The sequence below is a fragment of the Lacerta agilis genome, chromosome 7, assembly GCF_009819535.1.
Source record: "Lacerta agilis isolate rLacAgi1 chromosome 7, rLacAgi1.pri, whole genome shotgun sequence".
Classification (NCBI taxonomy): domain Eukaryota; kingdom Metazoa; phylum Chordata; class Lepidosauria; order Squamata; family Lacertidae; genus Lacerta; species Lacerta agilis.
The window spans coordinates 47,861,248-48,149,605 of NC_046318.1; the positions used below are offsets into that span (position 1 = coordinate 47,861,248).

Genomic DNA, 288,358 nt, shown 5'->3' on the forward strand with positions numbered 1-288,358 from the left:
AATTTATGTTGAAATGAAGGTTATGCATTGCATTAAGTCAAGTCATTTGTACAAGAGACACCTGTACCTAATGATGTGGAAGATTATTGCAATACATTATTTGTTAAATTACTTTGTCTCTTTTCTCCAGATCAGTTCTCAGTAATTAATTTCCCAGTTGGTGAAAGGTTCACCAAACGTAATCTATCATGTAAATGGCAATTAGAATGACTGCAGAGTTCTCAATGTGTTTTCCAGGACAGGAGAGTAATGCTAACCATTTCACTTTTTCAGATTTAGGAGATGATTCTAAATTAGCATTCACCAACATGTATGTGGCTCCCTTTCTTTCTAGCATTGGTTTTAGCTTGCATGTCATAGGATTATTTAAAAATGCCTTTTACATTATTCTGCTCTTAATGTTTCCTCTCATGTGTTTATATCTCAGAGAACAGCCTTTTTGGGTTGAGACCTTCCTCAGGATACAATTTGATGCCTATAAATAAAATGAGCCCTGAAATTGCCACTAGAACAGGTTAATTAGCCATCCCCTAGGCACATGCAGCTAATCTCCAGTTCAAAGATCTGTGCTGCAGCTATTGTCAGCCTGTCCCCCTTTTGATCCCAATTTGGGGCCAATCTTGGTTTGAAAAGAGGAGCGTAAACGTAATGGATGAATACATTTCTTATGAGCTAGATAGAAAAGTAGCATAACCCAGTCATCCAGATATCTATTTATTCACTCCTTTCTGCCCTATTTTCATTTAGTAATTAAAAACAACAGGCAGAAGAGGGCATCTTCAAAGTCATCCTTCCCTGCGACTGGACTAAAATCTACAAGTGGCATGAGTCTCTGAAACACAGAGCCTGGAGCATGGGCGATGTTATGAACATATTGAGGAGCCCACAGATAACCAGGAGGGCTTTTTCTGTAATACTGTATTCCTTACCATCAGCAAGCCCTCAAATTCATCTGGAACTCCTTCCACCCCAGGGGTAGTCAATGTAGTGCTGTCCAGATGGTGAGGGATGATGGGGGTTGTAGTCCAGCGACTTATGTACAGCACTACATCAGCTACCACTGTTCTGCCACTTCCTTCAGGAAGCAAGAGCCTGAAACATACAATATGTCAACAGCCACCTGGGATCAGAAGATACTACCACACAGACACAGATTCCTTATACGTTAGATATACCGGTAATTGTTTTAGCCACTATGACTTGAGTATGTCATGAGCAACTTACAACCATCAGGAGTGACACCTCAATGCCTTCCACATGCATTGCATCAAGAAGATTTTGGGCACCCCATAGCGGGACAGAGTCTCAAACAAATATGTGCTCCCCCAAGCCCACATTCTTAGCATGTTTGCACTCCTGTCTCAGTGACATCTCCACTGGCTTCTCCATGCCTACAGAATGGAAGATTGTAGGATCCCCAAAGAAGGGCTCTGTGGGGATCTGGCTTCAGGTACCAGGATCACTGGTAGATGAACTCTACATTACAAAGATGTCTGCAAATGTAACATGAAGGAATCCCTTGAAGATGACAGCAGTGCCTGGAGACCGATAGACAGTTTGTGCATCCATAGCAGTGACCAGAGGAGGAATGACCACTGGGAGGAGCTCAGAGAGAAGAAACACCATGGTGCACCTGCAGCAGCAAAACTAGACACCTTCGTCTGCCCTCGCTGCAACAACACATGCCTCTTCTGTATCAGTTTCTACAGTCACAGTAGTTTGACTTCACCCCCAGAGGTGCACTCCTCCATTGTCTCCCAAGACATACAGATGCCAACAAGATAACAGCAAAACAAAATCTGGCAGCTAAACACAATGTCTTTGTGTGAGAACACTATTTTAATTGCACCCAAGGACTTGCACATACTTTGAAAAAGGTTTTTCTGAAAAGCAGTTAAGTATCTTCGAGATGGATTTACAACATGGGCCTGCTGGACACTATTTGATGCAAGTCATAAGCAGAAGCAGTACAGGTAGCTGCACTTTTCCATAGGAGAGTCAGTGTGGATGGAAAGAAGGGGTGTTGGTGATCACATTGAAACATCTCTTGCAGGATGGAGAAGGCTTCGCTTAACAAGCTTCTCAGGGTTATCTGACTTGGGTAGACAAGGGCTGGATTTCCCAAAATGACTGCCTGGCCTAACCACCCAAAGTTAATAAACTTTGGTAAGAGTGAATGTCCTCCTTCAACACATTTTGGGATGTATGACTGTGAAGAGCCTAGAGCAGTTCTTACACTGATTCTGGGCTTGGAGTCAGGTTTGGGTGGGAGGTAATCTAAACCAAGGTTGCTATTGAATTGATAATCTTCTATATCAGCCCAACTGCTTAGACCAGGGGTGGGGAACCTGAGAACTTTCACATTAAACCATGCTGGTTGGGGCTAATGGGAGTTGGGATTTAAAAACCTGGAGGACCATCAGTGAGCTATCCCTGGCAAAATTGTCTCATTGCAAATGCTTTAAACCAATGTTAAAAGGTATAACCCCTATATCATCTCAGCATTACTACTACTACTACTACTACTACTATTACTACTCACCCTTCACCAGCAAGTCCCAGAGCAGGTTACAACAATCTAAAATGTGGCATTATGCAGGGAAATAGTTATGAAAATTGGATCCAGTCTATACATTATTGGAATTGATGGTTTAATAAGAATGTCTCTTTGGAAACATTAACATTTTTACTAGAATGATTTTAAGCTGCAAAGCTGTCTTTTATACTGAATTGGTAGAAGGGATTTGCTGGACTGATTCAATTTTTAATTAATGATGGATTTCAGTAGTCATGATATATATTTATTAGATACTTAGTAAAACTGAATATTAATGATTGTGTTTATAAGTGACTTTGATTGTACCCTATGCAATATATGTGTGGAATATCAATGATTTTTAAACTTTTCCACAGTGTATTAATATGATAGTAAAAGAATAAGGTACTAAATGTTAACGCAAGTTGTCATAAGCCTTAGATTTTCAGAAACTTTGTCTTCCATTTTGCAATGAAACTGTGTTATTGAGCTTGAATTGTCTAAAATAGACTAGAAGTGGCAAATCTTTTCACAGTCATATGCTCAAGTGGTATACCAGTGTATTATTCTTATAAATCCCCTTCTGTGGTTTTTTAAAACTAGTTTTCTCATGGGAATTCCTCTTAACATTTTTATCATGTTCTAAATAACACTTGTTCAAAGTGATATGGAATTAATGAAATATCTAGGCCCAGAAAATGCTAAATTTATTTATATGACAGAGACTGCAAGCCTCACTAAATACAGTGAGGCTTACTTTGAAGAAGACATGTAAAGGATTATGCTGTAAGTCATACTGAAATCAGTGGAACAGGTTAGCGACAACTAATTACTTTGAATGGGATTTAATAATGGTGCTTCAGGAATCCTCTGCTTGCCCCACCATCACTCCATCTTATTTAGTTATCCAAAGGCTTTATATTCTGCCTCTAACCTTGCAGCACACGTCCTCTCCCAACTGTTTTTAAAAGCAGTGGACATGAATGACACTTCCTGGGAGTAATATATATTCTGGAGCCAAGTTACCCATGTCCATATAGGGATGGAATGTCCTGTTACTACCACTTGAGAACTGGTAGCACAAGGTTGCCATTAAAGACAAAATCTTTCCTTTTCCTCTCCAGTCTGGTTCTGAAGGGCAGATTTTAAAAGATGGGAAATTACTTGAAGAAAATCACTTGAAAGCAATCAGTAAAGGTGGCAGAGGTAAGCGAATCCAAAAATGATCACTGATTTTTGCATATTCAACACAACACTCCCAAAGTACCTCTGATCAGAATAAGACTAAACTTATTCAGAGCAGTAGACAAATTTTAGTTGTCTAGTCTGCATTGCCTCATTTTGTTTTTTATATTTATAATGCATGTATAAGAAGGTTGCAGTCCTACCCCAGCTACATGGGAGAAAGCCATGTGTATCTTTCTTTCGGGATACAGTATTATATTCTGAGTACAGTACACATCTATAGGATTGCACTAAAAAGCACATTTTATTATATTGTAGATGTCTAACACATACATTATTAAAAAATTATTTATTAACAACATTGGAATTCTGTTGGTGCAGGTGCAGACAACATGGTTTTCACTTGTGGACCTTTTCAAGCAGCAGCAACCTACTTCCTTAGGCATAAAACACTTTGCTGCTGTGCGGTTTATACTGAAGATTCATGGGGAACTGAATTTGGAGTTTTTGCATTTGCCCCCTTATGAAGACTAACTAGAAATTGTGGTCAATCCCCTATGCCTTTGATTTGATCAAGGAACTGCGGGAGATACGGTTGAAATGGTCACTCTCATGAGTTCTGTCTCATGAGAATGATAGGAGCAGGTTCTTCTTTGTGGTCTCTGTGCTCCCCTGGATAGGTTCCATCCTTAAACAAGGTGCTATGTTAGAAGCTGGTGTTCAAGTGTTTCGTCTGCAGGGAACAGTGTTCTTTTGTTTCCCTCCAAGTAAATATGCATGGGATTGTGTTGTAAATCCCACTGATATCAATGAATTTCTCACTATCACTGTGCATATAACCTTTCAAAAAGAAAACATTAACAAATATGCAATGTTTTATGAAGGTTGGTGCTATTTGAAATCTGCTTTCCTTACTAGAGCTGTGTGAACCAATGGCCTCTTGAAATTCTCCACTCCATCTCTACAGGGGAAGGAGAAATTCTCCAACAATTTTGGGTGGCTGGGCTCATCATTATCAGTGGCTGTAGCATAGCTTCTCCCTGCCCCTCCAGTGTTTTTTGTTTTGTTTTCTTGCTACAGCTGCAAGTGGCAGCAACAGCAACTGTGTTGGCAACCTGTCCATCACTTTGCAACTTCCACCACTCCTTGGACCCAGCACCATTCCAGGGCATGCACTGGGGGGGGGGGGGCGGGGGTGACAGAATGAAAATGGAAGCCACCACGCACCAAAAAATGGTGGTGAATACTCAGAGAAAATTCTGCAAAGTGGCCATCTTTTTCTTGGCAGCAGGGCTGAGTAAAAAAAACCGGAGTGTATTCTGAGAAATTAGTTAAGTATTTCTGCTTCCAGACATGCATGTGATGATGGGCCACATTCAAACTATTTGGGATTTTTTGCCCAGATGTAAAGAAGGATCCTCCATCCCTATTTTTAAGCTAAGTGCTTGGTGCTGCAACATTGGAAAGGAAACAAGTCCCTCTTTAATTCATCAGAGGACTGAAGATCTGACTTCCTCATCACTATATAAGCTTGCTGTCTACTGTCGACAAATTTTTATGAGCCCCAAACAGCATTGTGACTACCTTTAAAGAGACATATGTCTGGTAAGGCATACATTATACATACTGTACTAGGATACTCTACAGCATGCAAGGAACAGAAGACTTTCTTCCCCCTCAATACACACACACCCAACTCTGTCCCTTCCTGTTTGCTCCCTCTAATATTTTATTATTTGTATTACTGAAAAAGGAGGAGGGACTTGATAAAAATCCAAATGCAACCCCCTCCCCATGTATGATCAGACAATCCCAAGATCCTGGAGCACTGGAGAGAAAAAGCAGGCTTAAATCCAATTACCCCTTCTTGCTGCTCCCCACATTACAGGTAATAAGTGTCGTGTCAGCTTCTGCATGACTGATTACATTTTATGCAGAGAGGGTGGGTATCTGTGAACACAGCTGTGGGTCTCTGCTGCAATAATGTGCAGGTTTCATTTCAAAGTTGCAGCCTTTGGAACTAGCGAGTTGCATTAGCCATAACAAGTCAACAATTGAAAAAGAAAGAAAACTGTCACAGTCTCATGGGAACCATTTCCTAGCCAGCAGCAGAGCTGAGAGATATGATGATTTCACTGGGAGTTCAAAAACACTTTTGAAATGGGCTTTGTGGCAAGAGATTTATTTCAAAGATGAAGGATATTAACTATTCAGTGCCATATGGTTTTGTCGGAATAATTCTAGAGATGAGGCAAGCTACAAATGAACCTCAGTAAGCAGAGATAAATAGCAAGATTTAAGTTTGGAAATGAAGATTCCACTTTTGTAAACTAGCTTTTCATGATCACTCCTTAAAGCAAATTGGTAAAACACATGGCTGTTCTACATCACTAATCTCTAAATTGCTTCTGTAAAGTAACAAATTGCTGCCTTTGTTTCTTTATTTCATGTACCGGTAGTTTGTTCAGAGCTGCCAGTAGGCAAGTACTGATGTACTGGTCCCCATAGCCAATAGGGGCCCCACACTGTCATTATTATTATTATTATTTTGAAAAGTTAAGTCTCTAGTCCTCTAAGAAAAATTATGAAATGACATGTGAGCTGTCCTCACCTTCAATGTTTTAGCCATTGAGTAAACTAAGAGCTGTGATTAATGAATCCTAAAGATCTGTTATTTCCTTTTCCCCCTGCACTTTTCTCCCTGGCTTTTGTCTCCTACTCCCTTATAAGTTATTTTCCTGCAGATTCTGCTTGCAGTGTGTGTGTGTGTGTGTGTGTGTGTGTCCTCATGTTTAATGAGGCTTAGCCCCAGGTTAGTGGGCACAGGATTTCAGCCTAGGCTTTTTTGTGAGAAAAGAGCAGAGAAAGATTTTTGCACCAGACAGGGAATAAGCTTACCTGAATACAGAGTTGGTTATTAAAGATTTTATTATTTTCCCATATGCATATATAAAAAGAACAAAACATACACCAAAACACTGAAAATACGAAATACAATACACAATAAACAACTCAAACAACAACACAATAAACATAAGAAAAACACATACAAACCTGTCTAAACACTAATCTTTATCTCATTCTTATTTTTTCTTCTAAGCATAGGGGGACTTCCCCCACACCCTCCACTGCATTGTTAATCCAAATATACTTTAAGTAGCTATATATCTACTTTCATAACTAATAACCATCTTATTTGTCCTTAGGTTCATTTACTAAAAACATAGTTCTTAATCTATTCCCAAAATCTTCAGACATTCTTATTTGTATCTTATACTGTAAAATTCTTACCAAAACTTTAACTTATATTTATCTAGCTAAAGCCTATTAAACAGCTAATTCTGCTCAGATATTCAATTTTACACTATTAACTAAATAATCCTTAAATTTCTTCCAATCCTTCGACACCTTCTCCTCCCTCTGGTCTCGGATTCTCGCGGTCAGTTCAGCAAGCTCCATAAAGTCCATTAACTTCATCTGCCATTCTTCCACCGTTGGAATCTCTTCACCCTTCCAATTTCTTGCCAATAAAATTCTAGCTGCTGTTGTGGCATACATAAAAAATACTCTGTCTTGGCTGGGTATCTGTTCATTGGTCATGCTCAAAAGGAAAGCCTCTGGTTTCTTGCTAAAGGTAATTTTCATTACCTTTTTAAGTTCATTGTAAATCTTATCCCAGAAGGCTTTAACCCTTGGGCATACAGAGTTGGAACACATATCTAGACACACAATAATTATGCCAGTTTGGCTGAAACCTTGGAGGTGTACTAATTTGGATGAAGTGAGAGGGAGAACAAAATATGTCCCTTTGCAAAGTGGCATCACTTTGGTTAAAGGTCGCAAAATTTGATACCTGTAATGCGGCCACTAAATGCCCCTTCACACTTGAAAGAGAGAATAGGCATTTATGAGGGTAGCTCCTGATTTGCTGACAACTTGGGCAAGAAAAGAATAAGAGAAAAAGCTGGGTCTAGATTGAAGATCTTTTGAGGCTGAGTTATGTTGTCTGTGTTGTGTTGAGTCTGGAAAAAAATGAAACAAGGCTAGAGTAGGCTGACATTTTTCAAATATTTTAAAAGGTCTCTGGATTAAGTAGAGGAACAACTCTACACCCTGATGATAAGGCAAAAATCAATAGGGTGTCTCCTCATGCAAGGTGTTTCATTAGCATTCATCCTTGGTAATGTTTTGTGTTTTTTTAGCTGCTGAAAAGTGAACCTCAATGTCTCAGACTTTAGAGATAATGAAGTGCTTTTATTAACCTCCCTACCTGGAAAGAGCTGAGTATTTTGCTCCCTAGTAAGTGCCATAGCCTTGATTTAGATTGTGTTTTAATGATGCAACCTGATCCACAAGCTGTCAAATCAGACCCAAACATGTCATACGCTTCAGAATATTTTGGATTGCTATGCTGTTCAGTAGAGAATACTGCTGAAGGTCAAATTCAAATAGTTCAACACTGAATGACTGGGGTCCCCCCCCCGCCGCCGCCAAGTTACAAAGTAGGGAGAACAGGTGCTAGGTTTGGAACCAAGGTGGCAATTTCCTATGTTTTAGTCAATCATCACAGTGTTTAGCTGCAATAAATGTTCAGAAAGAGCCCAGATATTTTTAACACAACCTCCGCTAATCCAACTAATCCAGTGTCATTGAAGGACTTTGCTGGCAAAAGGGAGAGCTTGGACTTGGGATATTTAGCATCACTAACCATTTATACATTTAAAACTTTAATTAAAACAATACAGATATTAAAATATTATGATTTTAAAAGCCCAATTAAAATAACATCAGGTGCCTCAAAACATGGATTGTGTGCAGCTTTGGTGCAAAAATATGGTGAAGTCTGGAGACCAATTGTATATGCTTCATGGGCAATGACAAAATCAGAATGTCACTAGGTCCAAATAGAGAAGGTGACACTGACACTGGCTTTGGTCTCTGCTTATAAAAAGGAGAGGGGGAATGTCAATTTGTAGCAAAAACTGATTCCAAGCCTCTGGTTAGTATATTTTTACAAAAGAAATCTGGTGTCTATGCCCCCATGGTTAACGAGACTTTTCTTTCAATTACTGCAATTGAAATTCATACTTCTGTATGAGCCTGGAGCTAACTTGGTGTTGGGTGATGTGTTGCCATGGTCATTTAATAGGAATCAAGAAGAGCTGGATGTAGATTTGGGTCAGGTTCATGTTCATGTTCATATCATTGGCTTAAGTAAATTAGTTCCTGTGTCTGGTGATTTATGGAAGAAAATTGTCTAGGCAACAGCAAGCTATGATGGAATCATTGTAGGTGAACGTTGTTTGAAGGAAGTAGAAAGTCAATACAACAGGTTTATGTATGGTTTATCTGTTGTTGAAGCAGTACTCCTGAAAAGTCTACAAGTGGTAATTCCTCATTCTTTATTGCTTCTCAGCCATTTGGTTAAGATCAAGTGTACTTCCTCCTGCTTTAAGATATGATATGTTACAATGTAGTCATGAGGTATATTTACGTATTGGAAAATGTAAGCTCAGAGCTCTAACAGTTTATTGCATATAATGCATATGTCTACTTGCTTATTAATAAAATCTCTGTTCTAAATTACCATATTGAATTTCACAACTTCATATAGAAGACAAAACAGGACATTGTTCAGTAGTATGCGTATTTACCACATTTATATTCCATGCAATAACCTCTGGGTCACTTGCAGTATCCATCTAATAATAAAGTGGAACTATCAACTACCAATAAGACTAAGTAGATGTCAACTGAAAAGTGAATTTACTAGAAACTATGAAAGAGGAAGTTGAAAAGCGTTTGCTGGGCATAAAAGGTATTCTGGTAGTGTTCTGGTATGGATTTTGTTCCTCTTCCACTGCATTTGAGACATTTGACTTATTGAGGATGCCATACGAGGCAATGCAGGGCACAAGGAAGTAGGGAAGCTCATGGCGATGCATTGTTAAGGGCACACACCTTCCCTTTGTCTCTGTGCATGGCACAGCAGCAATCTGCCTATGCATGCAATTGCTGACAAAATGAGCAGGTCACTATTTTAAGGGCTGAGTAGGAATGGTGTTTGCATCTTTCCCAGAGTGATGGTGTGCAAAGGTTTTTGCAGCAGAAAGAACAGCTGGCCATCTTAAGCATCATATATCTAGGAAGCATCAGAATGGCTATATCCAACATACTCATCCTTACCAGAAAACAACATGAAGTTGTTTATCACACTTGCATAACTTACAAGAAATTGCAGTATATTCAGGAGAAGATGTAACCTTCACAAAACAGTGAGCATCAGGCAAGAGGTAGCAAGTATAAAGACTTCTCAAGGCAGGCATTTTTTATTTGAATTATTTTCCCTTTGTTTTCTTTCCATCATATAGCTATATTCCGATTATCTCAGAAGAACCTTGTTGAAAATGTCAGGGAAGATTTAAAATCAGAATAACAAGCCCACTATTTTCTACTGCATCTCCCTCTGAATGTCATTTAGTGAAAAGACACCCACCCAACATATCTCAGGCTTTATGCTTTTCTGTAACAAACAGGTGGTGATGTCTGTTGCATCCAAGGCAATTGGGTTCTACACAAAGATTAAAGGTAAAGGGACCCCTGACCTTTAGGTCTAGTCGCGGACGACTCTGGGGTTGTGGCGCTCATGTCGCTTTACTGGCCGAGAGAGCCGGCGTACAGCTTCCGGGTCATGTGGCCATCATGACTAAGCCACTTCTGGCGAACCAGAGCAGTGCATGGAAACACCGTTTCCCTTCGCGCCAGAGCGGTTCCTATATATCTACTTTCAGTTTGACATGCTTTTGAACTGCTAGGTTGGCAGGAGCAGGGACTGAGCAACAGGAGCTCACCCCATCATGGGGATTCAAACTGCCGACCTTCCGATCAGCAAGCCCTAGGCTCTGTGGTTTAGACCAGTGTTTTTCAACCACTGTTCCGTGGCACACTAGTGTGCCGCGAGATGTTGCCTGGTGTGCCGTGGGAAAAATTCCAGCCAGAATATCAGCTTTGTGTTCAGCCAAACAGGCCCTGGTTGCGCACTGAATAAAGTATTTTATAATTTTTCATATTTCTGTTTACTTACTATTTCATAATAAAGTAATTATAAAATACTTTCTTTGTGTTTATTTGATTCCTATTCAAGAGAATTACTTTATATATAGTCAATATAGGCACAGAGTTAAAAAAATTTAACATTTTCTAATGGTGGTGTGCCTCGTGATTTTTTTCATGAAACAAGTGTGCCTTTGCCCAAAAAAGGTTGAAAAACACTGGTTTAGACCACAGCACCACTTTTATTTTATTATTTGAATCAACGCAGGTGGTGGAATAGAGAGGTAGGGGAAAAACTATATTGTTACTCTCACCTTACTTTATTGAGTGGCACTTACTCAGATTTGCTGTGCTTTGGATACATACAGCATTTTATAATATCTGAGGGGTTTCTTTTTGAAAATATCCAGGTTGTGTATAGGTGAAGATGCAACTTGATACACCATGTTGCAAGGATGCAGAAGTTTCCACCACATCTTATGTCATTCCTCTCTTGGCTAACGCAAACAACAACAGATGCAAGCCAGAGGTGATGTGTCAGGTTAACAATATGTTGGGTGTTACAGATCATCACAGTAGCTACATAGATGCTGTATGGTCAGAGAGAGTTCCCAGGGAGTTTATAGGAGGGGCTGCACAGTTGCGGAAGGAGACCAAATGACAGGAAATAAATGTACAGCCAAAGGAGATAGTGAGTGAGAAGGTAGTGGAGAAAAGAGAGAGACTTCAAGGAAAGCCAGAGAGGAAAGAGGAGAGAGGAAGAGATTGATTCTGGGTTGATAAGTCCACTGGTGAGCCAGCAAGAAAAGAGTGCAGAAGGCTGTGGGTGTGGGGAAGGGAATAACTGCTCTACAGAAAATAGAGTGAAAATAGTCCTGTGATGAAAAGGGATTCCAAACTCAACAGGCTATCTCTGATTTGTGTAAATGTTGAAGGATGGCTGCATTTTGATTTGCATATTTTTGTCAGAAATGTGATTGCAAAACCTAGGTGGAAAGTAGACATGGCAGTGTTAGAACCACACACTTTTGCAGATGCACTGATCCACAATTGCAGATATCATAGCTACTGATCTCATGATCATTCCAAGTGTAGCACATGTTCTGGCATTGGTGTGGTGGGGGCAATGGCTAGTGGGAGACAGCAGCCACCTCTGCAAAGCAGAGACTTCCGTAGCTAACAGAGAGGGGAAGGGCTGTAGCTCAGTGACAGAGCACAGTTTTTGCATGCAAAAAGTCCCAGGTTCAATCCCCAGCTAGGGCTAGCAAAGACTCCTGGCTGAATTCCTGGAGGGCCACTCACAAGCAGCTGAAAATACTGAACGGGATGGACCAGTGGTCTGAATAATTCAGAATGAGGCAGTTCCCTGTGTTCTTATGTAATAACAACAAACAATGGTGTGGCCATAAATGGCTGCCCTATATATCTCCCTTTCCCTCTTTCATTACATGCTGTTAATTATTTTAAAATGTGTAGTCTAGTCGTAAAACTTACCTATCTCATTTCTGCTGCATGTCAGTGTAGAATGTAGACTGAGTTATTGGGGTCCCCCCCTGCATATTGTAAAATATGAAAAACATCAGGTGTGAAATGACTTGTAGGTAAGGAGCTTTGGCCCATTGTTGCTCTGGTCTATTTCATGAGCTTGCAGAGCAAGAACAAGAATGTATTCCTTCCCCGCTCCTTTGAATGAGGTGATTCACCTCAGAGCTGATTGCTAAACTGATCCATGAGCGCTTGGCACTTGCTCCTTTAATTTTCCACCAGACACACTGATGAAAATGATAGACCCAGACCTCTTACAATCCCCCCCACAAAAAACCCCCATAGTTAAAGAACCTGTAGGATGTTCCATGAGAAAACACAGACTATTCTTGACGTAGGGTCCCAATGTTTGTCTTTTTTCACACTGAGCAATTTATGATTAAATGGGAAAGGTTTTACCTAAAAAGAAACTTATAATAGAAAGGGGGGAATACTTAACAAACACAAAGAGTTCATGGGTACTTTCTCCCTTACTTGAAAGAAATCAAAAGAAGCAGTACAATAACTACATCGACTATGACAGACCAAGACGGTTACTTACCTGTAATAACTACATTGATAAGCTAATTTCAGCATTGCCTTTCTGTTATAATCTATCCTGTGTAAACTATTGAGATTTTTCTGTATCATGTTGATTGAACCAACCATACAATTCATTTTTACGTCAAAGGGAGAGCTGCAACTCTTATTGAACCAAAGGCTCTGTCATTATCCTACTTTCAGTTTATCTTCTCCTTAACTATCTGCACAACAATATTGATTGATTGGTTTATCAACTTCTATATGCATTTTTTTTAAAAAGCTCTCTTGGTCTGGATATGACAGCAGCCATTATACCAGTCACAGCTTTAAAAAGGCTGCTTGGGCTTCCAGTGACAGAGCTGGATCCAGAAACACCTTGAGGTTTCATCCTGCACCTTCAGAGGGAGTATAACCCTATCCAGGGCATAACATCCCCCCCCCAAAAAAACAAGGTCACAAACAATGCTATGCCAACCACACAAAAATTGTAACTGGCTGATAAAGTAGTCTCAATTTTGCATCATTTTTACATATAAATGGATATAATATAGAACTAGAACATAATTATACATAGGTACAAACATTCAACCGAAAATTCTATGACATCAAATGTCAATACGTATCACTAGATCCACATAGTACAGATAAAGGTCCCAAGGCACACAAAAGTTAAGCATAAATGTCATTAATATAGTCTTGCCAGTCTGCAACGTGAGAGTTGCCACAGGGGGTATGATAGATGTTGTGGAGCATGAAAAATGTTGTAGAGGCTGGTGATGTGGTTCTACCCTCTATACTCCTGATGATCTGTGTTTGTACATTCTCTTCAAGTGTATACTCATTGCTGATGAAGCCAATTTGGCGAAAGAAGGAATGTAATCCGGATAACCTTGTCCTTCTTTGTTTTGCGTTGTTTCTTCGTGGCAACTTCACCTGTATCTTTTGGAGTGGCGAGACTACAGTGCCATCGCCAGCCTCTACAACATTTGTCATGCTCCACAACATCTATCATACTATGTGGATCTCGTGATACGTATTGACATTTGTATGTATGTATAATTATGTTCTAGTTCTATATTATATCTGTTTATATGTAAAAATGATGCAAAATTGAGACTACTTTATCAGCCGGTTACGATTTACCCTATCCAGGGCAGCAGTTGACCAATTTCTCAGACATGGAAACCACGTGCTCGCAGTGCTTCCATCTTGCCAGGAATGAAGCTCAACTTATTTTTTCTCATGCATCCCACCACTGCATCCAGGCAACATATAATGCTTGAGTATTTAAATATTGCTAAGCTACCACAACAAAGTAATTCCAGGAGTGGTCGTCTCTAGTAACTCACTGTAAATAATCATAATATGCTATGCAATAATTCACTTCTCTGCTGTCTCGTCTGCATTAATGTGTAGCCTTGCCAGCTTCACTGGGTTAAACTCTACATAGTTTTCAGTATATTGAAATTTCGGGGTGGGGGGAACACTCTGCTTTCACTTTCCAAAACAAGCAGCTACTACCCCTGCTGGCTATGTTCTACCTCCATTGTCGGAGGCAGTGTGCTTCTGAATACCAGTTGCTGGAAAGCCCAGGGAAAGAGAGCACTGTTGTGCTTGGGTCCTATGTGTAGGTTTCCCAAATGTATCAGGCTGGTCACTTTGAGAACAGGATGCTAGACTAGTTGGGCCTTTGGCATATGAAGTAATGATGATTTGTAGGTATATCTTAGCTGGAGAAAACATTTTTCTCTCTGTAGCAATGACTTTTGAGTGGGGAATGGATACTAGTCCTTTTGTTGTCATTACCTCCCCATACTTGGAATATATGTGAAAAATTACACACTTTTGTAAAGCAGGTTCTTGAATTAGAGACCAAACATTCCTGTCGTTATGGCACAGAACACAGGAGATCACACAGTAAATCATATAATGCATGAAGCTACTGTGTAAACTGTAGTAGATACACTTAAATATTCATTCAAAATGTTACTTCTGAAGACCTGATATGTTTTCACACAGGGATAATGAGCACTCTTTGCAAATCTTAGCAATATCTTAACTTCATCAAGACTAATGCTAGAGCATTTATAGAACAATTAGAGTAGAGGCATGAAACTGACTTGGATCAAATTGCAAGTTGTTTATAAATTGTTGAAACAGGCGATATGCTCTGCAACCTCTTCTGTGACTGAAAGAAGAAACATTTCTATTGTAATAAGTTCCCCCCCCCCTTCCTCCTTATTCTCTGGACTGCAAAGCTGCCCAAAGTGATATTGCTGAACTTCACAGAGTCATTTTAGTCAGTCTGGATGTGCCAAGCAGCATTCATCTTATATCTGAGAAGTTTCTCTCACTCTCAGAATGTAGAACAAGCTCCTCCACAATTGCAAACAATGAGTTCCCAATTGTCCCTCAAAAATTCATCTATTTTTCATGCAAGCACCAGCTGCTAGCCTTACCTCAAGTTGATTTCCATTGTGTTTCATTTTTTCCATTGTGAAAATGACAAAAGCAGTTTTCTAAGGCTTCAGATTCCTGTACAGTTCTTGATATATTAACTTAAGACATGGCTCATAGTGGTGCAATCCAAAGCTTGTTTTACCTACTTCCCTTATGTCAGTGTTTTTCAACCACTGTTCCGCGGCACACTAGTGTGCCGCGAGATGTTGCCTGGTGTGCCGTGGGAAAAATTGTGTTTATTTGATTCCTATTCAAGAGAATTACTTTATATATAGTCAATATAGGCACAGAGTTAAATTTTTTAACATTTTCTAATGGTGGTGTGCCTCGTGATTTTTTTCATAAAACAAGTGTGCCCTTGCCCAAAAAAGGTTGAAAAACACTGCCTTATGTGATAGGGAAAACTAAGACTGCAATCCTAAACTCACTTACATAGGAATAAGCTCCATTGAACACAGTAGGACTTACTTCTGAGTAAACATGTACTGTGGGGGTAATATGGGTGTCATCTAATGCCAATAGTGCTGTTGTGCTAAACATATCTATTTCCAGGTACATATAGGATTGGAGTGATGCCTAATCTATGATGGGGGACAAGATTTGGTGGAGGTGCCTCTTGACCAGACTGAACCACTGTGGAAGCTCCCACCGTGTCTAATGAAAGCATGTGCTGTTTTTGGAAGTACTATTAGCAGTAGCTGGTTAAAGGCCCCCAAACAGAGCATTGTTGGGGAGGAGCAGGACTGACCAAGGATCGACTGGAATGGATCCTAAGCCAACCAGTTGGGGCCCTTGGATACACCAAGTTGGAGCTGAAACAGCAAAAAGAAACCAAATTGTCTGCACACCTTCTGACTTGTAGGGCTTTGGATACTCTGGTGGCTCTGCCACTCTGCATGACTCCAAGGCAGAGTTAAGACTCCTGCCTGAAGAGCAAGAGATTTATCATTTACCTGCATTTAAATGGAACTGGAATACCATCACTCCTCAATGATGAACTTTCCACAAGTTTTCAAGAAGTTTGTATCATTTGAATTCTTCATTGGTGTAGTATAATAACATATACTACATTCCAGGAGTATAAATTCCAGGAGGCAAAAAAGCTTCTCCAAAGAAAAAAGAAAACAACACTTTTACCTTTGTACAGTGGTACCTCGGGTTAAGAACTTAACTCGTTCTGGAGGTCCGTTCTTAACCTGAAACTGTTCTTAACCTGAAGCACCACTTTAAATAATGGGGCCTCCCACTGCCGCTATGCCACCAGAGCACTATTTCTGTTCTTATCCTGAAGCAAAGTTATTAACCTGAAGCGTTATTTCTGGGTTAGCGGAGTATGTAACCTGGAGCGTATGTAACCTGAAGTGCATGTAACCTGAGGTACCACTGTATTTGACATTTTTATCCCCAGGAACATAAAATGGTACTCTGAAGATTTTCATCTCAGATTCCTAATAATACTCAAAGAACTGAGCTGTTTATAAGCTTGAAATGCTTTTACCTGTAATGGCTTTTACCTGTAATGGCTTTTACCTGTAATGGCAGGTAAAACCCCACATTACTATCTAGATTCTTCCCCCCCCCCACACACACACACACACAAATTCATGTTACATAGTGTTCCTTACTTTTGATCTTCTCCCTTTCTCTCTCTGGCTGATAAAAAAAATATAAATAAAATTAGTGAGGAGTAGGAATATTGAAAATAGTGTACATATCTTTGAGGCTTGTGGTTGAAGAAACACGTTATTTTAAACCTGTTTGCTATCCATAGTATCTGTTTTGTTTATTTGACAATGTATATGCTCACCCCTGAAGGAGCTTACTACAATAAAAATCAATTTCAACACAGTTCAAAATTGGGGGGCAGTGTAATAACCAAGTAATAATCAACACACTGTCAACACAAAGCAAAGGCTAAGCGAAATGAAAAGGTATTAACAGTTCACCTAAAGCTAGAAAGGGAATAAATCAAACCAACCAACTAGGTGCTGTTTCAGAAAAGGTAGCATCTCACATCCCAATCAGATACATCTTTTGAAGGAAATGGGTATTTTCATCCCTTGGATACACTAGCTATGTGCGTGCTATTTGGAATGGATGTAGAAGTGGGAACATGGCAAGATTGCTTGTTTGAACAGCAGTCACCCACATGACTCTTCCACTGGAAACTCCGTTTGTCACACAACATGTGACACTACCTGAGAAAGCCACTACCTGAAAACAATTGTATATACAACTAGTTGTGAAATTAGTTGTGAAATTATTTGGATCCTGACCTGTTTTATACAGAAAATGTATACTTTTAAAACTAAATACTTAAACTTTACAAACATCATATTGCACAACACCCCAATCTCCAAACAGTGTGATATTCCAGGGGTTCCAGGTGCTTACCTAGGGCTCAGTTTTCCTTTGGGATGAGGTACAGCAGAGACTGTGGTGTCTTTATGTTATATGGTTTATTTACATTTTTTACAACCTGAGCCTATGATGGATGGGGTCACAGCGTTAACACCCAAGGAGGATCTTACTTCACCCGTAGCCACAGCCCTGGGTGCAAGCAGAAATCAGACATGTCTCTCCTTCACAGGCTTTAGCCTGCTTCTTCTTCCAGCTTCTAGCTTCTAGTTTGCACACACACAACTCAGCTCTATCTACCCTTTGTCTTTTCTAACTGCTACCAGTGAGTCAAGGGAGTGGGGCCAACCCAATTGTCCTCTGGCACAGAGCCACTTCCTTCCCTTAATGGCTCATTGCCTAGGCTATCACCTCACAATGAAGCAAGCCTGGCTATTCCAGGAATATCCTTGCTTATATTTTAATGCTTGCTGGATGCAGAAATTAGAAGGGTTTCACCTTACAGCCTATCTCCCCCCCACCCCACACATAACAATAATATATTATTGTAACTCATAACATTTTTTGTTCAGTCACCCATTAGGGCAGTCCCAGAGCTTGGAGCTAGAACATCTATTTTCATGGAGAAAGTTTCAATCCCTGACACCTCCTGGTAGGAGTGGGAATGTCACCTCTCTGAAACCCTGTCAGTGAGTGTAGACAACACTGAGCTAGATATACCAATGGATGGACTGAGTCAATATAAGGCAGCTTCCTATGTACCACTAGTCTTTCTCAGGAGCTCAGGTACAGATGGCTTCATAGGTAAGTGTGAGATTAAAGCATCTGTTACCTGTTAGATTGAATTTCACAGTTGTAGCCAACATCACATGAATGTGCCAAGTCACTGGAGAATAAAGTTGGAGGAGGTGTGATAGAATGAGAAACTGCATTGTGCTGATTTTAATCCTCATTGTTGGTTTCTAGGCACAATAGAAAACATACTTAAAGTTAGAAGAATATACAGGGATGTCTTAGGAGAGATTTATATGACAAATGGAACAAAATCCCGTTTCACGGACTATTAAGCACATCCAGACTTAAGGCTGCTGTCTTTTTCTTTCTCCAAAATCATCACTGAACTACATTTATAGTTGTTTCACATGCCACAGTAGGCTGTTTACACTTATATAAACACCCTCCATTTCAGTTTTCATAAACCATCTGAACAATCACTTTTGCTCTGTACAGAGGAAGAACCCTTACTCTGCATGTTTATAAAAGGGTTGTAAAATGAAGTGAAGCAGCAGCTATTGATGATGAAGATAAAGTCCCAACCTCCCTTACTGAAGTATTTGTGAAGACCAAATGGCCAGTCATGGTCCACTAGGGACAATTTCAACTGGTAAACCCTAGTCTCCTGGTTGGTCCACCATCCGTTCCTATGCTTTGTATCACTATTTCTTTGACTTCTGCAATATCACAATTGTCCTACCAGAAACCTAGGCAGTGTCTTTCACTATACTATCCCAAACATATACGTGGGCTAGCCAAATCCTCTCTGAGTTTCTGCTATTGTTGTAATTCCAACAAGTCATTTCAGTTCCTGGTTGAGGGGGAGAACTGTATCTTCATTATTACCAGTAATTTGTTCTGTCTATGGTTCACCAAAGCCATATCAGATGCTCAGACAATCTGCCTTCATCTGGATTCAATAAGTTATTCACGCTCAGAACAGTTCTAGTAGCCATATTTGGGAGACAAATGACAGTCAATGGATGACCATGTGTCCTAACCTCATAGAGAACAGAGCTGCCTTTGATGGAGTCCTATTGAAGAGCTGCCTGGTCCAAGTCTGGTTAAAGAAAAAGAACCATTATAAGACAGACTAGGGGCCTTGAAGGTGTTCATCAACAGGCAGGATCTGTGCACCAGATTGTCAAACTGCCACAGTCTTCACCACTATGTTGAAATGTACTGTACTGTTTTATTATTTAAATTAATTATCTCTCAATTTTAATCTATTTGTATAAATTAATATTGGCAAGCATGCAGTTCTGTGGCCTCTTATCTCTTCTCTCTCTTTAGCAACCTATCAGTGGCCAGTGGAGGAGAAAATTATTGCTACTGCCCTTGTCTATGGCATATTCCTAAGAAATCTATGCCACATCCTTGACATGATTCAAGTCCCATTTGCGTTCTAGAGATCTTCTCCTTCCTTAACAGAAAGGTCTGTATCAGTAGAGAAAGGGAGAGACTGATATCACTGAATCCTATCAGCCCAGAGGGAAAAGATGCCTGGGCTGTTTCATAGTTCAGTGACGCAAAGAAAGCAGCCATCCAAACCAGTAGGAATATCCTCCAAAGAATTCAGTAGTGTTTCTTCCATAACTGACCTTACCAGCTCCCTTAACTGGAACAAACTGCAAGTTTGTTAGTAGGAATGATTAGGTTTGCTGACCAAACCTGTTCTTATCCCTTTAACAGCAGCCTGTTATGCAGAAACTAAGCAGTTCTGCAACTCCATGCCAGGAAAAGCATCACTAATTAATTTTTTTTCATACCAAATTTTATATGCCAAAATATAGGAGTAATGTCAGAACAAACTCTGAAGCCCTAACTACACTATCACAGATCACTCACCAACTAAACTAGCTATTTAAATTCACCTTGTGATTAAATACAGTGAGGGTGCCCTAGTGGGGTTGCCATATTTCAAAAAGTGAAAATCCATACACAAAAGTTGCCGAGCTTTTGGGGGGGGCAAACTCCCCACCCCCACCCCCAGAAAATTGAATTTTTTTAGCTTTTTAAAAGTAAATTCGCACTTCTGACATGGGCAACCCTAATCTTACACAATCTTGATTAGGGAACTGTTCTGAAACAAGGTGTTTTCTTTATTTCAGACACAGACTTTCTCCCTGTGGTCTACCTTGTTGATAAGTGCTTAAGGACTGCATCTAATTACAAAAGCTTTCCCTTAATATGTAATTTGCACTAGTGCATTCCTATGAGGACCATTTTTTTTACACAATCAATTTAAACCATGGCCCAGGCAATCTAAACCATGACACTGGAGAGGTTTTAATCAATTTACTTAATCTTGTTCAGTTTGCAGATGTTAAAAGGCCAATTTTGAAAGAAATGAAACTTAAAGAATATTTCTGAGACAAACAGAGACCAAAGAAATGGTTGCCACAACTGAAAGTGATTGTTATCTGAGTTAAAATATCTGTGTATCATTTGTTTTTGACTGTTTTTTTATTGGTAAAGGTAAAGGTAAAGGACCCCTGACTGTTAAGTTCAATCGCAGACAACTCTGGGGTTGTGGCACTCATCTCGCTTTACTGGCCGAGGGAGCCGACGTGTGTCCGCAGACAGTTTTTCCAGGTCATATGGCCAGCATGACTAAGTTGTTTCTGGTGAAACCAGAGCAGTGCATGGAAATGCCATTTACCTTCCCGCCAGAGTGGTACCTATTTATCTACTTGCACTTTTGGCGTGCTTTCGAACTGCTAGGTTGGCAGGAGCAGGGACAGAGCAACGGGAGCTCACCCCATTGTGGGGATTTGAACCACCAACCTTCTGATCGGCAGGCCCTAGGCTCTGTGGTTTAGACCGTAGCGCCACCCGCATCCCTTATTTGTAGACAGAGGAAAATGGCAGCTAATTACTATCCAAAGGCATTTCTCCAACAGGGTTGCCAATAATTTGGTGCAACTATGTCTCAAATTTGCTCTAAACTGATATGCAAAATTTGATTGTGGTCAGCAAGGTTTGAAGTTCAAATTCTGAATATGTCCATTTCATCTCACAATACAGGCAAACATGGAATAGGAACCATTTATCTGTTATTTACTCAGTTTGTGTTCACAGGATTAACATAATGTTCAAATCTTCACAATTGACAAATACCAACAGCAAACAAATCTTGACTGGCTTTCTGTATATTTTAGGCACAAGTAACTTTTTCTGGCTCATGAATAATGGCTCTTCTACTGCTATTCCATGCAGTAACTATGTCTGGAGGTTGGGGGGCATGAGTGAAAGGCAGTGCCTTATTAAAAAAAAAAAAAAAGAAAAGTGGCAGAACTCACCATGAAGTTGTTACAGTAAGTGCCACACTTTTAACGTTTTTTTTGGGGGGGGGGGAGTGCCGGTACAGCATACAGTACCCATAATATTTTTTGATGTAGTCAGGTCACATATTCAACCACAAATCATCTAGTCATAAGTCAAAAAATGATGAGAAATCAAGGGATAAACATTAGTAAACTGACCCACAAAGTCATAATGATTGATTACCTGGCTGCTTTCTCCCAGGTAAGTGAAGTTAGCCTAGGTTTACTTTCCAACTGAAATGTTTATCATATTTTTTAGCAAATAGGAAAATAATGTCAAGGTTAATGGAATGCTATTTTTATCGAGAGCTAAAGCCAGCATGACTATATTTATGTAAGGTATATCCTTTAATAATGAGGTACTCCCATCTTTTCATTTGCCACCTGTAATTCCTTTTTGATTGCAGGACGCTGACCTTAGAAGGCAGAGCATAGAGCTGTTTCATAGTAACATGATTGTTTTTTTTAAACATTAATACATTTCAGGTCATCCATCTGCACACAGCTTGGAGCAACTAGTGCAAGGGGACTGTTTGCTACCAATTCAGTATGAAAGAGACAGAACTTGATGGTGCTCTGTCACTCTCAGAGGAGAATTGTACAAAGGGGGGATTATCTCACTATCACCCCAACCTATTTTTTATATGGAGGCAACTATGTTTCTCATATAATTCTCCCTGCGAGCATCAGAATGTCATCGACCCCCACCACAACCTGCCACTACTTCCTCCCCCAGTGGCAGGGAGGATCTAGCACAGTGTTTCTGAAACCGGGTGTCTGTTTGTGTATTATTATTTCCTTTTCACAGACCCACAAGAAGTGAGAGGATTGAGATCTCCCACCCAGTCTACTGTACATTATAGTTTTTCTCAGCTTGTGTGAAATGGTCTGGAAGTGACTTAGATCACCCACGCAAAGTGAGGGGATCTGCAGGGGAGATCATTTCTCAAACTGACAAGGTCTCCTGGGAAGAGAGGAAACTGCAGCACTTACTTACTTCCCAGTCCCCTGCAGAAATTGAGAAGGAGTGCAAATTGCTTTTTCCATCAGTTCTCCTGAGCACCTAAACTCCAGGCTGCTCATCTCAGGAATTCAGATTAAAGCATAAGTGTAGAGTTCCACCGTTTTAGTGATGAACAGTGCAATCCTGTATGTGTCTGCTCAATGCCATGTGTCACTGAATTAAATGGGACTCATCCCTACCTCAGTGAATATGGGACTGCAGCTATTTGCTATCAAGAAAAGAGAAAACATCATAATTTCAATAGATTCTGAATAATTACTAGCAGCACAATCCTAGCTATGTCTACTCAGAAGCAATCCCTGTTGAATTCAGTTCCCAGGTCAGTGGAGTTAGGTTTGCAACTGGGGTCATGCATAGACTTTTTAAACATTTCGTTTTGTTGGCATGTAATGCACTCTGTACTTATAGGGCTTTAAAGATAATTTGCAAAGAACACATAAAGTTAACCAATAATTGAACATTATTATGAAATTGACAAAAGTAGTGATCTGAGATCAAACAGAGTACTTCAAAAAGTTCATGCTCATACATTTTCCCCAGAATAAAGGTGTTAATAAAATTGAGAACGAGTTAATGTTAGACTGTCTTATGATAATAAAATACTAATGTAATATTAACTGAGTAAAGTGCTGGGTTGTAACTTTAAGCAAACTACTGCATAGGGTTTAGCTTGTATTAGTGTCATTTGTTCCTAGGAAACACTGCATCATAGTTGGGCTTCAGTTCTGTTGCTAAGTAAATACCGTACTCTACTTTAATATAATAAGGGGGAAAAACCTATACAGCATATGTTTAAATTCAATGCATTAATTCTCATTCATTGCATTATCGATTACACCCCTGATTCAGCACCTCTAGTATCTCACCTGATTCTAGGAATGTGGACTTGTTAATTTTTATTAACAAAACTTATATACCACTTACAAGAACACAATACCTATAAGCAGTCTAGACTATTCATTCTAATATATTACATGTTTGTTTCATAACCAGTTTAAAAATGAACCAAACGGGGTCTATTTGACACAATTTTGATATATTACAAATGAACATTAATGGGTTGCCCTTTTCTGCACTTTTTCCATTTCTACAATATCTTCCTTGAGATGTAGTGACCAGAACTGTATACATTATTACAAGTGTGGTTGCAGCATAGATTAGTATAATATACATTATATTAGCAGTTTTATTTCAATGCTTTCCACAATGTACTTGAGCATGGAATTTGCCTTTTTCACAGTTGCCACACTGCCAGCATTTTTAGTGAGCTATCTACCATGACCCCAAGATCTCTTTCCTGTCAGTCACCACCAGTTCAGACCTAATTTGGGTAAATGTGATGTTGGGGTTTTTCAACTCAATATGCATAACTTAACACTTACGTTTATTGAATTCTGTTTGGCATTTTGGTGCTTTTCCACCCAGTTTGGATATTTTCCATTAAAACTTGCAATTCATTTTTATTTTTACCACCCTAAACAATTGTGCGTCATTGGTAAACATGGACACCTCAGTACTCATGTCTAACTTCAGATCATCTGAACTAGTTAAAGTACCATGTCCCAGTACTCGTCTTTTGGGAACCCCACTTCTTACATCCTCCCACTGAGAGAATTCTCAATTTATTCCTCCTGTCTCCTTTTCTTCAACTAGTTTCTATCCATAGGTGGATCTGTCTTCTCATACCATGATAGCTAAGTTAGGAGTCTTTGGTGAAGTACTTTATCAAAAGCAGTTTGAAAGTCTAAAGATACATGTCAAGTGAATCATACCTAACTGCATGTTTAGTGACACTCTCAAAGTTGAGCAGGACATATATTTGCAGAAGCTAAGTTAATTCTTCTTCAGCAACACTTAATAATGCTTTCCACCAAATTCTTCTAGGCACAACTTACCTCATAAAAGCCTCCTGTGTATGCATACTCAGATGTAAATCCTACTGAGTTCAATGTGATTTACACCCAGGTAAATCTGGATAGGACTACAGCTTCAGAAAGTATAAGATTTCTTTGGGAAATTGGTTGATTAAAACAGGAATATGACACAGTTGAAGAAAATACTTTTCATAGATTTTAAGAATCTCTGTTACCCAATACTTCCACAGGATGTATTCTCAGAGCTCACAATTTATAATGTGTGTATGCTGGGATTTAGTCCCGAAGTAAAGGTGAAGTAATTACACTCCTTTCTTAAAGAGTGCAATAAATGATCTCTGAGAGTTGGGAGACTACACATAAACCAAAGGGCCCAGGGGATGACACAGAAATATTATGTGCTTATCAAATTCATAAAAGATCATTGAACTTTTTAAAAGATCCACAAGGTTATCTATTCGTTGAGAGAAAAGAAGTTGATAATGAAATTAATTAGGGATATCACTGATATCGAAAATAATTGAAGAAAAAATATGACTGATAATGTTTCTATTTTATGGTAGTATCTCTGGAGTGTGAATGTTCTCCCTCTATTATTTTGCTACTTTATTACAAGAATACATTTAATTAGAAGGACAGATATAGCAGATAATTTTTTTCTGAAACTAGTTAGTTGCCTTAGTTGTATCTTTATAAAAAGTATTTTCATGGATTAAAGTTTGCATTAATCACATGCAATCCAATTAGGAAACTCAGTAAGGAAATATAGATATAAAAGGCATATTCTGCATCTGATTGCTTGTATCTGGGAAAGAATTTCTCAGCTAAATGCTTGATGTTCTATTTTTTTAGCATATCACAAGCATTTTTTTAATCTGTTCATATTCTAATCATCTCATACAGTCTTAATAGTAGTGGTCTAAGCATGGCAATCTTTTATACTAATAACTAATGAAAATGAGAGACACCACTGAATCCTGAAGCAATATTTCTAAGAACCCATTCAGCAAACTCTTCTCATTTTGGTGCCACTCATAATATAGGGATGTAATCTCAGTCAAGTTAGTAGTGATCTTTATCTTTCCATATGCTAAAACTAATGGGCAATTAACACGTAATTCATGTTACATTTTATCAATTAATAGGGAATCTTCAATATTGGTGAAGATTTTTTTTCAGTATTCCCTATGTTAAAAGGATCCCTGCATTTTATCTTTCCAGAGAAAACTAACAGAAAACAATATTATATTAACTTGCTCTTCCAAACCTTGGGCTAGATTGCAAGCAAGATATATATCATCCAAGCATGTGGCATCTGGACAAAAGTGATAAATGTAATTGTGCAGTTTTCAGAACTGAAGAAAACATTTCAACACAGTGGCATTTCTCTAGAACCAATGGCCAACCAGTAACTTGGCCTGCAGTTAGAACTAATTAACCAGAACAAGATAATATAACTGAGTGTAGACAACAATGTAGTTTTTTATTTGCTTGATTGAATTAAGCTTACCTACTGCAGTTGTTTATGACAGAATAACTTCTTTGTTCTGTATAAATGTTGCCACCTTTACATGGCCACAAGTAAGAAACAGGAAAGCTTGTAATGGAAGAGGGGAGAAAAATGAAATGAAATTTGCTATTTGGTCCTAACGTGGCTAGCTCTTCAATGCCCACTTTAATTTAGTTGTTTATATTCCAAATTCAAAACTTCACTAATAGGCCATCGACAGCCAGTTTCTTGCCTATGTTGCTATGGCAGGGTTAGAAAGAATGAAAACACAGTCAAATACAACTCTAAATCTCAGTGTAGGATTCGCCACATAAAGCAAAACACAGAGTGGAGTGTTCCAAGATACCCGGAATTACTTGAAAGAGAGGTTTTAAGTTTGGACCTACATATAAATGCTCAGTTGTTTACAGTCCTGTTAGTCTACTAGCACCCCAGAAAAGGGGAAATGTGTATATAGTGTATTGGTGGATTATGACAAATGCCATAAAAAGGATGGGCTGCAATAGAAAGCTTTAGTTTTGAAGAACAGCAGAAGCAACTTCATCTGATGCCTGTTTTATCAGCCTCTAAGTAGCAGTCTCAGGAGACTGTAGTTAGAAAAAGAAACAGTGGCTGAAACCAAGTAATTTCATGGCAACACAATACTGGACACATTAACAAACGTATTTTAGATCAATTTAAAACAAAGTGGTAAATACTAATGTTGTTGCTATGCAAAATGACCAAGTGCACTCAATCGGGAGGTAGAAGGTATGCTCTACTCTAAACAATATTCTTTAGATTATTCAGTGCTTGGCACATAATGTTCCTAACACTGCAATTCAGTGCTCCATAAAGCAGCATATGAGCAAATCAGTTGGTCCATATGCACCTGTGTGGTGCTATTGTTGTTGATTCTAGACATCCTGGGTGGTGAAATCTGAAAGGGAGATAACAAGACTTATAAAATCAAATTACTCATAGCCCCTGTGGATCTCTGAAGTTCTCCTCTTGCTTCCCTCAGGTGATGCAATCAATTGCAACATTTCCTTCTATATTTGACAAGTAATTTAACTAATGAGAAATTTAGGCTCTAGTTAATTACCCTAATAGGATTACTCCAGCCACACTGGGTAGCAGCTTCCAACAAAATACAAAGGGAAAAGAAAATACAAAACTAATAAAAAGTTTACACATCTAATAAAACGTTTACACAGTTTGCAGTTTGTTTGAAAGTGTGAATTAGAACTGAATACAGGGTTTGCATGAGTTATATTCGTTGTTTCTTTTGTATACTTTATTCTAAAGAAAAATTGCTCTTTTGAATGCTACAAAATTAACAGTCTTGGCCAGTTTGTTATTAATGACAACTTTTTCATACATTGTTGCAGCTCTAGAGAAATCACAAGGTGGAAAAGCACCCACCTCATTGTGTATTGGTAGGGAGAATGCTCATGGCATTCAAATTCAACTTTTAATCGTCTCGCAACCTGTTGGGTGGGTGGGGCAGAGGTTTTGGCAGCAGAGAAGGGGTGGCCCTACCCACTAGTGGTTTCAAGCTTCCCCACCTGAGCCACATGCCCTCAACAGATTACTCCCAAGGGAATGTGGCCCTTGAGAGAATGAAGTTCTCACCACACATGCATTACTATTTTTAACTAATTTTGTTTATTCGATCTTACAGATTTTTTAAAATATTGTTTTAATTCTATTATAGTTTAATTACTTTTTAGCTATTACCGGCATATTTTATGTGTTTTCAGCTTTCTATGTTTTATCCATGTTTGTTTGAGCTGCCTTGAGTTCCAGTTATGGGGGAAAGGTGGGATGGTGATGATGATGATGAAGGTAAGTCACCTTTGTCCACAAAAAAAGTGATGCCCAGAAGCACAACTTTAATTACAACATTTTGGTCCTGTGGAATTAAATTAATTGATACAGCTTCCAAAGCCACACTTTAGGATCTGAACAGTATCAGATAAATTATTGTTCCTTCACATGTAGAAGCAAAATATAAAACAACCAGGCCTGACAATTCAAATGATTAAATGTTTTTTGTTGGGAGCACTAGGAGGAGAGATTTATCTGGAGGCTTTCATACACCTATCACTGTTAGCATCAATCACATCCCTGAAAGAGAGGAAATGAAATAATCTCTACTTTCAGATCTAAAGAAATAAAGTACAAATGCTTTCAAGCAGACATAAAACCTATCATTGCAAAGTGTTTGTGTCTTTATCCACTTAACACTGTCATAAAATTCTCGCTATAATTATCCATCCTATTGAATTTGAATGAAGTTGCTTGATGCACAGCCTAATTCTGTGTATGTATCTTCAGAAGTCACTTCCCATGACTTCTATGGGATTTACTCCCATGTAACTGTGCATAGGATTTAAGCATTAATTCCTTTGGGTTTCTTGCTATGTATTAATTATTAATATTACACATATTAAATTCATAGCAACAATCATTTCTGTGCTATTCAGTAATGCAGACCTAGAAACTTTATATCTGAAACATGGGCCCTGCAATCCTATGGTTCCAGAGACCATAGGAAGGAGTGATACTATCTTACAGGATGGAAAGAGAGCTCTGACTTGCTTCTTTCCCACCACTCTAGAAACATCTGCAGCCTTTGTCCTACTGACATTGGAGCTCTGACATCAGTGAGGCAAAATGGGAGCATACAGCGGGCAGGTTGAGGGTATAGATGAAAAGCATGCAATACCCAGACACCAGGAAGAAAAGTACACCAGCCGCAACACAGCCCCGAGTTAGGGGGAAAACACAGAAGCCCTGGAGCTCAAACTACACCTAACCAGGGAGAGCACTATGCTGATGGGAGGGAAACTGTTAACAAACTAACAAAGGAACCTGGAAAAGAATGGAGGTACATAAGAGTGCTGCTGGCTTCCACCCTGCTGCTGAGAGCCCCACGGGATGTAGAATGAAACGATTCAGCAGTTAGGACCATCTCCCTAAATGAATTCAGTAGGACTTAAGAGAAAAAGAAGCAAAGGGATATAAAATGTTTATTCTTCATATTAGTAGGCTCCATAACTAGATATTTCATAGAAAATTGATTTCTTTCTGGTGGAGAATTTTTTGTATTTTTTATGACACAATCGTGCAAAATAAATAAGATACCAAACATACTGAATAAGAGTGCAAAGGAGTACTTTGTGAGTGCCATCAGACTTTGTCACATTCATTATAATGTTCCCTGCACTGCTATTTATTTTACACATAAGATCACCTGGCGTTCTCAAATATGCTAAGGAACAGACAGTATATTATTTTACCAGATGAGTGGGTAGCTGAAAATGGAGGTAGAAAATATGCTTTGTTGAGCTGTGGGATTTTCGGCATCTATGAACCTGCATGAAATCACAAGAGCAATCTGACAATCTTTGGCTTCTCTTATTACTGAAATAATGTATGTGAAGTGATGTGAGCACTTGCAAATGCTAATGTCATCAGGCATTTCATCTGATGACTGGGTGGTAGAAAGCCTGTGCTCACATTTTCTTCCCCCGCCCTCCCTTTACTGTCTTTTGTGTCTTGAGAAAAATAGTACAGTGGTACCTCGGGTTACATAGGCTTCATGTTACATAGGCTTCAGGTTACAAACTCCGCTAACACAGAAATAACGCTTCAGGTTAAGAACTTTGCTTCAGGATAAGAACAGAAATTGTGCTCTGGTGGCACAGCGGCAGCGGGAGGCCCCATTAGCTAAAGTGGTGCTTCAGGTTAAGAACAGTTTCAGGTTAAGAACGGACCTCCGGAACGAATTAAATACTTAACCAGAGGTACCACTGTATTGAGAGAAAGCAGAAGTTTCAAGTTAACAAGCCCAAGTCTGCATGGGACTAATACAGTGAGGAAGAGCCTTTGGCCCTCCAAATGTTGCTGACCTAAAACTACCATCACCCATGGTTGCCGGAGATGATGGGAGTTGCAATTCAGCAACATCTGAAGGGCCAAAAGTTCCCCGCACCTGGACTAACATCTGGCTGCTCTCTGGCAGCCATTACCAGTGGTTTGGCTGATTTTTTGCAAGCATAGGCTGCCTTTCATGGTGGCCTCTTTCCATGAGGTTGTTTCTTCTCAGAGCTGCTGTGGGTTCAGCAGGTGAGCAGGACTCAGAACATCTGAGGACTGTGGGAGAGAATTTGCAGCTCCCTAGTAGCTCTTGTATTGGAAGCCACCTCAGGAAATTCTGTAGTTGGCTCAGGGAAACCCTAAATTTTGCAGAAGTACGAAAAAATGTTGTTGGGAGGCACACAAATGCAGTCTAAGGAAGACTCAGCATGCTCAGTGAATAATGCTGTTAGGAGAAAACAAGAAGGGAAATAGCATGGAGTATCCTGGAAATGGGCATGGCTGGGACAGTGAACAGGAGCACTCCATCCACACTGCAAGGTCCCCCTTGACATATTGTGATGTGCATGACTTTCTTACAGTATTTGGGCAAACACAGAACAAGCTGGACCTTGCAGTTTCCCAGTAAATCGTTGTTTCTTGTAGTTTAGTGCTTTATCAGCCCTTTCAAAATGGCCAGCAGGCTTAGCATCCACTGGCCAGACTGGCAGCTCCTTAAGAGGGAAACCAAATAGGATTCCTCACTCCATTGCCTCCCCGCCTTTTAAAAAACAACAACAAACAAGTATAACGGAGATGGAAGAGCCATCTCGACCTTCCTTTTCTTTTTTTAAAAAACGGCAATAGGACTCCTCGGCATTAGGAGGGAGAGAGAACATGCTGCAAGAAGGACGCCTGAGGCGCCTCAAGATGCCGCCTCTGCCTTCACCTACTTAGCGAGCCGCCGCCGCCGCGATCATTCTCTTCGCAGGGGGAATTAAGAGCTCACCGGCGCCTCCACCAAGTGGGGCGCCATCATCTGCCCAGCGCTTTCCCTGGGTGCTTAAGGAAGCCGATCACCTCTCCCGCGCCTTAATCCCTTTTCCGCCTCACGGCCCTTGAAAGGGGCGTGTTATTAGCACCTCTTATCATAGCTGTCAACCTTTCCCTTTTTTTGCGGGAAATTCCCTTATTATAGCATTGGGAAACAGCAGGGAGGGTTGACAGCTATGCCTGGAATAAGGAGCCCTTCCAATTTATGTGCACATGTGTATGTTTCTACGTCTGTGTATTCCTGCAGCAGCTTATTAGCAAAGGCCAAAGGTGGGAAAGAGCCTAAGAGACTAGGCGCGAGGGAACGTCTGCTATTGGCTCCAATCCTGCAGTTTATCTATGCAGGTGGATTCTTTCCTAACCAGCTGCCTTTTAATTGGAAAACACTAAACGCGCAGGTGGAGGAGGAACACACACACACACACAGAGAACCTCCGTCCCCCGTCCTCCTTCCCTATAATGACCAGGGAGGAGATGCGGGTAGACTCAGGAAGCAGGCAGCCGCGTGACACGAAACAGCAACAGCCAATCAGAGAAAAGGAGCTCGTCTTCCTGCCCCGCCCCTGAGCGTGAATGTGCCTCTACAGAGTATGTAGCGTATATCTTCCCTTTTCTTCGGCGCAAGTATTGTAGAACATTTTTTTTATTGCCACAGTTATGGTGACAGTGTTCTTGAGGAATTATCCCGGCTGTTTCTCTGTTCCCTCTCTATACAGAAACCAGAACAAAAACAGATCCAGCAAACCCACCCACCTGCCCACAACGACGGGTTGGGTTGTTAAGCAGCTTGGCTTGTCAGGTGCGTCGCGATCCTTAGCTCTCGCCGTGGAGTAGAAGTAAAACGCAGCAGAATCGGATTCGGGGTGGGGGAGGAGGGGGTGGGAGAGTCTCCGCGTTTGGGACGCTCTATGGCTGTATTTTTCGGAGTCAGAGGAGTCGCTGTTTTCTTTCTTCGCTTAGTGAAATATAAGGGGTCGAGAGTGGGTTGCAGCAAGAAGCTGTGCAAACAAAACGCCTTCCCATTCTAAAGGGCATGGATGGAGTCGAGCACCACCCAGTAACGCAGCTGTAAGATATGAGCAGCAAGCTTTTTTTCTTTAAAAAGAAAATCACCATCGTGATTGCAGTGCTTAAATCTTATGGTGTCTTGAGGACCCCATTTTTATGTGGTGGTTTTTGATCACAAGTCGCCTGCTGTGAGACACTCTGAAGTAAAACTCCCACCAGGCACCTGCTTGCTCGTCGGCGCCTTTTCGCGTCTGAAATGAATTTATGCTAGCGGATCTCTCAAGCCTTTCAGCAGGTCAAGACTCTTAACCCGGTGCCTTTGTCCTCCTCACCCTAAATGTTTAGAGGTTGGGAATGGGATACTAGGGAAGGAAAAGGCACGCAAACACTCCACGGCTGGGTTTTGGAACTGAAAGGGGGCGGCTGACGTTATTTCGGTAATTTCTAGTATGTGCTCCGACTTTGACCCACTTCTCACTCCCTTGCTTACACTTATTTGGGGATCAAGCACCATGAAATCAATGAGGCTAGCTGACTTCCAAGTAAGCTGCACATTACATCAGTTTAGCCCTGCGAAGCCCGTTCCTTATGCATGTTTTCATGTAAAACACCTATTAAACTCAGCTTCACGCTTCTGGCTGTTGGCTATTCCAACTCTCCTCCCCTCCCGGTGGAAACAACGACATGCGACGCCCCCCCCCCTTTCCTCCTCTTTGCGCCCCCGCAGAAAACAAAAGCAGGCTGCCCCCTGACGAGGGAGGGGGGCGCGCGAAAATCGTAACTTTGTGCAACACGTGCTCGTTGCAAGAGTGGCACGGAACTCCTGAACTTGCTTGTGGCGGAATGCCTAGCCGTCTATTGCTTGTAGTTCAGATCCCGACGAATCCTTTTTATTTCTCTTCTTCTAGTTTATCGATTCTCGTCTTAACTCCCCGCTGGACAGCTGGGTACGATCGAGCAGGATCGACGCCCCCACATTTGGGGCAGCAGCGAGAGGAATACATGGCCGTCGAAGAGATTCTGGAATGATGGCAAATCTCCTGCAGGAAGAGGGCGGTGGACCTTAATTTGCCCCAGCAAATTAATTTCCTCTTCAGGGAAGCCTCTGCTTTCCGATGGATGGCGCCCACTTTGCTAACCGGCAGCGCGCTTGAAAACTTCCTTCCCGGCGTCCCGCCGCCGCCGCCGCCGCCGCCTCATCTTCCTCCTCCTCTCTCTTTTCCCCAGTAGGGGTCGGTTGGGAAAGGGCCCCGCGCTTTCCGGGTCGTCCTTCGGAGCGCCTGCTCCACCTGCAGAGGCTGAGGCATTTCTAAGCCATACGCTGGCGAGCGCCCAGGTTCCCGTTCCCGAGAGCGAGGGAGGAAGGACGCCAGGCGGGAGATCCGCGGAGCTGCCCGGCGCTTGGCTTTACAGGTCGACACCCGCAGGCATGGACGGCGCCTCCATCCCGCACACCCATCGCCAGGAAGCGCCGCCGCCTCCGCTGCTGCTAGCGTCTCTAGAGCGGCTCTCGCCTCGCTGCTGCTGCTGCTGAAAGGGCGATCGCGGCTGCCGCTACCTCTTGGCTCGCCCCCACCTCCCTTCCCTTTCGGATGGACGCCGCGAAGTAGCTGCTCTGCTCTCTCCCCCCGCAGATGCAAGCAGGGATCGCAGATTCCCTTCCCTCCCCAGTCTGGAGCTCTCCACAGTGACTTCCACAGAGCCGAGCGCTTCGAAACCCCCGGAGTGCAAGTTGCGACTCTTAAGCAATGGGCGCCGCGGTCGGAAGTCAGCGGGCTAGCGCCTTGCCACGGCGGCGCTTCTCTTAACAGCGTGGTTTGGGAATATTTGGAAAACAAGTTTCCAGAGGCGGTTCGGGGAGTTGAAAGTCCGGCGTTCCAGTGAGAGCAAGCATGTCAGCAAGTAAGTGGTGGGTTGTTGTTTTTTGTGGGTTTTTTTGTGGTGGTGATGCTCGCCAGGAAAAGGCTGCCTCTGGTGTGGCATTTTTAAAATAAAAAAATATTAAGATGATATTGCCGCTGTTACTCTCTGTTGGGACCTGGAAGGGGGAAGAGGACATGGTCGCTGTACTAAATGCAGTTCTACATTTTGGATGGGTGTTCCTAGTGTGCTTTCATTTGCAAGAAGCTCTGTTGCAGTACACCATCTGTCCAGCTCTGAAAAAGCACTGGAGATGCTTCTGTTTCAGTGCTGACATACCTTTGAGACCCAGTGTGGGGTCCGTGAGCACAACAGAACTAACAGCGCAAATGTGCCTGCCTGCCGTTTTGCCATTAGTTCCCCAGGTAAATGCCATGTCTTTTGTAAAGCAAAAGGCACGTACGTCCAGCAGTTCTTACATTTCAGCTGTGCGTCTCTTGATTTGTCTTGGATACATAGTGTGTTGTTGTTGTTATTGGTGCTCTTCTCAAATATCTTTTTATATGCAGCCCATGTGCTGTGCTGTGTGTGGTCTGTTTCTTGCTTCTGGAAATACTTACCCTTGTGAGGGTCACTGTGTAGATGGAAATCTGTCACAAAAATGGTCGCTGCATCCTGTATGATTTCAGTTTAGTGTGTTAATAGCAGAGTAGGAGTCTGAGTAGACTATTATTAGAATATTAAGTTGTGTGTGTGTGTGTGTGTGTGTGTGCGCGTGTTTGAAACATCTTCTAAGGCCTGTGGAACTGTAATCATTATTATCTTGAAACTCATCAGTTGTGGCAAGCCTGCCACATTGAAACCACTGAGATCTCTACTTCTCCCTCTCAGCACAATTAGTGAATGGAGCCAGCCGGCTATTCTCTCTTCCTTGAGACTGCAAACTGCAATCTTTTCCACATTGCCCTTGCTTTTTGCATTCTGCTTTACCCTCAAAGATTTGCAGAGTAAGAGCCATTAAACAGATTTATAGGCAATTGTGGGCATTTGTCTACTAGCTTGATCTGTTCCAAGTGAGCACATTAAGATCAGCATGTGCAGCTATCGAAGGTGCATGTGGGGGGAGGCGTGGAGGCAGAGAAGGCTTTTCTTTTGGTTTGACTTGCATAAATGAACTTTGTCACATATTATGGTAAGGAGTGGGATTGCATGCAACCAGATCTTGATGTATGTTTCAGAAAACTAAACTAAAATGAAATTGGCAGGTTTGTATCTGGGACGCTGCCCATTAGTTTGATTTTTTTTTTTAAAAAAAAAAAACCAACCAACCATAAAGCTCCCCTGTTTGATGCACTTTATTCTGGCCCGTGCTTCCAACTTTTGGTATTTGGTGACAGCCATTCTTAGTAGATACAATTAAATGTAGTTTCAGCATATTGTAGCAAGATATTTTAGCTGTACATCCTTGGGAACATGGATTGTCATAAGCTCCTTGGGGTAGTGATCGATGTGCACTTTCCTTATGTTACTCTGTATAGTGCTATATCTGCTGATCTTGTTGGAATAAAGAGAATAATTATTTAAATCAGTTCATAGCAAAAAAGTGGAATATATAATCCATCTTTCAACCAGGTATTGTACTCAGAAGGTTACCTTGCAGCATGTGAGGAAACAGGTCCTGTATGTTGGCTGTCTAAATGCACTTCCAGAACTGGTTAATATTTCTCACAATCATAAGAACCTGAAGTGTTTTAAGATTGTTGGGATGATAATTTCTACCTGCTGTGATGATGACTGCATACACACTACAGGCATACCTCATTTTATTGTGATTCACTTCCTTGTGCTTCACAAATTTTGCTGCTTATGAGGGTATGGGTGCAGCTGTAGGGAGTCTGGCTGCTTCCAGGGGAAGGAAGCTCTCCCCCCCCTTTCTGGCCATGGGAGTGGAGTTGCCTAGTGCTGGATCTGGGTTTCCCCCCCTCTCGACCCTGCAGTCAGGGGAGCACGGCTTAATAGACTTCAGTACAGTGTTAATATAACTTATATATGCACTGAGAAATGATTTGTGTGTAACTTGCTTTATTGTGGTGGTCTGGAAAAGAACCCACAATATGTAAGAGGTATGCCTGTATACCTTAAGCACTGCCTCCTAAAAAAAGAGAAAATAATAGAATTTTGGGCACTGTAGTTTAGAGAGCTACAATTCCCAGCAAACCATAGCAAACAGCAGTCCAGAATTTGAGAAGAAAAATGTGCTTCAAAGGTATAGCATTTACACACCCTACCAGCCTGCCTGGTCTTAATGTTAATTAGAGGGGGAATACTTGTTTGGCAATGCAGTCTGCTTCCGAACTCTACATATGGACTTATTGTAGTAGTTCCCCATGCAGTGGCAGAGAGGCAGTCTTTCACTAAAGTGCCTGTACAATACTGTGTATAGAAGGCTAAACCTTGCCTGAAGGCTGGGATTTATTTAGAGTGCATTAGAGTGGTCCCCTTTTAGAAGCAGAAATGACTTAACAGTAGCTGATGAGATAAGCAGATGATTTTTGGGAAATCAGGGGTCCTCGACCAAATCCAGACACCAACTGCATGTTTTGTTTTCTGTCCTCGTATAATTCTGCGGTTTAGCCTAATACTGTCATGAGAACTAATTGACTTAATATGTGCCTTGCTTAAATGGAGGATGGGAGGGGGTCCTACAATCTGGTGACTGATCAGCACAGTGTAGTGATTCTGGCTAGACAAACTAATGAGATGTTAATAGAATCATAAAATCATAGTGTTGGAAAGAGACCCTGAGGATCCTCTGTTTTACTAAATTATTTCAGCTACAAAAAAGCCAAGAAAGGCATGTTGGAACATAATATTTTTTCCCCTCTTCAAAAACCACATTCTGGCAATACTTTCATTAGGACTACTCAAAGTTTCACAGAATAGTGACCAAGTTTTGGAGCTCACCAGAACTCTTCATCAGGCTGGATGTAAAACAAGGGTGTGAGATGGAGGAGGAGTAACAACCTCCACCTTTTTGTGAAACATCTAGCGGCCAGCCTGATAAAGCAATCTGGAGAAATAAGTTTATTTTCTCACTTTTTCAGCTTAAATAGTTAGATGAGTGATTCTGCTTTTGGGGTCAAAGTATTTTTTCCACATACTTTATTAAATAAGTTATTTTGTCTCACTAAAGTGCTAAGCAGAAGTAAAGGCCAATTTGTGAACAGGGAAAAAAAACCACCAGTAACAACCACAACTGTGTTGTAGTCACTTAGAAATTGATGAAGGAACCATATTAACCCCTTTCACATTTGCCTCTTAGTGTCTTCTCATATCTGGTATTCATATGCAGGCAGGCACCAATACAAATTATTTAATTCTGGCTACTAGAGAAGTGTATGTCACTCAGATATAGTCATTTCATCATATTAGACCCATATTGTCTTATAATTGTAAAATGTGAAGAGGTAACTTGTAGTGTAATCCTAACCATGTCTACTCATAAGTAAGTCCTATTGAATTTTTCATAAAGAAAGCATGTTTGGATCAGCCCTAGATTTTGAAACAGGTATGTTTTATAACAGAGACAAAGTTGGAAGATAGGATAGCTCTGACTTCAGCCGGGGGATGGAGGGGAGGGATATGCATTGGTGTATGCCCTTTCAAAGTCCTCCTTTCTTTCCCCTGCATATCTACTCAGAAGTAAAGGCCCATTGAGTTAAGTGGGGCTGATTCCCAATTAAGTATGCATATTGGATCCTCAGTCTTATTTGGCTTGTATAATTTGCTAGTATTAATGCCATTGTATTGATGATTTTGCTTTGGATGTCCCAAAAATTCTGCTGACTTCTATTAGAGAATATTTCTGACTCTCTTAAGACTACAACTATATTCAACACATATCCAGGGATATCAAAAAGCTGTTTAAAAGAGAAGAGCTAAGGCTTACTTAGGTGCACTCCAAAACATGGAAATTGCAAGTTAAGCTGTCCACACACAATGTAGGCAGTAAACCTACTCTGCAGTCTTGCATATTGTGCTTGCTTACAATTTAGTCCTATGTACCCACACTTCCCCGTAGTCTTTCACCTTCATCCTCTGCAAATAGAAGAACACTGAAGCTGAGGCCATAATGAGGGCAATGGCCACCAAGTTTTACATGGATCTGCTTTAATTTAGTTACAGGTAGATAGCCGTGTTGGTCTGCCATAGTTGAAACAAAATAAAAAAATCCTTCCAGTAGCACCTTAGAGACCAACTAAGTTTGTTATTGGTATGAGCTTTTTTGTTTCAGTGTATCTGAAGAAGTGTGCATGCACACGAAACCTCTTACCAATAACAAACTTAGTTGGTCTCTAAGGTGCTACTGGAAGGATTTTTTAAAATTTTGTTTCTGCTTTAATTTGGTTTTGAGAGGCAACACAAGTAAGTGAGAGAATGGAGGAGGTGAATGTTGCATATATGGGAGGTGGGAGAACATGTTTATTGCTGACAGACTGTCAAAATTAACATGGATGCAGTTCTCATGCTTTTCAATGCGTGAGTAAATCTGTAAACCTAATTCTTCAAAGGATTTTTTATATTTGAATTTTCTGGAGGCCACCAAAATGGAAGAAGGCTGGTGCACCTCAAATTGATGTCCCTCAGAGATTGCATTAAATGCTGAAAGATACGAGCTTCCCTCTCATCAGCTGAATCCCTTATTGACCCCAGTGCTTCTTGAATCACTTCTATAATCTTAGATTTTGCTAGAATGTCTCTACCTGCTACATTTTATACAGAAAGGTGACTTGCAAGGAACATCTAGAGTGTGTATGGTGAGGGGCAGGGGAATCTGCAACTGGAAAATTTTCAAATTGTCATAAGGATTTCTCCCCCCTATGCAAAAATGGGAGGGGGGAATAGACTAATTGAAATACTTATTGACGTAGTGTGTTAAAATATTGTTCCAGCCAATGACACCGCTGCAACTCCCAGATCCTGGTTTCAAAGATGGTTATGAGAACATTGCTCCCACATTTGTCTGTATTACTAGGCAACGAACACTCTTAGGACTTGATGGCCTTGTAAGAATCTTCTTCACTCTGAGGACTGTATTCCCTCGTGGACAGCCTTATGGAGTATGCCTGCCAGTGGTGGGTGGATCCGGAGACAAAGCTTGTGGAGCAACATATGGTGACCCTTTCCTTTGTATATTGGATACATTCTAACCAGAGACAAATTAGAGGCTTCTGCACCCTTCATTCTGGTAAAGAAGAGGCATTTTCGTAGTTCAGGAGCCTGTTCCAGCCAGGAAAGAGCACCCAAAGGCAGTGCAGAGCAGGGTGATGGATGGGAGAGCCACAGGAACAAGCTAGAGAGGTCAGGCCTGCTCCTGACCTCTGTTTTAATGAGAAGACATTTAGGCAAGCCTTGGGCTTATGCACCTACCTTCCTTCCTCCGTTCCAATTATGAGGAAGGGATTGGAAACTTTTAAAACTACCTCACATTCTGAGCAAGCATATAAGCCGCATTGGATTTAGGGTGGTGTGGGTGGTTCCCTCGCACAGGGGGCTAAGCTAAGGGGGTGTAAAGTCCATTTTAGGCCACCAGATGTTGGCCTCGCACAGAGCACTATATTACAAAAGATTACCACTGACATTGGGCCTGAGAATCACACACACAATGATAAACCACGATAAACATGTATTGCATTTGATTGACAAGCATTGTGTGCAATGGAACTCACTTTCTCAAATCTGCTCCCCTCCCATGAACAGATTTAGGGGGCATGTGGAGGGAGGAAAGTGGGGATGTTCCATTGTGCAAGGGAAAGTTATTGTGGTAATAGAATGAGTGACTTAGCACCACACTGCATGCCAGCCTTTTTTGTTCCTTCAGCATGGTGACAAGGTGTTTCTACAACACATGCTCTCTGGCCCTGTAGCTCACTTTCCTCAAATACATATTCCTGAAAAATACATATAAACAAGGACCAACTTAAATGTGAAAGAGTGGCAAAACATGTTTCAACTCATGTGAGGCTTCCGATTTCTAAAGTTCACAAAGCAAAAAGCAGAAATTTGCAATGGAAAGTTACGGGTTTTTCAGCCATAGGTTATGGAGATAGATCACTGTCCCCATATCACAGTATTAAGACTGAAAAGAAGAAGAGGAGGAGGAGTTTGGATTTGATATCCCGCTTTATCACTACCCTAAGGAGTCTCAAAGCGGCTAACAATCTCCTTCCCTTCCTCCCCCACAATAAACACTCTGTGAGGTGAGTGAGACTGAGAGACTTCAGAGAAGTGTGACTAACCCATGGTTACCCATCAGCTGCATGTGGAGAAGCAGGGAAGCGAACCCGGTTCACCAGATTACGAGTCCACTGCTTTTAACCGCTACACCACACTGGCTCTCACCACACTATCAATTCTGCCAGTTGTCCTCTAGGCAAAATTAAGAAATTATGAGTTTTAAAACAATTTAGAAATTTTATATTTGCAGCTAGAAAATAATTAGCAGATGTTGCAGAAGCATTTTATAACATGCCTTATAATAAGTCATCGTTTCATGCTTCAGTAATAAACATTCATTAGATTACACTGAAACAAGCAGCTAGGAAGCATTGAGTGTCCACATTGTTTTAAATGAGTATATTTTTAATACCAGATTCAGCAATCTCCCAGAAGTTATTATTTCTAACTTTAGAAATGTACATGAGATTATTTCCTATGAAACTTGACTCACGTTGCCCGAGACTGCATTTTTTGGTATGCAATACTCGTCAGGCCACTTCTTGCCCTTGTTCATTTTAAGTACTGGTACTTTATTTCAGTAAGGGTGATTGGGGATGAAGGGATTTATGAGTATATAGGTGACCAAAGAGCTTGAAGCAGTACGAGGGACACAATCTAAAGTCACCAAAGGAGACCCAGGGACCTGACATGACAACTGTCAGTCATGCTAGCACCATGCCATATGGTATGTCTTCCTAGATGTGATTTCCCTTTGTGCTTTTGGGAAGTGACTATCTGGAGGTTATTTTTGATTTTGTGTTACCCGTGATTTTTAATAAAAAAGGTAATGTGCCACACTCATACAACTGCAGTAAACATTATTGCTTTTACCTAAGTGACCTTCACATGTTTTGGCAGTGTTTGGGAGGGCATCTTAAAATTTATTTTGTTTTATTAAAATGTTACCTGCACTTTCGTAAGTATATTAAGGTGGTGTGCAACATAGAAAATTTAATAAAATTAGAAAGAACATACATAAAAACCTAATAAAAAACATCAGAAAAATACAGGTTGGTTAAAAGTGAAATTTGTATTGCAAAGCCCTGTGTAAACAGCACAGTTTTCAGAAGATGTCTGAAAGGAAGCAGAGATGGTCCTTGCCAAATTTCTACTGGCAGGGAGTTCTACAAAGTAGGTGCTGCCATGGTAAAGATTTGGTCCCTAGTGGATGCTAACCAAACCTCAGGGGCATAGGTAGCTCCAGTTTCGCCATGTAAACTTCTTCAATGGCTTTATGCTATGAAGTGGTCTAATTATATATATGTGTGTGTGTGTGTATAACTAACAACAACAATTCACCAGAAGATCTTGGTTATCAAGTTAGAAGATTGAGGTGGAGCATAAGGGATCAGGCAGTCTGTAAGATAAAAAAGGTAAAGGACCCCTGACAGTTAAGTCCAGTCGCGAAAGACTCTGGGGTTGCGGCACTCATCTTACTTTACTGGCTAAGGGAGCCAACGTTAGTTTTTCCAGGTCACGTGGCCAACATGACGAAGCCATTTCTGGCGAAACCAGAGCAGCTCACGGAAACGCTATTTACCTTCCCGCTGGAGCAGTACCTATTTATCTACTTGCACTTTGACGTGCTTTCGAACTGCTAGGTTGGCAGGAGCTGGGACTGAGCAACAGGAGCTCACCCCGTCACGGGGATTCGAACTGCCGACCTTCCGATCAGCAAGCCCTAGGCTCAGTGGTTTAGACCACAGTGCCACCCGCATTCCAGTCTGTAAGATACTTCATGCCAAAGTTGTTTAGGGCTTTGTGAATTAACACAAGCTATTAACCTTGAACCTAGCTGTGAGAGTCAGTGTGGTGTAGTGGTTAAGAGCGTTAGACTCGTAATCTGGGGAACTGGGTTCGCGTCTCCGCTCCTCCACATGCAGCAGCTGGGTGACCTTGGGCTAGTCACACTTCTTTGAAGTCTCTCAGCCCCACTCACCTCACAGAGTGTTTGTTGTGGGGAAGGAAGGGAAAGGAGAATGTTAGCAGCTTTGAGACTCCTTCGGGTAGTGATAAAGCGGGATATCAAATCCAAACTCTTCTTCTTCTTCTTCTTCTTCTTCTTCTTCTTCTTCTTCTTCTTCTTCTTTGTTTGATGTTTGTTTGTCACCATGAGGGCCCTGCTAGGGATGGTAAGGCCAAGTATACATTTTTTAATAAATAGGTCCCTCTGAATGTATGGCACAGGCTGTGGCATCTTCTTCGGTGCCCTAGTGTCCTTGGCTCCCCATAGCCATGTTCTGAGTAATTTGGAGTTCAAGTAAAAGGAGTTAAGGAGAATTTCAGCTTTAATTACATTAAATGTGAAATCAGTTTGTTGCATATGTATGTGCCATTGTTTCATTTCAATAGAAATATTGTTTTATTATGCATTATTATCAAACAGTTGGATTGCTTTTATAGTGTTGATTAGTGGTGTTTTGTTGGTGTGTTTTTATTTTTGAATGGCATGGTTTTATTGTGAACTCCTTTGAGCATAATGGATGCATATGCAATGTATGCAAATACCTTGACTAAGAGACTAAGCAAGTGTCAATTTTTTTATTTTATTTAAAATACTTTTACACTGACCTTTAAAACAGAAGAAGTAATACATATTCACAGTTAACTAAAACAACAACATTAAATTACATTCCTAAAGGTACTCTATCATCCAAAGTTTTGTCCTTCATTATGTAAAGGGTGTGCAAATTTTTGTGAGGTTTTATTTGGGATCAAAGGGTGGGGATTATGTGAGTGGGGAAATGGTGATCCTGCTGAATGCGATTGGAGCCAAGCATCATCTGCCCCATCCCACTCTTCACTGATATCTAGATTAGCCTTGCTGAACCAGGTGCTGTCTAGATATTTTGGACTGCAGCACCCATCATCCCCAGCCAGAATAGCCAGTAGTTAGGGATGAGTGGATTTGTAGGCTGAAACATCTTGTGAACATTGGGAAAGGCTGCCCTAGATGAATCATGCCTAGTCATCACCATCGTACTTCCTTGTGGAACAGAACAGGGTCCATTTCTACCACCACCCTGCCAGCAATTTCTGTTTCAATCCTTCCACATGAATGCAATTCAGGTTCATGCAATATGTATTCCACAAGCATAGATCCAGTCCTGCTTGCCACTGCATACATCTCTATTCTTCAGTAATAAACCCAGTTTTAAGTGTATCCATTCATCCCTCGATGGCGGAGTATTCACTACTGCTCTTAAAGGTTCATTAAAATGTTCATTTTTCACAGTTTTATTTTCATTAGGATTTATTGATGTAGATGTGCACTTTTGTTTTGATACACCGGTTAGACATTCAGGCTAAGAATCGCACACACACACTTGCCTGCAAGCTAGACCATAGTGTATGTACTAAGGCAAGATTTAGCGTTATTAAACTTTTATTAGTGTTTTGCTTGTAATAGGTTTATCAGAAAAGTGTCAAAATGCATTATAGACTGGAAAATGATGTGCCACTTGCGGTAACCAGCAAGTTCAGAAGTAGATGGATTTTGAAATTTGTGTGAATCTATTACTTGACTTTTAAAGTTACAGTATAGTGTACTTTAATTCTATTCCCTCCAGCAAATAATTGAATTTAAGCTTTAAAAGCCTTGCGACATCGTGTGAGGAAGCCTGACCCTATTTTTTCTTTGACTGGTCTTGAAAAATCTCATTTACTTTCTCTTGCTCCTGCTCTCCTTCCTTCAATGAATTTGGAGTCTTACTTTTCATGTTTTAGGTACTTAAGTAGCATGTACTGTACTGTAATGCTAACAGATATTTTGGAAATGACTTTCTGATAAATTCATTGTTATCTTTTAGGAGGATGTGTGCATACTTTTTGCTGGTCATACTATCATACAAACAACTATATCTTGCAGGATCCGATAATTAAATCAGCTGACCTCTCAGTTCTAGCTAGGCACATCCTCTACATTTCAGCTCCCCCCTCATTCTTTTCCATCTGTAAAAGATGGTACCACCTGGGGAAGCTATACTGTCTGGGTGGGTCTGTGGGAGAGCTGGTGATCTTCCAGGTAATCATATCCCAAGTTGTTCAGGGTTTTTTTTTCTACAAAGTACCAAAACCTATGTCTGGAATTTTATGGACGTAGCCAGGATTTGGCCCTCGGAAACTGTTTCCAGACGAAAATTGCTAAATGTCTGGGGAAAACTGGACATATGGCAACCCATGTTAGCAGTGTAGATTTTGGCGAATTTGCTTAAAAATAGCTCAGACCAGTAGTTTGAAAAACATAGATTATAAAATAAAATTACACTTCAAAATAAATGTCAGCCCGGGCAGGGTGGCTTAAACAAAAAAAGTTCTTAAGCATTGTGTAGCTTAAATAACTCACATCCTCAATGCCTCTATCAAGAGTTCACATGATGTCTATTCCACACTTGCAAGGAACTGATTCTTTGGGAGGGAGAGAAGCAGGGAGTTTCAAAGTGCATGTGCTACTACACTGAAGGATCAGTTCCTTGCAAGTGTGGAATAGACATTATGTGAGCTCTTGATAGTGCCATTGAGGATGTGAGTTATTTAAGCTACATAATGGAGACAAAGATTTACTTAGGGAGCTCGCTTAAATCTGTTTGCCTTTTGTGCTCAACATATCTGCTCTATTTTTCAGTAGAACGTTTTCCCCATTAAGTCTGTACATTGGGCCATTGCACACAGCCTTTCAGAAGTGCACAGTCTCACATTTGGGTCAGGGTGTGCATCCCAGAGTACAGTTTTTCTGATAACAGAGTGAAAGATTTATTTATGTGATGGTGCACATACTGCACTAAAGTATTTTAAAACATGTTAAGTGCCATGTATGCCTGTTGTATTTTGGAGCTATTTTGGAGCTAATCTGTTGCAGCCTTGGGCAAGATTTTACTTTTGATCTTCTGTTGGCTATGCATATACCATTGGCTAAGTTACTGAAACTAGTGCGGTTCATCTGGCTCACATATTAATTACATGGTGGTGGGTTTTCTTCTTTGCGGCTGTAATGTATGCATTATTGGCTAAATATCTGGCACGTGATTATCTGGTGAACTCCCTTCCAGTCATTGACCAGACAACATACCAGTATGCTTAGCAAGGTCACTATATCATACCTTCATGGCTAGAATGTAGCTCAATCCTAGGTTCTGTACATGTAGATATCTAGGATAAGTTATCATAGGTTACAGGACAGAGGCTTGAACCCCACTACTTCTCCATCAATAAAGTCCTTGGAGAGTTGACATCTGTATTTTCAAATAGCAGAGGGGGGTTGACTCCAAACATCCCTGTGTTGACCTCAGTAGCAAAACACTTTGCTCAACTTTAAGAATTAAACTACTGCTCCCTTTTGTATCCCCCCCCATCACACTGAAAATTAAAGTAATAGTTTGACTTGGTGAGGGGGTGTCTTAGGATAATAGAATTTTAACGTTGAAAGGGATGCAAAGGGTCATCTAGTGCAATGCAGGAATCTTCATTTTTAAAATTATATTTAGAACAGGTTATAAACTGCTTCATTAAAAAAAAATCCCTAAGCAGAGTACCCAAAGCATAGTTTTATAGAGTTTTCACACAGCACTCTAAAAGTCTTTCATTAGTAAAATGTTTATGTGGGAAGAACAACTTTTAAAGGGTTGTATGGAATACATTGTTGCTTGTTTGTCACCTGTGATTTATGTTCGTCTGTTGCCTGGCTCTGCTTTCTTTGATTCCCAGAGTCAAAAGAACTGATGCAACTTTTTCTAGTATGGATGAATAAACTTGCCTAAGAAAAGCAAAAATAAGAAAACCTTTTATTCTACAAATATATGCCAATTATACTGTAACAGGTCACATTTTCTCCCTACAATTCTTCTTGGGAGAATTGTTAATAGGTGCTAAGGCTTTGAGCCCTCAGTGGATCTCTAATGTGAGGAATCTCAGGCTGTTGCTGGCTTTGGATTACCCTCTCAGGAACCAAGTCTTGCAATAAAATATTCCCCTTTCAAGTGCATATTTAAAATTACAGGTCAGTTTTAAAACAATGCTGTATTAGGGCATAACTCTTTATTTCCTCTATTTCAGAATTTTATTTTATGAGAGTCTGTTGGCATGGAGCGGGGCCTTCTTTGTGTGAGAGACAGTGAGTGGGCTGTCGTAGGTAAAAAACAGGGTGGGAACTGTTGCCAAGACAATTTTTAATCTGTTTGAATGTGTTTAGTTTTTACCTAAACCTTTGGTTAAATTGGAATTGTTTAAATCTTATTATAGAAGTGTTAAATTGTTTATTGGACCTCTTTATCTGATTTATCCTCTGCTGACTTACTTAAGGGTGGGGGGGAACATTGGGGAAGGTGGATAACAGGCTCTTGTTCCAAGACGAGGGACCCAGGAGTATAATGCACAGTGGGGGATCATAGGATATGTAGTCAAACTTCAAGTTATTCAGCTGCACAGAACACAGGTTTTTTTGTTCTGTTTTCTGGCTTAACAGTGAAGGGGACCAGTGGCTAAATTATTTTCAGGTGTTTCCTTGAGTCCTTTGCTTGTTTGGTTGGAACAGTCTCAAGATCCGGAGTCTTTTTCCTGGGTGATCAGGAGTGGTGGACAATGCCTATAAAGTTGAGAGACGGGTATATACAGTGTAAGTACTTTAACAGAAATAAAGATTAGTTAGGGAAACCCTGTTGCCACAGCTGCTCATTCAGCTTTTCTTAAATGTGTCTTTGCTCTGAAGTATGTTATTTCAATGTCTTCAACATTTCCTGAAATGTTACATCTCTGATTTAAAGCTTTGGTGTTGTTGTTTTTTAAAACGGAAATGAATTCATAGATGAAATGAATAAATAATAGTGTTATTTCTGACTGATAGTTTTCCAATTACATGTTTCAACTGTTTAGATGCAAGTAATAGCCTGGAACTATTTGAGTTTGCAGTTTTGTATGGACTTGTGCACAGAAGAGAATTTTATATATAATAAAGTATACATGGTGATTTTTAAAATGACTACTAGTCTTTCCTCTAGTTAAACATATGGCTGTCACAAACCACAACTGAATGTTTTGACCTCTGGCAGGATTTGCCAACTGGCTGAAGCTCAGTGGTACAGAAGACATCCCTACATCTGCTTTTTTGAGCCTAATCATGTGTGTCATGATTATTGTTACATAAACACATAGATGTGGATTGATTTAGTATCAAGTAAGGTCAATTTCACCTTTAGAAGCACATGTTTTGAATATTAAATCAAAGAGTCCAGCTCTTCTGCAATATTTTTGAGAATGTAGAAAGGTGCTTAAGGGTTTTAGCCTGGGCCCATTGCTATTCTAGCTACATCTTTATAAACAACTTGAATGAGGGAATTGAAAGGATGCTCATCAAATTTTCAGGTGACACCAAACTGGGAGGAGTAACTAATGTCACAGGAACCAGAATCAGGATTCAAGATAAACTTAACAGATTGGAGAACTGGATCCAAACTACCAAAATGAATGTCAATAGGGTCTACACTTTGGCAGCAAGAAGCAGCTGCACAAATATAAGATGGGGGACACCTGGCTTGCCAGTAGTATATGTGAAAAGGATCTAGGGGTTTTAGTAGACCACAAGATGAACATAAGTTGGTTTTACTTTTGGTGGCTATATAAGAAGGTACTGATATATGTCTCTAAGTAGATGCAAGTTACATCTAAGCAATGATTGGAAGTAATTTGCTAGATGAAATGACTTCGATTGGCTTGCTAAACCATGTGAGCCAATGGGTCTCAAAACCTCAGTGTGTTAGGTACTTTCCCTGCATGTGAAGACATGCTCTGGTGGATTAAGCAGATGAGACCAATAGTGGGTCCAGTGATCAAGATGCAGTTACTGCACATGCTGTAGAGGGAAATGAGGGGCAGATGAGGCTCATCAACCTGGGAAGATAGCCCCTGTAGGAGAAGGAAAACAGAGTTTTCCTAAATCTCCATTGCATTGTGGCTATACTCATTTGTGAGAAAGCGTTTGGGAGTAAACCCCAAAGAATAGTCCATACCTGCTGCCTTGTTGGACATCTTCATGAGAAGGAAAGGCTAAGGAGTAAACCATACACAAATTTGGAATGGAATCCCTAAGATGGTTGGATAGTGTCTTGTAGGCTGCCTCCTAGCAACTCCTGCAGCTGAGCTGGTGCCAAATGTATTACGCTGCTTTCCTTTTGACCACATCAGCAAGGGCAAGAGGGTTTTCTCTCTTTTTGTCACCTGTACAGCCCAGGTCCTGGGCAGCCTTGCCCTCTGGAGATGTCACTTTGGTGCAGTTAATGCAGCATAAACAATGCAGGAGACAGTGGATGCAAGTTGCCACTTTCTGCAGCCACAGCAGGGTGAAATAACTTTACCCCCAGAGGCACACTCCATTGTCTCTTGAAATAAATGGAGGACAACAACATCAAACTTCCAAGTTTGTTGCCATCTCAGTATAACTCTGTGATAATTAAGTTGTAGGGGTGGCATCTCATCTACAAAGGCCACACAGAAATACTCCTGAAGATGCAGAGCTGGCTCCAGATTTTGGGAGCCTATGGGCAAAGTACCACTGTTTGGCCATCTTAACTTGGAAAATGTCGTATCTTCCAACCCCAGCTTGATCTCCTAAGCTTCCTGATATATGGTGTGTCTTGGAGAGTCAGAAATAGGAATCTGTTCTGTAAGGAAATGCTTTAAGTCCAATTGCCAACTTTTTTGGCAGTCTGTATTTTGCAATCTGTGCTGCATCATTTCACATCTGTAACTGATTAGAATGCTGTGGTGTTGTTTGTATTTTCCTATTTGCTTACATCCATTATTCCCAGTAGCTCATTCATTTAATTTGCCTCTCAGCTTTTCCAACTGTTTGAAGACAAGCTATCTTAAAATAATAGGTTGAAAAGTCACAAGGTAAATGATAGAAATGCATAGGTGTCTCTGGTGTGTAAAGATGCAAAGATGCCAAAAATGTGGCCAGAATGGCTATGCACTACCTCCAGTTTTAGAGGCAATATGCTTCTGAATACCACTTGCTGTGAATCACAAGTGGGACGAGCACTGTTGCACTCAAATCCTCCTTATGGGCTTCCCATAGGCATCTGGTTGGCAATTGTGAGATCAGGATGCTGGACTAGATGCACTTTGGCCTGATTCAGCAGGGTTTTCATTCTGTTCTTAGACGGAGTGGTGAAAGATGTTCTGAGTTTCACAATAGTCTGCTCTTGATTGAGGATGCATTCACATGGGAGTTTTCCGTTTTCCTGATGTTCCCTTAACTGTTAATTTCTGCATTCTGTTTGAGCTCTCACATGACATAAAAGCAACTTTCATAAATATAGCATAATGACACACAACTAGGGTGCTTGTTTCTATGTTTGCTTCCAATTTTTTTTTTAAGTTGGCAAATAACATGGAAATGCGTGCTATATTCAGCTATATTTCTAGAAGTGACTTTTACATTGTGTGAAATCTCAAACAGAATGTGGATGCTAACAGGGAAACATCAGGAAAAGGAATAAACTGCAGTGTGAATGCTGCCTGAATGTTAAGCATCATTCCAGAGAAGAGTAAATGCTATAGGTTTCAAAAATCAGTACGTATCTGAAATACATGACAGTTCTTAAATTTTGTCCTGAAACCTTCGAGGTGAAAAACATTGAACACATTTCATTTTTTAAAAGCAGTTAAGTTTCTGAAACCACAGTATTTATATATACACACACACACCCAGATTGATAAAAGTATCTATTATTCTATCACTGTATTCCAAGCTTTCCTCATTGCTGTTATCAATCTGTGAAAAGTCATTTTTTAAAATAGTTTGTGTTATTAAATACCATAAAAGTGTCATTATATACACCTGGATTATTAAATCAGAGATTAATTTTGTTGCAGAAACATTTGCAGGAAAGTGATATTGTGTTATCAAAGGATTCTTTTATTTTTAAAAAAGCCAATATTTGACTGAAGTTGTGAGACTTTGGTATCCTAGAAATACTCAGAATTGTATTCCATATCTTTTAGAGACCTATATTTTCAAAGGAAAAGGCTTAAATAAAGAAGGCATACTTTTTTAAAGAATGCAATTTTTAAACGTTTCTGATACAATGTTTTGTCACAGAACGAGCATGGAATGAATTATTTAATTCTGTGTATTTCATAACGAGTGATATCCAACTAAGTCCATTGATTCTACACAGTCTACTCTGTGTTGGATATTACCTTCTCTTTTCCACTGTCAAGTAACATGGTGTATAAATTTCCTTAGGCTAAACATACCTTTCTAGCAAATAAGGGCCATTGAACAGAGTGGGCCTTACTTCCAAGTAAACATGCACAGGAATGGGCTGTAAGCCCTTCTTGTCATGATACTCTTTTCAAAAACATCCAACACAATTTTGAAAGCAGTATCCTTTCTCACTCAAATCTGTTTGCAAGATAAATTGATTTGGCATGAAGCATTTCTCCTTGATACCAATATTTTGTTAAAAGTCCCAGATACTGTGTTAGTTGTACAAAACTGATTCTGTGCCCTGAATGAATAAACAGGTTGAGAAATGGAAGTTTACTGGGAAAATTTTGTTTCTTAATGTTTCTGAAGTTAGATTATATCTTGTTCCTAGAGTATTATTCAAATTCTTAAAAATTGTTTTCACCTATCAAGAACAAAGAAGAGCTATAAGCCAGCAGAACAGAATAGAATTATTCTCCAATAACCAACAAAGGCAGCTGAACACCAAAATACCTTTATACCCATTGTTGGTTTCCTGTGAAGATGTTGATTCAGAATGCTCATATTAGTCCAGTTCCTTGGAGTACTAGTGCATTGGGCTTATGAAATATGACGAGGCCATCTTTGTGGTCAGGTCCTCTTTCACTTGCTACATATGTTGAAATGTTAGGTAAATTGAATTATTAGCTGTCTGCTTGCCCACAGCCCTGTCCTGACAGCAGTGACACCATCTCTCTGTAGCTGTTCCTTTTATGCTTAAAGTTATACTAGTTAAAATTAGGAAACCAGAAAATGACATCCACAGCTGAATCTGTGGCCTGAAGTGGCTTCATGTTGCCCCATGATAAGACAATCTCTTCTCTAAAACTGTGAACCTATACACTTCATTATGACATGTCCCAGTCCATGAAGGCTTGGATTTGTAACTTAATCCTCAGCAGTGTGTTGTTACTTTATACCCATGTCTCTTCTGTCACTGCCTTCAGTGTTCAAGATTTTCAGTAATTCCTTAATGTCATTTTTTTTTTTACAAAGTATGACTCCAGACTGAATCCATTTCTATAGGAAGAAAGTTCATATTTTTAATGAATGTATAGTCAGCTTCTCCAAAGTTCAGTGCAGAGTACAATGGAAATCTAAAAAAAGCACAGGAAAAGCAGTAGAAAGACTTCATGTTTGGTTTAATGTAACACTGAGATTTATCTGAACAATTAAACTCATTAGTTTTGTTTTAAAACACTCCCTGTTTTCCTTTACATATGCAGAAATAGCTGTCATGAATAGTTTCACATTATGAAAAGTAAAATAAATCTTTCCCCTGTCCATCCGGATACACTTAATACACTACCACCACCACCAACAACAAAATCATTAGCTGTGATGTCCTGCTTTAAAAATTTCTTCAACAGATGGACAGTTTTACTAATCTGTTCTTAATCTTGTTGGATTATAACATTTTTAGGTGAAGGAGAATACAAATGTTGCAGCTTTTAAATATACATGTATTTAGAAACTGACATAGGAACCTTAGGCTAGAAATGTGATGTAGGGGAAGTATCCATGGAAACCAAAATTTGAAGCGAAATGTTCTCAAATAGGAAATACATAGGTGAAATGCTCTGTTTTATACATATCCTTTTATAAAAACCAAGTCAAACTCAAAGCCTGTTAAACATTTCTATACAGTATATCAGTCATACCAATTAGAGTTAGTTTGTTTGCAGTTGTAACAAGTGTATCCTGATCAAAGGATTGTAGCTAATGAAACACATTGGGTGAAATCCAGCTGTGTCCATCTGCCAGTGAACAGACTCCCTTGACAAAATGATACCTCTTCCCTCTGTGATTTGCCATGCACCCACTCCTCACAATCTGCTTTGGGGGGCTTGGGGAGCAGGTTTGGGCAGGGCATGAGGGCTGCAGGTGGGAGGAAAGAATGGAGAAGTCCCCTCATCATGCAAGTGACAGTCTGTTTGCATAATGCTTAATGTGTTTACTGTTCGTAAGGCCTTATCTCTTTAGCATGCCTGTTGACGTTTTCATGTGCTTTTTAAAAGGTCTTTGGTTTTCTTATTTCTCCATCACCCTTGCTTATGGATGTTCGTTAGCCACTGTTTGACCAGGCTGGAAAAGAATTTTACCGATAGGAAGAGGTTTTTGCCAAGGAAATTTGGTTCTATATTTCATTTCCTTACATTCTCATCGCAACTTTCTTTGATGGGAATAGGCATTGGGCAGTGTTACTGTTGGGGAGAGTAATGGACAGTCCCCAGGCTTTCTACCCTTTGGGGAAATAACCTTAAGGGATTGTGAGCTGTGGCCTTATCGTCATACTTCAGGGGAGTCATAATGGGTGGAGGTGGACCTGGTTGGTTGAAGAACCTACCATGATTGGTGGGCGCTGTGGTGTACTCTTCACTTCAGGTCAACTTCTAGTTCAGGCCCCAGCACATGGGCTGAATGGTGGTGGTGCTAACACAAGCATAGGCAAACTTGGCTCTCCAGATGTTTTGGGATTACAACTCCCATCATCCCCGACCACTGGTCCTGTTAGCTAGGCATGATGGGAGTTGTAGTCCCAAAACATCTGGAGGGCTGATTTGCCTATGCCTGAGCTAACACATTGCACAGCAAATAGGCTATACAATGCATTGATGCTTACCCTATGCCTAGCCAAATCCTTAGGCTGCTGCTGTGCATCCAGGTTGTGGCCTTGATCATCCCAATAAATGTCTCCATGTTTTTATTTGCTCCATATTCCACTCTCACACTCCCTGTGTACCTGGGTACGTAATATTGGTTTCTGGATATTTGTTATCTGCCCTTTTATGGTGTTATGGAACACTGACTTATGGCAAATCACATTTTGTTGTGATTTTACATTGTTTTGTTGTACCCTTCTCAGGGATTACTTCTCAATGAAGGTAAGATGTTGAGTCACATGCTTTGGCACTGTGAGGTCTCTTGAATCCTAATAAGGATTTGAATGCTAGGAGTCCACATTCCATCCTAGTAAATTTATTAGTTTCAAATTTTCCCATTGTGAAATTGAAGATATAAGAAATATATCCTATGTCCTGAGGCAACCCCAAAAGCAAACAAGGCTACTTATTTAAGTTCCAATTCTTATACTGAAATAATAATAATAATAAATTTATACCCCACCCATCTGGCTGAGTTTCCCCAGCCACTCTGAGTGGCTCCCAACAGAATATTAAACAGAATAAAACTTCAAACATTAAAAACTTCCCTAAACAGGGCTGCCTTCAGATGTCTTCTAAAAGTCAGATAGTTGTTTATTTCCTTAACATCTGGTGGGAGGGCATTCCATAGGGTGGGCGCCACCACTGAGAAAGCCCCTCTGGCTTGTTCCCTGTAACCTCACTTCTCGCAGACCCTCAGCGCTGGACCTCAGTGTCTGGGCTGAACGATGGCGGCGGACACTCCTTCAGGTATACTGGGCTGAGGCAGTTTAAAAACCACTGCTTTTAAAGGTACCCAGTTATTAGATTTTATCATCTGGCAGAATTAATTGTAACTTTTTTCTTTACCTCAGTAGAATAAATCACCTATTCCAGTTTTCTTTTAACACCTCAATTTATACCTTTACTCATTCATATGCAACAAATAATTGCAGAAGGCTTGGCTGTGCTAAACTGAGATTCCAAATGTGTTGCATTTGGGCCAGCAACCTTTCATTGTAATGCAAGCTTTCCTGGGAGTCTAGAATGATGTGTTTGGTCTGTTGCAGAATGCAAACAACATCCATCAGAGAACCAGATTACACAGGGTTGTTTGCATTATTCAGTAGGTAGCTGAAATACCACAACATTTAGATGTGAAAAGCGATAAAATGCTCAGGAGGCTTTTGAAGGGTTTGTGCAGGCAGAGAGCGATTCTGTAACTCCATCAGTTTATAACCAGATTATCTTCTGAGATGTGAATAAGGGCCTCTTGTAAGAGCTGTAAAGTTCTTATCTTCACAAGGCAGATGCTGATAAGCCATTGTTGGAGGACAGGGAAGCTCAGTCCTGTTTGGCCTGAGTAGTTAATGCCTTTTTAATAACCCTCTCCGTACTGATTGTAAATGCTGATGTGTGGAAATGGAAACATTTTCTCCTGCAAACTTTCAGTAAGTGCTAACCTGATGATAAAGAAGCTCAATGTTGACTTCAACAATGATTCCAAATAGCATAATACCACTCTGCCATCAATAAGATATTTTAGGCTGGGTTGAAAAAAGGCACAATTCAGGAAAGTGTAACCACTTCTTGCCCTAGTGTATTCAAAATATGGTGCAGATTAATTTTCCTTAGACCCAATTGCTTTGATAGAGTAGGAAACATTTGGACTGCAGATGAATCTTCTGTCACATGCACCCAATAATGAATTGCTGTCTCTCAGTGAGTATGTGGGCAACAAGTTTGATGCAAGGTGTAAACTTAAAACCACACAGCAGGTTTTCATCTAATAGTTTCATTCTCCATTGCGCTAACTTTAAGGTACATAATTGCTGGCCAGACAAATGGGCAGAAACCATGGGGGGCGGGTCAAAGTTCTGTACTGCTGTATTTGTCCATTTCTTCATCTCATTTTTCTGGAATTTAGTCTGCTAGTATGCTTCACCAAGGTCATTCCTTACACAAAATTCCATATTCATAGGACAAATGATGTGAATGTGACAAGTAGTAGAAATGTTTGTACTTACATTGGTGGAATGCTAAGAAGTGATCGTATCTTAACTGCACAGCTACCGGGTTCGCATTGTTATAGGTAAAAAGGTAAAGTTAGTAAGATAGTTCCAGGTATTTCAGTAGACTTTTTAAATGAAAGTAGCACAATGTACAGCAGCAATGAGGAACCTCCAACCTGCAAGCTACATTAGGCCCTGCAGGGGTCCTGATTTGGCTCAGATGTACATTTTCCCTAAAACACACCCACCACACCTTACATTGTAAGTGATGTGGGATGTGGGACAGATAAAGACGCGGCAGCAAGGAAGTGATAAGGAACCTTCAAATGTGTCCCTGAATGCTCTTTGGCAGGTGATGCCTGCTGCAGTAGGCTCAGGCAGCAACCCTCTCTGGTATCAGGTGAGATTTGTAGGGGTTAAGGAGTGTGGTGGCAGCAGCTACCATATAGTTTTGGGATGCTACTGGCTTACCTTGCTAGACAGTTGTGGAAGGAAGGGTGTAAACAGGCTTTCCAGACCTCTCCCTTCTGTTGCAATGGTGACATAGGTGTGTGGCCTGCCTGCCCATCTGTCAGAGTGACTGCAGCGGTTGAAGGGAGGTTTGCATCTGGCCTTATGCACTTTTCAAATTCCTTTGCACCAGGTGTCTAAGCCCCAGATAGCCAGCTGGCTCTTGGGCACTTGGCAACCTGCAATGGCTTCAAAGCCCTTTTGCTGTTTCCAAAGGGCTTTAAAGTCAGCCTCTGCACTCCTGTGTGAGCCATTGTCACAGCAAATGAAAGAGGAGCCTCAAACCACTTCCAGAGATCCCTGGATTGTTTAAAACCTCAGAGAATTGCAGTTCTGTGAGGGAAATAGGTGCCTCCTAATGATATAAGAATTAGAAACCCTGGCCTCCTGTGTAACAGGTGGGAATAGTTACCATGTATGGAGCCATGTGTGCTTTACTTCTCATGACTTGTAACCTTTCCAGACATATTTGAAGATGTTTTATGACTTTGTTTGCTGTGTTTGAACTACTATATAAGTTTTTGTTCTGAAGTGCTTTGGGGCAGACCTTCTCAACTGGCATGTTGAGTTCAGCGAGCTCTGTCCTATTGCAATAGCTATAATAAATGTTGGGTCCCTAAATCTGAATGTTCCTCACCTGTATAATGAACAAGGTGATGTAGAGGTGAATTCTTACTACACTAACAACTCTCGTCACCCTTAGGAAATTAGTGTTCCCATAATTTGGGGAGGCAGGGAGTCATGACTATTTGAAATGACATGATTCTGATTTAAATGTATAGGACAGGTGGGGCCTTACTGGCATTTTGCAATAGCACCATTTCTTGCTTTCTGAGGCTTTGGCAAAGTATATGAATGCAGTTCCACAGATATGAGAAGTAATTCCCTTACTAAGTACCGCCATTTCTTACAATGAAAGAAAATGTTTCCCCCTATAGAATAGCATGGTTTACAGCACTGATATTTTAAACTGTCCAAAGTCTAATAATACATTTGGGAAATAGGACTTTTAAAACATAATCCTGCATTTTTACAATTATTCTGAATAGTTGGGGGTTCTGGCTAAGTTTCTGAATAATTGTGTTATTAACAGGGCACCACAAGTAAAGAGCAAAATCCTGGATTGCTGGAGGAACATAAAAATAAAGCTTTCATGTGTCATAGTAGATAATAAATATTTATCATTGCGCACTATACAACTTGGCATGGGCTGAGTTCTGTAAGAGAAATAGTCAAAAACAGAGGGGTTTTATATGCTCTCTATGATTCATTGTGGGTGTAAACGTTAAATAGGAAGGAAAATTCTCTTAATACAGACAGGGAACATCATAATAAAATTGGATTTTGTCTTAGATATATTGCTGGGATTTAACTTGTTCCCACCCCTCTTTGGACATAATTCTGTATCTAGTGTAATTAGTCAATGAATACCACAATACTTCTTGCAATTTTCAAGACTAGTCTCATCACTTTCAACTGGAAGCTGGGCATTTAGTATTACTGTTCTCATGCTGTGGAACACTCTTCAAGCAGAGATTTGGCAGGCGTCCTTGCTTTTGACTTTCAGGCATCTCTTGAAGACTTCGGGATGCCAACAGGCCTGTGGAGTTGTAATTTTTAAAAAATGATTTTAATTGTTGTTCTGTGCTGCTTTTAATTGGTAGTTTTGTGTTTTTATATTGCTGAACGCCACCCTGGTATTTTACTAGAGGGTGGTATATAAATGCTTTTAGAAATAAATAAAAACTGTTAACTCAGTTTCTGTACAGGGAATTGGGTGGTGATGCCATCTTATCTTTTGACTCAGGCAGCAAAATGCCTTGGACTGGCTCTGCAATCTGTTTTGCAAATCTGAGAATAGCCCATTTATAGCCGAGTCAAGTATACAAATGAAATTGTTGATTGGTGTATATTAAATAGTGGGTGGACATAGCAGACGACACAGTGATTTTCAAGCAGCTCTTTATTCTCAGGCTGGAACAGAACTGAACTGAAGGGCTGAGGCAGCCTGCTTTTATAGTATTCAGTAACATGCAACAGTTACGACTCTCTCTCTAGCTACTCAATCCATGAGCGGCAGTCTCAATCCTTCATTTGCATGTGTGGACCTGAGTGAGAACTGCAGCCACAGTAGGCAGAGTGAAACTATATACACAACACCCCTAGTGGCCTAGGGTGAGAACTTCAATACATAACAGTGTACTTCCACATCCTATCACAGGGCCAATTGCCTGCCAGAGCCATTTTGGTTTCAGAGAGTATGTGTACAGGTGTGTGTGCACATGTTAAATTTGGGAGCAGATAGAAATGGTCAGGGAAAACTGAAGGGCCAACATAAAACTGGATGCCTACTGAAGATTTTGGTTAAATCGATTTACGGAATATGTAGAGCTTACTCCTAATTAAGTCCCACCATGCTCTTTGAAGCTGAATCTCCCACTAAATTTGCAGCCTTGGAATGATTCAGATTTTACTTGAAGCTGGATGCAAAAGCTTAATAACCCCACACAGTATGGGGTTATTATGAATCAGTGTATTGGGAGGACTTTGGTTTATGTGCTGCCGTTTTTTTAAAATGGTGACACTCCAGTCACACCATACATTTAAGGCCACTATATTACTTTAAACAATCATGGCTTTCCTGAAAAGATTATAGGTGCTGTAGAGTTGTACCTCAGTTTACTAACTTAATCCGTTCTGGAAGTCCATTCTTAAGTCAAAGCTGTTCTTAAACCAAGGCACACATTCCCTAATGAGGCCTCCCGCCGCCGGTGCCCTTCCACCATTCTGCTTCCGTTCATAGACCGAGGTAAAGTTTGCTAACTGGAACACGACTTCCAGTTTTGCAGAGTTCTTATACAGAATAGTTTGTAAACAGGGCTGTTCTTAAACCAAGATACCACTGTAGTTTAAGGGTGCTGAAAGCTGTCAGGAAACCCCTATTCCCCTCCCAGAGCTACAATGCCCAGCGTTCCATGGGAAGTGGGATTGACTGTTAAAACCACTTTGGGGGATGTAGCTCTGTGAGGGAAATATGGGTTTCCTAACAACTCTTATCACTCTTAACAAACTACAGCTCCCAGAAATCTTTGGGGGAAACCATGACGATTTAAAGTGGCATCATAGTGCTTTAAATGTGTGGTGGGAATGTGGCCTCTGATTCTTTAGAATCCAGGTAATTTATGTCGGTAGGTAAACACTTTTAGCACCCAGCCCCAAAGAAAAAACCCAACAACTTTCATAACATTTCAGGTGATTTCAGATATGTTAGTGGGGAAACCACTGCAGCATTGAAAAGTTTAAAGCTAGAACTGCAAATCATAACAGGGAATAAATATGCCAGCCAAAGATTAATGGGTACTGTAAGGGATGTAATGTAGGAACCACAGTGAAAGGAGATGTAGGAGGATATTGCAGGCAGCCCACTTAACAAATGCCTCTTACTGCTTAGTATTAGTGGGAGCAAGCTTAATAATAACTCTGTTCAAATGCTACATTTTGAAATATCCTGCTGTTGAAAGGTGAAGCAGACCAGAATGTGTTGTCTCTTAGTCCTTAATTACCTGTCTTGTTATGCGTAACTATTTTTTGCCATGCTTCCTTTAATTATGTACTTAGAAATAAATGCATTAAAACCCACCCAAGTGCCTGCTATGTACTTGAGATGTTTTGACAAAGCTCTTTTTCTCTCTGTCTTGCACAGGTGCCTTTCTGTTCTGTCTACTGATTTCCATGTAACGTTTGTCTTAACGTGGAATATGAATTACGTGCACAACTGTGCAGACCCTGTGATGCAGGTTTTACATGTAACTTCTGTTTACGTCTTAGACATGCAATATCCGGGCCCCATAATGAAATATGCAGTATAATCATGTACATATTTACAAGGATGTGAGTTGCATTGAGGTCAAAGGGGCTTACTCTCAAGGTAAGTATGCATTGTTAAGGAGTAAGTCCCACTGAACAATGACATTTACTTCTGAAGAAGTGTGCAGGGGATCACATTTTAAAATAGAAACTTTATTTGTATTAAAATGCTCTTTGTTGCCCTTATTCTTAATAGAAGAAGAAGAAAAAAACAATTTTAAGTGTGTGTCCAGTTTTTCCTGAGCTCCAGCAGAGGGCAAAAGAAAAACCATTCTGCTGTATTGTTTACTTTCCTTGCATACCCTTTAAACCAGCCTTCTCCCAACCAGGTGCCCTCCAAATGTTGTTGAACTACAGATCCCATTATTCCAGGTCATTGACCATGCTCATGGCAGCTGTAGTCTAAAAGGGCACCAGGTTGGGGATGGCTAGTTATACTTTGAACATTGTGTCATTTGACATGAAAGCAACTTGCAGTGCAACAATATCACACTCAAAAGCGGCCTGGGGGAAATAGTTAGGCTCTGCCTATCTGTATTTGAACTTAAAACATCTGCATCCAGACTCAAAATATCTCTTCAAAGTTTTCTCCTCCTACCACTTGTCATTCAGCTCCAGAAATGCATGCTCTTGACCCGGACATGACTGACAGAGTTTTGAGGGAAATATTTAAACATGAGAGAAGTCAAGAATGTTGAAAAACTTCATGTTCAATAAAGAGGTCATTGTGTGACTGGATTGAAGAGTCCTAATACGACAGCAAAAGAAAGAAGTTGAAATTCTGTCGTGAAATATGTAGGGTAACGGTTGGGTCAAGTGCTTACACTCAGTGTGCTCACACATTGAAAATCAGTCTTGATGGATTGACGAGTGTTTTGTTTTCATGTGACAAATGGAAATAGAACATTGCATCTGGACTTAATAGTAACCATTAGTTTTCAGTTTTTTAAAAGCTATAATAATTTTTTCCACTACCTTGGAAACTTAATGGAATCTGTGCAAGAGATCCAATACATTCATTCAAAATATAAATCTTGGTGATATTTGTACACAATGAATTAAAAGCAAATATGAATGAAGGGAGACATTACCCACAGGCCATTACCTATGAATACTTAGTGGAATGAAGCAATAAGGTCTCTATCATGCCTGGTTCAAAGGTCCAGATCAGAGATGCATGGCGGGAAGCAGTATGCCAGCACTCTGAGTCTGATTTCACTTACCGTAATTACTTACAAGTACCTAATGATTTTTCTTTCATGCTGTGTAAAAGCAGATTCAAATCAGGGAGGGGGTACTCCATGCACATTTGAAAACATTTCCACCTGAATCTCCCTGCATGTGGGGACCTTTTATATAATTTTGAATGCTTTTAAAAAAGAGATCATCAGATGTTAATTGCATCCCTCCTCACCCCAAGATACTTGAATCAGCTCTGATATTTGGCAAGACAGAGACTACATTTTTAGTCTTGCTCCTATGAAATCCAGCTCAGTCTTTCCTACTTGGTTTTAATCTCTGTGGGTTTGGTGAATGTTCAAGACTTTCTGTAAAATCAGATGCTACTTAGCCCTATGTGTTATCTTGAACTGTAGTAAAATGAAGGTGGGAGCTGCCAGGAGCAAGTTTTTCTCTTTGATACTTAAGACAGTGGAACATATGATACAGGCAGGACCAAGTTTCCTGTGGAACATCTGCAACTTGTTTTTCTTTGCAGGGACTGTAAGATAATTTTTTGGAATACTTGCTAAATTAAGTGACTTTGTACAGGCTCTTCATTAAACAAATCTCTAACTTACTGGGTTATGAAATATTTATAATATATGCCAACTATGTATAGACATTGGGCAGCCTTCATGGGCTCTGGATTACATTGAATTTAGACTGTGTTCTTCCATTTTAGTTTATTTCACATTATTTGTTTATTTTGTATTTATAAGCCTCTTTCAAATGCCTGTAATGCTTTTGAAGATAGTGGGAATAATTCTCTGTACAATTTATTGAATTCCTTTCAGCTACTGTTCATCACTTTTAATGTGCTTATGGCCACAATGGCAGCAGCAGTGGTACAGCTCCAGAGTCCCTGGGCAGCTGGCACTGACTGGAGAGGATCCAAGTCTCTATATCTGCAGTTGTATATGTAGATTCAGCAGCTAACACGTTAGTTGATAGGTGGTGGGCAATTTGAGTATGTCTTGGCAAATGTTGCTCGGTCTATAAATAAACAGTCTCCCTGAGGTCATGTGAGTGCTGATTTCAACTGCAATAGGGAATGTCAAAGAAATCACTGGCCTTGCCTTTGGACAATGGATGTTAACTTCAAGTTCATCAAATAAATATCAGATTTTCATACTTTGTTATCTCAAAAGATATACATGTTTGGGATTTTTACAATAGGCCTTTTTAACTGAAGTGATTGCCTCATAACTGAACTAGTTAATTTCTAATGCAGGGATCAGCAAACTTTTTCAGCAGGGGGCCGGTCCACTGTCCCTCAGACCTTGTGGGGGGCCGGACTATATTTTGGAAAAAAAAAATGAATGAATTTCTATGCCCCACAAATAACCCAGAGATGCATTTTAAATAAAAGGACACATTCTACTCATGTATAAACACACTGATTCTCAGACTGTCCGCGGGCCGGATTTAGAAGGCGATTGGGCCGCATCCAGCCCCTGGGCCTTAGTTTGGGGACTCCTGCTCTAATGTATGAGACAAAAGCTAATGGCTAGTGTGTGCGAAAAGATGGAGTGTTTTTGGTTCTCCTTATTATGTGTTCCCTTCACTACTGACGAAGGTTTCATTTATGGTTTCATTTAAGATTTAAACTTAGTCTTAGAACCCAGTTTCCATGCCTGGCCTCGGCCTTACAACATTGTGGCTTTAAGACTTGCTTTCCCTCACTATGCAGGAAACACAACAAAACACTTTATTTTATTTTTAAAAATTGTTTGTATTGAAAGATTTTCATGGATAACAAAAGTACATATTTTGCCTCTGTTTTTGGTTCATGGAGTCCTATCTACAGGTAAGTTACATTTGGTGTGAGACTGTTATCTTAGGCATTGTGAGGTTTGGGGGAAGAAAGATGTGGTGAGAGAAAGAAAGGAGGGTAATGATTTTTTCATCTTTTGCACAATGTATGTGCTGGGGTTTTGTGTCAGTGTCACATGGATAGGTTCTTTATTCATTTATCTGTTTTCATTGACGGTGTGAAAGATTGTGGAGCCCAGGACATGGTTTGTTGCATTCAGTTGATTGTAATGAGTTTTGTTTGTGTGTGTGAAGGGGTGGGGGTTATTGGGTCAAAATAGGCATATCAACTTGTGTGCTGTTGTGAGGTGGGGGGGGGGTTATGTTGTTGTCTTGTTGGGAAGCCACACCAGGGCAAAAGCATCCTCTTTTGTTTGTACCAATGCTAATTTTAATTTGTTGGTTAGGTTTTCTAGTTGGGCTGTTTCCCATATGGTTTGGTACCAGTGGTCTATGTTCACTCCTGACAGGTCCCTCCAGTGTCTAGTTATGATGCTTCTAGCTGCTGAGAGTAGGCAGCTTACATAGTGTGAGTGTGCTTTGTTGTCTTGGAAAATATTTAATAGGGCTAGTTCTGGAGTTGTTTCTAATAGCTGTTTTGATATTTTGCAGATTTATTGTTTGAATAATGTCCAAAAATGTTGAATTTTGGGGCATTCCCACCATATGTGGATGCATGTGCCTTATTAATGCAACATCTCCAGCATTTGAGTGAGGTTTCTGGGTTTATCAGTGCCAGCTTTTATGGTGTTAGATACTATGTATAAATAAGTTTGGTTCTTTTGACCAAGGTGGATTTAAAGGGTGGTTTAGACCCCAGTTTAGACCATTGTGTAGGGTTTATTTTGTATGTTATGTTAAGCTCCCATTGGTCTTTGATTGTTGTTAGGGGGTTTGTAGGGTCTTGGAGTAATATTTTGTATATTGTGGATCCCATCACCTTGCTGTCTCTTCCTCTGTTGTCAGGAGAAGTTTTTTGAATGTGGTCAAAGGCCTAGTGGCGGCTGCTTTTATTGCTGGGTTATTTAAGAAGGTGTGCAGTTGGTAATGTGTCAGCCAGGGTATTTGGGTGCCCCCTAGTTTGTTTTGTATTTCTTGTGTTGCTTGTATAGAAGTGTGTTAGGCAGTATAAGATTTTGGCTTGTCTTGTTTAGCAAAACACATTATAAATGGGATTGCGTTTCTTGAAGGAAGGTGTCGCTTTCAGAGAAACTTGAGCCTCATTCTCCTCTTGTTGCCAAAATGTAGTCGGTCCTTTTATTCTTTGTAGTGAGATTAGGTTGATCCTTTCCCACAGGATGCTGGGAATTGTAAATTGTCTGCTATGATTCTTCTGATAATTCACTTGTTATGGAGTTCATTTTTCATTCCAGTTGTATCTGACAATTGACCAGCTTAAATATGCATGAATCATCACATGCTGATTAATGTAAACTGCTATTAGCTATTCATGCATCATGTCTTCCTAGAACTAATTTTAAAATGTTAATGGGATTTGAACATCTTGGGGAAGAGAAAGATGATTCAGTCTTGCTTGAGCAAAGTATGAACTTCTGGCATTGTATTTAGAGCACATTTTTTTCAAATGTTTTTCAGATGTCTGAAAGGCATTTGAAGTGATGGACCTTCAAAGGTTCTGGTTTTATTCTTCCACCCTTCCAGTAACTCTGCAGGTTGGTGGAGAAATAAGTGTTCTTTAATGTTTTCATGGGGTAAAGGTTTTGTTTTAAAAGTAAAGTATATAGAAATTCACACTGTGGAATGTACAAGGTTATCTGTGTGTAAGTAAATAGTAAATAGCTGTAGCTATAATAATCTTCCACATTTGATGGTAGTGTTGGTGGGTTAATAGAGAGGAAATTTTGCATTTGGTGGCAGTATTGGTGAGATAATAATTGAGAAGCCCTCCTTAGGTTGTACAAAACTTCTCTTTGTTAACTTGTATCGTGTCAAAGTGGATTATGTTGCTGTAAATCAGTGCAATCTGCTCTTTTCCCTGATTTTTTTTTTGTGTGTGTTCCTTCTGCTTGAGTAATGTTAATGTGATCTTAGTCCTGCCACTAAGTACATGACCACTTGGCATAGAGACAAAATACATGATTGTTTGGTAGAATAAACGCCTGATAACATCCTTTTTATTTGTTAGAAGCCGCTCAGTGACATTTTAGTCTTTTTACAATCTTATGAGGTAGGTTAGAATTTGCTCAAGGGCCCCCAGTGACCTTTCTCCAGTCAGTGAGGATTTGAACCTATTTTGTTCCACATGCATCCACCAGTGTGCTATGTATGTTCTGTTACACTGGCCCAGTTTGCATGTAACACTGCAGCATCATATAGGGCTCATCCAGACTTCCTTTTGCACTGTGCTTTCCAGGCACTGGTCCACACCAGGCCCAGCGCTTTCCCTGAGAAAAAAATGTCCACATTTTACTGCTGAATTGGAGCAAACAGCAATCCATGGAAAACCATGTTGACATTTCCTGTGATACAACAATAAAACGTGGATTTTCCCACAGAAAGTGCTGGGACAAAACACAAAACTGCTCAGACATGGAGCTTTAAAGCTAAAACCTGTGCCTAGAAACATGACACAAAAGGAAGTTTGGATGATCCTTTAGTGTTTTGCATGGGTATCCATCCACAATAATATTACAAACATGGTGGTGATAAAGTAAATACTTCAAATAAGTAAACATAATATATAACTAGCATTTGAGAACAGACCTGTAATTTCTGGTGGATCTGTTGAGCTGTCGAGGCCTAGATAGACTCTGAGAGATTTGTATTCCAGGTTTACCCTGCCATTATTTATCAGTGGGTAGATCTGGCATCAAGACAGATACCTTCCCAATTATTGCTGAAATGCTCAATTCTTTCCCTGGCTCCTCACCCCCTCCAGCCTGTATGTAATTAATTGCACTGCTGCTACAGTCACCTTCACAGCCTCCATAAAAACAAAACAGAAAATCCCAATATGTCAGGATAACAACAGTGGCTTGCACTCCAGGATTGTCATACACTTCTCTGACTCCCCACTCCCTCCAGCAAAATGACCATGGCGACACTGGGCTATTTTTGTAGGGCTGCTGTAGCCCATGTACTCTCAGCCACAGCCCTTGCCCTGGCAATATGGGCACAATGATTTTATCTGCATTGGCTGAGTAATTTCCAAAATATTAACAGTATAAGGGGGTGAAGAGAAAAATCCATTTGGGGGGTATATGAAATAACTTGTGAGTTAGAAAATTTATGAACTCCCTTGCTCCCATCTTTTGCCTTTGCCATGACACAACTTTCCAACCACAGCTATAGAACCTTAGGGTGGCAGCCGCCCAGGAGACGGCATTCTCTGGATCAACAACTAAGTTGTGCAATTCTCTCCTCACAGAGGTACATCTGGCTTCTTCACTATACAGTGTTCAGCAAATACTGAGGACGCACCTCTGTCCCCTGGCCTTTGACACCTGATATGTGTGTTTTCAGGGCCCACCCTATTCCTGTGTCTGTAATCTGTTTGCGGGAGGAGGAGATGGAAGTCGGATGTGTGAGAGCCTTAAACTTCACCTGGGCTTGTTCCAGCTTGTGAACATAGCACTGAACCATGTTTTAGCATTAACATGCAAATGCCATTGTTACACTGCTGTTGCTTATCTATTGGTAGATGTATCTAAGGCTCAGAATGAAGAAGGAAAACATTAAGTCAGTCTGGTGTGTTTCAGTGGACATGTTTGTTATGTTGTTTCCCTTCCTCTATAGAGTTCAGACTCAAATTTGTGGAGTTCCTATGTGGCCTGGCCTCACCCAGGGAACTCAACTGCTCCAGAGGTGCAAAGTGTCAGAGATATTATTGTGTTTGCCAGTTTTGCTGGTCTATAATTTTTTTCCAGGTGTATCACTGACTTCCAGCATGGGAGGTGGGGCAGACCTCTGTCTAAATAAGAGTTTGTTTTGGAGTGTCTTGGTTGGTAGGTTTTACTGGGGTCTCAATTGTTTTCGTAAAATTCAAGACTTCAGAAATCTCTTAATTTGGGACAGTTTACATTGCTTCCACTGTATTTAGATACACATGGACTGCTTTTTCTTATTGTGCTGCTGTGTTGCTACTCTGGCTCTTTAATAATGTATGTGTATTTATGTTTCCTGTTGCTTTTAAAGCTCCAATATGCATATAATTCTTGGAATCCTTTGGTTTTGAACAGTGTGGTAAAAATGTTATTATTCAGGCACAGTAGTATCTGAATAGTTAGGGTTACTTCAGGCAGATAATGAGAACTTGTTCTGTAAGCTCTCTTTAGGAAGTTAAAGAAAGCATCACATTTGAATTAAACCATAGAGACCATCTGAACATTTAATAGTTACCACCAGATATTTCCAGCATTTCCCAAAGAATTAAAACTGGTGTTTAGCTGACTCGCAGATTATTATGAGCAACAAATATTAAGCAATTTGCTTAATTGTGCGGCTCAACTGCAAGCACAATTGGAGGAAATTGATTATTTGGACCCATTTCAATATGGGCTTCAGCCCAATTTTGGCACCAAAATGGCCCTGGTCACCACGATCTGGTCACCCTCTCATGACTTCTTTCAGGGGAGATACATGGGGAATGCAACTTTGTTAATTTTCTTAGTTTAAGTGGCTTTTGGTACCCTCAACATGATATTCTTCTGGACCGACTTGGTGGGCTTAGGACTCAGGGCTTTGGTAATAAAGTGTCTCAGCTATGCTCAGCCGGTAGAGCATGAGACACCTAATCTCAGGGTTGTGGGTTTGAGGCTCACATTGGGTGAAAGATTCCTGCATTACAAAGGATTTGAATTACCATAGATGATCCTCGTGGTCCCTTCCAACTGCACGATTCAAGCTATTATTGTGTTGTTCCAGAAAGTGACACTGAGTTTGTGATTGTTGTTCACTTCCATGGCACTTGTAGTCATTCAGTACTCTATCTTGTTTCCACTACTGCTGGGTGAGGTTATCAGAGTGGGTGGGAGTGAGGTGCCAGCAATATGCTGATAACACACAGCAATGTGTCATCAGAGCCAGGTGAGGATATGCATGTGCTAGATCAATGCTTGAGTGCAGTAAAGAGCTGGATAAGGGCCAGACTAAACCAAAAGCTGAAACCTGACAAGATGGAGGCATTGTGGTTGGATAATTCCCATGACCAGGAGTTAGGTAAACAGACTGTTCTAGATGGAGTTGCACTTCTCTTGAAGGAACAGGTATATAGGGATACTCCCGAATCCTGCTTTGTTGCTTGAAGACTAAGTAGTTTCAGTGGTTTGGAGTACCTTTTTCTGATTTGCCACCTATGGCCATTTCTGGACAAGAGTGGCCTTGTCATGGTGAATGCAAACTTTAGTAATAATATGCTCCTATTATTGTAATACATTGGAGGTGGGCTGCCCTTGAAGATGATCCAGAAGCTTCAATTAGTGCAGAGCAAAATGTAGCTGCCAGAATTTTAACAGGTACAACCAGATGGATTCTGAAAGCATGACATTGGCTGTATGTTTGCTTTGGAGTCAAATTTTAAAGTGTTGATGTTCACCCATAAAGCCTTTAAATGGCTTTGGACCCGAGTACCTGAAGGAGAATCATCCTACATGTGCCCTAAGATTTTCTGAGGAGACTCTTCTATGTATACTATCATTGGGGGAGATTTGTTATATGGTGGTGTATGAGAGAGACACCTTTCTTTACAGTGTGACTCACCCTTACCTTAGAAGCATGCTTCAATTCTTGCTGTAGTTTTTACAAATCTTCACTTATGCTCAAACCATTTAGTTGGGTTTTTTCTCCGCTTGGCTGCTTGTTGGTGCATGCAATGTGTGTCTCTTTCATTGTTTTTAGTTAATGTCAGACATAGTTTGGAATGTAAACAGTTCTTTTGCGGATTAATTGCATAATAAAATAGCAAACGATAGGCTTAACAACCCCAGATATGCAAAAATAAGGAAATCATAAAAACAGCTTCCCACATAATGAGTTTTTACTATAAAAATGCTTTAACTTCAAAATGGCAATTCCATTTTGATGATTTGGCATTTGTAGTAGTGTTGTACACTTTCACATGTTGGAGAAGTCACCTAGAACAAAAGAATTCTAGCCCCCAAGGCTGTGTGAAAATATAAGTGTTGAATGTAATAGTATATATTTGAACAGGGTTCTAAATTGTGTGGAGATATTCCAAGGGTTGAAAAGGCTTCCACTTCAGAAGTTCATCCGGCATCTCATAGAAGGCAGTGGGATGGTAATGGGCACTGAAGTTGAATACACTAATTTCTGTTCTCCCCCATACAGTGCTTCTAAAGTGAATGATTATAATGCCCTGAAGAGGGCTTAACTGTGATTTTATCAGTCTTGTGATTGACATGAAATCCACACAATTTGATAAGGCAATATCTGAAGGATAGTTACTGGGTGAGCTTGGCCCAGTTCTTGGGACTCGGCTAGATTGGTAAAGACAAAGTGTTTTGAATGTGTTGTGTATGTGGTATAACACTGTGACACCAGATGACACTGTGGAGTACCTTCTTCCCGTACTGTCTTTCCCTGTATGAGTTTACAATGCATTTAACTGAATTGCTTCTTTGACCTGTCTAGATCCAGCCACTGTCTCTCAGCCTGACTCACACCATAAGGTTGTTGTGAGGATAAAATGGGGACGAGACAACCATGTACAGCAACCTGAGCTCCTTTGAGGAAAAGGTGGTCTATAAATGTAATAAACAAAGAAACAAACAAAGGAAGAAGAAGAAGACTGAATGATCCTCAGTTTTACTGTATTCTGTAATATTAGCCACAGGCTGCTAACATTTGCTCATATCACAATGCCAACTAACAAAGCTACATTTTAATTGGAGTTTTTAATTAAAAATATAATTAAAAGTTTGCATTTAGATTACTGGTTGGAGATATTTTATTGTTTTGGTGGTCTCACAGTAATAACAGAAAAATGAATAACACTTGAACAAATGGGGAGGCGGAGTTTTGTTTCAGCATCATTAGGTAAGCCCATTGGCACTGAAATTGGATTAGTGCTCCACCTCATGTGTGCTGTAAGCAAATCACTTGCAAAACAATAGCTCTGTTAATCTGGACCTAACTTTTAAGGGGGATGCTTAGTTAAATTCTACAGTGTTTCCAAGCAAAGATGTGGCATTTTCCAGAACATTTATCTCCTGTTTTCAAGGAAATTGAGTGTCCCTATTTTGTATCAATTTTTTTTGGAAGATCTGTACAAAACCTTCACATTGCATCATCAACCCCCGCCATGTGAGAATCCCTTGTAGATTATTGCAGTGCCTGGATACACAGAGTCAGGTCATGTATCCATAATAGTGACCAGAGGAGGAATGACCACTGGGAGGTGTGCAGAGAAAAGAAACACCATGTTGCAACAGCACAACTAGACACCTTCATCTGCCCCAGCTGCAAGAAAACATGCCTCTTCCGTATCGGTCTCTACAGTCACAGCATGCACTGTAACCTTCCAACAGTTTGATTTCACCCCCAAAGGCACACTCTTCCATTGTCTCCCAACAATGCCAAGAAGCAAGCAAGCATCAAGTTAAGAATGGATGTATCCGTTTTCTCAAAGATTTCTGTGTGGCTTAAGAGTCATTGAAGTTGCACTCAATGTTGGTCTGACAAAATATTTATAAAGAGTAGGCAAATAAATCATCTTTGTGAGTTGTTTCTTTTTGGTTGTCTATAAATAGAACTTTGCAACATTAGTCAAACTAGCAAACCCAAATTAGATTGATGTAACACTTTAGTATACAAGCAACATATACTTGCCCTGGTTAGGAATAAATGTTGATGATCAAAACTATCTGCCATGGCTGAGTCACACACAGCTCAAAGTCCTAGCAGAAGTCAGAGCCTGCAGTGAAGCTGGAAGGTCACTCCGGAACAGAAAAACAAAGTCAAGAATTGGAATAAGCACAATCAGGAAAGACAGTTGCCCAAGAATAGTACAGTAATTGAACAAGCAGGAATGCTCTACAACTGTTTCTGTTAAGGAGAGTCAATGGCCAAGAGTTGAGTGTCTGGAGATAGTCCAGTACCAGAGAATCCTTTACAACAGGGGTCCCCAAAGTAAGGCCCGGGGGCTGGATGCGGCCCAATTGCCTTCTAAATGCGGCCCATAGACGGTTTAGGAATCAGTGTGTTTTTACATGAGTAGAATGTGTGCTTTTATTTAAAATGCATCTCTGGGTTATTTGTGGGGCATAGGAATTTGTTCAGCGTTTTTTTCAAAATATAGTCCGGTCCCCCACAAGGTCTGAGGGACAGTGGACCGGCCCGCTCCTGAAAAAGTTTGCTGACCCCTGCTTTACAACCTAAGGAAATCTTTTAATCTGTAGCCAGTGCTTTTCTTCTAGAAAAAAGCAGGTGCCAGTACTCACCATGATGTTGTTACAGTAAGTGCCGCATTTTTAACCAGTGCTTTGGGGAAATTGTGCTGGTACTGAGTACCCCTGAGAAAACCACTGACTATAGCCCTGTGTGATAAAGAGCAGGCAGTACACAGAGGTGTGTGCATTAGGTTCTAGCCCTTACAGCAATGGACACCTATTTTTTTGTGTGAGCTCTCATTTGTATCACCCTGCCAAATAGCAAGGAAAACCTTACTATACATCAAGCTTTAAAATAGCCACTTATTTGGGCTCAGACAACCAGTTTACCCAGCTACTATACTCCATTAGGTTAAGGTAAAGGACCCCTGACTGTTAGGTCCAGTCACGGACGACTCTGGGGTTGCAGCGCTCATCTCACTTTACTGGCCAAGGGAGCCGGTGTGGCCAGCATGACTAACCTGCTTCTGGCAAACCAGAGCAGCACACGGAAATGCCATTTACCTTCCTGCCGGAGTGGTACCTATTTATCTACTTCCACTTTGACGTGCTTTCGAACTGCTAGGTTGGCAGGAGCAGGGAGCAATGGGAGCTCACCCCATCATGGGGATTCAAACCACCAACCTTCCAATCAGCAAGCCATAGGTTCAGTGGTTTAGACCACAGCACCACCCGCATCCCTACTATACACCATTAGATTTAGATAAATAGTTGTTTGTGTTCATACAGCCTCACACTGCTTCTGTTGAGTCAGATCTCCAGAAAAGCAACGGAGTTGTAATGGATTATTCACCTTTACAGATATAACCTCTCCATGAAATATGCATACTATTGATTTAATGAATGCTGCCAGCACTTTAGAGGGTGTGTGTGTAATGTGTGAACTGGCCCTCTTACAGTTGAAGCTGTTTTCTTCTACCAAAATGTAATAATATGATGGAGCTAAAAAAGTTTTTCAAATTCACATTCCCCAAAACACCCGAAGCCTTTTTATTGGCCGTAGTAGGGGATGAGATACCAAAGAAGGCATATAATTTATTCCTCTATGCAACAGCTGCAGCTAGAATAGTGTACACCAGATATTGGAAAGAAAGAGGTGTTCCAACAAAAGAACAATGGCTGTATAAACTGATAGTTTGCATATGACGACCAAAATAAGGAATCAGGATGAGAGACAAACAAGAGATGAATATCTAAAAAGAGATGACACCAAAACTATTCTACAAGTAGGGGTAATACTTTGAGCAACAGTTAACAACAACAAAGAAATTGATGGAAGGAAAATAGGGTAGAAAAACTAATGGATATGCAGCAAAACAAGGTATACTGGAGTGATGGGTGTGGAGAACTAAGCCCAAAGCCAGGACTAAGCAAGGTAGGGGTTAAATTTTGTGTCAGTTAGAACCCAAAGGGGCGGGCTCAGCCTGGGTATAAAAAACCCCTCCCTGTGGTCAGTGGGAGAGAGAGTTGGTGGGAGAAGTAAGTTGAGCAGAGAGTGAGTCAGGAGTGAGAGCTGGGTCTAAGAGTCTGTGGTGGAAGTTAGCAGCGAGGATAACCAGTTATTGTGAAACGTGTTGTTATTTTTAATTAGTTGACTGTTAGAGGTAATAGGCCAGTATCATCTAGCGGTAATAGGCCAGTATAGGACCATCTTTATAAGCTTATTGAACACCGTTTATTTGTCAGAAACCACAAGCTTTTGTACACAATAAACAACTTATTTATTCACATAAACTTCATTTGTGGTAAATAAAGCAAGTAGGTTCAAGTTAGCAGTTAGCACCTAGGGACCGTTTGTCGTTGGTGCTGCACTCATAGACTGTGAAACGTCTGGGGGTGCGGTGCAGGGTTGAAGTGCTCGCAACAATGGTTTGAGAAGTCTGTGTAGAAACAATGTATGATGAAAAATGTATGATGTGTAAATTGAAACTGGAAAATGTAGTAGTAGTAGTAGTAGTAGTAGTAATAATAAAAATAAAATATGGTGCTTCTCACCATCCCTGCTACTTTAAACTCTTGTGTTTATCAGTTGTAAAGTCAGTAAGGTTCAACTCCTTATGGAGTGCAGCACAATGCACTGTTTAGAGTGAGATTATGAGCTACGTCTTCTGTTGAATAAATTACATCCTCTCTAGGGCTTTGCAATTAGAAAAGAGTAGGAGAATTGTGAAGGAATGTGTTAATGGTGGTATGTTGTTGTTGATAGCAGCCATTCTGTTTTCTCTGCAGCAACATCGACAAACCAAGATCTGTTACATTTCTCACTGAAAACAAATAAATTAGGGTGAGATTACACATACACATTCATCTCTCAGTAACCGCAGTATCTCAAACAACTAGATTCAATCACTCCAAGCAGATCTTTCCTACCACTCAAAATGAAAGGTTATCCTCCCAACCCACCCGCCTTGAAGGCAGTTCACACTTTCAGCTGGAATTCATAATCTGAAAAGTCATTGAATGATGAGCAATCAAGTGAAACATTTTAATGTGCAAATCTGCCTTTGGCTTCATTTTGTTCTAACTGCCTATTGTTAATGTTGATGCTTTTTAAAAAGTGAATAGTATTGCTCTATCTACTCCAGCTTTTCCCAATCTGGTGTCCTCCAGATGTTTTGGACCACAGAGTCTCATCAGCCCCTGCCAGTATCGCTGGGTCTAATAGGAATTGTATTCCATAACATCTAGAGGGCACCAAATTAGGCAAGGCTGCCCTACTCTGTGGTGAAAAGAAGCCATTGGGAGAGTTACCGTCAAGTTTTAGATGTTGCATTTCAAGACAAGAAAAAACACAGGATTCGGAGGGGGAAAACCACTCTGGGAATAAGATTCTGTGACAGAAAATGGAAGGAAGGGATAAAAGAAGAAAATGCAAACAATTTAAAATTAAAAGAAATGTCAAAACAAGTGGGAAACTAGTTGATTACCATGACTACTGAGAACAGAACATAAAGCAATAAGATTAAAATATGGAGTAGCAGATTTAACATCAAACATTAGGGAAGCAACATTTAGCTATACGAGCTGTTCAGCATTTAAACAAGTTGTGTAAGAATTGTGTGGAAACACTTTCCTTGGAGATTTGCATAATATATGTTTTGTGTTCAGGGAAATGTTCTCAGCATTACAGACTAGATTTCATTAAAAAAAAAGACAAAACAGGTTCATTGGCTTAAATGTGTTGAGCCCTCAAGAGTAAGAGCATAGAGGGAATTCAGGGAAGGTTTCTTAAGGAATAGTTTTACCACTGCCTCCTTCAAACAGGCAGGGACCACCCCCTCTTGTAAAGAGGCATTGATTACCTCCCTGGCCCAACCAGCTGTTCCCTCCCTGCTGGTTTTTATCTACCAAGAGGAGCAAGCGTCTAGAGCACAAGTGGTCGCCCTGAGCGATCCGAACACCTTGCCCACATCCTCGAGCCTTACCAACCGAAACTCATACAACACAACAGAACTTGACTGTGCTTTGGTCACCCCAAGAGATTCATAAGTTTGCCATGCAAGAGGATAAAGGAGAAAAGTATGATGCACCTCTGGAGACAAGAGACACCTTTCTCCTTGATGGAATTTCTCTTAACCTAATGCTGTTCTTGAATAGCTACTTTCTGGGGAGCATGCCTAAAGCCATAATCGTGTATAGTCAAAGCACACTGGGTGAAATGGTGGGTTGCATTGCCAAAGTGTTTTTCCTGGATTCTTGCCTTCTTTTCACCCCTTTTTATTTTATTTTATTTTTTAATGTGCCTAGTGCATAAAGCTGAATGTGCACAAGTTAAATGTGTGCAAGATGTGAGTTTACTGTATAGCAACACCCCTGCCTCAGTATAACAGATGGCTTGTATCACTTCACATTTTGTGGGGAACCTTTTGGTCTCCTCGGAGTATCATATTAAATGATCAGCAATTAAATAGTATCCTGGAAATAAAAAAGCTGGGAGTGCAGGAAGACTTCTCCATGGTTTAGTTTTTTGTGCTTGGACAGTTTTATTTTCTATCCTTGTCTTTACAGTCCTTCTTGTCCATGGAATCAGTATCACAGGGATCTGATACATTTTGTGTTAATTATGTTAGAGTACAACAGCAGCAACACATTCACACTGCTGGACTATTTCTCTTTTTCTTTTTAGCAATGAGTGGGCACAAAGAAGTAAGACTGGAACAAGGCTAGTTGCTCAAAACAGTAATCAAAGGTGGGGCAGACAAGGGCCATGCCTGAGAAACTGTATATTTGCTTAATACACCAAGATATGAATGAGCCTTGTACCTCCACACACATCCATTTCACTCTGCCCTCCATACCTGAAATGAGGAGCTAGTGTTTATAGTATGTAAAAGGTTAAAAGGAGATTTACAGCAACCCTTGTTCCTCCTACAACATGGTGGGATTTGTGCTGTGTGCGCTTCAGATTTTTGTCAGTTCCATTCTGTGTATGCTGACCTCAGAGCTTAATAAGTTAGCCATTCTGCTGTTCTCTTAAAGTATTACTTGTTATTTCCAGTTATAGATTGCTTACTGTACCACTAGTGGAAGCCTGCAAAAGGACTTCTGCTAATGCAGTGGGGCTCCCCCTTTTTCTCCTTGTCCCACCTCAAATTGTCTGTGTTTCTGTATTTGTCAGGAGAACCCCTCATGGAGGCAACAGGTTGACAGATAATTACATCAAGCAAGCAGAAATGCTTGCGCTGAAGGAGCAATCTTCTTAGTGCTATGTTGAATTACTCCCACTATCTGGAGACCACAAAGCCATCTGTTGTGGTGCATAATTAACAGGAAGGTATGCAAGTGTGTGAGCAGATGCATGAGGGACCCACTTAAGAATATTGCATGGTGTTAGAGTTAGGCCTGTTCAACATCAACATTTCTGCACAGTGTTTATGGTACAAATATAGTCTCTAGGGAAGCTAGTTAGCCTTGAAAAAAGCCATGATATTAAGACATGGTTTGAAATTGACTTAATATCCAGGTTAACCATAGTTTCCCAGTTTGGATGTAACAGGAAACTATGGTTAACTGCTTGCTCAATTGGAATAAAGTGGCTGTGTTTGAAGCATAACTGGGCAGAAACATGAGTATCAAAAAGTAGCCTATGGAGGTAGTTTTCATGCATCCCCAATAACTGGGCAATTCTCACTAGATGTGTTGAGGTGAGGTTTTGCCTTCTAGGCAGACCATCCATCCCTTTCTTGTGTTCAGGTTTCTGCAATTCATTATGCTCGGTTACACGTATGATTGTCTAATTCAGCAGCTGTAGTACAATATGCAAAACCACAATCTGGATTTGGGTGATAAAGCTTCATACGGTTTGAAACTTTGCAGCTTTAGCCACTAAGGAATGCTGTGTTCTGCAGTTTCATGACAACTTCTAGGTTGTGAAGCAGTCTTACTAATGAGCTGTTATAGAGAGTCCAGTCCATTCTTTTGTGCTTCTTTGTAGCAGTGTTTAAATCAGCCATTACTAGCATGAACTAGGCACTGTCTTCCCTAGTTGGGAAGAAGTCATGGCTTGCATTGCGCTGGAAGCAAGATTAGATGATGCTGTTAGTTCCTTCATGATCTTAAAAAGAAAGGAATGTATTATACTTCGATACAATTCCACATCTCTGTGTAGGGACTGTGAAGCAAGTTCCAATATAAAAGCTAAATGTGATGGCAGCCTGCCTTAAATAGTCTGTTTCAGCATATATATATTTTTAAAAAACCAAGTAAGAATACATAGAGGGTTTTTAAAAAAAGATGAGAGAATGTTATGGCGGGCATGCTAGCATAATAAATTATATAGTTTTTATTGCTGTAAAGCATTCTGAGTTGTGCATTTGCACTATAAGGGTGGGATATAAGTGTAAACATAAATGAAAAAAATGCATGTAGCTTGTTGAAAATTGTGTGCTATGACCTGTGTTTATACACATAAGCAAGACAAAATTCCTTCAGTGGATTCTCTTGGTTGTGAAGAAAACTGAAACTGCTGATCCAAAATTAGAAAAGGCAATGGTACCATCACTGCAAGACTTTGGTGCAGATGTCCAGGGCCCTACTTAGCAGATATCAGGACCACATTAAACCAGCATCAGAATGAAAAGTTAAAGCAATGCAAAAGCCTTGCGATGCAAGAATGTTTGGGCTGTTCACTTAAAGTCTAAAAGAGGAAAATAAAGAAGCTTCCTTCAGGAGGGCATTCCACAAGCTTGGCATTACTATTGAAAAAGCCCTGTTTTCCGATGAGCTGTGCCTCTGAAGGGCTGGAAGACTCATGTGGGAGAAGATATTCCTTCAAATAATCTGGTTCCAAACCATTTAGAGATTTCCAGGTAATCATCAGTCCCTTACCATTGGGGCCAGAAGTGACTTGGAAGCTAATGAAACTCCTGTAACAATGGAGCTTATTGGTTTCATGAAGCTGGTGTACTTCTTGGCTACTTTTTACATGAGCTGAATTTTCTGAACTCTTTTCAAAGGCAGCCCCACATAAAACACATGGTTACTATCCTGGGAGACAGTGGAGCAGGAGAAGTGGAGGCAGGAGGAGTAGGTGTGGAATCCCTTGACTCTCCAGCAGCCTGACCAATCTCTCCCTGCTCCTGCACCTTTTCTTCACTCTGCATTCCTGCAGCTTCACCTGCCTCAAACTCTCGTCTCCTGGCTGCTTACAGATTCCCCCAGTTCACTGATTCCTTCTTCAAAGTCAGTCTCCAACCACACTTCTCCTGGTGCCCACTCATCAGTATCCAGCCAGCACTCCTCAGTGTCCAGCCAGTCCCTGAAAAGAACCATGGCAACTAGTTGCATGTCTTTGCCAACCTGAATATGCCTGTAATTGCCAGCCTTTTTTCCAAATCTAGCTGAAGACCATTTTTGTCCATCACTACCCACAACACAGATGCGAATGTATAGAGTCTATAAGATTTCTGAATAGTTGAAACCAGTATGTTTCATATATTGCAGATATGGCGGCTGTTGTCTTGATCAGCTGTTGGTACTCTTGACATTAGCCATATTTTCATAAACTGTTTTTGATAACAAGAGGTGTGCACACAGTGACAAACAACCCTTCTGCTATTTTGCATGTACAATATGTTGTCAGTAAATTACGACTCAATTTCCATTTAGATTTAACTGTTGTAGACTTTCAGACAGATAATTTGTCAAGAAAACCAAAAACAAGAGCACAAAGGGAGGTTCTGGTAATAGTATGTTTCATTTCTTCAGTGTTTTCAGGATGATTAAGAGGTGTAATAACCTCAACCCCTGAATATTTTTTATTTAAAGAAAAGTAATACTACTACTACATTTTTCTTGCCATTCATGCAGTCATATGGTAACAAGCTTGTCAGGATGAGGGATAGAACATTCAGGCGTGGCAGTTTTTACAAGCCTATAGTGTGTACTGCGGGGATAGCGTTTGCAGAAATGCCACATTCATTGTATATTTCATGCTTCAGACTCCATTGAGAAAATGAACCTGCAGTTATAGAATTTAAAAGATGTGAAGTGAAGTCAATCTCATGTGTAAATCTAGTAGAAATGTTTTGTTCACTCAGTTTCAATATATTCCATCATGAGAATCAGCAGAAATACTTCACTTAAAGGAGTCTCGATTCTGCTGTTTAATGAAGACTGTCAATGGCGCTTATAGACTGGATGTGTTTGTGTTACCAATTGTTTTGAACTAAGTTATCCTGATTTTTTTTTAACTCTCCAAAACTGAAGAGTTGACTTTAGAATGCGAAGCTCATCAGAGCTGGGAGACTACAACTATTCCATCCCATCCCAGCTAACGGGAGATAAAATAGTGTAAGCTAGTTGTGCCCATGTGTGAAGAAAGCTGTAATCTGGGGAAAATTTAGGGAGATTTAGAGCAGAGAGGCAGAGAGAGGTGCAGGTTCTTCCTTCAGGAACAGTTAGAAATTGGCTGGGTGCCAGACAAACTGATGGATCTGTTAAAGGGATGATGATAATGCCCACTTTGACTTGCTCCTAGTTTGGGTGCAGGATTTTGAACAGGATGCAAATGTGACCAGCCTCTTTGAAGTGGGGGATGGGCAGGAAATACATAGAAAACCACAGTAGCCTCTTAAACTACTAGGGGGACTAGGTTAATTGTGTGCAATGGCTGTAGCACTAGAGTCAGGCATATTTCAACCTACTGAAACCAATGGACTTAAATACACTTTATTTTTGAGTGCATCCATGGCACTGAATTGTGCCATCTGTGACCCTTCTATCCTGTCTGAATTGTTAGCACAGGGATCTAAACAGTTCTCATATGCCTGACATGATGTTAGTCTGCAGATTTAGCAGGCCTGACACTTGCAAGCCTCTCCATCTGGGAACACCTTTACAGTGGCTATTAGTCATTTCTGTCCTGTCAAAAGTACTATCTTGCTTGAATAGAAATAAAGCTGTTAGGGTCGACAATTTTTGGAGTTGCAATCTGGTTTCGGTATCTAATTCAGAGATTTCCTGTGTCCTGATTTACAGTGACTTTGATCAGGAATGAATTGGCATAAAGGCTGATCTCACTTTGAAGATTCTGCTAGGCCAAGGGCAAGATACATCATGGGGATACAGAGACTATAATGTGCTGCAGCTTTGAGATCAGTGAAGGGTTTGAGTAACCAGGAACTTTTAGTTTACCAATGTCACCAGCAAACGGGAATAAAACTCCATGACACAATTATGGTGAAACCAAGTTAATTTTCTTGCATAAGAGTGGAGGTAAAGAAAAAAAGGATTTTAATTGTTAATTCATTCTCTCAGTATATTTTAAATTATATTTTCTAACCTTAAATTCCACTGTTAAAGTATATAGAGATGTATCTCTGTAAGGAGTCATACATTCTGTCCATGACTTTTGTGAAACAAAAGCGTACATGATTCTATATGAGTTAATAAAATCAATGGAATGATGTAAGCGAAAACTTAATTTTGCACTTTTACCTCCAAAACTCCAATAGGCTATTGACACACATTGTGATTCTGAGCAGGAAGTGTATGATAGAATATATCAGTCCAGTGATGCATCATGTTGTTCAATAAATATGCTAATAATCTCCTTTAGGCATATTTAGAATATCAGAGAATTCTCTTCTTGGAGCTTAACGGTACATGTTTTCACAGCAATCATCTGTAAATACATTAAATTACAGTAATGCTTTAAATGTTTCTGTATTAATCTTGTTAAATCATATATCAGCCTGTAGTTCAATAATTCAAGAAGCAAAGAAGTTACTTATCTTAAATTGCCAGCTGAGGCTTTCAGATTTTATTTGTTTGTATCTCAAGTAGAGAAAGTATTGAGCAGGATTTTTGAACAGAGGACTGGGCTGGGAAAGAAAGTTAACAGGGGAATAAAATGATGAACACATGCAGGCAGTACCACTTCCCTTTTACACTGTGAATGATAGTCAAATAGCTGTGGCTCCATAACTATATATGCTGGGGATTTTCAGAGCAGCATAGGGAAATGATATTGAAATCCTATTGAATGTCATGAGTATTGGGGGGGGGGGGGTCCTAATATTTTCTGCTCTTAATTTCCATTGCATTCCAAGCAGTTTTCCACAGCTGCTGGGAGACCTTGGGCTAGTCACACTTCTCTGAAATCTCTCAGCCCCACTCACCTCACAGAGTGTTTCTTGTGGGGGAGGAAGGGAAAGGAGATTGTTAGCCGCTTTGAGACTCCTTCGGGTAGTGAAAAGCGGGATATCAGATCCAAAGTTGTCGTCTTCTTCTTCTTCTTCTTCTTCTTCTTCTTCTTCTTCTTCTTCTGTTCTTAACTTGGCAATGAAGTCCTCTCCAAATTATCAGTCCATGACAAGAAGCCAAGATGTATCTGGGAACAGATTGTCATTTTGAATATCTCCCTGCCCTCCACCTGTCCTGCTCTGGCAACATCGGGCATTATTAATCTGTGAGCCAGGTCCCTCGGTAGAGTCCATTGCTGGTTTAGGGGCCCACTCCCCAATATTAACAGAATGTTAAGGAGTCCATAAAGCCAGGCTGAGGACAAACTAACAGATCTGATCTGAGGCATAATGCAACCTAGTGGCAGCATGCATAAACAGGATTCCTGAGGTCAGCAGCTGAAGAGATCAATTCAAAAGTTGGGGAAGCTAAAGAAGTCAGGCTCATGGAGTTGAATGAGATGTGCTGTTCCAGTGCCTGGCAGGCTTCAACTGCAGCCTGATGTAGTCTCCCATACCATGCCCAAAATGATGCTTGAATCTGCTCTTAAGACTCCTTGGCCTATCAGGATTGCACTCCATTGTCAACCAGCAGCCTGGGCTTGGACCTTCTGGTTCTGATACTTTCAAGCCCTGGAGAGTGACTTTGCCACCCCTCTTACTTTGCCAGAGGGTCCTTTGTCAGATGTGGGTCATAAAAGCACTCGAGGGGTTCTCCAGGCATCTCCTGGGTGTAGACCTAGGGAAATCCGTCCCAGCCTTTAAATACTGATTGGGGTGTTCTTGTCTGCTCACCCAGGTACAGAGGAACACAAAAAACTGACTTAAACTGAATAAAAAAAAACTATTGGCCCATCTAGTTCTGTTTTGTCTACGCTGACTGGAAGTAGCTCCCCAGGATTTTGGATGAGGTTCTCTCCCAGACCTACCTGGAAAATGGATGTCAGGGATTGAACCTCAGACCTACTGAGCAATGACCCTTCCCCAGGTCCTGATCAGCAGATTCTTAATCCGAGGTCAGTTCAGCCCAGATTGACACTACCTCAGGATGCTTGATAGTAAAATTTGTAATTTCTGAAATGTCAACAGAGATTCCAGCTGCTTTTCTTTTCTCCTTTCCCAGCTAAAATCCCCAAATGCTTCAATTTTCTTGACCAGCTTCTGTTCTTGTACTGGGGAATAATGACATCAAATTTATATGCACTCATTCTCTGTTTAGCAAACCATTACTGGCATCTGAGTTTGCTCCCTATGTCTTTCTGACTCACCGCAAAAAGACAAAATCTAAGAGATTGTTCTGTTCATTGTTCCTCCCTCTAGGGAAGGAGCCAGCAGTTCTCTGGTTTCAGTCTGCCTACTTGCTTGGACAGAACTTCCACTTGTCCTAGTGAGTGAATTTTACAAGCCTTGTGGCTACAAATGTCAAGTGCTATGAGAGCAGAAAATTGCTTTGGACTGAAAGTAGCATTTGTGTGAGGGGCTTAGGCTGAAGGAACATTGTATAGCACTGTGAAAGAAGGAAACAAGAAATGGTATCCTTTATGTGTGTCTTTCCACTTGCTTGCTGTTGTCCCTCAGTAATTTTGTGAGCTGAACTAGTGGCTGTAGATTTTCCTTGGACCTAAACATGTCTTACTTGGCAGGTGAATTACACGTTGTACACTTTCAAATATGATTTAATTTTAGTGCTAGGGATCTGCGGGGTTGCATAGCTGTCAACTTTTCCCTTTTCTTGTGAGGAATCCTATTCGGAATAAGGGAATTTCCCTTTAAAAAGGGGGAAAGTTGACAGCTGTGGGTTGGGGTGGGGGCATAGCTGTCAACTTTCCCCTTTTTAAAAGGGAAATTCCCTTATTCTGAATAGGATTCCTCGCAAGAAAAGGGAAAAGTTGACAGCTATGGGTGGGGGTGGGGAGTCTGCTTGTCGCTAGATTTTAAAATGGCCTGCAGGCAAGACAGCATGAAGTAAGGTGTTCAATCTGCACAGAAGTCAGTGAACAATGATTATTTTAGTCTTTGTGGACACTTGTGGAATGTCTTACCTAGGGAGACTTGCCTGGCCAGAACTGTGATTAGATTCCCATATCAGACAAAAAATTCTATTTGTCCAGGCTTTAAACAGTTACTATCAATTAATTGCATAAAGATTTTATCTGCTTTGCTGAAATTCTAGGTTGAAATTTTTTTATGCTGCTGTTCTTCTCTGTTCAGACATTTTCTGACATTTTATATTGACTTTTTACTATTCTGGCTGTACGTTTCCCTGATAGATTTTTTTTTTTTTGAAGGGCAGCCTAATGCTTTTTGAAAAGAATAAAATGAATATGTGTGGTTGCTCCAATTTCACCAAACAAGTGGTTCAAGTCCTCACTGAGAAGCACAGATAGGAATGCAAGTGTCCAAGAAACAATCCACTAAAATAAAGTAAAATATAATAATAATAATAATAATAATAATAATAATAATAATAATAATTGCTTCTATTTCAATATGGATGGTACATAGTAGTAGTCATAGTGGTGGTGGTGGTAATGAAATGATAACCTCGAGTTCAAACTATTTGCTCTGTTAAATATCAAGTGAAATGTTATTCAACTTCCACAAAGGTAAAGAAGTATGAATGAATATGAAGAGCATAGGATTTATTCCCTTCATTGCTGGATTCTTGGTACATTTGAATGGGGAATCCAGAGCGTGTAGCTCCCATGCATTCATGGCCCCACTGCTCACCAACAGAGTTGCAGATGGTTTGAGGCACACAGTTTTTCCCTTGCTGAGAGCCACAGAGCTCCATGTTATTCTTGGCTTCAGCTGGGATGGTGTGTGGCAGCTCCTGAACAGGGCCAGTCAGGTAGCTCATGGTCAAAGGATGTTTGTATTGATCACACACACTCCTCAAGCAGCTCTGCCATTTTGAGAGGAGCCTGCAAGCCCTAAATTGCACAATGGCCCACAGTGACTTCAAGGGACTAGAAGGGAATCCATTATTTAGTCTGTTACATTGCCAAATAATTGCCATCACATTTTATGCTGCAAGATGGGTGAAAAACTCACATTTAGAGTTGTTTATTTTAAAAATAATTTCTACACTGCCATATAAAATATCAAAGTGGTGTACACTATCAAACATAAAACATGATTTAAACTTTTTTTATATATAAAAAAGATAATCATTCAGGTGACTGGCTAATCAATAAATAAACAGCTGCAAAGGTGTATCAGCACAAAAAGTATTCAAGGAACACTTGAAAGTCAAAAGCAAGGGTGTTTGCCAAATCTCTGCTATCTGTTGGTGGGAAACAAGAATGCATAGTGGGATGCTAGCAGATGGTAGCTGTTTAAGAAACAATGACCACAAAATCCTTTGTAAATATAATTTTTGCAGCTGTTTCTCAGAATGTGGCGGTTGTTCCTGTTTGCAGACTTCAGACAAATTTGCACCTGGATCAAGGATCTGTCCCTCCCCCCCCCCAATAAATCTATGTTTCTAGTATATATGAAAATGTATCATGCCAAGAGCTTGGTATGTTTCATTGTAGACAATTCTTCAACAACAACAACAACAACATTTATTAGGTTTGTGAGGTCCATGCCTTTACACAAAACACCATACAACACCATTAAAAAGTAAACAATAAAATTATTAAAATAGGTTTAAGATTTTAAAAGCCTGTGCCGCGCTGCCGCAGCAAAGGGGACAAATCCAGACCAAACAAAAAAAACAAAGAGGCAAAAAATGAAACCCAACACCCCCCATACAGGAAAAAGGATTCAACAGGTTAGGAGAGCGATGGGAGGGCCTTCTCTGCCTCATTCAGGAACCTCACCCTGGTTTTCATAGCCCTCGCCATGAAAACCGCTACCACGTGGGTAATCCGTGGGTCAGCGTCCACCAGCAGAAACTTTACTTGGTCCTCAGAGTTGACTAATGACTTGGGAATAGTTTGTAAGATCGCATCCCTGAAGGCCGAGTAAATGGGACAGTACAACAAGTAATGCGTGAGGTCCTCTTTGGTTCTCATGTGGCAAGGACATAAACGGTGCTCTACTGGGATTTTTGCATATCTGCCTGACAGATAGGCCGTAGGGATAGTTTGAAAACGGGCCATGGTGAAAGCTCTCCGGAGTGTGGGATCGGTGATATTCGCCAAGTAATTGGCGCAGGTTTTAACTGATTTCAGTCGGGGAAACCAGTGGGAGGACCCTGGGTTCTGTATTTTTGTGATGTCTAACAGGGCGTCTCTCTCCAGGATCCATTCCCGAACTTTGTCCGGGCTCCACAGTTTGAGTGTATTAAACTCCGGTAGGGTGTATCTAACCAGGATATCAGATAGATTTTGACGCCAAGTGGTGTTCTTTTGAAGAGAAACAAAGGCTTGTTTGGCCAGTAAGGTGTTCGAGGTATTTGCAAGGTTGATGTAAAAACGTAAGAATCTCAAGTGGGCCCTGGCAGACACAGAAGGTAATCCTACCTCTACTCTCAAGTAAGCTGCCGGAGTTCCTTGAGGAAGGCCTAGGATCCTCTTGAGATAGTAATTTTGCAAAATTTCAAGCCGTTCCAACAGCCTCTGGTTCCACCCCCAGAGCTCTACCCCATATAACATCTGGGGAATAGCTTTCCCAACAAAAGCTCTTATTGCCGGGATCACCAATTGTCCTCCCCGGGTATAGAAGAAGCTAAGCAGGACACCAATTGTTCTTCGTGTTAGGAGGGTTACAGCCTTAAAGTGGGCTTGCCAACTAGATGTAGCCTGGAATGTAACACCCAGATATTTAAAAAAAGGGCACTGTTCAATCACATGTTCATCTAAAGACCATCTAAAAGTGTGGCGAGCTCTAGTGAACACCACAATTTTTGTTTTGTCATAGTTTATCTTTAGTGAGTTATGGGAACAGTAGGCTGCGATCCCCTCCAACATGCTGCGTAAGCCTCTTCGGGTGAGTGCCATTAAAGCCATGTCATCGGCATATAACAGTATATTCAGACGTTTACCTTCGAGGGCTGGAGCCGATGACTTGTACTTTGCCATATACTGGACAATGTCGTTTATATAAAAGTTAAAAAGAAATGGGGCTAGTAAAATTACAAATAGTCAGCAGTGTCACTAGGCACACACAAGCAGCTGTGATAGACATACCTTGCAGGGGTGATGCTTCAGTAACAGCAGATGGAATGGCTTTTCATTTATTTCAATTTTCCTTTCCCTTCCTACTGACAGGCATATTGTATACAGGGTGGTGCTGTAAGACGGACATAGGTGGAAGAAACACCATGGGGATGGAAGTGGGCCAAAGCAGCGGTAGAATTCTGCATAGTATGCTCAAGTGTTGTGGCAGTTTAAAGTCCAGCAGATTTATTGCAGCATAAGCTTCTATGGCTAGAGGCAGAAGTTGCATCCTGTAAAAAGGATGGAAATTCTGACTTTAAAGTTTTGCAAGACACTGGTGTTTTTTTCTCTGCAGCAGACATGGCTATTCAGTGTTACATGGGTGTTGCACAGAACATGGATAATAATAATAATAATAATAATAATAATAATAATAATAATAATAATAATAATTTATTTATACCCCACCCATCTGGCTGGGTTTCCCCAGCCACTCTGGGCAGCTTCAAACATAATATTAAAATACAATAATCTATTAAACATTAAAAGCTGCCTTCAGATGTCTTCTAAAAGTCTGGTAGTTGTTTTTCTCTTTGACATCTGGTGGGAGGGCGTTCCATAGGGTGGTTGCCACTACCGAGAAGGCCCTCTGTCTGGTTCCCTGTAACTTGGCTTCTCGCAGCAAGGGAACTGACAGAAGGCCCTTGGCACTGGATCTCAGTGTCCTGGCAGAATGATGGGGGTGGAGACGCTCCTTCAGGTATACTGGACCAAGGCCATTTAGGGGTTTAAAGGTCAGCACCAACACTTTGAATTGTACTTGGAAACATACTGGGAGCCAATGTAAGTCTTTAAAGACCGGTGTTATGTGGTCTTGGAGGCTGCTCCCAGTCACCAGTCTAGCTGCCGCATTCTGGATTAGCTGTAGTTTCTGGGTCACCTTCACAGGTAGCCCCACATAGAGCACATTACAGTAATCCATACGAGAGATAACCAGAGCATGCACCACTCTGGCGAGACAGTCCATGGGCAGGTACCAGATGGAGCTGATAAACAGCTGCCCTGGACACAGAATTGACCTTGGCTAGACAGTCAAGTTCCTTTTGTCTGATCATGTAACAGTGTGTTATAGGCTGCTTATACACTGTATCTTTAAAGCACATTATTCCCCCTCAAAGAATTCTGGGCACTGTGGTTTGTTAGGGGTTTCTAAGCATTGAAACTCTCTGAGGGGCAAACTACAGTGCCCATAATTCTTTGAGGAAAGAATGTGCTTTGAATGTGTCCTTTTCTGCTCATGAGTCAGATGCAACACTAAGGCAAATAATGGTTTAGCTCTGGGTAGCGTAGCTGTGGAATCCTGGAAGTCTGAGGTGGAATCTACACACATATAAAAAGCACTCTGAACACATTTTGGAAAATACATTGAATTTGGCATAGTTCACCATTGTCATCTCATGCCACATTTGTATATTGCACTTTACAAAACATTTAAATCATTTTATTTGCAGCTGTATAGCTGAGTCGTGAAGGAGCAAAGTTGCCATGATTTCTGCTTTGAGTACCTGCATGATTTATGCTTTGCATTACATGTGAAATGGGTCTATGTCTAATCAGTGGTTTGATTGTTGCAATCTTGCCTGATCCAGCTACCACAGTTCTGTCCTGAATGCTGACCACAATGACAGTTATCCTGCAAATTGATTTCAGTGGTTCATTCTATCAAAGTAAGATCAGCATCTTTGTGTGTATGCTATGCCTATCCATCATACTCCAGATGGGATCTCTAGCTTGGGAATCTAAAAGGAGGATTTCTTAATAGCCTGGTTCAACTTCTATTCACCTGCCTCTTGGTCTAATAAACTATGGTTGTTTGAAGCAGAAATTAACGGTAGCTATAAATGTAAGCACTTTCCTCACTCCCTTATACTGAACTTCTGAGGAGATTCCCTAGTTTACTAAGCCACAGTTTTCTGTGAAGTCTCAACCAGAAAACTCTGGTTTGAATCTTCTCTGCAACCCATAATTAGGAGCTAATATTTTGCCCTGGTTAATAGGAAGCTCTTAACCCATCGTATCCCTCTTTGGATGCCATAGTAAACCAGTTTAACAAACTAGGTCATTCTTTATACAGCTGGGAACATGAAAGGAGGAAGGAATGGGAGGAAGGTGCACTTTAGTGCTTCTGCAGATTTCCAGGCCAGAAGTTCATAGTTTTCTGGGTGGTGAATATTACACCTCTACCAGGCCCATGGTGGTGGGACACAGGTGGCCCTGCGGGTTAAACCACAGAGCCTAGGGCTTGCCGATCAGAAGGTTGGCGGTTCGAATCCCTGCGACGGGGTGAGCTCCCATTGCTTGGTCCCTGCTCCTGCCAACCTAGCAGTTCGAAAGCACGTCAAAGTGCAAGTAGATAGGGACCGCTCAGGTGGGAAGGTAAACGGCGTTTCCGTGCGCTGCTCTGGTTCACCAGAAGTGGCTTTGTACGCCGGCTCCCTTGGCCAGTAATACGAGATGAGTGCCGCAACCCCAGAGTCGTACACGACTGGACCTAATGGTCAGGGGTCCCTTTACCTTTACCTTTACCAGGCCCGTGGTAGTGTAATTGGAACGTTAAGAGTGGATGCATTTCTAGTTATATGTGAATTGCAATGCACCTCAAATTCTTTTTCAAAATAATAATAGTAAAAGCAATTGTATTTGTGGAGATAGTGGAAAGAATTCCCTTTATTAAATCTCTCATATGTTAAGATAAGCTCATCTTAGTTTTCATGAAGAATTTATTTGAGTGCTTTATAATTCAGAAATCTTAAACTGTATTGATTATGCAGAAATCTGTTGTTTTATATTTATTTTGCTGCTATCCTGGCTTCAGGATTTTTGCATCCAGGATTAAACACAATGTTTTTCACATAGCCTTTCCATAATAAGGAAATTCCAAATACATAGAAATACATAGACATAGATATACAATAAGCACAATTTCAGATTATTTTACATTGGGACAAATCAGGACAGGAGTCTCCTGGCCAGCCCTGTCAGTGAAAGCCCTGCAGAAGGATTTCTGCATGTGTGGTGAGTCTTTTACCCTCTCCTTGCATGTCTCCTGCACCCCTGGAATTGGCTCTGGCAGGGTTGGGAGAACCCCCAGAACAGCACATGGAGGGAAGAAAGGATGGAACAATTGAATGAGCACAATGAACATTCCACCCACTATATCCATATCTATTATTCAAATTACAAAAAACAAAACAAAACAAACCTTTCAACCTACCATCTTCACTCAAGCTTCAAAATGCTGGGAAATTAATTGTGAAAGATCACACCATTAATAGACTCATTATTTAGACAATATGAATGTGCTGTTGAACCAGTGGCACTGAACAACCCCGCACCATGACAAATAACCAACATCAACCCTAGTAGTAATTACAGCAAATGAGCACAGACAGATGTGGTAATAGACACACGACAAATATCATCACCCCACCATGATGACCCCAAAGGTCACTGTGAGCTCAGTCCTTATAGCTGAGAGCTGTGGGAGGGAGTGGAAGGAGACAGATGCTCATGTAGCAGATCCAGCAGAACACAGTTCCTTCTCCTTCTACCCCTCCCTGCACTCCAGACAACATGAGGTACTTGGGGTCAGTTTAGATCTGCAAGCAACTTCATAATGTTCAGGAGCAGATTGGAAATGCTGAACCATGTTCTTTTTTCTATCTTCCCACAAGAATCTTAAAAGATTTAAGTCTGCCTCTCACAAGGATATAAGTCATTTTGGTCTGTAAGGATTTTGGTGCATTTGTTTTCTTCTCCAGTGGTTCTTTTGCACAACTAATTTTTCAGATCGTTCCAGCTTGAGGGGCACAGCTTGCTAAAAGAGTAAGTGGAAGACAATATCCCCCAAACAGTTCAGAATCTATATATTTTGCTGCTGCTGTCTTTGTCTTTAAAATTTAGAAAGCTTGAAATAATGGAATGTGCAATTGTATCTCCTTATGGATAATAATCCAATGTCTGCTTAATATAGAAGAAGAGACTAGTGGCGGTGCTTTTGAAATGGAAATGAGAGAACTCATATACAGTGGTACCTTGGGTTACGGACCCGATCTGTTCCGGTGTGCCGTTCACACCCGAAAAGTCCATAACCTGAGTGGCGCTTTTGAGCATGCGCGATAGAGCACTTCTGCGCATGCACAAACTGTGCAGAACACTTCTGTGCATGCGCAAACCATGCAGAAAGCTTCTGCGTATGCTGGCCTGGCGAAACCTGGAAGTAAACAAGTTTGCTGTGTTCGCAACCCGAAAAAGCGCAACCTGAAGCGAACGTAGCCCGAGGTATGACTGTACACCAAGGAAAAGGAAATGGGGAAGAATTTAAACCAGGCTTTCACATCCTGGTGCCCTTCTGATGATTTGGACATGGAAACATCTGGAGCTGGAAATAGTGTGTGGGGCTAATGAGAGTTGTAATTCAAAATGTCTGGAAGGCAGCAGGTAACAAATCGTTAATGTATACAAAGGAAACCATAAAGTCAGAAAACAGTAATGGTGGGTGATTTTAATTAACCCATTTTGAGTGAGTTCAAATTTCCTCACATCAAGCCGTTCTCTTGCAAGGAAGCCCGAAACAAAACAAAAAAATCTTGATTTTCTTTTAAGTACAGATTAAGATGTAGTTCAAGGAGTAATTGTGCAGGAACCACATGGTAGCAGTAGCCCAGAATAATTTTAAGTAATCATGGTTACTGAAGGAATACATCTGTCATAAAGCCACTTTCAAGCAGGGAGGGAAGTCGACCACATGCCCAGTTTATATAGTTAATGTTGAGCCATTTCTCTCATTTGTACTCCATCGCTCACCAACACTGCATCCCCACTTTTCAATTTGCCATTTGTGAGCCAAGGGAGAATAGATATTTATTCCAGTATTCTCCCCTTCTCCAGCATTTTATTTTTCCCAGCTGTGGAATAAGGCTGGAAAAGAATTTGAATGCCATAAAGGGAGCAGATTAGAGTTCACACGCTCCACTTTCTTTTGTTTTCCACTGTAGTGACAGCAGCTGGCCAAAGGTGAAGCATAAGCCAATGCTACTAGCAGGGGGAATTAAGTATTGGCAGAGTTGCATGAAGGTTAGGAAGGATTTGAGATGTAACTAACCAAAGATATGAAAACCAATTAGGATTAAACGAAAGAAAGAAGCACTTTTGAATCAGAAACTCTTCCAGAGGGTTGATTTGCTATTTATGCAAGTGGGATATAAAAAGATCATTCATGAATGATTCATGTATTATAGCAGATGGTTGTTTACATGGCTGGATCATCTGGGTTGATTCCACAGCCAAGAAGTAAAGTATTGCCCATGTGGGGCCCCTTAGGTGTTGTTGGACTCCATCTCCCATCAGCCCTAGCCAGCCTACCCAATGATCAGGGAAGATGAGAGTTGTAGTGTCTGGAAGGCATCACCCTGACCACGCCAAAAAATGGTAAACCAAACAGCAGTGAGAATACTGCTTGGACTTAGTGGTGCTTAGATCTCAAGTAAGGTTTCTGGGAAAGATCATATCTGATACAATGCAGAGCCACCTTCATTCAGTGTAGAAATACTGGACTAGGTGGACCAGTGGGGAGACAGGAAAGGTGCCAACACTGGGACAAAAAAGAAAATCCCACCTAAGAGCACTGAATTAGTGCAATTATAGCCGGGGTAGGGAGTCTGCTTTGACTGTGGTTTTGTGTTACATCAGCATTAGTGGTAACCACAGTTAATGCTAATGAAATTTACTCTTTACTGTGGAAGCAGCGTTAAATCCTGCCCCAAAATCTTGGTTGAGAAGGAATCCTGCTTAAGGCTAGCAGGGGAAATTGGAGCCCAGAGGATGGGGGAACCAAGTGGAATATTCCTGCTCCCAGTCTTCTATTGTGCAACCTGCTTTTAAAATTTCTACTTGTTTATTTTTAACTGCTGTTGGCTTTGCTTATTTGCTTGTTTTGTTCTATTGTGCATTTATTTGTTTGTTTGTTTATATGCTGTGACCAATTTTGTGTGAACCTCATTGAATACAGGTACTTTCAGAAAGAGGCAGGCTATAAACTCAAGATGTTGCCCAGTGGTAATGTTCCTAAGTCCCATCCGCACAACACATTTAAAGCATATTTATATTACTTTAAGCAGTCATGGCTTCATGTAAAGAATCCTGGGAACTTTAATTTGCTAAGGGTGCCAAGAGTTGTCGGGGCACCCCTATTCCTGTCACAGAGCTGCAATTCCCAGAGTTCCCCGTGATGAAGGATTCACTGATAAACCATTCTGAGATTAGCTGTCTGAGGGGAATTAGGGCAGGGGTCGGCAAACTAAGGTCCGCAGACCGGATTAGGCCCAATTGCCTTAAGGATCTGGCCCACGGACTGTCCATGGATCGGCATGGGGATTCTATTTGTTTGGGTTGTGCCATTTCCCCCCTGCGCCATTCCATCCTCCCCCCCTGGCTTCTCCCTGCCCTGCCTAGAGGAGGAAGGGGGCTGGGCTTAGCTGGCTGAGCACCATTTTAAGCAGCCCCTCTCTGGAGCCAGCCCTTTCACGCTGCTCATCTTCCCACCACCCCCATAGCCCTGGTGCTCCTGTGGGCCAGAGAGTGGAGCATTCGAGCTCGCTCTGCCTACAAGAAGCAGCAGCAGCAGCAGTGGTGGCAGACCCTGGGAAGGTAAGTGCAGCGGTGGGGGCTGGGGAGGAGGACTACTTGCCCCCCTCGCCTCTTCTTCCAGCTCCCCCCCCCCGGTGCCGCTTCTCTGGCCTTCCACAAGGTCTGAGGGACGGTGGATCGGCCCACTGCTAAAAAGAATTGCCGACCCCTGAATTAGGGTTTCGTAATCATTCACAACACCCTTAACAGTTCCTAAGATTCCTTGGAGAAAATCATTACTACTTAAAATGGTATGATACTGCTTTAAATGTGTAGTGCAGGTGAGGCCTTAGTTTTAGTTCTCTGGTTGTTAAAACTGATACATATATTTTATGCAACAGATGTTGCTTGTCAGTCCTGTGCTTTGTAGTGGATACTCCGTATAACCAGAGGATGAAGTTAAACCCACTGATTTGGATGACTTTAAAGGGGGATTTGATCAATTCATGGAGCATAAGACTATCAGTGGTTACTAGTCATGAAGATTGTATTACCTCTAGTATCCCTTTGGTGGGAAACATGGGTAGGGAGAATTCTGTTGCTGCATTCCAGCCCTCTGGGTGGTCTTCTGCCACTCTGTAAACATGTTGCTGGTCCTGCTGGACCTTGGTCTGATGCAGCAGAACTCTGGTTTGTTTTGTTTGTTTTATTTAATTTATTTAACAAAATGGGTTTCATGCTTGATTATAGTAAAACTTCTATATGGTTTATAAGGTGCAATGTTCTTAACATACACCAGAGAGTATGTGCCTCTCTTCTGTTTCCATGGTGTCCTGACATACCTGTGTTTACTGAAAGAGATCCTGAAGAACAAGCAGCACACACTCATCTGACTTTAGGAAAACATCAAGTGCCAGCTATTTAAATTAACTGTTTGGAAGGGTTTACACATGTGCCTAATAGCACTGCTGAACTGTTTATCAGTTTCTGAAATTCTGGTAAACCCCCCCCCCAAAAAAAAACCCCAACCCATTGCTGAATGTCTCCTGCAGGGTGTGTGTGTGCACTGTGCAATAGGTTTTTCTTACTTTAGAAAATAACTTTGCAACAGTCCCCAAGGGTGTACAGCAACTGGCATCTAATAAACTCCTTGTAACATTTTCTCTCAGCAAAACAAAATGCTAGGAATAAAAGCTTTTGAAAATCCTTTGGTGCTTATTTTAGTGTCTTTTGCCAGTGTGTGTCAGAATTACAAAAAAATACAAATAAAATATGCATTTCAGGGGTAGCCAGCATGGTGCTCCCTGAATGCAGCTCCCAACAGCCCCAACTGCCATAGCAAATGGCCGGGAATGATGAGAGTTGCAGCCCAACAGTATCTGGAGGGTGGCAATTTGGCTTTACTTGAATGTATTCAGACTTGAATACATCACTGAAATGGTAGATACTTGCCTGAGAGTAAAGTCTATTGAACTCAGTGGATCTTATTATGGGATTGCACTATAACAGTAGTAGATTGTCAGTAAGACTATATATTACAACATAGTGGACTTTGTTTTCTTCTTCCTACCAATAGTACATTGTCATCCCTCAGAACCAGTGAATTGTACCAGAAAAAACTTATTTCTTGCCCTTTCTGTACAGTTTGTCCCTAGTCCTCATACTATCCCTTTCCTTTCAACTGTTAGAATATTTGTGAATATTATGAAATCACAATAACTTCCACTAAGCACCTGGATACTACACAGTTTTTGTCTATGAATTCCTGTGAACTAAGATATTGTTGCACTAAACTTTTTCTAAGAGTAGTTTCATAAGGAGCTAAAATGATTATTGTTATAATAATAAAGACACATTGCCATTCTCAGTCAGCATCTGCCCAGTGAGGTTCTGGGAAAGTTAGAGTGGGGAAAACTCTCTCACATGGCCAACTGACCATTTCACCGGCCTCAGCTGGTCACGGGGAATGTCAGGATGAGGCAGGAAATTTGAAATTGAATGGGCCAATTGTGGCCAACCTTAAAGGTAAAGGTAGTGACCAGACCTGGGAACACCTGGCTTCAGTCAGGTCTGCGGTCAATCCATTTAAACCAACTGTGCTTGGAAACAGCAGCGCCATCAGTCATTGGATGTCCCACCTACCCTTGGCCCTGCCTGAAAGCAAGCAGGCAGTGCATATGCAAGATCTTGTCATGGAACTAATCTGTCACCATACTCGGGGCCAGGGAGGAATTTGCCTGCAGACTAGGGGCGGCACCTCACTTTTATTGCTGTTCCAGGACAGTCCACTCTGCTCTATCAATAAATTCTTCATCTTGCCCAGTAGCTTCCAGTGTGGATAGGTGGGCCTCCAGTTGCTGTACCTTCTCTTCCAGCAAGCGAACAAACTTGCATTTGCTGTAGGTGTAGTTTATGACATTTTCAGGCAGGAAGACAAAACATGGCACAGGTGTTGCAGGCCATTGCAGCAGCTCCCTTGCCATCTCTTGGTCCTATGTATACTGTGAGACAGCACTCTGGACACCTCCCCCCCAAAAAACCCTTTCAAATGCCCCTGTTTACAAGTCCTAGTCATGAGCTCCCAGAGGTTGTAATCAGCGGAGCACACCTTCAATTCTTTTAGGGTGCCAGAAACCACCAGTTCCTGCAGTGAGACACTCACCACTCCCAAGTCCGCCTCACCAGTCTCCTCCAGCTAACCATAATAAGCCATGACAGGGAAGGATTGAGAGAGCAACTGATCAGTCAAACTGCTGAGTTACAGGACTTTCCTGAGGTCAAGAAAGCACTTCCACTCTAAGGAAGGCTCACAGCAATCCACCAAACACTGTTGGATTCTGGCTAAGCATTGGTTAACATTGTTTCAATGGTCTCCTTGGAGGTTTACCATTCAAAAGAAAAAAATAGGAAAAGACAGATCAATAATTTATTTGCTGCACTCTACAAATGTCCCTAAATGGGGGAAACTCTCCACCCCACCCCCTGTTCAAATGTAATAGCCCTATTCTTGACCACTGAAATATTTGGAACTGGTTCTTGCTTTAATGTTTTGATCATCTTTGGTTTGTGTGGCAAGGTCCCAAACCCTCCTGGGGAGTGGAATAAAGACCCATGAAACAGCATTTTAGGTTAATGGGCAAAAAAGGCCACAACTTTATTGGTTACAGAATGTGAGTGGTTTTGGCTTAGGTATTGGAAACCACATGACTATATCTGACTCCTGCCCATGTGCAGGAGTCTTGGAAGGGTTAACCAAAAGAAGGGGGAGCCCTGTTGATGCATATAAACTAGGAACTCCCCCAGGGTCACCGCTAGGGGTTGCGCCATGGCCCTAGCTTCCCGTCTGGGACTTTGGACAGAGACCACACCCCTTGGATTCCTTTAACGGAATACCCTTGAAATAGGAGAGGGGTAGGTGATGGCCACTACCTCCCCTCCCCTCCCCTACAACCATTACTCCAATGCCTAACCGCCAAACCTTACAAAGTTGTGATGGTTTGCTATGAGGTAGGTGAAAAACTAAATGGCCGGTGCCAATTTGCCAAGTGGAAAAAATTCCTACCAGGCCCCTGTTAAAAAACAGGCAACCAACCGAAGTCCATAGCAAGGTCAGGAGATAAAGAGCCTAACCTAAGGGAGGGAGGGTGGGAGAACTGACCGAGCAGGGAGAAAAGGAACATGTCTTTGGCCGTGGGCAGTTTAAATAGCCCACACCATGCCCCCGGACCGTCCGGATTGGACAGCCTTGGGTTGACATGGCCAAGGACCAACCAATGGCACAGGGGCTATCCCGCCCCATGCTCATGGGGAGGGCTTGCTCCCAGCCTGCAATGTCAGCTCCCCAGGGATGGGAAATAGCTTTCCTAAAGAAATTTAGATAAGTTTACTCTGATAGTAAAAACTAACTTGACCTTTGTCAATATTTCAAAGGCAGAAGAGGACATTTGAAAAGTCACGGTTGTAGCCCTCTAAGACAGCAGTTCTACGAACACTTATATAACAGAACGTCCTAGTGAAATCGGTGGGGCTTTACTTTTGAGGAAACTTGGGTAGGATCAGGCTGCAAGTGATTTAACAGAACAGAAGGAAGGATTATTGTAGTGTACATTTCAAGATTCACCAGCATGCATCTTTCCACACATATTTTCCTTTTGTATAGTGGTTCTGTTTCCATCACTAAACTTTAGGTGTGGGTTATTTTTAAGTCATACCTAAGAGAAGCCATGGCAACCATGGTCAGAATAACCTGAAGTGCATTGTGTGCCACTTGCCAATGCACATGTCTGCCAAGGACACATTTTATATTGTACATTGCATCTACCTGTTATTTTTTTGCTCATGGTTAATTTGGAAAAAATAATACTTTTCTCTCCCTTTTTCTCCACATTCTTTTTCTATTTTATTATTAGTTTTAATTGGGCTGGATTCAACTATCTGGTACCAGTAGCAGAAGCCCACAAAAAAGACTTCTGCTAGCTCAATGCAGCTTTCTTCCTCCTCCTCCTCCTGCAGCCCTCCCCCCCACAATTTTTTGGCTGGGGTGTATGTGTCAGAAGATCCCCAGAAGAGCACACAGGCAAGCAGAAATGCTTGTGCTGTTTTTTTTTCTTTTAATGTTTGATGTTTTACTATATTTTTATATATGCTGTAAGCCACCCAGAGTGGCTGGGGAAACTCAGCCAAATGGGTGGGATATAAATAATAAAATTATCAAAAAATTTATTATTAGCACTGCTAGGCTGTAGTCTTAGCACAGTTATCTAGGAGTCAGCCCTATTCAATTTATTAGGATTTGCTTCTGAGTAGACTTGGTTTGGATGGCACTGTTACTTATTACTTGAACTGAAAACAGTGATGAAATGAACTGAGTTGAGAAATCTGCCTGAGTGAGCAAATTCGCAACATAAAAATGTATTTCAAATGTGTTTTATATGATGGTTTTGAAAGTGCGAGCTGACAAACTTGTGAGTTTTTTGGATGTATCATCTTTATTCATAGATTTTAAATGGAGAATTTATTCTCAATACCTTTGTGAGATGTGGGTTGAAAGTGAGCTGGAAAACAGTGACTTGCCCAATGCTATTCTTCGTGTGTGTTGCCTTCAAGCCTAATCTTCTTTCATGTGTTCCATGCTGACACCAGCAAAGTCACTCTTGTTAGCCCATTTTCTTATGTCACCATGCAGTGATGAAAAGGAGCTGGGAATATTAAACCAGGGCCACAGCTGAAATTCCCGTCATTTCTCTTGGAGTCTAGCAATACTGGAAGGCCACAGGCTCCCCATCCCCTATCAATGCATGAAGGTGCTGGGTGCATCAAGAATCGCTGCTTTGCAAATAGCTTGAGCTCCAAAACAACAAGAAAACCATGGCAAATGGTAATATTACAATTTGCAGTGAAGGACATAGGCTTTGTACAAGGTGATAGGAGCCCAACATTAGCTCCTCAGCAGAACAAGATTCAGCTCCCTCCTAGCTCTCCTCTGGATGATTCCACCATATTGGATTAAACCAACCCATTCATAGGGGTTACATATATGTAGTCAGCTGGCCATGCTCTTAACTTGCCGGTAGATTGCAAAGACTGACCTGGGACTGAGGCATATTGAACTGTGGAACTTACTAGTAACTTCTCAGTCAAAACTCATAGGTTTGAACTGTTAGCTATTACTTCTCAGGGCTGCTTTTTGCAGTTATCATATTTCCACTTTCTTCTTTCTGATCAGCATTTGACAAGTTTTGTGAAATCTGCTTCTTTTAAGTCTATTTCCCCCCATCTCATTCCTTTTGTGGTTATTGATCTATTCAATCTTCCTTTTCACTCCTTGTGTGTCCTTGGTTTTTCATTCTTTGCTCTTGCTTCTTTCACAGCAGCTCTTTCTTCTCCTCCTTCTGATGATTTTGCCCCTCCTCCACAGCCTGTTCATCCCTCACTTTCCCACCTTCATACTCTCCAACAGTCTATGTTAGAGAAACAGAGCAACCTTCACAAAAAACTTGCTGCCGGCATGACTTTATGCACTGAAAATTCACGCTTGTTTCATTTCTGGGCTCTTTCATATGCAAAACAGGCTTATCTTTCATGGGTTTTTCTTCATCTAATCCTTGGGGTATTTTTTTCTCCTAATTCCCATTCCCCCTTTTTCCAATTTCTGCTACTCCTTTTCAGTCTTCCTTTCTCTTCATGAATTTGCCTTCTTGGTAAGATAGAATCTATCAGTAATACAATTATGACTCCCTTATCACCTTCTGTTCCTTTATTTTGTCTCTTATGCTCCCTCTGGCTTAATTTTCTTCATTTTACTATGTTATCTTTGGAGATTTAATACCTCCCCCACCATTTAAACCTATTTGCCTTCTTTTTCTTACCTCCTACCTTCCCTCCTCTTTATCTGCTCTTCATTTTTTCCCCTCATTTACTTTTTATATTCCTTTTTCTTCCAGTCTCTATTACCCCCATTTTATTTTATTTTTTGCAAACATTACACTACCACCGTTGTTGACCTTGTTGATCAATATGGGTGATATGGGCCTCTGAAGGGTTCCCCAACTGCGTTCCCTGACAAAGGAACAGCAGGCCTCTAGTTGTCTGGAACTGCTACAGCATGGTGCCCCAAGCCCTGTCACTTGTCCAGAAGGTTGGTTTATGATATCAAAAGCTGCTGACAGGTCAAGGAGAATAAATAATATCACACATCCCCCTCGCGCGCCCCCTCTGCAGCCAGGATGGATGCAAACCATTTTATCCTCAAGGAACCTAGCAAAAGTATCACAGCAGGCTACGGAGTGAGCAAAACTTACACTCAGCTTAGTGCTAGAATGCAATAGTAGTAGTAGTAGTAGTAGTAGTAGTAAAAACAAACAAACAAACAAACAAACAAACAGACAGACAGACAACCCAGCTGGAAAACTGAGGATGAAAGAGAAATAAACACCATGCAATAGGTCTTCAAACAGAGTTTAAAGAGTCAGATTTGTCAGATTTCTTTAGAATTCTTCTGCTTGTGCTAAATTCATCCATTCAATTTCAGGTCACTCACGTCACCACTGAACCATTGTGACACCTGAGTGTTAGAAACGTGACGTCATGTAGAAGCTATGGCTCTAACTCCCTATTGTAGGAATAGATCAAGTCTTCATCAGGATGGTCAGAGCATATTTTTGTGTGTGTGGCACAATCAATAAATGAATACAATTTGGCAAAAAGAAGAAGTAGTTATTTTCATCATTCCTTCTTATTGCTCACAATTGCCAATAACCACAGTTGGTGGTGCAATGCTTGCTTATTGGCTCCTCTTGCTGTTGTGGGGATCTTCTTTTGGTTTCTTTAAATTTGCCTCATGTTTTGTATTAACAACAAACAAACAAACAAACAAACAAACAAACAAACAAGGTTAAAAAGAGAAAAAGATAGCCAGACCAATTGAATTCATAAACCCATGGGACCCACTGCTTTTGTTGATCAGCAGCAACTCAGTTTCAGGTACCCAAACTATAAATGTGCCTTACTTCAGCCTCTTAGTTTGTTTGGAAACTTGTTACAATTTGCTTAGACCAGGGGTCGCCAAACTTACCTGGCTTTGGGCCGGTTCCTCCAGCGCCGATCGCACGGTGGGTCGGAGGGTGAGGGAGTGTGCGCCCACACGCTATTTCCGGCGCACAAGCTGTTTCTGGCGCACAAGCTGTTTCCATGTGCACAAGCTGTTTCTGGCGCTCCGCCGACCCGAAAGTGGGCAGCCACACCGCGCCACGCCAGTAAGAGCGGGCGGCGGCAGTGGGCGGTGTCAGTCGCTGTGGGCTGGATAACTGAGTCCCTCGAACTGCATCTGGCCCGCGGGCCTTAGTTTGGGGAAGCCTGGCTTAGACCATTATATAAAAGGGAAGTAGCTATAATGTGCAGTAGCTCTTGCATGAATACAAAGTTAAAATTGTCTGTAGCTGTTTTTAAGAAGGAAGAAACCTTTTGGCAAGAGCAGTTACTTTGAATACACTGTTAAACAGTACCACCAGCCCAGTTCAACCAGAGGTAAATCCCACTATGCTCAATAGGACTTAATTCCAAGTAATTGTGCAAAGGGCTGCAGCCTAAGGGTTTGTTTTTTAAATGATTTTTTTAAGTTCAGTGGAGTTGCTTTTTCAGAGGTATGGTGAAATCTTTTAAAACACACAGAACATTATTTAGAAAGATAGAGACCTTTGTCATTAGCTGAAACCAAATATTTGTGGTCTTGTAATGAAAATATTGAAATACGATATTTAAAATCTGTTTATTTGAAGACTGAAACATAGCCTTATATATTATTCATTTTACAAAAATCTCTTCCAGCAGCTTAGCATTATATAGATTGGTTGAGCTTGACTTTTACAATAACCTAGAGGTGGGGATGGAGGAAAAACTTGACTGAGTTCTCATTTGAAGGTGAACCTACTTAATTCACACTTGGCATTATGCAAATCGAAACACAAACACCCCTTCAAAATTTGCATTTCTCTGAATTTTGCAGTGCAGTTCTCCAATCAAGTATGGTGTACAAAAGTGCATACTGTATACTAGAGTGACGTCAACATAATGAATATATAAGTGAAAATGACAATATAATGTATATATTGGGAGAAACTGCTTTGCAAAAAATGTGCGTATAAGAGTCCTTTATTTTTGCAGGGTGGAAATATTATGAAACTCACAGTTGCCAAGGTAATAAGGGAGGAGAGAAATTTGTAGCAGAGGCTCAGTAGTTCAGTTCCTGCAACCACTGGTTCTCCTATGCATATGGGTTAAGAATGTCCAAGGTTTGCCAGAAATATTTGCAAGAAACATACAGTTCCATTGTTAGTTGTAACATATAGTTCTATTGTTAGTGGTGTTTTTGGAGACTTGCATCCCTTGATTTCAGGCTCCTTGTGCAATTTGACATAATAGGAGAATGTTTTGAGTGTATAAACCAATTAATCTAGCACATTTTTACTGCTATTAATATTATAGCAGATCTGGTTGATGGTCTTTTAAAATGTTGAATAATTTTAAATCGGCATTACTCCAGCCTTACACTCAGCACTTATCCTGCCTGACTGGTCCTTGATTATCTCCAGTGCAATGAGGTTTGAAAAACCTTCTTAGCTAATTCCTACATCCATTTTAAAAACCAAGGTCAAATTGTATTACAATGCTTCTGCTCACTCATCTATTCCCCAGGTTCCACTACTGTTCCTACTACTGAGATAGATCACTTGTCACCTATTCCTTTGTATGCTTTACACCCAAGACATTCACTACCTCATATATGGATTTTTACTTCCCCCTTGGGGATGGTCATAGTGGTGATTGCTTGGACTAATAAGGATTGAAGATGGATTTGTTATTAAACCAAGCTTGAATGTGCCACGAGACCCAGTGTAGAGTAATGGTATTCTGGACTTTTCTAGGTTCTTTAAAGAATCTGGGTAGGCCTGCTTCCCCTCCAACAATTTCCCCAAGCCACTTCCTTTTATAGAATCTGCTGTCAAAATCTGCCCTCCCCCCACCAGATTCACCTCAACCTACTATTATCAAAGCAATTCATGCCCTTGATGGATAATACAATAAGCATTTGTTGTATCAATTAGTAAAAGGGATTTAAGATACCTACAGAGTTGGCAGGGCATGTGCGTGACAATCATAAGAATGCACACACAGTGAAAATGACGCATGCATCTTTAACAACATCCAAGCAAAAGATCATTTGTGTAAAAAGTGATTGTGTCCTTGAATGTCATGATTTTATTTTAATCATGTCTGAACTTGGAACGTGGATTAAATAATGAGATTGGGTTTAGAGATCTGTGAGCCTTTTTACCGTACTAGTTCTTGTCATCTTTTTTCTTTTTTAAAAAAACTTGATCGTACTGTAGTACACATTAGCAAGGTTTCTGAGTTTTGGATTTATATTTTTGGCTTCCTATTAATTTGTGTTTGGCAGATTGTTTTGCCACTAAAATAGTTTCTAAAGGCAAAAATCACACTGGATTTAATTGTGATTGTCTACATAAAAAATGCAATGAAACAGTATACCCATTTTAACATTAGGTAGTCAATCTGGGTTTCTGTTAAAGAAAATGACAAGTCTCTGCCTGAAGGCTTGCGGTTTTTAATAGATAATATACATGGAGGAATGATGGAAAGACTATGCAATGTAAATTAAAACACTGCAGTTTCATAAGAATGGACTCTCAAAATAACAAATAAATGGAAATGCTTATTGGCATTTTAAAAATAAATCAGATAAATACTTGTTGAGTAGAAAAGGAAGCAAATAAAAGTCTTAAGGGAAGGAACAGAAGTGTGATGGATAGCAGGGGATAGAGAATTCAGGGCAAGTGAGAATGGACATAAATAAGTATTGGGAATGGGAAATTCAGCCATCTGTATATGCCTGCTTGGGTGTGAGTGTCACTGAACTCAGTGGGGCTTTCTATTGAGTAGAAATGCATCACAAATGTGCTGTGAATGTGATTTGATTTAGAACATACTGAAAAAGTAAAATATGGAGAGAACAGATATGCACACACTGGTTAAAACCAATGCTGGAAATATTGAGAAAGGGAAATGTTATCAAAGCAATGAGCAAAATAAAATATGTCACAGACACTTTATGCTTGTATTAGCTGTATAGTTAATATGCTGCTTATGCTCCCACTGTTGGAAGCATTTCAAACAATTTTAGAGACTGAATTCCTAAATCTCAGTAGTGCAGCAAATAATTATTGTTCTCCATTGGGGCTAGGAATGCTGTCTTCATTTGGCCAGGCCACTCCATATTTACATCATGTATATGATCCCCACCAACGCAGAGCTTTCTCCCTTGCAAGATTTACCATAATGTAATTCCATCCATGATCCTGCAAGGAAGGTTCTCGAAAATGCCGCATACAGAAAGGTATTGTCCTTGTGGTATAAAACAGGTCAAAATCATTGTACATGTTTTATTCTACTGCCCATTTTATGCAAAAATCTGTGATGAATATTTGAACACCATCCTGAAATAAAGCTTAAATTGCTCTGACTTCTCTGGGGTTTCCTCTCTACTGAACAGTTGCAGGCATGACACCACAACGAATGTAGCAAATTTCTGAGCGATACCATGAAACTCTGTCGCTGGAAGTTGCTGATATTGTAGATTTGCCTTGTTCTGGTATATACAATGCTTTTTTTCTCTTTTGCAGCTGTGCGATTTATGTTCGTATTGTACAGTGGTACCTTGGTTCTCTACCAGTTTGGCTCCCAAACAAATCGGCTCCTGAATGCTGCAAACCTGGAAGTAAGTCTTCCGGTTTGTGAAATTTTTTTGGAAGCCAAACGTCCGACATGGCTTGTGCGGCGTCTGATTGAGTAGAGGAAGCTTCTGCAGCCAATCTGAAGCCATGCCTTGGTTTTAAAACACTTTCAGGAGTCAAACAGACTCTCAGAATGGATTAAGTTTGAGAACCAAGGTACCACTGTATTGTCTACAAACAATAAAATTGATTGATTGATTGATGTTGCTACAAGACTCAAGAGGCACTTTTTAACATTATGCCTTTATTAGTTTCATCTTAAAGGTTCTTCTTTTATGAACAGACTCCAGTTTTATGCTTTAACTTATATACTCTTGTATTCTCTGTATGCCAGTAAAGAGGATTAATTGATTATACTTGTAGTAAATAGTAAAGCACTTCATCTGGGTGTAGTGTTTCAGTCTCAAACCTGCCCATGACCTTTGACAGTTATAACTGACCAGAACTCCCAACGCGAATGCAATGCTTTGTGCACACTGTGACTTCATATGCCCTGCTTCCACATGCAACCTTAACAATGTGATAATGTAATCTCTTCTGATGGTCAACACAGAGTATTGAAACAAATGGTCTAATAACTGGACTTGAAGCAGACAGGAGACCCAACCCTGATAGGCTTCTTATATTTACAATTTCTCTTCTGGACTGCAGTTCCTCCTGTTGTCATGTCTTCCTGTCATAGGATTATGACCCAGCACATTGCTTGATCATGTCCTCATCCTTTATCACTCTGCCTATGTCAAACCTGCATTTTGAATGAGTTGATTTCTACATGGTGGAGGTAAAAAAAATTATCGAATCACATGGCTGGGGATGACTGAATGGGACTCAACTGTGGAATTGGTCCCTGCTAGGATGCTAACCTAGCAGTTCGAAAGCATGTCAAAGTGCAAGTAGATAAATAGGTACCATTCAGCGGGAAGGTAAACGGCATATTCGTGTGCTGCTCTGGTTCGCCAGCAGTGACTTAGTCATACTGGCCACATGACCTGGAAGCTGTCGGTGGAAAAACGCCGGCTCCCTCGGCCAGTAAAGCAAGATAAGTGCCGCAACCCCAGAGTCGTCCGTGACTGGACTTAACGATCAGGGGTCCCTTTACCTTTACCTAGGATAGGAAATGCCCATTCAGTTGGAAAGAGCCACTCAATTGAGTCACTTAAGTGTTATCTCCCATCTGTGCTGGAGCTGTTTAACTGGAAAGAGTTATCCAATGGCTAAGCTAACATTTAAGAAGCCTCTAAATGAAGAGTACTTAGATTCTTGTATTCAATAATAAGAATGAATGTATAAGGAAGAAAAAAGGTTGATCTGAATTTTCAGGGTTTTTGGGGTTTTTTGTTTTTTTTTAAACAACCTATTTTAACTGGTACAGCAAAGGGGATTTCAATAACTGATGTAAAGGAGGGGAGAGGAAGGAAGGTTTCCTCTTGCCATGAAAAAGGGAAAGCAGAAACCAAAAGCAACAAAGAACAATATCTGGGTGAAAGTCAAAGCATAAAAACTACAAAGCATACAGCAAATGAGAGGATTGATGGGATTATTGAAAGAAGCTCAAGGCACTCCAGAAATGTGGTGTAAATGGAGCAAAAGGAGATAATGAACATCAAATAGCTAAGCATAGAACATCTTTCTTAAAGGCTTTTGGGGGCCAGTTGGTGTTAGAGAAATGATAGGCCCTTTTGGAACTACATGTGGGAAATCGCCAAGGATTGAAGCTGCTATATTATACCATAAAGTAGGGAATGCAAGTTCTTATTCTTATTCTTCTTCTTTTGGTGTGGGAAAGTAAATAAAGGCTGGATTTTAATAAAATATTATTTTAACTTTTTGGATTGGTTTTGTTCATTTGCAAATTTCCTCAGGCCAAGCAACAACATATGGATAATATATTGGCATGTGTACAAAGGCAACACAGGATTGCTGGAAAACACTACAAAGCAGTGCAGAAATAATAAAATTGTGCTTATCTAAACCAGTGCATAAATGATACATGAAGCCATGATGCACAATATACAGATTGCAATATGTGGTCCGTCTTTAAATTTTCCAATATTGTGTTACACAAACAAAAATAAATCACGCTGGCATTTCTTCATTTATCCCTAACATTCCAAAAAACAGTTCTTAAATAAATTACTAGAACTTCACACCAAATTTTCTAATAAGAATTTTAGTTACTGCAAAGTTGACCTACTACGGATGGTGCTAGAATTAAGGATAGCTGGAGATGGTACAAGGCCAAAGTGAAAACAAGTCATGTTTGCCTGTCATTATGAGAGGCTTTATTTTGATACCCTTAGGGCCAATTCACACATGGATATGCTTCTCTTTATTACACAGTGTTGCAATTCAGAGACTCCACTGTGCTCTTTACAAGGAAGCATTCTAGCTTCCCCCTTCAAGAGGTAGGCTTCACACTCTCCAAAATTACCCCTGGAGGCAAGCCTGAAGGTGCAAATGGTTGTTGTCCGAAGGAATTGCTGCCCATTTCTTGATGCATAAGTGGAGTCGGTTTCTATTACCACACAGCAGTGGGGTTAGGTCTCACCCACAGTACACATTGGCATGCTGTTGAAAACGTAACTTTTCACCATTTAAAAGTATTGTGCTTGAGGTGATTCCTAGTGATAATGAAATCTCAGTTTGTAGCTTCAAGGAGGTTTCCTTTTCTGTATTTTAATTATGAAACGTATCAATAATGTCTTAATGGCTGCTGAAGTCTAGGCGGCGATGTTAAGCATTCATACAAAGGGAAACAAATGCAATAAAATCAGTGCAGTAGAAACTGGATTCTAAAAGAATTATTTAAAACCAGAGAAATTAACCTCATGTGCTAATAGCTGTCTTGGCCTTCAGTGCCAGATGATGAACTTCAACTCCCAGCTCTGTTTTTGCCAAAGTCTTTAATGTGTAAATCAGATCAGTACATAGGGAAGGCACAGGAGAAACGGTGCAAGAAGTACAGAGGTATAATAGACACCTGGCTAAGCACAAGCTAAGACATTGATCCAACAATCAATGCACTCCCTGCACATTTTCTTTTTGAAGAGTGGAGCGGTCATAGCACCTCCCATTCCTCCTCAGGCTCTCACCATCCCCTCCATGGCATCTCCATGGGATTCGTGACACTAGCAGTTTTATGGTTATTTTTGAGGCACTTTAGAACCATTTCTTGGAAGAATTTTTTAAGAGCTCCTCTTTGCTTGTTGATGCATGCTTCTTATAATGGCAAATTCAGATACACTGGAAAATTTCTAATATAACCTTTATTGAAAGAGAATATGTGATGGAAAAAATACGTGTAGCCATTATTTAGTTGCAAAGCAGAATACTATATATGTCCCATATACTGTCTGCCAGTTCCCCTGCAGTCTTTGTTCTAGGTTGCATGCCTCTGATTAAGCACACTAGAACTCTTTCAGGCTCTGACTTTACTGTCTTCCTTCTGTTCACAGTGGCAATTAAAGTCGGCCGTGGCATTTTGGGTATCAGCAAGGGGAGCCTTGGTTTCTTGGACTGGAAGTAGAGTCTTGTCAATGTCACTACTCGCCCTTGGAACTCTCTGCTCTTCGTCCAAGGAATTTGTTTGGTGAGTTATATTGATTTTTCTCCTAATGTCTACTGATTTAATTGATGTTTATCCTGCCTCATTTTCATGTTGTTGTTGTTTTTTTTTAAATGTATCATTGCTGTTTTATCGTTTTATACTTGTGCATTGAGCACCATTTGGTCGAAAGGCAAGGAACTGCAACTACAACAATTTTTTTTTTAAAGAAAAACAATACTTACTTGCTTGAATTCTTCTTTGCTGTATTTATGCCTTTTCTTTTTATGGATGCCAGTTGGATTCTTGGAAATATCACTGGCCTCAAGCTGTTGCAGTCTTGAGTCATCGATAGAACTGTGGAGAGTCTTGGGAGAATGTGTATATGTGTGTGGCTCTGCGTGCATGAGCGCAGCAACAACAATGCAAAGCTTATGGTGTGGCCTTTGGAATTCATTTCATTGTAAGAAGCCTTAGGGAGATAACTGCTTCCTGAATAGCCTCCAACAGGTACCATTAAGTTTTGAGCAATTGTGCTAACCAGCCAGTCAAGATTCACAGTTTATTTCCACCCCCACACAATTAATCCTGAAAGAAAGACTTGCACTGAAAGAAAGAGCAGGAAATCTGAAAGAAAATCTAAATTAAACACTGATAAAGATGAACGAGTGGTATGTGTAATCCCTAGCTGATAACAGCCCAGAAGCAGTATTCCATGGAAATTGTCCAAGTGATACAACGCTGTATAGAAATCAAATAAAGAATAGGAATAATTATTCTACTCCTTGTCCCTTCACATTTTTTTGCACAAATAGCAGGATCACAAAATTTTTGAATTGGAAGGGATCCCAAGGGTCATCTAGTCCAACCCCCTGCAATGCAGGAATCTCAGCTGAAGTATTCATGACAGATGGCCATCCAACCTCTGCTTGAAAACCTCTGAAGTAGTCCATTCCATGGTCAAACAGCTCTTCCAACCAGAAACTTCTTCCTAATGTTTAGTGGGAATCTTCTTTACTTAAATAAGGTGTGCTTATTTAAGTAAATGCTTTCATTTGCTCGTACCTAATCTCCTGAGTACCAAATGCCAGTAGATAACAGCATGCTGATTAAACACAAAAGGTCTGATTTAGTGGCAATTTGTATAGTAGACCTGAGGTGTCAGAGATTATTATTTGATCAGCAACTTCCCCCCAGCACATTCATTCTCCAACTGCTGCTAAGCAAAGTTGCATACCCAGGCAGTTCTCTTGCATAAATGATGCTATGGTTTTATATAAATCCCAAAGATTTATGACTGTTTCAAACAAAACATACAGATTTCCAGCGTTCACAGATCAGATTTTTCTTAAAATGAACAAACATATGGCTTATTAAATTAATCTCTCCCAAGTATTTAAACTTCTGTTTCAGTGTATCTGAAGAAGTGTGCATGCACACGAAAGCTCATACCAGGAACAAACTCAGTTGGTCTCTAAGGTGCTACTAGAAAGAATTTTCGATTTTGTTTTAAATGAAAGCAGTGGTTGAAAACATGTTTGTTGGTAGCTAACTATAGTCACATCTTTTCACAGTACACAGGTCTTCTCAATAGGCCTAGTGCCTGAAGCCAGCTCTGTGTAGAGCACATCCTTGAGGATCCTGCCATCTTGCATTCTATGTACATGACCAAAACAGTGTAGATGATGCTGAGACAGAAGTGTGAACATTCTGGGGATGTGGGCTTGGGGAGAGCACATCTTTGTTTGGTCAAATCCTGCCATGTGATGCCCAAAATCTTCCTGACACAGCAGATATGTAAAGCATTGAGGCATTGCTCCTGGCAGATGTAAGTTGTCCATGGCTCATTTCCATAAAACAGTGTGCTCAGCACGCAGACCTTCATCTTGGTATTGGTCATTTGCATCACATTCTGCCATATTCTTTTGGAGAGGCAAGCCACTGCCATAGTTGCCTTGTTAATACGCTTGTCCAGCTCAGTGTCAATGGAAAGGTTACTGGTTATTGTGTGACCGCAGCTGCATGCTGACAGCTTCTAGGGGCCACAGGTGAGAGCGCAGGGTGGGGACCAAAGGTGGATGAACTACCGTATTTTTCGCTCCATAGAACGCACCGGACCATAGGGCGCACCTCATTTTTAGAGGAGGAAACAAGGAAAAAAAATATTTTTCTGGTTTTCCTCCTCTAAAAGCCCTTTTTTGTGTTTTGTGTTTTTTTTTTTTTTTTTGAGGATCAGCTAAAAGTTTTGCAGCTTTTTTGCAAAGGGAAAAGCCCTGGCTTTTTTGAGGATCAGCTAAAAGTTTTGCAGCTGTTTTTGCAAAGGCAAAAGGCTTTTTTTAGGATCAGCTAAAAGTTTTGCAGCTTTTTTTGCAAAGGGAAAAGCCCTGGGTTTCCCCCCCCCCCCCAGGATCAGCTAGGTTTTGCAGCTTTTTTTTGCAAAGGGGGAAAAGCAAAGCTCCTTTTGCAAAGGGGGAAAAGCAAAGAGGAAAAGCCCCATTTTTATCAGGTTTAACTCACATTTCTGAAAAATCTTAAGGAAAGGGAGCCATTTCTACAGTTTCCAGACAGATAATCTAATCAGCCAGTCACATGTCCTGGGGAAACAAACAACCTCCCTCTGCAGCACATTCAACAAAGGAGGGCGGGGCTGAAAGGGAGCCGGGACTCTTATCTCTCTCCCGATCTCTTGCTGATCAGCTGCTGAGCGGGGTCCTTTCAACACTCCCTTTTCTCTTTGTAAAATAAAAAGCATGATCCTCTTTTGGCCCCTGGGCAATTCAGCTCCAGGGACCACCATTCGCTCCATAAGACGCACAGGCATTTCCCCTTACTTTTTAGGAGGAAAAAAGTGCATCTTATGGAGCAAAAAATACGGTACTTCCAAGGGAGTACGACATGTCCCCATCAGAGGTACTGCCCCTCCCCAAACACACCATACTAGTATAATACAGTATAGGAAAAAGACTGCCTTTGTGAAACCCTGGAAAGCTGCTGTCAATCAGTCAGCAGAGTGTTGGCACTTACCTTACCTCCCATCATAGGCGATGCTTGTGATTTACCAGGATGGAAAGGTGGCAGCAAGGTCAGCAGGGCGCAAATCCACCAGCAGAGCCAAACTGGTGTTCTCACACCAGCACATTGACCTTTCTACTGCCCCCCACTCTCCCAGTAACCCACAGTGAGGGGGATGGGAAGTCAGGTAAGTGCTGATGCCCCACAGACCACTATTGCAGTCTGTGAAGAAAGTACTGAGGTAGATGGACCAGTGTTCTGACTCAGTATAAGGCAGGTTCCTTGTGTACCTAAAACCCACCTGTGTGAAGTGCTTATTGTCACAACAGCCAGCCAGTCATGAAGCCACAGCTGCATTCCATCCAAACCAACATCTTGTCTGTGCAGAGTGCTGATTGGCTGGCCTTCATGGTGGTCACAAAGCTTTACTTGTTCAGGCTTCATGCAGGCACAGTCTCTGATTGCTTGGGAAAAGCCCTGGGGAGAAGGGGACTTAAATAGCTGTAAGGAGGTCGCAACTGATCCATGGGGCAAGACCTACTGGGGATAAGCTGCTGTGCTCATTAGGGCTGGCAGTCATACAGATATGTGAAGATTATGTTTTTGCTAAAACTGAACGGTGTGATTTACAGCCAGCTCACTCGTTGACACCTGTTCCTGCTCTTGAAGGATATATTTTGTCTCAGCTCTTTGCCTCTGCTAGCTTTCCCCCTTTCTTCACAGAACCTTTCCATTTTTTTTAAATTCCATTTTTATATTTATTCACTTTATAAGTTTCCCTTCCTTCCAGTGAAGCTTAGGGTGGCGTGAAGATTCAGCTTCCAGTGTAATCCACTCTTGAACCACCCTCCCCTCTTGCCTTTCTGCATTATCAGTGGCTGAGAAAGCTTTGTTTTCTGTGTCATCCCTGGAGGATTTCCATGTCTTCACAAGATGCTCACAAAGGAGAGAAATATGCTGAGCAAAATCTGCATTTCTCCCATACGAGTTCTTTTAGATGACACAGGAAATGATGTGGATTTCATTCTGTTTTCAGATGATCCAGTAACTCACAAACATAATAGCATCACAAATTACTTCTCTGCAGTTGGCATCTAGCTTACATCTCCTTACACATCTTTGCTGTCTATTTCATTTCTATATTTCATTAGGGAAAGAACTGTAGCTGTGCAGCAAACATCAGCAGAGTGGATGAATTGTGATTCCTTCTGAGTTATTTAGCAGAAAACGTCTGTTCTAGTATCTCATACCTGGCTACCCTCATCATAGTCTTTTGAGTCTTTTTGTCTTATTCCCTTTATGCCTCCTTTGTCAGTTCTGCCAAATGAATGGATCTTTCAGCCTGGTCATTAGAGTCAAGCCCAGATTCTAAGTAATGGAGCCAGCTTCATCCCTCTGATCTTTCTGTCAAGCCTCAGTTCTTTCATGTGTTAAAGCAAGCTTGTGAAGTGAGCAGGCTAAGAAGCAGGAAATCCTGGTAATGCCAAAAGCCTGTTGAGGCTAGGATCAAGCCAGCAGAGTGTCAAGGCTACTGGAAACAAATGACCACATTTAAAAGATTAAACGTGGTTCAGATTTCTCTCAGGGTTTTGTAGGTGCAGGGCCAGTTCAAGCAAAACAGGAAGCAAGCAAGCAAGGCTGTGGCAATGATACTGCAGGTGGACATTTGCTTGGAAGAGAGACTTCTCAGCAGTGAAGCAATATGGGAAAGATGTGGTATGATTTCTAGATGTTATAGACTCAGGGCCAAACTACATCTTGCACTTGCTTACGTGTGTGGACTGTTACTGCACATAGGGAGAGGAGAGTTACCCCATTCATCCCAAGCTGTGACCCCCCAAAATAATCTCCTCCCCCCCACTCTTCAGTATGGCTATGAGAGCTTTTTAAAAACAACAGCAATTTTTCTAAACCTTGTAGTTCTGGGCAGATTTTTTAAAATCACAATTGCAGTTAGGGAGTCCCCATTGTGATTTCTAAAACAATCACCACCATCCATTTACCTTTCTTAACTATGATGATGATGATGATGATGATGATGATGATGATGCATTTAGCATAGCATGGTTTGGCCCTTATCAGTGAATTTTATGTTATGGGTGATAGTCAACCAAGTTTTGAAACTGGTAAATATGTTTAAGTCAGGTCCATTAATTGCAGTATGTTTACTAGATGGCTAAAACTTGGATGACTACCACTCTAAGTTAATCATACTTGGTCCCATTTGAAATGAGTGTTGCAAGTTGATAATGGCTATTTTTAAGTGATTTCAATAGGAACTAAGTGTACCCATGTGACATACTACATTTAATGGCCTAGTTCAGTTGTCACACTAAACCAGCCTCTTTGCTCCTCTCTGGTCCTTCTGCTGCTGTGCTGCACTGATGATCTAAGCCAGGGGTCAGCAGCCTTTTTCAGCCGTGGGCTGGTCCACTGTCCCTCAGACCATGTGGTGGGCTGGACTATATTTTTTTTTTGGGGGGGAATGAACGAATTCCTATGCCCCACAAATAACCCAGAGATGCATTTTAAATAAAAGCACACATTCTACTCATGTAAAAACACACTGATTCCCGGGCCGGATTGAAAAGGCGATTGGGACGCATCTGGCCCCCGGGCCTACACCTGATCTAAGCCATGGTTTGCCAGAAAAATCACGAACCATAAACCACAGGAGAAACCTTTGTTAAAGATTCTGGTTCATGTACAGATAGATAAGCCACCAACCTGGATGTGGACAATGTACTATATGCCAAATTGTGCTTTAGCACAATTCAGCACCACAGCAGAATGACTGAGGATGTAATCTCCCTGGAGCCTGCACACTCACATCATCATACTAAGCCATAGATCGGTATAGCAGGACATATGAACCAAGCCAACATATAGCACGTAGCTACTTCGCTTGTTTTACATCTATTAATTATAGGCATGCAGGAGGTGTGGCAATCCTTTTTGGAAGAGCAGTGTACTAAGAAGGACAAATGAAAATCTCCTTTATTGCTAGAGTTCTTGGGAAAAGCTTCCTGCTGATGTCAATGGAAAGCTTTTCCCCTAAGCATACTAGCCGTGTCAGAATGGGCAGCCAGCCAGTTTCATAAGTCTCCCCTCCCTATGTACTGCATTCCTTGTAAGGTATACCCCCTACTTCATGACTGTAGTTAATAAAAATAATGAAGAAGTGGTGGCAAAGAACTACTCATTAAGCATAGCATGTAGTTTGGTCCTCAGTCTTGATCCAACCCTGTGGTTTTGAATCTATAATTCAGATTTCTTGCCACATGAGAGTAAATTCAGCAGGACTAATTAGTAATCCACTTCCCCCTCTTCACACACAAGTGCTAAAGAGTCATCCAAGCACCACTATCATTTATCATGCAAAGCTTTTAAAATCTCAGCCACATAAACAGAGAGGTAAACAACTAGGCATGGGGCACTTCCGAGGGTTGATTTGTTGTTGTTGTTGTTCAGTCGTTCAGTCGTGTCCGACTCTTCGTGACCCCATGGACCAGAGCACGCCAGGCACGCCTATCCTTCACTGCCTCTCGCAGTTTGGCCAAACTCATGTTAGTAGCTTCGAGAACACTGTCCAACCATCTCATCCTCTGTCGTCCTCTTCTCCTTGTGCCCTCCATCTTTCCCAACATCAGGGTCTTTTCTAGGGAGTCTTCTCTTCTCATGAGGTGGCCAAAGTACTGGAGCCTCAACTTCAGGATCTGTCCTTCTAGTGAGCACTCAGGGCTGATTTCTTTGAGAATGGATAGGTTTGATCTTCTTGCAGTCCATGGGACTCTCAAGAGTCTCCTCCAACACCATAATTCAAAAGCATCAATTCTTCGGCGATCAGCCTTCTTTATGGTCCAGCTCTCACTTCCGTACATTACTACTGGGAAAACCATAGCTTTAACTATACGCTCCTTTGTCGGCAAGGTGATGTCTTTGCTTTTTAAGATGCTGTCTAGGTTTGTTATTGCTTTTCTCCCAAGAAGCAGGCGCCTTCTAATTTCGTGACTGCTGTCACCATCTGCAGTGATCATGGAACCCAAGAAAGTGAAATCTCTCACTGCCTCCATTTCTTCCCCTTCTATTTGCCAGGAGGTGATGGGACCAGTCCGAGGGTTGATATTTGAAGTTAATAATTAACTTGCATCTTGTAAGGAAGACAAAATTAACAGAAAGAACCTTTTGCCTCTTGGCATATACCGGTATGCACTTCCTGACTTGACTGATGCTAGAATAATTGCAAGGAATGCCATCTCTCTTTCTGCAGAGAAACTTGTCAGTTTCATATATGTGAGCAAAGGAAATATACTGTCATACCTTGGTTCTCAAACACCTTGTGACTCGAACATTTTGGCTCCCGAATGCCGCAAACCCGAAAGTAAGTGTTCTGGTTTGCAAACCTTTTCCGATTGAGTGCAAGAAGCTCCTGTAGCCAATTGGAAGCTGTGCCTTGGTTTTTGAGCGTTTTTGTAAGTCGAATAGACTTCCGGAAAGGATTCCGTTCAAGAACCAAGCTTACTGTAATGTGCTCTGTGCAGAGCTACCCTTTAATATAACTTGGAAGCTGCAACTAGTCTAGAATATGAATGGCAGAACATTGAGTGGTACATCCAGATGGGACCACAAGACACCAGTCCTGAAGAATGTGTGGTTCACTTGCCAACATGCTTCCAGGCCCAGTCAGAGTGCTAACACTGACAAATAAAGCCCTGAGCAACTTGCGTCCCAAATAGCTGAATGAACATCTTATTCCCTTCTAACCTGGTTATGTATTAAGATCAACCAGGGAGGCTGTTTATGTTGTTCCAAAGGCAAGGGGAGTAAATGGTGTGGTGTGAGAAATTGTTAATGTTAAAACTGGTTTATGGTAGTTGTTTGGTATCTTGATGTAAACTGCCCTGGCAGTAGCCTGGTGGGTTTATAAATTGAAATATACATTTAAAAAAACACACACCGTTCATCACAGTGAGTAAATGCTTCCAAGAGCTTTTTTTTTTTTTAAAGACACAAAATTGGATTAAGCATAATTCAGCTCCACTTCATAATTTACCAGTTGTTAAGTTATAATGCAAGGTCTAATATATTTTAATATAATTTCCCAGGCATAATTACTATGTATAGGCATGCATGAAGTATTACCCACTATAATATGTAAATACACTTAAATTTAATTAGTTAATTTGGTTGAATTCCAGACAGTTCATCAGCTAAAACATATTTAATTGGTTGGCAACTCTAGTACTTAAGTTTCTGTATGCTTAAGTTTAAACAAATTTATGGTTTAAGAGAGTGGCTTATTTAACCTTCCTTCACCTATCTTGACATGACATTTTAGAGTAGTGCACTCATATTATCCACTTAGTAAAATCTACTGTGGAAGCTAAATATCCATAGTAGTCGTAATACTGGGTGATTGACAGACGAGTCCAAACTCCATTCAGTTGTGCTGGAGGGAATTTGGATGAGGTAGAGGTGTCCCTCCCTCCAGCTGCACCAGCTTCAAATGGTCATGTCTCAAGATTGTGGATTTGATTTATCAGTGGAGGTGTATGAGGTAGACAAACAAGAAAAAATGACGTATGCTACACTGAAAGTCCAGAGTTGGGAAATGTTAGCATTATTTATCGGTGATTGCTGACAAGCATCTACAGCAGCGGTTGGCAAACTTACCTGGCCTCGGGCCGGTACCTCCAGCGCTGATTGCGTGGCAGGCCAGAGGGCAGGAGAGTGCGTAGGAGCGTGCACACATATGCATGCGCACACGCTATGTCCAGCGCACTTACAGGTCGGAGGAGCACCGGAAATAGCTTGTGTGCATGCGCACAGGCCTCCTCTGACCTGGAAGTGCACCAGAAATGATGCTTGCGCATGCGCACAAGCTATTTCCAGTGCTCCTCAGACCCGGAAGTGGGCAGCCGCATCACGCCATGCCGGTAAGAGCGGGCGGCGGAGGTCGCTGTGGACCGGATAAACAAGTGTCTCAGGCCGTATCTGGCCCCCGGACCGTAGTTTGGAGACGTCTGATCTACAGCACATGATGCCAATTTTGAATGTTGGCCATTATTTTTAACAGGAATATATAAAAAGTACAGTTTGAGCCAGATGCATTCATTCATTCATTCATTCAATTTATAACTCATCCTTTCTATCAATGGAGCCCAGGGCAGCAAACCCATCAATAAGACATATATATGTGCAACTAAAAACAGTTGAAAACAGTTCTAAAAACAGTCATCTCAGGGTTGGGAGGAACAGTGCTTTTCATCCATCACATGCCTGGGTAAAGAGGAATGTTTTTCAATTTATACTGGCAGTCAGTGAAGAGGGTGGCAGGCACACCTCACCAGGGAGGGCAATCCACAAACTGCCACTGAAAAGGCCCTACAGGTCAATGCCAGCCAAGCAGCCTTTTTTCAAACCATTCAGATAACCAGGCATTTAACTAAAGCAGTAATTTTAAGTGAGATTAATATTAATGACTATTCCACATGAGAAACCAAGCAGCTTTGTTGCTTTGTTTTGAGTACCGAAATTGCAACAATGTGGTGTTGGGCAACGTGAGCAAAAGCAGCCAACGGCCAATTGCTTATGTCAATTAATTTCGCTTGATTGATTGTGACAGGGAGGGGATGCTAGTGGATTTTTTTCCCCTTGAAGGCTGTAGTACAGTTTGTACTTAGTGACAGGATCCTGACTAAATGAACCAGTTATCTTGCCCAGTATGGCAATTCCTGTGTTTAATAATGAAGTTTTCAATTGGTTGCTTATCTCAAGAGCCATATGGTTTGGAGGTAGGGGAATTATTCATGGGGAAAGACACATGGAGAAAGCTTAAATAAGATTGCTACTCTGCTAGCTAATTTCCTGTGTCAGTTGGTAAAGGAGATGAAAACTCCTAGCTAGCTTGCCGAAGTGTGGGTGGAACCACCCTTGAATGCATCACAACCACTTCTGTTGCAATAAATAAAAAAAGATAAAATCCCAAACAGGATTCCGTCCGACAAATGCTGTGGTCTGTGTTGGAAAAGAAAATTAATTGAAAGATGGATGACTGAAACTAATATGGCAGTTTAGCCTCCAGGGCATAGTACCAATTGTACGAGGTATACTGTACTGTAATTAAAAGCACAGACAACATCTCAGTGAATGGAAAAAGAATTGTGTTTTTTAGGGCAAGAATTATTGTACATGTAACTCTTCTCTAAAGTTAGAATGAGGAGTCAGAATTCACTTTTGAACATTACTGTCATCAAGAGTGCTGCTTTTTTAGAATTTACTTAAAGTATTTTTTTAAAAAAATGCACTAAATGTGTGATGTAGTTGGGAACCTATGGAGGCTTCATGCACTCCATGGGGTGACTGATAGACTTATTATTTATTATATTTGAACAATGCAACTAACACTAAATGAAAGCCAAAATAAAAACAAGGCTGAGCTGGGGTTGGTGACTTAATTCTGGCTGAGCCAGCTAAAGTAGAGATCCACTGTATCCTAAGTTCTCATCCTGGTGGATCTTGTTATAGGATTGCCCTGCGAGTTACTTCAGCATTAACACCATTGCTCAATCAAATACAGAATGTGCTCTAAAAAATAAACTGAGTTCTCCCTTTTTTAAAAAACAAAAACAAAACTTGGATCCTTTCTGAGTTAATCCGTGGAGCATTTTGCACAGCTCACCCTTTCCTATTAGCTGATGATGTTCAGTTGAAAACAAAAGAATACTTTTGTCAAACCTCTTTGCAGTTTCCCTTTCAATGTGAAATCTTTTTAATCTTCCAGTGAGATTCCAAAGTTTCTGCTGACCAGAAGATACATTGCTCTTGAATGTGCAATTCTAACATCACTGGAAATAAGAGAATAGATAAAACAAAATCGAAAATTCTTTCCAATAGCACCTTAGAGACCAACTGAGTTTGTTCCTGGTATGAGCTTTCGTGTGCATGCACACTTCTTCAGATACCATGCATGCACACGAAAGCTCATACCAGGAACAAACTCAGTTGGTCTCTAAGGTGCTACTGGAAAGAATTTTCGATTTTGTTTTGACTATGGCAGACCAACACGGCTACCCACCTGTAAGAGAATAGATGTTCTTCCAACATACCGGTACTGAATCCAAACCTAAAAGCTTTGATAGCTCTCAGAAAGACACAAAACACTTTGAGCCTGATTGAGTTGGATTACTTAAGAACACCTTGTAAGCACTGGCACAGTGAGAGGGTTTGCCAGGGTTCTGTAAACCACGTAAGCAGGAACAGAAATTCAGACTACAAAAGGTGCAACTCAGGCTTGTTAAGCACAAAGCAAAGCAAATGCCCACAAGGCTTCAGTCAAAACAAATCAAAATAATTGTCACAAGGCTTTGGCCACAGTAGTAGGTATAATTACTGTTCAAAGATGGCTTACTGCAGCTGAACTGCTTATTTGTTTTATTCATTTAGAAAAATGTATCTTTGTTTTATAATGCCCCTTTCTACCTTCCATCTTCTGTGCTTGCAAAAATTGGCCAATAATGCCATGATATGCTTACATTATTTATCGGATACCTACCTGGTGCGATACCTGCATAAAATGTATTTGTAAGCTTCTGGGTGAAAGAGCAAGGCTCCCTTAAAAGATGGAACAAAGCTGTGATTTTTAACTTATTTTATTATTACTCATTTGTTACCTAGGTTGAACATCCCCTCGTTGTTCTCTTGGCATCTACCCCATATATATCACACTTCTTCTTTTGCTTGCTCCAAATTCTGCTGTCTTGGTATGACCTTTCTTAATTTTCTTCCAATTCCAATTGCTCAGCTCTCCAATCTAGACATGAAGTTGCAGATTCCACCCATCTCTCTATTTTTGTTAACCACAAACGTAAGCATAAACTTCATAGAGATTCAGAGCAAAGCTTTGCTCATGTCAGTCTGTGTTTGTTCACATCAAAAGCTTTGCTCATGTCAAAAGTTTGGCTCCTGTCAGGCCACCGTGACCATGCCTTCACGGTGTCTGAGGTAGATATTGAATTTGTAATTCTCCTTCCTATAAACTTCAAATTCAGTGTTGTTTGCATGAAACCCAAACAATCACATATTCAGTGTGCTAAACTACATGCTCAGAAATATGTTATCTATCCTCCCTGGGCCTTTAAGGCAAAAGATTTCATTTTGTCTCTATCTTGTTTCCTGTTTAGAATGTAGATAAAGCTGTTGGGTAAGGAGACTAGGCTATCCTAAATGTGCATATGATACCCAGATGTAGTTATTTCTTTATTAAATTTCTATACTGTCCTTTATCTGAGGATCACAGGGTGGTTTTTGTTTACATTTTCTAATTCTGGTGAGGTAGGAAGTTCTAAATTGGTATTTGATGCCAGTTTTGAAGTGGATGAAGGTGAAAACACTGATGCCTAATTCAGACAAGGAGGAGGCACTATTGTTTAAGAGTTCTGGCAGTCTTAGGAATAGCTGTTTGACCAGTTAAGATGGAGTTGCACACCTCCTTGACAATCACATTTGCAGCTTTCAGAAACACCTGCATTTAGCCTAGATGGCCAGGTAGCACTGGGCTGCATTGCTTACCAGTCTCTACATAGCTGGTTTGTCAGACATGTCCTTCACTGGAGAAGCTGGGCATCTCTATGGCCATTGATACCTGACTTCATCACCCGAAGATTGGATTTCTTGTTTAATTCAAGCCAGGAATTAATATGGCATGCAATGGAAGAGGTGTTAGGGTGAGGCATTCTTTCCCATTGTTCATTCCCAGTTTCCTAAACCATGGCTTACATGCATGGTTGATAAGATTGTCTGAACCTGAGCCAATGTGCAGTTAAGTACTCTTCTAAACATGGTTAGGATCAGGAAGCTTGTGTTTCATGTCACAATTAGCTGCAAGTGTTGAGTCGGAGATGTCTGGCTTGATGATAGAAGTTGACCTTTCAGTATGAGCCTATGCTTTTCTTGTACAGGAAACCTTCTAGGTTCTCTCAGTTTCACAATTCAGGGGTTTTCCTTTGGAGACTAGCTTTATGGCTGAAGTTTTGGAACTGGACGAGGGCTGCCCAATGGCAGATGCTTAACTGACCTCCCACCATCTTCTTATTACCAGTAAATTAACTGTATTCAAAGGATGGTAAATTTATGTTATACCTCTTTGTTATGTTTTACAGTAAATATCAGTGTCTAAAGGATATGAGACAGTCAATGAGAAGAAAAAGCATTTTTCAGTATTAGCATAATGTTTTATTCTCTTCTTAAAAGAGACATTTTGAAAATAAAATATTTGGTGGCATGCACAGAAGAAAACCACAGCTAGTGACTAGGCAGTGATTTTACCTATGAGTTGGTGGGGAATGGTGGGGTTTGAGGAAATAGTGCAAAGCATAAGGAAAGATCATAGGATCATAGAGTTGGAAGAGAACCCAAGAGCCATCTAGTCTAGCCCCCTGCAATGCAGGAATCACTGACAGGAGAGCCAGTGTGGTGTAGTGGTTAAGAGCAGCAGACTCGTAATCTGGGGAACAGGGTTCGTGTCTCCACTCCTCCACATGCAGCTGCTGGGTGACCTTAGGCTAGTCTCTCAGCCCCACTCACCTCACAGAGTGTTTGTTGTGGGGGAGGAAGGGAAAGGAGAATGTTAGCCGCTTTGAGACTCCTTCGGGTAGTGAAAAGCGGGATATCAAATCCAAACTCTTCTTCTTCTTCTTCAGATGGTCATGCATCCTTGGTTAAAAAACCTCAAAAGAAGCATCATCCACCACCTTTCAAATGATACAAACTGGTGTGTGTGTTCCTTAAATAACAGGTTATCTTTCTAAGTAGCTTTTCAGAGTCTGTGCAGTTCTGTTGTGTGTGTATTTTTAAATTTAAATGGCCAGGTATTTCTTCACAAAAGATAATGCCACCGTGGCATTGTTGGTTTAAAACTATCTAAAATAGTCTATGATGATGTCTTGTTACATTTTCTGTGTATAGTTTGATGTGACATAATGAGGGCATATTTTAACTTTCATAAGGACTGTAAACTTCTTTAAAGTAAGTCTGGTAAACTCCTGATGTAACACTCTACAACAATTTAAAACAATACAAATTTGTTCCTTTTTAAAGTTGAAATAAGTAACTGAATGAGAGTTTTCCAGTATGTTCATAGCAGTAAGATTGTGATGGCCTGGGACTCTGGCTCGGACTCGGAACCAGAGGAGTCTCAGTCTGCACCGGATCCTCTGCCTCAGACATCATCGGAACCAAGTCCGGGGCCTGATCCTGAAGAGCCCCAGTCTGCACAGGTTCCCCTGCAACAAGCACCAGCTGGGCCAAGTCAGGGGCCTGAGCCTGTCCTGGCTCCAGATGCAGAGAATACCTCTTTGCCGTCAGCTGGGCCATCACTGACAGCTGTTCCACTACCAGCTGAGATGGCCCCTGGGTCTAGCAACCCACTGACATCTCCTGAGCTGCAGAGACTCAGGTCTGTGAGAAGGAGAGACCTGAGTACTCGCAGGAGGAGTGCTCGCCTTCAGGCGAGACAGGGTGGTCAGTCATCGGAGGATCGGAATTGGCCATTACCTCGTCAGAGATAAAAGGCTGCCAGACCCCACCCCAGGTTTCGGGAGCAACATTGCTGTTTGCCAGACCCTGCCTGTGTTCCTGTACCTGACCCTGCCTGGTTTCCTGTCCTGTTTCCTGCCTTGACTCCTTTGGACTGACTCCTCACTGACTCTTCAGACTCTGGACCAGACCTGGACCTCGCTTCCCGGATTACCCCTGGGCCAAGCACAAAAATCAACAAATGATTATATGACAGCTTAAAGACTGACAACCATATTAGCTTTTGTGGACTGGAGTCCACTTCATTTTAATACATACATTTTTTCTTAACTCATTTGGAGTAATAGGAACAGCTTAACTGAGTTTAAAGTCATAAAAAATCAAGGATAGACAGTTTAAGATAAGTGCATGACTCAGAAATCCCATTCTTAAGCACGCCTGACATTTGACTTGGGATTTTCTTATCATTTGTCATTCCTACTCTCCTGTATGTGAAACCTTTGAGTTAAAGAAAGCCATGGTGAGACAAAACTTGGATGAGAGAAGGACAGCACAGTTGGACTATTAATTAGGCATCTAGCAAGCATTCAGTACAGGAGTGTTCAACTGTGCCAGCACCCCAGCCTGCATTGCTGCTGTGACCTAAGCTCAGTTCCGCCCACACTTGTCTAGTTCTTCTCTGCAAGCTGCCTCCTCCAGGGTAGAAAAAAACAGGTTGAGGGAGGGACAGCGGGGAGCAGGCAGAAGAATGTCTAAACACAATGGCACTCCATAGTGGTCTATCAATCAGTCCCTGCAGGGGGGGAAAAATGCTTGGAACTATACTTGCCCACCAGAGAGGATGTATCTTCTGTTCTTGGATGAGGGAGAAGGAGCAGAAGAAAGGAGGACAGTCATGGTACCCTCTGACCATCATATCAATGCTTGGAGAAGCTCCCACCAGCATTTCCAAGCATTCAACTTTATTGCTCAAAGTGCATAGTGTATTTGGGGAGCAAGCACAAAACTGTTTGCATATTGCGACCGTTAATATTGTTAACCGTGTGCATATTCTACCATTTGTTTAAAGAAATGCAGAAATGGCATTCTGCTACAATGAAGCCCCATTTGACCGAGACTGGTCACCCTTCACAGCAGATCTGAAAATTCAAAAGCTTGCCAATAGTGTTCTTACTTGTTTTAAGCGAAGTGCAAATGTATTGTGTTGTCCTTGGAACATCCAAGGCATTTGCATAGTGAACTACATTTCTGTCTGGTGCAGAATGGACAGGCATATGGTTCAATTTACTGTTTAATCGGGTAGCACTTTGACTGTTGATGCATCTGTAGATCATTTGAAGAAAACATATGCTTACGCAGATCCCTAGTTAAAAGGCCACTTGAAGGTGCTAATCAAAATGTATTTAATGATAACTGTCTAGACAGAGAATTTTTATTTATTTGTTGGCCTCTAGAAAGCTGATAAAAATCTAATTATGTCTATAGAATATGCATTTTATTAATATATTTTCTACAAAGAAATTTAACCAAGAGTATTGGGAGAGGGAGTGTCAGGCAGGTAAAAATATTTCACTGTGTTCTTGATTTAATTTTCTTTCTTCCTCTCTCTCAAAACAATACTTGTCTAGGTTGGTTTTTATTTATATTTGTTCAGTACTGTAAGGCAGGCATGGCCAAATTTGGCTCTCCAGATGTTTTGGGACTACAATTCCCATCATCCCTGACCACTGGCCCTGTTAGCTAGGGATGATGGGAGTTGTAGTTCCAAAACATCTGGAGGGCCAAGTGTGGCCATGCCTGCTGTAAGGGATTGATTGTAGTGGAGGTGTGCAGATAGAAACCTTCAGGCTATTAACCATTTATTTTCAATTGCTGTGTGATGTTCAGTCATCCCCTGTTCCTTTGTGTCCCACCAGTAGAAAATCAATCCCAGTTGACCCATGCCTTGTGCCGAAAACCTGCATTTTCCCATATAGTCTTGTCGGCCCTGCTTGCTTGTTGCTTAGGCTTCCTGGCCTTTATCTTGTTTGTTTTCTAAGCTTATGGACCACATACTGTGGCAAGCAAGTCTTCCTCCTCCTCTTGGTTCCCTGTTTCCTAGCTCCTCTTGTGTACAAAACCTCTTCCGTTGGTAGGGCTGGATCTAGACACATCAAAGAAGCGTTTCAGTTTAAAGTGCTACAAATTTAAACAGGGAGAACAGGCAGAGGAAAAACGTGACTCCATATCACCATTGGATGGCACAATGTTATATTGCATATACAATGCATATAAATGACTTTTTCTTTACCCATCTAGCTGAGTCCTGGGTGTCCTCTGCCAAACAGATGCTGCTCTTTTCTCTGTCAAAAGTTCATGAATTTTCAAAATTCTGTGGCTCTTTCCCTCAGCAATTAGGTTGTTTTGTTTTGTTTTGTTCCCATTGTTTAGTTAATAGGGGCTGCTGGTCCTGAGTATACTTTGCCATGCCTATTATCTCTCTATTAGAAGAAAGCACCCTTGCATTCATGTTACTTCAGCCATATTTTCCTTATTTTTCTTCCTCAGCAGCTTTGTATTAAATGAAATCTTCTTTTCCAGTGGATTGTAGACATCTAGTTGGATAGGCCATTAGCATCTTGAATGACGTTCTGTATGAGAAAGCTATTGTGCAGTTGTGGGGAGGGGGATAAGACATTTACCTTTCACTTTGGGAATAGGAAAGTTTTTCCATGTTTGACTATTACAATGGCAGAGTTTGGGGTTTCATGTGATATTTTGGTCCACTCAGGTTTTACTGTATTGTAAATGGAAATAAATTATTGCATTAACTGTGAAGCTACACACATTCTCTTGTGAGTTTGTCAGTGAATTTCTAAAATCAAAAGTTTGTACTCGATGCCTTCCTGGATGTGACTCCACATCCATCCACAAAATTGGAAGATATTCTATCTGACCTAAGGTATAACAGTGGTTGCTTATTATTATGGTCATATGATGAATGAAGCAACTGAACAGAGATTATTAGGTACTTCACATTTTCAGGATTGAGCCATGCATTGCAAATATGTTCTGTGCTTTTTTGTCTATTGGTTGGAATACTTTGTTCCTTTAATTTAGAGAAAAAAGTGTTTTAGGTAATGTTACAGTTGATTGCTTTTTGGGTTGTTGTTGTTGTTGTTTGAGTGGGAAGGAAAACAGCACTGGAAGCATGTTATTCTAAGATTTTAAAAGGTTTCGTGTGTTTAGTTTTTGGCCACAGATGTGTATGTATGAATGATACATGGATTCAAAAATTTATGGTATTTGGTATTGCTTGAGTTCTAAATAAACAGGCATGGAGTCAGTCTTGTCTGAACATCATACTTGGGCCCACTTACATGGAAACTCTCTTCCTGTCCATAGATGCACAGTTCACATATATAGGTGGGGGAGAAACAGTGGTATACTCTGCACTTGTGTAATGATACTTTCTCAAATAAGTTTTGTACAAGTCCTATTGTGATGAAAACGGCAAGGTTAAAAATAGCAGCTCTACAAAGTCAAAATGTTAACCAGGTAATTTAGATCTTATTAAATCTGACAATTGCTAGTTTAGTTTTAAATAGAATATGATTCCAAATCTGCTAATCCTTCAATGGCTATTGAGAATCTGGGTTATTGTAAGTATGAGAAAGCGTCCTAATTTTGTTACAATAAAGGGAGGAAGGCAAGAAGATTAGACCTTTGTGGGGGAAATGGAGTATATTTATTATGCTTTGGAACTTGAAAGTGAATGTTCATATACAACCATAAGAGTAATTAGGTACAGTTTAAGGTCAATAAACTGTAGCCAATGAATATTATTAATTATATTTGTAGTTCTATAAAGACCAGTGAATTTATCACTTCCTTTTTGTACTGAGGTAGACAATATGTTAAAAAGAACTTTTATTTTCTATAAAATCATGCAGTACGTTTAGAAAGAAGAATTCCAATATAGCTATGCACATTACACAAACTGTGAGAAGTTGAGACATGTGTTTTCTAATAGTTTTTTTTTTTTAAAATGAACTTAGGACTTAATCACACTAATCACATTACATTAAATTGATGTTTTATGCAACTAACAATTGATTTTAACTCAGTCCGGATGATAAGCTTGGTATATGTTTTGTGGTTTGATGTTGGTTAGAAAGCAGCAAGTGATGGATTTGAATTAACATCATACGTTATGCAGCTCAACGGGGCACCTCGGTGTTCTATTCGGGTATGATGGTTATTAGCACGGATGGCTTTTTAAAAGCCTTTGAAAAATTCATAGAGATAAGGCCTATCAGCAGTTGCTAGTAATGGTGGTTGAATTGCACCTCCATATACAGATGCAGTATACCTCTTGAATAATTTAATCAGGAGATGGTTATCTCCATCACAACCTCTTTGCAAGCTTTCTGGATGCATATATGGCTGACCACTGTTGGGAACAAGGCAAGAGTGGTTGAATTCCAGCAAGGTAGCTCTTAATGAAAAATAATGGAATACATTTTATCACTGAATAGACATAATGTTATTCCTTGATTTAGCTTTGGTGTTTAAAACAGCAACTTTTGATGCTTTAGCTAAAGCCCAGTCATATGCCTGGCAAGTAGATCACAACCAGATGGCTCAGCATTGCTTGCCCGGAAAAAATGTCACTCCCCTTTGCCAACCATTAAATATGGTTGGCATGCACTTGTACTGGGCACATCAGCTTCCTAATGATCCAGAAAGCTACTACAATGCTGTAAAAGGAGGTTACAGCACTCCCTTTCTTCCTACCCATAATTGCCTGTGTAACTCCTTTCAAGCCAAGTGACACATGTTGCACTGGGGCATGGGACCTGCTTTGCAAGAGCACTATTGCCTGCTTCTGAACCACAAAATATTGATGTTGTGGTGGTGATGGTTTAACATATTGATTTCCTGCATTTCTCCCAAACTGGGATTCAATATAGCGTACCACATTTAAAACACCATTATAAAATGAACAGTAATGGAGCAATAAAAATGAACTAGTTAAAAACCAATAGTTAAAATACAGCAAAACTCCTTTAAAACCAGCATTAAAAATGCAGTTTGCCCAGAAAGCCAAGCCAGTGACAAGCATCATCTCTACCTTAGTTTTCCAAAACCTGTCTGAACAGGAAGGTCTTCTTCTGCCAGCAGGGTAACAAAGAGGACTTCACCTTAACGTTTGCGGGAGAGAAATACACCAGAAAAGGCTGACTCTTGTGTAAACACCAACTGTGCCTCTAATGTTGATGGGGCCGAGCAAAGGTGCTTGGTCACCCAATTATCTTAACATCCAGGCAGGTTTGCATAGGGAGATAAGATCTTTCAGGAGCCTGTGGCCAAGGACCTTAGTTTGGGGACACCTGACCTAGGTCATGGGTATGCAAACTAAGGCCCGGGGGCCGGATCTGGCCCAAACGCCTTCTAAATCTAGCCCATGGACAGTCTGGCAATCAGCGTGTGGCCTGCCTGGTGTTTTTACATGAGTAGAATGTGTCCTTTTATTTTCAATGCATCTCTGGGTTATTTGTGTGGCCTGACTGGTGTTTTTACATGAGTAGAATGTGTGTTTTTATTTAAAATGCATCTCGGGGTTATTTGTGTGGCATAGGAATTCGTTCATATTTTTTTTCAAAATATAGTCTGGCCCCCCACAAGGTCTGAGGGACAGTGGACCGGCCCCCTGCTGAAAACGTTTGCTGACCCCTGACCTAGGTCCTAGAGGTCATAACTAACATTTTTAATTGTGCCTGGAAACAAAACTGTAGCTAGCAAGGTTAACAAGGGAGTAGCATGTTCCCTATAACCAGCCCCAGCCAGCAGTCTTGCCATGGTTGCTTGGACCAGCTGAAACTTCCAAACACTCTTCAAAGGCAGTCCCATGTAGATCAGGTTGTAGTAATCCAACTGGGAGGTCAAAGAGCGAAAGAGTACCAAGTGCAGTTTCTAATGGAATGGAATCGGTTATTTTCATAGGGGATGGGAAGCCAAATTCTGTTTTTCCTCAAAGCATACTTGAGTCTTGATCAACTACTTCAGTGGTGTTTCACTCCCCTGAAACATCATCTTCTCCTTCACCTTCTTTTAGAATTCCTTAGCTTTCCAAAATGCAGAATTATCATGCTTGACAACCATTATTTTCAATTGTGCTTCATCAGTCATATTGCTGAGCATTGCATGTTATTTTTTTTAACCTGCTGAGCGTTGCATGTTTTCACTCTCACTCCTGCCCCTGCCCAGCATTTTAATACTCTTGAAAGCCATACAGCTGAAAAGAGCAGAAACCTTAGATCAGTTGGCCCTACTGTCTGCACCTTGGGAAGGGAAAATGTACTGTTCTTCCCCATGAGCATCCTTTTAGCAACTCCCAGAAAAACACTGACCAACTGGTGATGCTCAGGGAAAGACATTTCCATTTTAAGTACTCTTGAAATGGCACTCCAGTCTCATCTCTGTTGGTGTGTGGGGGAAATCAGTGTCAAAGATATAAGTGGTCCCCTGATTGATTAAACTTGTCTCTTAGCGATGCTGCTTTATTATTTTCTTTTGTGTTGGAGATCAGAAAGAATCCTTCCGTGGCTCTAATGAGCTGAAGACTGTTTTCTTTCCTCCCATTCTGACATGAAATAACACTCCACAGATTATTATTTTTTAAAAGACCTGGCTTGGAAATACATGTCTCAGCTTATTAAACTTAAGATACACTGGAGCCTTCTGCCAGTGCACTCCATCCTTGGGCCACCACATCTGTCTTCCTTTCTTGATTTGAAGACTTCCCAGGCTAATAAAACCTAGTCATTTGTTATGACCTGACCACTGGTCCTGATAGCTTGGGATGATGGGAGTTGTAGTCAAACAACATTTTAGGATCCAAGATTGAGGATGGCTGGTATAGATGGATTTAGCAGCTGCTTGAAGGGTAATAAATTTTGCTGTAATGTGGGAGTTAGATGTACAATCACTTAATTCCAAAACAGATGATCGCAGTGAGAGGAAATCAATGAGGCAACTAGTTATAAACTGTGTGTCCAACACAGTAGGGATTTCCTATCTCTATGTACTATGTAGAAACAGGAAATCCTATATGATGCCATCAATGATGTCAGGTGATTGACATGTGGATTATCTCTCTCAACTGTCAAAGTTGACCCATGGGGTGAGAACAGATAATTATTTCTCCCACTGGGGCAAAGAGGTTCCCACCCATGCTAAAAGTTTTCTATGAACAGAAATATGCCCGTAATGCTTTTCAGCTTCTTCCCTTTTATGTGAGATTGATTGTGCAGTAGTGTGTCATAAAACTAGTGATAGTGGCTATCTTCAGTGCAGCAGAACTGATGTATGTACCTCTGTGTGATTTCTTTGGTGATACATGAAGCAAGTGTGGTGCCACGTTTGATGATACCGTGAATCATTACGCCTGGCCCTAAATGCTGGTGATTCATGAATGAGGTCTAATTTTTGTGCCTGTAGCAATCACCCTTCTCTCTTAGGATATGCAGATGGGGGAAAAGGAGAGCACTTTGCACTCCAAACAGTACTTGCACCATCATATCAAATATGGCCTTTGAGGATAAGCAGTTAGTGCTCATCAGTGGAAGTGTCTGAAAATAGCTTTGGTTCTCAAGATGCCAAGAAATGATAGAATAACTACTGTTGCAGTCCTGAAAATTAGTTGTTTGTTTTGTTTCTAATGCAGCATGACCTGGACAAGAATCTTGTAGCTATTGTTAGTTCAATTTGTTCCCTTCTCTGTTCAGAATCCAGTGAGTGGGATTTGTGCACGTGAAAATAAATTTAGACCTCTGGCATCCTATGCTGCCAAAGATTAGTGAGGGTGGTGAAATCCCTTCCATGCATAACCTGAAGTCATGTATGCTGTAGTTCTGCACTGCATGGACAGTACCAAATGGCATTTCAGTGCCAATATCCTGATAAGAGATGGAGCACAGAGCACCACACTCCAAAAGTGCTCAAAGTTATGCAGTTTGCAGTTTTTATATTTGCACAAGAACTTTAGAATCCAAAAGCTAGTGTTTATACTATATCTAATGCAGACGGATACCACCAGAATATTGCAGGCATTACAAAGCCTGAATTTCTTAGCAGTTTTCTTCTTGTATGCAATCTGGCTCTGATTTAATATATTAAGCATGTGTATATGTTCATTTACACAGTGCTCTTCTTACTTGCTTTTCATGCGTGTTGTAAACCTTGCACCAGTTCTTCAAAGTAGGCTAGTGTTTTGCCCATATTGCAGTTTAAAGAAAGGGGCAGAGTCTGAGAGCCAGGGAATATTGAGTCTTCAAAAAATTCATAAACAAAAAGAAGGGCTTGCAGCAACTAAAGTAAAGCCTACTTCCATTATTGGCATATTATACATTTCTCCACAAACTATCAATTTTCCTATTGTCAGTCAATGAAGTATGCATTTGGCCTGTGTGGAAATTTCATAACGTAAAAAGGCCTGATGCTTAATTAAACAGAAGATTGTCTTGAGCTGCAAACCTTGGATCTCCACTTGATAATATTGTTAGTAAATGAAACTTCCCAGTTCAAAATCCCAGGATGTATATGGTAGCAATCCAAATCCCCTATTATCGGTTTCTTTTATAACTGAAAGTATGAATAGTCAATTTCAAGCGAGGAAAGGGATTTTGTGTGATATGTAACTAAACACTAAGTGCATGAAACTTGGCTGTGCCAGTTGAGCTCCTTCCTTGTAAATGAGAATTCAGAGTAATGGGCCATTGCATCAACACAAGTGAATGCTTCCTTTGGTCTGGTGTGGAGCCATATCAGGGCTAGGCAAGCTGCTGCCATCACCGAGTTGTCTTAACAGCAGGACATGCATTGAGCTGCCAGCATCCTGTGGCTCAGGGCGCTCAGCTGTGGGAGCAGGTGCATCTGGAGGTTAATTAGCCACTTAGGAGGAAGTGACTGGGGCAAGAGGACAATTCCCAGCAACAGGAACAATTTGCTTGGCAGCTAAATTCACACAGCCTGCTTACTGAGAACTTGACTTGCAAAACCAGATGAAGCCTGTTAGGTAGAAATTAGCATAAGGGAATGTGAGACACCCCCATATTATCTGACTACTCCTGGGCAAAGATATATTGAGCCAAGCTGCATTGAAAACTGCTAAGAATTTAGCACTGTTGTAGTGTTCAGATGTATCAAAAAGATGTTATTTGAACATCTGCATGAAAGTGCTAGGAGAGATTATCCATAATTTTGGAGTCAGTATGCTGATGGCTCCCAGTTCTGTGTTTGTGGTATAGCATCCCAGAGCTGCTGTCATATGATCTGCCTGTTTACAGAAAGCTTCTGAATCAGACGGTTGGTCTTCCTTGCTACTATATACTGAGGCAAACCATTGGTCCATCTTGCTCAGTGTTGTCATACGGCCTGGTAGAAGCTCCTCAGGATTTCAGGAAGAGGGTTTTCCAAGAAGTTCCTGGAGGTGCCAGGGACTGGATTTAGGATTTCCTGCATGCAAAACAGGTGGTTCCATGATCCCTCTCAGTGAAGTTTATCTACCCTGAATCAGTGGCAAATGGATGATACTGGTGAGAAGTCAGAGGTGAACATTGGTGTTTTACCCTCAGGCTGTATGTAATTTTGATAGGGTTATGATTTCCCAATCTGAAGAACTGTGAAGTCTTGGAGTCCTTCTTGATTTCACATCACTCTCCATTCAACAGGTGGCTGTCATAGCCAGAGCTGGTTTTTTAACCAACTGAATTCATTACTTATAGGTGCTTTGTATGTAGTGCTAAGATAAACCATGGCTTAGCATGAAGACATGAGTGTGAAAAGATTGTGGCTACTTTGCTCCTCATTGAGTCCCTGTGCTGCTGTGAGCAAAACATTGGTTTGGTTTGGCAGATTGTCCAAACTCAGGTTCATGGTTTGTTTCAGGACATACTACAAGCTGTAACCATGGTTTGTTCATGGGTTTACATTTGCACTGGGGAAAAAATCAGTTTGCATCAGATCCTAGAGAGTGGTCTAATTTAGCATGTTAATTTTATTTCTATTTAATAAACACTTTGAAACTGCCAAGCTTGCCTAATACAGTATTTTCAGCACCCATTCATTGTTACTAATGAACTTATAAAACAGAAATTTTTCCATGGGGAAATAAAACACTGGAAAACTTTCTACCTCACATCACTGGTCTGCAGGTCCTGGAAAGCTGTTCACTCAGTGCCTTTGCCTGACATTTCCAACATGCTTTACCCCCTTCCTCTTTTGCCCCGATGGGCCATCCCATACTATGGCATAGGGTCCTGTGACCCTTAGGAGTGGGTTTGTGGAGGGCAAGAGGCTGCAGTAGGGAAGAAGGGGCAAGCGACCTTCTGCTTGTGCAAGCTTGTCTTAATAGAAAAAGAAAACTGAAAAATTGAGGGTATAAGAAAGATGTGTCTTAAGGAACCAGCCCTAGATCCCTTAAAATAGTCTGTAAAACAATTTAAAAAATCTTAAGGTGCTTTTCGTTTTGCTTTTTAAAATGAGGCATATTCTTTTGCCTGCTTGTGGAGTCTAAAACTTGTCCTTTTAAAACCTGTCAGTTAAATCCTTTCCTGAGTCTGCCAGTGGACTTTTTTTCTTCTCTGTGTGCTACCATTTTGCAGTTATCAGCATGTGTTGAAATCTTTCAATCCAGGAACTGTGAGGTTCTATGGAAGCCCAGCAGTTAGTTGCTGCAAAGTGAATTGAGATTTCACTGCCTCTCAATTGCCCATTCTTCAAAGCAGGGACTGTCTTACTATGCATCTCTTGCTCAAGAGACTGAATGCATTTTTGGAGTTTACTAAATAACAAATATATCTGTACAAGTTTTAACTGCCCCTTTCTGTTATTTCATTTGTCTGAAGGGCCTTGCCCTGTTTCTCTCCACCTGGCTTGGGGCAAGGCCTGACAGGCTCCATAAAGGAGTGCTGGTGCTGGGCAGAGGGGGCTCCGTTTTTGTTTTTGTTTTGTATTTGTTTTTAAATTACTTTTATTTTTTAATCTGTGTCATTTTAATAAATCTTGTTATGTTGTAAGCCTCCTTGAGCATTGTTTTAACTGTGGAAAGGCGGCATACAAATAAAATGATGAATGAATGAATTTGTCTAATGAAAGAGTTGAAAAAGTCCTCATCTGAATTTGCCTGGGACACAGGTTTGAGATTACAGAGAGGAAATTGGGTGTTGTTGTTCAGTTGTTCAGCCTTGTCCAACTCTTCATGACCCCATGGACCAGAGCACACCAGGCACGCCTATCTTTCACTGCTTCCCGCAGTTTGGCCAAACTCATGCTAGTCGCTTCGAGAACACCGTCCAACCATCTCATCCTCTGTCGTCCCCTTCTCCTTGTGCCCTCCATTTTCCCCAACATCAGGGTCTTTTCTAGGGAGTCTTCTCTTCTCATGTGGTGGCCAAAGTACTGGAGCCTCAACTTCAGGATCTGTCCTTCCAGTGAGCACTCAGGGCTGGGGAAATTGGGTAGATTAAATAAAATTTCAGTTCTCATCAGTAGTTTGGGTCCTGTCTTTACCTATATCACATTAAAAGCTGGGCTATTAGTAATTACCAATTTTATGCTGGGGTTCATAATAAACCTACCTTCCCACTAGGTATCTTAGTACGATTGATGTGATGAAGATGGAATTGCTCCATGATATCAGACTTCACTGCTTGTAAGTTGAGGTATATAAGAGCAGAAGCAAAGAGGAAGAAATCCTTTCATTTACTTCAAAGCTTTACAGCTGACAGGGAGCTAGCTGCATGGCATTGCAGTCTGCTACTTATTTGACTGCAAGACTAAATGCCCAGGGAAGCTGCCACCCGAAACCCAGCCATGCTCTTTCATGTAGTATGGATGAGGCTTGCAGCTCTGAAATGCTGCCTGACAGGAAATTAAATTCAAGGCTTTGTTCCAATAAATAAATAAAACATAAAAAACCCATTTAGTTGAGAGAGACCACAACAACCTCATGCTGAATTAACAGAAAGGAAACTAGCACTGCTCTCTCATTCTGGACTGCTTTATTCCTAGCAATATTGGGGTCATACATGGGTAAGGCAGAGGAAATTATCTAAAGATAAATGGTCTGAAATTAAACTTTCCCTCCCCCACAAGCAAATAGCTTTTCAGTGCCACTCATATTCTACATTGCATGGATGCTATATTATATAGGACTTTAAATAGGGGTGCTCATCCAATTTTGGTAAAACTCAGAAACAGACCCATTTGGGCCTTGAATCTGAAGTCCCACATAGGTTTGCAAAATACATTTGTCCATAGGTGGCAGCCTCTACCTGCTGCTTGTCATTGCAATTGTCTCGCTAACAGAGCAATACAGACTATAGGAAACCAGCATAATTTATGCAGCTTTAACACAGCTGGCATTAAGTTACCCCATTCTCTTATAAGACCCTTTGCAGTGCTATGATGCTCTGGAAACTGTATGCTCTATTCCAAATGCATCCACACCATACGGATTCACGTATATCACTGACCATTCTGTTTTCGGTAACTTTTACAATAACTTCCTACATTTAGTTTGATGGATTTGCTGATGCTGCACACTGAGTTGCTATTTTTCTATTTCCAAGATAGTAGGCATAGCTAATTCAAACCCTATGAGGTTATGATAGGTTAGATGTCCCTCCCAATGTGTGCCAAATGACACTTTAAAAAACATCACCACCCAGAATCTTATTTGCTTATTTGTTAATGTTGTCATTCACCCAGGCTGGAGAGAGCCTTCTGAAAAAATTCAGTCTATTTTCCATTTCACCATCCTGAATAAAGTGGTTTCTTCCTCAAATTGGCTTCCTTATGGCTCATTTGTATGAATAACTTGAACAGTACTCAACCTAATACAGATCCCTCAGAGAAACTGCTGCTTATTTCCCCTCATCCATTTTCGTTTTTCTCTGCTTTCTCTTCTTTTACCATTTACTGATACATAATAAGATTTGTCCTCTTATTCTGTGTCTGCTAAGTTTACCTAGGAGCCACTGAAACTTGCATAAAAAAACTTTTCTGTAACCCATGTTTATAACTTGTCTCCTGGGCCACCAATAACTGCATGTTTGTGGAAGGGAAGGAATGTAGCTCAGTGGCAAAGCATCTGATTTGCTTGCAGAAGGTCTCAGTTCAAACCCTCGTGTCATCAGGTATGGCTAGGAGAGAATCCTGCCTAAAATCCTGGAGAGCCATTTCCTGTCAGTGTTGGCAATGCAGTGGTACCTCAGGTTAAGAACTTAATTCATTCAAGAGGTCCATTCTTAACCTGAAACTGTTCTTAACCTGAGGTACCACTTTAGTAATGGGGCCTCCCGCTGCTGCTGTGCCACCAGAATGTGATTTCTGTTCTCATCCTGAGGTAAAGTTCTTAACCCGAGGTACTATTTCTGGGTTAGCGGAGTCTGTAACCTGAAGCGTCTGTAACCTGAAGCGTCTGTAACCTGAGGTACCACTGTACTGACATGGATGGACCAATAGGACTAGGCCTATTGATGCTGATACAGTATGTCAAAAGGCTGATGAGACAGGATTTCCATTTGCAGAAACCATGATCAGTTGCTTTCCTCAGCAGAACTTCCTCTTCTCCAGGCCTGTGTAGGTGATTCTATGAACATCTGTGGAGTGACAGTGGGAAGGGGAAGGGGCAAACAGGCTAGCCCTACCCACAATACAAAGCACAAATGTCTGAATGGGTATTCTAACTGTGTTTAGCTGAATGTGATTAGAAGTCTCCCTAAGATCAAGAACCTGGTACACTGGAAGAGTTGTCCTGTTCTGGGACCTGCAGACCTCCTAACCAAGAGCACCTCTCTTTTATCCAGATTTAATGACTCACTCGCTGATCCTGTCACTAACTCCAGACACTGAGAACTTCCATGGCCACCCCAGAAAATAATAGAAAGGAAATATAAAGCTCAGCAGCAGCAGCAGCAGCAGCAGCAGCAGCAGCAGCAGCATACTGATGAAAATCCATTGCCTGTACCACCAAGATTTCTGCCAACAGTTTCATATGCGAAAATGGTTCAGATGCTTTTATCTCCTTTTCATGTCACCCAAACCCCTCCTTTTTCACCTGTCTGTGAGAGAAAATGCACTTAAGACCTCATTTTGAGAAATTGAATGGCTTTTATTGAGCTTCAGTGTGAATCTATACCTACCTATGCTCCTTTACTGCAGCATTGGACTCAGGACCTCAATCCTGGAAAGGGACTCTGTGGGCTCAGTAACAGCCGTTGGGGGTAGAGATAACCCATTGCTACTCCTGGTCAAGAGCTCCTTCTCAAACCCATATTCACATAGCTGTGTAAAACAGCTCAGCCCCGAGCCTAGGATAGGTAATCTTCGTAATCTCTCACTCTCTGGGAATTTGAAAATCACAGTATTGTGCTCTTACCACTCTCAAATTTCCTCTCATAGCATAGGGATCATTGTTTCTATACAGGTATAAATGTGTCACAATATTAAAATATTCCTGTGATCCCATATATGTGCTACAATGCACCAAATATTCATTAATTGCACTGTGATTCTTCGATATCTTTATTTCATCTATTTCTTGCAATAAATGAATGTTTTATTCAATATAGTTTTGGTTTGGATAATACATTGTTGTGTTACATGGAGTTCAGGCATATTCCCAGGGCATCACTCAGTTGTTTCCAGGAAGAGGTCACTTTACTGTGTGGGTGGTAGGCGCACACATACACACACAAAACAAATACACACATCCCAGAAGACAGGTAACAGTGCTTCCCAGTGTGAAGACTGATGCAAACAATTCATTTTTAGCCTCTCTCCAATCTCCTTTCAAAAAGTGGCAATATTAAATAGCAATGATGCAATATCTACATAGTGTTTCTGTCCTTCATTTGGTCACATGCCATTTTTATGGACTCTAAGGATTCAGGTAGCACAGTATGGAATCACAACTGCTTCCTTTTATACCAGAAGGGAATATGGAGATTCATCCTAATGCTGTGTTTAACAATATTTTATACAGAAGATTTCCAGAAGAATCCTAATTTTGCTTCATCTGGATAGTCTTGACAGGGTTCTGTGAAATGTGAACAAAAGACATGACAGAACGAAGTGAGGCAACATTAATAAAAGCATCAATTTAATAGACTGCATAACTTTCATATTAAAGCAGTGCATTGTACATTAAACATTTCAGTCTATATTTAAACGAAAACCTGTAATTTTTTAAAAAAACTTTTGAAATTAGTAGGGTCGGCAAAGTCTCAAATTATCAATGACATAACAATGAACTTTTAGGATCAAAATTGGAAATCTACCCACAAATCAACTTGATGTGGAATTATTTGAGGTGTTGAGCATGTTTTCTCAAGTGAAAGCAAACTTTTGCTTCAGCACAACAGCACCCACAACACACAGCCACACTGGCACCTTTTGTCTCACCAATATGATTCTATAATTGTTCATCTCTATCAATATTCAGATGCTGAAATTCCATGGCATTAACCTTCTAGATACTTTTTATTATTAGACTTGTCAGATCATTTCTAGCTATCTGTCAATGGTAGTTCGTGGTCACTGGAGCTGGTGGGGTAAAGGCACTGCATTGGCTACCCCAGTATAGCATGTGGCTGGCTGGGCATCTGCTTATAATGATACATTTCATTGCATCTTAAACTTTGTTTTGAAAATGAATTCACTAGGAAAATCAAAGAGAAGAGCACCATAAAATTTCCTTGCATGGGTAAAAATTCAAACATATATCTGGGTCGCCCTGCCATTCAATCCATTTTGTTCTCTTCTTTTTGACATAGTGTTTAATATTTTTCTAGGATAATCATAATGTGATTCTAGTAAATTTAAAAACTCTATTTGCTTTCTATAACTACATTTTAAAATGAAACTTATACCTCGTGCTCGGTATAGACTTGTCTTTATTACTATGTTATGACTGTCAGTGGAATCAAATCCTACTCGTATAACCTTTCATATCCCTACCATACAGTGAAAGTTATTTAAGTATTATATTTTAAAATGCAAAGCATCCAAGGCTTCAGCTGTGATATTTCTCCCCCACCCTGTATGTTTCACAGATGCATCCTGTTTCTTCTTTTCAACTTGGCCATAAAGGATCAAGAATAATCATGACTGAAAAACTCTGTGGATGGCTACCAGTTTTCCTCTCAGCATTGCTATATCAAGTCTTCAAGTGGTATGTTACATATTTCCCAAGAACAATTTGTGGGTTGGCCTTTGAATATGATAAGAATTCTGCTAGCTTCATTTTAATGCCAGGCAGTTTCTGCCACTTCTATGTTTGGGGGAAGCCTTAATGAATGGTGTAATATGTTTTCTTTCATTCTTGTTTCAAAGGGCAGATGTGCAGTGTTCATTTAAATACAACACACTCCCCTTCTATTATCAAATGAATAAACAAGTATCTGATGTTTAGAAGACATCTGAAGGCAGCCCTGTTTAGGGAAGTTTTTAATGACTGATGTTTTAATGTATTTTTAATCTTTTGTTGGAAGCCACCCAGAGTGGCTGGGGAAACCCAGCCAGATGGGCAAGGTATAAATAATAAATTGTTATTGTTATTGCTATTGCTATACAGAAATGCAAAGCTAGAGTAAAAATTCTCTGAGATATGCACTTGATTACTCATCCTATTTGCATTGCTTACTTTGATATGAAATGATGGGCTTTCTTGTTGAAATGAATAGAATAACATAATTAATTTTGTGAAATTCCATCATAGTGGACAGTGAGAATAAATAGGTAGTTTTGGTTTTAAAATGCATAACATAACAAACAAAACAAAACAAAACAAAACATTTAAAAATCCATAGATTGTTTAATCAGTCAAAGGCCTGGTTGAAGAGGAATGTTTTTGCTTGGCACCTAAAGATATAAAATGAGGACACCAGGTAACAGGGGCGGAGGAAGGGGGGTGCGGTGGAGGCGGGCCGCCCTGGGTGTCACCACTGAGAGGTGTGTGTGACAAAATGCTGGGTGGCACTCACTGCGGAGCCTGCAGCGCACCCAAGCCACGCGTCTCTCCTGCTGCCCCAAATGGTCCGCCCACCACCTCCCCCCAGCTGTAGGGCGACTGAGTGGGAGGAGGCAGGCAGACTGCTCAGAGGCCCCACAGAGCGTTCTACCCCGGCTCGCCCTACCCCATGGGGGGTTGGCCCTCTGGGCGCAGGGCATGCATGCCGCCCCAGGTGCCCAATCGGCTTGCTCCACCGCTGCCAGGTAATCCTCCCTAAAGAGAGCATTCCACAAAAGATTGTGTGATCTGAGTAAAAGTTGGATTCAGCAGACTTAATCTGAGCCTTCAAAGGCACATTGACTTAAAGAGAAAGTGGGAAAGAGATCTTCCAGTTTCCCAGTCCAGCTATATGTATTTGTCAAAGGCAGAAAAGGCAACCACACACATTTACCACTTCATGATCCATAAGGCAGTAAATGGAGGGTGGAGACTTGTTCAGAGGCTTCGTGAGCAGTGACGGAAGAGCTCGGGTGTGCCATTGTACCTCTGGCTGCTGACCAACCCCTGACATATATGAATTGGTCATCTCTACAACTTTATTCAGTAGTTCAGTATTATCACTTTTGATTATTACTACAAGGATTTCTACTTTGTTTTTCATTTCAAATACAGTGGTACCTCGGGTTATGAACTTAATTTGTTCCAGAGGTCCATTCTTAACCTGAAACCATTCTTAACCTGAGGCGCGCTTTCGCTAATGGGGCCTCCTGCTGCCACTATGCTGCTGGTGCGCAATTTCTGTTCTCATCCTGTGGCAAAGTTGTCAACCCGAGGTACTACTTCCAGGTTAGCAGAGTTTGTAATCTGAAGTGTTTGTAACCTGAAGCGTTTGTAACCCAAGGTACCACTGTAATTTCAGAACCAGTTGTGAGTTAAAATACCACACACCAGTATAAAAGCAGAATCAGATAAATTGCAACCCAGTGGAAGCCTGAGCTAGAGTAGGTAGAGCGCTGAGAGATTGTAACTTGCCAAAAGCCACCGGCTGAGTTCAGAGGAGATTTGGACTGGGAGCTTTAGATTGTAGATCTGTCTCTTAACTTCAGCAGCTACAGCCATACCAGGGAAAGTACATATGGATGACAGTATAGACCAAGCATGGCCAAACATGGCCCTCCAGCTGTTTTGGGACTACAATTCCCATCATCCCTAACCACTGGTCCTGTTAGCTAGGGATGATGGCAGTTGTAGTCCCAAAACAGCTAGAGGGCCAAGCTTGGCTATGCCTGGTATAGACCTTTTAAGCTGTTATATTGCACATTACCTTCTATAGAAATAAAATATGCATTTAGCATGGCAACATAATGTGCATATTTTAACACTTCACATGGGATTTCTTGCACAGTCTTCAAGATTATTTTACTTAATAATTTAATAAAACATGAAATTTATTTTTTTATAAACCACTTAATCAAAACATCTTGTAAGTTATTATTAGTAGTAATGCACCAATAAAACCAGCAGAATTTGAAAACAATTGTGCATAACTAAATTATATGTAATAGCCATTTCCTCTTTCCTGTTGTTCATTGTCTTATGTATATAATAAAAGTATTTTTAATGATTTTTTTTTTAAAAAAATATGTAGTTTCTAAGCCATAGGGAAATGGCCTTATAGAAACACCGAAGGCAGCTGATCTGATCTCTGTGTTTCTTTAAATGAAGCAGAATATCTTTGTCTCTAAGTGCTCCTGTTGCCCTTCTATTAGAGTGTAGTTATTGATTTCCCTGTAGAACAAGAAAACTTTAATCAAGCATTCAAAAATATTTTTTGCAGTATTGAATAAATGCTTGCTGTACCAAGGGGATTTCAGGTTTTATTGCCAAGCTGCCCATCATGTGTTGTTTTGTTTGCATATGCCATCTGAGATAAGCTAAATGAGTTTGCTACTTTTGAACTTTTGAGTTCTTGTCAGTAGTAAGAGAGTGAGATCAGTTAATTAAGTCTTGGTTTGGAACTGCTAACCCCTTTCCAAAACAAATTATACTTTCCTGCTCCACTATCTGCTGTGAACATCGTCCTAAACTACAGTGGTACCTTGGTTGTCTAACTTAATCCATTCTGGGAGTCCATTCGACTCCCCAAACCATTTGAAAGCCAAGACGCAGCTTCCAATTGGCTGCAGGAGCTTCCTGCACTCAATTGGAAACTGCGGAAGCTGCATCGGACATTCGGCTTCCGCAAAACATTTGCAAACCGGAACACTTACTTCCGGGTTTGCAGCATTCGGGAGCCGATTTGTTCGGGAGCCAAGCCGTCCGAGTACCAAGGTGCCACTGTACCTCAAACTGAAATCAGGTTGGAATCAAGTTATATACATAGAACCCTTTATCTCAATCCTAAAAGTAACTTTTTAAGATGGTTTCACTATATGGAAGGCACACTGGACCTCCTTGTGGCCTCCTCCCACCACACGACATCGCACAAAAGCTCTGCTCCTCACAAGTTGGGTGGAACCTGGTGCCTGTGTGAAGCAGTGTGAATCTCCCCACAACTTTGGCAGGTGCAAAAATTAATGAAAGTGGGGTCGCATGTGATTGCACACCAGTATCATGAGCACAGTTTATCACAAATGTGAAATAAAAAGGGCACTTGGAGGGTCCCAGAGACTCGTCAAATTGTTTCAAATCTTAAAAAACACAAAATGCCCACCTGTAATCTTACAAAATAGGATTTGAGTACTACTAGTCTAAGGTACAGAGCGATTGTTACAACATGTAGATTATTTTACATACTATTACTTATTATATACTCCGTTGAGGAAGTAAAGTGCAGCTAATGCAAATATTTTTTCTTACTTTTCTAAAATATAAAATAGTGGGCAATATTTCCCACCTCCCACAATTTCACCCCAATTTCCAATTTTTCCACTGGGAAAAAATTAAGAACCTCCCCTCCCCACCCCCCACAAAAAAATCCCTCTCCCTTTCATTCACATATCCAAACACTCAAGTTTTTGAAGGCAAGCAGTATGAGTCAGTGAGTATCATATTCAGAACGAAAGGAATTATGAACTACAGTGTTGCTGCTAGTGAAAAGTAATTTTAAATGACTGGTGTGTTGAGAGATACATGGAAACAAATTTACCTTCAATCATATATAATGAAACTGTCTTGCTTATTTCTTCAAAGCTTTGCAACTCTCTGACTTTTGGCAAAGCTGGCAGAGTGGGTGGGTGATGAAAGTTGATGTGCAGAAATATCCAGAGGGCCATCGATTCTCCACTCCTGCCTCAACTAATTGATACTCTTCTAAGAATTTATAATTCCTGCTCTTGACAGCATCTTTGTAATCCAGTGTGTCTGCTTAATTTACACAATTTGTTTTAATGTTTACTGGCCAATAAGTCTTAGTTTTAATAAAATCTTTCCCCCCCTATTTTTAGACAAATATCTCTTGGTGCCATAGCACATGGATTTCAGGACTACATGTGAAGAGGTAATACCAAATACACACACAATTATTGTGTGGGCTTTTTGATGTTAAATGTGATATGGATTAACTGAGCTGTTACAAGGAAGGCTAAACTGCATTTTCCAGTAAGTCTCACAGGGTAGAGAGAGTTATTCCAACCGTTTTTGGGACTCCACTCCAGATTTGTGTAGAGTTTACTCCCTCTCCTTTTCTTCTCTGAAGAAAAGGCAGCAGAGATTTAGGATAAGAGTTTTCCTTCTCCTAGGTGTGCTACCTTCCCAGGTTGACAAGCTCCACCTGCCCCTCCCTTACCTCTACATCCTGTGCAGAAACCATCTTGGCCATTGGACCCACTATTGGTTTCATCCACTCAATCTGCCAGAGCCTGTCTTCTCATGCAGTAGAAGACCCTTACTTACCAAGTGTTTGAGACCCACTGGCTACACTCACCTGGTTTAGCTGGCCAGTGAAAGCCATTCCTGAGGTGTGGCTGCTGATAGCTTCTAAGAGCCACAGGTGAGAGCTGAGTGCTGTGCGGGGGGGGGGGGGGGACCAAAGGTGCACAAAGCACTCCAGAATGAGCACGACGTGTCCCACACCAGAGGTACTACCCTCCCCTAACATCCCCCAAACCCCACATAAACAATGAAATAGTTATAACTAACCCACTGCAATTTGAGTGGACTTATCTCAAAGGAAATTACACAATAATACAATCAATACAATTATTCTTGCATTGAAGGGAATTGCATTAGTTGACCCTTGGGGTCCCTTCCATCCCTACAATTCTCTGATAGTGCTGCTCAGGGAACAGAAGAAAATGGAGCACAGTTCTTGAGTGTTTAAAACTGGGGATACATAGCACAGGAGCAGAATAAGTTGTTTTCCTCTTTTGGCAGAAAAGTACTGGGCAAAGGAAATGCAGCTTTTCCCATCATTGCTATGAGGAGAACAATGTGCGGTTGTTTAAGTTCTCCCTTCCATGCAGTTCTTAGAGGGGCAATAAGACCAAGTGGCAGGTAGGGAGGTGTGTGTGAAAACAGAGGTTTCAAATTGATTTGAATTAGCCCGCAACTGCAGAAGAAGTAAACCTTGATCTGTGAAAATAAAATACAACATCAAAACATTACGCAGAGTGTATTTCAGGCCAGCATATATTTGCTTGGCTTTATGAAATCTGAAATAATTTAACCTTCTTCTGGTGCTAAAGAATGCCCTATTTTTGTGTATCAATGCTGCATTGAGATAGGAAAGGATGGTATTTAAATGAAGACATCATCTAAAGATGTATTGCACAACTGTAGCTTCTAAAAGGCAAAGACTACTAGGGCCTTATTACATTTTAAAAGTTTTCCATGTAAATTAGGTTATTCTGCTCATGTGCTATCAGTCAGTCCATTGTTGTAAATGGTTTGCTTTTTTCATGCTTGACTTCTTTGTTCAAACTGTGAACAAACTCTGCCCATGTGCATTACAATGCCGGCTTCTATTTTAATTTCATTGTGATGTTTAATTATGTTTACTGTATCGTTACATGCCGCTTAATTCTTGCCCTAAGCTCTCTTTATAAAATTTCTCGAGAGATTTTACAGTGTAATCAGCCAAGTCAGAAGTGTGCAGTCAAGTAAAGCAAAATGACTGTATAAACAATTCAGCATTTCTTTTAAAAAATAAAAAATAAATAAATAACTCAGGCAGCCCTCAAATTATAATTGGAAGCCATTGGGACACTCCTAGGTATGAATCAATACGTGTGTTGTTACTCACTTTCCAACCTTGCTTGGCTGAAAGAAGTTATAATAATAGAATTAAAATATGGTTATTAGCATGGTTCTCCCACCTTTACCTTTATTCCCTACTTCCTCATGCCTGTGATTTTAAGCACTGAAGATGTTCTTATTCCACAAGTCAGGAAGCCCAAACAGTTTTTTTTAGGATAACTCATTAGGATTTTGTCTGCTGCCCAGTTCTTCTGCTTGAGCTCCATTAACAGAGCAAAGGGTCTGGAGTCAGCCATAAAGTTGGAACAATGGAAATGCACCTAGCTGCCCAGAGTGACTGGGGAGACCCAGCCAGATGGGCGGGGTAGAAATAATAAATTATTGTTATTATTAGCAGGGCTGGTCCACCCATGAGGCACAATGAGGTGACCCCCTCAGGTGACAGGATTCACAGAGGCAGCACATTCAAATGTAGATTTTTTTATTTCCCCCTTGTTCCTGGTATAAATCTTCACTCACCCTGGGGAGGGGAGCACCATTTTGTGGTTCGCTTCAGGTGGAAATTGGTCAAGGCTGGAAAGGAACCAGGGAAAGGTGACTTGGTTGTGGTAAATTAAGAGTCTCTCCTGACATTTCTCAGTCACCACATCAGCTGAAAGGCCGCTTTCAGGGCAAGCATGGGGAGCAGTGCCAAGAGAGATGCAATTTTTGTGCCTCCCCCCCCCCAGCCTGCATCCTTGGTGGGGGGAAACCTGGCCAACCCTAGCTACACCGTTCAGACTTTGGAAAGTATGAATGGATATTAGGGGCAAAGATATACTGAGAAGGAAAATTACTGAAACCAGAGATCTTTGCAGGGTATCAAATTGATACACTTCCGCCGTCTAAGCTGCATATGAACTGCCACACAAGGAAGAAATGTGCCCATGTAATAATTACCCATTACCCTTCTCAGCATATGAACTGCCACACAAGGAAGAAATGTGCCCATGTAATAATTACCCATTACCCTTCTCAAATAAGAAAAAGATAGGAACAGAAGGGACATAATGTCTGGACATTAAAAGGTCTTTAGGGGCATTAGGCTATCACCTGCATCATCCATTTCAGATTGTCACAGTACACCTCTTGCCATTGTTTTAGTCCAAGCTGACCAGCTGGATTTAGACATCCTTTAGTTAACCAATCTGCAGATACAAGCCATGATCTCAAAAGCATTTGGAATGGATTTGCTTTTGTGCATAGAGGAGCTATTGGATTATAACCATAAAGCAGGATGATTGGAATCCTTCATGGTGTTTCAGTGCTCTACTGTGATCCTAGTTAAGCTCCTGGCTCATGAGTAATCCTAATTAGGATTAATCAGAGGCTGTAAGCTTCACATAGGGTGACACCTTCCATTAAGTGATGTGTAAGGTTCAGTCCCATATGCACTGTGACACTGGATACTGAAATAAGTGTCTTGATATTGTGAAGGGGGATTTTTGCTTGCAGCATTTATTGACATATCCATACTGAGCACAGATATGCAAATAGGTATTATTAAGTGGATCAATCTCCACAATCCAGACATGTTGCTAGTAATCAGTTTTGTAATGTCATTGTCTCAATATTTCCATTTGCAACTAATAACCATAGATATTTCAACTGATAAGCCAGATATATTTTGGAATATGCTGGCCTCTGTTAAAGCTTTTCCAAAAAACTATCAGAGAAAAAGTATCCTTTTGATCCTCTAACATGAACAATCAGCGTGCAGCTTGGAAACTAAGGAAACCTTTTTCTCTGTTCATCCTTTGAAGACAAAGACAGGGATTTGTTTGCTGCAGGATGGTAACCAGGAGCCTTTCAAAGTGCGGCTGCACTTAGCCAAAGATATTTTGACGATTCAAGAGCAAGACGTGATCTGTGTGTCTGGTGAACCTTTCTATTCTGGTGTAAGTATCATTTTCTTCAGCAGTTTTCAAAATGAAATCATTGTGTATGTTGAGCTTTCCCCGCTCACTTTTGCCTTCCATTGGAGGGTGTTGAAATGAAGAAAAGTTGCAGATTTTTGAAATGATGCAATCAAGTCTACATAGAAGTCATGAAATGCAGTAGTATGGTACTTCCTGGTGTTGTTTTGGTACAGTGTAAATAATATGAGCAGCGTTCAGGAGATCAATGCAGTGAATGGTCCTAAGAAGCATTCAATTAATATAATTCACAGTCATGATTCAAGTGGGGTGAGATAGCTTACTTAATGGGATTGAACTCTACTAGAGGCTATGTTGGTCTCATGTTAAACCCAGGACTCCTGAGACAAAACAAAAACAGTGGCCACGAGTCTCTCCCTAAGAGATTTGGCAGGGATATAAAGGATCCAAGTTCTTAGGGACCTTGTAAATTAATACAACAACCTTTAACTTGGGCTGGTAGTGTCCAGGCACTCAGTGCAAGCTTTTGAGCTCTGGAGTTATGTGCTGATAGTAGTTCTGTCCCCATCAACAGTTAGTCACAACATTTTGCTCTGCACCAGGCTCAAAGATACCCTATGTAGAGCACATTGCAATAATCAAGTATGAAGGTTTCTTAAGAACCCTAATGCCAAGAGCAGAGTGTTGTGGATATATCAAAAGAGCTCTGCTGGATCTGACCAAAGACTTGTCTAATCTAGCATCCTGTTTCCCACAGGGGCTAACCAGATGCACCTTGGAAGTCCACAAGCTAGACATGAGAGAATAGCCTTTTCCCACTGTTGTTCCCTAGTCACTGGTATTCAGAGGCTGTTCTTTCTGATCCAGTATATAACTTTATGTTGATGCTGAGTCACCCATTGGCTCTACCAAAAGAGAATTTAAGAGTTGCTTAAGAATAGATCATCAAACCATATCCCTGCAATTCTACCAGATCATACCCAGTTTTTGGTTTTTTTAAACTAATGGATTTATCATTCCCATTTGCATTTCCTTAATATGTCAGAACACCTATTACTTATATCTAGATGGCATTTAAATAATGCATTGGCATAAATGCATGATATTTTTAATTTCCCGTACAGTGTTACAGCCTACATTTCCAGAATATTGTTTTAGAAGTTAACAAATGATGTGCTCCGCTTGGTTAGCCTGGCTGCATGTTATCTGAAGATTAAATGCACAACCCATTAGATAACATATCAATGTGAAGATGGGATTTACTTTTCCTGCTAGAACAATTGTCACAGTTGACACTTTTGAGCCCTTTTCTTTATTTCCTCAGGAACTGAGATGAGATTATAAATGACTAGGTTCATCCCAAAATACTCTTTGTTCAAAGTATTGTCTATTTCTGCTGTATGCTATTTAAATAATTGTCTAGTGATTAGATATGGAGGGTCTGATTCAACCAACCTGGTGTGTGCTAGCGGAAGCCAGTGCAAGGACTCCTGCTAGTGCAGTGGGGCTTTCCTCCTCCCCCTCCTCCTCTGCAATTTCTGTGTCTCTCCCACATCTAACCTGGGGTTGAAAGAACCCCCAGAACAGTCCATGGTGGCAGAAGACAGGAGGTTGTTCCATTTGGCAAGCAGAAATGCTTGCACTGATGGAACAATTGTTCTAGCACTACACATTTCTACCCTTATAGCTGAACTTTGCTTCTCCCACATTTATTGGATAACTGCCTCCCAGACATGTCTTGTGAGCCCTTGCTCTTGAAGGATCAATGCCACTGAAGGTCAGACCACATGGTACTGGGAGCAGTTTGTTGAAGTTATGAGTTTAATGTAGATAAAATGTTATATGTGTTTGAATATGTTGTGCTGCCTGTTGCAGAGGGCTGGTGGTTTTCCATTCTAGGGTGGGGCAGGCTGAGTCTTGCGAGTGGCTTATGAGGTACTTTTCCTAACTCATAACCTGAGCTTCTCTGTGTTGGGTGCTATGTGCAGGGAAACAGTCTGCTCTGTTGTTTTTTTGAGTGGTGTCTCTCTTGTGTTACAGCAGAGAGATACAAAAGCTTTGCTTTTGAGCAGCATGGACTTACTGTGAGATCAGGGGAAGGAATTTACTGGACTTTAAAAGATTGGAACTCATTACTAATACACAATGTAGCATTTTGTTGTTCTGCAAGAGTTATTGTTTTGTAACTAAATGTTTTAAAAACAAGTGTTAGGTATAGTGTCAACGAAAAGTCTCTGATCAGATTCATGTAGAAAGAAACCCTCTTCACCACAAGTAAAGCTTTAAAACTTATTTCTTGTGGTGAAGAGGGTTTCTTCCTACAAGAGTCTGATCAGAGACTTTTCGTTGACACTATATCTAACACAATTATCCTAACTATACAGCATCTCCAAATGTAATATTTTCCGTTCCTTTCATGGGAATAAATGAAAACCATCCACACATATGGAGAGAGTAAAATGGTCCACTCTGGGATACTTTTGAGATGTAGTTAACCCACTGCCATTTGTCACTGTATCCATGACTCAATATTCATTTTAGGTCAGGAAATGTTTGGTGTAATTGTGGGTAGTGTTTGTGCTGCACACAGTGGCAGCTGGTGACATCTTGACTTGGTAGGGCTGCATTTTCTAAACTTGCTGTTTTCATCACAGTAGGACTTGCACAGCACATATTTAGGAAAGTGTGCCATTTCACGTGTGCAGAGTCCCATTATCACCTTCTCTCTCTCAAAAAAAAGATATCAATCATCAGGGAACAGGGAAATAACTTCCATGTAAGAGGACTAAAGTATGATTTTCTTGTTTAGAAATTTAACTATAATTTTTGAATCCATGTGTTGCTTTCACCTACACATCTGTTCCTAATTTCAGTGGGAGGGATATGATCCAGGAGCCCCAGTGGATCAGCCCCCACTGTATATGTGTCAGGATTATTTTAGTGTTCTGATAGTACAGCTGAGGTATTAGTATCGTATTGTGCATTTTTTTCTGCATGCAAATGGTCTGGTTATTATTGTGATCCCCTTAGGTGTATAACAGCAGGTACCACTAGATAAATAAGGATGGATTTTCACCCCACTTCATGGGAACATACGAGGGACTCATTTCTGAAAATACTCCTAGATGCTACTGAAAAGTGACTGCAGGCTTATCTCTGTGTTATTTTGGATAACTGGACACATATTTTAGAAGAATTGCCTAGCACTAAGTGTTTGCATGTGGCAACTCATTGGCATTTGACAGAGGCGTAGGAAGGTCAGGTGGTATCTGGTGCAGAAAAATTCTTGTTCCCCCCCCCCCCATTGATTCCCCCCCTGCAAAAATGGTTTTAGGTTATTTCATATTTTCTTACAAAGGAATAATAACAAGTAATAATAATAAAAAACTTTTATTTATACCGCGGCCTTCCCGGGCGAAATCGGGCTCAGGGTGGCTAACATCAGATACATAACATTGGTACAAAATCAAACAATAATTAAATTACCTCCTAAAAACATCTCAGAATCAAATTGAAGTCAAATTAGATGGCTTTCTACAGGGTTAGCGTTGGGAACAGTAAGTGCTCCACTGAACTGAAATTTCAGCCTTCACAACATAGGAAAACAGCCAAGTAAACAGCTATTTTGGTGGAGAGGGTCAAGATATTAACCGATATGCATGAAATTTCATATATAGCTATATAATCCCTAGTATAGTAAGATAAGACCTTTGGAGCAGGCATTTTAAAAAAAGTTTTTTATGAACGGCCCTAGTAGGGCAGTAATTGTTCCTTGATAATTTGTCACCCCCATCCATTATGGAACATGGGTCAGACCGCCCCCTACACCCCCCTTGCTACGTCCCTGCATTTGTATTATGTAACTAATTTGTCACTTTACAATTAGAAAAAAAACCCAGAAAGAGCAGTTCCTTCTTCTTTAATGTTGAAATTCAAAACTCAAAAATGAAGATATAGTGTGCAAGCCTATTTTCATAAGAAATATTAAATCTGAATAGAACTGAACTTGGCTTACTCTTTCAGGAAAGGACTGTAACAATTAGAAGACAAGCCGTAGGAGGATTTGGATTAAGTATAAAGGTAGGTTGCATTTTCCCAACTGTTTCCTATGTTCAATCAGAAATGCCATTTGTCTTGTGAATAATGCATTTAATGAGATCAAAAGGTGCTTGATTGTATTATTACCTGCAATTTCAATGAGTCCTGAAAGGTCTGTATTGGCTGATCTTTACAATAGATAATCAGTTGAAATTTTTTCACCCATAGTTAATGGAGGAACAATAGAGGCAATATCCCTTTAAGATTCATTTGTGCTTATAAGGTTTGGTATATATTTTAAAAGTATATTTTATCTGTGTAGTCTTGTCTTTTGTTCAGTGATCCTTTAATTTTAATTACTTGTTAATGAACACAATGGCAGGCTCACTAAATAGCCAGTGAGTTCCCATAAACTATTTATTAATTTCATAGTCACTTGCTAATAAGATTGAAAATAGTCCTATTTCTCCACTGTATTCATTGCATTACAGATGGAATGATTAATCCACATGTGGATTGGTTTATGTGTCGTCGTCATCCCCCACCCCCAATATCTACCTTAGAAAAGCTTAGGAAGCATAAAAAGGGAGATAATTTTAAATGGTACATCATAGCTCTGAAACACCATATAAAGCAACAAATCTCTCTTGAACAGAGCTTTTAAAAAAAATCTCTTTAGCACAGAAATCTTAGTTGTTTTCTATGAATGCAAAACAACATTAGTGTATGTTTCCCAAAAATGAACTTATGAAATATGATTTGGGGGAAAAATAAAATGTACTGGTAGTTCTCTTGCATTCTCATAGAGTAGGAACTTGAAAAAAACAACAACAACAAAAAACAACTTTCCAGTTCTTAAAACGAGTCTGGTGTGTTTATTTTAGCAGAACTGCCTAATTAAACCAAATGCTAATTAGTGCACTATGGCTAAAATCCCATAAGAATGAAAATGGGAACAAGATTTTCTTGTTGTTGTTTAAAGTCATTACATGCTGTTATTTTTTTCATGTCTAGAAACAGAAAAGAGAGTAAGTTGTGTAAGCGTGCCTGAACTAAAAAATTAAACATTGGAACACTGGTAGCCTTTTCTTTTCTTTTTTAAAGCTGCTATATAATTTATGAAGATGCTAAAGAAAGTTCAGAATGCTAGGCACTGGAATACAATTAACTTTTTTTTCCCGCAACACAGAGTTACGCTGGTTTATAAGCATAAGAAAATTATTACTTTGGACAAAATCCAAAAATTGTATTCACCTTTCATACATTCAGTTAATTTCGGATAGCTTGCTCAGTCTACCATCATGATATTAATTGCCTCAAATTGCTGTTCATGCTTTTAATTGGTGTTCTGAAACAGAATCCTTGGCTGTATTTTAACCAGAGCTAACAACAGATGTAATGACATACAATACCAGATATAGGAGAACAGAAGGAATTCACATAAAATGACAGTAGGAATTTAGGGTCAACTTCTACTTTCTCAAAATCTATGTTGGTCCATTCATGCACTTCAAAAGATGTTGAATGTGTTTACAAAAAAAACAACAAATGCATAACCTGGTACTAATACCTAGCAAGCCTAAGAATATCTCTATATCCTAAAAAGAGGGGCAGGGATTGTCATTACTACACTATTAGCTTCCAGAGACCTACTTTTTTACCCTTTTCTGTGTTCTTAGTAGCTAGTCAAAGTGGAAATAGAAGCTAAGAGCCCTGCGAGTCCTGATTATTTTTTTCTGGTGCCCATCTGTTTCATTAGCATTTCTCTTTCTCTCCTTGTTCATTTCTCTGTATCAACTAGGCGTTTACAAGTTACATCCCTCATGCTGTAGGAAAATCCCCACAAACCTCTCAATATCCTCATTTCATTTTTATGCTTTTGCCCAATTCCTTCTTACTCACAGAATCAGGATGGACCTCCAGATGCTGTTGAACTCCTTTCCACCTGATCAAGGGGATTATGGGAGTTGTAGTTCAGAAACATCTGTCCCCATCCCAAACATAAGGGATAAAGAGGTGGGCTTGGATCAGGCTAACTCATTTCTGGGACTCCAAACCTTTCCATAGATCAGAGCCGCAGCTAAGGGGGGGGGGAGGATTGCCAGGTTTTTTGCTCTGGGTGAAGCCTCCAGAGGGGCTCCATTGAGGCTCCCTGCCTGTGTGTGTGTGTGTGTGTGTGTGTGTATATATATATATATATATATATATATATATATATATATGCATAGGGTGTGTGCGCTAAACTGGGTCTTTGACCTGGGTGAAATAAAGCCCAGTTTCGCCCCTGCTTAAATACTCTCTGCATCCAACAACTAACTCTGACTTCCTGACCAGCTTCAGAATCACCACAATAGTTCCCACTATGCTGCTGTCAGTTCCTAGCATTCCTTTCCTTGTATCTCTCCTCCCGAAGTTGCTGACTGGCCATTGTTTTGGGCTTCCCACTAATCTGTGTTCTCATTTCTCTGTGTGCATGAATTCCCAACCACTAATCTTTGCTCTGTGAAGGGAGAGTATCTGCACCCCACCCTCCTCACCCGAAACATAAAGTTAACGATGGACAAGATAGTTGTAGTTCTGCTTATATAGAGAAGAAGAAGAAGAAGAAGAAGAAGAAGAAGAAGAAGAAGAAGAAGAAGAAGAAACAAAATAAAAAATTCCTTCCAGTAGCACCTTAGAGACCAACTAAGTATGTTCTTGGTATGAGCTTTCATGTGCATGCACACTTGAAGAAGTGTGCATGCACATGAAAGCTCATACCAAGAACAAACTTAGTTGGTCTCTAAGGTGCTACTGGAAGGAATTTTTTATTTTGTTTTGACTATGGCAGACCAACACGGCTACCTACCTGTAAGAAGAAGGAGGTTTGCTTGAAAACACCCAAAGCCAACACAGATCTGTCCTTATGGATCATTCATTCTTAGGATGCCTCACTCTGCCATCTCTTTAGTAGTGTGTTTCCGTAGGAGCCATCTCTGTTGGTGACATGTAGTGGTGTGCCAATATGAACCAACTATCATTTGCTGCACTTGATGACACTCAGGGTTGTAAGAGTTGCTTGATGAAGTCATTGTGTGAATTGAACAGTGCAACCTTGGTTTGAAAAAGGCGAACAAGGCTAGAGATTTGAATCTTTCTGCAGCAATCTGATTTGTACTTTCAAAGTGCCTATTTCTGGAAAGGCATTGTTTGAAAAATATAAGATCTGTCATTAACATTGATGTTTCAGAATTGCTTCTAGGATAAGAACGCATAAGGACTAAAACTATGCTTAATCATACTTAGTTGAAGAGTTTCTGGGTTTTTTAAATTCTGTTTATTTTTCTATATTAAAAACCCAGCACAGAAACTGAGCAGTTTATTTTGATTTCCACTTCCATTCCTCCCCCGCTTTTAAGGACAACCTGTTACTTTTCTTAGAATTCTTCTTTTCATCTCTTCCAGATTTCTTATTCATTTTCCTACTGACTTTTTGTGCTAGGTTACAATGAGAAAAAGAAAATGGAAAGCAGCAAAGAAAACCTTCACATTCATTTTAATCAAATGTCCAATATTCTTGCTTTCTATTGTATGGCTTTGTTTATCTGTTCCTTGTCAGCATGACAAAATGATCACAGCATGGCTACTGTTTCAGAACTGGGCCAATTTTTCTTATTATAAAGTGGGCTCCATATGGTCATCTCTGGAGAATCTAGGGGAACCTGCAGTAAGTTTGCTTTCTTTTGTCAACAGTTCCACATTGTTCCGTTCACACCCCGGTCTGCTGATGCTTCCAACAGACACCCCCCCCCCAAACAATGGAGCTGATTGCATTCATATGCCTATTATTAAACAGAATTGTGAAAGAGAAAATCTTTACCCCTTTGAATAAAACAAACTTAAAATGAAGTAAAAACTTCAAAGAAATGTAATAATATTTATAAACTGACAACGGGCTCAGTAAAATGTGGTTATTTTCATCTCAAAGGGCGGAGCGGAGCATAATATTCCAGTGGTTGTTTCCAAAATTTCAAAAGAACAACGAGGTAAGTAGCCGTGCCAAGCTATTTGCTCAGGGGAATCAGCACAGCATCACCAGGTTTATACATTTCAGGCAGGGGAGGAAAAGCTAAATAGTTATGGGGGGCGGTGAAATCTGGACCATAAATGTGCACGGCAGGGTATTTTTTAGGAACATATGAAGCTGCTTCATGCCGGGTCAAATCCACTGGTTCAACTAGTTTGGTATTGTTTACAGTGGCAGAGCAAGCCGATTGGGTGCCTGGGACAGCATGCGTACCCTGCACCCTGGGGCTGGGCCAGCCACTCACGGGGGTGGGGTGCACCAGGGCAGAACGCTCCACAGGGCCTCTAAGGAGCCTGCCTGCCTCCTCCCACTCAGCTGCCCTACAACTGAGGGGGAGGCAGCGGGCAGACCGTTTGGGGCAGCACGGAGCCTGCAGGCACACAAGCCACCACATCACTCCCAGGAGAGATGCGTGGCTTGGGTGTGCTGCAGGCCCCGCGGCAAGTGCCGCCCAGCATTTTGTCACCCTCCTCAGCGGTGAAACACAGGGCGGACCGCCCCCACCGCATCCCCTTCCTCCGCCCCTGATTGTTTACAGTAGCAGGAAGTGGCCATCCAGGATTTCAGACAAGGTTCTCTCCCTGCCGTATGTGGAAATGCTGGAGACACAAGGCAGATGCGGGGAGCACTGGGCCTGCAACCCTTCCTCACACTTCGCACATTTAAAGGAAAATAGAATTTTCTTGTGAATTTTAGCCTCAAATGCTTTAAAACCCTCTTCAATACAAGCCTAATTATTGTCCCTGAACCGTTTTATATGTACGGCACAGATTATTGTAGCTGTGGTGCGCATGCAGTGTGCCAAGCATTCCCATAATGAATGAGAAGCTTCTGTTTTCATGGAGCACCATCTGCACAACAAAACACCCCAGAAGTCTAGGGTGCACTAATATGTATCCAATTAGGTTTCAGTCAAGTTGTGCATAAGGTCAAGGAGGAGGTGGACTGTGGCCAGCAAGAGCAAATTCCATAGCAGTTCCCTTCTTTGGCTAGAGTTGCATAGTGATACCTGACCCCTCCCATGGTGAAATAAAGACTCAGGACACCAATAAGTAAGGTTAATGGGCATAAAAAAGGCCACAGCTTTATTGGTTACGGTTGTTGAGCGGTATTGGCCCCAGGCATTGGATCTAACCAACTATATCTGACTCCCTCCAGCCCATTGTGCTGGGAGTCCAGGAAGGATTAACCACTGATAGGGGAGCCCTGTTGCTGCACATCAACTAGGAACTCGCCCTGGGGCCACAGATGGGGGCGTGCCTTAGGCCCTCACCTTCCACGGCTTCAGATACGGCCACGCCCCCAGACTCCTTTAACGGAATACCCTTCAGCATTTTGTGGGAGGTGATGGCCCAACCTCCCCCCCACACCTTCAGCCTTCCAGAGATAATCCAATGCTTAACCGCCAAAACCAAAGTTGTGACGAATTGCTACGAGGTAGGCGAAAAAGCACCAGGCCATAGCCAATGGGAAAATTCCTACCAGGCCCCTCAATGGGGACCAACCAAGGTCCATAGCAAGGTCAGGAGAAACCTGCCTAAAGGGTAGGTGGGAGGGTGGGAAAACCTTCGTGGCTGGGGAGCGGGAGCAAGAGGTTGAGCCCCAGCCATGGGCTTGCTTAAATGCAGCAAGCCACGCCCCCAGAGTGACCAGGTTGGTCGCTCAGAGCAGCACTGTACCCAGGGCTCAACCAATGGCTCAGGAGATGACAGCCATCCCCTGAGCACGTGAAGGGCTCGTGCCGCCTACAACTCCCCCTCCTTGCTAGGGGTGGAAGGGGCTTTGCATGGCAATGTATTTTGTGCAGATTTTTTAAAGCACAGAAACTGGGTGGAAAGTGACCGGGACAAGAAATAGACAGATATGTCAGTCTCTAGCAGAATCCCTACAAAATGTCACTCAGATCACAAGATCTACTGCAGCCTTGAATCCTGATACTGTATTTAGAAACAAGAGCTGCAGCTGTTCTTTACATTTTCAGGGTTCAAGAATAGAAACATGTCCTAGATGCAAAAGGGGAAATAAATTTCCTCAGTAATACTTTCAGAAAATATTAATTATCTATGTAAATGCGAAATATGAAACCTGCCATGAATTTGTTTTCTTTTGTCACCTATTTCTCATTGTCCTGCTCACATCCTGCTCCATTGATGCAGCTAATGGAAAAATACAGAGCAAAGGTTGAAATGAAAAGCACACCTTTCCTTTATTTCTCTTTCTTTTTAGCGGAACTCTCAGGCTTGCTGTTTATAGGAGATGCAATTCTACAGGTAGGCAAACCCATTCACTTTTGCCAGGTTTTAATCCCAAGTATAATGTGAAATCTAACCTGAGTGAAGCCAATGCTCAAAATTGTCTTTTCTTTTTTTTAAACTCAACAGATTAATGGAATTAATGTAAGAAAATGCAGGCATGAAGAAGTGGTGAGCTTATACTCCTTTTCTAAAAACCATTGTGGTTCTTAATATAAGTCAGCATAGCTGCACTTCTGTCACAGTGTTCATCATTATGCTCTGTAAGTAGATAAATGATCCAAGATTGCTAAATGATCCAACCTTTGAATATTGTAACTTCACCATAGAAATGGTTTACTGACCTCAGTTGTGTTACAGCCTAAGGGAGCCTCTGCTATTTTAGGATTTGTAGGTCCTTTATTTCTGGTGTGCTGTGTGTACCTCCTTTAAGCCAAGTAGCACTCCCTGTGCATACCAGATGTGTGGAAAGCTCTTGTGTATAAATGGAGAAGTGAGGGTCAGGGTACTGGGCCCACCCCCAAACATCATGCACCCACACGTTGAGCACAGATGTCTACAGTGGAACCCCTTAATATGAACAGCTCAGTATGGTTGAGGTGCCAGTGGAAGCATTTACCCCAGTGCAAATTTGTGTGTGGGTACGGCTAATCTGGCTTGGGACTGCAGCATGGCACCAGGAGTGAAATCTCCTCTCTCCCCCCACCCCCACCCCTAAAAGGTCTCAGTTTAGACTGGGCTTCCCCACACAGCCTATTTCCTTTTTCAAAGCTGTTCACACAATTGCTATTTGCACGAATAGTTTCTCACCCAGTTTGGTCTGGGGAACCTGTGGTCGTTGAGATGTTTCTGTTCTACAACTTCCATGAGTGCCAGCCAGCATGACTAATAGTCAGAGATGATGGGGGTTGTAGTCTAGCCACATCTGGAGGGCTAGAGGTTCCCCAGCTCTGCTCTAAAAGATAAGATGTCTTGCATAGTTGAGTGATTTAAGAATGCTTTGAAGATGTAAATTCAAGGGAATTATAGTTTTTTTTTTAAAAAAAAGAAGAGTAATAGACTCTTACAAAATTGTGCATCAAACAGTAATGTAAAGGAGCTACTGATTTCCTCAAGAAACTCTTTTCTTTTTAATTGTATATTGCATTATATGAGGTTCAATAACGAATTAAGTTATTTTCCTAATCCCATTTCTTGGAGCTGTACTTCCTTTTCAGTTTTGTGCTTATTTCATATATGGCTCATCAACTTCCAGAGTCTGATTTGTTTGCAAAAGCAGCTTAATCCTTTGCTAGGCTTCTGTATACTAAAACTGAGATTTTTATTTACTGTGTCTTCGAGCCTTGGTGTTCCAGCAGTGATCAGATTACTTTAGTCAGTAGTTAAGCTAATGCAGAAAATCTCTCTGTGGGAGCAAAATGAGATATTGGGGCTTCAGGAAAAGGTTTGGTTGTATTTTTGAGTGCAGTGCCATACAGCTATGCTAGTATGTCATTGTTTTGTGTTCAGAGTCAATGAAGCAAGATATGAAATGATTGTGAAATTATGCTGGCATCCTTGTTAACCTGATTATGCTTTCTAGGATTAATATTTCTTTTCAGTAATATTTTGCACAGCCAGCCATGCTTATATTTTAGCACCTGACAAATGCTTAACCAAAACCTTAGGCAGAGATGTAAAGTGGGCGCTTGTTTCCAAACCTTCAGCCACAGAATCATAGAATGGTAGAGTTGGAATGGACCCTGAGGATCATCTAGTCCAACCCTCTGTAATACATGACTGGATACTTTTATAGATGACTCTTCTCCTGCAACAATCAAAACAAAGCAGATATAAATGAATCAGTAATGACTGGACTGAGAAATGTCTTTAGAAAATTGAGAGGGGCACTTCAGTAAAAGGACTGTGGCAATATTCAGGGAACAGGACATCCTAGGCAGAATATTATGATTGAGCCCTCCACTCTTCCACTGTGGTGCTTATCAGATCCTGGAGCTATGCTTCTTGTCTCTTCTGTCTTCAATTAGGCAGCTATTCCTGTTCTGTCTTACAGAGCTACAGAGCTCGTGTCCTACACAGCCCAAATGCCCACTCCCCCATCTGGCATCTCTAATCTGTGGGCATCAAATTGTTCACCTCTGTGACTGGCCCCAGATTCCCATCACTTGCTGCTTCTGGCCTGCCACAAGTGTTTCACATCTGGTATGTATATGTTGCAGCGGCCTGATTAGAGCTGAGTAGAAAGAGGCTCGCCCCAAAATCAATTGGGATCCATTGAGTGACCCATTTGCTCTTCATTGGCCGCATTCACATGGCAGTTTATTCAATTCTCATGACGTATCCTTAACTGTTAAATTGATCTTTCATGCAACACAAAAAACCACTTCTGGAAGCAGAATATATTTTAATGCTCATTTCCATGTTATTGGCTTTTTTGGGGGGGAACCACTTGCAAAGAACACAGAAATAAGTGCTAAACTTGGTCTAAGTTGTTGAAGCTTAAATATAATGCAGAAAATAACAGTTAGGAAAACAATGGGAAAATGGAATAAACTGTCCCGTGAATTGTGGAGGATTGGATATGTTTAGGCGAGGCACTGAATGATTTCTCCATTTCCCATCTCATGTTCCCAACCTTGCTTTGGCATTCCTTGATGAGTCACTGCTTGTGGTCCCTTTCATGTTGCCTGACCATCACACCTTGCCCTCCTATAGAAGCAGGCTGTCTGTCTTTCCTGTGCACCTGGTTCCTCAGGCTAGGCTGGCCTTGGGGGTGTGGGGAGATAAGTTGTTTCTAGCTACTGCCCTAATATTGTTGCAAGACATTTCCCTAGTTAGTCATTTATATTTATATATTAAAGCTGGGAATTTTAAAAGTGGTGGTAGAAGGAGAGGATGTGGTGACAGAACCATTATTTCTATGTAGAAGGACCATATTCATTCGTATTATCTACAGTTATAAAGATCTCAGGTATTTGGGCTGAAAGAGGCTGTGATAGATCTTGTTGTGTCGCTCAGTCATGAAGGGATAGAATCACACACACACCAGCAATGTTTTAAATCTTTCTTAAGCTATACAGATCCACAAATGTTTTTCCTCCCACACTGAGTTCATGTCACTTCTCGACTCCCACCTTCCTTGGTGCCTGAGACAAGCACCATGCGACTCAACAGACAGGCTGACCTGTGGCCTTAGCCACCTCCTTCCTGGGAAACAAACACATTTTTCTCCCTTTCATGTATTATCCTGGAGCTCTGCTGTTTGTGAGTTCAAAGAAAAGTGCATGAAAGAAAAATAAACAAAAACCTAATTATAAATCTGGTGCAAACAGATATTTGATGTGTGCAAAGGCAGGTCATCTCATTGCCTCTCTGTCTTAATTTCCCTGTCCAAGAGAGCTTTGGCCCGTTTCTAATGAGTGTATGTTAAAATGGAAGGTGCTGTTGTTTGGAGTGCTTCACAGAATAAGAACTTTCCCCAAGTCTGTTAAATTGATGGCAGTGCAAAAATATGCTGTGTGTTTTAATGTGCTGTATTAGTATCAAATGCAAAGTTTTGTGGACTTCTTTTTATTTATTTTTCAAAAAACATTCTAATGCCTTGAAACTTCTTGTCACATTTAGATAGGACCCTCAGTCCAAATCTACACAATATATTTACTTATAGGCAGTGCTTTTTCCGGGGGGGGGGGGGGTTGTTAAGCAGGGGTATGCATACCCCTAAACCTTTTGTGAATCTAAGTTTGGCCTCATTGAAGGGCAGTATTTCAATATGAGTAGGAAAATGAGAGTACCCCTAAACATTTCTTTAGAAAAAATGTGCTGCTTATACGCAAAGGCTGTTTCTTAGGGCCAAATCAGACTTGATGTCAGTTAATTGTTGTTGTTGTTGTTGTTGTTGTTGTTTTATTGGGGTTTCTTTTGCTTTACCATTTATTTAGAAGATTTATAAGCTGCTTGAGAAAACAACAAGAAGAAAGTGGTGCCCAAATGAAACTGGAGATAAAACACAGCTGAAATGCAGTGCCCAGTTAAAAACAAATATACATAAAACCATCACGATTAAAAACAAGTGTGTGTATGTATATCTATATATAAACATGCACACACACACAAATATATATATACAAAGATAAAATCTTTAAAACTTTTAAAACAGGTATAGGTAACTAAATTATATACTGATATCTGGGTGGTCCTGCTGAAATAACTTATAAGCAGGTGTCTAAAACAGTATTGTGAGGGTGCCTGCCTAATGTCAGTAGGCAGGATATTCCAAAGTGCAGGTGCTGTACTTTGCAACTCCTGGAAAATGTGGAACAGACACTGTGCAAGTTACACAGATGGAAGCCTTCAAATAGGTTCCTATGGGGCAAGATAACACCTTAAGTTAACTGGTCTCAAGCCCCATGAGGCTGAATATTGTGGAAGTGGTGTTCGGCTGCCTTCATCCAGATCCTCCAATTGTCCCTATTTTCCAGGGACGCCCCTGATTTAGAGAAGCTGTCCCGGTTTCTGATTCGATCCCGGAATGTCCCACTTTTCCTTAGGATGTCCCTATTTTCATTGGAGAAATGTTGGAGGATATGGAGTTACCTGACCCCCCAAGCTGTCTGAAGTCAATCCTGCACAGGGAAGTTTTTTTTTAAAAAATGTTTAATGTTTTAGTATGTTTTATATATGTTGGAATCTGCCCAGAGGGCTGGGTCAACCCAATCAGATGTGTAGAGTATAAATAGTAACATTATTATTATAGAATGGGACATCCTTTTTTTCATCAGAGAAATGTTGGAGGGTATGTTCACCCAGTGAAACAATCTTTATTTATTTTTTATTTTTTTAAAGAGACTTATCTTCTGTAAATTGTGGAATATAGTTTTACCCTGCCATCAATTTAACAGACTTTGGTAAAGGTTTTTCTCCCCTCCCTGTGGAGATAACAACAGGGCTTTGCTTTTTGCGGGAAGTGGATTTAGATTTCAGAAGGAACATGGAAGGAAATGGTTGAGACCATTTCCCAGAGCATCACTTCCCCCAGTCAGCATCAAGGCAGTCCTTTAGGAGCTGCTAAGTAGTAAAATGAAAATCATTGTCCCTAGTTTGGCCTTTAATTGCTGCGACTAGCCTATTTTTGAGACAAGCCATCCTGGATACGAAGTCCTAAAATAGATCTTTTCCAAGGAAGCAGTTAACCAACCACTCTAGCTACTCTCTTTTGTAAAATATGAGTGAAAAATTGATACCCACAGAGAGACTTACTATTATACAGAAAAAGCAGACTGAAATAGCATAAGAAGAGCAAAATAAATAGGTTTCGACAAGTCTGGCCTTTCTTCACTCATTGGCTAAGTTCTCAAAACCTGTTTCCAAAAGCCCTTTGTTTGGGCCACTTAGCAGTACTGGATGGCTCTGACTCCAAGGCTCTTAAGAAAACAAGAGCCTGCTGGATCAGGCCAGTGGCCCATCTAGTCCAGCACCCTGTTCTCACAGTGGCCAACCAGATGCCTATGAGAAGCACAAAAGTGGACCTGAGCAGAATAGCACTCTTACTGACTTGTGATTCCCAGCAATTGGTATTCAGAGGCATGCATTCTTTCATATCTCCAGAGCCTAGAAAAGTGCATGTGTCTCTTGAGACAGAGCCAGCCCAGAGAGAGGTGGGGAGAGAGAGAAGGTGAGAGGGGTGGAGGATACTACTGGTCCACTTTCCTCTTAAACCAAAAGGATTCCACATTTTTAAAGTTTCATTTGCGTCTGGGCAAGTCATGAATGAGCTGAATCACACACCCCTGATAAGTAATAAGTGAATTAATATCTATGTATGTAGAAACACCATCTGTTGTGTGTGCCAGACTTAGATAACATATTGGAAATTTAACATATCCACATACTAACCAGCAGCATAGATAAATATATACATTTTATATTTGTATTATGTGGATAATGATAAAATTGCAGACCCTCTGATTGTCCCTATTTTCCAGGGGTGTCTCTGATTTACACACTGGCCAGGTGCTTGGAGGCTGTGGCTGCATGGATGTGTGGGAGCCGGTTGAAGTTAAACCCTTCGAAGACAGAGGTCCTCTGGCTGGGTCGGGACGACATGGGGCTGGGAGGCCAACTCCCATCTCTTGCGGGGGCCCAATTAGTGCCAGCGCCTTCTGTCAAGAGTTTGGGTGTAACCTTTGACGCCTCTCTTTCCATGGAGGCATAGGTTGCAGCCACAGCAAAGGTGGCATTTTTCCATCTCCGCCGTATTAAGCAGTTGGCCCCCTACCTCTCTCGTCCTGATGTGGCCACAGTGATCCATGCGACGGTCACCTCCAGACTTGACTATTGTAACTCGCTCTACGCGGGGCTGCCCCTAAAGCTGACCCAGAAACTCCAGTGGGTGCAGAATGCCGCGGCGAGGCTCCTTACCGGGTCTTTGCCACGGGACCACATTCATCCAGTGCTTTACCAGCTGCACTGGCTCCCGGTGGAGTACAGGGTCAGGTTTAAGGTGCTGGTTTTGACCTTTAAAGCCCTATGCGGCTTAGGACCCTCGTACCTAAGGGACCGCCTCTCCTGGTATGTCCCGTGTAGGACCTTAAGGTCCTCAAATAATAATCTTTTGGAGGTCCCGAGCAACAAAGATGCTAGGTTGGCCTCAACCAGAGCCAGGGCCTTTTCAGTATTGGCCCCGATTTGGTGGAACGGTCTATCACAAGAGACCAGGGCCCTGCGGGATTTGGCATCTTTCCGCAGGGCCTGCAAGACGGAGCTGTTCCACCTGGCCTTTGGGGTGGTTTCTGTTTGATATTTATGCTTCATTCTTTTATTGGTGGGTTATCTGAAAATGAGACAGCAGTTTTAATATTGAATTTTTAAATTTGTATTTTAATCTGTTATTTTAAATTGATTGTGTTTATGTTTTTGCTGTGATTTTAATTAGTGTTAGCCGCCCTGAGCCCGGTTTTTGGCTGGGAAGGGCGGGGTATAAAATTTATTATTATTATTATTATTATTATTATTATTATTATTATTATTATTATTATTATTTAGAGAAGCTGTCTCAGTTTCTGATTTGATCCTGGAATGTCCCACTTTTCCTTAGGATGTCCCTATTTTCATTGGAGAAATGTTGGAGGTTATGGAGTTATCAGACTCCCGAGCCATCTGAAGGCAATCCTGTATATGGAAGGTTTTTTAAATGTTTAATGTTTTATGATGTTTTTTTATATATGTTGGAATCTGCCCAGAGAGCTGGGGCAATGCAGTCAGATGTGTGGGGTATAAATAGTAAAATTATCATTATGGAATGGGATGTCCCTATTTTCATCGGAGAAATGTTGGAGGATATGAAAATGCATTATAATTGTTATCGCTTCAGTTCTAGGTTCCTGTATGACTGAACTTCTTAACACTGTGTTTTTACCTGTCTGTACTTGTCTTAAGTGATTTGTAGCCAACATTGCTACTCAGAATAGACCCATTGAAATTAATGAACACAGCTAACTTGGGTCTATTAATTTGCATATGTCTACTTGAGTAAAACTTAGTTGGATGCAACCCATTATGCTGCAGAACATTCTGGGATCACAAAATGAATGAAGGGCAGCCAAAAATAGACATATTAAACAAACAATAATAAACAAACATTTAAGACTCACTGCTTAGCAGAGTTTGTTCATAGACTGCCAAGATGAAGGCTGAGCCAAATGATCACTAGCAAAAACCTTTGGGGTAAAATGCCTCCCACCCCCACCCCAAAAGCTTATCACCTTCTTTGATGACTGTCATTTTCCTTCTCCTCTGGCATCATGTTATCATCTCCCTTGCTGCCTGATCCTACTGGTAGCTAGCCAGTGATCATGTAGCCATGGAAGCATCATGCCACTCTGTGACCACCCTGTGACTATACAGTGAAGAGGGTGAACATTACCAAGAAGATGCTCAGGCAACTAGGTGGAACACTTCTGTTCTGGCAATGTACTTTGTGGGTAGACAATAAAACTCACTGCTCAAGTGTGCTAAGAAAGGAAGTACACTCCTTGGCCAGAAGCACATTCTCCTTTGTCCCATGCTGTAGAAGATTCATTGTCTACCTTTGAACACTGGAAGAGAGAATGTGTTACCTAGACAACATAGGAATATGCTCCCTTCCACATATAGCTCTAGATTTTGGGCTGCCTCAGCAATTGCAAGGCCCGGTAAAGTCTTGCAAAGCCCCACATCTTCCTGAATGTACTCTATGGGCTGTTGCACCCTGCAGGCGTTGCAGTGAGTAGCGGAAAACTCCTGTTTTCAAATGTGCACTCACACTCCTTATTCAGCCTATCATTTTTTCACAGCCTTAGGTGTGTTTGTCAACAGAGTGCCTAAATCTGATGTCAACTTCTGATTTCACCTTGATCATAATTCCAAAAATTGTGGGGGTGGGATATTATCTGAGCAAAGCTAATGCCAGTATTGTGTGATTGCTGCAAAATTGGTACCAACTGCAGTTTTCCACCCACTAATTCATGTCAATAAGCAAATTATAATAATTACCAGCAACTAAATGACCAAATGATGATTGACCTAATGGTGTATTGTAAACAAGACGTACTTTAATAATGGTTTTTCTGAACTGTACTGCTAAGTACCTATTTTCTCAAAAGATTGGGGGGGATTTTGAAAGGAAGGGTCAAATTGTAATAGTGTGGAAGAGTGCAAATAGATACTTGGCTATTTTCTTTTCTCACTGTTTTATCATTTTATGTTCGCTATGATTGGAAAAATATTTGACCTACTCTCTTCTGAGTCTGGCATGAAAAAGGAAAGCTATAATTATCAGGTGGTAGGCAACAATCTGTTTTCCTTGTGACCCAGTTTCTACTGATGTTCAGTACCATCCTCTTTGTTATTCACCACTTCTCATCCTCAGAGGATCCTAAGAGCACCAATACAGTCGTACCTTGGAAGCCAAACGCCTTACAACTTGGACGTTTTGGCTCCCAAACACTGCAAACCCAGAAGTGAGTGTTTCTCATTCTGCATAAACTTGTTTAGCAGCTTTTTTGTTTCATCTCTTAACAGCAAATAAAACAGATTCTGTTTTTCAATACTATTTAGTTATGGCCTGTTCAAAACAGAATTTCCACACAACTGTGATCTTGTGTTTCACTTTGCTCTTCCAGACAAGTTTCTGGTGCTTCCAGAAGGGAGATTGGCAAGCCCAGGCTTGTTCTTTAGCTCTTTTCAGGTTAACTTGAGCCGCAACGAAGACTTGTCCTATGGTTTACAGTTGGTGGTTTGCCCAGGAGAGCTAAATCATGGACCTGAGTTCTGAGGACATGCTAAGCCAAACTATGCTTAGATCAGTGCAGACTAGCAGCAGAACAACTGGGGAGGATCAGAGCAGCTGTGACCTCCTCTTCCAAAGGTCATACACTTGCATATTTGCCCTCAGCCATAGCTTGACATAGCTTGACTTGTGAACGAGGCCAGTGACACTTTAAATATCATGTTAGTGTTTCTTTTGTTGTTGATATTGCAGATTGGTGTCCAAGGGAGAGAGAGCCATTCAGATATTTCCAGCTATAAAACCATGGCTATAATAGAAGTTGTACTCTGAATGTCAATTAACCACTGGCAAGAATGGATTTCTCTGGGATTATTGCCTAATTAGGAATATGAAATGGAAGTGAAGTAAAAGCTGCAATGGGACAAAATTAAAGATGAATTGTGATAAGCATTATCGTTTCCAGTGCATTCAAGCCATCACCGTTACGCTCATCAGTGAACACCCTGAACAATTTAAGCTAGTTGCTTTCATTTTTTTTCAGCACTGTGCTACAATGCTGACCCAGTATTTTTTTCATTTTAGAGTTGTTTATCAACCTACACATGTAAAATCATTTCACTTACTCAAAGTATTTGGCGAAAATAGGGGAGCCCTTCGTTTTTAGAAAAATCTATGAAGCTCTCTGTGGGGATGGGCTGTAGCTCAATAGCCTAGTACAACCTTTACAGGCAGAAGTTCCCATTTCAATCCATGGTATTTCCAAGGTAGGCCTGGGAAACAAACCCCTACCTGAAACACCTGAGACTCACTGCCAGTCAGAGCAGAAAATACTGAGCTCGATGGACCAATGGGTTGTCTTGGTATAAGGCTGTTTCCTGTCATCAAAATATGAGAAAGAACAGATTAGATGACAGAAGATTCAGTAGCTGCTGGTATCCTATAAATCAATTTTCGATACCCTGGAGCCAATGGCCAAACTAGCAGGAGCTGATTAATGTTGTAGTTGAAAAAAACATCTGCAGGGAACCAGGTTGGAGAAGATGCAATTTAAACAATGGAGTGTGTAACTTGTACTGGATACTAATCTTAAATTGGGCTTAACACCTGTTTTTTAAAAACATGTTGTGTATCTGATTTTTTTTAAGGTATGGAGAAGAAAAATTAAGGCCTGTAGGTTGTGTCTAGCCTGCCCATGGCTTAACTTCAGTTTGCACTGCCCATGAAAGATAATTTCAGGGGGAAGGGGGAAGCTGGACTATTATGTAGGACATTATTTCATTGCCTATCTATTCCTATTGTTGGGAGCTTAATATAGGTTTCAGATTTTGCAAAATAGGGATGGGACTGTATTGCCTGTATTGCTGAATCAGTGGCATGGATGATCAGGGGGGGGGGGGAAGTGTATGGGAGAAAGCAACAACCACTTTCAGAGGCTTTACAAGTTATGTCTCACAGATGCAGTGCAATTATTCATCTGTGTATGAAAGGCTATCATTATGTGGATGGGCTGAAGCAGGCAAGAAAGGAAGTTTTCACATGGTTTGCAGGTGACAAGACTAATTTTGTCAGAGAAAGCATTTGCTGCAGTACAAAAATATCTTTCTCAACAGAGATTGGAGGCAGAGCAGCCTACATACTAAGCTGAGAGAACTGCAAGTATTGATCAAAAGCATTACTTCAAAAACAGATTTGTCAAAGGATTTTGTTTTATGCCACTGTCAAGGTTCTGGAGAGCTCAGCTAGTAGGGGGGAAAGCTTGCAAAAGTTCATTCAAGTTCTTTAAAAGATTTTCTTCTATCCATTTAGTTACCTTTCTTTTGCTAAGAATATTTTTAGTATGCAAAACTGAATTTAAAATTATTTTTCAAGGGTGATTTATAAATAAAGCTGGGTAATAGAAATAAATCTGTCTAACAAATCCTATATTAAAAAGAGTGTGCCCAGCATCACTGTGTGTTCAGCAACATGTACTGGGGCTCATTTTTCAAGTGTGATCACACGTAGGTCAGATACAAAGAACAAGGAAACCAGTTTCATTATTCCAAAGGGGTTGCATAATCAACCGTGCCAGCCCTGCCCATTCCATGAGGGGAGTTTGGGATACAGAATGGAAGTCTGCTTTTGAAAGAAATAAAACAAAAATATTTTCATAGCTTAAGCCATTCTTTGGATCTCTCCTATAAAATCTGGAACCAGTGGCCAAAATAACAACAGCACAAACCCTTTTCTGTTGAACATAGGAAGGAGGTGTGCTGAATGACAACTCCCATCATTGCTGGCCATTGACCATGCTTTTGGGGCAGATATGACTTGTTGTTTAGAAACATCTGGAGAGCCAAAAGTTCCCCACATGTGGCATTGTGGACATAGATTAGTTGCTGACACAGAGTTGTTCAGTGTGGGACTGTGTTTGATATAGCAGTCTGATTATTTTCTTCTCTCTAGATTAGCAATACATAATGAATCCAGCTCACAGGCACTTCCCCTCTCCCTTATTCCACATCTTATTGACATTCTTGCAAAGCCGGCTGTGTAGAGTAGGGCTGGTGACTCAATATAGGTTCATGTTTCTGAGCAGGCAAAAGTATTTCATTTGGCTGAGAAATGGCTCAAGTGTGGCATTTGTGAATGCAGTTCCAATTCCCCTTCCCCAAAAGAAATGCAGAAGTTGCATGTGACTGATTTGCTCAAAAGTGTTGTTGCCTTCATTCTTCCACTGCATAAATCCCATCATTCGCTCAGATATGTATGAACTGGGCCACAACATTAGGACAAAATATACCTCCCTTTTATGTTACATTACAAAGCTCAGTGTCAGCCCTTTCCGTCAATTTTCAGCCACCATGTTTTCATGTTCACCCAAGCAGTTTCTGAATAACCATCCCCATCCTTTTTGCTGTTGGAGTTAGACAAAAGGCTGCTCAGCATAAATAAGTTCTAAGGAGCTGAACCACAATGTATCTTGCATAACACATGTGAAATTAGACTACTGTATTCATAGTGCTTTGTGTCTTCTGCCATGTCTGAAAATACTTTTAATAAACTACTATTGCAACTCTGAGGGATATGGAGGAATCTATATAGAGTGTTCAGCAAATCAGAGCTTTCAGTGATAGTGGATGACCTGAGAATACAAATAAAGTCAGATGCCTGATTAGAGCACTGCATCTCTGGCTGACATTAATGATGTCGAGCATTATTTAGAAGAAATATTGAAAAAGCTATAGTAACATTTCTAGTCTTTTATTTATTAAGCTTTTATTCTTATTTTTGTGCATTCTCTGAGGTCCCTCTAACCAAATTTCAGTAACAAAAGCACCCCACATTTAAATCAGCTCATAAGGTCTACTTTGATTGTGATTTAAAATTTAAATTTAAATTATTAAAAGTATATGGAGCAGTTTTGAAGGGCATGCCATTTAGAATATTAAAGAGCTGCTTAAAATATGTGACTCCAGTGTTTTAAGGTATTTTAGAATGCCAGTTTGTTTCTTAGTATCTTAACCACATGTAGCCAGAATATAGAAATGAAGTCTGTTTCGAAAGGGAGAAGAGGGCATCATGGAGAGAATAAAGAGGAAGGGGCGTGGTCAGATCTTCTGCAGGGCCAAAGGGCACCTTTCTGTCAGTAGTATAGACCAAGACATTTACCCTAGATATTCCTGGAACCACCATAACTCCTTCCCATGGTGGGAGCTTAATATGAATTAAAACCTGCATGTACCTTGATTTTTTTGGATGTTGCCAACATCACATTCTCCCCATCCAACTAGTAACCCATAGTTTTACAACAGTAAACTCTGATTTTGCCAGTCACACTTTAGCCCCTGGTTTGGTGTTCTGGTCACTGCTAGGCTCCGGGGTCATGATTCCTAGGAGTCTAAAAGATTCCTGTGTTCTGAAACCCACTATTTAAACATAAAGTGTGCATTCCATCAACCAGACTTTTTTTAAAAAACAAAAAACAAAAAACAACACCACCAATGTGCCTTTCTTCATCATATGCACCAACATGGTGAACCAGTATATTTTTAAGGTCTGTAGCATCAAAAATAAACATTACTGTGGTATACTTTTTAAAGAGACTGTCCGATTAGTGAGCAACAAACTTTTGCTGGCAACTGTATGCTTTAGCAGATGTATGAAGTAGAATGTGAATGTAAATATTCAGCAGCAAAAATGTTTCAAGTGTTGGGTTAGAATAAGACAGTTTTAATATTGTAAACTGAAGGACTCGGTGTAAATTGAAGCTCAGTTTTGTATACCTATTTTAACATTTCCGTACATCTTACGTTTGTGAGATCGGTGTCTTCTCTTAAATTTCTGCATGTTGCTGGTGATACCTTTTTTCTACCTTTTTCTTTCAGTTGTGCATTGCTCGCTACAACCTTCTAAGTAGCATCATCTTTGATATTTTCTGTGATCAAGTGTGTCCCACTTTCAGAAAGGGATGCTCAGCAAAGTCTACATGACTTCCACTGTGTCAAATTACTGTGAAACATTTGCTCCTATCTGTGAGAGCAGCACAGGGACAGACAATTCAGTTCTTGATAGATGGTCTGGCTGTTACACTAGTGAGAACAGTTCTGATAATCTGGATGGAGCGACTCTGGGTAATTCATGTAACAGAAGAGAAGGGGAAGCACACATTTCTTTTAAATCACTGAGGAAAAATGTAAGGGGTGTTTTTTTGTTTTTTGTCCAAAGCGAGAGGCAAAATCTTTAAACAGACAGATTCCACCAATATGCATTTATTTACTAGAGAAGTCATTTTTCCCCTGTGAGACTAGAAAGGTCTAGCTACCCATGCATTATATTTTTGACAGGGGATGTCTTCATACTGAATTATCCCATGAGGCTGCCTTGTTCCAGGCAGAAAAGGAGATGATGACTGCTCATGGTGTGCTTTTATGATCAGAGGGGAAATGATACTATCCAAGCCCTTCTTTCACAATTTCAATGGAGCATCATTCCTTCCTGCTGGAAATAAGAATGTTCTAGAATGCTAATCACAACTGTACAAGGTTTAGCCTGGCCAGGCAGGCACTTTTCACAACCTCATGAGTCTACTGGGGACGGGGGGTTGACTATACAGCTGTGGGTTCATCCACTTTGGCCTCCACAGAATTGCCTCCTCTCGCTGGAATTTGCACCAAAGTCAACTTTCTCATAAGAGAGGCAGTTCTGCTCACAGGTGGGAGGGTTATGTGTTCTGCTTGGTGATAGTTCCAATATCTGACCATCTGCAGGTTTCACAGTCCTTTGAGATATAAGGCTCAGCTTTTGCTAGATCTCAGATTCAGTCCCAACTTTTACCAAAATGCTTTACCTCAAACCTCTGTGCAGTGAAGTCCTTTTGTGAAACCAGAGAAGGGAATGAAAACTTTGTGAAGAATTTTAAGGAAACCAGAATATAACCATAAAGCTTAAAAGTGCACGTTTGCTTTTATTGTTCATTTCTTTTTGTGGTGTATAGTAAGCAACTGTGCAGTTGTGAGTGAAGGATAGAATGTAATTTTGGCTTGTATGTGTGTGTTACATCTACAACTTTAATCCTCAGGTCCAGGTTCTTCGGAATGCTGGAGAAGAGGTGACCCTGACTGTATCCTTTCTCAAAAGAGCACCTGCATTTCTCAAATTGCCCCTCAACGAAGACTGTGCATGTAAGTATTAACTGTTACTTTTTTATAAAAAAAACCCAAACAAACCCAAGTCTGAATCTATCATAGGAGCCCCAGAGCCACTTCACATTATGACTTTTTAAGCCTGCTTCTGTGAATTGCCCTGCCTTTGTTAATTTACAAATCATAGTTTGGTTTTTGTTTGCTTATTTTTGCTGAGAATTATTGTTTGAGTTTCTCCCTAGAGCTGATCTTGAGTGTGCATTTTAAACCTTTGCTTTAGAGATGATGTTATGCTCTCAACTGATTACAACTTGCTTTGAGTGCTACTAAAGTTCTTTGACTTAACGATAATTTGTCCAGAGTATTTGCATTTCATTTTTAGATTAATACATAATGGCAGAGATTTGGAGAAAGATTGGCATTTCCCCCCTAACTTGGCAATTGAGAGTGAATATATCTGTCTTGAGGACTTTTCATTTTAAATTGCAGTCATGGGCTTGAACAGATTGCTCTGCTTAAGTGAAGATTAATGGAATCCATAGTGATCAGTATTTTGTTTTTGTTCAACCATTTAAACTGATTAGTCTTATTGGGAAATAGCAGAAATGGGGACACAGCTGTCTTCCTTCTATAATTTTAATAAATTGTAGGGACTAGTGCATAGTCTGAGATGGCGCTGTCTGTGTGCTATAGTTGCCCTGTGAAGATTATCACCAGGGTTTCTCTCAGCCTTTTAATTAAGAAAAGGAAAATAGTGTTTTAAAAAAGCTTCTGAAATGAATTCAGATAGCCTCCTACCCATTAAATAATTCCCATTGCATTATATTTATTTATTTTCAAATGTTGATTAACTTGTTGAAAGTGTACTCATTTCTATCATTATACCAGTTTCTCCTTTATTCATACTAATGAAGATATTTTATATTCATTGGATATTGTCAAAACAATTCACTCCTTTCAAGTTTCAAAAATACTAGATGTAGACAGCAGAATTCACACACCTACTTTAATTTTTACAGCCAGAAGACTATTTGGGGGTGGTGAAGTAATCTTGGATCACCACAGTTATTTCCTTCAGAATTTATAAATGGCTCTACTTTCATAGAATACCTGGGTGGTGTATCAAAATAGAATGTAAGAAATAATGCAGATCATAAAACAGTGTTGACATTTATAAATCTGTACCCTGATGGTGATGCAGTTTTTTTCTCCAAATAGGGAAAACATCTGGTTATCACAGGTCTGTAAGATTACTTTGCATGGCAAAGAACTCCCCATCCCTTCAGTCATCTTTGATGATCTTCATATACATGGTGGTTTTTGAGAGCTGATGCATTTAGTATCCCTGCAATACACAATAATAAAAAAACCCTCTGTAGCAGAGGCAACAGCTGTGCCCTTTGTGTGGCTGAATTGTAACTACTGTATGACAAAACCAATGTCAGCTTTGATTATGAAGTGTGCGTAGTTCAGTAATCTGTGATACACTTTTGTATGTATTTATGTTTTTATTAGGCATTCCTAGTGATCAAAGCAGTGGTACTTCATCGCCTCTGTGTGATAGTGGTTTACATCTTAACTACCACCCCAATAATACAGTAAGAAATGTTTTTTTGTTTTTTTAACTTGCTGCCAAAAATTTGAAAATTTACCACACATGACTGTTAACTGAAAAGTTTACACAGTCTATGAGCATGCTGGAAATATGCCAGTTTCAATATTAGGTAGATTCCATAGAAGCAAAGTGTACTGTAAAAACCCTTTTCTCATTATGCAGCTATAGGTGGGGGAACTTTATGCTAACTCCTGGTTTAGTAATGGAATGAATTCAGACTGAGACCACAACTGACAAGGGGATTTAGATACTCCATTATTTTTGCTCCATTTAAGTCTTATCAAAATGGAATAAAAATTCCATAAAGAACCTATGGATTCCAGTATGATTTTGTCATAAATTACCTGGAAACTTAGAGAGCTTGGAACCTGCCACAAACCTCTTGGCATAAAGTAAGTTTCCCCCAGTGTCCCTGTTCCCCCAGTGGTGGTGGGTTCAGCAAGAACTGACCACATTGCTGAGCAGTGCTTCTGAAGCACCTGAACTTCTTGGGAATAATAACTGGCATTGCTACCTACCTGTGCCCCATCACAACCTGGATAGGATGCTGAGTACAGTCACTTTCTTAAAGAAAGTAATGCAGAGTGAAATGATGGTGGGGGTCCCATCCAATGTGTTCTCTGTTATGTCACTAGAAGAATATCAAGACCTAATAATTTATTTTGGACATCCAGCACTTATTTGGCTGTCTTTCCCCCCTCAGAATTAATTCTAAATTGGATGTGGGTTGGAGGAGTGTTTGCTCATCGCTATTTTGGCTTGCAATTCAAATTATCTTAGTGAGCCCACACTAAATTTTAATTATGTTTTCCCCTGGACAATTCAATTTTGCTACTACACCCAAACCGGAGCAAGGTCTGATTTCATAAAACTGCCAAACAAATTGGAAAGGTAAGTTTGTGTGTTGTAAAAAAAAAAAAAAAAAGGTATCAGCACCGACTCTCATGGAAGAAGCTTTTCTGTGCTTTGTTTGAACATCACTTAGCAATACATCATAGCTGCTGACAGACCCAGAGGCTCAAATAAACACCTGAAATGTTGCAGCATTATTCTGTAGTCTCCTGTCTCTGGAACCAGCTAGAAAGATTCCATCAAGAACATTTTGACACTTCTTGCTTCTGCGGAGGCTAGAAATACTTCACTATTAGCGTTTCTTACAACCCTTGTAATATTTCCCCACTTTCATGTCTGCATGACCTCAAAATGTTGGAAAGAAAAATGTTGTTTTAAATGTCAGCACATCCTGTTGGGGTACTTGTTTTTATTACCACAAGTTTATCTCTTTTGCCACTATAATATCCATGAAGAAAGGTGAAAGCATCTTCTGTATTGAGGAGCAAAACAGAATTAAAAAAATAATAAAATTCCTTCGAGTAGCACCTTAAAGACCAACTAAGTTTGTTCTTGCTATGAGCTTTCGTGTGCATTCTGAAGAAGTGTGCATGCACACAAAAGCTCACACCAAGAACAAACTTAGTTGGTCTTTAAGGTGCTACTGGAAGGATTTTTTTATTTTATTTTTTTACTCTGTTTTGACTATGGCAGACTAACACGGCTACCTACCTGTAACTGGATAGAGGGGCATGAGAGTTATTCCCTTTATCTGTGATGTGAGCCAGAGCTTTGTTGCATGAATGAGTTGTTTGTTTGTTTTTACTTCCATTGGCAATAAGGATGGTGCAGCCTTCTTCTATTCATTGCAGATTCTAGGATAAGTCTATCCTCAACAGTTGAGGTCCTTAGGAAGGATATAGATACAATGCTCATTACACTGACGTCTCTAGAAACACCTTTTAATTTTCTCCTTTCTGAGTATATGGTGCCCATTGAATAAAACTAGCCCTCTCTATTTGATGGCTTCACTTACGAGCATCCTGCAGGATGTGGTATACTATATAGTTCTCTCTTTGTATAGAAGGAAGAGATTAATGTTACCCTTCCCAGAGAACCATACAAAATAAAACCTTTCCTGCTATACATATCCCACTTGTTGTAGTGAGGAGCATTTTGCAACTAGCCAGTTCAAAAGATTTTCACTGAGTGATCTTGGACCAACCACAGACTCTCAGCCTATCTCACATTGTTGTTTTGAGGATAAAATGGGGAGAAAGAGGACCATGAAGCTACCTCAAGCTCTGTGGTGGAAAGATGGGAGAGAAATGTAATGTAATATATAAATGAGGTACAGTTACAGATCTTCAGGTTACACACTCCACTAACCCAGAAATAGTACCTCGGGTTAAGAACTTTGCTTCAGGATGAGAACAGAAATCGCGTGGCGGCGCCACCACAGCAGTGGGAGGCCCCATTAGCTAAAGTGGTACCTCAGGTTAAGAACAGTTTCAGGTTAAGAACAGACCTCCGGAATGAATTAAGTTCTTAACCCGAGGTACCACTGTATTGTTTGTTGTAACTGCTGATGGTAACACCAAAACATCAAAGGTGTTTGAAATATTTTTCAGGACACACTTTCATGTTCTTCATGGCCTACATCTCCAGGGCTTAGGTGGGAGAAGAGGTGGTGTGATCTCCGATTAATCCCGCTTCTTCACTCCCGGTTTTCCCAGTATCTCCCAGGGTCAGATATGTGCAGGTAAGTAGATAAAGGAAATATTTTCTCCATATACTGGAATATGCCAGTTGTAATTTTTGAAGTCTGAGAAGGAGAGGTGCCCTCAAACCACCAGATCATTTCTTACCATCGTTAGAGAAAGAAAGGCATTTTTTACTAATAAGGAAAAATATATGTTATATTAACTGGGGCTGTAAAACACAGTTAGTGCTAGAAACTAATATAATTAATACTCTAAGGTATAACTTTCCCTGAGATTCTAGATATTACAGAAGGAGAGAGTCTTACTATTTACAAAAGGAAAAATAAAAAAACCCTCAGCAATAATAAGTAGAATGGGATTTTTTTTCTAAGTCATAGAGTAGAGCTATTGAGTATGACTTAGTTGGTTAAAATACAATTTTAGCTAAGTAAATTAAAACCTGTTGGTACTCAGGTGGAGCATGTTGATTACTTATAGCTGGAAACGTAGCTCTTTTTCAACTCGTGCATGAGACAAAGAATATAACTAAGAGACTTTTCGCATGACTACGCAACCCTTATAAGGCATGTGGAGGCACTGATTGCTTGAAGGAATTTCACATCCATATCTCCATGCCTAGAGAAGCTAACAATCAGTTAAAACGCCTAGTATCAGTCAGGCATGATCTTTTCCTCAGAAGCTAGACTCGACACTAGGAGTAGAGTCTCCATGGAAAACTATTCAGTGTTTTCCTGTGCTCTAATCCAGGAATACTTTATTAGGAGTAGTGGCACTGTGTACCTAGCTTTCTGGATATGGCATCTCTGCCACTTAATGAGACTGGGAAGGGCAAGGCTGCCACTAAATGAGACAGGGAAGGGCAAGGCTGTGAGGAGGTTGTTGTGATGAAGGCACCCCTATTTATCCAAACCTGTGGTCCCAGGAGGGCACCTGCACAGCACCAATCCTGCCAGGTGTGTGACACTGCCCCATCTGCTCTGATGCTAGGCTGGAAAATGTTTTTAGTTGACTCTGATTGGACAAAGGAAGGTAGGATGAGATGGGCCAAATTCATATTGGTAAAGGTATGTGCTTATTTGCAGGCTTCTAATGGACAAGGAAATCAGAAATCAACATGCTGATCTCTTTTTCTCAACCTGCAAATCCCTATAGAAGAATCTGTGTGGCCCACCCTCCACCCCACAGTGTTAAAGTGGAAGGATTGTTACAACTAATGCAAAATGCACTGGCCCAACCTGAACCAGAGAATAATATTCCCTGTGCTGAAATTTTTCTTAAGATAAATAAATAAAGCAGATCAACCTTCTATCAAAATTTGTCTGATTTCAAATGTGACCCAGATGTAATGGATAGAAGATTGATTTCGAACGAACTGCAGCTACAATTTCCACATTTCTCATGTCTAATCTCAGTCATATATTCATCATGAATAAATTGACCTGTTGTACAATTTCCAGCCCACACTCAGGAGATGGTTTTAGGGCATGAAATATCATCGTGCTCTCGTGTTTCTTAAGCCACTCAGACCCATGAACTTTCTGGAGGAAATTGGGCCCTTACTGCTTCAGCATTTCAAAGGTTTTTATAGGCTTGATAATTATCTGTCATTTGGATGTAGTAAATCAGTCCACAGAGCATTACGGCAGATAAGTCAGCTGTGCAGAATAACAGACACAGAATGCTTGGATGCCCTCCCTTCATATTGATAAATACATTGCACACATTCATTGTGTTTAGGTTATGTCCAAATGTTGGGAAAGTGCAATGTGAAAATCGTTAAAGTTATGTGGATCAATTCTGAGTTCTCAACCCTTCACCTAATTAGTTTTTGAAGCAGATCATATTTGAATTTTCTTTAAAAATCTATAATTTAGTGGAGCATGCCAATATAGAATATTATGCTTTAGTGCTTTTATAGAATATGGGGAGGGGGAACTCTTAAGAAAGTTATGATAGATTTTATTACAAAGTCTTGTTCTTTATTTTATTATTTTAAAAGTTCAAAAGTATCTTTTTAGTCTTCGCATTGAAAATATTTTCCCTTTTATTTATTCTAGCTCTGAAAATTTAGTGTTGATGTAGCTTCTGTAGTTATAAACCTGAGTTACTAGTGATCTATTAACCGCTGTATTCCACAATTAGGGAGAATGTATATGCTGTGTTCAGATCTGTAGAACCTTTCTGTTTTTTTTGCACAGATTCCTTCTAACAAGTCACCCATTGCTTTTGGAATTGCAGATATGAAGCCACTGTTGTCTTCTTCCACAATAATTGTCCTTTATAATGCACTTAGGCTGCAGTTCTATTCACACATACCTGGGGAGTAAATTTATTTGAACTCAATGGGGTTTGCATTTTAGTAGATGCTTAGGAATGCTTTGTGGCACCAATGGTGTGAATTTGCCAGTACCTCCATTCTTTTAGCGCATTAAATCAGGGAAGTAGAACCTATGGCACTCCAAATGTTGTTGAAGTTCAAATCCCATCAGCCTCAAATAGCATGGGATGATGGAAGCTGTAGTTCAGCAATACTGGGAGGGACGCAGGTTCCCCCTTTATACGTCAAGCATAATGTTTACATTTATTTAATCAATCAATCAATCAATCAATCAGTCAAGCAATCAATCACCCTTCAATTATGTTCCTAGGGCAGTTTATATAAAAATACAATTAAAAATGTAGCAAGATATGGATAAGCTCCTTACCAACTATATATCATTCTTATCTAATGAGCAATTCCATATGGTGGGAGGTTGCCAAAATGAATTATTTGCTTCTGAAAACACACCAATTATTATCCTAGCTCCTGTAGAAGCTAAATGATGCATCTGTTCTTGTTTTGGGGGATACCGTGGATGCCATATTGAAATAATGAAATTCTCCAAGGTGGAGATGAATGACTCGGATCCAGAATCAGCATGGTCAAAATATGTGGGGGGGGGGGGAGCTGAAGAGCTATGTGCCACGAATTGCAAATTGCAGCTTGTGCAATCTGCCAGGCTACTACATTTTCAAGCTTTGCACCCTGAGCAGATAGTCCAGTGTGAGCAATCTGTATTCAGTTGGTTCTGTGGTTTTTGCCAAGATTTATCTGGAGATGTGCCATATACAAAAGCTAAATATAGAAGAGAACGACTCATAAAATAGGGGAAGCAGTAGCAGTTCAATAGCTGACTTTTATTGTGGGGCAAGGGTAGGTAGAGGGGAGTGATTTCAAAGCCTTTTGACAAGTATTATGAAGTTGGTAATGTCGGAGTAGGTGCACTTGTTTCCTGACCTAATCTATTACGATGTGTCCATAGGCAAAATGCATTTCAAGTAATCGCTGTGGATGGCATTTGCAGTGGAATAATTCAGTGTCTCTCGGCTGAAGACTGCATTGACTGGCTACAAGCAATAGCAACGAATATTTCCAACCTCACAAAGCACAATGTAAGTATGCCTCTGAGTTAGTTCATCCGATTTCCCAGTTATATTTGATCCTGACTGTCATAAAGGCCTCTTGGGTTTACGCACAGAATTATCTGTGCATAAACTATGCTTGAAGCTTCCCCAGAGAAGTCAACTCAAGTCTGTCATCAACTCAGAATTTTGAAAGCTTCTTGAAAGGGGAATTATTCTTTCCTCGTGGCTACATAGTCCACTTCATGGCTATCAGTATTATTTCCTTTCCCCCCCGATATCCACTCACAGAACTGGAAAGAAAAGTAGAGAAGGTATCGTGCTTCCAAGATATGCAGGCTTTCAGCATTCCAATTCTGATACCAAGGATCATTGTATAAGCTCTGTGTTGCCCCACTCCCAACCGCCTACCCCATGCACATAGTAACACAGATATCAGGTTCAAATCCCATCTTCTTCAGAGAGCTCATATGGTCACCTTAAGCCAATTACAGTCTCTCAGCCTTATCTGCCTGCCTTCCTCACAGGCTTGTTGTGAGGGGGAAAATATGCAGGAGAAGGGATCATGTAACCACTTTTATCTCCAACTGATAAATGTGTTGTAAATACAAACCCTGCCAAGGTTAGTTTCATTTGAGTGCAGCTGTTGCCTGCTGCAAGTGTGGCTTGCTTACAGCACTGAATGTGAGCCCAGCTTTTGGCGGGCAAAGTTGCATCAGATTCTTCTTTTGCAGCCATGGTTTGAAAGGATCAGGACTACAGACTTCCGGTTGGACGCCATTCTGTACAGTCGGGAGAAACCTCAGCTCCGAGGTTTCTCTTTCGCTGTGGGGGAAGGGGGAGTCGCAACTGCGCTGCGACCCCCCAGAAAAACTCCTGGAAGAGTGTCCTGGAGACTTGGGATCTGGTGGGTACCCAGCGCGCCTCCCCTACTCTCCGGTAAGCCCTAGTAAGGGATGCCGTGAGCGAGCGGGGTAGAAGGCACCGGTACTGTGGATTAAACACTACTCCCGTAGCGAGAAGTAGCGGCTGCTGGCAGAGAGAGCGCTCAATTTCTACAAGATTTGGAACCTATTTGGACTCTGTAAGTACCAATTTAATAATAAAAAAGACTTTAAAAAAATTAGGCTTGGAAGGGACTTTAAAAACGGAGGTTGGTCCCTGACAGTTGAAACAGAAGGAAACAGTGCAACATTGTATCTGAGGCTGCTGTTAAATTCTTGAAACAAAGAAGACTTCTGAAACTGTTCCCCCAGGAAAGGGGGAGATGGATTTTGGATTTATTTCGATTGGAACTGATTTCTGAAAAAAACATTACCCGTTCTTTCCAGAGGTATCGAAAAGCTTGGCAAGAACAAAGTAAAAATGGCTGCGTTTGCAGCAAAGAATTAATTGTTTTGACTGCAAAGCTGTTTTTTGACCTTGAATATGACTAAAAGAAAATGGTTGGTGGAATTTCAGACAAAGACTTTGGAACTTTTGCAACAGATGATAGGAAAAGTCAAGCAGATGGATCAGGAGGTGAAACTTTTGAATTTGGCTTTGCAGAAACATGGACTAGAGACTGATAGTGAAAGTTTTGAAGCTACAATACAAGAGCAAACGGAAGAAGAGAAAATTCTAGATGAAAAACCAACCGGAGTCAGCTTGCTAAATGGAATTGACAATGGGAAAATCTTACTGCAGAAGAAAGGGGAAAAAAGTGCAACCATTTAGGGATGCACTCTTATGAGAATGATACAATGCTGCAAGAGACAAGACAGAAACAGAAGCCAGTTTGCTTTGACTTTTGGGTTCAGGGTTTTGAGAAGGTTGGAGTGGGTTAAAAAACAGACATGCTTTTTGGTATCTTTCTCTTTACATGGTTTTGACAGATGGACATGGATATTGCGGTAATGGAAAATGTTAATAACTACTAGCCAAAATTTTTGAGACCGAAGGGAGGAAAAGGGATAGGGAAAAAAGGAAAATTTAGTTACATAAAATTTGTTTGAATATTTAAAATTTGATAAAGGTCTTAGAAGAGTTCATTGGTATTCAGAGGCCGAGGTCGAGTTAAAATTACAAGTAATTAAGTCAGATGTATAAATATGTTTAAAAGTGAAAAGGAGGAAAGTTATAGTGTGTAAACTAGAATGGATGATGAATTGGAAAACTGGGAATTAGGTTTGATTTTGAATTCAACAGGGGGGGGGGTCAGAGGAAGTCAATCGATGATGAAATTAAGAAGAGTAAGAATGTCTGGCCCAGGGAAAGGGCCAGGCCTAAGCAATGATTTATACAAGTTAATTGGTTAAATTTGAAATGGTATTTTATGTGCTCCTGTGAGAGGGGGGCTTGGATATTTGCTCCCCTTGGTGGGAGAGGGGGGGAGTATGAAAAAACTTAACCATGTAATGTTTTGTGCTTTAAATTGTAAAAACCCTGTAATTTTTTAATAAAAAGAAAGAAAGAAAAAGAAAGGATCAGGACTACAGTTAAGTGCTCTCCTAATGCTTCCTGTGGAATGTGATCATGTGGCATCAGGTGACTGGCAGCATGCCCACCTATTAAAAAATGGCCTGTGGAAAGTTGGCCAGTTCTGAATCTTGTTGTTGTTGTTCAGTCGTGTCCGACTCTTCGTGACCCCATAGACCAGAGCATGCCAAAAGAGTGGTGAAAGCTGTACTGTTCTGAATCTAGAAGATGTTCAAAATAAAAAAAAGGATTTTGCAGAATGTTGATTCATTCTCTAATGGCTACAATTCCTCCTCCTACTTCCAACCTCATTGCAATATCTGGGGTCTTCCTCCTCCCAAACTGCCTTCTGTGTTTTGCCTTCTGCCCCAGTTGGACTTGTCCCACATTTAAAAAACTGAATCTTAGAAACCGAACAAATTGTGTGAAGTATTTATATGCTACAGTTCCTTCTGTGTATATAATCTCAGTGGCGATAGTGGTGGTGATTTTAGGCAACCTTGCATATCATTCTATAATATTCCTAGCTGGAATTCTTGACTGATATTATTCTGTGTCTGTTCCCACCAGCACCAATTACTCTCTCTCCTCCCCTCCCTCTCAACTTTTAAATATTGCCCTACTTTAGTTTAGTTTTGGTATCATATTGAGTTTTCTGAATCTTGCAATATCCTCCACAGGCTTCTAAAATTAATTTTGTTTCTAATGCCGGGAACATACTGAAGAATTTTGTATCTTGTGGAGATTTATATCCAGCTACAGGACCATTCCAGCTGGTGGCAATACCGAATCAGTATTGCAGACTTGAATCTGTCTGCCATCTGTAATGTTCTGTGCTGCACTCGCCAATTCCCTCACTATTTATTCATCTTGATAGTGCTGTCACTGCGTATGGCTGTCAGTCTCATGACAACCTTGACAAATGGGACCATTACTAACCTTTGTGCTTACTCTATAACTATTTTCTATTACTAATTTTAGCTTGTGCTTGGGAATATTTTTGGTATTTCAAGGAGCGATGTTCCTACAGTTGCATCAAACATTTTAAAGCCAAATTTCAATTGCCTCTGATTAATTGCTTCTGATTAGCACTGTAATTATTGCCACAGAAATAATGATGTTTTAACACATTGCTATTACGTGGCATGTTTTTACAAGATCATAACGTATACAGCAAATTCATAGGCAGTTAAAGTTCCCGATAATCCAGGCGGCAAAAGGTGGGGGGAAGGAGTTTATTTTGGTAATGTTGTATGGATTGGCTTAAACTTCAGCAATCCATTGAATGATTTGAAGTATGGAGTAAGATCATCTGTTCTGCACTTCTGTGAGTGTCCCAATCCCTCTCAAAATTAGCTGTGCCTGGTGTGGTTTTGTCCTGAGCTTTGCAATGGACCATGTTGGCTCTTGTATGGCATACAATTCAATGGTTCATAAGCAAGTGTAAGGAGATGCACAATGGGGCAAAAACTCCCAACTTCATGTAAACACTGATGGTGTCTAAACTGATGTTGACTGACCAGGAAAGGGAACCTGAGTTTGTGTAGCTCAATGAAAGCTGCTGTGAATAAATTGTTAGGAAAGGAATAGCTGCGTGTGTAGACCTTTAACCTCCCCCTTAAATAAAATCAGACAAGACTGAAATTTTTGGTTTGGTTTTTGGCAGAGTTTAGGCCACAACTTTATTGATTACAGCAAGTGAGTGGTTGCATAGGCTCTGGTTCGACTGGCTCCCTGTGCCATGGCAGGTAGCACTGACCCAGGGCACCAGCATAGGTCAGCCTAGGGTAAACACCTGGAACAGCGGAAAGCAGGGTCAGGCTAGTCCACCACCCAGATGTCCCCCTGGACTCAGGCACAACCCCTCTCAGGGTTGACCAAACTATTGAGTCCCTGGATTACTTTAACAGAATACCCTTCGCATAGGGATGGCCACCCCATCACCTGAACCAGAGCCTATCTGCAACCTTACAAGTTGTGACGATTTGCTAAGCGGCAGGCGAAACCCAAATGGCAACAGCCAATCAGCCAAGTGGGGAAAATTCCTGCCGTGCCCCTATCCCAATGACAGTCAACACACGACAGCATAGCAAGCTCAAGCGCAAGCCCTAAATATAGGGAGAGGTGAGCAGGTATTCTGAGGCACTGGCCTAAAGAGGAAGCTCAGGGACACGTGCATGGGCTTATGTAGGTCCCTCGATCCCTTTAGCTAGTGTCCCATTGGTCTGATTACACCCAGCATCGAAGGACCTACCAATAGGGTGTTGTGGCTGTCCAAATGTTCCCACCCACAACACAAGGGTTTGGTTGCCAGGTCACACCACTGTGGGGTTTGCATGTGTGCAAGTGTGAAGGGGTTTAGAAAGAAAAAGACAAAGAGACAGCACTTGACCAGCAAGCTCTGAGAGAGAGAGAGAGAGAGAGAGAGAGAGAGGAGAAAAAGTCCTCTCTCCCCTCGACCCAGGCTCTTTTATTAAACACAGGGAGAACTTACAGAATTCAAATCCAGCCAATCAGATTCATACAACACACCTCAAGGAGTCTTCACATGGTAGGCTCAGGTAAACAAAGACTTTCATGAGAGACCCAAGAAGCTTCCCACACATTCCCACACATCAAAGGACAGGATACATCAAAGGATGGGATAGATGGCCAGGAACAGGGAAGTCATAAAGATAGCAAGAGATAGCAGGAGGGTAGCAGGAAAGTAGCAGGGAAGTGAGATTTAAACATCCTGGCATTACAACCCTTATTATTTACCAGCGTTTGAGGATCAAAGAGCTAAGTTTATCACAGGAATACCAAGGTAGCATTTGGCTTTGCCCTTTTGACAAGACTCTTGCTCTCCTGGCAGACAGTGGTTTGCCAAGTTAGAAAAATGGAGATTCAGAACAGACACTTGATTACCAGTTGCTGGGGAGAAGCAGTGGGAGAGCATAGTTGTGCTCATGTCCTGCTTGTGAGCTTCCCATAGGCATTTATTTGGATACTATGGGAACAGAAGTCCGGGCTAGGTGTGATCCATCATGGGTCTTATGTTACTATGACTCTGCTCCTTGTTTCCGATAATACTGTAATTCCGTATGCATTACAGAGCCAAAATTAGACTCCGAAGGTCAGAGCCAGGGTTGGGTTGTTGTCCTAGCACCAGGGAATTGCTTCACACACACACACACACACACCCCGGGGATGAAGGGCTGGGACTCTTGTGCACCTCTGCTAGTGCAGCATCTCATACAACTCAGTGATAAGAAAGGAGTATCAAGTAGTTCCTATATGGCCAATTATTGCAAAATGTCAAAAAGCTTAATGCTCATAGTTAATGTCTTGCCAGAATGAAATTAACCCCTTCTTTTCTGTGACTGAGTCCCCTAGCTCCCTTAATGTCTTTTTTGTCTGATGGTGAATTGATCTGTAATCTAATCATAATGTTCTTTTAAATGTTAGTCGACAGGAAGAATGGAATATTTGACAGCATAAGCAGGAACTGAGTGTTCCGCTACACAGGGACATTTGAGGATGAAGAAAAGGACATTTAGCCACGGAGTCACAAGAAAATATCATGTTTATCAACAAAAGAATGCTGCTAGAAATGTCTGTGATTCAACTAACTGAAACAAGACGGCTTCTGGCATACATTAAGCTGAGGTTAGCGATTTTTGTGCCACCTCAGTGCAGTGTATAATTTTGCTTGGTTTGCCAATGATTGCAGTGTCACTTGACAAGCTGTGTCAGAATGGCAAAACAGTTATTGAAGATATCTGCAAACATTTAAACAAGCTGAAGTACAACATATTTTCTGATCTGTATTTGAAATGCGTTCTTACTTGCTCTTGGCAAGAGTGTCAAGATATCTGTCTCTCAGAAATAAGTATAAGCTCACTGAGATGCAAAGATGGACTCGCCATGCCTTTGTGGAGCACAGAGAAAACAAATCAAGATAAAGCAGGATAAGAAGAGCCTCAGCTGGTGTGAAAAATGTTACTTGAAAGCCTTATAGGCCAGCTAATCCAAGGTTAAGCTCTATAAATTACAGTTTACTTTGTGTCAGAGAATACTTGTAGCTTGCTGCACAGTCATAGCAAGAGATTCTGGCACCAGTTAATGTTGCTCTAAGTTGGTAGCTCTTTGATCCTTGCAGCACAAAGATTGCCAGAAAACAACACAAGAAGCCAGGTGGAATTTTCCTTCCCCTTTCTACACTTTGCAACTGATTGGCTTCCGAAGATCCTGTTGAGTTTCTGAGAGGTTAAGCCTGGAGATGCCTGTCGCTGTGCTGTGTAGCCTGAAAAACTGAAGCCCTGTGCAAGTTGCCAAGAGGATGGGTGACTTGAAACAGCTGTTTTTGGATATGGAGGAGAGGCTGTAGGCATTGAGGGCAATGAGATGGCAGTAACCACAGAAAACGTAAGAGGGTGGGTGTCAGGGAACTGTCCCTGGCTCAGCGCTCAGGATACTACAGAGAGCCCTGGCCCCACCTGACCAGCAGCAGCTCCTCCTCCAGCAGAGGAAGCAGCGATGTCTCCAGTGGGGAGGGGCAGGCAGCTCAGAGGCCGGAGAGCAGAGGCTCTGGGGATGTTGGAGAGACCCTGCACCCCCCTCGCTCAGTGGGCAAGGAGGGAGATACGCCATTTCCATTGCCCCAAGTGCACAGAGGGATGAAACGCAAGGAGGGGAGGCGGAGATTTCAGATACCGAAACTCTTATGTTGGGGTCACAGCTGGAAGGGGCACTCCCGGATTCTGCGAGTGACTGATACAGACATGAACTTGTAGCTCTGCACTGTAAATAGTATGCACAATAAACCTACTAAAAAACTGGTCGGAGTCTTGCCTGGTTACTCCACGGACCTTACAGTGGTCAAAAAGAAGAGTGACTTGCCCTTTGTATTGAAGGGATATTGCTCTGGTCTAAAGTTCTGCTTTTACATAGCATTTCATGATCACAGCCATTTAAAGGACATCTTGGGGCCCCGTTGCCAGTGGGAGCACCCACAGGGGGTCTTTTCATCAATGTTTGGACCTCATTGTAGGCACCATAATGATCACAGAAGATGTCATGAGTGTGCCTGTCTTAGTGACTGCACATTGTTCCACATGAAGACCATTGGATGATTTGGTGGAGAGTTGGTGGTGACTCATTTTTCCAGATTTCCTTGCATTGGATTCTGTTTACTGTTTTGGCTTACAATAACTCTGGGGTGAAATAACATTTGCAGCATTGTTTCCCAGTAGGAACTGTGAAACTTTCAGTATACCTTGTGATCCCCAGTGAGAAAAATATGCTGCCTTTGTGTCACTTCTCTTAAGCAGGGGAGGCTTCATCTCTCTTTTCAAAGTTGAGCTTTCTCCCACGATCTGTTGAGATATTGGGACAGAATAGCCATGGCAGAAGCCTGGCCCTTCCACAGTATTTTTTGAATACTGAAAAGCCCCACACATTACAGGTCATTCAAAATGAAAGATTGGCTAGATTTTTAAAAAATTGTTATTAAAGATTTCTTAGTTTACAAAAAAATATGTGCATTGTCTCTTTTTTCAAGTTGCCTTTTCTACAGATCACTTTCATTTGTTGTGAGACATTACTGCTGCTTACAGTGTTAGATTAGGAAGAAAAGAGGGGGAAAGAGGAGAAGGGGGAAATGGTGAGTGGGGTGGGGTTGGGTGGCAGTGCTTCTATTCTTCTACTTAGTGTATGTGTGGGGTTTTGTGTCATTGTCACTTTTATGGGACTATTCACTTGTTGTATTTCCTTGGTGGTGAGATAGGTTGGGGGGTGGCCTAGGGTGTGGTTGGTTGTCTTTGGTTGGCTGTAGTGAGATTTGTTTTTGTGTGAGAGTGGGGTATGTGTATGTGTGTTTTGGATCAAGTTGGCTAGATTGATTTGTATGCTGCCTGCAGATTCTTCTTGTCCTCTTGTTGAGCTGTGTATGTGAGAAAGGGGAACCATACCGGGGTGAAGGCATCTTCTGTTTGTCCCCATGTCAGTTTCAGTTTATTGCTTAGTTTTTTCTAATAAGGCTGTTTCCCACACCATTGGTCCATGCTTACTCCTGACAGGTCCCTCCAGTGTCTGGCTATGATGCTTCTGGCTGCTGAGAGTAGGTGGGTTTTGAGCTCTTTATGATGTGAGTGGGCATTATTATCTTGGAAGATGTTTAGTAGGGGCAGTTCTGGGGTGACTTCTAATACTTGCTTAGTTATTTTGCATATTTCTTGTATGATTGATGTCCAAATCCAAGCAGCCAAAGATTGGCTTGATTGAAGGCTGCAGCCCATGCACTGTTAAGCTAGAGATTTGATTACTGCAACACACTCTACATGGGGCTTCCCTAGGGGCTGATCCAGACACTTCAGTCCATGCAAAATGCTTTGGCTAGACTGGTGATGGGAACAGACTACCACAAACACATGACACTGGTGTCAGGGATCTCTAGCTGAGATTCCTGCATAGCAGGGGTTAGGTTAGGTGATCCCTTCCAACTCTACAATTCTATTATTCTGAAAGTGAAAGTTTTTAAAGAATGCACACACACATATACACAGTATACAGTCAAACCTCGGTTTTTGAACGTCTCAGCTGTTGAACATTTCAGAAGCTGAATGCCGAAAACCTAGAAGTGAATGCTTCCATTTTTGAACATGCCTCAGAAGTTGAACGGCTTCCGAGGCATGTTTCTCCATTTTTTCAATTGATTTTGTTGACCGGCAATTACGCCTCGGTTGTCGAACGTTTCGGAAGTTGAACAGTCTTCCTGAACAGATTACGTTCGACAACCGAGGTTCCACTGTACACACAAAAATATAATCTGTCTCCATATCCCAGATAATCTTGGAGTAACTCACAATTTAAGTTCATAAACTTGCAAGCAGGGAAGAAGCAATCAACTCAACTCCATTAACTGCAACAGTGCAAATTGGTGCCTGTGCTGCAGCAGCTATAAGCTTGACCTGTGTGGGTCAAGTCATAGGGGGAGCTCTAATGTTTCACAGTTGTTTAATAATTAAGCACACAATTATCATTGGGCTCAATCTCAAGCAACACTGGATTTAATCGAAAGAAAATGGGCCTTAACAGCTTGAAGCAGTTCAATCTCTCAGATCAAAAGCGTGTGTGTGTGTGTGTGTGTGTGTGTGTGTGTGTGTGTGTGTTTTAAGATCTGGTTGAATTCCCATTTAAATACTAGCTAGTTTAAATAGTTCTCTCTGATAGTGATAGGCATTCATGGAATCAGGCAATACAGTCAAATTAGTGGCACTGGGAATCTTGCCCAGGTAAGTTTTTGAAGCTCCTTTCTCCCATATTAAACGAGTGTTCAAAGAGAACCTGGCTGCGCGTTGCCTGTACTGCGTACTTCTGTTCGGGTTTTAGGGTTCCTTGTAAAAGAACTTTGCTTAAGGGAATGACTTCACCTTTCTATCTTGTTTCTAAGTTGTTCAAGATGCCTAACAAATCCATAAAAAATACTTAAAAACAACAAAACCTAGAGGCACAGAATGGTTCAAGCACTTGTAACTTGTAAAGAAATCTGAAATGCCTTTAAGATTAAACATTTAACTATGATAAATTATCAGTGCAGTGTGAAAAGTGCTCTCCTGGAAGCGAGAGGAAAGCAGTTTCAGAAAATTAGAGGTAAACAGATGTGCATTTGATCAGTCTAGTAGATCATCTATGAAACTCTCCAAGCTGCTTGCATTGTTAACATGCAGCAGTTCCTTCATGAAAGTTCCACTCTCATTACAGTGGAGATGTGTAATGATGACAGATGTTTCAGCAGACTGGGGACACTGGCTGTTAGGTGTAATTTATGCAGTGGAACTTTTGAGAGTGTTACTCGAAATTCTATTTTTAATTTACACTTGCAGTGGGTTGAAGCACATTTTTTTTAAAAAAAAGCATATGCCAGTTTTGTTGTCGTTTCCCTTTGCAAAGGAGCAAATACATCAGTGGAATGTATTGGCCTCACAGCTATTACAATACAATCAACGTAACTTTATGTTAAATGCTGCTGTTCATGCAGCTCTAAATTATTCATCCCAGGATTTGGAGAAAATGAGTCGTGTTGATGTGTGTGGTTTTTTTTTTTTTTAATAAATATTTCTCAGCACGGAATTGCTTTGCATCTTCAATCATTTAGCTTAAGGAAAGTAAGCTATTGCGGCATTACTGTGTGGGAGGTGAGTATCTTTTTAATTATGTGTGAGATATTTCAGTCAAATTTCCAGCAATAGCTAAAGTTTACCCAGTAGTCAAAAATAAAGGGTGGTATCTAATTGGTGTCCTTTTACTGACAGAAGGTATCTGTTTGGCTTGAACAGGTATTAAATCAAGTTTTTATCACACCTTGCAGCCCCAAAATCTGCTGTTGAAGTACTCTGACCCTCTGGAGCAAATCTGGGCAGATTAGCAGGCAGTGAAATCTTTGAAAATTGCCTCCCTCCTAGTTGCTTTGCAAGATGCCTTGAGTCAGCAAAGGGACACCAGTTGGATAATTCCCAATGATGGGTGTCTTGGGAAAGTAAAAATACTGCTCATACATGCTAAACCTCAGAATCAGAGTTAGGACTTGATTTTAGGGAATAATTGTTGTGTTCATTTTGCTGACTGGCATAGAAAGCATTGCAACTGAAAATAATAATTATGATGACTACTGTTTAATTTTAAGATGTCTTTTCAGCAACACTTTGGGGGCTGTCAGCCACTTCACTACAGGTGCTGCTGTGATGGGAACTCAAGGTATCTCATTCAGGACTTATCCACACCCACTTTTTGCCCTGTGCTTTCTAGGCACAAGTTCATGCCTTCAAGCTCTGTGTCCAGACTCTCTCTTTTATACCTTGGAGCTTTCCCCATGAAAACCTGTTCTTTAAAACTGAAGTGCAACAAATGGAAATTCGGGTTTTCAGTGGATTGCAGTTTGCTCCAGTTCAGCGGTTTTCTCAGGGAAAGCTCCAGAACAAAAAAGAGCCCTCGGACACAGAGCTTGGAAGTGTAGACAGTGGAAAACTTACTTGGAAAACGCAGAGGAAACGTAAGTGTGGATAAGCCCTCCATTTATCAACACTGTCAGGGCAGGTAGTCACAGACCCTCAGGGAGACAAAAGCACTTTACAGCTGATGTTGAAAGAAACTAAGCATTTGTCACTTGCAGTTGCCACATAGCCTGATAAAGAAAGGTCTCCTCACTTTATCATTGGGCAAAAATAGTAGCATGATATTTTCAAGGTCATTTTAATGGCAGCCAGTTGAAACAGAAAGGAAAAGACTGTCAAAAAATTGTAGTTGAAATCATCATTTGTTTTATTTCAAGCAATACCCTTTCAAGCTTTTACGAGACACAGGCATTTTCACACACACACACACACACACACACACACCCCATACACATATAGTGGCATTAGTCTGTTTAATTAAATAGGAATTACAGGAGATTTGCTCATTTTACTCCCTCATTTAATCTATTACAGAACAGAAGCAGTAGCTTTCTGTGTAGTTTTCTGAAAAGTGTAGATAGCCCATCTTTGGGAATTATAAAGAAGAAATAAGCTGCTGTTGTTTTTATCGCCATGATAGGGCCTGAAATGTGTTCTTTAAAAACTTTTGCTATGTCTTTGGGAATAAAGCCACCAATACAATAGATTTTTATCATTCCTTTGTTTGCTTCTTGATGCTTCTTCCTTTTGTGAAATACTTCTGCCATCCTGTTGCTATTTTCCCCTCTTTTGTGAGTACTAAAAGTTTTCAAATGTACTTGAAGAAGAACAAATAATATGGTGATATGTTCATTACTGGTTATTAACCAGAGAGTAATCTTGAATTGAGGAGGTTGCTGATGTGAAACAACCATAATAATGCTATCGACTTAATCCTGCTGGTGCCTAACATCTTTCTAATAGGATAATAAAACTGGAAAGGTGCTTTGGTTTCACTTTATACCTTCATTCCGGCACAATAAAACCCATGTTGCAACTCATCACCAAATCACAGGGCAGATGCCCTTAATGTGGAATTCCAGTCATGGTAGCGGATATACTAACAACTACAACAGGGGAGGTACCCATCTCCTTTGCTTCTTATTTACAGGGCTCTCCAGCATCTCAGCAGATCGTCAGTGCTGTACACAACTACCAAGAAGTCAGAGACCTTAGAGATGTGCACTCCAGCCATCTTGGCAGCGTTTTGATTTTTTGACTAGTACTTCTAATCACAGATGTTGTAAGAACTCCACCGGTCCTATAGGAGGTGATAGTTAGGTGCATACCTTGCCCTATATCAGCACCATTATTTGTTGCACCTGCTTATTTACAGACCACACACAAACCTCATGAGGGCTCAGAACTTCAGGGCAGCCACTGTAGCCATCTGAAGCTTTGAACTGTCCCAACCTTTCCCTCTCGGTAGACTGTTCATCAGCAACAATGACCAGGTGGGTCACTGAAGTGTAATACAAGCTAATACCTGGGATAGGTGGCTTGTACATCAGAAGATAAAATCAGAATTCAACATGTCCGTAACAGATTGGAGAACTGGGCCAAAACTAACAAATGTAGGGTACTACACTTAGGCAGGAATAACCATAGTTGTGTTTGTTGTCGGATTTTAAAGTAAAATCCTTTTATTTCAGTGTGGAAAAGTGGTGCTGGTGGTTTTTAGAGGGTCCCTTAAAAACAAAACCAGTGAGTGGACCAATTTTGGGTGCTTAGTAGCCTGCTTTCAGCACTTCAGTTACACCTCAGGGGAAGACATCATGAAGCATCTTCTCTCATGGGGCTTTTTCAGATCAAGAAGCTCAGGCAGACTCCAGAGTCCAGGAGACATTCTTAATGGAAAAGGGGGAGCACACAGCCAGCTGCACCCACCATAATTTAAGAGAAATTTTAAAGTGGTCTGTGGATGTTCAGAATAACTGAACCTCTTTTGCAAGAGAAGAAAACTAACATGAAATTGAAGAATGGTTCTTTGTGTAGCACTAATGCTATTTGTTTGTTATAAGAAGTCAGTTAACCTTGGTCCCAGGGCCTGAAGGAACATTGTGCTGTACCATGTGCTTTGTCAGTGTCTGGATAGGATATTGCCTGGGCACCCTGGGTAAATTTCCTTGAGTTACTAATGGAATAAAGTGAATAGAAATATAATAAGTAAATAATAGTATTTTCATGCCACATGAAGTAACTGAGCTATCATGAACCTATTTTTATGTCCATCTCCCATTTTTAATAATTTTATTGCATTTTTCAAAAAAGAAAACCCCATCTGGTTAAGTTTTTACAAAATATATCATAGACATGCACCTGTAACAGTATAATAAAACATGCGTTGTTTCTTTATTTCAACCCATGCACAATTGTTACTAGAATACAAAAATACTTGGTTTAAAAGTTAATTTGTAATCTGTTATGAATCTACTACCTGAATGGAGAGGCTAACTAGCATAGCTTCTGAGTTGCTGAACTGGAAAAAAACCCACAAAAACATTTAGAGGAGACAAAATGCCCTTAGTGTCATTGCAATGTCACAACCTGTGGCAGTTCTCTGGCACTTTGCCAGTGCTGCAAGCTGACGTAGGTCATTCCAGTGACACACCATCATGGACTAGCACTGCTATGCTGGAAAATATCCACCATCTCACTTGACATATATCACAAGGTAGCAGAATCATTACTCTGCTGTATGGTTACTGTCTAGGTGGGTTTTTTTTTTTTTTAACCAAAAATTATCTCTCTACCTATATGCCCTCGGTCTGCATTATGTCTTCTTTTCTTGAAGAAAAAAACCTGCACACCATAGGCTGTTTTGATAATGATTGTTTTAAGCAGCAATCCCATACCCACTCACTCAAGATTAAGCCATACTACACAAAGTGGGACTTAATTTCTGCTTAGTGATGTTTGGGGCCATACAGTTAAAGTACATTGCAGATACTTGCACAGGAAGAAGAATTGGTACTGGACTGTGGAAATGAATGTACAGTGCCTATCTAATAAATCAATGAAATTTTGTTGCTTTTTTCTGTAGAGCCAGAAATCTTTTTCCTTTATAGTGGCCCTGGAATTTCCAGACTGAATGCCATCTATGAATAGTCAGACAAATTACTGTAAAAATTATTTACCATATGTCATAGAGATATGATCCATATTGCTTTAGTGCATGTTCAGTAAAACTTTTTGTCAGAATGGTAGCTCCTTTGCAAGTGAAAAGCAGCATTATGAGGGCGACAATGGACCTATATTTACAATGAGAGTGAGAAATCTAAATAAAAACATCGCTGGAAACTATTCTTGATCATTACAGAGTCACATGTTTTGTACTTTAAAGTTTGCTTCCATAGCATGCTGCTTATGCAAAATAGTGTTCCATAGGCGACTTGTCAAATGGTAATATGGTTTTGAAAAATGGCTTTTCAGTTGGGATTTTACAATTTTATGTCTGCATCTCAAACAAAGGTAAATTTTAGGTAGTAAACATGATATTATAGTTCCCAGAACTAGAAGTTTCTATGTGTATGCTCCTGACTGAAAGCTCCCAGAGGAAATTATACTGGCTATAATATACCGGTAGTTAAAATGTGTTAGATTTGCACACTGTTTTCTCTACATTTCCTCAGTATACATCCTGCCTTCATCAAAATATTTCTTATTTTTTTAAAAAAAACAAAAAAAGTGAAAATCATTTGAGTTTATGTCATTCTTGACAGTCGGGTCAAGCTGTATCTTGTTAAATTTACTGACAAGTGAGAGATGCCTAGAGAGAGTGGGAGTTTCGTACCAGTTCATCCCTTTGTTTACAGCTGATGGTGCTGCTAGCACTCTTGGCACACCTCTGGAAGAATGTCACAGAGTCTTTGTCACTTCTGGATATTGCTGCATAAAGTTTTCCCATATTCCCTTTCTCCATACGTGCAGAAAGCTTCTATCTCCAAGATGCAAAGGCTTGATCTCCAGGAGTAGCTTGTTGGTTTGACTGGATAACTGAGGCCACACGGTGGCAGGGACCTACAAAAAGCTATGAGGATGAAATAATTTGCATGCTGTTAGCTGACCAAGTAGTTTTCAGATTGGTAGAATGTTGTGAGCCATCCTCTCTGTACTAGTCCATTAATCCAGGCAGACTAACACATCAATATCAAAACCTCTGTTTATGTTGCCTCAAATAACAGTATTGTATAATTCATCATGATCTAAGGTGGCTAACGTATATGGGTTTTGCTGCTCATAGGAGTCTTTCTGATCTCTTGGAAAATACCTCATGAAATACCATCATGAGATACTTCTTGGGTACAGGCAACAAAATATATTTTGATTATATCAGGTGTAATAAAAGGTTCACACATGTTCCATGCAGGTACCATAAGTCGGAACCTGATGTCTTCTTAATTTCCACTTTCATGTATTTGGAAAGGAAGAGCTGCATTTGAAAGCCATATCCATCTTTCAAACTCAAATGACACCGTGCATTTTGTAAATGAGTATCCAGACGTGAGACCAAAATGCCATCAAGAATTAGCCCAGACAACCAATGGCTAAGATTTATGGTTGTAACCAGCTAAATTTCACTCATATGAGACACATTGTAATGAATGGACCTTAGACATGTCCATTAGTTTCAACTGATCTACTCTGAGTTGGATTAAATTGGGATAGTGCCTCTAGCTCTTTAGGCTAAGTTGTTAAATATGCCATGTTTCACATTTTGTGAGTTCCTGACATCATTTAACAATCTAGAGTTGTGTTGTGTTGCTTTGCCTTCATGTAGGTAGAACACATGTAGGGATGAAAAAGAACCTATTTTTGTATGCTGTCATAAAGAAGTACCTATGTCACAGGCATGTTAATATGTGATATCCTTTTATTTCAGAGCCTTGTATACTATACCAAAAGTGTTTGAAGTATCCTTCCTATAAAGCTTGCCTTACTTACATTTTGTTAACTTTCCACTGAGACACAAAATCAATTGATTTAGGTTAGAGTTAGCTCTAGAAATTGTATGTAAAGCCTGGTCCAAATAAAACTACTGAATGTTATCCTTATTTCTTGGAACTCATATGAGCTTGGTTAATAATGATGATCTATTACTACCTGTGCAATGTTGCTATCCAAATGTATAACTTGATTCATTATAGAATGTGAAACCTGATTATAGATCAGGGGTCGGCAAGGTTTACCGGCCATGGGCTGGATCACTCCCACAGAGATTGTCCGTGGGCCGGCCTGGCACAGCGCGACGCTGGAAATCGCAACTGTGCATGTCTGCGGCACCAGAAATCACTTCTGCACATGCCCAGACGCTGAAAATCATGCCTGCACAGAAGTGATTTCCAGCATCTGGACCTGCGCAGACACGATTTCCGGTGTCGCTCGACGAGTCCCCACGCCGTGCTGCGCTGGTTTAGCGCAGCGTGCGGGGGACTCGCTGAGTTGGCGACTTGGCTCAGGGGCAGCTCGGGGGCCGGTAAAACGGTCTTCATGGGCCGCATCCAGCCCATGGGCCGCACGTTGCCGACCCCTGTTATAGATCATCCACTTTGTGTTGAAGGCTTCATCTGTAATTCTGGTTCACTTTTCTCTTGAATACAAACATATATTTTATTCTGTTAGTAAATGTTAGCAGTTCAAACTCTGAAATGTTTTCAGGTTTACAAGAAGAACACCAGCCCTAATGTGCAACAAAATTAAATGTATAGAGTATAAGTAAATCAAAGGAAAACAGTGGTTTGCAGAACACTTAGGCATACATTGGGCACAGTTCACTTAATGAACCATAGTAGTAGAAGCCCTGCACAATGCACTTGTACAATGGGACTTTCCCCCCTCTGCTCCATGTACCCCCATAATTGGGGGAGACCCCCCCCAGAACAGTGTGCAGGGGAAGCTGGGCTCATTCCATTGGCAAGCTGATGTGCTTGCACAGATAGAATGTTTGTAATAGCACAGTGTTAAATTCCACCCATTGTCGCATTCAGAAATGCACTACATTTAGAAATACTGAATCCCTAAAAATCTGCACAAAACCAACTCTGTCAGCATCTTTCAGTAGGCTCTGAATACAAAGTAAATATATCACAATGCCAATGGGCGTGTAATGTGCCTGATTTTCATAGTTGAATATGCTTATTTATTAATCAATTTCTGTATTCACTTTTATAGATTAAAAAAATCAACAGGAATTTCCCCGTAAACCAGCAGGTAAGAGAAGAAAAAATACATTTTGAAACCTTAATATCCAATTGTTCTATCTCTGGCGAAATAAGCCTTCAGTCGTCGTCTGAAGCCCTTCTTCATGTGTTCCCCTCCACTAGAGGTCTGGAGGGTGGCAACATGAGAATGGGCCTTCTCTGCAGTGGCTCCCAGTTTGTGGAATGCTCTCCCCAGGGAGGCTGATCTGGTGCCATCATTATATATCTTTAGGCACCAGGCTGACTCTTTCAATAGTGCATCCCATTTCACAAAATTAACAGCCAGAAGGACTATAGACATTGGTGGCATTTCCAAAGTTGAACACTGCAATAAAGGGAAACTTGACCACATGCATGAACACCTAAAAAAGAACAAAAGTTAATTGGATTGTAAATATGGCTGCATAAATACATAAATGCCTTAGTAAAACACTATACAAAAAGCATCTTGATGCACTCTTACATACAGTCGCTTCAAGATTGCTCTTTTGCAGTCATAGAAAATGTGTATGCTTTGGTAATGTAGGGAAAGGAAAAGACACAAATAAATTGAATAGGAAAAAGCCACAGAAAATTGCACATGGCCTTCAAGTTCCTGGTTTCTTTTAAGAAATTCTCATTGTCAAATCAAAATCCTAATTAGACCATAGTGAACCAGAGGAACAAAAAAGGTACTGTAGAATGCCTCTAATACATTTTAAAAAATGTCATTCATAAAATTAAAGCAGATTGTTGTGATCTAAACAAAATCGAAAATTCTTTCTAGTAGAGACCAACTGAGTTTGTTCCTGGTATGAGCTTTCGTGTGCATGCACGAAAGCTCATACCAGGATGTTGTGATCTAGACATTGCATAGTACTGGATTCAGCATGTAAGGTTGTTTCTTCCATGAGCTGTTTTCATGGGTGAAAATAGATGCCTGGTAGCTTCTCTTTTTGTATGGAAGAGTGGAGGGTCATGGATTTTAATTACTGTCTGAGTGTTGCATATAGTTACATTGCATATAGTTTGGATTTATACCCAAAATAACAGCAAAAAAGAATAATCATCAGAATTGGGTGGTATTGTAAAGGTGTTCATATTTTTAAAAAAATATGTGGATTGAAGGCAGGAAACTACAGGGCATCATGATGTCATGTTGTGATGTCATATGCTACAGAGCAGGATTTAGATGTGTGGCTGTTGTTTTCAAGGAAAGCTGTCATTTAAAATAATGTAAGGATCCAATGAAAGGTCTTTTGGTTCTTCTTCTCTCTCTCTCTCTCTCTCTGAAACCCCTGATAACCCAATTTTGAAAGAATTGTTGTTTCAAGTTGTTGTCGCCATAAAAAGCTATTGTCTCATTTGTTCTGGATTTCTTTCAACTTACCGTAGCTTGTTTATTCACATGTTTTATTTTATTAAGTTATATATGAGTCTTCTTTTAGCCCTTCAGACGCCTCCTCAGTTATTCTTATAAACATCTTGTGATTCATTCTATAGCATGAATTTTCAAGCTTGGTAATAGATCTCCAGACACTGTCCAGAGGCAGAAGGAGCTCACCATCTGATAGCATTACAGCACTAGAGGGAAATGATAGTGGGGGAGGGAAATTTCCATTTCTTTCTATGAAAGGAGGCTCCAAGAGCACTGCAATTAGAAAATGTCAAGGTGACATATAAGGGCTTCTATATTTGGTCTGCCAAGTTAGGACATAGAAACACAGGTGTGCTTCATTTTCTTGGAATTCATCACTGCCAAGCAGCTGTTTATCAGTGACAGAAAATGTCAGTACCTGGGAGAGATGGGAACAGTAATAAGTGGTGGCGAATTCAAAAAGTTAATGTAAACATTTTCTTAAAAATAAACAGATGCACAATTTAATCTCCTCCAGGTTTTCAGTTCTTTTTTGCGTTTACTGTCCCCTTCCTGTTTCTTGTTGTTTTCTGAACCAGATGCAAATAACACTCAAGCTGGTCAGGAATGCTGGATTTTTGCTTTTGCGTAGTGAGCTTTCAGTGTGGTATCCTTTTACTTTCAGAAGATGACACCTGTTAATCTCATAATGCAGATGTTTTTAAGTCCATGGCTCCCTTGACCAACTCTATTCTTTCTGTGGCACCCCTGTGGGGCTCAGGAGCCCAGTTATGTCACCCCTCGCCTGCAGAGCTGTCAGACTCTCACCCTTTTTCAAACACCCTCCCTTGTGGAGTCTTCCCTCCTCTCCTCTCTCCTTGGCAGTCCTCCAGGCAACCACTGCTGCCATCCCTGGTCTCTGAGCTGCCCCCCTCCCTACCCCAAAGAGAGGTGCCTCCTCACACTGCCCCATAGGAGCATGGGAAGCATCCCCAGGCCAGGCCCAGAGGCTCTATTTGCCTGGGGAGCTTATAGCCAGGGCTGCTGCAACAAGCAGCTGTGTAAGCCTTTGGGAGGCAGAGATGCAAGAGGGCATCAGAGGAGGAGCTTCCCTGGAACTGAATGGAATGTGAAGCAGTAGGTAGGTCAGAAGCCATTTACCCACAGGTGCCTCATGGGTGTGTACCCTAAATGCCAAGTTGTGACAAAATGACAGGCAGTTGGAAGCCAAATTATCTACATATGGCCCAAATCAAATGGTAGAGAGTAGCCCTGGCTATGGTAGAGAGTAGGCAAAAGGTGTAATCCAAGGACAATGAAAGGTACTCTTAAATTCCTACACCCCCCTCCAGAGGTGGCTGAGTAATCATACACTGCTTAAAGGGTGGGTGTGTCATTGCAAAAGCACAGGATGAGGAAGATGAGATGAGCCATATAAAGAAGAGAAGCCACCCTCATCATTGACATGATTCCTTCCCCACAATCCTCCTCACCCAAGGAGGAAGGCCAAAAGCCCTCCTCTGAGCAAGATAGGGTAAATTTGCTCCTCCATACCTGGTCACCTGGCATTAGCAATAATTTCACCCACCCCCTATGGGCAGTGGGTGGGGTGTATGTGCTTTCTTGGGCTAGTTCTTTTGAACAATTAGGACAGAGATTTACTAAAGGTCTAGAGCAGGCATAGGCAAACTCCAGCCTTCCAGATGTTTGGACTACAATTCCCATCATCCCTAGCTAACAGGACCAGTGGTCAGGGATGATGGGAACTGTAGTCCCAAACATCTGGAGGGCCAGAGTTTGCCTATGCCTGGTCTAGAGGCAGTCATCTCCTTCAGCTAGCCAGCCTTCTCCACTAGATGAGGAAATTATAACTGTGTTCATGCAATTTGTTTAATGTGTTTCACAAGTGTTGTCTCAGTAATTTTTGCAACAGAACTTTAAGGCAGGTTAGTGTTATTATCTTCATATTGCAGATGTAATGCTGTAGCTGGGGAAAGCGGCTTGCCTGAAGACCACCTAATTCTTGGTGACCCCTCCACTGCATTTTGTAGAGACATATCAATCCTACATCTTTGTAGAGCAGAAATTCTAACATTATTCATAGACTTCAAAGGCTCTGCTTTCACTAAGCATTATATAATAGACTTTGAACAAGAGCAGATGCTACTTTTGACAATGCTCCCCTGCACAGATTTTCCTTCTGACAATTCTTGTACTCATCTTCAAATAAACCAGCATCCATGTATCCCATATATGAAAAATGAATTACAGGTAGGTAGCCGTGTTGGTCTGCCATAGTCGAAACAAACAAAAAAAATTCCTTCCAGTAGCACCTTAGAGACCAACTTAGCTTGTTATTGGTATGAGCTTTCGTGTGCATGGTTTCTGAAGAAGTGTGCATGCACACGAAAGCTCATACCAAGAACAAACTTAGTTGGTCTCTAAGGTGCTACTGGAAGGATTTTTTTTTATTTTGTTATGAAAAATGAGGTTGCTGTTGTCTTAGAAGTCTTGTTTGACTGGTCATCTGTACAGCTATACTTGTAAGTCAATTCAGTGTATCCCACTGATCTTTCCTGGCATGCAGGCTCCCTCTTTTTTTCCTCTCCTGGTAATCATTATAAAAGGACAATGATGGAAAATATTTGTCCCAGCCCTTAGCACATGCCCAAGAGGGCTCCAGATCTGAGCAGGAGATGCCTCAAGTCCTGCTCTGCGCTCATTCCATACTATGGCCTGCATATGTCTGGGCCCCACTCACTGCACAAACAACACCAAAGAACAAGGGTTAAAGGTGAGCAGTACATATTGGGGGGATGTCAAGTTAGGTGTCATTTATTAAAATGCAGGCATTGGGGTTACCGTTCCTAACTAGGCCCTTGTCACTGCAGCAGATCACATTTATTGTCCCCCTTGTGTGTGTTTTGAGGATCCATTTCTAAAGAGGAGTAACGCTATCTGTGACAAGATGATAGGACGGTATTTATCTGACTGATAGACATCTGTGTTGAAGCTGACTACATACAAATGTTTTCACTGTGAAATAATAAGCTCCAAGTAGACATTATTTATATTATAACACTTTTCAGAGTGGTAAAATTAAAAATGAAATAAAAGAGAGTTTGTTCGCCGTTAAATATCGGCATTACCCCTATCTACAGAGTTCCATCTTATTTAACATCACTCACGGTTGCTTCACATCGTTATGCCTTCATTAGAGCTAGGTTTAATGTTTTTCCATCGAACGTGCTGAGTCATAGATTTACTAAGGGCCAAGTTTCTCCTATGTGTGCCTGTGAAAACAAATCAACTGAATCTCTACAGCATGTTATGTTCAACTGCCCTATGTACAGATCAATACGTGCCAGTATATTAAATCCGATAATTCAGTCCATTGCTGATAAGCCAGTTGACCTACGTCTTGCTTGGGTTCTCCAAGATGTGGACCCTTATATAACTCTACAGGTTGCTAGATTCCTAACAGCCGTCATCTCGCACAAGAGACAAAATGGGATGTCAGCCGATTACTGATGATTAGATATGTTTTTCAAAAATAGAATTAGACATTGGTTTTAGTTTTGGGTGCCTAAATTTTAACTTTCATTCTTTTTATATATGTTTTATCGAAGTGATAATATTGGTCCCTGTGAGTTGTGTTATTATATCCGCGGCCTGTATTGGGTTATTGTTTTATTTGATTTTATCTGATTTTTGATTGACTGCTTGTTTTGTATTGTATGATTGTATTGTATGACGGGCGCAAATGCCGAATAAACACACCTAACCTACGTATTTACTGTGATCAGTTACATATTGAAGCAATTGTCTTCATATATACAGGTATAGTCAAATACCTAAAGAAAAAGAAAAATGTATGGCCACGTGTGGGTGTCTCTCTCTGTGTGTGTACACTCACAGACTGCTTTGAGATATTTGAATCTATATAGAGATAATTGCTTTAATTCTCCATAGTTATTTCTCAAAAATAACTCGTGACAGTCTCTTGACAGACACCAATGGATTTTTTTTATGTCTTAGAATATACTTGCCCCATCACCATCTGTTGTCACCAAACAGATTTTTGATCAGGCTCATCACGACGAGGAAGGCACTAGGCTGAAACAACTATTGCTAAGTGTGTATAAAAACGCATAGGGGAGCTGGGTTCTTGCTGTTAAATTAAGCAGAAGTGCACACCAGGGTGTCAATTACTCTGCAATAATTCCCTCATATTGCCCTGTCAGCTGTCTGTGCAACTAAGCATTGATTATTTTCGCAACTAATGTTTGATTATTTTTGCATTGATTTGAGCTGAGAATGCCTTTGTTATTACATGTTAACTTGGTTTTATTTAAAATAAGAGAATTCCCCAAAGAGAGTTGTAAAAGAAAAAGAGGTAAAAGAGATGTAATGTAATTCATTCTCATTACTGCTTTAGATTCTTCTGAGAAGCCTTATTTCTTCAGTCTGGGATTCTTCAGGCTTCTCATGTTTTGAGAATGTATGCCTCTCTTGGTGTCCTTCTGCACTGTGTCCCAAGTTATGTGGCAAGTGTTTGAGAATCTTTTAGGCCCAATGTTTGTTGCAATTCCCTTTCCTGGTTTTTAAAAAACACAGTGCATGATCCTCTGCAGGAACAGTGTAGGGTCCTGGTATCCAGTTGGTTAACTGGGCATTTAGATTGGTATTTGGCAAGTGGGCTTTCCTACAGATGGTCAGCTTGAATGCTTGCTGTGCACATTGACATGCAATGCTTGTTGTATTCATGCAAAGAAAGTTAAGGTAAATTAAGAGAACTGCTGGAAATGCCAGGTAGAAAGAATGGGAAATTAGCCAGCTTCCCGAATCTGAAGGAAACTCAATAGGAATTGGTGGAAATCCATAGAGGAAAGCACGGTTTTGTTGCTGCTGCTGTTTGAAATTTTAGAGTGTAACCTAGCAGTTCCATCAATATCCACTTCCATGTGATAGTGATACATAGCAAAGTCATGCTGTTGTGAGCCATGCACTTGCGTCTAAATCTCATTGAGATATCCTTGAGACATGTGTAGCTTTCATCTGCTACAATGGGTGCATATTAGCAGCTTCACATTTCCTTGACCATGATTATTTTTAGAGTTGGATCTCATATACATCCACTGTAAGGATGAAGGGACAAAATCCACTTGAAAATTAGCCCACCTGAATTGATTGGAAATTATTTTAGTAGGCACAGTTTAGGCATTCGCAGTACAGTTCTTTGCAAGGTCACAGAATTGATAATTCTTGTGTTTTTAGAATGTGAAAAGATTAAGTAAGCCTAATTGAATGTTATTCCCTAGAAAACTGTATAAACTCCATCAGTTAATTGAAACCGATGATGTAGACATTTTAAGTACTGCTATGCAAAAGTTTTAAAGAAGGATGTTAAAATTTAGTTTATGGAAATCATGAAAAAATGTTTAATTATTGTCTGCTCTATTTCTGGTAAGACAATATTTCTTAACATGCCATGGTATCTTTATCCCTAAAGTATTTTATGGAGTGTAGATGTTCTAGTTGCACACTCACCCAAGAAGAAAGCATTTTGACAGTATCCATTTGATATTCACCCTTTAGATTCACCTGCAGCAAAGTAGTTCAAACAAATTCCAAAATGATGTATCATGTATGCATAGGATGTTCACTGCAAATTTTTCTAAGATGACATTCTGTTGATGTGGCACTGATATGTTGTCAGTTCTGCTGTTCATCTCCATAAGCAGAATCTTCCAACAACCTAAGTATAACCATATTTATGCTTGAAGGTGATAATACCTGTAAAAGCATTTTGGGCTTTACTCACTCAACACTCCCCCCCCTGCATCCCCAATTCAAATATTGTTATCTTGTTATGGCAGGTTTGTTGTCATAGGATATTCTTCTTCAATGCAAGAACAAAAAAAATCTAGGATATTTCAGACTCACATCCTTACTGATCATCTTGGACCATTGATAGGACATTATCTATGAAATTGCATGCCATGCTCTTCTGTATTCCTTTAATGTGAAATGTTTTGGCACATAGGCAATAACCGTAGGGGTGGTGATGCCAGGATAAAACTGTCATGGAAGTAGACGTCTTTGAAACCCTTCTTTGAAAAGCATACAATACTTGTCTCCGAGTTTTGCTGCTGCTGTGTTTTTTTTTTTTATCTTAACATCAAGAGCTGAAATTCAGGAAGGCATTTGATTTTTATACTTATTTTATTGCAGTATGGTAAAGCTTTCAGCATCAACTAGTCAATGGAAATAATGTTAACTTTCATATTATAATTTGCAGGGGATCTGGCATTAGTTTACTTTCTCATTATATTAGAGTATTGAAGATCTGTCAGGTAATAATGAATACATTCAACCTAGTGCCCCATACCTCCAAATATATAGCCTAACATAACAGTCATGCTGTTTATTATGGGAGTTCAGGGAAAGAGAAACTATCAAAGCCTTAAATCAATGCAATTTAAAGTCTTTGTTATTGATCAGTTCATGAAATATGGTGTACCTCCGTCTATAGCTTCATCTAGCTTATAGAAGTTGTAATAGTCAAACTACCTGCTCATGCGTGCTTAGTCCAAAGCTCTCATTATGCCTCAGATGTTAGGACTGTATACTTAGGAATGGAACTAAAAAATATAAATTAAATAATGATAAAAGATGAATGAATAAAGTACTGCCAAGTGTTTGACTCTCTCAAAAGCCTTTCTTAAGATAATTTCTGTCCTCGGGTTTAGATAGATAGGCATGTTTTTGAATTTCCATCCTGGCAAATCTTCCTTCCCCCTGCCCCAATCTCCTTTCCTCACATTGCAGAGAAACATAGAAACATTTGCGACTAAAATTTTGGAAATCTCAAAGGCAATGGAAATGGCATTGTGTATACCCATTGTATGATTCCTTGGGGGGGGGGGGAATCTCCTTCCCTGTCTTTGAAATATTGTGTGAAAATCTTAGAAGAACTTGTGTTCCATAGCTAACATTGAGAATTTCAAAATACCATGCATTCTGTTTAAGCATACAGTTCACTCTTTTGTAGTGTGCAATGGGGTATAAACATGCTTATCTTCATACGGACTGTGCCCATTGTTCAGTAGGTTTTTACAGCAATCTCATATAAATCATTTAATCCACCTGAGGATTTGATAGACTCTTTGAAATCTGTTTTGAGCTGTGTTCTTAAGTGTAATTAGCCTCCAAGCTCACAGTTTGGCCTTGAGTTGCAAGTCATGATCTCTCATCCTGACTTATCCCAGAAGGCAGTCGTGAGGATAAAAAGCAGCTCAAATGAAGTGCAGAATACAAATTCCACTGTGTCTTTAGTGCATAAAATATGCAGGTAGTTAAGGATGCTGCATAAGAGACAGAATGCAAAGAGAGAGGGGGGCAAAAAAGAGAATTCTCTTCCTTAATTCTGTAGTGTAGGGAGGTTTTGTCAATTTCAGTTTGGTGGGCAAGCTTGAAGCAAAAGTGGATGGGGATGCAAAATACGGAGAAGAGTGTTTGAGCATGCAGAAAGAGTGTTTCCAAGTAACCACAACCAGTCAAGAGGTATCTGGGATTAGAGGGCCAGTTTTGTTCTTCAGACAGAGCATATCTTTGTGGGGTTGCCAACTTTACTAGTAGGGCTTCTGTATGTTTCAAAAGAGGTGGATAACCTGCATCCCTCCCATTTTTTTCAGGACTCCCAATTCATATCCAATGGTCAGGGAGCATGAGAGTTGTAGTCCAACAGCATCTGGAGGGCCACCCCTTTTTAACAGTTGTCTGTCTCTATACTAGGAAAAGCTATATCTGTTGAGTTTCTGTCTTGCCTCCACTTCCAAAAAGGCAGTCATGGTTGCATCTCTTCTTTTACGATTTAAGCTCTGCTTAATAAATTAAATTAGATATCTCTTGCTTCACAACCCTACAGTTCTACATTGCCTCACTCTTGAGCATATTGATCTGAAAAACTCAATTCAGATATGAAAATGCTGTATTTCATATGGATTTTTTTCTGGATTTTACCAGTAGCAACTTGGAATAATTAGAACTTATGTACTAAAGGTGCATATGGAGGTGAAGTCCGACATATTTCAATGGATCTGTATGTAAGCTGAGACATAGGAGGTTGTTACAGCACAATAGCACAATGAAATTAAGATAATAATTTCAGCTGCAATTTTGTGCAGATTTGTCTGAAAATAAGCCAAAAATAAAATATGCCTTCCTGGATCAGACCAAAGGTCACACAAGACACTTCTGGGAAACCCACAATGAGAATATAAAGGATGTTCCTAGCAACTCCTACTGAAAATAATACTGCCTCTGATATTTGAGGTGGCATATAGCCATGTGATTTAATTTGTCATTGATAGTTTTGCTCCATGGATTTATCTAATTGCCTATTGGTCATCGAGCTTCATGTCCACATGTTTGGAAGCCATTTCCTTCTCTCATAGCCATCAACAGATTTCTGTTTTTGCTGCTCTCCATGGAAAATAAATTTGCAGTGTAAGCACTTTAACTTAATCAGGTCACTAGGACTCTTACTCTGTTTTGAAATTAGTGTTAGATTTTTTTGGGTGAAATTTTAAGGATCTGAAAGTCATACTGCTGTATATACACACATACAGTTTATTTGGTGCTGCTGTAAAGAGGAGCTAGGCCACATAGATAAATGAGAACATATATTTTAAGCTGCAAATGATCTAGCAACAGCTTCCGTTCCAAATCTACAGCTGCCCTCCCATTTATCTTCTACCCTTAAATACTAAATTTTACAGCCTGTGTATGGCAGGCTCATCTATCTTTCACATCAACCTTCTGTAATCATGAAATGCATTTCTGAGAAGCATCCATTGTGCGCTTTTCAGGAAGGAAAATATTATCCCATGTTCAACTGCCAGGGAAGGTGCTTAGAATTCATCAAACTTTTTTCTTCTTCTTTAAGTTGGTGGGAAATCAGTATATGTTGCTTGTGGGTTGGCTGAACAAATTATAGGAGATGGGACATGCCAAACTGGGAGTTCCTCTCTGCTTTAGTGGGCATTTTGTCTGCTATCTTTCCAGTGCTACTGAGCCACAAACTGAAATGTTCTGAGCCACCTGCCTCTTTGTGATCCCTCAAGCTTCCTGCTTCTAATACCTCCCAAGTTGTCCCCTCCTCTGAGGTGTGGCCAGTTTCCCACTAACAGGAAAAAAGATCTAAGTCGTCTTCTGTTCCTTCCCTAGGGGGCTCTTGGGCAGGCAGCTTCCATCACTCTTCCCCATCCTGCCAGTCCCTGACACGAAAGCTCATACCAAGAACAAACTCAGTTGGTCTCTAAGGTGCTACTGGAAAGAATTTTTGATTTTGTTTTGACTAACAGTCGTTGATAACCTTATCCCCATTAATATTTCTACTCTCTTTTGACATGCAGAGTGACAGCGCTTCTAGGACGTACTTCCCTGTCCTTCCTGTATAGTTTTAATCTACGTAATTGATTTTATTTCCTTTTATGCATGTTTATTTTTGCAAAGTGCTTTCAGTTTATTTTATAACAAGTGAGGCCTTTTGTTTTTTACAGCATAAAAAAGCAAAATCTTATGGCCAAAGCTTGATTCAATAAAACCAGTTCAGGAGCTCAGATAGTCTTTCTTATAGCTAGGTTGTTTTAGACAAGTCAATATTCCCGTGGTGGTTATTAGGAGGAATGAAATAAATAAGAAAATGCTTGTAAATTGTAATGCATATACCTACAGCATACACACAGATGTAAAGGAGCAGAGACCCATATGGCATAAAACCCACAAAGTTAATCTGCCACTTTCTTATCTGGGAAATTTATTCCAGTGTTGATGCTTCTTCTGGGCAACAATAAACTTCATTTCTGGAAGTTCTGCTTGCTAAGTTACTTTAAATGAGTCGCATCAGATAATATGTTTCTGGAATCTGCCAACCATGAATTTTTTTTCATTAGTAATCTAGCTTTGATGAAGTAATGAAATGAGATATAATCTGGAGATCTCAAAAACTAAAATACATTCTTTTCGGTTTCAGCTCATAGCTGTCAACTTTGCCTTTTTTGCGGAAAATTCCCTTATTCCAGTGCCATTTCCCAATGCAAAAAAAGGAAGGTTGACAGCTCTGTTCAGCTTTACAATGAAATTCGGCTGATTTTACATAAGTTATGAATCCATTTCACATGTACCATTGCTGTAATAGATTGTTATACTGTATCTGTCAATTACTTTAGTTACCTCTCAACATTGTTTATAGGTTCCATTATCTTTATCTGTGCTGTTTGCACCTACACTATAGCCATCACACACAATCACTTCAAGACTTGAAATTGGAATTATATACCTTGATTATTTTATCCTCTTTCAATTATAGGCATTGATTTCTCTTTTAGAAGATTAATGGCCCTTTCTGTAATGGTATAATTCTGCTAGCAATTTAATCTTATGTCTACATATTATCAAGTTTGATTATTTCTGATGTTTGTGTTCCTATAACCTTCTTTTAGACAAACCTGACTGCTGTGTAGTAAACTATTTGGAGTGTGATAAAATGGGTCAGTTTGTAATTTGTGATTAATTTTCAGCAATTTTATACCTCTGGTGCCCTGAGGCAGATCAACCTTTGCTCAAAATATTTTACATGTTGGAATTGGAATATATATATATATATATATATATATATATATATATATATATATATATATATATGGAAGACCAGAGCATGAAGCGCATTAAAAATCCAAGCATGTGATAGAAACCCAAAAAAGATAGGTGGATTGACTGGAAATACTGGGAAGAAAGACCAGCACACAATGGTAATGGGTCTGGAGATGGATCATGTAAGAGCAATACTGTATCTTTGCCTGAAAATTGAGCTGAAGGTAGCTATCTTGAGCCATAAACCATGATAAGTCACAGTGGAGCAGCTTCAGAAGTCAGAATGCAGGCAGTATAGTAGGAAATCAAGATTGAAGAGTGGTCCAGAGAGACTATATAGCAACAACAAAATGACTTATTGCCAGGGAAAGGGGATAAGTAGAATTATCTTGCAATAAATAGGTCTCCTCAATTCTTAGCCACCCTGTAGTGCCTGAATATAAACGAGGAGCAAGCTCTAAGGGGGTGGGAGTGGGTCATTTAGTTATACAGACATTAGTGTTATGCCTGTAAGTTAGTTCCACTGGAAATTCAATATCCAAAAGACTTACCCAAAGCATACTTTATCCCTGCTGCCTCAACACTATTAAGTTAATCCAAGCCCACTAAGACTTCTGGACTTCTTTGCAGTCCCAGCTCAATTTGTCTTTCACAGCTATGATTTTTATAGTAGCAAACAGTCTGCTATGGATTTTCAGGGGCAATGTGAAGCAGTACACAACACTCTCTGATGCATGGTAAATTCTTGGTCACAATGTGTAGGAAATTCATATCAAAGAATTTGTGGAGAACAGCTCTTTGGAGACTGTCAATGAATGTCCCTGGATCCTTGAGCAAACCATAGCATTCCTTTGAAAAAAAGGACAGTAGGGTCCCTTTAGTGATAAATCTGACAGCCGAATGGGATTATAGAATAATGTTTCTATGCCAGTGATGATTTCTTACTTTATAGATATATTGGATTGTATAAAACTAGACATGCATCAACAACTATAGACACTAACACGTATATGTTGCAGCTGCAGGGCCATGTGCAGTGAGCCCCCAGGAGCCAGGAAGGGGTAGTGAAACATAAGAATAAACAGGCACCACAGTGTTCTGGAACTGAAAATGGTCACAACTTTATTGATCACAGATGCTGGTGGGCTTTGGCTTAGGCATTGGGGATGTCTCTGAGTCAGTCTCCTGACTGATGGCTGACAGTGAACAGGATTGTATCTGGATTAAGGGATGCCTCATGATGCAGGTCAGCCAAGCTGACACCCAGGCCAGTTAAATTTTCAGTTGCACTAATGTTTCCAAACTAACAATATATAAAATTAACAAACTGGAATTTAACAGTGCAGATCACAAAAAACCTATATGGTAGCACAAAGCTACTAACTTACTTTTTCGAGCACAATTCAAAGTGTTGGTGCTGACCTTTAAAGCCCTAAACTGCCTCGGTCCAGTATAAACTGAGGTCCAGTGCCGAGGGCCTTCTGGCAGTTCCCTCAGTGCGAGAAGTGAGGTTACAGGGAACCAGGCAGAGGGCCTTCTTGGTAGTGGCACCCACCCTGTGGAATGCCCTTTGATCTGATTTCAAGGAGATGAATATATCTTTTATGAGACATCTGAAGGCAGCACTGTATAGGAAAGCTTTTTAAGGTTTAATGTTTTATTATGTTTCTATATATGCTGGAAGCCGCCCAGAGTGGCTGGGGCAACCCAGTCAGATGGGCGGGGTACGATGATGATGATGATGATGATGATGTCTTCTGGGTTTCTGGGAGTTTTCCTGTTGCTGTTCTGTGTCTCACAGCTACAATAAACCTACCATTAGAATTATGGACTGGTCATTTCTTCATCAGAAGGCAAACGGGCAAATTTAGCAGGGGATGAAATACTTCCCCCCCTCACTGTAGGTTTTTGCATGCAGGGACTACTTATTTGGTGTCCTATGAGCTGTTTATCCAACTATGGTTCCCCCCCCCCTTTTTGTAAGATTTCTTTTAGGTAAGTGAGCAAATCAGTAATATAAAATAAATTACTTACAATTCTGCTGAAACAAAGTTATAGGGTATTCCCCTTTCCCTGATCAATTTCATATCTTGCAATGCAGCAAGAGATGGTCTTGAATATTGCTTCTGATATCTTGTAGTCTTTTGAATTAACAGTTTGACAGGTGTTGTACAGTCTGAATCAAAAATATCCTTTTTATGTTAATAAATCTTTAATAAAAGAAAGGCCCGTCAGTGAAATCAATCTAATTCATTCACATGATGTAGAGAGACAAGGGAACAATATATCAAAGAGCAATTGCTTTAAATTTCCGGGACTGCTTTAATACTGGGGGGAAATCCAGTGTGAAATATCAGTGCATCTATATAGAACAAATGGCTTTATCTGGGTTGATAAATGACATCAGACATTATGAAATATTATCAAGGTTTTCAGAGAGAAAATCTGTTAAATGAACAAAATCCCTTGCTTATAAATTAAATATCCTCAGTTCTCACACATAGTTGATTAACTTTATTTATGGGAACTAGTAGATCAGAATCTCAAGATATTACACCTGCAAATGTAGGAGCCATCATGTAAATTATCTTCCTTATCTATCAATTGGATGGCTAGCAGTGGCGGTAGCAAACTTTACAAAGGCATTATAGAAATCAGTTGTGTCTAAAAGTCATCAAGGGTATAGACCATTTTAGTTGGCCCTACATCCCTTTAGGGTCGGTAATTCCTGTAATATTGGCACAAAGGTGACAAGCCTAGTAGCTGGATCTAGTCTACTGAGCCATTTCTGGTGGTCCTGTGACAATTAGGTGCTTCTTGCCTTGAAAGATGGCCTCTTCTCCCAGATTCAAAAGCAGCGACTCTTTGATGCAAAGGAAGCATGCTTCCAATTCTTCATTTTAGCTGCAGCTTGATTTCCCCCCAATTTCCAGTAGTAAGCTAAATTCAAAGATGTTTTTTCAGTAAATCACAGCAACACTTCCATGCTGCTAGTTTTTAACTTTTTTGCTCAACCCTGAGACTCAGGTTCATGGTCCACTAGAAGATGAGTACTGTATCCTCACAAGTGATTATGACCATCATATGATATCATGTTTTGGCAATGTTACGAATTATTTTGGACAGCTGGTACTTCTCTCTCAGTATAATATAATAGAGTTTCCTGTAACAAAACTGCCACATAAAGTTTGCAAACATGCTTGAATGCACTGTTAAGTATATTTGTTGCAACATCATTTTCACATAATAATCTAATATGGGGAAGTGCGATTATATTCTTTTATGCAATGCAGTGAAAATTTATTTCCATCTTATCCTTTTTATTTCATACAGTTGCAAAGAAAACTAAAAAGAAGCATTTCATTAGAAATTTTAATTAACAGTGGGCTGTTTGCACAATTGAAGACTTGAAATTATGTATGTGATGAGTTGTACATACCATGTATATTGTTGAATGACTTTCTGTGCTAATAAATCTTGAGTGACACATTATATGCACAATTCGAGACATGGATTGTGTCAGCAGAAATTTCATGGGACTTCTAGAAACAGGCTCGTGAATATTGCATATTTTCATAAGAAATGTTCATTGTATGTGTGTAGAATTTGTCAAAACTATTTGTATTTTCTGCCAGATAGTCTACACAGGCTGGACAGAAGAACGGGAACAAGATTCTCTTCAGGACAGAATGTATACACCAAAGTTTCTAGCGTTGAGAGGTTCTTCACTTTACAAATTTATAGCACCTCCAGTAAGTATTAGTACCCTTTATTGGTTGCCCATTAAATGGTTTTTATGAAATTGATAAAGGTTTTATGATACTCCTAGGCATTTCATTTAGCTTTGTTGTAAGGAAAAGCAACAATAGCAATGGGAGAATTTGATTTATTAACACAAAATTGCTATGAGAAGAAATGACCTTGCAACTAATTTTGTCCATTCCCAGTACTGAGATTTCTCAGTAAACTTAGAAACTCTCGGATCTTTACACAGCATATTTCCAGAAACTACCTTCTCTGTTGATGTCATGATCATGAGAAAATATCTAATAAGTATGAGGGGGGAAATTCTTGATAGAATTTTCTTCTAGTGTACAATTTTGTGTTTGACCGTGTAACAAAAGAATGAGGTTGGGGAGATACCCTGGTTCATTTCCTTAGATTACTGCAATACATTCTACATGAGGTAAAAGTAAAGGACCCCTGGACGGTTAAGTCCAGTCAAACTTGACTATGGGGTGCAGCACTCATCTTGCTTCAGGCTGAGGGAGACAGCATTATACCATGCTACAGAGGACTGCCTGATTCTTTCCCTATGCTGGAGCTGATCTGATAAGGAAGAAGAAAGGGAGAACTTTTCAGTGCATAGAAATATAACTCCTTAGGCCTAAAGTTTGTTTAAGCTCTTAAACAAAAAAAAAACAAAAAACAAAAAATACACTTCAGTTGGTCCAGGTCAGGCTCTTCATACAGACCACATATAAGGAGTGTATGAATCCCTTAGTGTGCTAGCTACACAGGCTTCCAATTTGTGTCCAGGTTCAATCCAATATGCTAGTGATGACCTTTGAACACCCTTTATAGTTTGACACCAGGATATCTGAAGGACTGTCTACTCCCATGTGAACAAACTAAGCTGCCTGCTGAGATCATTGTTAGAGGTCCTCCTCTGTGTGGCATCCATGCCACATAAATGTACTTTGTTTTATTTGGCATGTGTCCAATAAAGAGGATATATCACACTGAAACTGCTTTTGTAAGGAGCTTTCCCACAGAGATTGGTTTTGCAGAGCTTTCAGGTTATGCTTGTTGAACCATTCAGATCAGATTCCAGCCTTGTGAAGTGGTGCAGGGTTGGCAGGGCAGCATGAACAGCACCCCCTAGAAAAAGGCACCTGGGGACATTGCCATCCCTCCAGCTATGCCTCAGATTTAACCCTTTCTAACCTCCACAGAGGTGAGTGGGAGTCATTATCAGAGCTCAAGGACACATTCCAAGTAGACAAAAACACTCAAGAAGGATTTCAGGGCATAGCCTGCAGAAAAAGGGTGCAAGTGGGGAGGGGTGTGGCTTAAGGAGAATCCCAAGGACCATATATACCAGACAAGAGGACCACATTTGGCCCTCAGGCCTAAGGTTTCCCACCCCTGCTATACACCATAGTTTGACATTACTTTCCAACCCATATAACTGGATGAAAAATCAGTTCAATTAAACTTTGTTTATTTTCACCCAAGGTTACTACGTGGGACTGGACACGAGCCGAAAGAACATTTTCTGTATATGAGATTATGTACAAAATTCTCAAGGTATGAAGAATAAAAATGCAACTTCATTGTACTGAGGGGAAGGCGGGGTGGCTGTATTCACCAAACACAACCTAGTCATTGACTACTGCTAGCAAAATATCCCATGGAAGTCAAGTTGGTGGAGAAAAATGGTCTGTGTGAACAGTTTCAAAATGATAGAAATAATTTGGGGAAAGGATTTAATGTAGACTAAGATTTTGCCACGGGACCTTTAATAATCATGTGGAATAAGAAGAGTAGCTTTGTCAGGAACCTTTCTTTTAACATGGAACAATCATAGTCATTCCAGACACCATATACACCTTAGAGTAGAGTACAATTTCCAACTCTGAGGGCCTGATTTTCAAGGAGGCCTGAGCTACAGCACCTCATATGGCGAATGTCAGCACTGGGCCACCTTTGACAGTGTCTGGTGCTTTGCCATCTACCCACACAGAGCATGACTGGCTACTGATGCTTCCACCCCCTTGTTTTAGGAACATAGGAAGCTGCCTTATACTAAGTTAGAACATTAGTACACCTAGTTCAGTTCTGTTTGTGCTGACTGGCAGTCACTCTTTGGGGTTCAGATAGGGGGCATGGTCAGTTCTACCTGAAGGTAGAGCTGCATCCCTTCATCGCAGGCATTGGAGCCACCATTTAACTTTCCTACAATGTCCCAAGCCAGTCACAATGTAGGATTGCTGAGAAATTGTGAGACATTTAAATGGCTGAGACCTCTATTACATTGGAGGTGCTCCAGGGGTATTGTTGTGCATTGTAGAAGATGTGAATTGTTAAAGGAATGGTGGCCCCAAGTTACCCTGGTGCTCGACTGTGCACAGTGGGTGAAGTAAGCACTCATATGGGAGAGACCCACCAGAGGGCATTATGCCAAAAGAGTCCCTTCAAACCTGGAACCAGCCCTAACTGCTTTATTGTTGAATAGATGATGTGTTGGGTTCATTATGCAATTTTATTCAATCTGCTTCCAAATATTAGGTGAGGTTTGTTAATGATACCACAGCTTGCATGAAACCATATTGTAAATTTAGGGCAGTTTCACAAATGACTCTAGGAATCATAACCATAAATGTTCCCACATTTGTAATATGAATGAATGAATCACCTTGATCAGTACACACAATCACTTTTTAAGTGACTTCCCCCCTCATTTTTGTATCATATAAACACCATTGAGAAGTGACAAACTGGTGACCAAATTGTTTTTTTTTTAAGTATTGAGTGTAAAAATGCAATTATTCTTATCTGATGTTTATCTTCACATGCCATCTGTGCTTTACATTTAATGAAACATAATAAGATAGGGTTTATGATAGTCCAATTTGTTTTAAATGAAGAGCCCTAAATGCCAAGTAGTAAATGAATGATAACAAATAATTTTAAAGCTAATGTACGCACAACAATACTTCACAATACATCGTGCCTGGGATTATAGAAGTAGAAATGGCTATTTGGCTAATGCCTTGCAACAGGAGCTGAATTTAAAACCATCATTTGCCCAACTTTACTATACCGTGGCATCTGGTGATCGGAAAATAAATCCAGCTTTATCACAACATTATGGCAAGAAATGAAGACTACTAGTTTCTACTGGAAGTGTTAAGATATATTCGCCAGTTACACTTAGTTTGAAAATTGTAATTTATCCTTAAGTGATGAATCATTTTTTTCAGAAACTTAGTCATTTCGGTCTTAATTTAATATTGTCTCTAGGGATTCAGTGCTGTAGCATCTAGTCAGTGTCATTTAGGCATGATAAGGCCCTGAGCCTGGATATACTGTGTGCATAAGTAACTCTTAGCACACAAATGGCTGGACTCAAGGCAATGATTAGAACCAAGCCAGTCTTTCTGCATCATGTCCATTTATTGCACAAGGAAGAGGCATCATTTTATCCTAAATTCACTCCTCTGTTTCTGCCTCTGGCATTCTCTCTCCAAATGTGCTTTCCAATTTCTCATTTTCATTCTCCTTCCTCCCCTCATTTAGCTTTTGCTCTCTCTCCCTCTCTATCCCCAATGGCTCCCCTTGGCAATAGCCATTTAAGCAACAATCAACAATTACTAATGCTGATACTCGTCTGCTTAACTGAACGCAATAATGGGACTTCTATAAAGGAAAATTTCACACCAAATGGTTTGGGGGATGGGACGGGCGGGGAATGGGACATGAAGCAATTCTCTTCTGAAGCTTTCCCTAACACTGCATGTTAAGAAAGACAGGTATCTGCAGTGTCTGTCGACAGGCTTGCATTCCTGAGCAGATATTTTTCAAAAGTTACTATTGAGCATTGTGTCAACATGTTGAATATTCCTTGTGCTGTCCAACTGGAGCTAGGGCCCATAAATTAAGGCAGTGGGGCCACAAAACAAACATTGTTCGGAGCAGGTCATTTCCAGTCTCTTTCAGTTTCATCATCAAGAAGCTTGAGAAGCTGAATTACTTTGCATCTAGTATCACACTTACAAGGTCCTTTTAAGGTACACAGAGAGGGGAATATCAAATATATATAATGCCAAACCTTGGCATTTGTTGAGTACTTTTAATTTGAAATAATTTATTTTTAAGTCCTTGTCTCCCTTAGACAGATGTATTGCTCTCACTTAACATGAAAATCAGTATTAATTAGGCCAGCAAGTGTTGCACTTTCCCATTAGAAGAGATGCTGGTTTAAACTCTTCTGGGATATGAGCCAAGTACTTGACAGTTGTGCTACAGGCTTTATTACATTTGCATTCCCCTTACTCCCTACTTTCAACAACAACAACAACAAAAAGTAGAGCAAACTTTTTTGAGTACCTAGCTCAACATAAAGTTCTTTTTAGGGTTCTGTCTCCAGACATTAGAAACTGGAATACATTATATAAATCAGTTGAATCTGAAAGTGCTTACAGGTTGATGGATGGAAATTCCATTGTGTCTAATTTGACCATGTATTAGACAAGACAGCACCCTCAGTAGATTTTAGGAATCAGTTACAATTGGTTATTGATGATGCTTGAAGATGAGTGATTGGATTATTGCCTGAATGTGTGTGTTGTGTGGCTGGTGATCCATTTTACATGTAATTTATTTTTCTTTTCTTTTTTAAAGTCATCATGATTATCAAGTTTTATCTGGAATTATATCTGTTCTTCTTCCCTCAACATGAATCGGTCACTATGTCCAACTATGAAATAAACTGGAACTTCTTTTTTTAATCAATTTTTATTAGAGCCAGTGTGGTGTAGTGGTTAAGAGCGGTAGACTCGTTATCTGGGGAACCGGGTTCGCGTCTCCACTCCTCCACATGCAGCTGCTGGGTGACCTTGGGCTAGTCACACTTCTCTGAAGTCTCTCAGCCCCACTCACCTCACAGAGTGTTTGTTGTGGGGGAGGAAGGGAAAGGAGAATGTTAGCCGCTTTGAGACTCCTTCGGGTAGTGAAAAGCGGGATATCAAATCCAAACTCTTCTTCTTCTTCTTCTTATTACAAGTTTTCAAGACAGAATACAATAAAAGCCAAACTAATCTACAGAAGAGAAATAATAAAAAGGCAATAATAAGAAAAGGAAGAAAATAAAGAAGAAAGGAAACTCCTATTAGCCCCAGCCAGCATGGTCCATGGTCAGGGGTGAGAGTAGTTAAAAGCCAACATCTGGAGGGCCATATGCAGCTCCAGCAGCTGTACTGCCTTGAAAGCACAAGAACTGGGACTAAAACCTCCCCTGTTACAATACACAGGAGGAGTCAAATGCCCAAGTACTAATATATAGAAAGAAGCACCAGCGGCTAGCATATCAAACTTACCTGAGCTCATTATGAAAGAAGCAAACTAATCAGTTCTGGCATATTTATCCAATATATGTGAATCTCAAAATACAAACCGGGAGGATGACAGAAAGAAAAGTAGCACAGCATAGTTGAGCTAGGAGCAGATGAGTTGGCACAGAGATCCTTTGATAGACAGGAATCAGAAAACGGAGCAGGGATTGATAGTGTTTTCCATTTCATTTCCCATCTTTTCCCCATGGTTACATGTTCTGCTCAGGCTCTCTTCCGTTATTTTCCATTTAAAATTTATATAGTGTATTTTCCTCATGCAGCTATCAGTTGCTACAATTTCAAGTAAACCTTTTTTCTTTTATTGATGCATGTCGTCACATCTAGATTCTTTTCTTCATTTTTGATGGGTGCTTGAATGTGCATCAGAGTGTGGTTGCCAGTTTTCTTCGCTGCTGCTTTTAATGCTGTGTGCATTTGGATGCTGCCTGCAAGAGGGAGAAGGACAATTCTTTCCCTTCAGTAAAGCCCAATCAATGAGGTGAAATTGACATTACTTTCGTCAGTTTCATTTCTTGCTTTCTTGCTTTCGCCTCTAATAACCTCTGAAAATTCTGATGTTTGAGCTCTGCACCTATTTACTCAGTAGAATATCAGCTTAAATCAATGAGATGATTTCACAAGCATCCATTATGTACAGTAATTAAAATAAAAATCTAGCTATACCCAACATCCACTAGTAAAATCTAAACATCCTTAATAAAGTTGTTCCCCATTTATTGCCGAAAGCTATATATCCTTATTTAAGGGGGAAAGATGCAATTAGCTTTATCTGCCATGGAGATGAAAGGGAAAATTCACCTGCTAAATGTGTACATATCAGGACACTGTTAAACATTTAGAAATCTTGTCATAATATGTTGGCATCCCTAAATCTCAGGCCCACTTGAAAACCACAGCCTCTGAACCACATGCCCTCTCCCCCAATCTCAGCTGTCTGATTATTGTTTATGGGCTTCTTTAAAAAGGCATTTTGTACATGCTTGAATACATTCTTGTCTTTGCTGTACACCCACCCCCACAGTCTCTATTCTGAGTTGGCCCACACAGGTGAATTGGTAAAACTTCATTGCACTACAGGTGGGGAACCTTTTCTGGCCTGTGGGCCCGAACTTTATTTCCCCGCCCTAGAGGGCTGCATCTGACAGGTGGACAGTTAATCACCTGACATCCCTATGACATCAGGTATTCTGTACTTTGAAGCCCTGGCTGTTGGGACTTCAAAGCACAACAAAGGGCTGTTTGAGAGACCTTTTGCAAACAGGCCCAACCGTTCTTCAAACTTCTGATGTCAGGTGTAGGGCGGATAAATGTGGCTTGCCCAGAACTGCATCACAGGCCATGATTGGCTAGAGTACAGTATAAAGGGGAAATAGGATGAAATTGATTAATATCTCTCTCTCTCTCTCTCTCTCTCTCTATATATATATATATATATATATATACCTTTAAAAATTAACTATGCACTATCACCAGCTATAGGACATTTTGTATCCCACTCTTTCTGCATGGAACAGAAAGCCACACATTATCTTCACAGCCCCTTTATATGAGATCATGACTGGCAACGTAAGGCCATGCAGTGAGCTTGAAGGCTAATTACACTTAGGAACAAAGCTCCAAGCAGACTCCAAGGACTCAATGAAATCCCCAGGTGGATTAAATGTGATTTAAATTAGATGCAGGGAAATGCAAACATATCCCAATGGAGTTGTTCAGCTCAAAAGAAATCATTCAGTGTACAATTGGGTCTAAAGGGCAAAGAATCCTGGTGGCGGGTTATGCAAAGAAGCAAGATGTTGAAGTGTGTTTGTATTTGATGGAGAGGCCCCTAATTGTGCAGGTTGTCGCTCAAGAATCAGAGTAATGAGAATACCCTCCTTTTCAATTGTGGAAGAGAATGACAACATTTCCTTAAGTACCTTTAAATCTGGAATGCATAACTTGTAAATGTTAATTCCACATAGACGATGGAGGGAAAGCACTCTTAGTTATATGTGCATGCCACTCAGTGCAGTTTTCTTCATTTAGTTTATAGACCCAGCAAATTGCAACTACTACAACAACAGCAACAAAACTAATTACACCACCACTTGTGGAAAATAGCCTAAAAACCTCCAATGGGCAGCCCTTATGACAGATAAAATACATTCACTGCTAAAGGAATAGCAGAAAAGTCCAATAATTTGAGAACTGCTTGAATGCATTTGGTTTATTTTCTTTATCCTAAGCCTTGCCAAAAAGTAATTTAGTGTTTTTCAGCAGAGTAAAGAAATGGTTAGTGTATATTTCTGTGCATGAATACACAAAATATATGACACACTTCTGAGGCATTTTAAAACTGGTAACTTTGGGGACTATTCAGAGATTGGACACTGGCACCTGTGAATCCTTGTAGCCAAACTGTACTCTGCTACTTGGCGTGAAAACTCTAAAACATTCTTTTATTTCAAATCCATTTAAATGCTGAGACTAATGTGGGCTGAATAAAAATTACGTGGCACTTTGTTCTGCATCTAACATGTGGGTCTGTACTGTAAGAAATATTAATTGATGTATGCAAGATTATATAACTCCAGGTTTTCATCAGGACAGTGATCTACTGGATCGTCGAAAACACTGCTTTGGTGTCCAGTCTGAAACGGGAGAGGATCTCTACTTTTCTGTGGAATTAGAATGTGACCTCATATTATGGGAAAAGGCCTTCCAATCAGCAACTTTTTTAGAAGTGGAACGAATACAGGTAAGAAATATGTGGTGTCAAATTCATTTTGGGTTATTATTATGCAATACATTTTATGTGATAGTCAGTGATTTTTTCTGGGGGTACGCAGGGGTATGCATACCCCTAAACATTTTGTGAATCTAAGTTTGGTCTCATTGAGGGGCAGTATTTCAATATGAGTAGGAAAATGAGAGAACCCCTAAACATTTTTTTCTAAAAAAGCAAAAAAGCACTGGTGATAGTGATAGTTATTACCAAAGACTTTGGGGGGGGGGGAGTTTGGGATATTTAATAGGAAAAGGGGTTAATGGTATACTACTAATTGTTTCTATACAGGAAAAAAAATCTCATTTAAAAACAAAACAAGATAGGGTTCTGTATACACTTTTAGTTTTTGAAACCCAAACACTGAAAGTACAAATGAGATTAGATGTGGTTGTTTGATATGTTCTTGGCCAAACCAAAATGGCAGTTCAGAAACTAGAAGCATTGAGTTGTAGCCTTCTGTTATTTTGCTTAATTTCTTAGCTTTTGCTTTGAAAATGAAAAATATCTACTAATGAGATAAGGATAAACAATGGTGTGGCAGTACAGTGCATCCCAATAGTAGGGCTAGAAGCTTGAATCTGGGAAACTTGGGCCCAGATCATCCATGAAGCTTGTTGCATGACCTTGGGCTAGTCCCTATCAGCATAGTGGTTCTGATCTCATGGTAGAATTTATTCAAGAGGACAATGAGAAATTGGAATTTTATGGGATGGTAAAGGAGAGACCAGGACTTGGTAACATACTGTCAACCAGAATGTTGGTGGTTTGAGTCCACCCAGGGACAACTGTGGGAAAGATTCTTGCATTGCAGGGGTTGGACTAGATCAGGTATGGCCAAACTTGGCCCCCCAGCTGTTTTGGGACTACAACTCTCATCATCCCTAGCTAACAGGACCAGTGGTCAGGGATGATGGGAATTGTAGTCCCAAAACAGCTGGAGGGCCAAGTTTGGCCATGCCTGGGCTAGATGAATACCTTCCAACCCTACAAGTCTATGATTCTATAAGTGCGGATGATTTCAGGGTGGTAGAAGAACTTGGGAGTCACTATGTTGTAAATATTTATAAGAATAGAACATCTATTATTATTATTTTATACTTCATCCTTTTGAAATACATAGGATGTTTGGATGGGTATCTCTTATATTAATGGGTATAGTTTACATCCATTCCTGTTCTAGTAAGTCAGCTTTCTCCCCTCTCCCCAGCTTATCCAGGATCACAAATAGTGTCACAGATCACAAATAATGCACTTTTAATGCAAGTATTACGATTTTGCAATACTGATTGATGAACAACTTCTCTCCCCTCTAACCCTGTAAACCTCTTAGCCCATTTTCAATTAATTACAATGTGTTTCAAGTTGATATGCAGCAAGTATTTGGCAGATCAATCTGACTGATTCAGTTGGCAGAGGCTCAGAACCTGGTTACTATTTTGAGTTTTTACATTTACAGAATAGTCCCAAAGCTCCTTCTTTTTCACATAGAAACCTGGGGAAATCACCTGGTGTCTCGTGGGTAGGGAATGCTTCTCTGTAATTTAATGGGGCAACCTTTACAAAAGAAAATGTATCTTGTTAGGAAATTCATGCAGTGGTGTGTTGTACTTGTTGAGTAATGGATTTGCAGATAGTTCATCTCACTCAAATCAGTAGGATATGTAGCACTACAGCTTTGTTTAAATAACAGTTACAATGTACAACTATTAGTTTATCCTAATTTGTACCTTTGTGAACTTTTTAAAAATTCGAACTTACATGTATGATATTGTACCAACATTGATTTTCGAAAACTGGAATTCTGGCATGAACTTAGTAGCCAAGAGTCTCTGAGCCTTTTCCGCTTTAGAAATGGGGTTGGATGAGCTTTTTCCTCCATTGCATTCTCTCCCACTTTAAACATCTCCTACTAAGCTAAAGTATACTTCAGGTTTTGGGGTCTGAGGAACATAATGCTTCAGTCTCTGCTCCTGAACTAGGGCAACTGAATTATTCACAGACCCAGTTTTAAGATTCTGTACTTGTTGCACATAGTAGATTAAATATTGAGTTGCCTCTTATATGGGAAACTTTCATTCCAAATAGGGTTTTTTCATCATTTTCAGCATGTGAAATCAATAATCAAAAGCAAATAATTCACTCTTTTTATGGCAGGTGTAATGTTTTAACGGTTTATATTAGATCTGTACGAACTTTGACATTATGTGCTCTCTTGGCAGCATTCTTCAATTTATTCTCTCCAAGTTCACAGCTAAGGGGATTAATTAAAGTAAGCTGAAAAGCTACAGGTGAAATAAAACCTCTGATTAGGAGCCAGAGAGTGAGAGGCTAGAGACTGACCCTTTACCACTCTAACCTGTAGTGCACATTAATATCTCTTTACCAATTTGTGACAGCTGCTCAAAGCCCGTTATAATCTTTCACCTTTCAATATTTCCTGCTATGAGTTGTGCTTGTTACTCATAGCTTTATAGCTGGGGGGAATGGGGAGGGGAAGACTGATCTTTAGGTGGAGTGATTGATGGAGCAAATCTAGCACTTGCAGAGGTATTGAACTGCTAAATTAGAACACTAAGGTGGATGGCCAGTGCATTTAGAACAGAACTTTCCTTCAGTCTAAAGGTAGTTCCTCATGCTTACCTGCCACACACGTTAAAGCAGGTGTGGTGAACCTTTGACTCTCCACGTGTTGAAAATGGCAGCTCCCATCAGCCACAGCCAGCATGGCCGATGGTCAGGGATTATGAGAGTTCGACATCATCCAGAGGGCCACAGGTTCGTCACACCTGTGTTTTAAAGTACCGGTAACCCACATCACTTCTTCAACACAAGGTGCCACTCCGGTCCTTTACATAAAGAAGTTACTTTGCCCACAAATTTGAGATAGGGATACGTTTATGGATGTGTGTACCAACGAGCATCCAAACCCTAAGTAAGGTATCTGGGGGACTGAAAATAATTATGAGGCTCTGTTTCCAGCCCAACGATCTCTGTGTTTTAATCATTTTTATAACTGAAAGATATAAAAGAAGCAATTGGGTTTTTTTTGCAAGTTAATAAAATTAAACATTTATGCCCATAAAATATATTACTACGTAATATACTAAATATTAATAAAACTTACATGAAGTTGGTGAGCTTAACAGGCAGTTGAGTCAAAATATGGCTACTTATGAGGCTTTCCATTGACTACTTCATTTTTTATTTTCCCCTGTGGAATGATTTGTTTCACCCACAAAATCAAAAATCATATATTTTCTCCTATTACTTTTACTGGATGTTTTATGTACTAGTTTTTGCTAATCATTTGAAGCCCAGTATTTAATTTTATTTCTCTTACAATAAACATTTTCCAGAAATCTTGCATTCAGAGGCTTGGAATCAAAGTTCCCTGCACATGAATATGACAGGTGCTTCTACATATTGGGGGGGGGGGGAGCAATGATTCCTAGCAGCCGTCCCTCACATGCTGTTTCACCTCAGGAAGCCTCGTTCCACGCCCAATAAGCATGGGATGCCTTTGCCCAGCAGCAAAATGCCCTTGCAAAGGGGAGAGGAAAACCTCCCACTTGGCGCTCGCCACCCTCTGGTTAGAACCTTCACTGTTCTACGGTCTGGTTGTTTTGCTGCTCTGATGGGTCACATATTGTGCCTGCCTGGGCCTTACCTTTTGAGGGGAAGAACAAGTGCCTGTTGTGGCAGGAGATAATGAAATCCCATGGATCAGTTCTTCAGCTCCATGTCGGTATTTATACTTTGTTGAGCCATGCCATATTCACCTGTGGAACACATGGCTCCAACATCTGAGCTATATCCAATTGTTTATCATGCTATATAGAAAATCTGACCCAGTGGTTTGAATTATAAATGGTACTTTTTGAGGACTGCTGTGGCAATGGCAGCTGAGAAATGATTCATACTATCCATTTGCCAGCAGCTTTTCTAGAATGGACTCTTGCTCTTTTCATTCCATCGCCCCGCCTTTCCTTGCTTCCCACCAAATATTTGTGGTTGTCATGGGAGATAATAAAGTCATAATCTAAAGCCAAAAGCCCTGGAGAGGAATGCAGTATCAAGAAAGCCTGTCTCCTCAGCTAGCTATGGGCCAAATTTCTGTGACTCTTCTTCCATTCAATCCTACCTTTCCCCACTTTTTTCAGCCACCTATTTAGGATGGGTCAATTCCTTTAGCAACTGAAGATATCACACTTTAGTTTGTCTGATTTTTATGCCTTTGCCAACGTCTAAACATGGGCTGCCTAGAATTGCTTGAAAAAGCTGTCCCTTATCTCAAAAGACCACACAAAGGTAGTGCATATTGAATGGCACTTGCTTCAAAACACTGCTGTACCAAAGAGCACATAGCCTCTAGTAACCCTTTTGGTTTGATAAGGGAATTAGACACCTGACCTGACACATACTTTGCAACCTGCATAGGTTTACAAAATGATCACTTTTAAAGATGTGGAAGTATAGCATATAAGTAGTGCACTGAATACCCATCTCAGTGTCCCAACTAACTGGTTATTCTTGGTGCGTTCTATTCTGTTCCAAATATGGGAATGTGCCTGGGCTGTTCACAGGGACCTTCTAGGAAGCTTTGGAAGACTGACAGCAATGGATTTGCCCCTCTCATCCCTGTGAACTCAGTTGTGATCTCTGTATGGGCTAAGAATCTAGAGTCAGCTCTTCAGGCTCCCTCCTTTTCTTGTTGTGCAAAAAGCAGTGGCAGGAAGAGACATCTCTCGCTCTATGCTCCCCCTTTCCACCCTTTATTTTTCCCCTCGAATTTTGCCCTGATGCTGAGTAGGGCTATCTTCAAAAAGTGTAGCAACTGTGTGAGTAAAGTTCTTGATCTTTGCAGTCACTGCCTCACATGCCTCAAAGAGGCTCACATCATTAAAATGTGAAAGTTTTTTGCAGAAGTCTTGCAGAAAGTGCTCAGGAAACAAATTGTTGCCACCACGGACATTTCTCCCAAAGGCTATGCAGTAATTGATACTATGCAGGGGTGTAGAGGAAGGGATCCAGCATACCCAGTCTTCCAGAGCTTTCTAGAAAGTTCCACCAGTGGGTTGTACATGTGTTTTTCCATATCTGTGACTGCACTTACAGGTGAGCAACTTTAAGTTTTGATGATATTTGCTTGTTTCTTGAAATCATGTTAGTTATGAATATGATTTAAGAGAATTTTTTGGGGGGATGCTGTTGTCAGCAAACAGAAATCTGAATTTAAATTGATAGCAATCACTTTGCAGTGGACAACTTAATTAGCGATCAAATTATTTCTGCTTGGCAGTTTCTTTTTAAACATTTATTTTTTTATAAAAAGTCCAAAAGTTATTGTTCTTCTAGCTCTAAACTAGGGTTTTCATCAGTCTCAGAAGGATTTCAAGAGATTTGTCTCTGACTTTAATGTGAAACGGTAGCATCTTTCATAAGCACTTCTGTGATGAGTAGCTTGGCCTTTTCAAGCTCTGCTGTGCACTTCGCATCTTGACAATGATGTTTTGATCAGAAAAATACCTAATATGCGCTGAGCAGTGCTAGCTTGGCATTAGGAACCAGAAGTCAACTATCAAAAAAGGAGTTCGGTGGGAGAATGTAATTTGTTGTTAACTGAAACTCAGTGTTGAACAGTTTCATTTTATCAACGCAGACCAAAATGTCACACTGCATGTGTGGGGGATAAGGGGAGATAAGAAACTAAAAATAAAGGGAGTTCTTCTGATTTCCTTAAATGTTAGAAGTGCTGTATTAGCAACTTGCTGGCAATGGAAGTTTGGTCATTTGCCCTTATCAACACATTTCCTGACATAAATTATTTGAAAATGAATTGGGGGGGGGGTTCAACTATAATACACATCATAAAAATATATAAATGCAGGTCCATCAAGTGGTTAGATCCAAGTCCATGAGAGCCCCACTAGGACAATTCTAGGAACCTAAGAGTCTGCTTATTCTTTGTCTTCTTTGATGAGACATTGCATCAACAGCAAATACCTAGTCATTATATATATTTGTTTGCATACCCACTTCCAATAAAATATGTTTATCTTGCATTAAAGTAATGGGAAAAGCTGCATACAAAAGTGCCTCTCTTTATTTACCAAAGGTGCATGTGTCCCCAGTCATATGTGAGCAGATGTATTCCATGTGTGATCAGAAATTAGGAGGTGATGCATTTCACTCTCTATTACTTCATTTACATTGAGGAATTGGCAAAAGACAGTTGAATTCCAATACAGTAGTACCTTGGTTTACGAACTTAATCCATTCCGGAAGTCCGTTCTTAAACCAAATCATTCTTAAACCAAGGTGTGCTTTCCCATAGCAGCGGGGGACTCAATTTACAAGTGGAACACACTCAACAGGAAGCGAAACATGTTCTGCTTCCAAGGCAAAGTTCACAAACCAAAATACCTATTTCTGGGTTTGCAGCGTTCTTAATCCAAGTTGTTCATAAACTAAGCTGTTCTTAAACCAATGTACCACTGTATTTACTTACCTACTATGCTAAATTGTAGCCAGATAGTCAGGGGTGGCACATCCTGCTTCACCACTTGAGGCAAAATGGGAAGTGTTGTGTTGCACTGCTGCTGTCACCACCCCTACAACCCCCTGCCTGTTTCTGCCGCTGCTGCCTGCTATTCGGCCACTGCACACCCAGCCCCTGTGTGTTTTCCATGTAGGTAGAGGTAGAAGCTCTCTTTCATGGAATGCAAATAGCCAGTTGGTTGAATGGCTAAGGGTTTGTGTTATTTGCAAAGGTGTATTTTGTTCTTGCCAGGGCTAATTAGTAACTAAACAGGTATTTTCCCTTAGCTATAATTTTTCATAATACATGTACTCAACTGAAGCGCTATCTAACATGCTGTGTTTTTCAACCTTTCCTAGTGCAAGACATATGCCTGTGTTCTGGAGAGTCATCTTATGGGGCTTACCATAGACTTTGGCATGGGTTTCGTATGCTTTGATGCTGCAACAAAGGTAAGGCCATGAGAAGATGTTTACATTCTGTTAATTATTCATTTCCAATAATTATCTTTTAAATTGAGAGTTGAGCCATTGTTTGAAGTCTGTCGCTATGCTGTATTTGCCTCCCCCCATATGAACCAACCTGGACCCTGTGATCATTATCTGAGGCTCTCCATGAGAGGTCCTGTGGGTGGTAACATGAGCACGGGCCTTCTTTGCCGTGGATCCCCGCTTGTGGAATGCTCTCCCAGGGAGGCTTGCCTGGCACATTCGTTACATATCTTTAAGTGCCAGGCAAAAACATCCCTCTTCTCCCAGATTTTGGGCTAATTAAACAGTCTATGGCATTTAAAACTTGGGGGTATTGTTTTTGTTCATTACTATGGTATGTATTTTTGTGTTTTTATATTGTAAAGCACCCTGTGATCCTCAGATGAAGGGTAGTATAGAAATTTAATAAATAATAATTTTATCCTATCACATTCTCAATATGCTTTTAAAAATAGTTTCTGCAGGACTTATTTCTGTAGAATGTTCTTGAGATGGAATGCATTAACTGATCCTTTTCTACAGCCCCTGCTCTTCTGCTTGTTCCATCTCCTTTCCATTTCTCTCCCCCTTCTCCATGAACATCATTTTGGCATTCAGTATGGCATTCCATTTGAAGAGAAGCATTGCATCTCTGGAATTCTTTTCCAGTTTAGTTTTTTTTCCCTAATTCAGTTCAGAGATGAACTCCTTCTTTACCTAATCTCTCTTACCTGGTAGCAGGTGTTGCTGCTCTGGTGGCAGGGAATGTGTGGAGACATATTTCCTTGCCTCACCCTCCCTCCCACAGCAGCAATCCTGATGCCAGGAGCTTGGGGAAATATAAACCCTTCATACTGTTACCACAAGAGCAGAAAGTGTTGCCACTGGGCAAGGGGATTTGGGTGCTTATGAGAAGTGTGTGGGGGAGCAGCATTAAGCACTGCACTCACATTGATGCCATTGGGAGAATGACAGTGTCCATTCTTGCTTTTAACTGGTTCAGAATAAACTGAGCCAATTTTCCAGTCTCAAGGGGGGGGGGCTCAGTTTGACAAGCCCAATTATAAATGTAATCCATGCAAACTTGCCCATAGCTACAAATTTCTTACACAAACGAGAAAAGGGACTGAAGCTATTAGCATGCAGACAATATGCTTTTGAATCATAGCCCTTCATTCCGTGACCCTGATTGAGGGAGCCAGAAGCAGAGAAAGGGGTTTTGGTTGTGTTCCTGATGTTTCCCCCTCCATAGTAAGAGCTCTGACAGTGCTGATAACCTATAATGCATTCAAAAGAAGGTGCCTGTGCCAGCTTCTGTTTCCTACTCCCGCTTACAACAAATGATATGGAGTGAAATAGGTTTCTACTTGCAGATTGTTTTCTCTGGATCAGGGTGATTGTTTTATTATCTAGATGTTAATAGAAAAATCACAATCCACATTGGTCAAATGTCAAGATTGTACTTTCTCTATGAGAGTCATGAGAAACAGCACAGTTTGTTTTTCTTCTTCCATGGTGCTACTTTCCTCTAAAATCTCTTTCAGCACCGTTTCCTCTGACAGAATCCATCAGATAGGAAACTGCACTAACAAAACTATTAACATAGTTATGGCTTCGGATTTATATTTTCAGAACAGAAGAAACCACACACAGATATCTTAATCAACATATCCAGCTTGCAACAGTGTCACAATAAGAGAAATATCAGCTGCCTTCCAGACAGAAACCATTAGATTCAGCCTCAGTCCTTGTAATATTTTCTCTAGCCTTATAAAATCCTATTTTGCTCACCCACCTGAAGCAAGTAATTTGCTTTGACAGGCCACTGACATACTATCAGCTTTTACATTATCATGATTACCACAAGCCTGATCTATACTTCACTGAAGTCAGTGGGTGCCTTTCCATTGATTTCTCCCCCCCATTGCCAAAATATACCCCAAGCCTCCTCAAAGAACACTGCATATTATTTTCCCAGTGTATGTACTTGACCAGAAGAATAAATTTGGTTTGGAGCCTATCACATACCCCCATTCATATTCTCTTTGTGCACATTACTGCGTTTTTATTTTTAAGAGCTGGGCCAAATTTCTGACAGCTTCAATTTTCATGTCAAAAATTGCACTTCTGGTCAGTCATGGCCTTTATTGATCAGCTAAGCAAAGTGCATGTTTCTGCATGTATAATCCACATCAGTTCACAAATCACTGCTCAGCGGTGTTGAAAAGTCCCTGATCTGGCCTACAAAAAAATGCCAGAAGGGTTTTGAGAGCTCTGAGCTTTTCTCACCAAACTTTGAGAGAACCTCTGACTCAACTGAATGAATCTATTTCTTGAGGACATGGTGAGGTGGTGGCTGTCATCAGTCACATGAATTGTAGGAGAAGGCTTGCCCACAGAAAGCATGTAAAGGGATTAAGCCCAAGATTTTGGTCCAGTTAGGAAGCTTCCTTGAGGTTGGTGACACAAGCATAGGAATTCAACAGCTTTATTCTGACAATTTGCTCACTGCTAACAATAATACAAGAGGAGGAACCAATTGCTCAGGGTTCCAGATCACATGGGAGCTTGTACTGTAAAGGTTCCTACCTCACAGCAGTGGTATTTTTTCAGTAGAAAGCTACTGCTACCCAATATTATTGATGTTTACAATTTATTACTTGTGGCAGCAGCACTCATAACAGCATATCATAATCTATCCTGGTATTTTTATTTTATTTTTTTAGAAACTCAAAAAGCCTTTTCATTATCTTTGAAATTCATGAGTGAAGACAAAATCCTACTGCTGCTTTTCCTTTTCTGATGCCAGTAAAGTTGAATAATTCAAACTTGAGATCGGCAGCTTACCCTTTTATCTCTCCTGCCATTCATCAAAAACTGGGGGGGGGGGGGGTTGGGATGATGGCCTTTGGGTTTCAAAGACTTTGTAGTTCTTGATTATTATTACTTCACTTTTCTATAGCAAACCACATCTAAAGTAGCTAGCAAGAAGTGTAAACACAAAGCATACAAATATTAAAATTACACAAAGCATAAAATTACACAAAGCATAAATTAATTAATTATTCTTTAGTAAGCATGAATTATGGTGCTGGAGGAGACTCTTGAGAGTCCCATGGACTGCAAAAAGATCAAACATATCCATCCTTAAAGAAATCAGCCCTGAGTGCTCACTGGAAGGGCAGATCCTGAAGTTGAGGCTCCAGTACTTTGGCCACCTCATGAGAAGAGAAAACTCCCTGGAAAAGACCCGGATGTTGGGAAGGATGGAGGGCACAAGGAGAAGGGGACGACAGAGGATGAGATGGTTGGACAGTGTTCTCGAAGTGACTGGCATGAATTTGGCCATAGGGGTGCCTGGCGTGCTCTGGTCCATGGGGTCACGAAGAGTTGGACACGACTGAACGACTGAACAACAACAAAGCATCCTTTGTATTTCTATGGATTGAATACAGAGGACAGAATCAATTCCTGTGGCTGAAGCAGGCAAACAAGCCAAAGCTGGTTAAAAAGTGCAGGCTGAATCCAGGAGCATATCCAGCTGTACATACCTTGGAAGAAAAAGCATCTTCATCCAGAAGAGATTGGATACTCATCTTCAAATTAATGGAGCCTTTAACAGCATTTCCATCTTATCTGGATGAAGTATCAAGTTGTTCACCCCTCACCAATTCTTTCCTGGTACCATATGTCAGTTAAAGACTATCACCTACCACTTTGTGTTCAGAAAATGGAAATGTGTCATTATCATTATACTGATGGTAGTTCAGTCATTGTTTCAGTTCCCATACTGTAATTTTCTGTCCAAAAGAGCAATCAACTCCCTACAGTCCTTATTGGAATCCAGTATCATGACTTTGCAGTATAGCATGTATTGTTAGGGTTTCATTACCACTATCACCAAACTTGGAAATATTTATGAAATGCTCCCCGCCCCTTTAGCCTGAGCATAACTATGCATAAATTATGTTTGGTATGAAAAAGGTGACTGAAACACTGGAAGTTGTGGTTATTAATAGAAACACTAGAAGCTGACTTATTTTAAATCAGACCAATGCACTGATAAGCAGCAGATCTCCAGGGTTTCTGATGGGGGATATTTTCATTCCTAACTGGAGATCCAGCCAATTAAACCTTGGATCACCTTCATGCAACCCAGATGCTGTACCACTGAGTTGTAGCCCTTCCCTATAAACATAAAAGGCTACCTTATATCAAGTCCAACGATTGGTCCATTTTGCTTAGTAATATTGACACTGATTGGCAGTGGCTGTCCAGGGTTTCAGGCAGGAAATCTTCTCCAGCCCTACCTGGAGTTGCCAGAGATTCAATCCATGACCTTCTGCAGGCAAACTAGATTCTCTACCACAAAAGGCAGACAAAAGAAAGTCCTTTTCACATCACATAATTAACTGAATGGAAGTTGCTGCCACTAGATGTAAGAGAGAGGGCTTCAGAGGGTAATAAAATTAATTCACAGAAGATATGGCTATGAATGACTATTAACCATGGCAACTAAACTGTACCTTCAAATTCAGAGGCAGCTTGTCTCAGAATATTATTTGTTTTAGGGCAAACAAGAGGACGGATGCCTTCTTGACATATTTGTAGAATTCCCGAAAGCATCCGGCTGGTCACTTCTAGAGCAGGATGCTGGACTCGATAGATCCTTGGTGTTATCCAACAGGGATATTCTTGGTTTTGAAATTTCTCAACCCACAAAGCCTGGTGGCTTTAGCAGCTTCCACGTTTTCTGAAATTGGGTCATTATTAGCTGGCAATGAAGCTAACCCTGCAGCTTCCAATTAAAATTAAATCACTTGTGCCAAACAAGGAAAAAAAGCAAGTGCCTAAGAAGTAATCAGGATTCTTCACCACTCCAAACCCAGCACCTGGCACACTTGAAGGTAGCTTTCATTTTGGTCGGAATGAGCTGGCATGATGGGATGGCTGATACACTGCCTGTTTCCCAGAGTGCCAATTCCAAGCTCTGCTAAGTAGCAAAGCTTTGTAACAAAAGTGAATTCAAGGAAGGATGTATTAAGCCCATCTTGGAACAGTGTGTTTGCATGATACAATGTCAAGAGCAATAAGAATGTGATGCTTTTAGAGGTTTTCCAATTAGATGTATCCTCTAATAAAATCAAGAGGAACAGATGTTTCTAACAAGAGCTATATCGGCCTCATTTGGATGTAATGCAAAACTATAATTGAGTGTTGCAGGAATGAGCCTGGGCTTCATTAGCCACCCTGTCCTCTGTTTTCCTCTAGTGCAGGCACAAAGAGAGCAGTTTTTTTCACTTCCATTTTTAACTAATCAGAGTTCAACTAACCAAATCCCAACAAACCCATGGTTTAGGAAGTTGTTTTGTTTTCCTAAGCCTGCAGCCCCCCAGATGCTGTTGAACTACAACTCCCATCAGCCTTGTCTGTGGTGTTTGGATCTGGTGGGAGTTGTAGTGCAACAACAACTGCAGAGCTACAGGTTGGCCACCCCTACTCTACATTATGGTTCAGATGAACCTCTGTTTAAAGTTTGGATGTAACAATACACTGTGGGTAATTCAGAATGGAAACCAAAGTTTCCAATTTCCTCCTTGCAGCCATACGAGAAGAGGAAATGAGGAGCACACAAGTCCAGAGCACAGACAGTTAATGCTAAACCATTTCACACCAGGCCCATGAGAATCAACAAATTAGGTAGGAAGTTCGGGTTTCCTGTCATAGGGTAAAATATGTTCAGCCAGTTGTAGTATGAAATGTCAAATTAATAATGTTTCCTATCAAGTGCACATTGATAGTTCCCATTGTTTTCATTTTGCTGAGAAGCAGTTCTTGAAATATTGCATTATCCTGGAATTTGGACTGGAAAATGAGATGTTTTGTGATGATCAAAAGACCACGGAAAAGTTAGAGAGGGAGGGTGCTTATTAACTTTTTCTTGCAGCTACATTTTGTTTGCTGGAGCCAGGATGGCCACCATCGCATGGTTTGTAGCGGTCTTGTGCTTTGGTGTTTTTTCCCCCTTGCTCACTTTTGACCTTCTGAACATGTGTATTTGTAGCGCTCCTTTCAAAAAAGCTTCCAGGGCAGCTTATGTAAACAGAATAAAACAAAAAACAAAAAACCTTGTTTTAAAAAACCAGCAGGCAATAGCAGAAATAATAATGATAGCTAGATAAAAGCAGCAAGAAATCATTTGATAGAAATGAAGGTCAACTGAGAAGCTAAAGCAGGTCTTGGAAAACAAACAAGGTCTCTGCTGGGCACCACAAAGTTGTGAAGGCAGGCACCAGGTAAACCTCCTCCCCTTGCTTTAGCTGCCCGCTCCCCCCCCCCCCGCACCATCACTATAGTCCTTCTAAGTCCATGATCCTTGCTACAATGTTGTGCAGGTGTCCTGTGCCCAAACAACATCTGCAAATGGACAAATAGGATCTTGCATCAAGTCCCTTTGAAGGGTAATGAAAGTGCACCAACAAATGAGACTTTCAGGTGTGGGACAAGTGGTCATGGTTTAGAGCAGGGGTCAGCAACCTTCGGCTCTCCAGATGTTTCGGACTACAATTCCCATCATCCCTGACCACTGGTCCTGTTAGCTAGGGATCATGGGAGTTGTAGGCCAAAACATCTGGAGAGCCGAAGGTTGCCTATGCCTGGTTTAGAGAAAGCAGCATTGCAGTCTAAATTGGGACTCATACTGAGCCTAATTAGGCCCACAGGACAGAGAATTCCCACCCAGCCCTGGTTAATAAGCTTAGTCTTCTTATAGCAATCTTACTGTGTCTAAAAATCTTCGGTAGAGGTCCATATCCAAGAAATTTCTTGGAACAGAGATATAATACGCAGCTGCAAAGAAGCTGTAGTGGCTCTTCGACTTTGGAATCCCTCTCTAAGGAGCCACACCTAGTTCCAACATTACAGTCTTTTCAAGACTTTCCTATATATCCCAGGCATTTAGTTGGAACCGTTTTTGTTCTTTTGTTAAAATCTGAGAATGGGAAGTTGCACAATATATCATTGCTGGAATGAAGTTTATCGGTAGTTTAGAGGCAGGGGTAAAGCAAATGAAAGGCTGGAGATGACTGGTTAAAATACTTAATTTAACCACTGAAATTGATTGCAGTTAGGGCCAGAATGGTAGCTTAGTTTGCAACGATCTATCAGTGGATGTTTATTTCTTCAGATTAACACAGTTGTCACCATCTTGCCCTTCTTGTAAGCTTCCCTTAGGCATTTGTCCATAGCTAGAGACAGAATGATGAACCAGATGGCCTGTCTCAGCATAGCAATTTTATACCCAAGTTAAATATCTCACCCTCAGTATCTGCTTCTTCACTTTGGGGTTAATAGTGACCTGGAGGAAATAAGGATTGCAGAGCATTATCTCTATTAGTATTTTCCACATTAATGTGTGTGTGGGGGGATCTTCTAGTTTGTTTGCTAAATGTAAACCCTGCAGCTTAAACACAACTGTGTTTTCAGGGAGGCTTCAATTAAACTGAAAAAAGAACAACAATACAAACAATTATAAAATTGTCCACCATTATAAAACCAGCAAGTGAAAAAACAAAAAAAAACAAAAAAAATACATTGAGGGCTTTAAACCCTGAAACTTGTATTTATCTGATGCCGAGCAGCAATTCCTGTTATTTTTGGAAAGCCAAACTTATACTGTCTATTGGAAACTTTATAACTTTTGGCTACAAATTTGCATTTAGGAACTTGAGCTCCCCAGCCCAGAGATCCCAATGCACTATGTTGATCCAAAAGTCTCATTGTATATTACATTATAATATGTTCTAATATTTAGTATTAAACTGTTGTTTTAAGAACTGAGTGAACCTGTGTGAGGGAATTCTGACACCCAGAACGGAATGCTAGACAGCTGTAAAAAACTTGGGTGCTACACTATTGTACCAAGTGTACATGATGATGAGGCATGCACCTGAATAAGTACTCCCACAAACCTGCTACTTTGCCAGAAAAACAAGCACTGTTGACCCATAGCTCCACTATTTTGTGTGACTCCATTGCAACCCTCAAAATGGGCAGAGTTTGGGACAGTATCTTGGTCTTACTAATTCCAAACAATTCAAGCAAATAAGAGTACATTTTGGCTCATGGCCAGTTAACAGTAGCCCCATGCAAATATTCAAACTATGTACAATGGAATGCGGAACAGGATCATGGTGGTAGGCCCCATCCTGACTTAAAGAGCATTAAAGGTAAAGGTAAAGGGACTCCTGACCATTAGGTCCAGTCATGGACGATTCTGGGGTTGTGGTGCTCATCTCGCTTTACTGGCCGAGGGAGCCGGCGTGCAGCTTCCGGGTCATGTGGCCAGCATGACTAAGCCGCTTCTGGCGAACCAGGGCAGTGCACAGAAACGCCGTTTACCTTCCCGCCAGAGTGGTACCTATTTATCTACTTGCACTTTGATGTGCTTTCGAACTGCTAGGTTGGCAGGAGCAGGGACCAAGCAATGGGAGTTCACCCCGTCGTGGGGATTCGAACCACCGACCTTCTCATCGGCAAGGCCTAGGCTCTGTGGTTTAACCCACAGTGCCACCCGTGTCCCTAAAGTGCATTAAGAAAGCTTAAATGCATACAGTTCTGCACAACCAGACTCCGGAGAGACCTTGAACTGAATGTGTTTAGCCTGTTGCATGCTTCTCATGTTTGAATATCTTCATAAGGCATACATATAGCAGCCCATGTTTACATCTCAAAAACTTAAAGACGACCATTTATTCACATCCCGTATTCAGTGAATGCTGAAGGGCTACCTCTTTCCCCTGGCCTTTGACACCTGAGATGTGTATTTTTAGAGGCCACCCTATTTTTAATGTCTGTATTATTTGTAATTGTTTGTTTTTAAATGGTTTTTAATAAGTTTCAGATTGTTGTAACCTGCCCTAGGACCTTAAATGAGTACCAGTAATAATAATAGGCTGTAATTTTTGGTGTCAGGATTTGTAGATGATGCTTCGAAGCATTTACTTGATAGGTAGAGTTTGTAATATTTCATCATTCTTTGGGGAACAATTTCTCTAAAGGCAGTTGGATCCATTGCCCCATGTTACAGTTTTGGAATTACGGATGGTTTCTTTGCTTTAACAAGAGCTGAATGAAGCCAAAGTCCCATGTGTGGCAATCTGATTGGTGTATTTGTCTCACCTAGAAATGGACATACAGATATAGCTTGATAATGATGGGTAGAAGAAAGTTCTAAAGCACAAGATAGTCCTATGTATTCCCCCTCTGGTAGGAAGCCATTTGGAAACCCTGCTCCATTACATAACATTCATCAGCCCAATTGGCCAATTTTATTGAAATGGAAGTTATCAGAACACCAACTTTGCACTAGGGAAATGAGTTAATCTGCAATAAATAGGTGCTCAGGACAGGAGATGAAGTCTGGCTTATTTACCACATCCTTGACATAGTGTAAATTGGGGTCTTCTCTTTTCTTCTATCTTTTGTTGTTAACCAGGGTAAGGCGAAGCTAAAAGGATTTCAGTGAACATTTCACAAATGCAGCCTGACTGCTCTGAACCAGACAATGTCAAAATGTAATGCAGCTTTATGGTCAAAGAGACTTCAGAGCAGAGAACACTGCTCTTGTTTAATTTTATTATCATTGGTAGGTTATAAAGTTCCCTAGAAGGACTTTTTCTCTGCTTATATTTTCTGTGCTGATGTTCCTGTGTATGTTTTCTTCTTCTTCTTCTCTCCCCCCCCACCCCCCTTTTAGGCTGTACTATGGCGGTACAAGTTTTCCCAGCTTAAAGGGTCTTCAGATGATGGCAAGAGCAAAATCAAATTTTTGTTCCAAAATCCAGATACTAAACAGATTGAAGCAAAGGTAAAAGCAAGAACTCCAATAGGTTTCCCTTGTCTGAAGGATATTAGAACAAGTAATCAGGGGCAGGGAAGACAACAAAATTTGTGGCTCATGTACTGATGCTTAAATAACAAGATGAACACTCAGTTCTGTTGCTATTTTGTCTGAGAACTAGAAAAAAGTAAACTAAAAATCAGGCAGAGCTGCATGCAAAGCCAAGCCAAGCCAATAACTAGGTTGATGCATTGTAGTCTTCATTCAGTAGGGAACTGGACATTGAGAGGACAGTTCTTTCAGTGTAGAAGTCTGCCCCTCAGTAGCTAGTCCAGTTATTTAAGGTATTATCTGTCTTTTAATACACATACAAAAAGGCTGTTGCTGTAACCATACACACTGCTTGTACTCTGGGGAGGTCACTTGAGTGCTCCTAACATAACACTTGAGACAGATGGATGCCATCATGGGCCATCAACATGTTAATGGCTTGGCTTATCTCTGGCTACCTATGTGAAGCTGCCTTGGCTTGTGATCCTAAACTGAATGCAACAGCACTTGGCCTTTAATTAACCAAACTTTTCTTACCTCATGAATTCATGAGCTTGCTCAAATTCCAGCTCTTTACTGGGTATAGAGATTATGGAGAGTCTGCCCCTCCCCCAAACTCATAACAATACGTTGTGATAAAGGGTGCTACGGATATTTATTAGGTATGCATTTCAACGTTGTGGTTTGGCAGATCTTAGCATATGCTATGAATACTAAACTACCCAGGTGAAATTATGCCACATACTTACTTCATTTACTGTATTATTTCTGGAAACTGATGCCATTCCTGCTTCTCAGCCACCTGGTAACAACAGTTATGGTGTGGGTGGGGGAATGCTAGTGCATTTGTCTATGTGCTGTGGTTATACATTGTGGAGTTATATGCAACAGAAAGAATGAAGACTATTTTCTTTAATAATAATAATTTTATTATTTATACCCCACCCATCTGGCTGGGCTGCTCCAGCCACTCTGGGCAGCTTGCAACACATATAAAATCATCAAACATTTAAAATACAGGTCTGCCTTCATAGGTCTTCTAAAAGTTGTATAGTTATGTTTCTTCTTGACATCTGATGGGACGGCATTCCACAGGGAGGGCGGCACTGCCGAGAAGGCCCTCTGCTGGTTCCCTGTTACCTCACTTCCTGCAATGAGGGAGCTGCCAGAAGGCCCTCGGAGCTGAACCTCATTGTCCGGGCTGAACGATGGGGGTGGCAGCACTCCAGGTATACAAGGCCGAAGCCGTTTAGGGCTTTGAAGGTCAGCACCAACCCTTTGAATTGTGTGGCTCTGGTCTGAGTCCTAGACTTTTGCATGCTATGAAGAAGCAGCTCCTTGTTTTATGCTTCTGTTATAACTTGCAAGCCCACAAAGAGACATCTGATGCCAGGACAGCTTATCTACAGGGAAGAAAATAGGGCAAGGGACAGCAACCATGTGTTCTTTTTTAGTGCCTCCTCATAGCATGTGAGTAAAGGATAAATTATTACATGTGATGCCTTGTTCCTGCATTAAGCACTACTGTAAAAGCCTGTTCTCTGTAAAAGTGTTTGAGCATGCGTCTCAGGGTTGCATAGAGCAGCATGCCAGAGCATTTTACATTTTCTAACAGACTTTACTTCATAAAAAAGCAAATTCCTGTTCACCTGCACTTATACCTATATGTTTAATCGAGAACAGAGAATTCAAATGTGGGTTGATGTGCAGGCACTGACAGAATATTTTATTGGCCAGTAGCTCTAACATTAACCTGGGTATGTCTAGCAATCTTTCTCCATTGTAAGTTAAGTTCTGACAGGGGGGAAATATATATAGATCCTGACAAGTGAGAAGCCCATGCTATTAAAGCAGCCACCTGTACATTTGACCAATCAGTCAAGTTTGCCTGCTTGGACATAAAACTTTAGTTACCAACTGAACATAAAATAACACTAAATCTAGTTTTATAATATTCAGTGATAAAGCAAGTCTTGCTCAGGTATAGTTGTAAAGCAAAAGTCTTGGTTCATTGGGAATTACCAGCCAATAATAAACTTGTTTTTTGTGATACATTTCATAAAAGATTTCAGAGAGGAGTTTATTCCAGATCAAATTCCATGTGTTTGGTTCACATGCAGGTTTTGGAAATGTGAGATTTACTGCTGCACAACAGAGGATTGCTGCCATAGGCACATGATGTCCTCAGCTGGTACAGGGAAGGCTGAAAGAATGAGCACAGGAGACTGGTATTGGGTTGAATTAGGCCACAACTTTATTGATTACAGGAAAGGGTAGGTTTGGCTTAGGCACTGGGCATGCATCCAGCATCAGGCAACCCACCTACTACTTGATAGGCAGAGGTGTAGGCAGCCTCTTGGGTGGGGCAGTTTTGCTGCGTGGAGGCACTCCCCTGGGGGTGGGGCAGTCCCATAGCGGTGCCAGTGGGCGGACCCCGGACGGGCCGCAGGGTGGAGCAGCTTCACTCCGTGGCTTGCTCGGGGCCCACCAGCAGGGTGGGGCTAGCCCAAGTGTCACCCCTTCCCCTGGGACCTGGGGCCGAGCTGGCCCCCCGGCCCCCCTCACAACGCCTGTGTTGATAGGAACCTAGTGGGTTTGATGCTGTGCTGTGCCACAACCCCGCACAGGCTGCCGTTTGGAGAGTGTATTGGCCCATCAGTCCCTGTGTGGATTCCTGGACAGAGTCACCCCTCCCAGACCTCTTTAACAGTGTATTCTCCAGCCCAATGCCTTATCCGCCAAAGTTGTAACAGTTGCTGTGAGGTAGGTGGAAACATGCCAAATTGCTTGCAGAAGAAAATTCCTCCTTGGCCCCGAAGCAAAGACCATATGTCACACGTCTGCTTCCCACTGAGCAGACCACTAACAGACTGGGTGGGTGAAAAATCATGCGATGGTCAGCAAATAGGGCAGCCTGTACCTGGCCACCCCCTTAGATAAGCTAAAGGTGGGCTGGGCACAGTCTCTCCCCCTCGTAATCTATTGTGCAGTCAAGTTGCCAGCAGATCAATTGTACCATTAAGTGACTTTAACTTAGTGCTACAATCCAATATATTCAAAGCACACATTAGTAAAAATCAGGAAGTAATGTGAAATGCTCCTTGAGAATGTCAGACTCATTAGTCTACTATTTATGGTGAAAAGCAAGAAAGCTAGCCAAATTTTGGCATTGTTTACAATGCAGCCTTAATTAAGAATTACCAAGTGCATTATAGAAATACAGCAGCATCATGCTTAATTGCTTAGTGTGTATTCCTCACTCTTTGATTGTAAAGAATTTTTTTTAAAAGGATAGCTTTCTATAATGCTGTTTTTGAAAGCTCAAAATCAGCCTTTTAAAATTGTATTTGTTTTGGGGACACTGTGCTTCATATTTCATGCAAAAAGAATCCCAGAAAACACGTCTTTTAAGTTCACATCCTCTTTGCTATTTCCACATTTAGCTAATAGGATATTTCTGTTTTGTTCCTGGGTTCACAGAAGATGTAACAACTTAAATGATGCCAGCATTGTGGAGAGTGAATATCATCATATTTTGTTAAGTCTTTGTGTGTTTTCCATTACTTTTAGTTATAAAATACTAGGCAAAAGTTAGACCAATCTGTTTATGTCACTCATCCATCACTCTGCTAATTCCAAACATGGAGTAAGATCCCCCCCCAATGTTATTTTATTTAACAAAAATTGTATACCAATTAACTATAAATAGAACCTTTAAGGCAGGGGTTGTCACCCTGGTCCCTACTGCCCACTAGTGGGCGTTTCAGGATTCTAGGTGGGCGGTAGGGGGTTCTACGGCACAAATTGAATCCTCCTTCCATCGAGCACTGGTGGGCAGTAAGGAAATTTTACCATCAAGAAAGATGCATTAGTGGGCAGTAGGTATAAAAAGGTTGACCACCCCTGTTCTAAGGGGTTTACAACCCCTCCCCATAAAATATACATTACCATTATCAATAACAGTCATAGTCAAAAGCAAGTTTTGAAAAATGGTTCACCTGGATCTGTTTTACGTCATCAGCATATTGATGATATCCTCAGCCCATCCCACAGTGATCTCTTTCCAATGTTGGAAAATATGGGGAAAGTAATAGAACTGTGACATGATCACAATTTTCTGAAGGATTCTAGTAGAAATTCTGAAGGATTTTCATGTTCTTTCAATAACATTGTGGCCAGTTCAAGCCCATTGATTGGTTTCCACTTCCTTTTATCCTTCTCTGCCTACCAGAGGGGCAGGGGGATGAGTCAGCACATGGATTGTGGAAATAAAGAAACAGTGAATTTAACTTTCTTCTTTCTAGTTCTTCAACAAATTTTCTTTTCCATGCTAAGTCATGGCTTAGTTTCTAGCATTCATTGTCACAAACGTCCAATATAAAATTGCTGTAGCATTCCACTCGAATATTTGAGTGCATGTTATCCAAAGGAGATGCTTCTTCATTGGCCAACAAACACTTCAGCTTTCCACAGTGATGAATGACCATCCTTGACTTGGTTAAACCTCTGTTGGATTGTCTCTACAACAGAGTGCTGTGTGTGCTGTGGAAGATGAAAAGGTGGCCTAATCTTACCTTTGACTTCTTTGCTTTCACTTTCAGGAGTTGGAATTTTCCAACCTGTTTGCAGTCCTGCATTGTATCCACTCCTTCTTTGCGGCCAAAGTGGCCTGTTTGGACCCACTCTACGTTGGCAGTCAGGCCACAGCTGCTGCTACTGCTGTTACTGCTGCTGCTACTACTGGTGCTGCTGTTGCTACATCTTCTGGCACTAGCAAATTGAAGTATACGACTTGATGGCTCCCATTTCTGCACTTGCCACTTTCCAGGAGTACATGAAACTATGTATATGAAACATTCATCAGACAGTTCTCTTGGAGAACAAACAGCAAGCAAGAGAACTGACTCAAGAGACAAGTGGCAGTTGTCAGCAGAGTATAGTCACATGGCATCGTGAATTAAGTCTCAATTTTACAAGGCATCGGTACATAATCCAAGCAGAAATCTCTGAGGTGGATGAAGATGCTTTTATAGTATAATCTGATTGTGTTTTGAATGACACTGGAAACAAAAGAAACAGAAATAAACAAATGATACAGCGCTGCACTTAAGTATTTAATACAATTTTCAAATCTCCATAATAATAGACATTTTCTTTCCAGATGTTTTTATATGACAACCTACCAAGTTCTGGATCAGAACTCATTTCCTCTTGCTAGACTATAAATGGCAAGCAAAGAGGGATCAGTGTGTAGCAACAAGGAAGTAAATGCAAAAAGATGCTACTGTATCTCCTTAGAAAAGAAAGCACCTTAAGTACTGTTGCAAATTCATATTTGTGCCCTTTTGACATAGAATCATCTTCATTCTTAATTTTGGTTCCATCCCATTATCATAATGATAATAGTATAGCCATATTAGGTCAACATGTTTTTTAAAAGGAAATGTAAGCATAATGAAGCCATCTGCTATTGAAGCCTTTAGTACTTAAGCCACTTAGCTCTTGCTCCCACAAACAGCAAATGAGGTGGAATTATCAAATTGCAGTTTGGGGCTCTCAAAATTCAGTGTTCTTTGATACAGGCAGTAGCAGCCGGGGGGGGGGGGAGGCAGCAGAGAGACCAGGGTGGTGCAGGCACAGTGCTGGGCATATTGGATTGCCTCTGCTGCTGCTCTTAATCACACCTGCTCCTAGCTGCCTTCCCACTCCCTATCCAGTAACCAGTAGAGATGCATGCCTTAGGGAAAGCAAGTCAGAAACACAGCACACACAGCTTCCACATGCTGCTGCACCAGCCACTACTGCATATGGAGAGGGAGGAATCACGGCATGTAGTGAACTCTATGTGAGCATGAATGGTGATAGCATAGCCTTCAACATGACATACTAATTTTCTTTCTTTGTGAATATTTTTCATGGAGAATCATCACATCTTGATGAGCCTTCACCTCAGAGCCTAAAGTGGTAGAGACGAAACACAGGTTCACCTGTTTTTTGTGAGACCTAGGCCTAGGCCTCAATTCTGGAGTAATTCCATTCAGCTAATTAGAGCTACCCAGAAATTGTTGTTTGAGGATCACGGTCTTAAGCCAACAAAACCTTTTCCCCCTTTTCCCTTTGCTTTCTTTCTACATACAGATTCTCCGTTGTTAGTAAAAAATCTGTTAACATTCAGAATTGTTTTAATTATGAATGAATTACAAAACCAATGTTAAACCTGTTTAATTATGTCTTTTATTATTCAGTTTTATAGTGAAGTGTCTTTTAATCTGCCAGGCTTTGTTCTCAAATCCCAAGTATTATATTTTGTTACAGGCACAATAAAGGTCGCACAAGGCTTCACTTTTAAATTTGATTTTCATATTACCAACAGGAAACCAAGAAATAGAATTCATTTACTCTTTTGTATTTTAATTAACAGCTGTTAAAAATGACCTTACAAAAAGCAAGCTTTCTTGTAGGTTAAATGGAACATCCCAATTTTTGAAGTGAAACTTGGAAAGTTTTAGCAAACTCTTAAAATGGCATTCAGTGTTGTGTCATGTAAAACTAGCCCACAGGGTAAGACAATAAGCCCTTTTCAGATATTTTATGTATGAAGCCAGCAGGCTCTGCCTCCATTGTTCATGCATTCATTGTACCATTTGCAAAGACCTCCATACATACAGTTGTACATGCAGAGGATTCTTCATCTGTTCGGCAACTCTGGAAAAGCAGCATGCCGTAATATTATAAGAGAGCCCTCTTTGCATGCACTGGGGTCTTTTCAAATAGTATAAGAAACATACATTGGAAGGGAGAGCCTTCCGCTGAGATATAATCCCTCCCACATGCACTGATTTCATCTGTAAAATGTCTGAAAAGGGTAATATGCTTTACATGTATTTTTAAGAATTGTATTTTAATGATGAATCTAGAAAAAGTGTAAAATTTGATCTACTATATATGTACAGTGCATACAACACTGATGAGGTTCCAAAGAGCCATTAGGAAAAACTCTCTCTCTCTCTGTCTCTCTCCCTCCCTCCCTCCCTCCCTGAAAGGAGCTTAGTTTTGCACTGAGTACAATCCAGTGCACAATTATGTTTATAAGCCAGATTCAAATTGATGCAAATAAGTATTTTCAACCATGAAAATTGTTCCCCATTGCCCTTAACACCAAGGTCCTTCATCTAATTTCATACAATTTCATACAAGTGGGGGAAAGGGGAACAATCCAGTGGGAAATGAGGTAACAGAAGGAGAGAGAGAGAAAATAGTGGCCAAAAGGGAGGGAAAGGGAGTTGGCTCCACCCACTCTTGGCTCCAGTTTCCCCATTGGTGGCTGCAGTCCCATCCACTACCAGCATGCAGCCTCCAACATATTACCCCTGAGACAATGTGGCCCTCAACACAAATAAGGGTTGTCCATCTCTGCCTTTTGTGCAGGGAGATTTGAGATCTATACATGCAGAGAGTCCTTTTTATATTTACTTTCCAGAAAAGTTGCCTCATCTCTGTCCCTTTTACTGTAAGTTGCTTTGCTGGAGTTTTCTTTGGGACGTGAGTTTTAAAAGTCCCATTGCCCATGTGATCACGGGATAAAATGAGATGTGCCAATGCTATACAGTGGAACCTTGGCTCCCGAACACGCTGGGAGCTGAACATTCCAGCTCCTGGACAAATGAAAACTGGAAGTAATTGTTCTGGTTTTCAAATGTTATTTGGAAGCCAAACATCTGGCACGGCTTCTGATTGGCTGCAGGAAGCTGCTGCAGCCAATCAGAAGCTGCACCTTGATTCCCGAACTGTTTCAGGAATTGAACAGACTCCCGGAACGGATTAAGTTTGGGAACCAAGGATCCACTGTACCTGTACTATCTTAAACTGAAGCTTGTAACTGACAGTTTTCATGTCGCATATACATGTAGCACATATACATTTTATACCAGAATGGTAACCTGCTGCTATTTAACTATCCCTGTGCAATATTTTTATGAACTAATCATTCAATAATTTGTAGTTCTTGCTGAAATTAGCTGTGAAGGAAATAACGAAGTTTAAGAAGGAAACAGTGACTACATTTGATGTTACATGGTCCAAAGTATCCATAAGAATGAGTCACTAATTGGAGCCAATACCAGGCTCAAATGTTTCAACTCATCAACTTGGGCTTTGAAGGAAAGGCAGGATGTTTAAATGAATATGATAATATGTATTGAATTCATATAACTAGTATCATGGTTCTGTGGATCCTTCATTACCATGCAGCATGTTGAGAATCATGCAATAGAGTCAGTAATATTTTAAAATTCGGTCTCAGAAGACCACACACACATATCACATTGCCAATTTGTGCATCAAATCCAATTCATAAATCTATTCAATATTGTTTCCAGTTACAAATTCAGAGTAATATGTGTGAGAGTATAGTTATACAAGATGAATATTGTACAAGGTGGCATATTTGAATTCTCTAAACTAGGAACCAAGGTATTCCAAGTACTCCATGTAATCTAAAGACTCTGTTGTGAAAATGTGACACTGGAGAGATCTGAACGATTGGCATTGGAGCCCTAAGTCAGTAGCAAAATCTTGCCTGCTGACTTCAGTAGAATCAATGGCAAGCAAAGTATATGGTTGCTTTTACTTCTCATGCACTTAAGAATAGTAAAGTCACTCGCTCACTTTGAAGCTGATATGGGGATTAGCACTCATTAATGGGAATGATCATGATTGTGCCTTAAAAGTATCAGTCTTGCTATACTATTACAGTAATCCTCATACTAATAGCTTCTCATAATGGCAACTAAACTGCCTACTTTCTGAAGCCAAAAGCAAAATTCTTGAAACTATAACAGACCAAAAGATAACATAGATTACAAATGGGTCTGCTATATAATTAGGAGATGACTCATGTAGTTGTATTTTTCAAACAATAATGGCTACCTTGTGGCAGCTTAGATATCTGACATCATTAGGGCTGCCTTATTTATTTGTACCTGTCTTTGGGAGGCAAGTATGGATGTGATAAGTTCACCCTTCTATTATTATTATTTAAAATGCTGTGGTTTTCTTTAGAAACTACTACAAAAATAAGGAAGCTGCTGAACTCAAGGTATTCATTAAAAGTAGTTTTGGTACCATAACAAATGCATCTTCAAGATAAGCTTGTAACACAGAAAAGTAGAACTCAAGATTCTTATTTTTAAATACATATGGTCACTCATATGAAGTAAGAATGTGACTTATACTGAGTCAGGTAGCTTCAAGGCCTTGCTACCAGAGATCTATTTAGCTAGAGATGGTGGGGATGGCTCCCGAGACCTTCTGTATGAAAAATGTGTTCTACCATCAAGCTATAGCTCTGACTGGTGTAAGTGAGTTAAGGGTCGTGATTGCATTCATTTTGTGAAAGCATCCATTCATATAATGCAAAGTGCCATGGCAGAATCATGAGAGAGTCTCCTTTTTACATATTGTTTGCAATTGTGCGGCCCAGATTATCCTGAAGATACTATGCATGTGGTAATTCAGTTTACAGTTTGGTGATACGTAATACATAATTTTTTAAGCTAATTCCAGTAAGCAGATGGTCAACTGAACTAAATTCTGGTGGCACCTCTAAATAACTGTTCAACATATGTGAATCTAACTGCAATCCTGAGGTCCATATGGGCCAGAGTTGTGCCATTGCTTGTTATGTCTTTTTAGCTTTTCCAGGCAGTAGTTCCCAGTGTATTGGCTCATGCCCTGTGACTATTAAAAAAACCCCACAACTTAGAAAAGGGTTAAAATCAGTTGGGTGATTTTTAAGTTCACACCACCTGTTGTCAGTGAATATGATAAAGAATGTCCTGAGTATGTGCATTCCTGAGAACTTTGGTCTACAACTGATGAGTCATATCCTGACCAAATATGGGCTCACAGCAGTGACATCACCAGTGTGTGTGTGTGTGTGTGTGTGTTTAGGAGAAAAAAAATAGTGTATTTGGTTACAACAAATGACCCCTTTTATAGAATTGGGAACTTCATCAAGAGCATGTTTTTTCATCACTACATGAGGAAACTACATCTACAAAAATTTCATCTTGCTGTTCAACATTTAAATCAGGGCAGGGAGCCCTGTGGCCCTGCAGATGTTGTCAGACTCCAACTGCCATCTTTCATTATCATTGGCCATGGTGGCTGGGGCTGATAGAATCTGGAGTTGAACAACATCTGGAGAATCACAGCTTCCCCAGAGCGAACATAAATGTACATTAGTCCCCTGCTTTCTCTCCTTAATATCTGATTGCAGGAAGCTAGACATATATGGTTTAGAAATATAGAAGTGGGTCCCCTGTTGCTGGATGTAGCTAAAGCTGGGTTGTGAACCTTAAAATCTGGCAGCTATTGCCCCAATGACATTGGGACCACGGGAACATGCATTAACTTTCATGAAAGCTCTGTGAGTTGTGTGTAATGAAATTATGGAATATGAATATCCTGCAGATAATATTGCACTGGAAAGATTAACACCCTTTTCCATATAATTCTTTATAAGTTGCACAGCTGTATTTTGGGGTTGTAATTGCCAGCAGAAACTCTGTGTAAAAACTAGGCTAGGATCCAATAAGCAGCATGCATGAGCTCAAAGCACACTCCTGCATGACGGCAAGGGGGAAGGGAGGTTGACTGCCTGTTTTTCCTTCCCCCACCAATTTCCCCTGAAGCATCATATACTGCTCTAGAGGGTTCCCCAATTCTCAAGATAGCTTTCGTGGGGAAGCAGAAAGGGGAAGGAGCTGGGAAAGGTCCAGTGGGAAATAGACTGGAAAGCCGTGGTGCATATGCAGCCTTTGGATCCAAGTCTAATTAGATAGAGCTAGCTTGATGAGAATAGCTTGGTAATCCTTAACTTGAAACTTAGGGGTTGTTTCGTCATATCAATCTGAATTGATATGTAAAATTTGTAAAATGCAAATGCCACACATTATTCTGCTTCAAGAACCACTCACAAAACTTAGATTGAATATTATCCTCTGAAGATTCAAGGCATTGTTCTATTAAACCTTGTTCCATCAAGTATTGATCAGATAACTTAGTATAGGTAATGATGGGAATTGTAGACTCTCTTGAACTTTTCAGAACCACTCATAACCAGCAATCTTCATGATTACATATTAAGCCATGTTGTTTTACTCAGAGGAGTGAAAGGAATCGGTGCCTAAAGATTTTGAAGTTCCTAACTGAAAATAGCGAAGGAAATCAAGATAGGTAGACTTGAATGAATTATCTGCATGCATATGTTCCACTTTAGAACTTAATCTTTCTTTTTGTATGAATCCATAAAAGACATTAATGGAGCACAGGGCAGATGAAGGTGGTTTTAAAAATGTCTGGGGGAGGGGGGCCTCATTCCTATGCTGGCAAAGCATTTGAATACATGTGCAACTCCATGCATGTGCTGTAATGATTTCCATCAGTGGGAATAATCTTGTGCATGCTTTTAAAGGCTTACATGAATCATGTTCTAGAGAAAAAAAGTATTTAGTCTTCATGGAGAGAAAAATTGGCCAGTCTTAGGAAATGATATCCTTGTGGAAGTGACCAGAGATTTCATTATGGCCAAAACCAATTTATTTAAATTGGGGATTTTTTTAATTTTTTTTTTTACTTTTTCCATTTTGTTTCTGCAAACAGGCACCCCAGCTGTGTAATACTAACTGATGCATGAGCTCCAATATCCACCGGAGTTGCCAAATTCATTTCAAGCATTAAATTTGTATTCCCACATAACAGTGTGCATGTATCTATCTGCTTTCTTCCTTTTGGCATGGAGGCCATCATAGAACATGTGGTGATCTTGCGAGCCCCAGACTAAAATACTGAGCAGGTTTGCCTGTGCATAACTCCTCTTCAATTAAATTGGACTTGCATGAATGTAACTGAGCACAGGATTTCAGCCAAAGTGTGGCTCAAAACAATTTGAACAATAGATGCCTGGTTTACAGTAATAATCTATGACCTTTTTAGAAATAGGATTGATCTGAGACTTTGAGCCACTCCAAATAAATGTTCCAAACCTAACTTCAAGTAAATAACAATCCCTCAGAACAAAATGTAGATCAACTTTATTTCTATATTTTATGGTATATTCTACACTTGCTTTAAGATATAATTCTAAGTAAAATATGTATATATTGGTTGGGGAAATGACTATTTTTGCAGCAGATGCACAATCTTGACATAGAGTAATAAAATCGTATCAGCTATTTTTCCCCAGACCTTAAAATTATCTGATTTTCGCTTATTCTCATCGCTTTGTACATTGATAATATTTCATGAGTTTTAATTTGTGGTTGGGGGAAATGACAGAGTAAATGTAATATAAAGTATTATATATTTTATAAATACTGAAGTTTAAAATACCAGATCAAACAATCTAGATATTTATTTCATTTTTAGTTATGTTTGTTGCTCTTTGTAGTGTTTTGTGACTCAAAGACATCTAGTTGTTTAAACTCATTAATGAACTACTAATAAAACATTTCCTTCTGTTTGGTTTTGTTTCATTGATTTGTAATCATGAAAAGAAAAAATAAAATACTTTTTTAACAACTTGTTTTGGGCATATGATGTGTGGCTATCTGCATCAGACTAGAAACTGCATTTACAGGTGTTTTTATTGCTGAGATTTTTAATGCTAATATGTTTCATGGGATGAAATTCATAAATGAAAGAAATGGAACAATTAAGTTCTCTCTCTCTCTCTCTCTCTCTCTCACACACACACACACACACACACCACTTGATCTTAGCCCAAAGGCTGAGAAGTGATTGACCATCTGATACATAACAAGCATTCCAAGTGGTGGATGCCATTAAAGGTCCAATCCTTGCACTGTACAGATGAGAAGTTATCAATAGGAAGTCCTCTTCTGTACAATGCAGTTTTCAAGTTGGTATATCAGTGTGAGATAATTTTTTCAAAAAGCTATCCTTGTTGGACCTCCTGCTTATAGTGTAAAGGTAAAGGGACCCCTGATTATTAGGTCCAGTCGTGTCTGACTCTAGGGTTGCGGCGCTCATCTCGCGTTACTGGCCGAGGGAGCTGGCGTACAGCTTCCGGGTCATGTGGCCAGCATGACATAGCCGCTTCTGGTGATCCAGAGCAGCGCACGGAAACGCTGTTTACCTTCCCGCCAGAGTGGTACCTATTTATCTACTTGCACTTTGACTTGCTTTTGAACTGCTAGGTGGGCAGGCAGTGCAATTCTTTCAACAGCAGTGTAATATGATTCTGATACTCTGCCCCAGTAAGCAGCTGAGCCACTGCATTTTGTGCTAGCTGCACCTTCTAGGTCAATCTCCAGGACAGCCACATATCAAGCACATTGCAACAGTGGTTAAATCTTGAGGTATCCAGCAGAGGGTGACAATAGTCAGGTTATCCTGGTCCAGGAATAGAAATTGCTGTCTTATCAGCCCAAGCTGGTAGAAGGCACTCCTAACTACTGAGGGGGCACCTGGGCCTCTAGTGGCAGAGGTGACTCCAGATGCACCCCTAGACTTCAAACCTGTTCCTTCAGGGAGAATACAACCCCATCTGAAGCAGGCAATTGACCAATTATCTGGACTCAGGAGCCTCTCACCTACACCGCCTCCATCTTGCTAGGATTCAGGCTCAGTTTGTAGATTCTCATCCAGACTAGGTGTGCACTTAAATATGTATCAGGCAGCTAAGTACCATATGTTCCCTTTGTGGGATATGTCAGTCAATTCAACATCCCATGAGATGACTAACTGCCATCTATGAATCTGTCAGTGAGGTCCGTGGGTTAGGTTAGGCTGCTGCTGCTGGTTGTAGATGCTTTGATGGAGTATCTCAGTTTATATAGTTTATATCTTTTGTTTTGTAACCTAAATATGTACATGAATGAATCTGCCAGTAAATTAGTTTATTTTGGTTATTAATCAGATTCATTTGTCTCTTTATTTTAACAGGGACAAAGGGGTTGACAATCAAGAAAGGATGAAGGACTCAAACGAGTCAGCAATCCGTTTGCCGCTGTGCAGGTTTAAATAAGGAACATTTAACTCTGCAACCATATTATATAATCATTCCAACACCCTTAAGTAAACACAGGGATGGGGAAGCTGAATTCTCACTGTAACAGCAGAGTGAAGGTGGGAGAAGCTTATCTCTTTACTCCCCCACCAGGATTAGAATGGTGATCTCCCCACCACCAAGCCCAAAAAGGGCTTGGTGGTAAAAGAGTCTCCTTTGGTGCCGATGGGCATTTTTTCTAATGCTTTTAGCAAGGCAGGGGTTCTTGGCCAGGGAATGGAAAAGTGAGCCTCCGCTTCACACATACTGCCTTCAGTCTGAGAATTGGGCTCCCCAACACACTACTTACCTAAGGAAAAGCAAAAAACAAAAACAAAACCTAGCTGCCTGCTATGTATTTAAGTATACAGCTCATTTGATCATCTTACTCTGTAGTACGTATTAAGCTCTGAAGTGCAAGCAGTGCCCTACCTTACAATCGCCTCTTCCTCAAACCGAAGGAAATGTCAGAGGACCTCCGAGGACCAAAGTCTTCATCTGGCGTGTCCCTTCCTGGGGAAAACAATATTGTAAGTGAGGTAACTAGTACAGAACAGATGGAAGAAGCCTATATATTCATCACCATCTCAGTTCGCCAAGTGCTAGCCAAAATCGACACCATTCATCCACAAAAGGGGAAATATGAATGAGCTTAAGGGAAACCCCAAAGTTTGTAGAAGTACAAGCAAAACTGGTAGGAATAAAAACTAGCCAACTAGGCTACCGTGTGGTAAATTACTATTGAAAGAGAAAGGAAAAAAGCCATGCAAACTGAGGGCCTTGTGGTGGCTTGGACAATAGGGCTCGTCATCCAAAACATCTGAAGAGAACCACACTCCTGAAGGCTAATCAGCCTAATTAGGATATTATATCTGATGCTTTGTGTGTTTCTTTGGCTCTTCTCTACTTTATTTGCTACTAGGGATGGGAGAACTTGCAGTGTGATGACTTCAGATCACTCATTTTACATCATTAAATGTCACTGACAATAGGGAAACAATACCCCAGTGTCTGTCATATCTTTTTCTTCCAGCCTGAATAATTGTGATAATGCAGGGTTTGAAAATGAATTATCTCTGAGTTTCTGCTTTATCATATTTTTAGCATATTGTTGAAAGATTTCATTGCTATATCCTTAAAACTTTGCAAATAGTTTCATCATTTTGTCTGTATGGTAGCTAATATTAAACATTTTGTTTAGCATACAGCTATAGAGCTGGCATGACTCTTTCCAAGGTGTTCAAAGAAAAAAATGCTGAATTATACATGCTGAATTATACTGACAGCATACATGCTAGCAATAATACATTGTGGAAAATTTAACTATACAAACCATAATCTTACACCTAAACATTACATGCCTCTGCAGCTGTATACAGATTTTTAATTTCCAAGGGGCAATGGGAACAATTTAGCACTAATGTGATAACAAACCTAACCTAGAATTGCTAAATTCATAATTATATAATTGGGGGAACCTATATATATATTGTTGAATGGGGGAAATGTGTTTGTTCCTTCATCTAATTTACAGCCACTCACATGTATGCATTGTTTCACGCAAGTTGGGAATGATGAAATTGATTAGACCACAGAATGCTTGTAATTGGATCCAATCAATTTCACATTTAAGAGGGCTTGAATGGCAGGACATTGTTTGCTGAAAAGGCGAAACAGCTTCATGCTTGTGCTTTCCTCACTTTTTAAAGGACAAGTTGAGCACATGGATTGTGTACATCACATATCCCTTAATACATGGAAACAAACAAATGAAAGAATTATAGCCTTGAAAAAAATCCCAACTGTTCCAGGCATTGGAATGCTGAAGTATATTATTCATCATGGTGCAAGAGACATTCTGTCAAAATAAACTTACTGCAGAAGTGCTGCACGTGTTTCTGGGGAACAGTTCCAGCTTTTCCTCCAAAAAGTTATAAGTGCTATTAAGTAAGAAAAAAATTGGTCAGAGACCATGATAAGGCACACAGAATGAATGTGTGTCCTGCTAGTTGACAACACTACATGTCTGCCTCCAACAAGCTGAAAATTCACTGCTTTTACAGAACCTAATGCCCAGTGCTTATCGCATGAATTATACTTCATAGAATTGCTGATATGGGCTTGAGTAGTGAAAGTTAAACAAGAGCTAGAAATAGCAAAAGAAATGCCTTCAGAAATTTCCTATCCTGATTTTTAAAACATTAATTATTTAAATAAAATTTATATTTTAATGGGAGCAGGCAGTAGCTCATGATTTGGGGGTACTCATTCAAAACTAAATTTACCTATGGCCCAATAATAAATCTGTCTACACAGAAGTACTGGTAAATTCTACTAAATTAACATGAGTTCCTAGGTATGCTTTCAATGTAATTATATTATTGTGTACGTATGCCACACAGTGTAATTCTAATAATGTTTATTTCCGTTATAGCTGAATTGGGGCATATGTTCACAGAGATAAAATGGGTTTCATGCCCAACAGACAAATCTCAGAAAACACTAGACAAGTGTTGAATAAATACTATATTTTTTGAAAAACTTAAAAGATGCTTATGCCCATTATTACTTCCAATGGTCAAAAAACATTGCAACATTTGGAGGGCTCATTTATTAAATTGATGTTATACAGAACAAGATATGAGTCAAAGGTTTTGGTGCACACTTGAGCAGCAGTGCAAAGAGCTGGGAGAAGTTATCAGGACAAATAGATCATAGAATCATAGAGTTGGAAGAGACCACAAGGGCCATCCAGTCCAACCCCCTGCCAAGCAGGAAACACCATCAAAGCATTCCTGACAGATGGCTGTCAATCCTCTGCTTAAAGACCTCCAAAGAAGGAGACTGCACCACACTCCTTGGTAGCAAATTCCACTGCCGAACAGCTCTCACTGTCAGGAAGTTCTTCCTAATGTTTAGGTGGAATCTTCTTTCTTGTAGTTTGAATCCATTGCTCCGTGTCCGCTTCTCTGGAGCAGCAGAAAACAATCTTTCACCCTCCTCTATATGACATCCTTTTATATATTTGAACAGGGCTATCATATCACCCCTTAACCTTCTCTTCTCCAGGCTAAACATACCCAGCTCCCTAAGCCATTCCTCATAAGGCATTGTTTCCAGGCCTTTGACCATTTTGGTTGCCCTCTTCTGGACATGTTCCAGCTTGTCAGTATCCTTCTTGAACTGTGGTGCCTAGAACTGGACACAGTATTCCAGGTGAGGTCTGACCAGAGCAGAATATAGTGGTACTATTACTTCCCTTGATCTAGACGCTATACTCCTATTGATGCAGCCCAGAATTGCATTGGCTTTTTTAGCTGCTGCATCACACTGTTGACTCATGTCAAGTTTGTGGTCTACCAAGACTCCTAGATCCTTTTCACATGTACTGCTCTCAAGCCAGGTGTCACCCATCCTGTATTTGTGCCTTTCATTTTTTTAATTTTATTTTTTTTGCCCAAGTGTAGTACTTTACATTTCTCCTTGTTAAAATTCATCTTGTTTGCTTTGGCCCAGTTGTCTAATCTGTTAAGGTCATTTTGAAGTGTGATCCTGTCCTCTGGGGTATTAGCCACCCCTCCCAATTTTGTGTCATCTGCAAACTTGATCAGGATGCCCTCAAGCCCATCATCCAAGTCATTGATGAAGATGTTGAATAAGACTGGGCCCAAGACAGAACCCTGTGGCACCCCAATAGTCACTTCTCTCCAGGATGAAGAGGAGCCATTGATGAGCACCCTTTGGGTTCGGTCAGTCAGCCAGTTACAAATCCACTGAATGGTAGCATTGTCTAACCCACATTTTACCAGCTTCTTTACAAGAATATCATGGGGCACCTTGTCAAAGGCCTTGTGAAAAGATAGGCTACATCCAGAGCATTCCCTTCATCTACCAGGCTTGTAATTCTGTCAAAAAATGAGATCAGGTTAGTCTGACATGACTTATTTTTCAGAAACCCATGCTGACTTTTAGTTATCACAGCGTTCCTTTCTAGGTGCTCACAGACTGTTTGCTTAATGATCTGCTCTAGAATCTTTTCTGGTATTGATGTCAGGCTGACTGGGCGGTAATTGTTTGGGTCCTCTCTTTCCCCCTTTTTGAAAATAGGGACAACATTTTCCCTCCTCCAGTCTGCTGGCACTTCGCCTGTTCTCCAGGAATTCTTAAAGATTACTGCCAGTGGTTCTGAAATCACCTCTGCCAGTTATTTTAATACTCTTGGATGTAGTACATCTGGCCCTGGAGACTTGAATACATCTAAATTAGCCAAGTATTCCTGTACCACCTCCTTACTTATTCTGGGATGTGTTTCCCCTGCTGAATCATCTGCTCCATATTCTTCAGGTCGGGCATTGTTTTCTTTCTTGGAGAAGACTGAGGCAAAGAAGGCATTGAGGAGTTCTGCCCTTTCTCTGTCTCCTGTTCGCATTTCACCATCTTCTCCTCTAAGTGGCCCCACTGTTTCCTTGTTCTTCCTTTTGCTACGGACATACCCATAAAAGCCCTTTTTGTTGCTTTTAACCTCTCTAGCAAGCCTGAGTTCATTCTGTGCTTTAGCTTTTCTGACTTTGTCTCTACATATGCTGGCTATTTGTTTGAATTCCTCTCTGGTGGTTTCCCCCTTTTTCCATTTTTTGTACATATCCCTTTTAAATCTTAACTCAATTAAAAGTTATTTAGATAGCCACCCTGGCTTCTTTAGGCACCTTCCATGTTTCCGTCTCACTGGTATTGCCTGAAGTTGTGCTTTTAATATCTCCCTTTTAACAAGCTCCCAACCATCATGAACTCCTTTCCCTTTTAGTATTTCTGTCCATGGGATTTCACCCAGCATTTCCCTAAGCTTTCTGAAGTCGGCTTTCTTAAAGTCCAGAATTTGAGTCTTAGTATGCTTGGATAGGATTAATCTCCCTGTTACTCTGCAAAGAACAGGACAGGGTTGTCCTTTATGGCTCCTGCTCTTTGCCCTGTCTATTGCAGCTCTGGCAATTTCAATAAGGAGCAATAACAAAATTAATGATAAAACAAAATAAAATAAAAAATTCCTTCCAGTAGCACCTTAGAGACCAACTAAGTTAGTTCTTGGTATGAGCTTTCGTGTGCATGCACACTTCTTCAGATATTAGTTTACTGTATCTGAGTTTAAATTAATGATGTCAGCTTCAATGATGAAGAACACACAATACATCTGTTTGCGGATGATGTGGCAATTGTCACAAGAAATCCTGAAATGTCACTGCAGGAAAGTCAAAGACAAGTAGACAGGTACAGTAAAATTTAAAGGTAATTATAAAAAATCAGCGTTATAGGTATGCAGATAGAGAATCTTCTTTGAGAACAGGGTTTTATTTCTGGCTCAAAGAGGGCTATAAGGGCAAGGGCAAGGAAAGAGATTGCCAATGTCCTTTCTTGTTGGCACGTCAAGATATTTAAAAAAGCTTCAAATAAATGCTGGATGGAATGCTGAGATGGTCTCAAAGGACTAGTTGGAAGAGATGTCAAGGGACTGGTACCTTTGTCTGCCTGTGGTGGTCACTCATGTCCTCTGAGAGAGAGATTTGGGATTAGATCCTCACAGAAATAGACATTATGACCATACAAAGCAGTTATCGACATTTTTCCAAAGGATTTACTGTCTACAACGCATAAAGATTTTGAGTTGTATACAACACAGCATTGCAGAGAGTTAGCACTGAACCTGTTCTGATACCAGGTTGTCTTATGCTACAGGGCAAGCAGGCAGTTGGTATTTATATGCACAGTTTGTAGAGGACAGAAAAATAAAATACCTAGCCACAACTGTTTCAGTATGACAAGCTCTTGTGCAATGGTTCTAGCAGGCTAACACATTGGATACAACCCTTTCTGTTATATCCTTTAGTAGCAGAAAGAGCAGTAATTACAATCCATTGCAAGGATTCTCTCAAACTGTGGTTTTGGAGCAGGGTGGGTTTTGGGCAGTGTGCAGTGCAGTTGCATCAGGTGTGCAGCCAAGAAGGGTGCCTTTGCAAAGCCTGGTAAGTACTTCCCAGGCTTCAGGAAGGAGGCATGATTGCTCTGACAGGGTCCTAGAGTCCTCCTACCTCCTTACTGGGCTTTAGAAAGGAGGAGGGCTGGGGGGGAGGGGGAGGGAACAAAATGGCCTTGCACAGGGGGGCATATTACCAAGGCCCACCCCTGTTTGGGAGGCTTTGGGACCTGTTATTGATAAATAAGCTTATCCACCATAAGGTTGTTAAAGGCCATACAAAACCTGAATCATTTTATGTAATACAGTGCCCATTTCTGTGATATTTCCATCATATATAGCCCATAACCAAGGCTTCTCCCAGATCCTTGTATGCATTTGCTGGACTACTGAGAGAAAAATTAAAAGCTTGAAGGTTTTTACTAACTTGGTTGTGTTGATGGTGTCAGAAGAACCTCACACTCATTTGAATCCAAACCAGTGTATATAGCTCCCAATTTATTTACTTCATTACCACAACTAATCAGGGACCTAGTCTGTATGAATAATACCTACTTTGTGTTGGGGCGGGGAGTCTCACAAAACTGTCATTCTACATCCATACATATACCAAGATATTAATCTGCTCACTTTCAGTTAGTTAGAAACAGCATACATGAACACATTGGTCTAATAAAGGATATCTCAAACTAAACTCTGTGTAGAGTGTAGGTGCTTTGTTTTGTTGCATTTTGGTGAATGTTTCATGCTTGTCATTAAAGCTGAATGTGCTGTTTCTTTGGATTGGGGATAAACGTTTCCCTTAATCTGTTTAGGGTTGTGATGCAATCTGTACGGCTGTTTTTGGAGAGGGTGAATAATTCTTTAGGAAGTATCAAAGGACCTGGCAAACAAGTTTGCTACTTTTGTGCATATTAGCCAGCTTTCTTTGCCAGCTCTCTAGTTTACAAAGTGCAACAGATAAAGAATACAGAATATCTCCCCTCACATCACATATTAGATTTCAGCATTTAGACCAGCTTTCTCCTCATACACTCCTCATCAAATCTTCATGTATCGCAGACACTTCTGTTGATTATTCTTTTGCTCTGAAGTTATTTGTTTGTGTCTGCGTACATGTACTCCAAAATATTTACTGAGTACTGTGGTTTTATTTCTTTAGTAATTGATTCTTTTTCATACATTTTTAAGGCCACAGAACTGAAATCACTGAAAACCTATAAGGGCCTCATTCAATATATTATTTTCCCCCGTTTATATAGTATTTGGGCTATCCCTGCCTGAGAATACACTAATATAGACAAATATAACAAGTGAACATAGAGCTGGAGCAGAATAGTGATATGGCAGAGCTTTCCACCACTGCCTCCTGGAACTAAATCTTTCTCTCAGGGAGCAGAGAAGGAAGCCTACAGCATCTAGTGGCCTCTCAGCCACCATTCCAAGCACCATTGGATTCTTCTCTTAGTGTTTTTTTAATATATATATTGTTATATCTCTCTTTAGGAACATAGGAAGCTGGCTTGCCCTGAGTCACAGCATGGGCCCATCTAGCTCAGCATTGTCAATAGACTGTGGTCATGGCTCTCCTGGATTTCAGTTAGGAGATTCTGCCAGCCAAACTCGGAGGTGCCAGGGATTGAACCTGGAACTTTCTGGGTGCAACCTCTACCACAGAGCTACTGTCCTCCCTTCTACAGCTCTTCTTTTGCTATATGATTATATAGATGTTCTATTGATAGCACATAAGAAGAGCCCTCCTGGACCACATCAAGGAAGCCTACACATACTCAAGGCTGCTCAGACTGGTGACAAAAGTCAGCTAGCCTGACTTTACATTTGACAAAACATCACCATTCAGGGGTCAAGAGAAGACTTGTGGGGAACCCAAAATTTCTTGGAAGTGTATAGAAAAAGCTTTCGAAAAATCCATAAGGGGTGTCAAAGGTTTTCACAATTTTAAATATATGGCTGAGGAGGTGGGAGACCCTAAGAGGGGAACTCCAAAACAGCCCAAAGAGCATACCCTGTGGCCATGCAGTGCTAATTGTTAGGGGTGGTGCACAATAACAGAAAGAATCAAATAAATATACTGGGGGAGGGTATAGATGACTGAATGGCACACTAACCAGGAGCACTCCATACTGCAACACTTTGTTGCCACTGGGTTCCACTTTTCTCCGTATATTTCTATCCAAGAATATATTACGGAAGTCAAGCAACAAGGAGCAGAACTGTGCTCAAGCTGAACCTTTCTCAGGAAATGCAATATTGTCTGATGAGAACCCCATAACACCATATAAATGTCACCATGGTAATGTATAATAGTTAATAGCTACCAGATATCCAAGATCATGAACACTTTACAATAACAGTTTGTTATCAAATTTACTGAAATATATCTTCAGGCTGTATTATCACAGGGCGAAAAGAAAAGAAAAATTTAAAGGATCACTGTGTGTGGATGCCTGACATGCTTTTGAAAATAAACATGTCCAATACGAAGTCAGTGTCAAACACAGTGTTCTTTTATCGAAAAAGAAAATAGTGGTACTGTGGTCTATGACCCAGATTTGTTCTCAGTAGGAGCCTGCATCCCATCCTGGCTTCACCCAAGATGCCATGCACTTCCCTACTTCCTGCATCCCCATTTGATATTGGGGGGTGGGGTGGGCAAGGAAGCAGGGGGACATTGAAAATTGTGTGTGTGTGTGCGTGTGTGTGCTCATGACATCAAACATGGAGTCAGCAGAAGGGTCTAGTTTCCATTAATCTGCCTGGAGCCCCTTTGTGTGTGTGTCATGTATGAAAAGTATGTGTGCAGTAATACAATGATAACTGTGAAATTGTATCATCTGAATATATTTAAGGCAGTTGCTTCCTTTTCAAGATAGTTTGTTGAAAGAGCAGTAGCTGCAAAGGTGATAGCATCTGAATCACTCAAGCTGCCGACCATGGCTCACGTGAAAATTATTATTTGGGAGGAATTGTTCCTCTTTTTGCAATTCTTCAGTTCACTGTGTGCCGAGTAATTCCCTTCTGACCAGATAAATGGCTATTTGATCCATGTGATTTAATTCAATTTAAAAAGTGCAATGATACCATTAGAATATGATGCTCTTCTAGTAAAACAGTTTTAATGCATAGCTCCTAATAGTCTACACTTTATTTCCATCTAAGCATATTATTTTTAATTCCCAGGCCACAGAAGAAGAGATATTAAACAAAATTCTTCATAGATTTCCAAAGTGATCTTGTATCTTTTCCAGTGAAATTAAAGCCACAATCATGAACTCTGGTATAACCTTTTGCTAGTTAAGGAATTTAAAGGAGCTAAAATAATTTAGCAGTGCTGCTCCAAAATATCTAATGGGGGCAACTTATGGCATCTGAATGTCACACTGAAACAGAATGCAGAAAACCATCTCTACTTTAATAAGCATGCTATTAACCTTTCTCAGCAAAACGGTTATGATGCAGATCATCTTCCTGTATTTCACATATATCAGCTTACTGGGGGAAAGCAAGCAAACAAATTCCTATTGCAAAAAGAAACACGTCTGCTTTGATCACAAAGTCCTCTTTGAAGAAGGAACATTTTGGAGAAAATGTAAGATACAGGCCAAAAAGTACCGGTAAGCGGCTGGTATATAGGTGAAACACTGAGCAGCTCTTCCTGTTTCCTGAACTTATCAAGAACTGATGTTAGTCCCACTAACAGCACAAACTTTAGGAAGCAGAGCAACTCATGGGAGGGCAAAGTTCTTCTCTTTCCTTCCCATCACACCTTTGGGAGAGCATGAGCAGTGATGGCACACAGACTGATTCTTGGGAAGCAGTTGGCTGGCTCCCCCCCCCCCCAATCTGTTTCAAAAACTGATGCCATGCCAGCAGCTTCTATGTAACAGGATAGTTTAAAAGATGGAGAGTTAGTTAGTGTGTAACATTCAAGTATAGAGCACAACCTGCTTCATGCTTTCACTAATAATAATGACACAAGCCACATGCTGACAGATGGGTAATGGCTTGGCCACCTGAAGCAATTTCTACTTTCATGGCAAATCTGGCTGTTACCCAGTCCCACTGAAACTTTAGCAAAATACTAATACCAATACTACTACTAATAAATGCTGCCAATTCCATGAGGTCAATGCATTCCTTCACTTTCTCCTGCCGTCGACTTTCTTCCGCAACCATGTTTTTATATGCACCCTAATGCAAAAATATTCATTTTATTTTTATTTAACAAAACGGATATACTGTTTGTTTGTAACAAAACCTCCAAGAGGATAACAAAATACAAGCCACGTTAAAATTGTCAACGAAAGACAAAAACAGGTAGTTACAAACCTTTTAGGGATTATTAAAATTAACAGTAAGCCAAAATGAGGTTAACGCATATGACAACATTCTGCATGTCTGGATAGGCTTGCTGAAACAAATAATGTTGTAAGCAGACACCAAAAAAAAAAAAAAAAAGAGTACAGCAAAGGCATCTGCCTGATGTCAATAGCAATAAGGAGTGATAGGAAAGTGAATAATAAGGAATAATGCAGGGATCTTGTTCTATAAAGTCAACCTGTTCTGCTCCTAAATGATCATCCCATAAACCTGTTGGCCCTAGAGGCTGGTTTGGGAAGTGTGAGATGTGAGCGCTTCCAACTCTTACTCCTATTTTGATTTTGTCAAGCCTCATTCCATCATCATTTTAAAATCCAATAGCAGCATGCATGGCGAGAAGGAGCCACTGTCTAGAAACCTGGATGGGGCAGCGCACAACAGGATGGCAGCATGGTCAAAGCCACGTGGGTACACTAGAAGGCATATTGGATTCTGACAGTGCCCTCACATGCCCCCAAGTACCTCCCCACCACCCAACCTCAGGCCAGTGTAGGTAACCAGCAGTGACACACTATGATATTTGACCCATGGTAAATAGATAAGCTATGCACAACAAGAAATGGGAATGGTTGGTTCTGTAACACTGGGAAAGGGGAATTTGCTCATATGTAGTGGAAGTGTGTATTGGACAGCAGTCTATTAGGTATAAAGCAGTGGTGTACAAACTTTAGGATTGATGTTGTTGAGCTTTTTTGATTTTACCCCATGAAATAAACTGCCTCAGGGGCCAGATTAAACCAAACGGCAGGCCAGATTAGTCCCCCAAAGCGGACTTTGGACATGTCTGGTCTAAAGGAATGGCCTTTAAATCTGTTGATTCATCTCTTTTATTTATATAAACATTGTGCAAAGTTTATGGCTACATGATTAGCATTATCATTCATGAATAATGAACAATGTGATCATGAATAACAGAAAGAGAGATTTACAGTCACCTTTGTATGTGTCTGTAATGTTGCTTTAAACTGGCCTTCAATCAATCAAGTAGTTTAGATTTAGGGCTTTAAGGTTTCCAACTCTAGCTAGGGCCATGAAGCAATAATATATATGACATGGTCTAGCAGTAGATGCAATTGGAGCATGATGTTTTGGAAACACATTTTCATGGTCTATTAGTCTAGAAGTTTAGGATGTTCATTATAATAAGTTTAATGATATTTATGCTTGGGCTATTATAGAAAAACGTTCTGAGCCTCTTCAGTGGATTAAAAAAAAAGCAAACCAGTTCTGATATTATCTTTGCATTTCATTTATTTGCCCACATTTAAAGGATAGGAAGGATTTGGAATCAACTTATGTCCCATAGATGAAGGATTTTTGGAGCCAAAGAAAAATCCAAGTTTTTAAATTTTCCATTAAAACCCTGTAGTAGAATATAAATGTGGTAACTAGCACATAAGATATTCATGCATTAAACAGTACAGTACCTATTTTAGGGGATAGGCATTATTGGAAAGTGAATAAAAAATGCATACTATTATACACTGGTAAAACCAGAAATTGCATTCAGGGACAATGCTGGGGCATTCTCCACCCATTTTCCCGATGTTCAGTCAGTGGGTTTATTATTCAAAAGGGGCACCCAAGACTTTGGTGGTTATAAGATACACAAGAGTAACTATAACAAAGATTTCTACTTTTTGTAGTTTTGTTTTTTCATGTTCCTTGTTCACTTCAGTATGAGAATACTTTCATGTTTCGGATCACAATTTAGTTACTTAATTTGCAGATGTGTCACAAAAGTATGACTCTATGACTGAAGGTCCTTGAGTTTCATTTTCAGACCTCTAGGACAGTGTTTTTCAACCTTTTTTGGGCAAAGGCACACTTGTTTCATGAAAAAAAAATCACGAGGCACACCACCATTAGAAAATGTTAAAAAAATTAACTCTGTGCCTATATTGACTATATATAAAGTAATTTTTCAATTTTTCCCACGGCACCCCAGGCAACATCTCGCGGCACACTAGTGTGCCGCGGAACAGTGGTTGAAAAACACTGCTCTAGGACACTTTCATTACATGAAGAGCTAAACAGAATCAGAGCACGATTCTTGGCAATAGCGTTTTGCAAAGATTTCAGTTAAAAAAAAAATCAAGGATAATCTGCAGTGGGATTTGACTTTGGGCAGTAGCATCACATTCTAGCTCATATTTAATTTGTGATCAATTAGAGCAGTTGCCCCAAGGCCCCTTTGCAACAGTGGTCCTTTCTAGCCAGTTCTGCCTCCTCCACTTCTGCCTGTAACACTTTAATATGCCTTTATTGATTTTCTTATTATTTACAACCAAATTTTCAAGCCGACCATAACGATGCTGTGCAACCCACACCACAAGCAGCAGATGGGGTGGTGAAGCATGGCTGGTGGCAATCTCAAAGAAAAGTTTTTGAGCTATTTTAAAGGAAATTTGCGGAAATCTACACTTCTAACATGGGTTGCCATATGTCTGGATTTTCCTGGACATTTAAGTGAATTCCAACCAGGCGCTGTTTCAGACAGCCAAATCCCATCTATGTCCAGGAAATTCCAGATGTATGGCAGCCGTAGCCATATGCAGTGTTGCTTGGGGGGGGGGGGAGCACAGGCCAGCCACGTGAAACTAAAAGGCTTTCCTCACAGTCACATTTGTATGTTGGGTTTTAGCTGTCCACTGTTTTCTAGTTTCAGTGCAGGATTAGTGGTCAATATAGGGACAAGTGGGTTTTCCCCTCACCCCCCCCATGCCTGCTTTGGCTTTGAAGCAAGTTTTTTTCTCCATCTGTTCTGCACTGATTTTCTTTTCAGCTGTAGCCTCTAGTAGTCTATTATTTTCTAACGTAGATCAGAACTGGCAGGGTGGGATAGCATCTTAAGACAATCATAACCTTTGGGATTTAGTGTCAGGAGTATAACGTATTCCTGGACACAGCAGAGTTAGACGCAGCCTTTCTGGAAGCTTCTGGCTGTTGTGAAATTGACTAGACAGCTCAACGCAGGAACTCAGCAACTCACTGGATAACTATATGCAGTATTTATTGATTGAAGCAACTAGCATCCATAAGTTACTATTTACAGACTTTACAAAATAAAAGAAACAAAACATAAAATCTTTTCCTCTCTCTGTCTCTCTCTCTCTCTCTCATCAACCTAACGCCACACACCAGCACCTACCACCCCCTCTCAGAGAAAGCTGAGTTCTTTAAGTACTCCACTGACCAATCACAGGTGCTTGCTAATGGTCAGAGAGAGAGCAATCTGGGCTTTCTGCCAACTACTAATTGCTTATAGATAACAGCTGCATTTCCTTTCTGCAGTAGGTCACTGAAATCTCTAACACCCCCTCACAGCTGTTTATCGTAGCAATTAACTCCTGTGCATATACAGAGTTCTTTTAACTCACTTCATCAAGCAAACCCAAACTTTTACACATTTGTTTGTTCTTCACTTTGTTCAATGGCTTTGTTAACACATCTGCAACATTCTGATCACTTGGTACATAGATACATGAAATTAAATTGTTCTGTACACTGCATCTTACATTTTGGTATTTCACTGACACATGTTTTGAACGTGACTTAAAACTTTCAGTATTACTCAAAGCAATGCACGCTTGATTATCAATGCAAACTTGTATTGGCTTTTCACAATTTACATTCAGATCTGTTAACAATTGCTTGAAATACGTCAATTCAGAACATAACGCACTTAACGACGCGAATTCTGATTCTGTCGAAGAAACACTCACTATACTCTGTTTTCTTGACTTCCAGCCAATTAAAGCCCCTCCAAACATAATGACCAAACCTGTAACAGATTTTCTATCCGGTAAATTTCCCCAGTCACTATCTGAATAACAATGTAACAGTTCATCTCCTGCAGAACTAAGTTTTAACACATGGCCAATTGTTTGTTTCAAATACCTTAGCAAAAATTTCACTGCTTTCCAGGCATTAAGCGATGGCTTTGATACCTGCCTGCTAAGTATTCCCACTGTGTAACTTATATCAGGTCTTGACCATTGACTCAGAAACATTAAACTTCCAATTGCTGACTGATATAACTCAGGATGTTCAAACATAGGACTTTCATCTGTGTGAAGTGATTTAATGAATCCTAGTTCCATAGGAATAGCAGATCCTTTACAGTCTTGCATGTTATATGTTGCCAGAAGCTGTTTAATTTTGCTCTGCTGACTGATTAAACAACTCCCATCCTTTGCCCAGCACACTTCCAGACCTAAATAAGACTTAATTGAACCAAGATCTTTCACTTTAAACCTTTTGGATAGTTGTGCAGCAAATGCTTTAGTTTGTTTGTCTGACTTACTCATGTGTAATAAGTCATCAACATACACAAGGCAATACTCTTGTTTGTCACCAGTCCCACGCACGTAGACACAGTTATCAGCTACACTTTGTCGAAATTGGAATGAAATTAAAGCTGCATGTAAACATTTATTCCAAGATCTCGCGGCCTGCCGGAGACCATAAAGAGCTTTATTGAGTTTTAACACTCCGTTACCCGTCTCATACCCGGGTGGCTCAGCAAGATAAATGTCTTCATTCAAAGGTGCATGTAAATATGCGGTTTGTACGTCAAAATGGTTGACTTTAAGCTTTCGCTTCGCTGCTATGGCTAGCAGTAACCTGACACTCTCACTTTTAGCTGTAGGTGCAAAGGTTTCATCAAAGTCTAAACCAGGCTTTTGAGAAAAACCTTGCGCTACTAAGCGAGCCTTGTATTTGTATCCTCCTGTAACCAAAGGTTTAAGTTTGTACACCCACTTGCACCCAATCACCTTCACTCCCTTAGGTGTTGCCACAGGTGTAAACACCTCATGCTCATTAAGAGATGCCATTTCTTCATTCATGGCTTGTTTCCACAAATCTGCCTGTTGTTGTGGTAATGCCAAAACTTCCTGGAAACTTTGAGGCTCTATCGTTACATTACATACACTGCCTGTGCTAGAACAATAACGATTCGGAGGCACTCCTTTGTTTTCTCGCTGTGACCTCCTAGGAGTAAGAGTTTCCTCTGTTTCATTTTCCCCCTCAGACGTTCGCCCCCTTTGCTGTTGCTTAGGAACAGGCGACGACTGATCTGACCCTTGCTTTGGAGATAATGACTCAGCACTTTTCTCCCCCACAGTTTCTGAACTCTGAGTCTCTTTTTCACTGTTAAACCTCTGGGAATCAAACCAAACCTCTGTGTTTGCATGCAATTTCTCCCAGCCAGCGTGCTCACAAAACTTGGCATTTCTAGATATCACAATTCCATTAGTACCTTCAGCAAATCTGTAACCCTTTGAAAACTCTTGGTAGCCTACAAAAATTAATTGCTTAGATTTAGGCTCCCCTTTCTTTCTCATTTGCTTTGGAATCTGTACCCACGCTTTAGAACCAAAAACATGTAGATGATCTATCTTAGGTTTCTTACCAAACAATTTGAAATAAGGAGTAGTACCAATAGTCTGATGGAACAGCCTATTCTGAATATAACACGAAGTTAATATACTTTCAGCCCAATACGACATTGGTAACCCAGCATCATCCAGCATTGAATGCATCATGTCTTGCAACGATCTATTCTTGCGTTCCGCCACACCATTTTCTGCCGGACTAAAAACATTACTTTTCCGATGCCCAATACCATGTTTTTGCAACCAATCTCTGAAAGCATTAGACATGAATTCACCTCCACGATCACTTTGAATTCTTTTCACTTTAACAGAAAAAAACCTCTCCACTGATGCTACCCAGCTTTTGAATTTGGTAAATACATCTCCCTTGTGTTTCATGGGATAGGCCCAAGAAAAACGTGTTGCATCGTCCACAATTGTTAGAGAAAAACGTGCTCCACCCCTGCTTACAGCAAAAGGACCAATTACATCCAAATGGACAAGCTGTAGTGGTGAGTCACTTACTCTATCACTTCTGGGAAATGGAACTCTGCAAATTTTGACTTTCTTACATACATTGCAGTCCAAATACTTATTGCAACGCTCTAGCTTACATCCATCAGCTAACTCAGGCATTTTCAAAACACTTTTCCAACCAGCATGGCCTAGCTTCCTATGCAGTAAATGTAAACAGTTGTTATGCATAGCTTTGTTGTTTAACACAGGTTGAGAATTACTGACCACTGCTGCAACTGAAGAACCAGCTTTAAGTTTAAACAAACCACCTTCTGGCTTAGCAGTGCCAAGAACCTCACCATTCTTTTTAATAATACAGCTGTTGTTTTCAAAATGAACTTTAAACCCAGCTTTAAGCAAACAATCAACTGACATTAAATTGCTTCTTAGTGATGGTACATACAGCACATTTTCCAGGCACTCACGCAGACAAGGAACATATACAGAACCCCCTGAATGTACCTCAGAAGTTCTCCCATCAGCTAAAGCTACCTGACTGCTTTGCGTTTGGCCCTTAGAAACAAAAACTTTCTCTGAATTTACTATGTGCCGAGAAGCTCCTGAATCTACCACCCAGACAGTCTGTTTCTCATCAGCACACTTAACCACGGCAGTCACAAGTTGCGCTGACTTGGTGCGTTTGAAGAATTTCTTCTGTCTTTGCTGCTGCTCCTGACGCTGCTGCTGCTCCTGACGCTGCTGCTGCTCCTGTCGCTGCTGCTTGGCCGCCTCTGGACACCATTTTCTCAAATGCCGCGTTGACCCACAGCGATAGCACCGACGCACAGCATACGCGGACTCTTCCCCAGATGCCGGACACGAACGTTGTTGTTGCTTCCCTTCTGGAACGCTGCTTGCATTCTTTACAAGCCGACCGCTTGCCGAAGCCTCTGAAATTAACGACCTGTCCTCCCGCTTCTGCCATTCTTCCAGCAAACGCCCAGTTACGTAATTAACAGTCAAATCTTCTTCTTTCATCGCTTCAAATGTCATGACTAGATTGTCCCAGCTTTCAGGAAGAGAGCTCAAAATTATAGACACTTTCTCCTGCTGGTCTAATACACAGTCTCTTTCTTGAAGCGCTACAAATTTCATCTGCAAACTGTGCAAATGATCTTGCATTGTAACTCCAGGCTGCAACATTGCTTTATACAACGCCTTGCGAAGAAACAGTTTGGAACCTGCTGTCTCACGCACATGAAGGTCTTTCAACGCCTTCCACACGCCTTTTGCCGACTTAATCCCTCTCACATGCGGTAACTGAGAGTCTTCCAGCCCCAAGACTATGGTGGCCCTTGCTCTTTGGTCTCTGTCCTGATCTTCATCATCAGGCTTTGCAGGTGGCTTATTTACTGCCAGCCAGAGATGGTCCCTCTGTAACACAGCCTGCATACGCTCAGACCAAAGCAAGTAGTTGTGGTCATTCAGACGCTCAAACACCATCTGAAACGGTTGAGAAGCCATCTGAGAGCAATGTTTCCTAACAACCCAGGAACCAGCTACTCACAGCTTCCGAGAGAGAACACAGGAATCCACAGCATCCAGCAATGACACGCTGCAGCTGTTGTCTGTCTTGTGCAGTTCCACGCGTCCACAGCTTCACCAGCTTCAGCCAATCACCAGCCACAGTCTGGAACTCCCATAACCTCTTAAGACAATCATAACCTTTGGGATTTAGTGTCAGGAGTATAACGTATTCCTGGACACAGCAGAGTTAGACGCAGCCTTTCTGGAAGCTTCTGGCTGTTGTGAAATTGACTAGACAGCTCAACGCAGGAACTCAGCAACTCACTGGATAACTATATGCAGTATTTATTGATTGAAGCAACTAGCATCCATAAGTTACTATTTACAGACTTTACAAAATAAAAGAAACAAAACATAAAATCTTTTCCTCTCTCTGTCTCTCTCTCTCTCTCTCATCAACCTAACGCCACACACCAGCACCTACCACCCCCTCTCAGAGAAAGCTGAGTTCTTTAAGTACTCCACTGACCAATCACAGGTGCTTGCTAATGGTCAGAGAGAGAGCAATCTGGGCTTTCTGCCAACTACTAATTGCTTATAGATAACAGCTGCATTTCCTTTCTGCAGTAGGTCACTGAAATCTCTAACATAGCACAGGTTAAAAAGAGAATCGAAATGAAAATATACTAGTTAGAATCCTAAGGAATCAAATAGAGGATGAATGCGGGTGTGTTGGAAAAACACTCTGGGGGCAACAGCGACCCCCCCCCCAGACCTCTGAGCATCTCCCGGTAGGCACGTCTCTGGAATGGCATGTCCCTTCATCTCCAGAGTGCCTCTCTGCGACACTTTTCATCTGAAAAGTGCACACACGTCTTGTAGCATCATACAGCAAGAAGAAAGAAACATCTGTAGATCTAAACTACATTTTATTTAGATTCTACACAGACAATCCATAATCACGTCTGTGTTCTCCAAGCTCTGGCAGAACAAAAAGTACAGTTACAATAACATGCTCAGATGCACCTGCGGAAGAAGAGGAGCGCGGGGGGAGCGCGGGGGAACGCATCGCCCTCAGCAGCGCGATCCCGGCAGGGTGCCATTGCAGTTGCTCCCTGCCTGTGCAGGGCGCCCCACCCCCACAGGCGGTGCACCACACCCCCAGGACACATGCCACGCCCCTGCGGGCAGCATGCCCCGCCTCCAGGATGTGTGCCAGCCACGCCCCTGCCTGCTCTCCACCTCCCGGTGCTGGAGCATGAAGCTCCACCACTGCTCAGACGGAAGAGAGAAGACAGTATTCCGTTCCCACACTCTTCTCAGACATCTCATGTGATTTATACTAATCACACCACCAGCATTGACTGCATAAAAATCCTAACAGGGTGCCCCCCCCGCCTTAAACCAGTCTCTCAGGGATAGCAGTCCTGGGAGACAGGAGTATCCTTTGGCCAGTCAAAACAAAATCGAAAATTCTTTCTAGTAGCACCTTAGAGACCAACTGAGTTTGTTCCTGGTATGACCTTTGGTGTGCATGCACACTTCTTCAGATACACTGAAACAGAAGTCACCAGATCCTTAAATATAGTGAGGGAGTGGGGAGGGGTATTACTCAGAAGGGTGGTGGGAATGGGTGATCAGCTGATAGGCTGATCACCCATTCCCTCCCCACTCCCTCACTATATTTAAGGGTCTGGTGACTTCTGTTTCAGTGTATCTGAAGAAGTGTGCATGCACACGAAAGCTCATACCAGGAACAAACTCAGTTGGTCTCTAAGGTGCTACTAGAAAGAATTTTCGATTTTGTTTTGACTATGGCAGACCAACACAGCTACCCACCTGTAACTGGACCTTTGGCCAGTGCTATTTTGCTAGAAAAAGAGGTGCTGGAACTCACCATGAATGCCTCCCCTGTTCTCTTATAGTGGCAAGGCGCCCACCTGAGAGTTGCTGGAACTGAGATCCAGCACATTCCTATTGATAAAGTCCTGCTTTGGGAATTTTCAGAAATGTCAGCTACTGAGCCCACTAGCGAGTGAATATAATACTTCCTTCACAATGGAATCCCATACTCAGATGTGTAAGTCCCACTGAGGTCAATGGGATTTACACCTAGATATATGTGCAGAACTGCAACCTAAATTACCAAGATGGAAACTAAACATAAACTAGGATAAGGAAGAATGAGACCTTCTTGAAATCACAAGTGCAGTGGTATGATCCCCTCTTAGTTAAATAATAATTACTAGGTTTAAATATTGTGCAGGATTAATGCATTTTTCCAGGTTTATGCACTTATTGTAATCCTTTTAAAAATGCGTATTTACTCTCATAATAGTAAGAACGTATGTTGAATAATGCAGTAAAAATGCCCTCAAGAGTACGTTTTAAAAGTTACATTACTAGCATTCATTTTCTGGAGTAAATTGGAAATAGTTTTTTGTTTTTTTTAAAGTGTGTGTGCAAGCACACACACATTTTATTCAGTTTAAATAGCAAGTATTACTGAAAAATCACACAATACATGATTCATCAGTAATTACGAAGAAACGCAAACATTTTATGAAAAGGAACTATTGATATATAACCACAACAGACTGAAGTATTCCAATGTGATCTCTAATGGAAACTAGCAACATTCACAAACACACCAACTCAATCATTCTAAAACAGACATATAAGCAAATAATAGTAACAGCTAATACTGAATGTATGGGTCTTTAAAAGGCTTTTTACTCAAAGCAAACAAGGCTTTTTTTAATTAGAAAGAAAGAAAATACCTAAAATAATCATACAGCTAAAGCAAGCAAAATACCTCTCTTTAGTTTCCAAACTGCTACTCTCTTATTTTGCTATAGGAATAATTTGGTACACTGTATTCATTATAATGACTGAAGAGAAATCATCTCTGGCATTTATTGAATTTGTTTTGGCCAAACAACTCAGCAACATATAAAGTTGATTCTTTCACTAATTTGGGAAGTTTTGTGAATTTTTCAAGATATATCTAGATTATTATCCCCTAAATCCTGACTTAAATTGCTTTTTGAAGAGTTGTCCAGAACACAGTGTGGTTCTTTGTACATCAAATTGCCCCTAAGGTGTCACCAATGTGTTCTGACTCAACTATCTTAAATTTTCACTTATGTGACTGGAAAGCACAGCCTTCTATAAGCCTAGTAGAACAAGTGAACCATTGTGTTCACTGGCTATCATATTCAATAGGATGTCACTTACCCTTTGTGTGCATGGAGGTATAAAGATACATGCAGATCCCTTATTCTACATCTGATTTGTTTTTTGGGGGGGGCACACAATGCAGAGGGACAGTTCCAGTGCTGAAAGTTCTCTTTTCAATTTGCACATGGAGCACCATGACTATTGATTTGGGAATAGTTTGTAACATCGCATCCCTGAAGGCCGAATAGATGGGACAATACAACATGTAATGTGTGAGATCCTCTTTGGTTCTCATATGACAAGGACATACACGCTGCTCTACTGGGATTTTTGCATATCTGCCTGACAGATAGGCCGTAGGAATAGTTTGAAAACGGCCCATGGTGAAAGCTCTCCGAAGGGTGGGATCGGTGATATTCGCCTTTGTCCTTTGCTGGGACAGCATGGCATGAATTTTAACTTATTTTTTACAATTTTATTGTTTATCTTTTTAATAATGTTTTATGGTATTTTGTGTAAAGGCATGGACCTCACAAATTTAATAAACTTGTATTCTTGTCTCCCTCTATCACAGCCAGTGTCTATATGGCAGGAGAAGCCAACATGGTGTCTCTTGGACTTCTGTGGGCAGGGGCATGTCAAAGGGGGTGCTTTCCTTTCTACAGCCATCCTCTTCCTTTATGTACATGGACATAGTCATGAGGAATTGCTCACCTCACAGCTTTTATTAGGGATTAGTTATTAGACCACACTCTTAATACCCCGAGCCAATGCCCGTGATACTTCCCTCTCCCTAAAAGTTAAAGCAGCTTCTTTTGATTACGGTTTTATTTATTTACTTACTAAACTTATATCCCACCTTTCCTCTCAAAGGAGTCCAGGGTGGCAAACAATACAATTAAAGATAAAATAACAACAGATTTAAAATATCTAAGTATCTACATAGTTCATCACCAGCCACCCTGTGATCTAGCTCAAGGACACTTCTGTAAACATTAAGCATACTTCTTGCTTTATTAAGTCCTTACTAAAGCCAGGCAGTTCTTTCTCTGTCAACTATAACAGCCTTTTCTAGTATATGCATGAAAGGGGAGGTAAGGGAGGAAGAGAATACAGGAGCATCCTGTGTTTTCAGCTCTGTTGTGGCTGAAGTGAGCAAGTTCACTGAAATGAGATCTATTTCCCTGTCTGTGCTGACTTCCTCCAGAGACTCAGAATGGAATATCTTCTCCATGCTAGCACAGGGGCTTGGATGAACCTGATTAGTTCACTTTGTAAAAGGACAAACTGTGACTAGTTCCTTCTCAGATAGAATGAACCCAAAGTAGAGCAAGTCCTTTTAAAAAATGAGCTTTCCAAACACAGACAGGATCCATATGCTCAGCTTTAGTTGCGCACAAAGTTCTCCATCCACCCAAGGATGTGTATCCAGAAGTTTGCTTTGAAATGTGCAGAGTTCCCTAGCTAGATTGGGGCACTGGAGTTTAATTCTATGATTTCTGTATTTTGGTCTGGCAAATATCATATGTGAACAGACTCACAAACTAAAGCAGAATAAAGTCACCACACTACACTGCTGCTAAGGAATTACTTACAACTGCTGTTGAGGGAATGTTTACCTTTATAAAAGTGGTAAATATAGAAGCTATGTTCTCTTACAGCAACAAAAGCACTGAGCTGTCAGATTTGGGGTGGCATAAAAATGTTCCCTTTTTAAATGCTGGGCGACTCATCGCTCCAGTGCTAAATTTAGCTTGAAATTTAAAAGGCAGCTTAATAATAAAAAGCCCTTAAACTATTTCTCTCTCTCAAAAATGTTTATATGTTTCCCTTGGATAACATGCTTCCATTTATATTAGAAGAATTCATAACAATGTTTGTAGAAATGACACTTCGTGAAAAGAACTCTGATCCTTTGTTACCACATTGATTAATTTTATTCATTGCATTGTTCTGTGCTGAAAGTGGCCCATGGGGCGGCGTTGAAAAGACAATTTTAATCACACAAAAAGACAGGAAAATAGGCTTTTCTCCAAGAGAAATAAACAAAGAGAAAAGCATACCCTGCAGAGTTTTGAGGGAGCAGAAAGCCCTCTCCATTTAAACACAGTGGAGCTTTACGGTGCGGCAAGTAATTGATGGGGGGAAATGAAGACATCAGTTCTGGATTATAAAAAAAAAATCCTATCACAAACAACACAGCAATCCTCTTGCTCTTTTTGTTAAAGCTTATCCATTGAACGTCAAGTAAGTTTGTGAAGAGAAAAAGAACAAAACTCAAAAGAACGCAACATTTCTCAGCAGGGTAGCCATTGTTGTGCTCCTGTCCAAAGCAGGGCAAGATACCAACAACAACAAAAAGCATTTAAGCACCGCTTGGCACTGTGCTTTGAATTAAAATAACTGTATCCAAACACAATGAGCAGTAGTAAATACTCTAGAACAGGGAAGAGCTGAAGAGGGGGTGCCTTTTGTGAACATTTTGGGCAGTGTTGAAAAGCACTCCCCTTTTTTTGGCAGTCTTTGAAGATGGTGTTGAAAGGGAGAGAAAGGGTTCTGTTTAGAATGAGGACAAATAAGCATTGGCTTATTTATCCACCAGTGACATCAACACATGATCAAATCTGATTAACCACATCATGTTATGACATCATCCTGCTCCCTATGTAATTCCTTAGTAGCTGGGAATGTCCATGTGATTAACTGAGGAAGAGGGTTCTATAATGAAAAGCAGCAGCAGAGAAGGGAAACAATGGCAGAAATATAGTTGAAATAGGAGAATATTCTCAAGTTTAGGGTCCCCCCCCCCCGAAATGTTTCTGTCTTCCAAAAGCATCACTTCCAAAAGCATCATGGTAACGGCACCCACCCTGTGGAACGCCCTCCTACCAGATGTTAAAGAAATAAACAACTATCTGACCTTTAGACGACATCTGAAGGCAGCCCTGTTTAGGGCACTTTTTAATGACTGATGTTTTAATGTATTTTTAATCTCTTGTTGGAAGCCACCCAGAGTGATGATGATGATGATGATAATTGTCGTTGTTGTCGTCATCATCACTTTCAAACTGAACATTTGAATACATGCAGTGACATACTGGGTAGCTCTTCTCTAGCATCCACCATAGTCATAATGCTGAAATTAAAGGCTTTGTGTAACTCCCCATTCTAGATGCCATATGAATGTTTTATGATCAAACATTATGCATACATCTTATCAGACTCAGTCCCACGGGACAAGCTAGGAATGTCTCCTTACATGTGTTGCTAATCTCTAGAACTAGAAATGGTGGCATAAGCGAACACCCAAATTAGCTTAGCCATTGCAATGACTGTGGCCAGCAAGCTCAGATTTCATGGGAAACTACAAGTATTGTTTTTGTGCTCCTCTCCTCACAACCTCAGAACATAGGAAATGGAAATGATGGTGTGCTTGACTGGCTGCAGCTTCTCAGCTGTGAAGAGAAAGCATCCTGCAATCTATCAAAGGTATTTCTTCCTTGTTATTACATCACAAATTCCAGGTTTTAAGGCATGTATTAATAGTAGGCTACAGCACAGTGACCCCTCCATTAAATGAAGCCCTGGATGTTGGGAGTTATTGGGGGAAACAAAAATGACATTTGTCATGGCTCTTGGGGGAAGATGGCAAATGTAAAATTGCCACTCTTCAGAGACTACCGGTAATTGCAATGTGCTGTATATCCTTGGCACACCTGATGAAACTATTCTATCAATCCTAACCACATTCATGCTTCTGGAATTATGGCTTTAATATCAGATCGGAACAAAAAATCTTCTATTGTAAGCACTTTGTTAAAGAAATGAATGTTCTTGGAGATGCAATCTGTGAACTAAACAAACCATAATTTTGAAGCTGCTCCAATGTAAAAAATACATTTCATTTTTCAAGCTATATGTGAAGGTGAGCGAATCTAGTACTTGAGATTGGATATCTTTTAACAACAGCAGGCTTCACTATTTGAAAGGAGGGCTTGCTATAATGTTTTATTTTGGCTTCACTAGTTCACCTTCTAATTAACGAATAATTGTGAGATGCAGGCCATTTGACTGAGACTGATCTTTAACCAAAATATCTTTGTAGCCAGAATTGTTACTGGGGGCTATTTATTCTAACTAGTAATTCATTATATTTAAAAATGCTTAGCACAGACATTTAATTGTATTAAGAAATGTACATACACAATCACACTTGGCAAACTGTTGCCAGTTTCAGTGGCTCTCTTATTTGGATCATGGAGAATGTTTTGGGGAAATTAATGCACTTCAGTTGACAACAACTTTGGATGCTGACAAACATCCCAGCAGCTGATTTAATTTGATGGAAAGTCTCCTACTTTCCATGGAATTTAAAGGAGAGGAAAATCTTTAATGGTACATGAAGGGATACAGATGCAGTATTTATAGTTTATGTTATTGCTATCCAGGGCAATTATCAAGTGTATAAAAATAAAATACCAAGACAATTATAACATACTTAAAACATTTTTATATGAGAAATGCTTTTTATCTTATTAATTATTACATTTCTATCCTGCCATTCTTCCCAAAGGAGCCCAGCACTGCAAGAAGTTATAATTTAAAATATACTACTTTAAATGAATACTTTTCTAAACAAAAAGAAAGAAAATATATTGTCTAGAAGAAGACGCTCATATAAAAGTCAGTGGGAAGAATTTCACTGACAAGCAGAATGTAGAAAAGTCGTGGTCCCCCCCCCCATTTAAAATAAATAATTAAACTTTCTACTTAAGGTTCTCCCCCCTTTATCACAGTAATAAATATTTGGCTAAAGGAAACAAAAGTTTTGCAGTTCTCTCCTACAATCTCCCAGCACCTAGCCTATAGTCAGAAACCTTGTGGCGAGGGGACCCAAGTGTACATTGGTAAGAGGGACCCGGTGCAGAATGGAAAATGACTTAAATTCAGTTAGCCTAATATGATTTATTCATTTGTTTAAACAATTTAAACCAAACTTTCATATAAAATATTGCAATGCGCTATACCACCTAATGTATGATTAAGGCTGGAGTCTATGCCAATTAAGTCTGATTCTACGATCTCTGGGAGGGTGTCCCTGAGGCATATAAGATAGTATGAATCTCCTACTCCACGGTTAGAGAAGGAGGTCTACCGATGGAGTGGGAAGTCTTTCCACAGAGGCATCCTCCTTGCAACCATGGAATGGCTCTTCTCCACTGCATCTGCATCTATTCAGAGTCTTCATGAAGAGTAAGAGTCTTCCTAAGAGGCCTGGGTGCAGCCTGAAGCCTGAAAAGCACCTGAAAGGTCAGGACAAAAGTATCCTTGGGAGGCACCAAATAGCACTGAATCAGGTGGTTTATCTTAATACACTGTGCTTCTTTGCTACCTTCGGGAGGCGTCTGTACAAATGATGCAGCTCCACATGAAACAAGAATGGCTCAGCTCTTCATACTGGCCTCTTGTTGGTTTCCATCAATTCAACATGCTTGATTTTGACAAAAAGCCATAATGAGCCAGAGCTCTGCTACATATGTAACAGACTATACCCTTCTCTAGCTGCCATTGCAACTGTTATTAATCAAGATCAACAACTTATCCCTAAAGGTGAATTGTGCTCAGACAACAAAGACTCACAGAAAGGATTCTGGCTTCCGGGTTCTCCGCGGATCGGGAAGGAGCGCGGGTTAGCTCTCAGGAGGTAACCCGAGTTTTGCAGGGTTAAGGGGTTTGTTAAAGGCTAAAAACAAACACCCAAACACAGGACGATAAAGTTCTGGTGGCATAGATACGGCGGCGTCCAAAGAAGGTTCCCCAGCTCGGATACCGGACTCGCTCTGAAGAGTCTGGAGGGAGCCGGGTTGAGCCGCGGACGCACGGATTTAAACTAACCTGCAAAGCGCTGCCTCGAACTCCACGAAAAGCGGAGAGACCTTCCGGAAAAAAGAAAAGAACTCCCGAAGGTCTGCAACATTAGACAAAGAGATTAAATACAGAGAGAGAAAAGACACGGGAGTTAGTAAAGAGAGTGGAAAGAAAGGAAACCCTTCGGACCCTGCGGGAGAAAATGGCGCGGGGCGTAGAGCTTTGAGAAGGAGGAACTGCTGAGTAAGTGAGACAAAGTAGCTGAGAGGTGGTAACGCTGAAACAAAGAGACAGACTGAAAGAGGAAGTTCTGCTTCGCTGGGAAAAGCCGAAAGGTACTGTAACGAACTTTAATGAACGGGAATGCTGTTTTCATGTTGCTGACAAAGAACTGACGAGATATTGGGCTATAAGAAAAAGACTCTGACTTTGAACCTTGAAATAGCGGAGAAACCTGAATTGTGGAACTTTCATAGGGTGAGGGTCGCGAAAGACTGAGAATGAAAAAAAAGGTGGGGGAAAAATCCTGTTTGGCTCACTAGAAGCTGTACATCTTGTCAAGAAGTCGCTGTGATTAAGAAACATTGTGTGAGAGAGAGAGAGATACTAAAGACCTTACGCTGAATTATTAACGCTCCAGATTGAACTGAGGGGGGTAACAAAGACCTAGAGACGACCCAACATTGACCCACAACCCAGAGACGACCCAGCTTCGACCCGCCACGGGAAAAGTGGAAAGAGGAAGAACCAAGTGGGGGAGGGGGTTATTGGAGGTGGTAGAAGGAGAAATAGAAACTTTGCAGACTGTGGGATACGACATCTAGACTCTGGGGATAAGAAAGAAAAGGGGGAGAACTGATAAAGAATATAAAAGATAATACACAAGGTACAAGGTATAATATATAATTGAACATATAATTGTATTAATTATACCAAATGTATTACCAAATGTATTAATGGAAGGTTAAGTTGGTGTGTAAAGGAAAGAAAAAAACATTACTGGTAAGGCATTGGAAAAAGCGACCTCTAGTGATCAAAAGGAATATAACACACATAAAATGGCACATAAGGCTACAAAAATAACAACACCAATGGAAAGAAGGTCTTCTAGGGCGGAAATAGAAGGGGAAGGGGATTTGGCCAAGATATTATCTGAAATAAAGGAATTAAGGAGAGAAATGAAAGAAAGTGAAAAAAGTATTGGGGAAAAATTGACGGAAATTGTGACAGAATTCTCAAGCCAAATGAAAGAATTAAGCAGTAAAGTACAGTCAGTGGAAGAACAAACTAAGAAGGTTCAAAAAGAAGTTAGAGAGAACAGGAAAGAAGGAGAGAAAGTTAAGGCAGAAATGGAGAAATGGGAAAAAATACAAGAATCAACTTTGGACAATATTGCACTGTTGGAAATGAATCAAAAAATACAAAATGTGAAAATTAGAGGTTTAACAGAAGAGGTAGGGGAGAATTTAAGAGGGAAAATTGTTGAAGAAATAGCTAAATTGCTTGATTGGAAAATGGAAGAGGTGGAGAATCAGATTATCAAGGTTTTCAGGATTAGGCCTAACCCAACTCAGGGAAGAGCAAAGAAATACTCAGGAGACTGCTTAGTAACCCTCAACTCTATGGAAGTAAGAAATGAAATTCTAAGGAAAGGGAGAGAGACAAAGTGGATAGTAAATGGGAAACAAATAGTAGTGTTTAAAGACATCCCGAAAAGGTTCTTGCACAAAAGGAATCTTTATAAAGGATTGACTAAGATATTGACGGCAAATAAGATAAGATTTAGGTGGGAATATCCAGAGGGAGTGTCTTTCTTTTATAAAGACAAAAAATTTAAGATTGACTCTATCTTGGAAATAAAGAAATTCGGAAGGAGATATAAGGAATTAGGAAAGATAGAAGGAGTTGAATTGGAATCAGGTGAATCGGAGTCGGAAGGTGAAAACGAGATACAAGAACAAGAGGTTAAAGAGATAGCCTCATAAAGATCTCGCATCTTTTTCTTTTATAGAGAGAACTAAAGTGAAATAAAATTTATTTAATTAAACGAACAAAATGGTGGTTAAAATAATTTCGTGGAACGTAAATGGCATGAATGATAAAAATAAGAGAAATAAAATTGGACACGTATTGGAAAAACAAAAGGCAGACATAATATGTCTGCAAGAAACTCATGTGACAAAAAAACATAATAGAGTCCTTAAAAACAAAAAACTGGGAAATGAATTCATATCCTCGGATATTCAGAAAAAGAGAGGGGTGGTGATATATGTAAAAAATAAATATGAAACGAAGCAAATCTTTAAAGACAAAGAAGGAAGAATTTTAGGACTGCAAGTTCAAATTGAGGAGGAAAAAATAATAGTCGTAGGAATCTACGCACCAAACGATAATAAGGCTGAATTCTATAAGAAACTAGATGAAATATTAAATGATTATATTGACTGCAAAATTATACTGATGGGGGACTTCAATGGAGTACCATCTTTGGAAATGGACAGATCAGAGAAAAAGAGAACGAATCAAGGGAAACTGCCAATGATATTCGAATTGATGGCAGAAAAGAACGGTTTAATTGACATATGGAGATGGAAAAATCCAACGGTGAAAGAATTTTCATTTTATTCAGATGCAAATAGAAGTTGGAGCAGAATTGACCATATATGGACAACGAAAGATTTAACAACCAGAGTTAATAGAGCAGAAATATTACCAAAAACCCTGTCGGATCATAGGGCAGTATGTATGGAGTGGGAGACTAAACGGAAGAAAAACTTTAGGTGGAGAATGAATGAAACTATATTGGATGATGAAAAGATCCTAACAAAAGTGAAAGAACAAGTAAATACATATTTTGAATATAATCTAAATAAAGGAACTGACATAAATGTAGTATGGGATGCCAGTAAGGCAGTAATAAGAGGTTACCTCATCCAGCAGAGTTCAATCAAGAAGAGAGAAAGAGATAAATACAAAGAAAACATATTGAAGAAAATAAAAGAAGCAGAAAATCAATTGGTTAAAAAACCGGAAGATATAGAAATAAAACAGAAATATAAGCTACTATTAGCACAAATGGATGGACTAATAAACCAGGAGGTAGAGTGGAAAATGAATATACTGAAATTAAAGAATTTTGAATCTGCTAATAAAACCGGAAGATGGTTAGCTTGGCAATTGAAGAAGAGAAGGGAGGCAACCACGATAAATAAAATCATTCAAAATAATGAGACATTGGACAAACAAGGAAAGATAAAGAATGCATTCCTGGAATTCTACAAAGAATTATATAAAGCACCAAAGGAGGATGAAGAGAAAATAAAAAAATACCTGGGAAAATATAAATTAAAGGAAATATCACAACAACAGGTAGATACGCTAGAAAAACCCATAACAGAAGAAGAGATCTTAAATGCAATTAAAAGTGGAGAAAATGGAAAAGCGCCCGGGCCTGACGGACTACCTATCAAATATTATAAAAAATTAAGTGAACAGATAATGGCACCATTGAAGGAAGTAATACGGAATGTGGAGAAGACAGGTCGGATACCTAAGACATGGGAAGAAGCCCATATTACTTTGATTCATAAACAAGGATCGGAACAAACAAATGTTAAAAATTATAGGCCGATATCCTTATTAAATTGCGACTATAAAATATTTACAAATATATTAGCACAAAGATTGAAACTGGTGCTGAAAGATCAAATACAGATGGACCAAAGAGGCTTCCTACCGGGTCGGCAGCTAAGAGACAATATGAGGAATATTCTTAATATAATTGAATATTTGGATGAAAAAATAGACAAACAGGCAGCCCTGATATTTTTAGACGCGGAGAAAGCGTTTGATAACGTGTCATGGAGTTTTATGAAGGAAAATCTGAAGATGATGGGCATTGGAAAGAACTTCATGAAGTGTATAGAGGCGATATATAGAGATCAAAGCGCAAAAATTATAGTAAATGATGAAACTACTCAAGTTTTTAAAATATCGAAAGGAACAAGGCAGGGCTGCCCACTGTCACCTTTATTATTTATAACAACTGTAGAAGTCTTGCTTCAAAAAATAAGAAAAAATGAAGCTATAATAGGCATCAGACAAGGCTATAGAGAATACAAACTTAAGGCTTATGCAGATGATATAGTCTTAACATTACAAGATCCGCAACACTCATTAAAGGAAGCGTTAAAAGAAGTTGAAGAGTTCGGGGCCCTGGCAGGGTTGAAATTAAATAAAACAAAGACAAACATGATAGTGAAGAATATGAACGAAGAACAAAAAGACCAATTGGAAAAACAAACAGGAATAAAAGTGGTGAAGAAAGCGAAATATCTAGGCATTTGGCTGACAGCAAGAAATCGTGATTTATATAAGGATAATTATTTAACGACGTGGAGGGAGATTACAAAAAACTTGGAAATTTGGGAAAAACTTAAATTGTCATGGTTGGGGAGGATAGCCACGGTTAAAATGATGATCCTGCCTAAAATGCTTTTCCTCTTTCAAACCATACCAATTGTGATGGGTCAAAATCAGTTTAAAGAATGGCAGAAAACAATCTCCAGATTTATATGGCAGTGCAAAAAGCCCAGAATAAAATTTAAAATCATGACAGATAAAAAAGAAAGAGGAGGCTTTGCACTGCCAGACCTCAAGATCTATTATGAATCAGCCTGTCTTCTATGGATAAGAGAATGGCTTAAGCTAGGAAACTCAGATTTATTAGATCTGGAAGGCTTCTCAAATAGATTCGGGTGGCACGCATACTTATGGTATGATAAAATTAAAGCACACAAAGGTTTCTTAAACCATACAATAAGGAAATCATTATTTTTAGTTTGGAACAAATATAAAGAATGGTTTGAGAGGAAAACACCAAGATGGTTGTCACCTCAAGAAGCCTTTACAATAAAAAAAACCAATACTGAGGGAAAATGGATCACATATAGAGACATATTAATAGGTGATAAGAAAGAACTGAATATAAGACCGTATGAGGAGATTAAAGACAGGCTACAAGGATGGTTGGAATACTGTCAACTGCATAGTGTTTTTCAAAAAGATAAGAAAGAAAGAGGATTTGATCAGGAGGAGACACTGTTAGACAAAATAGTGATGGGAAATGACTCCAAGATCTTGTCCAAAATATATGAATTCTTATTAGAGTGGAATACCAAGGATGAAGAGATAAAAAGTGTCATGATTAGATGGGCAATGGATCTAGGCTATAATATTGAATTTGAAAAGTGGTACAAACTGTGGAATGTAAGACTGAAATTTACAGCATCAGTACAGTTGAAAGAAAATATATACAAGATGATATACAGATGGTACATCACCCCAACTAAACTGTACAAAATGTATAAATCAGGAAATAAAAAATGCTGGAAATGTGGGTTGAAGGAGGGAAACTTCATCCACATGTGGTGGAATTGTATTAAGGTGAAACAATATTGGGAAGAAATTTACAATGAATTAAAAAAGATCTATAGATATTCATTTAAAAAACTGCCCGAGGCATTCTTGTTGAGTATGATAGGAGAGGATGTAGAAAAAGAGGATGTGACTCTATTCATGTACGCAACAACAGGTGCGAGAATCTTATTGGCACAAGTTTGGAAGCAACAACAAATCCCAACTGTAGATGAATGGAGACAAAAAATGGTGAGCTATATGGAAACAGCAAAATTGACAGTGAAAATTCGGCAAACAGGAAGTGGAACATATGAAAAAGAATGGGGAAAATTTTTATTATATTTGAATAGAATATGTGGAATCTGAAATAGTAACTAGAATCTCATTGCTTGATTTAGAACACTTTATTGAGTTGGAAATATATAAGAATATAAGGAGGAAAAGATGAGGATAAAGTTGAAAATAATTAAGAACATATGATAAAAACAATAAAGAGGTTTGAAACCGCAAGAACTGAACAAAAGAAAGAATAAAACAGAGGAAGAAGGGGGGAAGCCGGGGGGGGGAAGAAAGGGGGGGGGAATAGGGAGGGGTTTGGTAATGACAGATCTGTATTGTAAGAAGAATGGAACTTATAGGAGCTAAAAAAAGAATATAAGGATGATATAAGACACAAGCATATGGGATGTATTATAAACCATGGAATAACAATGTAAATATAATTGATGAGTTCTATGTCTGTACGTTAAAGTAAAAAATTAATAAAAAAGTATGAATTCAACAGAAAGGTGTCCACTTGAGTTGCAAGCACAGAAATCTTTCCTCAGTCTGAAGACTTTATGATTTTCCTAACAAAGCATGCAAAGTTCCTCTATTTGTTCTGCCATTTGGCGCTGAGAGGTTAAGACAACAGAGATTATGTGAAATTAAATTGAAATGTGGTCTTGTTCCTTGCATCTCACTACAGTAATCTGAATTTTCAAAATAGGAGAACATAAAAATGTAAATACATTGACAGAAGAATTAAAAATGCCCTATCTGAGCATACAGAGTAACAATCTTCAATGAGTGTGGTCAAATATTTATTGTGCTGAGTTTAAGGGAAATGATTTCTCAGCTTCTCTAGTCATTTTTATCTAGTAGCAGAGTTACTTCAAGAGCCCATTGAGTGGATCTCATTTGGGCTTGGTAAATAGCACTTACGGGAGTGGATTTGCTTGCTTGTTTTTGGAAAAAAAGCACTGCTTCAAGAGTGCTGATGTAGCATAGTGCACAGTATATACTAACAACATTGCAAAACTATTTTATGGTCCACAGCAGTGGAAGAGATAAATTCTCCAGATGAAATTAGAGTTCACATGAAAAAGAGTTGGCTAGCTAAAAGGGAATCATTTATTATGCAAGTGGCAGCTGCCTGCCTGCCATTTTCTGCCTTCTGTCCTCTCTGTGCCTGTTGCTGGACCCCATAATCCTTTGACATTTTTAAAAGTTAGTTGGATTGCAGCCATTAGCATGCAACAACACTGTAACAGTTGTGTTTAGGTCCTAGAGCAGCATCGCGATTAATGCCACAATCTGCTGTGCATGTACAGAAAACACTCACCCTGTCTAAGGGCAACCTGTTTTCGGAATCTTTGCTTCAGTACACCAACATATTGGAGGTGGTAATGGTGTATCAGTCCTAGAAAGTTTAACAGCAGTAGGGCTGCATCACCAAGAGGCATTTTTTTTGTGGGCTGAGTAATGCAAAAGCAGTAATGAGACTGAAAATACTACTGTGGTATCTGAAGACACTCTCACTTTAGACTTTCAGGTGTTTCTTGAAGCCTTTTTTGTGTCAACAGACCTTTGCAGTTGACTACTCAGTCACCTGAATTATTACTTATTTACATTTTCAGTCATGTTTTATAGTGTACACAGCTTTAATATACATTGTGATATAGTGCTATAGAAGTACTTTTTTAAATAAAAAATGAACTGGCCTGCTTTAGATTTTTAATATCCTGGGTAGCAACATAGTTGCCTGGCTGTCAAATGGCTACTAGTGCATGAGGACACAATGGAACATTTTGTCGCAGCTGTCAGTCATAGTGCTGTAATGCATTATTTCATGGTGGAAACTACTTTGACCTCAAAAATGAGAAATGCACCCTCAACAATGGGCTACCCGGTGACTGCTGCATGTATCTCAATGTTTCTAGCCACCCCACAGAGCACAGGCTGGAGAGAAATGAGGACCTGAATTCAAGCTTTCTTTCCTCCTCAAGGTGTAAGAGTAGAATTATTCTCTGCACCCAGTAGACTATCAAAACTGATAGTGCTAATGAACACCTGTTTGGTGCTGCATGTGCTATCTCTCCATAGTTGTGAACCATGTAGGCAGCCCTGGTCCTGGAAATGATGTGCTCCTTTCATGCTCCTTTCATGGGTGCTCCTTTCATGTACCCAGCTCCCAGTTCAGCTGGAGATATGTTACCGCCAGTCTGCTTTTATGAGCATGTCACCCTTTCTAGATGTTCATGGTTTTAATAAAACTGTTTGTTAAGAATTACTAATAAATATTTCCCACTTGCCATTTCTATGGCTTATGTGTGCATTTCAAATATTTCACTGCTCTTTTACAAGACTTGTAAACACAGCTAATTGGAATTTGACAAGACACGACAAATAGGGCTGGATCTGGGACATGCATCAAAATGCTGACAATAGGAATTGAAGCTATCAATTAAGTTTTATGTGCAAGGGTTTATTTAGAAATAACTGAAATGAAAAACTGTGTCATTTGACATATTGAGTGCTAAGTTACACCTTGACATTTTGCAAACACCAGTGTTAGGTAATCTCCATCTAAATTAACAGCTGGGGCTTCAAAATCTAAAAGCAGCCATGTGTCATTAACATCTGTCATCAATAAAGCCCTTCTAATCATGGATCTTCCTGGAGAGATCAAACTGTCTTTTTAAATCTGTTGTTTGGTCTTTCACTACCATAACTGATGGTGCTAATAAAATTCTACCTTCGCTCTTGCCACATCAGCATTTTAGCATCTGCCTATCGCACTGCAACAGTTGCAAAACCGCTAATTTGTGTGTGTGGTGGGTTTTTCTTTTTTTAAAATAAAAGAAATACAATTACTGCTGTTATAGTTTGCTTTTGTTAGAATTAAATTAAATATAAGTTTTGGCGCATGGACTTAATCATCCAAAATGTGATCTGTGTAATGATAGTCAGAACATTTGCTTTATGTTCCTACAAAATTCATTTGAGTTCCTGAATAGTCAGAGCTTCCATCAACTTACTGCAGCACTTTACTCACCAAACATATAGTTCTATAATTTATCACTTTTCAGCTAGCAGGAGTGATACAAAGGCAACCAATCAACACAGAAAGCAAAACAGTCTCCCTCCTTTCTACAAATATCTCTTCTAGAATCACATTGCACATGCGAGGACTGAATGCCATTATAAAGCCTACAGGAACAGAATGTTGATTCAAACAAACAAACAAACAAACAAACAAACAGGCACCAGCCATTCAATTCTGTTTACACTCCACCTTCCTTCCCCACAAACAAATACTCTGAATGGTCACAGCATTCAAGAAAAAGTAATAGCAACCTTGCAATCCTATGCCTTTTCTGCTATGCTCAGTGAGGCTTACTCCCAGGTAAGTAGGATTGCCAATTTAAATTTATAGGGTTGAATTCAATGCAGTGCTAAGTCGGTTATGTATGAGCACAAGATTCTGACAAAACATCAGGAAAAATTTCTGACAGTAAGAGATGTTCAACAGTGGAATGGTCTCCCTCAGGAGGTTGTGGGTTCTCTTTCATTGGAGGTTTTTCAGCAGAGGTTGGATGGCCATCTGTCATGGATGCTTTAGTTGAGATTCCTGCATTGCAGGGGCTGGACTAGATGACCCTTGGGGTCCCTTCCAACTCGACAATTCTTTATGCCCCTCCTCCCCCTGTGCATACTCTAAACATGTTTTGGAGAATGTGATGTTTGTCCCTGCCATGGTTCTGATGGGAATATACAGTAGAAGGTCCTGTGTCTACTGTTTACAACATGGGTTAAAAAAAAATTCCCATTGGTGCAAAATGAATTAAAAGAGAAAGCATAATAGAATTGTAGAGTTGGAAGGGACCCTGAGGATCATCTAGTCCAACCCCCTGCAATCAGGACTATGCAGCTGTCCCTTATGGAGATTGAACCTGCAACTGTGGCATCATCAAAGCTCCATTCCCCCCCCCCCTTCAACATGGGTGTGATCTGGCTTGCCCCTACCTCTGCACTAGGCATAGGAGAGAAATTCCGTTTTGCTCACAAAACTAGGTGCACTTCCTGGAACATGATGCAAGCTGGAAAAAGTACTACCCTATGAAATTCACAAGTCTCCATATTTTGTGGTGCAGATTCCAACTAAAAAAAAAAGAATTAAAGGGTGAAAAAATGTGTATATTAGGGAAAATGGTATATCTTGCTGAAAATAACATACAAAAACATTATAGTAGGGGGAATTGCTCCCAAAATATGTACTGTATATCATGCAACACTGAATACAAAGGTGCATATTAGTGGAAATGTAGACTAAAATGTGAAGAATTTTGTGAGGACTCATGTAAACTGATGCAGAAATATGGTGAGCTGAACATGAGTTTTGAAAAAAAAAAAACTGAGAACAATTGAAATTGACAGATTCATCCTTTGCTTAAAAAACAACAACAACCAAGAACTATGCAAAGCCGAAAAATCTAAACAATGACACATTTAGTTTGGCCTTTGAGCTGCCACAGTCAATGGGAAGGAAAAAGGTGAAATGTTTTAAAAAGTGGGAAAGGAAAAGCCACCCCTTCTCACTTCCCAGGCTGCCTGCAGTGAGAGGAACCCACCACAGCAGCCGTCCCCATCAGTAGGATTGCCGTTACCATTCTTCACTCTGTGGAGATGCTGCAGACACCTCTATGGAAATAATCAGTCATTGTGGGTTTAGTTTATTTCAAGGACTGAGAAGGTCAGTGCTATAGA

At 40.4% G+C, this 288,358-nt stretch overlaps 1 protein-coding gene across 2 annotated transcripts; it reads left to right on the forward strand.

Annotated features, from left to right (window-relative positions):
• The first annotated feature begins 33,605 nt into the window (after positions 1-33,605).
• On the forward strand, positions 33,606-242,161 carry SNTG1 (syntrophin gamma 1). Of its 2 annotated transcripts, none has more exons than XM_033155183.1 (19): positions 33,606-33,973; positions 137,802-137,920; positions 142,147-142,199; positions 145,699-145,833; positions 149,836-149,892; positions 153,818-153,875; positions 156,143-156,186; positions 156,298-156,312; positions 170,997-171,099; positions 172,576-172,658; positions 175,138-175,268; positions 178,533-178,662; positions 196,233-196,271; positions 211,892-212,008; positions 213,495-213,566; positions 219,981-220,133; positions 227,061-227,153; positions 236,929-237,039; positions 241,665-242,161. In XM_033155183.1, exons 3-19 carry the CDS (start codon positions 142,173-142,175, stop codon positions 241,857-241,859), a joined length of 1,563 nt encoding a protein of 520 aa, XP_033011074.1. In that variant the 5' UTR covers positions 33,606-33,973; positions 137,802-137,920; positions 142,147-142,172; the 3' UTR covers positions 241,860-242,161. The 2 variants fall into 2 exon arrangements, with proteins under 2 accessions (XP_033011074.1, XP_033011073.1); XM_033155182.1 differs by having other exon boundaries at positions 33,607-33,973; positions 156,298-156,339.
• Positions 242,162-288,358: the final 46,197 nt, after the last annotated feature.

Coding starts and splice junctions, on each gene's coding strand:
- SNTG1 (XM_033155182.1), top strand. CDS start 142,173: ATGGATTTCAGGACTACATGTGAAGAG. Junction 212,009..213,494: donor ACAAATTTATAGCACCTCCA/GTAAGTATTAGT, acceptor TTTTCACCCAAG/GTTACTACGTGGGACTGGAC. Junction 220,134..227,060: donor TAGAAGTGGAACGAATACAG/GTAAGAAATATG, acceptor AACCTTTCCTAG/TGCAAGACATATGCCTGTGT.